Genomic DNA, 231875 nt, shown 5'->3' with positions numbered 1-231875 from the left:
AAATCACTAAGACATTATTTTGAAGAACGTCCAAAGAAAAGTCTGACGAGTCATGATCGATATTGAAAAAGTTCGTCGCTTTAAAAGAGTTGTCCTTGAGTATTGTTTTAATGGAATCTGAAAGTAAAAAAATATAGAAAAAAATATATGATTAGTTTTAATATGTCTAAGTCGAAATTACCTTCCTCACACCAAAAAATGGCAGTTAACAAAGAATTTTCTGTTTTGATGAACTCTCTAACGAATTTTGAATGAAAATTTAAGGCTTTGCAAGGACTCAAAATCACAAGCAGTATAACTAACAAACGAACAAAGCTCATTTTGAAATAAAACTAAAGAAAAATATTTTAAAAAAGTATTTTGTACAAAGGAAAAGATACTTGAATGACAAATTGAGACATCAAATTGAAACAATTATCTCATGGAATGTTCCAAATAGTGGATTTTTATTGTCTTTCATATACAAATCGTTCCACCAAATTACTTCTTTTGATCGTTAAAAGCTTATTTATGACAATTTCAAATAGAAATATCACGACACTGGCAAGATATCCAATAAAAAGTAGATAAAACACGGCATCAACTCTTGAAAAATCCACAACTGCAGTTTTAAATGTCTTTCTGCTCGATTTTTCTTGCAGATTTGTAATCCATTTGTTCCAATGATATCCTTTTAGACCGACTTCAATCACTTTTAGGACTCCAACACGGAAAACTTCACTAAAAGGCGAGTCCTTTACATAGCTCAGAGCAAGTAATGATTGAACATCTGGCGGAATACACGGAATAACTTGCAATCGTTCCATTTCGTCATGTGTCAAAGTTTTCTTGATCACATCTGGCACATCGTCATAATACACGAGAAAGGCATATTGACCGGTTTTGACTTTTTGCAAGCCATCCGCGACTGACAAAAAAACTTCTTGGTCCTTTATGAGCTTTTCCCACAATTCTAGAACATCGGAGTTTGTGACGACTCTCCAAATCAAATGACTTGAGGGATGTTCTTCTAAAACGATTTTCAAGCCGCTGTCTTTTAATTTAGGGATTGTAACGATCGTTCTCGGGGTTGGTGCTAATAATGAACCGACAATTGAGGCAGAATAAAACTGAAAACAAATGAAAGAGAGGAAAAGAAAAGCAATTATGACGATTTTTGCTTTAACGGACTTTAAATGGTCCGAACTGAGGCCTTGTTGCGATACAAGTCCGATGACATTTAGCATTGAAAGTGCTCCAAAATCAAATTTTACAGTTTTCTCTTCCACTAAATTGATGATAAGCAACACAATAATCGCAGAAATGGAAACTCCCAATAAACACCACCAAACCTTTTCATGTAACGGCATCAGAAAAACCTTTTGAGCACCTGCCACGCGTGTCGGATGCAGAAAAATAAACGATTGTCGATAACGGAAAATAGGAAATCCATACTCGAGCACTGCTAAACGGGCTTTGTTGTAAGCTAAACTATGACATGCGACATCGGCCACTTTGTCTTGCAACATACCAACAACACCGACCCACTTTGAGACATTTTTCGCAAAAGATCCAAATGAATTGCTCCGAATAATGTGAAATTTAAAGTCATATAGTTCAGAAACGAGCTTCCAAATCTGAAAATTATAACGACAAATGGCGAATTTCGGGTCTTGGTAGGAATTTTTAAGATATTCCAAGAAGGTAATATTTTTCGGTATGACTGGAATCTGAAAAAATAATTGAAAATAACTATTTATAAATATTTTTTTAACAAAAACTTACACTTGCAGCTATTTTAATGATGGTTTGATGCATTTTTAAATCAATTTTATCAAAGGGATTTTGAAAATTTAGTCCATTTTTAGTGAAATTGCCAACTTCGGTGATAAAAATTAAAGAATTTCGTTGCAAAGCGGGGCATTTTATCCAAAAAATCCGATATTTTAATTGATCCTCGTTCACTGCCAGCAACACTTTTGATCCAATGTTTAAATTTTCATTTTTCAATAGATCGATCGATGAATTTAAATTCTTTCCAATGAACAACCATTTACGTTTTTTGTTGAATAAGTTCAATTTTGAAGCTAGTTGCAAAGTTTCTTTAGCTCTATTGCAAGATAAATCAAAAATCATCAAAAAATTGTTCATTTTTAACGAAAAATCGAGTAGATCCAGTTCATTTTCGATGTTCAAAAGACTCATTGGCTTAAACATTCCTCTGGTTGTCGCTTTAAAAACCTCATCGGGATCTAAAAATTTAAAATTAAACCTTCAATAGAAGAAATTTTGAAGAAAACTTACTCTCGTTACAGTGAAAAAGCAAAACACTTCTCGAAGTCTCAACTTTGATGAATTCCTGAACGAACATCGAATGAATGTTCAAGGCCGTAACATGACTTAAAAGGAGAAAAGGTACAAACAAGGTCAGAAACCGATGCATTTTAGTAGAAAACTAACAGAAATATGTAACATAATGCCTCCTAATGTCTAAACTTTTATTCAATTGTGAATTTATGACAGTAAAATTATTGCAAATACGAAGAATTTATTTAACGACTAGGATCTGCTATCATTTATCGTCCTATAATGAGTTGTTTTTCAGTTTTATAATGCAATAAGTCATTGCTTCTACAAGAAAAATGCTCAAACTAGCAACATAACCGATGAACAAAAAATAAAACACGGCATCAACTCTCGCAAAATCCACGACTGCGGTGCGGAACGTTTTTTGACTGGATTTTTCGTTCAAATTTGTGATCCATTTGCTCCAATGATAGTCTTTCAAACCTACTTCAATCAATTTCAGCACTCCCACACGAAACACCTCCCCAAACGGCGAGTCTTTTTGAAAGGGAACACCTGTCGTTGCTCTTATATCTTGCGGCAACAAAGGAATCGCTTGCAAATCCTCAATTTCATCGTGACTAAGTGTCGCTTTTATCAAGTCCATTACTTCATCATAGTACACAAGTAACGCATACCGCCCAGTTTTAACTTTTTTCAAGCCCTCCGGTACGGAAATGTAATTTTCTTGTCCCTTAATTCGCTTTTCATGAAATGCCGTAACTTCTGACGTTGTCAAAACCTTGAAAACTAGTTTGCTTGTTTGGTGATCTTCCAAGAGAATTTTCAAATTGCTATCTGCCAACTTTGCGAGTGTGGTAATTGTGCGTGGAGTTGGCGCCAGAAGTGATCCCACAATTGACGCCGAATAAAATTGAAAACAAACAAACGACAAAAAAAGCAGGAAAATTATGACAATTTTTGCTTTGAGTGATTTTAAATGGTCCGAACTCAGTCCTTGTTGCGCCAAAAGTCCCACAACATTCACGAACGACAAAATTAAAGTATTTAATTGAAATCCTTCTTCCGCCACACAAATAATTGCCAGTACGATAATCGCCAAAATTGAAATCGTTAAAAGGCACCACCAAACTTTTTCCTGTAACGGCATGAGAAAGGCTTTTTCTGTGCCCGTTCCGTGTGCCGGATGGCGAAAAATGAAAGATTGTCGATATTTTGAGATGCCGAAGCCATGTTCGATCACCGAAAGTCGTGTTATAGTATAGGCAATGCTATGTCCACCTAAGTCAACACTTTTGTTCTGCAAAAGTCCTATTACACCACTCCAATTTGTAGAATTTGGAATTTTTGTACCGAGCAAGCCACTACGAATGATGTGTAGTTTGAAATCAAACATTTTTGCCATAATCATCCAAATTTGCATCGGATATCGCGTGATCGTGAAATCATTAAAACGACCTTTATTAGTGAGAAACTCCAAAAAAGTTTGATTAACAGGAATTTCAGATACCTTTGAGATAAAAAAAAAATAGAAAAATCAGTCTTAAAATAAATTTGAAATTCGGTAAAAATTACTTACACAAACTCCAATCTTCAAAACAGTTCCATGCAACTTCAAATTAACTTTTTTGAATGGATTAGTGAAAGTTAATTTACGTAATGGAATAAATTCTCCAACAGACTCGATGATCATCAATGGATTTCGGAGTAACGCAGGACACGTGATATGATAAATTTTGTATTTAAAGTTATCTTCCTTCACTGCCAGCAAAATTTTTGATACAATATTGAAATTTTTCCCCTTAAACAACAATTTTGATCGATTTAAGTCGTCTCCGATAAAAAGCCACTTCTTTTTCTTATCAAATAAATTCAAAGTTGATGCAATTTTAAGGCTTTCGTGCGATTTCGCACAACTAAGATCAAAAATTATCAACAAAAAATTTTTATTTACGATATTTTCATAATTTGCATCATCGTTATTGATGTCATAAAAATCGATTGTTTTGAAAAGATCACCTTTGAGCAAGTTTTTCGTCAAATTAAAAAGATCTGAAAAAATTTTTGACAATTTATTAATTTAATTACTACGAAAATCTTACCTTCGTCACAATGAAAAATGGAAACACTTCGGGCCGAAGTTCCTAAAAATACTCGAATAAATTGAGCATGATCGTTAATGTTCGCAGCTGACGTAAAAATCGAAAAAATACTTAAAACCCAAGTCAGGACTGCAAGCATTTTGTTAGATAACTAAAATGAAAATATTGTGCAATAAAGGAAAAGTACCTTAGATAACTACTATTAATGCAAGTTGACAAGAAAATGAGACAATTTAATTCTCTGAATTTCTAAAAGGTCGAATAGCTTCGATTTTTGAAGATCTCTGAAATAATGGGACAACTTCATGCTTTTTCCAGTAATACTTAATTCCAATTTCTCCAATGAAAAGCAAAAAACTCACGCCAATACCGATGAGGAGCATGTAAAATATCGAAGAAGTCCGTTCAAAGTCAACATCTGCAATTTCAAAATTATTTCCTCCGTTTTTCTTCAAGTTTGTCATCCATTTTGACATGTGATACGATTGAACGCCTACCTCTTTCAGAAATAAATTACCAACGCGAATGACTTCATTGAACGGCGAGCCCTTGGTAAGCAGCATATAAAGCAACGCACGATGATCTTGATGGAAAAGGGGAATTTCCTGAAGTTGTTGTAGCTCCGCGTGTGTTAATTGAGTTCGAATGATGTCCGTGGCATCATCGACATACACAAGAAATGCATGTTTACCATCTTTGATTTTCGGGATACCCTCAATTGGTGCCAAATATTCTTCTTTTCCTCGAACTTTCTTCTCGTAAATTTCTTTTACGTCAGATCCTGCGGCTACTTGAAATATTGTGTGACTTCCGGGATGTTCTTCGAGCAAAATTTTAAAATTAGTATTTGCCAGTTTTTCCACTGACGTAATTGAACGCCGTGGAGGCGTAAGGAGTGACCCAACAATCGATCCCGAGTAAAATTGCAAACAAATAAATGATAAAAATAAAAAGCAGATTATCACAATTTTAGCTTTGAATGATTCTAGATGAGCGGAACTCAAGCCTTGCTGTGCCAAAAGTCCAATGACATTGATGAAAGAAATAGGAATCGCACTGCTGTCTCTTTTCTCCCGCTTGTGAATCAAAATTAACGTAAAAACAGTCAAAAGGGCCGTTACAAAAATTGTCCACCAAACATTTGCATTTAATGGCATCAAGAACAAATTTCGTTGCGATGTTGCGTATTTCGGATGCAAAAACAAGAAGAAATTACGCAACTTGAAAATCGCAAAGCCACTATCGACCAAATGCAGACGCGTTAAACTCCATACCAAGCTGGGAGCTGCCAAATCAACCTCTTTGCGTTCCAGCATGCCCGCTAATCCAGTCCAATTTGTTAAATTGTTCCTCGGTAGTCCGTAGCTCGAACAACGAATCAAGTGAATTCGAAAATTAAACTTCAGTGAGAGTTGTTGCAAGAGCTTTAAAGGATAGCGGTTGATTCCATATTGGCCGGAAACAACTCGATCATTTGCAAATTCAAGAAATGTCGTGTTAGGAGGAACTTTTGGGATCTAAAATTTAAAAAAACGTAAAAAAAATAATTTTTCTTTAAAAAAAATGGAATAAACATACACAAGTTGTTACTTTAATAACGGTTGATTCCATGGAAAGGTTCACTTTTTTAAAAGGAACCTCAGAAAACGTTGAATTTTTTCCTCTTTTGACACTTCCAATTTCATTTATACGCATTATTCCATTTCTCTGCAACGCTGGAGCTTTAAATGAGTAAATTTTATATGAAGAAAAATTTCCGGGAACAGCCAACATTAATTTGGAATCAATATTGATGTGTAATTTCATCAATAAATTAACTGACGAATCAAAATCTGGACCAAAAAGCATCCATTTTGTGCGATCATCAAAAAATCGACGATGAATTTCAGTTTGTAGAAGTACGTTTGAAGAAAATTCTAGATCCAATATCACTAATTGATTATAATCTGACCTCAGATCCTCAATATTTTTATGAATTTTTAAAGATATCAAGTTTTTATTGAGAAAAATCATGAAAGAAGTTACGTTTTCCAATTGATTCTCTAAAAATTACGAAAATTTTTGTAATTCATTAAAAAAATATTTTAAAACTTACCATTAGAGCTCAGAATTGAGACAATTTTAATATTTCCATCCTTTTCTAAATAATCTTGAACCAAATTTAGATCAAAAACCGCAGCAGAATGTCCAATTATAAGCAAAATTCCCAAGAAAATTCCATGACTCCACCACATTTTGTTGAAAAAGTCAGTTGAGGAATGAGCTTGAACTTTAAATTATTTTCACAACAAGCAATTTCTGAAAATTTCTTAATTAAGTTGTCAAAGGCACATTTTGTTGGACGAAGCCATTTCCGAAGGACATTCAATCGATTTTTTTTTCTTACTGAAAACTAAAAATTTTATTTCTTCTTAGCAATTTATGAAATACAAGCTCTCCTACAAACAGAACTAGACTAAGTGAAATTCCCAAAATGAGCAGATAAAATATCGAAAAGGTTCTTTGCAAGTCGACGGTTGCTTTTTCAAAGAAATTCGGACGTTTTCTCTCCAAATTAGCTGTCCATCTTACAAAATGATACTTTTTTAAGCCAACTTCCGAAAGTCGCTGATTTCCCACACGTAATACTTCAGCGAATGGTGACTCCTTTTGGACAAACATGAACATCAGCGATTGATGTCCTTGTTTAATGAGTGGTATCGATTGTAGTTCTTCCAATTCTGTGTGCGTTAAAGTTGAAGTAATCAAGTCCACGGCATCATCGATGTACAATAATAAAGCATATTCGCCACTTTTGACCCTTTCAAGACCTTCGGAAATGGAAACATACAATTCTTGTCCAAGAATCTTTCGTTCATACAATTCCTGGACGTCTAAATAGTTAACTACTCGAAAAATTAGATGACTTCCCGGATGTTCCTCCAATGCGACTTTCAACTTACTTTCAGTCAATTTCGGTATTGTTGTGATAGTTCGTCGGGGAGGTGCCAACAATGAGCCCACAATCGACGCAGAATAGAATTGGAAACACACAAACGAAAGAATTAAGAAAATTAGAAGCACTAGACGTCCTTTAAAGCAGTTCCAATGATCCGGTGACATGAGTCCTTGTTGTGCGAGTACTCCAATGACATTCAGCACTGCTATAGAAAATCTATTTTCCGTATCAAAATCGCGAAACTTGATGATCATCAATGTTAATCCCGTGAAAATCGACACGCTTAAAATCATCCACCAAACTTTTGCGCTCAAGGGCATCAAAAAAACATTTCCTTTCTGCAAAACATTCTTCGGGTGACGAAAAATGAAGTATTGACGATAATTTATCGAATCAAAAGCACTTGCAGCCACTAACAATCGTTCCTTTGAGAAAAATAATCCAGTGGATAAGACATCAATTTCGTTGCGCTGAAGCATTCCAAGGACTCCATTAAAGCAATTCGTGGTTTTATTTAGCATTCCGTAACCTCGTCCTCGTTTCAGGTGAATGCGAAAGTTATATTTTTGCGATAAAAGTTGCAAAAGTTGTAACGGAAAGCGAGAGACACTCATTTGTTTGGAAATTATCCTTTTTGAAGCGAATTCCTTGAATGTTGTTCCCTTTGGAATTCGTGGCATCTATTAAAAAATATTTTAAAAAAATATTTTAAAAAATAATTTTTTGCAATAAAAACAAATTTACACTAAGACCAATATTTAAAAATATGCCTTTCATGTCGAAATTTACTGTCTGAAATGGATCATTAAAAACCAAACCTCTCGAATGAGAATAATTTCCAACAATTTCAACTTCTAACGTTGCATTTCTCATCACAGAAGGACTTCGGACATTATAAAATAGAAAATGTTCCTGATCATCTTTGATAACAAGCAAAATCCTTGAATCTACATTGATGTTCTGTTGATTAAGTAACTCCAAAGAGCTGTTAAAATCCGCACTGAACAAGATCCATATCGATTTTCCATGAAAAATATAGTATTCGGACGATGTTGTGTTAAAAAAAATTTCAGTGCCATCACAATCGAGATCCAAAAGATACAAAACGCGATTTTCATTTATAAAAATATCAGTTTGTAACTCAAATCTGTGATCATTGATGTCAAATACTTGGACATATAAGAACTTTTCGATTATTTCATGGGTGATTTCTGTAAAATCTAAAAGAAAAACTGAAACTTTTATAAAATTAAAACTTTTTCAAATATTTATCTTACCACTGCAATAAAAAATTGTAACTTTATTCACTGAATTAAGAATTTCAGTTGGAATTTTAAAGGCCAAACAAGAATATGAAAAAGTCATAAAAAATATTTTTGGTAAAAACATGCTTACTTTTGAGTGAATTCAAGTAAAATGAACAAAACTATCGTTGAAAAGCCAAAATACGAGGAAATAAATTTCAATTACTTTCTTTTTTCCTCACAAACAAGACGTCACTTTCTGGTGATTTCATGAATTTTTTAAAAATTTTCGCAGAAAAAGCTTTTTCCGTGCAAGTTTCGATGAGTAACAGCAAAAACGATGCCATGTAACCTCCGAGGAGAAAATAAAAAATTGATGATGTTCTTTCGAAATCGACAACTGCCGCTTGAAACATTGCCTTCTCCTCGTCCGCTATACTTATCGTGTATCTCTTAAATCTATAGTCTTTCAAGCCGCTTTCGACCATTCTGAGAGCGCCAACACGAATAAGTTCGTTGAAAGAGCCGTCTTTTGGCAACGGAATGTAAATGAGTCCACGAAAATCCTGCGGAATCACTGGAATTTCTTGCAACTGATCGAGCTCGGAACGCGTAAAATCCTTTTTTATCGTACTGGCGACTTCATCAACTGTCGTGAGAAATGCAAAGGGTCCTGATTTCATCATGGAAATCCCTCTTTGAATTGAGACGAATTGTATTTGTCCTTGAATTTTTTTGTTCCACACTTCGGCTAATGCAGGATCAGGATTTGCTTTGAAGACATTCCGACTCGAGGGATGATCCTCCAAAACGACATTCAAATCGCTCTCCGAGAGCTTTCGTAACGTTGTAATGCTTCGTATGGGCGGCGTCAATAGCGAACTTACAATTGAAGCTGAGTAGAACTGGAAACAGACAAACGAAAGGAAAAGTGATAGTAAAATGACGATTTTCGCTTTGAGACTTGTTGTGCAACGATCGTACACAACGCCTTGTTGCGCTAATAATCCAATGACCGTGACAACAGTAATCACAAGAGCATTTTCTTTAAACATTTCTTTGTGTTTGTGATCCATTAAGTGAATCAAGGTCAAAACAAAAGCAATAAAAATTGCCACCACTAAAATACTGAGCCATACTGAACGTTGCAAAGGCATCAAAAAGACATTCCGTTGATTTGTCGCGTACTTTGGATGACGAAAAATAAAAGTTTGACGAAATTTGAAAACAGCTAATCCACTATCCATCACCGGAATCCGCATTATTGGATAAAACAACGATTGTCCGCCAATATCCGCTTCGTCCCGATGTAACATTCCAAGCAAACCAGTCCAAACAGTGCCATTTTTGAAGGGAAATCCATACTCGGGACTTCGTTTCAAAAGAATCCGAAAATCATAAAGCTCGGCAATCAATAAAACCATCTGCATTGGAAATCGGGCGAGAGTATATTTGTTGTCAATGACATGTTTGGTAGCATATTCTTTGAAATATGTTCCTTTTGGGATTTCAGGAATCTAAAAAAAAATATTTCTCAGAAAAAAGTTTTTTAAATAAAATTAATCTTACACAAGTAGTCACTCGTAATAATGTCCCGTTCATGAAAAAATCAATTTTGTGGAAAGGATTTTTGTAAAACAGTCCAATTTCACGAGAATAGTTCCCTACTAGTTGTGATCGGATAAAACCATTTCTCAGTAGCGCTGGGATTTTCAAGTGAAATATCTCAAATCCGGTTGAATTTTTCGACAAAATAATCAAAATTTTCGCATCTATGTTGATTTCGTGCCTTTTTAACAAAAACAAGGTCGAATTCATATTCCTAGTGAAGAAAATCCATTTAGTGTGACCTTTAAAAAGTTTCTTGTGGGTTGTATTGAAAAAGTTTCTCGAATTTTCACAATCAATATCGAATGCCAAAAATTTATTGTAATCTTTAATAATCTCAGGAATAGCATTTGAGGTCATTTCATGCACTTTGATGCTTGTCAAGTTTTCGCTTAGCTGACGAATTAGAGAAATGTTTTCTAAAAAAAAAAATATTTTAAATATATTTCTACAAAAATTAAAGAAAATCACCTTTTGAGCACAAAACAACTGAAAGTTTGTTAAAATTATCATTTTGTAAGATCTTCTTGATGAGCAGCGGATCCAATGCCGATATTTTTACAATAAATATGGAAAAAATGTAACGTGAGAACCACATCTTAAGGCGAAATGCATCCAACTGCTTCGTTTATTTTACTCGATAAATGTGGAACGTTTTTCCAAGGAGTGTCAGACGTCACAGTAATTCAATAATTGAGACATTATTGTTCATTTATTATTGAGGTACTCTGGAGAAAGTATGAACAAAAAATCTGTAAAGCTTCCATGAGCGAGCTAAAGACACTAAATCATTTTAAATTGTTTCACTTTCTTTTTATACGATTTATGTTATCATGAAATTCGAATTTAATTAAGACATTTAGTGTTTGAAAAATAATTTCCTTGTTTAAAATTAAACAAAATTTTCTTTTTAAGGTAGTTTCTTCTGTTCATTGCAACGATGCACTTCAACTTTTATTTTTTCATAGCTTTTGCTATTTTTATCAAATACTCTGAATCAATTAATTTCAATTTGGTTCGAAGAATCTTTGAAAAGGGGATTCTGAGAAAATTGTCTGTGTTACATTGCGACGATGAGAGTAAGAATTATAAATTACTTTTCATTTGTTTTTTATTATTAAAAACTTTTTTTATTTCTTTTAAACATTTTGTTTCACATTTTCATGGAAATTTCATTTTTTGTAATTTATTTTTTTTTTTTAATTTCAGTGATTGTCAATGTCGCACGTGAGTTTTCATCAAAAAAGACAACTATTTCTTTATGGAATATTGACAAAAGTATTGATGAATTTTACGAAACAAATATGATGTTTGTCCTGGATTTAGAATGTGCGAGGTCTGAAGAATTGTTGGCTCAAGCATCAACCCTTCGAAGATTCAATAAAAAAGTTGAATGGATTCTTTTTGGCAAAGATTTTAATGAATCATTAGCTTTAATCGGCGATCTAAATATCAATGTTGATGCAAAAATTCTTTTAATTATTACTGAAAATGAGTTTCAAGCAAAAATTTATCACATTCGATGTCCGGCATTACAAAGAAATGGATTGATGTTCGTTGACACTGTTGGAAATTTTACGAAAAATCAATTAATTTACAAAAATCCCTTTGAAACAATCAACTATAAATTGCATTCAACAATTTTAAGGGTCGCAATTTGTTTGCCACACATTCCTCCAGGCACATCATTCCTCGAATATGCCTCAAAGCCCGTTATTAACAACAAATACACAATAGTTCGTGCTGCGTATCAACTAGTAAAACTTTTCTCTGAAATGTATGACTTTCGAATCCATTTAATACGAGCAGCCGAGTACGGAATGCTCTTACCAAATACATCGACGTGGACCGGACTCGCTGGAATGGTTCAAAGTGGCTTTGTGGATTTTGCTGCACAGAGTTTTGTCTTTTCAAAAGCACGAGTTGCGGCATTGGATACCGGATTTTCCGTAATGAAATATCGACAGTCGTTTGTTTTCTGCCATCCCAAATACACGAACCAGAAAAATGTTTTTTTGATGCCCTTGAGTAAAAATGTTTGGATTTCTATTTTTGTGGTAGCGAGCTTAACCATCATGTCGTTGATTATTCTCCAAAAAATGAAAACTCTTGATGAAACAGACAACTCGTTCGTTGTTTCGGTAATCAACGTTATTGGACTTCTCGCGCAACAAGGACTCAGTTCGGGACATTTGAATTCAGTTAAATTGAGAATTATAATAATTTTCTTTCTTCTACTCTCATTTACGATTTTTCAATTTTATTCTGCATCGATTGTTGGATCACTTCTCACGCCAGTTCCTCGTACGATTACATCGCACAAAAAACTCGCAGAATCGAATTTTAAATTCTTCTTGGAAGACCATCCTTCAAGTCGACTAATCTTCAAGCTCACCACTGATGATGATATTTTGCGATTATACGAGAGGAAAATTAAGGGTTCCGAAACGTATGTCTCTATCACGGAAGGCATTCAAAAGATAAAGGAACAAAATAATGTTCTCCTTTCGTATATTGACGAAATTTTTGATCAAATGCAACACACGCTGACACACGAAGAAATGGATCAAATACAAATTATTCCAGTTTTTCCGCAGAATCATAGAGCATTGCTTTGGATGCCATTGTGGAAAGATGGTCCCATGAACGAGGTAATCCGTGTGGCAAATTTAAAATTAGGTGAAGTAGGAATCAAAAAATTCGTGATCGATAAATATTATGTCACATTTGGTGATGCTGCGAGAAAAACATTTGATCCAGCAGTTGTGGATTTCCAGAGAACAGCATCAATCTTTTATGCACTGATAGTTGGAATTGTGATTAGTCTGGTAGTTTTTCTGGTGGAAATTATTTTAAATCGATATCATCAAGTTAGGTTAGAGCCAATTGTCTAAAATAAAATTAATTTTAATTATTTTTTTACTCAGGCAAGTACAATTTCAAAAAATGTTTCACATTATTTTGGACCTCAAAAAGTAAGGAGGTGGGAGTAATGAATAATGATAATGGAAAACAATAATATCAATGATTTTTGCATCTTTTTCACCATATTTAAAGAGTTATAATATTCAATTGTGTGCTTTATAGACATTTTAGATCTTTTATTTTAACAATTGATTCATTTTCGAAACAAAAAAAAATTTTTAAATTTTTAAAAAAATTTCTAACATGAAATTTAAATTTTTTTGGCAAATTTTTTTCTGTGAAAATTAGTCTAATCCTTTGAAAAATTGCAAAATATAACAAAATTTATAGATTTCAACCAATTTTTGATGATTTTTAGTCATTTTTCGTATGTTTTGAAGGTAAAAATATTTCAAAACTATTATCATTATTCCATTATTCCCTCCTTGGATTTTCGGAAAAAGTTAGGTGGGAGGACATGTGAAACATTTTTTGAAATTGCACTTGCCTTAATAATTTAATAATTAATAATTAATTTAATAATTAATAATTTTTTTACATTTTTGGACGTTAATCGTTGATTGAAGACATTAAAATAATTTTCACTTTTATTACTTTAAGTTTTTAAGTCAAAAATTTAATAAAATTTCACAAAATAAAAATTTAAGAAAAAATAAAAAATTTCTTCACGTGACTCAAAAATTTTTTTCATCAAATTTTCGATAGATAATGCGTTTTAAAGCAAATGAAGTTCATATCTAATATAATGTTAATGTTTACTGGACATAATTATCGTTTTTTAATCAAAAAGTACCAAAAAATGTCAAAAATTTTCCTTTTTTTTTTAATTATTTTTATTTTTCCCCTTGAATTTTTTTGGCAAAATCGGAGAAGGGGGCGACATAAAGTGAAATAATAAAATTTAATGGCCTTATTTAATAAATAACGTAAAACCCCACAAAACAGATTCAAAATCGAATGTCTCCATTATTCAACATTGGCGACATTCCACAAAATAATTAGACTGGACCACAACAACATTATTTTGAATATTAAAATATAAAATAAATTTTAAACTAAAAATCAAAAATTCTCTAAAATTCCTTTATTTGATTTTTAAGGTGAAAAACAAACCAACTTTGAACAATTTAACCCTCTCTTGCGCGTCATTGTGAAATACCTATCGTAACAAAAAGTCACAACTCTCATGCATAGCTATTATACATGTAACCATAATACCTCGTAGTACGCCTAATAACACACGCGAAATGCGACTTCGGCCTCATTCCTCTTACAAAAGCAGACAAATGAAGACATCAAGAAAATTTAAGAAAAAAATCAAAGTTTTTATAGAGCGATAAAATGGGATTCTGATACAGAACTCTTTGCAAACCCGCACGCAAGTGCTCCAAGTAAATCAAAAGGAATTAAAATGATGTGAGTAGACCCAAAATTTAGTTGTTAAAATTTTAGTGAAAAAAAAAACTTGTTAGTCATCGCCATAATGCCAATTTCGTTCAAATTTTCTGACGTAATAACCTGAATGGATTTCATTTTTACGCGAAATTGTCAAAAACAAACGGTTCAGTGACCATTTTACGGAGCATTTTGTCGTGTTCGTCCGTTCTAAAAGTGAATTGTAACACGATCGTCAGTAAAATGCATCTAAAAGTGCACTTGCTCGTATCTACACAGTGGCAGTAAAGTGCATTCATACACGAATTAGGATTGTGTATCTGTGTTATTGCAGTGTATCACGTTTGCAATGAATTTGAAAGTTGTTCAACACAAAGACATCTATGTCTCAACCATGGACTTTGGAATTTTCGTAGATTTTTTTCTTACAAACGTTTTTGTTTTTTTTTCATAAATATTTTGCGGACCATAAATTGGGTCAAATATCACAACTTTTCAAAACAAAGTTATTTTTGTGTGCATGCTCTGGCCTCGTGATACTGATGTTTATTTATGTAAATTATTCTGAGAAATATTAGTAAAAAGTTGCGATGAGCCATGTGGAAACGGCTTCCACTCAATTAATTTCTATTTATTCATTAATTTCTATAAATATTTAGCGAAAAGTCACTTTGATAACCATCTGTTGTGATTTACTTTTGATAAGGCCAATGAAGGGGCACGATTCTTATCAAGTTTAACCGGTTTTCGAAATGTTTTTTATTTTGTATTTTCAAAATTGACTCAATTTTGAGTCAATTTGGTTGAAACAAAGAAACATTTCTGTTTATCATGCCTTTGATAAGAAAAAAACTTTTAATTAATTTTCAGTCATAACAAAAAAACACAATTTTTCTTGGAAAAGAAATAAAAAATTAAAGCTGCATGACGTCAATAAACTTTAATGATGGTCTTGTAATGATGGTTTCAGGCTTTTATTATACGACAATGGCTCACTGTATGTGAATGTGAATGATTGAAGACTTATTTATAGTTAAGTACACTTTTTAATATAATACACTGCATTGTAAATATTTTTTTTGCGCGACGTGGCAAGTTCCAGAAATGGAAAATGACGATTATCATGTGACTTTGGCTATTCAACTCTTAAATGGCGCGAATTTTTTTTTCGGTCAATATGGCTTTCAAGTAATTTTTTTCTGAAATTTTTAAAAATTCATACTAACGTAAGAAAATTTTCCTTTTTTTTTTGTACTAAATTCAACTCACTTTTATTCTTTCAGAGCCATCATGGCGTTTACAAGCGAAAATGTCACGTCCTCGGACTCCAGCATACAAAATCAAGCCACCACACTTTTAAAATCATCTGAAAGTATATCATCGCCATCTTTGTCATCATCTGGATACTCTTTAGAATTGCATCACAGTGATCAAAACGCAAATGATGGAGTCTTTACAGCTACCGTATTGGACGGAGGTCACATCCTCCAGTCCGCAATCTGCTTACCACATCGACAATGAGGAGTTTCAACTGTTCGATAACTTTGCCAACGATTTCCTTACCACTAACGATGTTCATGATGACATCACGACAGCAACAACTACCCCAACCACATCATCTTCGTCATCGCCCGCTGCTGCTCATGAACTATTGTTGGAACTAGATCAGGAAATCCAAAATGAGCCCGCGTGGTATCACAACCCCAAACTGGAATTTATCTACGAACAACTGTCACCTGTTCCACAAAACGCCGAAACTGAGCAACTATTATCGGAATTTGACGACATTTGCAGTGCAGTTGGTGTTCAACTGACACCACCAACAACGCCTCCAATGTCACCGAAAACGAGCATTGCTTCATCGTCGCCCGTGCAAGAACTTCCTGCGGAATATTTCATGGGAGCACCAATTGTCTACATGGTAACCGATGACATGGTAACGCAGGAAATTCCCTCAAGCGCTGTCTCCGTCATCGATGAGGCCAGCAACGAATCCATGGACATCATTGAGGAACTTGTGCGTGAACATACGACAAATCTTCCCAGCAACGATGACATTTACGCCGAAATGAGTGATAATGTCTCGGTATTTTCGTCGTCAAACACTTCCAGTTACGCGCCTTCACAATGCAGCGACGACACCTCGAGTTGTGCTTCATTCATGTCGCCACGTAGCACGGACAGTTACGGCGACGACGAATGGACACCCAGTGTTGACAAGAAACGTACTCTCAAGAGAGCTGCCGCCGCTTCAAGGACGAAGTCAACAGAACCGAAGCGCGAAAAACGTCCCTATGGCAGACCGTTGCACGAAAAGAAGGCACGCAAAAAGGAGCAGAATAAAAATGCCGCCACACGTTATCGCCAAAAGAAGAAGGAACAATTGGCAGTTGTACTCAGCGAGGAAGAACAACTCTTGAAGATCACGGAAAAGTTGCAGACCGAATACGATGATCGTAAACGCGAGTTGCGCACGTTGATGAACTTGCTAAAAGATGTGGGAATTTTGAAATAGACATTTTTATTATTCATTCATGTTTTTATATCTTAATTAATTTTAACCAACAAAACAAATTAGCTGTTAAGAAATGCATTATAAATAACAAAATATAATTATTATAATATAAAGTAGTTGGTCTGTATTGATGTCACAGTACTTTTAGAATGTAAATTTATTCACTTCTGCTGTACTACAATGAACATCGTTTAGTATTAGGAAGTTTTTAGACTTAAAACAATATATTAATCTCTATCTATAGTACATATGGTTTATTAAATATGACACTTAAGTTAAGAAAAAAAATTAAAATTTAAGAATATTCTATCATCATCATTAAAAACAATTTATTATCTGTAAAACATATAAAAAAAATGGCAAAGTTATCTTACAGAAAAAAACAACATCAAAAAATTAATAAAACTCCTCTAGTAAGCACCCAAAAATTTTTGTTTCAATTCACTCAATTTTTGAATGCTCAAATTTCTATTTTTACTGTAAATTAATCAACATTTTCAGTCCAAATCAAATTTAAAATTTCTTATGATTTTCCACAAAAAAAAAATTGTTTTGAAATACATTTTATATTTTTCAAGTTGAAGTCCTTTCTTTATTTGAAAGTTGTAGCTTTTAATTAGCACTACGTTATGATTTTTTTTATTAATACATCTATTTAGCAACAAAAAGTGCATAATGCAATTTTAAGTTTATTGATTATTTTGAATATTTTTGATATTTCCAAACCAGTCACGAAATGTTAATTTAAATTTTTAGGCGGAAAAATTATATGTTTCAATCTTTTTCACCACCGTAGAAAAAAATTCAAATATTTAAAGTGGAAAGATTTTTGACAGTTTTTTTTTAAATAAATTAAAAACCATGAAGAATTAGAGTTTCCCAAAAAAAAATAATGTTTTTTTTAATAAGGCCGCTCCAAATGAAAATCAAAAATAAAGTCTAAAATTTTTGAAAATACAAAAGGGGGGGCAAGTTAAAAAAAAATTTGAAATACTTATTTTCATACAAAATGACAAAATTTTAGCAATTTTTGACCGTTGATCAACATTTTTGTTGTTTTTTAATAATCTTCTTTGAAACTTTCAAATTAAAAATTAATTTAAGATCATTTTAAGTTAAAAATCGAAAAATTAAAATTTCATAAAAAATAACTGTCAAAAAAATTTGAAAAAAAATTTCAGTAATTTTATGAAAAAAATTTTTAGAGAAGAAAATTCAAGTTAAAATATGATTTTCAAATCAAAAATTAAAATAATTGAAAATTTTTTATAAATTTTTTTGAAAATGTCTTGAAAAACTATGAAAATACACCAAAAAACGATAAATTTTGATGAAATTTTTAACTTTTTTTTTATTTTGCCCCATTGGATTTTTGACTTTTAAAATGGGGCATCGGACTTTATTTTTGATTTTCATTTGGAGCGGCCTAAATTAAATTATTAAAATATTTTTTAGGGTATTCCAAAAACGTTTTCTATTTCGCGTTGGAGGATAAAAAATTTAATATAAATTTTCGTTTTTATTACTATTTTGTATGGAAAATTTTTGAAATTGTTCAATTATGCATTATTAATGCATATATAACATTGTTATTAAATTAATTTAAGCAAGGAGAAAATGACCCGTAATAAATATTTCAAATGTTTGGATAAATTTAAAAAACAAAAAAATGTCTTACAATTTTTACTATCTAAAGATAATTTTTATTTTATATTTTTTCGTTTTATAACTTTGCATCTTCTTGTAAGGTTTTTAGCTGCTCGTTGAAGAAATCTCGTCTTGCAGTAAACGGCATGCATTTTTGTCTCAAAAACATATTCACATTTCCTGTTGCCGAATACACGGAATAATTCCCAGTAAAATTTCGAATAACAATATTTCTCTTGAGGACTTTGTCATAATAACTTTTACCAGCTTCCACCATTTCTTTGCCCATAGACGCGATTTCTTTGTCAATAACTGTGTCATAGTACATTTGGGTCCAATCTACCGCAAAAAAGTAATTGCCAAGATTAAAAAGGCCCACAAGAGTGTACATTACTAGCCGTAGAGACAACGGTCTTTGGCGTAGATGGAGTCTATTGTTTAGCGCGAATGCCATTGCGTACGATGAAACTACCCCAATAATGGGATATAAACAATTCAGAGGCCACTGAAAAGTACGACACGCTAAAATTTCTTTTAATATTGCAAATATTTGTTCATCTTCTGTAAGTATCATAGTATCATCTAGTTGTTTGCCGGTTTCATCATCTAATTTTGCTAGTGTTGGTCTGCCGTCTTTTTTTATCATAATTTCTTCTTTAGGAATATCACTCGGTTTTTCATATTCAAAATTGGCTGGAATACCAATAATGGAACCAAAGATAGAATAGTATGATCCAGCATGAAATGGCTCCATTCCAAACACACAAAACATTTTGTAACGAGATCTTTCCATGTCGTCCATGTCTTTCACCATATCAAGTGCCTTTTCGAATCGTGATTTCACTTTGTCTGATAAATTTTGTTGTACGCCATGCCTAAAATTTATTTTTTTTTTATTTTAACACATTAAATTTACCAAAACTTACTTATAACAAGCTACAAATTTTTGATAGTAATCCAATCCAACAGAATGTGGTACCCATCGAGCACAAAAAATGCCGATACCTGTGTAAAATTGATAAAGGTAAGTAATTTTTTATTAAATTGCTTAAATATTTAGAACGCACCAACTGTTGATACACAATATAAGGCTGTTGATCGACCTCTTTCAGTCGCAAAATGTTTTAGAATCTTCTGAAAATATGACATTTTAATTTTATTATACAATAACCTAAATTAGTGTTTTTTTTCTCGGTTTGAAAATTTCAGTCTATCATGTGAAATGTCAAATAACTATCAAATTGAGGAAATTTCTGTCATATTCATCTGTGAATACATGTAGGTCTTTAAAAATACTTTAAGTAAAAAACGTTAAATTTTCTTTATTCGCATTTTGCTGAATAAATTGAATATTATTTTTTAATATGTATTAATTTTTAATAATTGCAAATATTTATAATTTTTGAATGAGTAGTTTAGAACATGTCTCTTTCAGTGGAAAATTTTCCAATCGTCACATACTTACCTAATATGAAATTTTAATTAATTTAATTTAGGCAGCTCCAATTTTTTTTTTTCAAGGAATTTCACAAATTTTTTTAAAAAATTTTCAATTTTTAGGAATTTTTGTATTGAAAATCGTTTAGCATGAATTTCTTCGTTAAAAATTTTTTCAAAAAAATAATTTTTCAAAATTTTTTGGCATTCTTTTTTACGAAATTTTTTTGTTTAAATTTAAAATTGAAATACTCTGAGATAAATTTTAAATTATCAAATCTCAATGATACCATAAAATCAACTAAAATATTGATTAATGACAAAAAACTGTTAAAATTTTGTCATTTTGTATGAAACAGTATTTCAATTTTTTTTTTTTATTTTGCCCCCCCCCCCCCATTTTGAAAAAAAGTTTTTGGGACAAAAAGTTTGAAATAAATTTTGGAATTAGTTTTTATTAAATTATTATATTTTTATAAATTTATTTTTGTTAAAATCGCCAAAATTTATTTTCTTGATATTTATAAAATTTTCTAACGGCAAAAAATTACCCAATTTTCAAATATCAAATACCTCATCAATTTCAGCCAACCCATTTTTTGTTATTAAAAGACAGAATCAAAACATAAGCGGCTGTTATTTGAAGCGCATCGAAATTTCCATCAAAGTTTCTCAAAATCAGCTCCAAAATTAGAAATTCACTTACAAAATGGGTAAAGGATGTGCCCTGCCAAATTGTCCAAACTCCAAAACATACGGGAAATATGTAAAAGGCTTTGGATTTCCCAAATCTGAAGAGCTGAGGAATCGAGTAAGTTGTAAATTATCTCAAAAAGACAATTTTTTTAAGGATTTTATCATTTTTAGTGGATATCAATCATTCAAATGAACTGCCCGACATGGAATCTCACCAAATATCCGCGTTTCTGCAGCTTGCATTTCGACAAAAACGACATTATCGATGGCAAAAACAACAAATTGCAATTCAGCGCCGTCCCATTGTATTTCAACGAGAACATCCGCGATGAAAATGACGAAAAAGTGCACGGTCCTAATACGAAAATCAGTACTTTATTGGGAGAACTGCAACAAAATCAGTTACTTTACTCCTCAGACTCGGAATGCGAATATCAAGTGATGGTAAAAGTGGTTAAGAAACCGCGAAATAGCAGCAAATCCACAAGGCAAGTGGCACTGCGTTGCGATTTTTGTCATAAAAATAAGAAAAACGCCGTCGAGCTGCAGTCTCATTTGCGAACCATTCACGATGTCATCGTGGATATTGTTACGCCAAAAACTGCCAGTGTTCAAATCAAGGAAGATGATGTGGCGAAAAATTACATGTGTTCGATTTGTGGATTAGTGTTCCGAAGTGACCCTTTGATGGCGATCGCACACATGGAAAACGGACATAAAACGACGTCAAATGAGCCGGAACCGACACTGGAATATGTGGAACTGACGACTGAAGAAGAACCGCAATATGTGGAGTTGATTGAAGATTCAAATATTCAAATTGAGGATCTCAAGGCAGATGAAGAATTGGCTGTCGAAGACGAAAATATGGTAACGTACGTCGAACAACCTCTCGAAGAGTCGACAATACTGCAATCCGAAGATGATATTATCGAAGAACACGTCCAAACAACGTACAAATGCAAATTATGCAACATCGATTTCGTGGATCGCGAAGAAGTGAAAGCACACGTCTTGGAATTACACACGAAACCAGTCGAAGAATCGAGTGACGACGAAAAGGAGGCTTATGAGCCCATTTGTTACATTTGCAAACAGGAATTTTCGAGTCTTGCCAAGATGCGGAAACACATTAAACGACAACACAAGTGCGAGGAGTGTTACTATTGCGCCCATTGCACAGGTACTTTCCTGTCGCTCGACATGTACGAGGATCACGAATGTCTAGAACCAATGATTATTTGAATAAATTTCTAATTTTTTATTTGTACAGCTATTTTTTTCCTAAATTTTAGAAAATTTTATTGATTTCCTTGATTTTGGGGTGATCCATGCGTTGTTTTTCCAGTTCCGTCTTGTACCATGAAGGAACTCCCTTGATGGGATGAGCATGTGGGAATCGAAGTGGTGGTGGAGGAGCTTCGAATGGATTCACTTCTTTCAGTTTTCGTTGCAGAAACTCTTTGTTGATTTGTTTGTCGTCACGATAACGGTCCATGTACTCATTGAAAGCGGATTTGTGTGGGAACCAAATTTGATCCTTGTAATAAGGCTTGGGGAAGTCATATTCGTAGATCGGTTCTTTCATGTCTGAAAAAAAATTATTAATTTTTTCATAAAAACAAGGATTTTTTAACACTCACCTAATTTTTTGTGGAAGAAATCCGTTAACGATGCGTCATAGTCGGCTTGGAAGAACGACAATCCAGCTGGCGTGATGTCGTCCTGAAACTTTTTATAAAAATTGGGGGTACTAAACGTGCGTTTCTTCAAGTTAAATTGTTCAGTGACTTTATACGAGGACAGATCCAACTTTTTTTCTTGCTTGAAAAGGAGAAAAACGAATCTGTGATAGCCGGTTCCCTTTGGAGGGAATGCTTGCAAGTACGGAACAAGGCATTCTCCTTTACTGACGTCATTTCCAGGAATATTTGTACTAAAAAATGTCATAAAATTTAAAAAATCCAAAAATTAACTCAAAATTCTGATATTACATAAGCCAGTGAACATATTCTGAATTTTCTTGTTCCAAATGCCCATCAGGTCCTGTCATCAAAAGAGTCCACAAAGTTTTGCTTGGATCCACGGGTTTGCTGTCATAACTAAAAGATGCATCAAACGTCACTTCGGGAGCTGTTTGAGTGTCTGACGGCGTCAAAAGATTTCCATAATACACGGGAGCTTGTGTTTCGCCATCAGGCAAGTTGTATTTGATGTCCATTGCCACTCGCGGCACGAAATAAGCGTCACCGAACAAGTGTTCAAATATTTTGTAGTGCTCGGCAATGCGTTTGATGTGTAATGGACCTGAAGTTTTTAGCCATTCTTCATGAACGGAGTCCAAATCGATTTGTACTGAAAGTAAATTTTCATATAAAAATCTTTAAAATGAAATTCAAAGAGATTCCACTCACATTTTCCAGTTTTCGATAATTTTTCCAGCTCTGGATCCACTCGTTGCTTTTTCATATGCTCCAAACGCTTAAATAGTTCCTTGGAACGCGAAACTTTCATCTGTGGGAATCCAATATTGATCTTTTTCGATAATTCTGGGTCCACCGGATTCTCATCTAAAATAAAAATTACACTTCACACATTTGCAAAACCAGAAATTTATGTAAAAACTCACCTGCCAGTCGCTGTTCCAATGTTCTCGCAACTCCAGGTGGCTTTCCGCGCAACGTATGACCATTTCTGCAGAAGTAACTGAGAATAATGGGGGTCAAATTCGACTTTTCCGTGAATTTTATTGCGGACAACATGTTTTTATTTTTGTGTCGTAAAAAAACTGTCAAACGACGAAGAGAAACGTCAAATGCATGGACAGCTGATTTTATTTACACGCAACACGCCGCTCCAGGAATTTCATCACAGATGAGGGTTCTACTGAAAATCCCTTCAGTAATCAATAAAAATCTAAAAAATCTCTTTAGACAACCTCGTTGTGCGATACATGAAACCAAAATGGCATGCAGCAAATACGAATATGTGAAAAATTTTGAGTTGGACGACCGAATTTTGCCTCATACGTGGATCATCGTCCGAATTGACGGGAAAGGATTTCACAAATTCTCCAAAAAACATGATTTTGAAAAGCCGAACGATATGAAAGGTAAGAAAAAAATATTTTTCGAAACATATTTTAATATTTTTTTCATTTTTAGCTCTTAATTTGATGAATTATGCCGCAACTTATGTCATGAAAGAGTTCACCGATATAATTTTAGCCTTTGGTCAAAGTGATGAATATTCATTTGTTTTCCACAAAAGCACCGATGTCTACAATCGACGAAATTCGAAAATTATGTCGAACGTAAACTCACTTTTCACAAGCGCCTACGTGATGCATTGGGACCAATTCCTGCCAGACACGAAACTTTTGTATCCTCCGTGCTTCGATGCGCGAATCGTACTTTATCCAACAGATCAAAATCTACGGGATTACCTTAGTTGGCGACAAGCAGACGTACATATCAATAATTTGTACAACACATGCTTCTGGACATTGGTTCAAAAAGGTGGATTAACGTGCCAACAAGCAGAAGAGCGATTACGAGGCACCGTTTCCTCAGACAAGAATGAACTTTTGTTCTCAGAGTACGGCATCAACTACAACAATTTGGATCCGATGTACAAAAAAGGCACAATTCTCTTGCGAAAACAGATTAATATACCAGGAATCGACAAAACGAGGACTTTAATTGTTCCATTTTATGAAGACATGATACGAGACGACTTTTGGATCAAAAATGACGAGCTACTGGAGAAAAAGAAACCCAAATTTCATGAATTGGATGTGACTAATATTCCGATCATCTTGAAGAAACAGATCGAGAAACACAGATAGCCCCAAAATTGAACAAAAAAAATTCGTTACAGCATTTATTTTTAATTAAAGACAGATTTTGACCGATTACAGCTTGTCTTGATATTAATTAAATACTACACAGATGTGTGATGTCCGTGTCTGCTGTCCTGCTTAACTTAAATTTTAATGTCACGCGTGAAATCATGAGATCTGCTACTGAAACATTTCTTGTGAAATGGATTTAACTTTACCGAAAACTCGTTTTACAAGTCCATAGGGATTTGTTTTTTTTACGAGTTTGTTTCTATTTTGTTGATATCTCATGTTATTTCGCTCGCGTGATTTTAATTTTTGTTTATTTATTATTGATGCTTTGACGATTCATGTCCATCTTTTATCATTTAATGGACACTTGAACCGATTTTTGTTCTTTTTCCAAGTTAAGTTGATTTTCTTTGCGTCTCTTCACACCCATGGAGTCCAACCTTCGTACAACGTGGCCAAATTGTCGGGATTCTTTGCTTCACGAATCATCCAATCGACCTGCTCTTGTAGCGTTTGACGTTTATTGGGATCACGATCACGTCCTTCGAGTTTCATGCGGATACGGCGCCACACAGATACGGCATAGGCGTTGCGTTTTTGCTCCTTTTGTGTTTGAGCTGAAATTTAAATTTGAAAAATTAAAGAAAAATTAAAAAAAAACATTAATTTTCCTTACCTTTTTGTGGCGTCGTCTCAAAAGCAATCGTCATTGGCGAGTTATCTCGATTAGCATTTGTATCGTGATGCTCCAATTCTTCTAGTCCAAACATAAAGAGATCGTCATAAACGGGCATTATCATGCCTTCTAACATTTTGATTTGCTGTAATGACATTTCCACCATTTTTTCGGTAAAATCTTTGCTCAGAACGTTCGTGTAGAGCTCAGAAATGGTGTCGATGAACGTTTTGTACCGTATAAGGTATTCCCGGATGTTACTTTGATGCATTTCATTCAACTTCATTGCGCGTTTTAACAATGCTCGAATGTCCGAAGACATGTGATGATGTCCCATGAGTGTTCGCAAGGTGTGAGCATGCATTTGAAGCTTATCCTGCACCGTTACAACCTTTTTCTCTTCATTCGCGATATTCGTGGCGACATCTTTCAAGTTGTTCTGCAGCAATTCCGTAACGTTAGTCAACCAAACATGATCGATCGGGCCTTCCGGATCAAGTAACGTTACAATGCCTTCCTCAAGAGGTGTCAAAAGCGACGAATATTGCTCCAAAATGATGCACGATTGCTCGTAACTCGAAATAATTTGGAGGAATTCCTTGTCTTTTTCCAATCCATCGGGAGTATGGAAGCGTTGAACCTCAAAATTCAAAATTGATTGTGCATATTTCGTGCAAACTACTGCCAGCAAGCTTTCCTTATCACACTTGTTGCGATGTGCGGTTGTACGAGCTGTAAATTCGTTCAGTATTTCTTCCAAATTCGGATTTGCACCAACAGCCCACTTCAGACGATTCAAAACGTCAGTGGTAACAGCTTGATGAACGGATTTATGACACTCCACAGCTTGATGCCACATCGAGAGTGACTGCAAACCATTTTTCAATTGAAGCAAAACACCCGTACGCGACACGGGACACAAACTGAAGAGATTTGGTTGTGCCACCAATGTTTGTTCGTGCAACCAAAAATGCGCAGAACTCATCATTTGCATAGTAACGATCTCAGATTTGAGTTTTTTGATGTTTTCTTGCAATTGAATTATGCGTTCGCGTTTTTTCCAGGTGCCGTCAAGTGTGATGCACAACGACGAAGCTTGATTTAGCAAATTCACGGAGTAAACTTCAGAATTCAATGAGAAGTCAACCGTTTTTTTGCACAGTCCTTCGAGGGAAGTTTCTTTCGTTGCCATTTCACGTTGCAAATTCAAGCCAGTGCTTTCCATAACAGTCAAAATTACTTGCGCCGTTGACATGGGACCAATTCCGAAAATGCCACGCCACACAAATGTCGCAATGTAATGCTTAACGGGACGACAGTGCATCTCACTGTTTGCCGGATTGCATTGTTCCGTACCTTTGAATCCACAAACACTCTGAAGGCATTTCGTAAAGAATTGCACAAGACATTCCAATTTCTTGACGAAAAATAGGTCTTGCAAGAGTTTTTGGTGCGAATTTATCGTGCGCATCAATTTAAAAGCATCTCGAATGTGATCGATGCCCATTGTTTCGGTCTTTATCTCGCTCCGGTCGAAAATTTCCAGCAATTGTGAGTGTTTTTTACTAACAGCATCGAAAATTGACTCAACTTTTCGTAGCAAAAGCCCGCCTGGATCATCAGAAAGCAAAAGATTCGCATAATTCTCGTAAATTTCCTTTAAACTGACGTCAGTTTCGTCATTTTTCGCAGCAGAAAATTTCTTTTCAATCAATTCTTTCTGCTGGATGGCGCGATTATACAAATCCGAGACAACCTGAATCATCTTCAGCACAGAATCGCCACCAGAAATTATGGATTTCATCGTGTCCGGTAGAAGTTCGGTGCAAAAGTTCGTGTACATGTCTCGAAGGGCGCCATACATTTGATTAACTTCGCGCATTACCTTGGCGGAAAGTTGTAAATGTCCATTTTTGCCACCATCGTTTGGTATTAATCCAAGAAGCTCCGTGATGAGAGACGAATACAGATAAAGTTCGTCGAGGAACCACTTTTCGTCGGTCATGAAGTTGATTAAATTGTCGCCAGCACTGTTCGCGGCTAATTCCAGTAACAAAAATCGCTTATTTACGTCGCACAAAGCCGTGAGAGCCACACATTCAAGAGCTTTCTTTGCCGCAAAGTCTTTTGCAGTAAATCTACTTATGGCGATCTTGGCTTCTTTATATTCCGACATGATGTATTCGATGCGATTTTGTTCCGGACCTCGTAATTCGTTGGAAAGACAATCGACGTTCATTTGCAGTGCTGCTTGCAAGTCATTTAAGATGCCTTGCTGTTGATACGCGAACGCATAAACAATTTGTGGATTCACATGTGGATCTTGTTGCATGTTATTCGATAACATTTGGTATTGCAGGGCAACTTCACGACATGCCTCGCTCGTTTTGCGTTCCGTGACGTAATTCAGCCATTCCAAGTGCTTCGCTGGGCAGTAAAAATTGCAATATTCCTGTGGCAGGAATTTACTCACGTTGTTGTATTGTATCAAAATTTGCAGGCAATTTCGCACGGCCATCGATTGCTGCAACAAAGAATTACTCAAGTCGACACGTGACTGAACGCCTTTCGTTAGCACGGCATTTTGATTGGAATTGAGAAGGAAATCTTGCACAACTTCGAATTCGCTGTCGTATTTCGTCGGTAATAGTTCCTCCAATTCGCACAAATACTCGATAAGTTTAGTTGCGTCAGCGGAATGCTGCTTGTAATCCTTCACTGACGTTAAATATTCTGACGTCTTTTCCAGCAGCATGCGATTGATTGCATCAAAGTCGTTTTTGTATTTCTTGAATACCGCATACCGTTGCGAAATTGTGCTCAAAGGATGCACGGCAAGTTGATCGGGCGATAACGTTTTTGCTTCATCGACAAATTTCAATTGTTGCTCTACGTGTGCATAACGACGCTCGATTTCCTGCATCTTGTTACGCTGATCTATCAAGTGGTGGAAATTGGCATTCAGCTTCGTCATTTGGGTTTTTATCTCGTCCCTGCAAAAAAGAACAATGAGATTAATAAAAAATGATAAAAATATCAAAAAACAGGTACAAAATTAAAATTTTCTTATTTTTTTAAAAAATATTTGTTTTGAAATACAAACTCGTTTTCAGAAAAAATGTCTCATGGAGGAGTGGGGATGGATTTATTCCTTGAGGATACTTCGATGAGTAATAAATTTGAATAAAATCAACAACTTTTGGGACAAATGGCACAGTCAACTTCAGTAGTTAAGAGAAATAACATTAAAAATTACAAAGAATCACGATATTAAAGAGAAATCATTCGCTAGATCATCGCTTGTACCACAATAATTTTAATTACCTTGTAGTACGGTGAAGATTTGGGGCATGAAACTCAACCTCCACATATAAAATAAATTAAAATCAGAATTTTTTGATCCCTAAGTCTTTTTTTCGTACAGCGTTGATTTTAAAAATTGCAGTACGGTTGAGATTTGGGGATTAAAATATTTCAGAACATCATTTTTTATTCAATAAGTTTTTTTAAAGGAAAAATATTAAAAAATAATTGAAATTTCATTCGCTAGATCATTGCTGGTACAACAATTGATTTCAAAATTTGTAGTACGGTAAAGGTTTGGGGTACGAGATTCAGTAACACATCAACAAATATTTTTTGAACTTACCGATTTTGAAGCCAATCTGCTTTAATTTCCGTAAATCGAATGGCAAGCGTGTCTCGGGTGACCTCGCGTTCAAGTTGCTTACTCGCTTGTAGCAAATCGCAATTTAGGGCGTCGCCATACGTCGTTGTCACTGCTAAACCGCCAGCAATATCTTCGCCAATGGCCCAATCCACCAATGGATCGTAAACGAATGCCTCGAGTAATGTCAACAATGTTTCACGTCCTTTCTTTAATGAGTCCAGGACATGTTCGCACGACAGTCGGAATGTGCCCTGCAAATGAGAAAAAAAAAGAAAAGTTGCAGTTATGTTATCTCTTCCTTTGGGGGACAGTGGTACGTGCTTTTGTAATCGACATGCATTTACAATGAAATTTTCTTTTGAATAATAAAATCAATCAACTCTCGCTCAAATGACGTCAATATTTACTCCGAAACATTATTAATAACATTGATGAAAGTTCTCCTGTTCTTTAATAATAATCATAACGACGAACATCGAAAGCTCGGTACAACGACGCACGAAGAAAAACTTATTAATATTTCAACAGGTGGATTATTTTAGTGAAAGTCTGTTTATTTTCTACATAATACAAAAAGCTGAGCGGATTACAACGAGTCTCAAGATGTTTTAATGTCTTTTAATATCTTCGTCGCACGTACATGCGGGTTTTACAACTGCGAGTACGAATGCGAAATGGTGGTGGTTAAAAGGCATTGCACATATTCATAAAATCTAATATTCGTGATAAATTTACGTTTAATTTGCTTTTATCCTCATTTTCTGGAAAGTACATATTTGGCTTTTTACTGTTCGCTAATTGACTGTTGTGTCGGCAAATTAATTCAATCAATAGCGGGGAGTAATAATTAAATGAATTTAAATTGATGTTGATTCAATATCCTGATTATGAATCAGATCAGCCATCCTCGACATCGATAAATGGATTAAATTTCTATGATTTTGCTTGTTTTTTACAGATTGCAAGGACGAAAAATAATTCTTTTGAAATTGGTGAAGGTAAGAATGTTGACGTAAGGATTTAAGGAAATTTTAAAAGAAAATTCTCTTAACCAGCAGGTAAAAAATTTCGAAGAAAAAACATATTTTTTAAAATTAGAAAGTCAAATATAAATTTCAAAATTTTCTAAATAAGAAATCGGCGAAAAACTATTTTATGAAAATTAATTTTAAGAAGAAAATTAATTGAAAACTCAATTAAAAAAAAATTTAATATTTTTTGTAAAATTATGAAAATAAATAGATCAAAAATTTTTGATGACATTTTTAAATTTTTTAGTTTCATTTGAAGAAGTTTTATTTAAATTTATTATTTTTTTAAAATATTCAACTTTTTATATCAAAGTTTCAGAACAATATTTAAAGCTCCTGGTGAACATTTTTTTTATTAAATTTTTTTTTAAACGACCAAATATTAAGAAAATATTAGGTTTCAAACAATTTTCTATGACTTTAAGGTAGTTATCATAATAATCATTGTAATCATTATTTACAATTCTTAGATTATTCCCTCCTTGGATATTTGAGAAAAACTAGGAGGGAGGTAATGTGAAATATTTTGTTAAAAAACACTTGAATAAGGCACGAAAATGCTCTAAATTATAGTTTACTGATAGTTTTTCTGTCAATTTCACAAAATATATAAATAAATATTTGATTAAATAGTGAAAATGTTCAAGACATGAATGAGAAATTGAATTAAAATTGCTCCGAAAAAATATTCATACGACATTTTTTTTACATTTTACCAAATTTTTTAATCATATTAATTAAAATGCCAATCAAACCAATATTTTTTTGCACTTCTCTCTTATGTCTCTATTTTAGTTAAAAAATTTTGTCATCATCCATTCCTACCAAACACTTTTCAATAAACTCAATTATTGATAAAAACTAGACTAAAACATTCTAAAAATAAGCTTTCGATTATTTAAACAATTTCTCAACTGTTCTAGTCTAAATACTGAGCTAAAGATAGCTTCACTTTCATAAATAATAATATTTGCTTATGAACTTGTTCGATGTTCGTCCTTCTCATCATTATTATTATTTATCAATATATATGATGTTATCGGACAACTAACACGAAACACATGACACATCCAGGCATGCATACAGAAATTGATTGATTTTCTTTTTTTTTTCATTACTAAGACTTTAATGGAAAGCATGAGACAAAAAGCGACGTAAGTGATTGACTGTGACCTCTGATCATGTACACCTGTTTCAATTATCCACTTTTTATTTATGGAGCTGTCTCAATGGTGTCAGAAAGACGCTATTTCTTGCCTAAATTCCACGAAAACCACCAATTCGGAGAGACCTTGATGCATGCGACAAAAGATAATTTCACAAATAATCGATAAAAATGTCGTGTAGATGCCACTGAATCGATAGAAACTTTCATAAATTGTCAATTATTTTCGAATTTACTTCGTTTTCCGCTCTCTGCAGTAAAAAAATAAAGCAAGTCAGTTATATAATATCGACTTGTTTGTTTACCCCACATCATACCAGTTATGAGATATGGGTATAAGGCAAATAAATCCCATGAAGTCATCGATTTGATGGTTATTGACAGAGAGATGACAACAACAACAACGATTTTTATGCTATTGAGTATTCACTTCACGAGATTTGCGAGAAAATTGACCTTTAAACGAAATTTACTTTTTTTTTCCTAAATCAATAAATGCCATTTCAAGGCGATCGAACATACATCACAAAAATCACAAGGAGTCTGATATGCTGGTAGGACATTACCGATAAAAAAGTAGAAAAATGTACTGGCATCAAATATTTAATAAGACAAGGATGCATGTTTGTTCCGTGTTAGCAAGTTCGGAAAATTGTGTGAATGGAGAAAGTTCAGGAAGGAAAATAATTTCTTCATTTTTGTCTCTGTTATTCTTTTCATTTTAAACAAAAAGTTGTTTCATATTGTTTCACAGTGGTGATGAAATGAACAATTTTTAGTCATAAATTATATAAAAGCAAAAAAAAATTTATTGACAAATTTTTCTTTAGAATTCAAAAATTTTATTTTACTTTTTTTAGAGTTAAATGTCCAAATTTTTTGAAAAAAAAAATGAAAATTTGAAGTTGTAAAAAATCTTTGCTAAGTTCATAAATTCAATTTTATGGAGTAAAAAAATTTAAATTGAAGAAAAATTAATTTAATTTAATCAAGTCGAAAAATATTTGAAATTATTCACAAAAATTTATAAATAAATTCAAATAATTTTTTTTCAATTTTTTGTACAGTTGAAAAAGATGTTATTGCAGGTAACACTAAATTTATCGGACATTATTAGTAAAGTTTTTTTTTTTTTAACAGAAATGTTTTTTTCACCACAGGATACAAATTCAAGTTTATCGGAAGGAAACATATTAAATTTTTATATTGAAAGTAACAACACAACACCATAGGACGACATGCAACAGGAATAACTGCAATGTTTAATAAAAAAACTTTTATGTCACATACGCCCGAAAGAAATGCAAAAATTGTCTCTTTACTTGTTAGAGGAAATAGTTTCATGATTCTATTAAACTAGTTGAACTCTATTTAAACAAAAGACAAAAAAAGTATGAAATTGCATATTAAATGAAATTTTGTGCAAAATTGGAACAATCTATGAAATATGAATACAATTCAGACAGAAAATCTCTCATAAGCTGGATTACCTTTCACCATCATTACGCGCTACCACATGCTGAGTAACAGACTCTTCATTAATTAATAACAATTATAAATTCACCCGGTAAAGTTCACATTCATGAAACGCGCGCGAATGAACCTTATTAAAAATTACTAGATACATTAGGATGTTGCACATTCTAATGCTTAATGTACGATTTTGTGGTGTATTTCATACTATTCTCCCGCTCCGAGTGATTTTCTCTCCGTTTTTCCGTAAAAGAGAAAAACTTTCACTTGCTGTGAAAATCTGCACGGAAAGTCGTGCGACACGGAAAATCTAAAAGAGAGAGAACAGAATTACGATGTGATAACTGTGTACGAGTGATATGTTAAAAGTTATGTTAAAAACGCAGCAAAACGTGACAGAAGATACAAAACAGAGAAAAGTAACATGTGAAACGATAAAGGTCAGTGTTAGTTGCAGATAAACTGGTGACACGATCGGATGTATTTTCGGGAAGTTTTTTTTATTAAAAAAAATATTTTTTAAAATATTAAAAAAAAATATCAAAAATAATAAAATTGAAAAAAAAATAATTATTAAAAATTATTTTAAAAAAATCAACAAAACGGCATAAAATAAAAATTAAATAAAAAATACAGTGTACAGGAAAAAATGTGTAATAAAAAAATTGGAATGCAACAAGTACCAACATTCACCTGATATCGTATTAAATATGTAACAAAACTCCCTCTTTATAAAAATTATATGAAAAAAACTGAATAAAAAAGGGGAGACTCGTGATGTGAAAGAAACTTGTGTAAACAATATTTAAAAAAAAAACAAAAGCTGCAGCTATTTACATGAAAAACGCTTAAAACTTTTTAAAATTATAATATAAATTACTTTTTTCTCTATAATAAATGGTATACAAACATCGAATTTTAATGATTAAGAAAAAAGGGGCAATTTGTCATGAATCAGAATTCTAATTATCTATCAGTGATGGATTTCGTGTGATTTATAGGACTTAATTTTAAATTAATTAATTGCATGAAGCTGTTGAAATTTCCTACATTGTTTAAACTAAATTAAATTAATTTGTCAATTTTCCAACTAAAGATTAATTATTACAAAATTAAGAAATTTTTTTCAAATTTTGTAAGAAATTTCATAAATAAAAATTATTAAAAATTAGGGTTTTCCAATTTTTTCACTCAAGATTTTAAAAAATCAAATTTTACCTTCAATTGGAAAATTTTGATTTTTTTTTATGAAAAAAGGGGAAAATTATTTTTTTTAAATAAATTTATCGTATAAATTTAATTTGTAAAATTATTTTTAACAAAATTAATAATATTTCGTTTGTTTAGATTTTTATTTCCTGTTAGAAAATTGATAATAATTCAATTTAATAATTTTGGAAAATCAATCAGCATCCCTTGAAAAATTACACTTTTTCCATATTTGATGAAAAGACAAAAAAAAATTCGAAAGCCCACAATTGTGGTAAATTAAAAAAAAAGCACAAAGTCCTCCATCATTTTTAACATTTCCTTCACCAATACAAGAAGTTGGTTATTTGCTGTGTCTCAACAGGTGTCGACACGTACATGTTACTGGATTCTCGGAAGATTCTAACATTTAAATTCAAATAACAGCATGATTTATGTGTGTGTGCGGTGAAAGGCTTGCTCTCATATCTTGGCATGTGATGAGATGAGTTATTGCCAATTTTCCTCCTTAAATTACTTTTTTCTCCGCGAAATGTCGTACATATGTACCGAATAAGAAAAAGGAGTAAATTAGGAAAAAAATGTACGGAAAATAATGAATTACGAAATTGCATGCGATTCTCCGAGGGGCTCCGTGCTTATAAATTTAGATTACATGCCCAGCGGTTGACAATTCAATGAAAAAAAAATCTTTTGTCTCTAGACCTGAAAAAAAAATTATTTAAAAATTGATTCAGGTTAAAGTTTGTTCTGGCGTTTTGTGTAGACAAAATTAATTATTTATTATTGTTGCTCCTGTGTTGTTCAAGCATGCATTATTTATTACATTTGCTATTCAACAAAATACCGTTTAGGGGCTAATAAAGACAAAAGTTGGTTAATGACCAGTAATAAATAGAGTAAACTACCTGTTGACTCCATCGTTAACGTTTTTTCGCTGTTAATGAGATCAGCACAAATGACCTAAAAATATTCCGAGCCTGAATGATGAAAAAATTTGTTGTTTTTGACAATTATTCGAGAATCTCAAATACATACAATTTCACCGAATCCAAGCTTTTGCCTGTGATATGCCTTCGGGCGTACAGGCAGGCAGCTGTAATAATTAAATTTATGTTTGTTGTTTTTTCTCTTGCACACACAAAAAGCAAAGCCACAGACTCAGGTCATTATATCAAAAAAAATATCTTCTTTCGGAAATAATAGACTTGTTCTTCTCGTTATGAGTTGCAGAAAACCCACATTGCAACCGGATTGCTTTGTTACGGTCCGACAAATTATAAACAAAATCCTATTATTGCAGACAAAATTTGATTTTCACATTGTTCCAAATGGACCAATAGCAACATTATTGGCTTCTGGTGTGCCAAAACTCGTGCGAGACGTGATCCAAACACACACACGAAGCCGGCATCAATAATTGCTTTTCCCATAAATAATATTTCGATGATACATATTTATTACTACAATGCCATTTATTATCGTTTGCGGATCGAATAGTTTGCATGTTATTGTACGATGATAACAGAAAAAAAATTCTTTTGTCGGTAATTTTTGTTTCTCTGAATTTTTCATGTTCTATGACTGGAACTGAACGACAAGCAAATATGCTGGAATATCGGTAAAGTTATAAAATTTCATGTGACATCAAACACAAGATAAAAAAAAAGTTTTATTATGTTTACGATATGAAGTGGCAAACTTTTAGAGGTGAACATGAATAATAATATTTATTAGTAATGACAAGCGTCGTTAACAATCGCATACTCGATACTTGGCTGTCATGTGAGAATTTCCCCCTTTTTTGAGGAAGTAATTTACATAGAAACAGTTTAAAAATAATGTATTTTTCTCTGTATTTTCCTTTTTTTGAACTTACGGTGAAAATGTAAAATAAATGTTTTACTTGAACGTTTTTACTTGTATTCCTTTATTGGATGCAACAATTTTTTTCAAATAGTTCAGGGAATCAGTTCAGGCATTTTGTAGTTTGCTTGAAATTAATTGAATATAAATAAAAGACAAATAAATTGAAATTGAATAAAAAGCTTGGAGGTGGGACGGCTATAAAATTGATAAATTGCATTGTTTTTACATCTAGAACTCTTTGAATGTTTTTAAGGATTTTTTTTTCTGAAACCTAGTAGATAAAAACTAAAATAAAAATTAAATATAAAATGAGAACATTTTTTGAATAAAAAATCATGACAAATTACAGTTCTCAAAAGATCTATATAAAAAATAAAAACTGCATTAATAAGACATTTCCCAATGAAAAGTAGATGATTTTTTTTAAAGTTAAGTGACCGAGTTTTTTTTTTTAAATTTAAAATTGGGAGTTTTGGCTTAATTTTTCTCTGATTTTTGAGTTCAAAGTTAAAAGTAATATAAATAAAATTTTATTCAATGTTACGATTCAACGTACCTAAAGTAAAAAAAACGTTAAAAAAACTACAAAAAAAAATTAAAACTTTTTTCGCCAAAATATAATTTTCAACAGCAAACTTTTTGAATTTTCACTTTTCATGTTACAATTAAAATTTTAAAATTTTGAAATTTTTCAATGATTTTATTTATGAATTTTCCGAGTTTTCCCGAAAATTTTCATCATTTTTCACTTTCCATGTTACTCACGAGACTCCCCTGAACATTTTAAAATTTTGAAAATTTTCAAGATTTTCCGATTTTCCATGAATTTTCCGAGTTTTCCCGAAAATTTTCAGATTTTTCACTTTTAATGTTATTTGAACATTTTAAAATTTTGAAACAAGATTATTTTCCATGAATTTTCCGAAAGTTTTCCACTTTTTCATCGAAACATTTTCCAACAGATGAACACTTTTTAAATTTCCAACGGATAATTTTTTTAAATATGCTGTCAAATCTGTCATTTGAAAAGAATTCGCCAAACCTGCTAATTCAAACAAAGTTTAAGTGGCACACCACACAGACAGACGGACGACATTACGAGCACAATACCGCATTTTTTTCAAAAAAATTGAAATGCGGTAAAAACGTTAAAAAACTACAAAAAAAAATTAAAATTTATTCGCCAAAATATAATTTTCAACAGCAAACTTTTTGAAATTTGATATTTGAGTCAATTAAAAAATAATATAATTAAATGCTTTTATTTAATATATTTTTTGTAGAAACTAAGATTTCAAATTTATATTTTGTTAGTCTTCTGACAAAAAAAATATTATTTTTTAAAAAAACATGCTGTCGACATTAATGCCAATATATATGTATAATTTATTTCTTACAGCACAAAACTATTTTTTCTCAAAATAAATCAGAGAAACAAAAAAAGTTTTAGACATGTCAAAAAAATCTGCATTGTTATTTTTTTTTTATTGAAAAAGGTCCTATTTTAAAAACAAACAAAATGTTAGTTTTCCCCAAGGAGTGAAAAAGTTTTTTTTTTCTATGGATATTATTTTTTTGGCAATACCCGTATGTTTTGCATCATAAAGTTAAGTGTCATTTTTCTATTATTATTTTTTTTTATTTAATAGACTAAACTAAACTCACAATACACTCTACCTGCGGGAATAACAGTATTTTTCTGAAAAGCACTTAAACTGTTATGGACTCTCATCAATTACTAGATAAAATGACCGATATGAAATATTACTCCGCATATCTATGGTCGCAAGCTAAACAAATCGCAAATTTCTCTCATAAATAATTCTAATCTGCGAGAATAATCACAAAGTAGAATGGACGAGGAACGGCGACGACGACGACGGCAAACATTGTTGTATGTGCAACAAACAAACAATATTACTCATTTGTAAGCAAACATGCAATTTTCCAATCACACACAATTCCACTCGGAGTAATTTTTTCACAAATGAAAAATCAATGGCACTTTAAACAGATGTACATTTGTAAAATAATTTATCTGGATTTCGCTAGTTTTGTGTTCTCATCGGATTTTGTTGAAATTTAATCCCTTGTCGGACTACAAATTATTGTTTTATTTAAACAATTTTTGTGTCCAGCATATCGAATTTAATTTTAATAATAATTGAATGAAAATATTTGGTCCATCTGGGAGTTTAATGCAAATCCTTTGCAAACAAACTAATTGAGACAATGTTTTATGCAAATTTATGAAATGTATTCTCTCAAAAAATTCAATTTTCCTCATAACTTATCGAAAATAAGCCGAAAAAAAAAGTAAAAACCTTCGGTTGATTTAATTTTTCGTCCGTCTCATTTAATTGTTTTTTCTTTGTTTTTCTTTCCTTCAAAAGGAAAGGTCACGAAAGGTTCACACGAATCTCAAATAGAACAAAAATTTATCTTTAATGGCAAGACAAGCAGATATTTTATTCCTTGTGACCTTATTTTATTGATATTTGATATTCTCTTTGTATGCCTTCCTTCCACTGTGTCGCTGTACAACAGCAGCGGCGATGGCAAAAATGTTCAATAAACACTTGAAAAATGAACTGAACATTTAACTTGAACAAAAAAAATAACAATATAACACAAAAATGGGTCAACTACCTTGAACGAATATAGTTTTATTTGAAACGAAAGAGAAAGAGTCAGTATGTTAGCCCAGATAAATTCATTCATGCATACTTTTCGCAACATTTAAACAAAATTATGAGTGTTTTCAGCAAATTTATTCATTTAAAAATAATTCTCATTGTTTCCCGAAAAATGTTCCTGCCGAAAAATATTTTAGAACAATTGCGAAAGATTTATCTCGAGCTAAAAAAAACTTTCCATGGAGATCAATTGAGTGACTAATGGAGACGACTGGCTTTTGTTGTGTAGGCAAATAAATGTGCTTGAGACACTTTTCGCGATTGACTAGACAAATAGTCGTATAAAAAAAGTCCACAAATTATTATGATAATAACCCAATAATATTTATGGAAAAGTGCCGTTTTTTGTCTTTGCTCTCATGCATTATTCATATTTTCTTCCTAATAACTGCCGATAAAATTATATGAAGAATTTTCGTGGATGAATTACTTCATCATACATTTTATGTTATGTTTTGATCAGAATTTATCAAGATTTATATTATTATAAGATTAGTGAACTTCATCTCTTCTTTCATTTCCCTTCCTCGCATTTTTTCGGGTATTTTTATGGTAACTCAGTGAATACCCGGAAGACAGGTTTAAGTAAAAGCGAAAAAAAAGTCAGAACGGTTTTTACGATGATGATGATGATGATGATGAATGACTTGTAACATCATTCAAAGGTGAGAGAACAGTTCAATTAGACGAACAATAACCTCTGGAGGTATACAGGAAAGATCGATTTGTGGTGAAAGAACTTTGCATCAAAATAAAGTTCAATGAAGTCTTAGAATTTTTTTTAGGTGTAAGAACATTCTTAGAATTTTCTCTCGAGATTTTTTGAGAGAAAATAATTATTAGCTATTGAGCAAAAAAATTTAATTCTTTTTAAATTGAAAAAAATTAATTCAATAAAATTATTCAAAATATTTTTCAATTTTTTTTTGTGAAATTCTTATTTTTTGATTTTTACTTGAAACAGTCTGAAATCAATTTTAAATTTCAAATCTCAAAGTAGATAATAAAAAAACAACAAAAAATCGATAATCAGTCAAAAATTATTCAAAAATTGTTATTTTATATACAAGTATTTCAAAACTTTTTTTTTTATTTCAAAACTTTTATTTTAAATATTTTAGAACTTATTTTTTATTTTCATTTGGACCGGCCTAAATTGACAAAAACTCAAAGAAAAATTATATATTTTTTTGACAAAAATTCAAAACGCGGAAAAACTGATAAAAAAAATCGCCAAAAAATTAATGTCACAAATTTCGTTCTGGCACTTTTTGTATTAAACCATAACCATCAGATTTGACCTTAATTCGTTACGATTGTTTCGTACCTTCTTTTCTTCCATTTAGTGATGATGTTACCAACAAGACACGAAGAAATGTATGGAATTTTGTTTATCATGTCTCGTACGCTATTTTTGTCGAAACATGAAAAAAAAACACATAAAAAAGGTGAACGACAGTAATTTAAGCCAGTTTTTGGCAAACAAATTCAACACCTTGCTTTATTTTTTAAAAAACAAAAATAGAAGAAGAAAAGAACCGCACGTGTCCTTTCACTCAAAATAAATCTCTGTCAAGTAAAAATCCTAAAAAGGAAAATTTTCGTTTGAAAATGAATGCTTTTTTGTATGTTAATTAGAAGAAACGTGAAACTCGCTGCAAAAAGCAACAAAGCACTCAGAAAAGGAATTATGATTATTTTTTAACATAAAAAGTGTTGGAATTCATGCCTTTTTGTATGACAAAGAATCATTTTTTCTTCTAAGTGTTTGCTTTGTTACTCTTATTTCCGCCTTTTTTTGCAAAACTTTGTTTTGTACATATAGAAATGTTTAGTGATTGATGCGAAAAAAAAGTGAATGAAATGATAGAGGACAAAAAGGAGGTTATTGCCCTTTTGCAAGAAAAAAAAATCTTTTTAAGCTCTTTTCCGCATGAAAACAGCAATAACAACAATAAGAAATTGATTGTCACTCGCATTTAATTCAAATAACGACTTGTCACTGTCTGGGCTTTAAAGTCGGTAAAAGGCAACTGTCAAGAGGATTTTTCCAATTGTTTTCTGTTTCATGACAAATGTCTTATGTACAGTCAGTTATTTTCTCAGCGAAATTGGTACAATAATCATTTGTCTCGAATTTCTTCGCCATATTTCATTTTCTCAATAGAAATAAATAACAAGCAGTGCACACAGAAATTAATCAGATCTTGTTTGTTCAGTGGTTCACATGAAAAATAATCAACAAAGCAACTTGGATTATTATTATTAAACAAATATCAAAAAAAAAAGTACAAACAATGACAAAAGCAGAATAATGGGTTGAAATCGTGAACAAACAGAAAGCAAATTGAAAAACAATAAAAATATTAAAAATTCACAAGTCGTGGACTTAAGGAAAGGTTCAAAGAAGGAACAAAGTCCCAGACGACATTCAAGATGTAAAAATAAAAACAACAAGTATCGCAGCCATATTTCATCTTTTTCCAAAAAAGTATGCAAGACAACATTTTACGTGGACCAGTGGCAATCAGTGACGAATCAATATTACCAAGAGCAGGCGAGGAGGAGATAAAAGCGTTGCAACCACCGCCGCATTTCCAGCAACAAAGTCGCGCGGCTCAAATCCAAAATGACGTGATAATTTGGTCCACCGTTGACGGGTTTCTCGTCGTCACCATTATTTGCGGCAACATTTTGACCATACTTGCAGTACGTTACAGTCGTCGTTTACGGAGCATCATCAGTAACCTGTTTATTTTGTCGCTCGCCATCTCCGACATGATTGTGGGTTTTACGTTGCCCTACCATTTGGCATTTTATGTTGGCACAAAACTAGGTAGCGTGCGTTTTTGGTGCATTTTACGCTTTTTCCTCATCATTTTTGCGTGCTGCGTCTCAATATGGAACCTCATGGCAATTGCCGTCGACAGATATATCGCCATTTGCTATCCATTGCATTACACGAGGTAAGTTGAGAAACAAAAAGGTAGATTTACATGAAAAGTTTCTAGCATCAGACACAAATAAATGAGCAATTATATTTAATTACATACTTTAGTCTTACACTGCATTGGATTACACCAATAAATTTGATCATTACATATTTTGAATTCTCCTAAAATTTGAATGACTTTATGAGAAAATAGGCAAATTTTCTTGCAAAATCCAGTAAAAATTATTTTTAACAATTTAGAACTACTAAATATAAAAAAATAATTAAACTGCTCAAAAATTTTTTTGAAACTTTAAAAAATAATCAGAATGGGAATTTTGTGAATTTTTTTTTTCGAAAATGGCTGTTTTAAAATAATGGTAACAAAAAAAAATAATTTATTTTCTTAAATTTTTTATAAATTTTATTTTTTTTAATTTAATAAAATCACGAGAAAAATTTATTTTTTATTAAACTATTTAGAAAAAAAAATATTTAAATTTTTTCTTAAAAAAAATATTTTAAAAAATCATTCAGAATAAAATTTTAAACTTAAAAAATTAAATATTAAAGTTTAAAATTACAAATCGGAATTTAAATAATAAATAAATTGATTTTTTTCAAAAATAATAAATTCTTAAATTTATTAAATTAAATAAATTTTCAAATAATATTTTTATTTTAGTTCGAAATAATGTTGAAACTCCCTTAAATAGCTTTAAAAACAGAAAATAATTCAAAATAATAAACCAGGCGACTCCACGGGACGCGTGCCGTATATGAATTCCCAAGAAAAAATAAAATAAAAACAAATTTATAACAGTTGTAAAAAAATCGCATCAAAATTTTTTACTACTTGGAATTTTCCGAGTAATTAATAAAATGTGCAACAAAACTTTTGCCAAGCAAATTAAGCTATTTATTAAATCGTCGCCCGTGTATGGTAGTGCAGACAGTATGATGTGCCGCAATTTAAGTCTAATTGTAATTTAAACCTGTATCTACAATCGGAGTCCTGATTACAATGAAAGCCTGGTTGGAATTCATGTGGGAGTAAAATCATTTAATTAATAGACTGACTGGGGCATGATAAATTCTCTTTCATTACAGAAATAAGTTACATTTTGTTTTTATTTTCTAGTTTTTTTTTAGATTTTGCTGCAAGGCATGCTTAGCTGAAGCTTTAATTTGTCATTTGCACTTTCAGATACATTACGCGAAAGGCAGCTGTGACCCACATCGGCATCGGTTGGATCCTCAGCTTCATAATTGCCATTACGCCGGTATTTTGGAACAACTTTGGCACAGCAACAGAATGCGAATTTGACGAAATTTTGCCGCAATGGTATATGGGTGGCATAATAACGCCAATTTTTTCCATTGTTTGGATCTGTTTGTTGCTAACGTACTCGCGGATTTTACGTGAGGCGTCAAAACACGCAAAGCAAATGCGAATTTTACATGATCGAGCATCAGACTGGAAATCTGTACAGGTAAGCACCGCCGTAAACATGTGTGAAAAAAAAGTTGTGTAACAAGTTGTCTGACATGGGGAGGAGGAAGTTTTTTCTTGTTTGAGTATGCTTACGTCTGTGAATACATTAAGAAGCAGCGAAAAAGTGCGAGAAAATACATTAAAGCCTCATGCATACCAAATTCTGTCTTTAAAAAGAACGGGTAAGCCGACTCAACGTGTCGTATATCGACACTGTAATTTGAGAGAAACACCGAAACTGCTTAAATATTCATGAACTGTATCTTTCTATTCACTTCCTATCCGCCCGCTTGCTTTTTTTGTACGCGAAACCAATTTGGCACACATTGAAACCTGATGCTTTCGCGAAAAACCAAGGTTGGATGACTAATTTTGTCAATTATTTACGACTTTTAGGCAAAAAATGTACGAATTCGAGGATGACTGTTACAAAAGAAAACACAAAAAATTGGCTCTCGGCTAAAAAAGATGCAAATTTATTTTTTTCTGTTCCTCTTTGAACACGCACATACTTCCAAAACATCCTCATAATTAATGACAACTTTTTGCGAATTCACAGACGGTTTTTGCGGTTTTTACAAGTAGCTCCTTGTTAATACAAAGGCATCTGTCTTGTCTTAAAAAGGACTTTTATTTTCAATTCATGTATTTTTTCTCTCATTCTCTCATTTTAAAGACGGTCAAGAACCTAATTTTTCAATATTTTTCTGAAATTTATGCAAAACATCTGTGTCTTCTTCTTCCTTCAAGCAACTCGCCACAAACTCAGCACAACGACTCGAGCAATGAATTTAGAACAAAAATAATAATTGAAAGCGACAAGAAACTGGGACGGACAACGTTTTTTTTCCACAGAATAAAAGTCTCACACGAGGGACTTGAAAACATGCAACGACGCAGATAATTAGATTTTTTTTCTCTCACACAAACATAATATTATGCGATATTAACAGGCTGCCAAATGGTCACGTTGCCGACTTTTACTTGTTTATAGCGGGAATATTGTCATGTTTTATAAAGAGAATATCTAGAAAATTTTCAGGAGATATGGATTTGTGTATTGAACGGCAAAAACTTGAATAGGTAATCCGATCTAATTATGCGCCATCATTTAACGCGAAAAATAACCCGCATTTTGAGCAAATACGAAAAATTTGTCATTTAAATTTCGCGTTTCTCGAGTAACAAGAAGAAAATTGAAATCGAACAATGTTCAATCATTTTTGCATTTTATATATTTGCATTAAAAATGTATCAATGGAGATATTGTTTCAAATTTTTCATCAAAAATCAAATAAATATGCTTCAGGGTTCTCAGAAAGAACGATAAAAAAACATTTTCTTTTTATTAGACGAAAAAATTGTAAATTTGTAAATTGTAATTTAAATGATCAAACTGACCACGAGTTCAATTTAGTCACGTGACTTTTATACCACGTGACCTGAGAAATTTTCAAACCACGTGATGTGAAAAACTTTCAAACCACGTGACCTGAAAAATCTTCAAGCCACGTGACCCGAATAATTTTCAAACCACGTGACCTGAGAGATTTTCAAACCACGTGACCTGATATATCTTCAAGCCACAAGACCTGAGGAATCTTCAAACCACGTGACCTAAAAAATTTTCAAACCACGTGACCTGAGAAATTTGCTAACCACGTGACCCGAATAATTTTCAAACCACGTGACCTGAGAAAATTTTGAAACCACGTGATCTAAAATTTTTCTTAAACCCCGTGACCTGGCACACTACTACCATCGTAATATGAACCGCATTTTTTCTTGGAAATGCGGTAATAACATTTAAGTAGGTCAAAATATTTGTTTAATTGAAAAATTGAGCAATTTCTCTCATGGAAATTTCCTACTCCTACAAGACCTCAACAAACAAAGTTTGAGACAAAAACGAACCGGTTGGCGGCAAATTTTTAAGAATCAGTTTATTTTTAGCATCCAATGAACTGTTCTAATATTTACTGTTCACGGCAATCAAACAGTCGTTTTTAGCGCAAAAAACAGTCTTCGACCAAAATAATCATGATGTTGCATAAATTATGTAGTACAAGACAAAAACAACCAAAAACCGTGTTCAATTCAACACTTTTTGTTTTCTCAGAATTTGTTTTTTTTTTGTGTCTATTCGAGACACGTGTAAAGGAACCTAATATTTGCTTGTATGGCCGCAAAAAATGCAAATTTGTTTTTTTTTTATCTGCACATCAAATGAAATGAGGAAAAATGTGTTTAATTTTGCATATTGTGCCAGCATACTTCTTCCCAAATTGAAAAATAAGTGAATTATGAATGTTTGCTTTGTGGTTGTTTTGTAGTTAATCCATTTTTTTTTGTCGTTCGCAGGTGTGTGTGCTTGTCTTGGGCAGCTTTACAATATGTTGGATTCCGTATTTCATCGTGGCCATGGTACAAATGTTCAAAATAATGGAAAATCGATCGCCCGCCGTCTACAAAATCTGTTTCACGTTGGCCATGGCAAATTCGGGTATCAATCCGCTGATTTACGCGTGGAAAAATACGGCATTCCGCAAGGCCTTTGGACGGTTATTGCGTTGCAAGATGCCCGATACGCAGGAACCGGTAGAAAGTATCAGATCCACGGTGCATCGCAAAAGTTCGGCAATGATGGCAAATAATGACATGTTTAATTGTTCGCGTGCCGAAATGATGGGAACGCCAACGTCGCGTGGTCGACACAACAGCACCGACACCGATAGTGCGTTCGAACCCATACCACTGGATGGTGCGCCACGCGGAAGTATTAGCGACAGCGGGGTGGTAGTTATGATTAAACATCCGCGATTGTCATCGATCGGCAGTGAGCATCGACAGTCACAAAATACCATCAGTGAAGAGTTAATTTCGAATCATACGACAATGGTGACTTTTTCGTCGTCGCAGGACAATGATTCGGAGTTCAATGACACGCCAATAAAGCGAAAGGTATCAATTGACTCGGCGTTTGACACAAATCACCACAAACCGCCGCAACTAAAGTTAATAAGGAACAAATGTGCGATCGCCGAGAGCTTCGACTCGACATCCATTGAGAATAGTCCCGTGAAATTGCTGAACAATAACAAGCAAACGACCGAAATTGACGAAAATCTATCGAATAGTGCAAAAACAATAAATTATAATCACATAACGACACCGACGACGCATCATCTGCAGCAGAAACAACAAAAATCATCCAAATTTAATTTTAATTTGAAAAGTTACTTCAGGTCAAAACAAACACCGTTGGCACACCGAAAAAATAACACAACAGACATTTCGGACAAAACCATAAAAACAACAACAACAATCGCCACACAAAAGGCCAACAATGCCTGCAGTAATGAAAATGGACGTTTTTGTGCTGGACACAACTCGACGTCCGTTGATGCGCCAGCAGAGCTTTCAACAACAGAGAAAGGTTGTAATAAAACGCCGATCACGACACCCTGCCACTGTGTTATACACGAGAACAATGAGACTCTCGTCTACAGGCTATAAAAAAAATAAAAACAATTTTTATCCTTACAATGTGTCAATTTAAGAGTTTGTATACGTACTTGTAGGAAATTTTATAAAATCTCATTATATGAAAAAGGTGGCAAAGTCAAGAAAACAAGCGAGCAAGGCAATTTCAGTTCAAGATTTTAGCGTAATTTAATTTTAAAATTCTCAAGAAAAACTTTCGTAAAAAAAAATATTAAATTGTCAAGTCTGGACATCAACTGGACATCAAGATAATTTAATATTGATATCTTAAGATCAATTTTTATTTCAAATATTTTTTTAAAACCATTCTGAATGAAACTATATACTTTTTGATATAACGTCTTGTGTCCCATTTTAGAATTAAAGAAAAAGAGTTAAGCAAAATAAGAAAAATGTTCAAATTTTAACCAAAATTATCGATTTTTGTGTTTTGCTTAATTTTTCAAAGCAAAAACTTGAATTTTAATTTTTAAAAAATTTTCAAAAAAAAAAAAAATTTTCCTGGATTCCTTATATTTTTAATTTTGCTCCATTTCGTTTTAAAAATTTTTAGACAAAACTATTAAATTTTATTTGAAACGGCCTAAAATTTATTTTTAGAATAAAAATTGTCGAAAAGACTAACAAAAAACCTTCATAATAATGGTAAAACCCATTCTTTTGCTCCATTCAACACACAAGGGACAAAGATAATATTGTTCCAGGAGCAAATTGAAACACCAATAGCAAGACAATTACAAGCCATTGAGCCATCATTTAGTTATCATAACTTGTCATCTTATCATCTCTACACAAAAGGACGGAACAATGAAACTCCCACTTGCTCTTCGAGCATACAAATAATAGTGAAATAATGTAATTAGGTCACTGTTTGCCGCAAGACGATGAATGCAACAGGTGGCACGTAAATTTCCGACGAACAATGATCGATTTACAGCACAACAAAAAGTTTCTCTTTGTACCCGATCCTATCAAAACACCAGCTTAAGGGAGAAATTGTGAAATTGAATAAATACTTTCCCTCTACCGTGTTCGATTTTATCGAACTTATTCAATAAGAAAACACGAAAATTTATTCGATTTAACTTTGGTTCGCAGGAAAAGTCGTCTGAAGAACGAAAAACACAAACAACGGAAAAAATAATAAATATAAACAATTAACAAGGACAGAAAGATAACAAGAGAGATATGCCTCCCTACAAAAAGGACGAGTAATTTAACAAATATATGCATTACATAGAAAAGCGAGCAGTTGTCGTATCCGTCCTTACTCACTACCAACTAAGTTGTAACAAAAACGCAAAGCCAGAAAGAATACGATACCGTCTTCATTATGATGATTAATTTTATTTTAATTGTCTCACTGCGTTTATCATCATCATCCGCCTCATCATCAGTGTTATGCATGAGGTCTATGGTAATTTCATTTAAATCAACTTTTAAAAACCTTTTAACTGAATATTTATCTTTTTTTTTCAAGAATTTTTTAACGTCATGACATTGTAACATGTTTAATTGCTATTTTTTTACAAATTTATTTTTTTATGATATTTGATATGATTTTATTTTACCGATTTTTCGATAACAAAGAAAATTGTTCGTAAAAAAAAGATAAAAACTAACAAGAAGATCAATAAATTTCATTGAAAGTACCATGGGGCACAATATTAACTCAATAAGGACTGAAATTGATATATTTGAACATCAAATTTTTCGTGGACAAGGCGTTTCCACTTGGTTTATGATGATGAAATAAACTTTTTAAACTGCTCCGAGATGTTTGCAATATTAAACATTTGTTTTAATTTAGTTTCAATTAAAACTGTCCTACAGCAACAACAAAGCAAAAGTTTACATTAAAGCCAAATATTTTGTGATGAATCAAACAATAGTCCTTCATAATTATTAAATAGAAATTTGTTAATTAAAATTTTATCGAAATTCTATTTTTTGCATAAAATTAAAAACAAAATACAAGAGTATACCAACTATGTTAACTAAGTTAATAATCAATTAACCCGAGCCTTTATTGTTAACATTATCGTCATTTTTATTACATTAATGAATAAAAATAATAATTAATATCGTTGGAAAAAATAAAAGTATATAAATAGAAAGAGAGATTTTATGAAACAAAAAAAAAATATATTGGAAAAATAAAATATAGAAAGAACAAATAATTTATTATTATGATAAAAGAATAAATATAATTATTGTTGTACAATTGTATATGATAAAACAAATATATATAAAAAACACATAAATAAAATCAATATTTTCTAAGAAATTTTGGCTTTTAATTAAATTTGTCAGACATCACGTAGCATGAAGGGATTACAAATTGTAAAACAATACCCGCAAATTATGAATTAAAAGGTAAGATATGATTTTAGGGGTAAAATTTAATAAACTTTAATGGAAATAAGGAAAATTTGTTCATTCATTAAATTTTTAAACAAATTGTTTTCAAAGGTGTTTCTAAAAGTTATATTATTTCGCGTTTCCTTACCCATTACTCTAATCGAAAGCATGGATGAGGAATATAAACATTATATTTTCTTTTACTTTTCTTATTAATTGACTGAATTTCATTTTTTTTTTTTTAATTTTTCATTAAAGTAAATTAAGATACTTTAGATGTTTTTATTTAAATTTTAACATTTTTCTTAATATAAAAAAAAATTAAATTAAAAAAAAATTGAACAATCGTTAAAAATGGGTAAAAATAAAAAAAATATATGATACTTTAAAAATATGTTTAAAATTCGAAAATGCAACGCGAAACAGAAAATGTTTTTGAGTACCTTAAAGAAAAAAATATTATTTGTTGAAATAAAATATTTTCTGTACAAAAAGTATCAAATTTTGAAAGAATTACATAAAATCGTAGTTAAGACTCTGGAATCTCAGAAATGATTGAAAATTCATAGCAGTCTACGATTCAACGAAAACATGTAATTTTTCACGTTTTGCTTAAAATTATCTTTTTTCGTGATGTGAGTGACGATGTTTCAATTTTTATAAATAAAAAAGGCTCATTTAAAAAAATATATATATTGAAAACGTTATTTAATTTCTACGAAAAGAATGTTACGCACAATTTATTTATTTTGTCACGTTCATTTCTCAGCCTAATGCGTGTTAATCAGGTTAGTGTGTTTTGAAGTGAATGATTCTCGTATTTCCTACTCGGTGGCATCTTATGGTGGAAGCAAGTAAATATTTTTTTTCTAGAACAAATAACTCCCTCGAGAACATTTTGTCTTACTCAATGCGCTATTGTATAACTTTAATTGGTTTTTCACTCTCGAATCGATTTAATTCAATATAATTATGAAGTGAAATGGAACGATTGACTTGTGTTTGTCGGTGTGATGATGCAATATGCAAGTGATAGCTGTTACTATTGAAGAGCCGAACACTATCACGCTCGCTTATAAATTCATTAAAAATGCATTAAAATACTTTTTTTTAATCTCAGTAAAGTGGTCGAGGAAAGTTTTTCTCTTCATTAAAATAGAATCTCCCATAAAATATTAAATATTTTCCCACTAAGGTAAATGCATTGTCGACCATTAGAGCGTAATGAAAAAAGTACTTACCTCAACTCCCGTTACTCCGAGTGCTGCTTCCAGATTCGGCGTCATGCGGAACGGAACTTTTTCGGGAACTCTCAAAGTTTTTCCCTTTTCGAAGCACACGTTGTAGTCGATGTGAACGATCTCGCCGGTCGATAAGTTAATCAGCATATTATCCAAATGCCTGTCTCCCAATCCAATAATGTAACCAATGACACTCATAACGGCTGTCGATAGGCAGTAACGACGGATTATTTGACGCCATTCCGCGACATTTGTACTGTGACACCAAAGTTCCTTCGCAAGTAAGTCGCTTGGGGTTTCAGCTTGCAATTGGGACAGTACTTCTTTAAGAACAGGCAATGGCCATTCCTTTCGTGGATCGGACGATTTTAAGCCGTTTGCATGAAGCAATGGAGATAGTTTTCTGCAAAAAGAGAATTTTTCGTTGAAATACAAAGAAAACGAGAGACAAAAATAAACTTACTCGTAAAACATCTCACTCGGGCGTTGCACAACAAACTGCTTATTCTTCTTCGGATTAGCTGCTTCTCGTTGCTGCCACTTTTTGTAGAGTGCAAACACAGGCACGACATTATCCACCCAACTAATGAGACCCGATCGTGGTCCCAACGGGATAACCGGGTAATGATGTGCCCGATAAACGGTCGAATTGCCATCACCATTCACGGAATTCGTCATCATCAAGTTCGCAATCGACAAAAATTGCATAATACGTTCGTCCAAATGCAAATCTTCGAGTCCCTTGAAGAGATAAGCATATTGCTTGCCATCACTTCCATACAAAATCAGCTTTTTGGGTTTGGTTTTTGTCGGTAAAATTACTACGGTGTTATAGACACCTTTGATGTAAACGGGTGCAACTCCCTTGGCTACTTGGATTCCTGGCATCGAGATCGCCGTGTCCTTCATTGCGAACAAAATTGGACTGATATCTTCCATTTTGAGGATATAAGCAGATCGACGTTGAGCTCTTTGTTGCATTTGATGATAGACGATTTTAAATTTCTGCCATGCGATGAGAGGATTTTCCGCGTTAAAGGGTTTCTCCAGTTCACGCATTAAATTTTCAAAGACTTTCATGAATTTTTCCTGGAAATTTCGTTCGTTGTTAGTTTCTGGCGTGCGCGAAGTCATTTGATGCAAGCGTTGCATGACAAAAATTATCGGACGAATCAAAATTTTGTATTTTTCCATCAAAATATCCTTTTTAGCGTCATGTTGATCCGGATTCTCCTTGGACTGCATCCATTCTTGCTCGAATTGAACCATTTTCTTGGCTGACTCGGCATACACTTGTGTCATCGAGACCATCCAGATCTCATCCCACAGCAGTGTGACGCGACGCAACTCTTTTACAAACAGCTGCACTTGATTAACAGTCTCGGGGGACTGTTGTGAAAGTGTGTCAAGTAATGCGTTGAAGCAAAATGCCAAGCCCGATTGATTTTTCGTGTCGATTTCGTCGTACATGTCTTCTGAAGTCTTCGATATTTCGGCAATATTGACCGTTTGTTCCTCAGCAGCGCCCACAACTGACGGGAAAATAATTAAATGAGGCGAATCCTTGGCAACGCGACACAAAAGCTCGGAAACACGACGTCTGACATATGGCTCGTGATGGTTGAGACGAGCGAAAAGTTGTGGAATGATCGCTTTCCATGGGTCGGATGGCGTTGTAAGCAATCCTTGATCAAGAACGTCTTGCAGACCTAAAGCATGTTTAACGATAAGTCGGAGAATTCTCAATGTAGCTGTTACAATCCATCCTTCGAGCTTATCATCAATTCTTTCAACACTTGTCGTGGTCAGTTTGAGGAATTTGAAATAACTTTCTGCGGATTTTTCGTAATATCGATAAACGGTTTTGTGAGCTTGTTTCCACACTTGGACAACTTCGTGAATTTGTTCGTAAGGGATTTGTTTCAGACATGGCACGGTTCTTAACTCACTTTCAATGACTTCCGTGGAATTTCCATCTAAATTTCCGATGTCTTCTTCTTCAGCAGTTGCTTGGTGTCGATCAAAAATTTCTCCGATCAATAAAATATCGTCGTCTGTGGCATCAGGCACCGTCTGTTTAATGCTCAAAATATCAACAGCTTTTAATTTGGCACCTCGCTCATTTTTCTGCTCCACAAGTTTCCTTCCCCATCGATAAAACCACGCACCAAGCGTGTACCATCCCTTTGCCAATTCCGGACAACGTCGCGTACTTTCTTGAATCAATTTGCCAATCACCGTGTCCGATCCCGACAAGATACTCGGAATACTCGGCTCATGATTCGTATGAATGTCCGGAATATTTCGAATCAAAGCATCCAAACAACCGAAGGACATGAGTTGTGTCTCAGCTTGGATCCATTGCGATAATTTCAACATAAAACGCGCTACAGGTTCACGTAAATCTTGATTAGATCCAGATAACTCGTTGTCAATCATGCCAGTTGTAGCAACGGCTGCCAATTGAATCGCCTTAATTTTCTCACCAGGCAAGCAATACATGAGTTTGCATTGCTCGTATATGGCACGCGACATCTTTTTGTCCCAAATTTGATGATTGTACGAATTTTCAATTAATTTCGCGTGAACAACGTCAATCGTCAGTTTTGTTTTTTGCGAAGGCCAAATGTTGCACAGCATAGAAGAAGCATAGAACTTTTCGAGTTCACGACGACAAAGATCAAAATTGCGTTCCTTGCGTGATAGTCCAACGATATCGAGACGCAAGTCGTCATTTGGTGGATTTGACGCATTTTGGGACAGCAAGTCGGACCAACGGAGTAAATGATGAAGACTATTGGCACCGATTGACTTGGAAATATTCATATCCGTAACGGGAGGGTCCTGTGACGAGACTTTGTGACAAATGTGGTTGAGAATAGTGAGTTGATTCAAATATTCCGTCGATTGTGTACGAAGCGAGTCTTGAAGCAAGCTGTGAATTATCTTAAAACACTGTTTCGAGAGCATTTGTTTCTTCGATGGTTCGTGATCTGGAAAAAATACAATTTTTTTTTTTGAATTAAAAATTAAGAAAAATGTCATAAAAAATATTTTTCAAAAAGTTTTAAAAATCAAGTTCATTTTTTTTTTGTGAAACATAATTTAGGCCGCTCCAAATGAAACTCAATAGTTTTGTCCAAAATTTTTGAAATAAAAATGGGCCCCCCCCCAAAAAAAATAAAAAATTTTGAAATACTTTTTATCATACAAAATTCCAAATTTCAAAGAACTTTTGACCGTTAATCAATATTTTTGTTGTTTTTAATTTTTTACATTGATATTTGTGTATTAAAAATTGATCTAAAAAAATTTAAATAAGGCCGCTCCAAATGAAAATCAAAAATAAAGTCCGATGCCCCATTTTAAAAGTCAAAAATCCAATGGGGCAAAATAAAAAAAAAAGTTAAAAATTTCATCAAAATTGATCGTTTTTTGGCGTATTTTCATAATTTTTCAAGACATTTTCAAAAAAAATTTATAAAAAATTTTCAATTATTTTAATTTTTGTTTTGAAAACTATATTTTAACTTTAATTTTCTTCTCTAAAAATATTTTTCATAAAATTACTGAATTTTTTTTTTCAAATTTTTTTGACAGTTATTTTTTATGAAATTTTAATTTTTCAATTTTTAACTAAAAATGATCTAAAATCAATTTTTAATTTGAAAGTTTCAAAGAAGATTATTAAAAAACAACAAAAATGTTAATCAACGGCCAAAAATTGCTAAAATTCTGTCATTTTGTACGAAATTAAGTATTTCAAATTTTTTTTTATTTTGCCCCCCCCCCCCATTTTATTTTCAAAAATTTTGGACTTTATTTTTGATTTTCATTTGGAGCGGCCTAAAAATTGAAAAAAAAAAATGAATATTATTAAAATAACTGTCAATTTTTTTTTTGATAAAAAACTCCATAATTTTCATGAAAATTATTTTTTACAGAAAATTTTATGTCAAAATACGATTTGCAATACAAAAACTTACTAAAAATTGAAACATTTTTTTGAAAAAATTATGAAAATACACCAAAAATTGGTAATTTTTGATGAAATTTTTAACTTTTTTTTTATTTTGCCCCATTGGATTTTCGAATTTAAAATGGGGCATCGGACAAAACTGTTGAGTTTCATTTGGAGCGGCCTTAAGGCAAGAAAATCTATGTTGAAATACAAATTTTGTTCGAAAATATTTTAAAAAGGGAAATTTTTAATTGAAATTTTTCAAAAATTTTCTTGAAAAATTAGAAAAAAGCTCAAAAATAGTATTTTTTGGTGATTTAAAATTTTTTTGTTCCTTTAGATTTCTTGAACTCAAAGATTAAAAAAAAATTACTAAAAACCTAAAAAAACTAGGACACAAAACTCACCTAGAGCAATCTTAAAAAGAGTATTTTCCGTTAAATTCACCATTTTATGGCACGAAAAGTCACTTGGGACAGTCTTGTCCAATTGAAGTGTTTCCCAACTAGATAAAGCAAGCACATTTGGATCCGTTGTTTGCTCAAAGACAATCATCGACTGCACTTGTTGCGAGTTAATCGTCACAATAGGGATCGTTGTACGTTGCTCTTCTCGAGTTTCTTCACGTTTCAAAAATTCCAGGAGTTTTTCAAGCTTTCCCGAGTACAAAAGACACATTGTCGTCATATCCACAATAAAATCTCTAATGTGCGGATGAAGTCTAGCATCTTCCTGCGCATCATCGTTTTCCTTCAAGACATGTAAGTATCCATCAGCTGCTATTTCCTTATGACCTATTGCTTGTTCCGCTGCTAACTTGATCCATTGGAATTTCTTTCCCGTTACTTGCTTACTCCATACATACAATCCGTACAAGGCGTTTGCTTCTCCCGTTTTGACATAAGCCCACGTGAGCGACATCATGGTATGATCGAACATTTTCTCGTGCTGCTTCTTGCTTTGCACCAAGGCATGCAAAACAACTTCCGAATAACGAATTACCTGTTCCGGCAACATGCAATGCAAAGCAACGAGATTAATGGCGTACCCGATACGCGTGAACCATTCAATGCATGTGGAAGAATTTACGCGGAAAAATGTTCTTGCGGGTTTTTCACATGCTGGCAATCCAAAAGCTGTGCCATCAGAAGCATTGTGAATAGTTTTTTCCAGTGCCTCGAGGAATCCAAGCAGAATTTTCGCATTTCTCTGATTTCCCAAATACGTTTTGATGCCTTTTACGGTGATTCCGCGATCCTTGAGACTCAGCACACGAGCGTCTTCCTTGATGAGTGCCTCAATTTTGAGAAAAGTGTCTTGCGGCTTACCCAAAGTCGTTTTCAACTTGTTTTCCGTGCAATATTGGGCTGCTTGCCATTCGAGCCAGGACATCAGGGGACGCACATCAGTCATTGACATGTCTTTGAAGGCGCTACTTGGACCAATTTCGTGATACCAACTATTTGTAAACACCTCCAGGGCAAATTCATCAATTGAATTCACAAGATCCCGCGTAAATCCGATAGTTTCAATGAAATCTTTGAAAAATTGCGGTTGAAAATTCCCATTAGCGGATGATCCATTTCTGTAATGCCAATGTTGTAGTTGCGTGATGTGATCTGCATGCAATTTATTGATGCCTGTAAAATTATTTACTTGCGTCAGCGTGAACCGAAGAGGGATTTTCGCAAAAATATGCGAGAATAAGTTGCGAATTGTGCTGTTTGTCGAACACATTTGAACGCAACAAACTTCCGTGAGTTGTTGTAAAACGTCATTTGGTAATATTTCAACGTCACCAAGCGAATCCAAGCAATAAGCACAAGTTTCAGTGACTTTTGGGTTAGCTGGAGTCATCGAAAGTCTATTCATAGCCGCAATAATCGATAAAAACTTTTGATTTTCTTTTAGTGCTGACAAATGTGAACCAATTTGAAGGAAAATGGTTTTGCACCAATCCACAATCAGCTCTAGGCGTTCTTCCTTGATCGTCTCAACGTTCATAATTCCCTCTAGAAACTCCAAAATAATCCCGAAATTGCCGGCAGTGGGACTCGAACTTGATTCCAGACTCAATACACTGAATGACTCCGTCAACTTTGACTTGATCAACGAACTGGCTGAGAAAAAATTGTTATTTTTCATGCAATGGCATGCCAAGAGTTTGACTGCAGCGAAGTTCAAGTCGTCATAGGATGCCCACAAATTCTCATCCGATAAACGTAATGTGACTGCCAAAAGTTCCAAAATACTTGGTTGAAAAGCCCACATCGCCATTAAACTGTTGCTTGTGGTTGCGATTTTCGTAATTGCTAATAAGTTGAATTGAAAAGCGACTTTTGCTTCGGTTTTGTTGGTTTTTGAACATTCAATGGCATCAGTAACAACTTCAGGAACTACAAAAAAAAATAATTTTTATTAAATTTTATGCAGAAAATTTCAGCACTTACCATTTTCGTATCCTTCGAAGAGCGTATTGAGACTTCTTTGTAAATCAACCAACAAATTTTTGTAGACTTGTTGCAATATTGGGACATTTTTGATGTCTAATATATTGTGAAAGATAGCTACTAATCCCAAATGTAATCTCTTGTCGTTCGCATATCGCAACTGCATCAAAGGACTCATCCCGTGTTCAAAAAGATGATCGACGAAATCCAGTGGTAAGTCATTCTTAACAGTTTCTATGAATTTTGCAATCACCACCAACAAACTCATTTTTGTATTATAAGTTAAATCCGGGAGATGCGAAATCTCATCGAGCAAGATATCCTGAATGGCTTTGCGGTCCATCGTAAGTCCAAATGCCTGACACGGTAATAGCAGAGCAAGGAGTTCATTCATTGGTAAGACGGCATCTTCTTCCGTGGACTTTTTAATGACAGGAAGGGTCGCAGTAAGGATCGTGTGTGAACTTTCCTCTAAAAATTCCTTCCCGAATGCATTAACGAGGACATCGGGTACTGTAGAAAAGCATTTTAGCACAGTATTGAATGCCGAAATGAATGATCCGAGAGAAATTTCCGATAATTTTTCATTTTCATCTGTAGAGTCATCCAAAGTGAAAGCCTCCATGTCTTCCAAGAACTGTCCGAGCAGGGATTTGGTAAAATTTGCATCTTTTTTCCAATATTTTCCAAATTGCTGAAGCACACGCGAACACTCGTGCTTTACAAATGGCTTTTGTTCCGTTTCCAAGTGCCAACCGATACAAATGTCGACAATATCTTTGAAATAAGCTTCAAATTGCTTCGGATAATTGCGCGAAAATTGTCCAATCGCATCCATAATAGCGACAAAAACCGTCGCTGACTCCACTTGTTCCAGAAAATCCTTCAGCAGCTCGATCAAACGTGTTGCCGTCGATGCCTGCAAGGACGAGCTTCTATCTAGCTGCAACGTCACCAACAACGACTGCATCATATGCACCTGCAAGTGTTTCGCATTTTTGTACGTTTTCACAATCCATCCTTTGTACATCGTGAAATCGTGTCGCACCACGTAGCCCATTAATCCAAAGACCTCGGCCACGATTCCGAGCACCTCGAGCGGTGCCGTTTCGAATGCCGCGATTATCGAGTCAGCCAGGATATCGAAACACCGTCGCAGGTATCCAGCATTGCTAGGATCTCGTATGGCAACCTTCAGCCGCTCGCATACGTCTATCGATGCAGCAATGGATGTCTCGGAGTTGAGCTTTCGCAAGAGTTTCGAGATTTTGACGTCTTCGTCTTTGGCGTCGGCATCGTTTTGCTGCTTCTCGGGCTGCGGCTTGTTTCTCTCGTTGTTGCGCGACTGAATTATCCGTGGCTTAAATAATTCCTTTTTTCCGTGATTATCACTCATACTGACGTCAGGTCAAGTCAGGGAAGACGAAATTCGTATTTTGGGCTGCAACGAAAACGGATATTAGTGAATTTCCGTGAAAATCTGATACCTGAACACACTTACAATCATTAAAACTTCTTTTTAGCCTTTTATTTCGACTTCAAACAAGTGATTTTCAATAAAATACTACGAACAAAATATTATCCAACACGCGATTTTGTAAACAATCCCAACACACAATCAGGCACTTTCGTACCGCAAAATCGATTTTGAATTTTTACTTCGTCACCGTTTGATGTTTTGACGAATTTCATACAAAAACATAAAAAATCTTATTTTTAGTACGTAACTTTATTATTTTAAAGAAATTTTCAAACAAATTGAGAACTTTTACATCAATCTCTTGGCAGCAGTCTCAACAAATGTCGCCAATTTCACATCGCGGACACTCAATCCCTGGCAATCGTGCGTTGCTAACGTGATTTGGACTTTGTTGTAGACATTAAACCATTCCGGATGGTGGTCCATTTTGTCGGCAAGCAAGGCGACGTGCGTCATAAATCCAAAAGCCTCATTGAAATTCTTGAACAAAAATTCCTTGTAAATTGCATCGCGACCATTGACCATCGTCCATCCAGCATCCAAAAGTGGTTGGAGTTGTTCCTTACGTTCTTGCTCAGTTAATTTAGTGGGAGCCTTGAAATAGAAAAAAACACAATTTTTCATGGTCATACTCTGTAGATGCTGATTTTGCGTACTTACCATTCTTTTCTTAACACTTTTTTTCTCCTGTGAACAGTAATTTAAGCTTTTATTTGTTAAAAATGTCCTTTTGCACAGAAATTTTTGATGATTTTTCAATCCAATTGCAACCAAATTACTTTCACTGTAATTGTTGCCAACTTGGTACTTGTTACTTGTTGCAACCACTTCTCTAACTCTACTGAAGCTGAGTACGGAGCAATGTCTTGTTGTCTGTGTGTTGGAGAAACCGGCAGCACTACTACACACAAATGTTCTTGATAGGCTGAAAATCGTCGGACAAGATTTAACAAGTGATGGGGAACGAAGAGACCTTATCATTGCGTTGAAAGGTCAAGAAGTCGTCAATATTTTGATGTTTAAAATAAAAGGAAATCGCGGATTAGTTTAATATTAAGAGAGATTTTAATATGAAAGACGAGAGAAGTGAAATAGAAGTAGAGTACCGTAGTAAATAAAATTAGGCCATTGCAATATTTGAAAATGTTTTTGTTTGTCTACCCGAGAGAATTATCAGGGTTGATTTATAATTTTATGATTAAGTTTTTTCCTATCTTTCAGAAAAACTAGGTTTCATCAAAGTACACAAACTTTCAATTTGGCCTGTAATGGGGTGTAATGAATGAATTTTTGATTTTTAAATAAACTGACAGAATAATATGTACCTATTATATTTAATTATAATAATTTTTTTACGTGCGTATAATACCAATATATGTGAAAAATTAATCAGTAAAAATTATTGGTTTTATGTTTAATTGCGTAAACGATTCAATTAATTAAGTTTCTCAATATCTTTCATGCAAAAGTTTTGTTTTTTCAATCTATAAATAAAAAGAAAATAATAATTGTAATTTTAAGTAAATTAATTAATAAATAATTATAATAATATATTTAATAAAAAATGCTTCATATTTTTTTGTACTCTCAAAAGACAATAAGAATTAATTGATAGAAAAAAAAATATAAAAAAAAAATAAAAAAAATATTTAAAAAAAATATATAAAAAAATATAAAAAAAAATAAATAAAAAAAATAATATTAAAAAATGTATTGTTTGAAGTTTTCAACTTCTAAAATAATTTATATTGAAAAAAAAAATAAAAAAAAAACAAACTATAAAGTATGAAACAAGTAAAATCCGAGGAGATATGGAAAAAAACAAACTATAAAGCAAGAAACAAGTACCTTATTAGAGGGAGACATTCATATCATGAATTTCTCGTTGAGCTCGTCAAACTTTTAGGGTCAAGATTAAAATACACTCCTGACCAAAATGATATAAATTTTGGGCAATTGTGCTGAATCTAGAAACTTGGTTTTTCCAATCAACATTAATAAGCTTTCGACGATTGTTATTGTATTTTACAAGTTTTATTTGAAAACTGTTGCCCAAAATTTATATCATTTTGGTCAGGAGTGTATTTTAATAGTTTGTTTTTTCCCTCTAAAAGGTACCTTGCTTTATAGTTTGTTTTTTTTCAATCTCCTCGGATTTTACTTGTTTCATACTTTATAGTTTGTTTTTTTTTTATTTTTTTTTTCAATATAAATTTTTTTTAGAAGTTGAAAACTTCAAACAATACATTTTTTAATATTATTTTTTTTTATTATTTTTTTTATATATTTTTTTTTTGTTTTTTAGTAAGAAGAGTTTTGCAAAATAAAAAACATCCAATTGATATAAGAGAATATGAGTGAAAATTTTTTTCAAATATCTTCAAATTTTTTTCGTGAAGAACATCGGGGACGTCGTAACTAACATTTTTCTCCATGAAACATATGCTCTCAGATGTACAGTTAGCTCAAACACTGATCGATTTTGGATTTTCGGGTGCAAAATCAATATAAATTGTATAATAAGAGAATATGAGTGAAAATTTTTTTCAAATATCTTCAAATTTTTTTCGTGAAGAACATCGGGGACGTCGTAACTAACATTTTTCTCCATGAAACATATGCTCTCAGATGTACAGTTAGCTCAAACACCGATCGATTTTGGATTTTCGGGTGCAAAATCAATATAAATTGTATAATAAGAGAATATGAGTGAAAATTTTTTTCAAATATCTTCAAATTTTTTTCGTGAAGAACATCGGGGACGTCGTAACTAACATTTTTCTCCATGAAACATATGCTCTCAGATGTACAGTTAGCTCAAACACCGATCGATTTTGGATTTTCGGGTGCAAAATCAAGATAAATTGTATAAAAACTTAAAAAAAAATTAGTGAAAAATTTATTTATTTATTTTGATTTTTTTTTCTTAATTAAAATTGATTCTTCATAAATTAAATTTGTAAAACTCGCTAGAAAATTATTAAATATTTTCATTAAATTAATTTTTATAAATTAATTTTAAAATTAAAATATTACACACAACTTACCAACCCACCTCTCTCATACACGTTCTTCAAGATACCTTCCCTCTTCTTCCGTACGGCACAACATCTCTACACCGCTCTATACAACGAACGTCCATCTATCTAATAAAGTGCGAAAAACAAAAAGGTGTAGAACATCCAAACAAACACATTTAAGGAGCGAAACGTGTGTGATAACCATCGGATCATGCGCAGGTAACTGTTTTTCTTACAATTCCGCCGAGTTTTCGTGCGTTTTCTCCATAACGAAGACGTTATCCCCCGTTCGGTTGATTGGAAAATAGTGCTGTATTGACCACGTATCGATGCAACATCCTCACAATCGATGCAAAATATTGATATTTTGGAGTAAAAAGTTTAATTGTGAGACCCGTTTTGAAGGAAGACATTAGAATATCTTGAAGGTTACGTCACTTGAACATGACTTAAAACCAAGAATGACCGTATTAAAATACATCATAATGGAATTACGTGAGAATTTTCATCAAACAAAGGTGAGTTTTATTTCTCAGGTGTGATTGTGCTTGTTATTGTAAACCAAACAACACAATAGACGACAACACAAAAGTCTTCATCGAAACTTGTTAAAATTCCGACAACATTCGCATTTTAGGTTTAAAAATCTAATTTTTAACCGAAAATTCGGAATTTTTGGTAGAAATTCGGTGTACAGCTGACACTATCACTACCACAAAAAAAATTATGCGTTTTCATACTGGCTCACAAAATCTACTTCTACTACTTAGTACAACACACAGCGACGACGTTTCAGCTGTAAATTTGTGTAGTTCGCCGCAGCACATGTTCGTATTTTATTTTAGTATTAAAACGGCAGAGCAGATGTGAGCAAGTAGTACATTTTTTAGCAGGTCTGCATTTTTGTTTTTTATTCGTGAATGTTGTTTTGACGAAAACAACTCATCATCGTTATAGGCAACAAAGAAAATACTCGCGAGAGAGAACGCTCTATCGATTTATTTACTGAGGAAATCTTTTTTTAGAACGAAAGTGACCGTTACTTAGTGTGAAAAATAAATAAATAACACACGAGAAAACACGATAAAGTCAATATTTCTCACTCAATTAAACAGAAAATGAGATAAACAGTGAATCATCTGAAAAATTTTCAAATAAAAAACGAAAATCTGAAATAATTTACGAAAAAAATCAATTTTTTCTAATTTTCTAGTGAACAGTCATCAAAAAATCCACTCAGGTCAAGGAGGTGTTGAAGCATTAAAAACGTACAAAAATTACGTCGTGGCCCTAATTACAAAAACGGAAACAAAAAGGAACTAAAATTGTTTTACATAATTATCGAACAAATAAAACTACTAAATACATACATTCTTAACGATTGAAGTTCATAACCGACGGTGAAATAGAAAGAAATAGTGTCTGGAGCAAAGTCAAAAATACGAATTACGTCATAAAAATATTTGAACGTGCCTTGCAAGAATTTCTCGTTCAATGAAAAAATAGTGCCTGAGTGAATATTATCCTGTTTTCAGTACAAAAAAAAAGACAAAAACAAAAAGTTCATGAATAAAAACAGGTCATTTAAATAATAATAAAATGGAAGGCATGAAAACACACCAATAAAATAAAATACAAGAAATAAAAAGGAGAATATCACCCTTAGTTTATTATTTCATTAAATTACAAAAGGAAACCGTCTTCAGACACAGCAAAATAAATTTACGTCGCAAACAACAACATTCAACAAGAAATTTTATATGGATTTATTTGCAATAATATTACTATAAGATAGTATCACATGTTCGTCTCAGGAATCAATCAAGCGGTAAGTCTTAATGTAGTTTCTTAAGAAAGAGTTTTTCGAAGGGGCTTGAGAATCAATGAGCGGAGAGACATTGTGTGAGATTTGTGGTTTATTAAGAGTACTGATGACGAAATATTTTGGAAAAAACGAAATTTTGCAAAAAAAAAAAAAAAAATAGACCATGTGGCATTTTTTACAATTTTCATGCAAAGGCTGTCTGTCGAATTTAAATAAAAATTTTGACCTAAAAAATGTTAATACTGAAACAAATGTCAAAAATGTGTTGAATCAAAATATTTAGTAGAAATAATTAAGCAGCACAAAAAAATTATATTCAAATGCTCTAAAAACATTTCCAAAAAATTTTGACAATTTTATTTTTTATTTACAATTTCACCTTAGGCCATTAAATTTAATTATTTCACTTTGTGTCGCATTATTTTTATGTCGCAACGTTGATTATTCACATTAAATTATTTTTTATTTTCATTTTTTAAAAGTTTTATTTAAGAAAAAATTGAAATAAAATTTCACAAAATAAAAATTTATGAAAAAAATAATAATTTTAGTCACGTGACTCAAAAATTTTATCATCTAAATTTCAATAGAAAATGTGTTTTTAAAACAAGTTGTATATATTTAATATCATTTTAATACAATTTAGCTATTTTTTTAATCGTTTTTCGATCAAAAAGTACCAAAAATGTAAAAATTTTTCCTTTTTTTCTGAATATTTTTATTTTTTCCCTGATTTTTTTTTTTTTTGGCAAAATCGGAGGGAATGAGAAATAAAGTGAAAAAAAATAAATTTAATGCCTTTAGTGATTGTGGTGATTAACCAACAATGTTGCCTTACCCTTAGACTTACCAATATGAATTTAATCCAAAATTTTATTAAAGAAAATCTTAAATCACACCATTTCAATCATTTAAAATTACTAATCAATATTTATTCTCATAAAACTCTATCCTCATTTCATATCGCTTATGTACGACTCTAAAATGCAAAATACTCATAATAAAGTGCTCTAAATTCAATAAATTGAATCACAATGCGGATTTATTTGTTCAGCTTTGAATCTTCGCGATAAGAACCATGTGATGTGACACAAAAAGTAGTCGTTCGCCTCAAGACAAACTCATTATTTACACATTTGTAATGATAAAATAAAATTTGAAGACGAGCTGGGTATAATTACTTCGTGCCGTTACATAAACATTTTTTAAAGAGACAACTCTTGAAGCAAACTAACCACAATGTGCAACAAAAAAGTACATTTCTCATAACTTTGTGTTCATAATTAACTGTAAACATGACATTAAATCAATTCACTGTAAATTTACTCGGACACTCTTCATGAATTTTTAATTTTTCCAATCAAATTCTGTTGTTGTCTCAAGTATATTCGTGCTTCATGTCAATTTTCTGTATAAATACGTAATTTATGGGCAGGAAAATTATCATGCCCGAGCGAAAGGGGCTGCAACGATTCACATGCCTATATGACTGGAGTTGTTGTGTGAACGTGTAAATGTGAAAAAAAATCAAAACATGAAAAAATATGAAACCTTATGATTATTTGCTATTAGATACGGAATAAAAGCAGGTATTAGTGAGTTATGAATTGTTATAATAATTAGCTAATGACTTTGCTGGTGTCTATTTACAAAAGTTGAGTCAGAAAACGATAAGATAACTCGTTATCAGTCAAGTCTAAAATATTGCTAGACACTTTTTGTCGCCCCACTTTTCGTCCGTAAACATACTTGAAAATCGATATTGAGTAAACATCGTTAAAAACAGAAGATATTGACACCACAAAGACAATAGAGACACAAAAATTCAACAACTAGACGTTAATTTATCGCAAACTTCCATTGTTTATGTGCTAACTTGCTGGTCACAGTGAGTAAACTCTTTGACAATAACTTTCAAGTAACTTCAATTACTCAAAATTTTAAAATAAATTAAACAATTCGATTGTTCCAAGGTTGAGAATTTGTGACTAAGCGATGAATGATCTTCTTCAGTCAATTGATAAAAAAAAATATGTTGAACTTGACTAGGTTTTATTATAATTTTTAACATATTTCGGCTGTTATTCTTGCTGGGAGTGCCGCTTTTCGCATATTATTACATGACACATGATTTAGTGCTGCTATGATTTTAAGCCGGTTTGAAGACACTCCGTTAAAATCAAATTGTTATCATCGTCATTTATTTTGAGCTTTAAAATTAAGTTTTCTGTGAAATTTAATCTTTTTTTGAAAGTTATTCACATATTTTGGTTAAACGGACCTGATTATGAACAGATCGTATCTGGTGTACTTTATGACTTGTTATACAAATGAGTCAAAAATAGGTTTCGGTAGCAAAGGGCAATAATTTTTTATTTTAATTGACGAGAATAAATAATCAAAAAAAAGTTGTTGAAACATGAAACGGACAACGAAGAGAGTTGATAAAAGTGCATTTTAATTTATTTAAACAAAATATGCTCTTTAGGTCTTTTAAAAAAATATTTCTAAGATTTTTTAATTAATATTGGTCACTCTAAATCAATTTAAAACTTTTTGTACATTTTTTCGGAATAAGAGAGCAAAAAATAATTTTTTTGTTGTATTAAAAAAAATAAATTAAAAAATTTAAAAAATGAAAATGATTTAAAAAGAAAATTTAATAAAAATAGAATTCAAAATATTAAAAACAATCATTAAAATAAGAAATAAAAATCTTGAAAAATTTTTTTTGAGTATGTTAAAAAACTTTTTTCAATACAAAAAACAGTTAAAAACAATTTTTTATTAAAAATTCTTAAAAAATAATGATAAAACCCCTAAAAATTAATTTTTTGATGAAATTTTTTAACTTTTTTTCTTTTTGTTTTTGATTATTTATTATTATTTATTATAAGAGAACTTATTTAATAAAAATACACTTTTGTCTTCATTAACAACTAACTATTTCATTAAACAAAACGGTGGAACAACATCATGTAAAACAATTTCCCGAAAAAAACATATCAGATTGTATTTCAAAATAATTTTTTTAAACAAACAATTTATATTTTTGTACGCAAATAAGCAACAAACGAAGCATTAAATGTACAAATCGTGAACACATTGTATGTAAATAATGAAAAAATTAACAAGAATCGACAGAAAGATCATGAAAAGTATTAACTTGTACTTAAAGTAATAAAAGAAAACAATCAAAAACTGAATGTAAATTTGATAAACGGTGTGAACTGGAACATTAATAAATAATAACTGAAATAAAACGAAAGAAAAATGGTCATGAAATGAGTCTTTTATGGTACATTATGCTCAATAATGATGCTCAAATAAGGAAGAAAATAATTTAAATTCGTTTTTTGGAATGTACGTAAGAAACAGCTGGATATTTTTGTATATTTTAAAATTTTACCAAAAATTGCGAGCGTTTAAAATCGTTAATATTACTCATTGAAAAAGAAACAAAGATCAATCAAAATTTGATTCAATGTTAATCTGACGTTTTTTTAGAAGAGGAGCCACAAAAAAAAATTATTTGTTTTTAAATTTATTTAACTATTATAAATAATTATGGGACTACGTATGAACATTATAATTGACACCTGCCTCGAGTTAACACCTGAAAATATTTTCTTCTTTGATGTTTTTTCGTCATTGCTCAACTTGGGCATTCGACGAATGTAAAGACAAAAACGTTAATCGCATACTTATTAGCTTAAAGAGCATTCCAAATATTTTTTTTAGACTCGAACTTAAAAAAAAATATTAAGAAGCTCAACTTTTCAGTGTTACAAGTTAACAGTTTTTGTCTACTTCAACACAACAATTAAAAACATGATGTGTCAGATAACGAATTGCAGGTCAAAAAGTCATCAAAAAACATTTTTTCGTATTTCACTTTGAAACGTCGAACAAACCACAACAACAACAAAAAATGTGCTTTACAAAAATTACTCATCCATAACCTCAGGAACGCCTCTTGTCTTCATGTGATGAGAAAAAAGTCTGTAAGAAGGGCCTTCAAGGTGAATTTATTTGTTTTCAATGATCAAAGTAGCCCAATTCGTAACTTTTTCCGTCATGTCACTAACGTTTATCCGCATTAGACGTGATTTTAGGCTTTAAAAATAGTTTCTGAAGTGGATTTATCATCATTATTGTGAGTGACACACAAACCCAAAGTATTGAAAAGGTACTAAAGACATGCAACTGTCTGTCATACTTGGGTGATTATTCAAGATTTAGTTGTTTCATGGTCATTTGTAAAGAAAAAAATGCAAAAAATGTAAGAAAATTCCCATGCCACAAGTTTTCAATTAATTTTTTTATGTCTGGTTGCTTCATTCAAAAAAAAAAACTCACGAGTCTTCAAGACAAACAAAAAAAAAACACTAAAATCTCGGTAATTACACACAGGAAAGTGTGACATAAATGTCCAATACGACATCGATAACCATCTTTACGGTCAATTTATGTTCGAAGTCATGTAATTAACCGAAATAAAATGATTGGTTTTGTGAATCTAGATAAACAATGACCAAATCCAGGATTAATTTCATTTCAGAAAGAACGTTTTTTGGTACATTAAGGAGAAAAAAATGTGTTATAAAAAGTTTTGTTAAGTCTGAAGTAATTTTAAGGTTCAAAAATTTGGAAAGTTTTATTACAAACTTTTTCAGTTTAAATTCTTATACAAAAATTTTTTGAAACTTAAATTTTTTTAAAAGTTTTTCAAAAAATTATGTAAAAACAAAAATGCTGGTATTTTTAATGAAATTTTGCAAAGTTTTAAATAAATTCGCCATTATTTTTATTTATTTGATCGCTATCAATTTTTTGAACTTTTTGACCCTTAAACTTTCTCGCATCAAAATTAGTATTTCAAAACCATTTTTTTATTTTCTGGGCAAAATGTTCGAAAATAAATTTTGAACGGCTGAATCTCTATACCAAAATTAGTATTTCAAAACCTAAACATTAAATAAATTAAAATTACTTAAATTTTTGGGACACAATTTCTTATCAAAATAAAATGCGCTCAAGTCTGCGAAACAAAGACGCATAAAATTAAATTTAATCCTGCTGTGAAAGTAGATGGTCGATAGATAGCACTCATGTAATCAAATCACTTTGAGGGTGACACTCCCTCCGGTAATTAGAGTATCTCCAAATATAACGAGACGACCTGTTATGACTTCATACTGGCATTTTGATTTTTTTTGTTTGCCCCTGAATTAGGTCAACAAGTGCTTCATTTACGAAAAATGTTACTAATTACTGTTTTTTTGTTAATTTAATTTTTCATTTCAGATATTTGATTTAATTTCATTGACCACTTGGACCACCTTCCAACAATAGGCAGCAATCAACGGTTGTGTATCGTCTGTAATGACTGTAATCAATCAACGTCGTCGTCGGTAGTAAATAACGAATTGATTCGATTTTGGATTCAAACGTCTCAATTAGTACCTGACCTGTCATTGCTCCTCTTACTTACCTCAAATATGAGTTGTCGGCATGAATAAAAAGCAGTTAGAGGTAAACTTTAATTGAATTCTTTCTGTTTTCATCGAAAAATTAAAATTTTCCTTTTTTTTCTAGAGTTTCTTATTTGCGGAGCGCGATTCTAATGCATCGCAGCGTTACACCAAACCACGCAACGACGAAGCTGAAAGCAGTTCTGGACTAGTGGATTTTATTCGTTGCGTTTGTGGATGCACAAAATTCACGCGTTCTGATTTGGAGTCTATGATCTTTGCGAATATGGATGGCTTCATGAATAATCCGGCATCTGTTAAATTTTTCCGCGGTGTTTGTGATCCCGATCCCAGTTCCGTGGCACAACGCTCACTAAAATGCTACGAAATGTGCAGGGAGATTTTGTACAACAATTTACAAGTGGACGACGATGAACGCGAACAATTAGTGGAACTTTGTCCATCGTATCGATGGGAGAAAGAATTTGAAGCAGCTGTGGACAGCAAAGACGATGACGTCTTGCGGAAATTTTTGAATGACCTCATGACACAATGCAAGTTTGACATTGAAAATACGAATGATTACCATCGGTATAAGGAGCTTTTGCGAGACAAATGCAAACGATTGATGTCGCCATGTAAATGAGAAAACAGTAGGAACTGAGTTCCTCGCGATTTTTTAGTTTTAAGTTTTATTTATATTTACGATGTCGTTACGAATTATTATTACGGAAAATAATAAAATGATAAGAAATCATCAATAAATAATTTCCAGATGACGCAAAGATGGGTGACTTTCATTAAGGCGAATAAATTTATTTATTTTAATTTTTTCATCTCGGTTTTGTCGAAAAAATTCAGGGAAAAAAATAAAATTTTCCCAATATTTTGATTGGAAAATCATACAAAAACTACAAATTTAGTTAAAATTAAACAAAGAGTTGCGGGAATCCTTAAATTTTAGTAAAAAAAAAATAAAAAATCGCAACATCAAAAGAAAACATTTGTAAAAAGTAGAAAATTAACATAAATTATACTGAAACAAGATTTTCCAGTTTAAAATGAAAAAATTTGTGAAAATCAATAAGATTTTAGTAAATTTATTTCGAATTTGTCGGATAGCATAAAATTTATTTGATTTTTTGAATTCAAAACATGAAAATTTTAAATTTGAAACCAAATTTGAATTCAAATTTGAAATTTCAAATTCAAATTTGAAAAGTTCAACTGCTTATATTTCGAAAAGTGTTCAACTTTTTCAAAATATTTTTGCAAATTCTAAAAGTACTTAAAATTACCTTTCCAATGATATATATCATAAGGGCCTTCTTATGTTAAAAGTCAGCGAATTTGAAGTTCGCATCTCGCAAATTTGCTGTTTTTTCGCGAATTTGCGAGATGCGAACTTCAAATTCGTTGACTTTTAAGGAGAGTTGAAAGGCATGATATATATCATTAGAAAGGTAATTTTAAGTACTTTTAGAATTTGCAAAAAATTTGGTTTCAAATTTGAAATTTAAATTTTCATGTTTTGAATTCAAAAAATCAAATAAATTTTATGCTATCCGACAAATTCGAAATAAATTTACTAAAATTTTATTGATTTTCCCAATTTTTTTCATTTTAAACTGGAAAATCTTGTTTCAGTATAATTTATGTTAATTTTCTACTTTTTACAAATGTTTTCTTTTGATGTTGCGATTTTTTATTTTTTACTGAAATTTAAGGATTCCCGCAACTCCCAAAACGAAATTTGAAAAACAAAAAATTAATTAATTAATTTATTCACGTGACCAAAATAATTTTTTTTAAATATGTTTTTGAAAATTTCAGTTTGATTTTTAATCAATTCTAAGTTTCAATTTCAGTTTTATTTTTATTCAATTTAAGTTTAAATTTCAAAATAAAATGAATAAAAATTATTTCTATAAAATAAAAATAAAAATCTTTGTTTAACGTCCAAAAACTAAAAAAAATATTTATTTTGTTTATCCCTCTCCTGATTAAAATCGTGATGGGATAAAAAATGGAAATACCTATTAAATTTATTCGCCTTACACAAAAAAAAACACTTATGAGAGTTATGAGATACACTGAGAGCATTTTTTCTACAAATCCGGATGTTCGTGTCACAAGCTTGCCATTATGGAACTTTTACTGAATTTGGCTCGATATTCTTTCAGTTGTCTTCGGTATTCTAAGAATTTGGCTACTTGTTCGTTGTCCCGATTACCGTACTCTTCCAACTGTTGGTAATATGCCTCTCGGATGATTTTGAATGCGATCAAGTTATTGTACGGTATTTGCGTCACCGGATCAAAGTACTTTGCTGGCAGTTGTGTGATTGGGCAGATTTTGGACCTGATTGGTTGTCGTTTTGGCTTCGGTTTGAACACACTGTCAAACACCTTGTTGTCGATGTCGTTGAGGAACGTGATGAAGGTCCGTTCGCACTTGTTTGTCACCACAATTTTCCTTTCGTTTGCTTTGCGTTCGGATCGCCGAGCACCACTCTGACCATCAGCTGGCAACGAGTCACGCTTCTCTACAACTTCCTCCACGAGCGGCATCGTCATGCTGTGATACCGAATCATCGGTCCGGCAGCGACACTTTTCGTCGGACGCACTTTTTTCTTCTCCAGCTCCATGCGTTTGTACTTTTCCAGCGATTTGATGTTTTCCTTTTCCGTTTCTTTCGCCTCCTCGAGCAGTTCTTCCTGCGTCGGAATGTATTCCTCGACCTTTTGCACTTTAGGTTTTTTCTTTTCGGCTTCGTGACGTTCCTTCAGGCGAATTTGCGTTTCGCGCGCTTTCTGCGTCGTGCTTTGACGAAATGATTTGCGACCCGTGTCGTGTACTGTGAACCGCTGTTTGTGCGGCGACGACTTTTTTACAGGTGTTTTCGTTTTTTTCGGCGTTTTTTGTTTGGGGGTCTCCTCTTTTTTCGTCTTTTTCGACACGGGTTCCTTGTAGGCGCGCGTCACTACTTTCCGCTTTCGACGTTTGCCCTCCTCTTCCTCGTGATCCGAAATTACTTCGTCATTTTCGTCGATACTAAAGTCACTGTCTACCACATCGTCATCGTCACCGGCATCTTTTTGACTGGAAAAATAAAAGTTATTTTGAATGATTGGACACGGAAAATCTCTCAGATATGCTTACACATAGTCCCGATCGTCGTTCGTTTCAGTAAATCCGCCGTAAGTTTCCTGGTAAAACTCATCAACTTCTTCCTCGTCCAGCAGACGAGCCATTTTATTGCCGGCATTACTACGTCTTTCACGAGTAGACGCCATTATTTTTCGATGTTCTTCAAGTTGGGCGATTCAATAACACGAACAAGTATTTTTCTCCTTTAAAAAACCCGGAAAAATAGCGAAAATTGTTAATTATTTCTGGAAATTTCACTTGTAAACAAACCGGAGATTTGAGACGAATGAAAATGATTCGGTATAGTTCCACTTCCTGCCGCATTTCCGCTTTGGTGGCGCCAAACAGTAGCATAATCTTCCGGTTAATCACTTTCATTCGCCTCAATTTTCCATTTGTTTTGTTCCATTTTCACGACGTTCTCCGAAGTTTTGTTCCAATTTCAAGGGACATTCCAGAATTTGAACCATTTCAAGCAGGCCGGACTTTGATACTTGGCACTTTTCTTGAATTTTAATTGGATATTTTCTAATTTTCCATAAAAATACACAAAATGGTCTTGTTCAAGGTGAGTTTTTATCAAATCTGAAAATTATTCATCACAAATATTCGTAGTTTTTGTGAAATCGTCATTAATTAAGTGCCAACGGTACACACACATTGAGTGATAACCCGAATTAATTTATTCCCATATGTCTTTCTATGCGAATTTCTCTGATAAAAGAACGCTGTTGCACTAGTTACGGGAGGAGCATCTGGCTTGGGACGTGCTACCGTTGAACGATTTGCTCGTGCCGGCTCAAAAGTTGTTCTCGGGGATCTTTCAACCTCAAAAGGAGCCGATGTTGCCAAGGAATTGGGCGACAATGTCGTTTTTGTACCTGTTGATGTAAGATTTCTTATCTTATCACCGTCTTCTTTCGAATTAATCTTTGATCCGTTTCAAGGTCACATCCGAAAAAGACATCACCGAAGCATTGCAAGTGGCAAAAACAAAATTCGGCCGTTTGGATGTCAGTGTAAATTGCGCCGGAATTGCCGTTGCTGTCAAGACTTACAACTTCAACAAGAAACTTCCCCACAAATTGGATGATTTTGCAAAGGTCCTCACTGTAAACACTGTCGGCACTTTCAATGTCATCCGTTTGTCCGCCGGATTGATGGGCGAAAACGAGCCAAACAAGGATGGACAACGTGGTGTCATCGTAAATACTGCTTCCGTTGCTGCATACGACGGTCAAATTGGACAAGCAGCATATGCCGCATCCAAAGCTGGCGTTGTTGGCATGACGTTGCCCATTGCTCGTGACTTGAGTACTCACGGAATCCGTATTTGCACAATTGCCCCAGGATTGTTCGATACCCCGATGTTGCAAGCGTTGCCTGAAAAGGTCCGTACCTTCTTGGCAGCTACAGTGCCCTTCCCGAAACGCTTGGGAGATCCTGCCGAATACGCTCAATTGGTCGAATCGATTGTCGATAATCCCTTGTTGAATGGAGAAACTATCCGTTTGGATGGATCGTTGCGCATGATGCCTTAATTCGGCTCACCGATGTTCTCCGACGTTGCCAGGAATCGAAAAGTGCATTTTTTTAGCTATCCTTTATCACAAAAAATTTAAATTTTCTTTCAAAAAGAAGCAAAATAAAGATTTTTATTAAAATTTTTACATTTATTATTTTTACTTACCTGATACCGAAGCTGTTTCACCCAAATTCCAACAGCGAATTCATAAAAATTCCAATTTTAACTCATTTTAGACCGGAATGAAAAGCTCAGTGTGCACACAGCCCATTTCACAATTGCAAATTTGTGACAGCCCCGAGACACAGGCGGCACAAATTTCTAAATGTGCGCTGGACTTGTTCATTCCCGAGTTCATTTCCGAGTTCATTTTAAGTTCATTTCGATTCTCTAACAAACTAAACGGAAAAAAACAACATGGACCAAGAAACAGGTACATATTTTTCGATTTTTCTCGTTTACATTTGAGTTTTATCACGTAAAAATATGTTAAAACTCAGTATGGAGCTCCAGTTTTTCCGAAGAAAGTGAAAGTCAGAAATGAAATATGTTAGTTTTCGTGCAAAATGGATCCAAACATTTGGCTTTCGTGTACATTTTTTGTACGCGCGTACATTTGCACGGTTCATGGATGATTGCTTCACACAAATAAAACGAAATTATTCCAAATTGGCAAAATTTAACAAGCCGGTTTTCCATTTATTTCAGGCAGAACTACGAGATCCCGACGTGGAGCTGCAAAGTCACCAGCAAAAACGACGCCGCCCAGGGCCACGCGATCAACTAGAGGGCGAGCATCAAAAGAAGAGGTAAAGTTAATGCATTTTTCGGTAGTGAACATGTTTTAACATGATGAAAAAACTTGCTATTACGAAGAATGGACGCTCTGAGAGCGTCTATTCCTGACAAGAAATTGAAAGATGTTTCATGCAAGGGCCAACTGATTCAATTTTTTGATAAATTTTTTTTCTTTTTATCAAGAAAAGAGTTTAAAATAATTTTTTTTCGTAGCCTCCAGTCGAACAAGTTGAAGAAATTGAACAAATGGACACCGATCAAAGCGAAGATCCTACCATCGAGGCGAACAAAGTGCTCGAACAGCTGCAAAATCTTTCCGGCAACTATGATGAAGATGATTTACTAAATTCTGATGGGGATCAACCCACAGGACTCTTGAATAACACATCAAAAGCGTTGCCCGACAGCGTTGAGGAAAACAGTGGCACATTCCCCTTTGCCTCAGAAGAAATTGACACATTGCCACAGGACTCTGTGGGATCCGAACCAATTACAACTACAACAAATGACAACGATTTTGTCGCAAGTTTAGCGGTCGAGGACAACGCCAACAGTTTGCCGTCGGAGAATTTGAACGAAATTCACGACACAAGCAGCAGCGACAACGCATTGGCCGAAGACATTGCGAACGGTGGAGATAGCAATGCCACGGAAACAAAAGCCGATCCCGACGCAGAAATGGTTTCCGAAGACGAATTGCCTCCAGCACCGGAAAAAATCATCGTAAAAGACGCCGACGAAGTTTCTGACGAAGAGTTGCCAGGTCCAAAGCTGGCGGAATTGCCTGCAGACACGGAAGTTGTATCGGAAGACGAACTCAAAATGACTGACACGCCAAAAAGAAAGCACGAGGATGGCGATAATGGACACGATAGCCCAAAAGCGGTCGAGAAAAAAGCCAAATTAGACTCGACTGACGGGAAAATGAGCGAAGAAAAGAAAAAGCTACCGGATCTCGATAAATATTGGAAAGCTGTGAACGATGACTCCACAGACTTTACAGCGTGGACTTATTTGCTGCAATATGTCGATCATGAGGTTAATATTAAATTTGAAATTTAACGAGTTTTTACTAAAAATAACGTTTATTCATCCTTTTAGAACGATATTGAAGCAGCTCGCGAGGCATATGATGCTTTCCTAGCACACTACTGTTACTGTTATGGGTACTGGCGCAAATACGCAGACTACGAAAAGCGCAAGGGAAACAAGAAAAAGTGTGAAGAGGTGAGTGTTACTTTGAAATTTTACTTTTTTTCTTTCAAATTGTGAACTTTCTTCGACGCCAAAAATCGAAAAAAGTTCACTTTTTCGTAAGTATTCGTACTTAAAATATTTTTTTATAAAAAAAAATCAAAAAATGTCACACAACAATTGTATTAATTACTAGGAAGAGACCGAAAAAAAGATTTTTATCTTTGAGATTGTTAAGAAATTGTGTCAGCTCAGAGTTCACACATCCACACAGAAAATAGTTTGTAATTGCAAAATTAGCCTTTAAGATAGCTCATAAGACTGAAATTTTGAATGTATTGTAATTTTATATATATATTTATTTATCTGTGATGAAATTCTGTGATATTCAAGTATTGTAATTTTTTTCATATTTTGTTATAAAAAAAAAATATTGTCTAAGAAGAAAAGAAAAATTCTCAAAAAAGAAATCAAAAAAAATAAATTGTTTCATCATTTCCTCATTTGTCCTTCATCACCACACACAAAAATCCCTCTTCAACTTTTACCTTTTTACTTGTTTGATCCAGCAAGCTGATAAATGTACTAAAAAATGGAAAATAAAGTCAGAGTAAGGTTCGATATTATTGTAATTATATTTGTAAAATTTAAATATTAATCATAGATTTTAATGAAATATTGTAAAAAAAATAATATTTTCTTTAGGATTTTAAGACTGATTCTTATTGGTGGCCGACTTGCATCATGGAACGATTTGTCAAAACAGAATTCGACGAAAAAAGTGCAATTTAAATATTTTATTTTTCACACAACTAATAAATCAAGTATGAAAACTTACAACTTTGACAGAGGGACCCCTAGTTTATAAGTGAATTTTATTGTAAAATGAATTTATATTGAAATTTTTTAGTGAGATTCAGTGATTTTTTTGTAAAATTTTTAAATTATAAAAAGTGAAAGTGACAATTTTTTTTAGATATTTTTAAATTTTAAGCCAAGTTTGTGATGTCATTTGCAAGTTTTTGTTACTTTTCGAATATTTTTTCAAACAAAAAAAAAATAAATGATTGCACTTTTTTAGTAAATTTTTGTTGAAAGACAAACGTTGATCCCGCATGATGCAAAATATCCAAACAAATTTGATTAATTCAAAATTTTCGTCAATTTTAAAGGTTTTTGAGCGTGGATTGAAGGCAATTCCATTATCCGTGGATTTGTGGATCCATTATTTGTCGTATTGCAAGGAGACGCAAGCAGATAATGAAGAGTTTATTCGATCGCAATTTGAACGTGCTTTGTCGGCATGTGGCTTGGAGTTCCGCTCGGATAAGTTGTGGGAAGCATACATCAGATGGGAGACCGAAGCCAAGCGTTTGAAAAATGTCGTCGGGATCTATGATCGATTGTTGGCGACACCAACGCAAGGTTACACTACACATTTTGACAAGTAAGTTTATTTATTTTTTTTTTTTAAGTTTAAGCGGCTTAATTTAACATTTTGAATTTTCAATTTAGGAATCTTTCTTTTAGATTTTTTGTACTTTTTAAAAAATTCTGTTTTACATAATAATCCTACAAAAATTAACTAAACTTATTGAAATTAAGATTAAAAAAAATTATTTCGCGTAAAAAATAAGAAAATCCGACAAAAAATCAAATAATTAAATTTAGTCGCAAAATTATTCAAAAGAAAAAAAAAAGAATTCAACGTCTAACAATTTTTCTTTAGTTTCCAGGATCTTGTCAACCAGAATCAAGTCTTGAACCTTATCTCAGTTAAGGAATTCAAGAAAATCCGCGAAGATGTTCGTGCAAAAGAGGACAAAGTCGAACAAAGTGACGACGTGCCCCCCGGAGAAGATGAACCCGATGATCATTACCGTAGCGAAGAAGAACTTCAATCGATCAAAAACAAGATCATATCCATTCGCAAGAAGATTCACAAGGCCAATGTTTCCGCCGTATCTGCACGTTGGTCTTACGAAGAGGGCATCAAACGTCCGTATTTCCACGTAAAACCCCTCGAACGCATTCAACTGAAAAATTGGAAAGAATATCTTGACTTCGAGATCGAACAAGGCAACCAAACCCGTATTCTCGTGCTGTTCGAACGCTGTCTCATCGCATGCGCTTTATACGATGAATTTTGGTTGAAGCTCATTCGTTACTTGGAATCGCAAACGGACGAAAATGCCGTTGCCCGGACACGTGACGCCTACGAACGAGCATGTACTATCCATCATCCGGACAAGCCATCGTTGCATCTCATGTGGGCCGGCTTCGAGGAGGCACAAGGCAACATTAATAAAGCGGCGGAAATCTTGAGCACACTCGATAACAAAATCCCAAACATTCTCCAAGTGGCATACAAGCGAATCAATGTCGAACGACGCCGAGGTGACTTGGATAAATGTGTTCAGTTGTACGAAAACTACATCAATAATGCGAAAAACAAAAGTTTAGCGGCCAATTTGGCAATCAAGTATGCTCGTTTCCTCAACAAAATCAAGAAAGACATTGAACAAGCGATTAAAATGCTGAAAGGCGTCATGGAAAAAGATCCCTCAAACACGAGAGTAGCACTGCAGCTCATTGATTTACTCTTGCAACGCGATTCCGTCGACGAAAAGGAAGTTGTTCAAGTTATGGATGTCTTTGTGGCACGCGAAAGTATCGAACCGGAGCAACGAGTATTGTTTGCGCAACGAAAAGTCGAATTTCTTGAAGATTTCGGAAAAGATTGCAAGACATTGCAGGAAGCTCAGAAACAATTGCAAGCGGCACTTACAAAAGCGAATGAGGGAAAAAAGAAATCAGAGTAAGTTTTGCTTAAAATTATCAAAAAACACCGAATTTAATGTGTAATTTTTAATTTTTTGTAGCGAATCACGTCAAAAGTCAAAGGATTCGAATCCACCATTGCCAGCTGGATCGGGATCAACATATGCTAGCAACACCCAGGGATATAACTATGGCACGCAGCAACAAGCATATTACGGCAACGATCCAAATTATCAGTATGGCTATGCTCAGTGGAATCAACAGTACAGCCAGTCCTACTACGGCGGATATTCAGGGTACAATTACGGTTATTAAGCCTTTCCTATTCGTGTTTAATGAATTTTTAGTCAGCGCTCTTCGTTATTAAGTTAGTATCATAAGCACTTGTGTGTCGGATTCACCTCTCATTTTTTTTTTCATAAATATACAAGAATTTACCCAAGAATAACTTTATTTATTTTAAAACTTTCACAATTAAAACGTGATAAAAGGCTTTTGCTCTAAAAAAACATCACTTAAATGCCACACCCATGTTTGCTCAATGAACACTTAATTTTCCTTATCTTTGATTGCGCCACGATTATCCCACCAAATTTTGATGTTCAATACGGAAGCGAAGCACAACCATGCCAGGTATGGGGCCAATAGCCATCCAGCGGTCGAGTTCACTTTGTGGAATGAAACGGCACACGCGCCAGCAGTTCCAGTTAATAATACGATCTCCATTGCGGACAACGACAAGTTGTGATAGTGGAAAAATATCGGCGACCAAGCCCAATTCAAAGCGAGCTGCGCTCCGTACAAAGCTAAGGGCAGTTTTGCTGATTCACCTGAAAAACCTCCGCCATCACGCCAAACGAGATACGAGGCATATCCCATGCCAGAATAGAGAGCCGTCCAAACAGGAGGAAACACGTAGTTTGGTGGCCTAGAAAAAAAATTAAAAATTAAATTCAGTAAAAAAAAATTGTTTATCGACAAAAATTACCTCCATGAAGGACGCTTCAAAGATTCGTACCACCCTTTGATGTTTCTCTGTGTAATTCGACCTAAACTTGTGAAATTTCTAGATGCTTTCCAGATCAAAAAAAATTTAATTTTATGAATTTACCTCCGAGAATTCCGCCAATATGAGGAAATGCAACGAAACCGAAGGCTTTCAATGCGTTAGAGTCCATTTTTAGCAACTCTTTTTCAATCAAACACAATTAAAAGAAGAAATTTCTTGATCTGCGACACAAAAAGACAATCTAGCTTTTGTTTGCTTATCAATTACTGTCTACCAGCTTTGCTGATGATGTAAGTTGTACACTAAATTTTATCGTTACTTGTCGTTACGTTCGAGTGAATGTAAATGTTCGTCATTGTATTAGTTGAGATAGCTGATAAAGCAATTAAAATGAAGAGGAAACATAATTTCATTTGGTCACGAAAGCTTTGTTATATCGAATAATCGATAAATTCGCAAGAAAAGCGAGATTTAAGAGGAAAATGGGAACGTCAGGTATATTTTTTAAAGAAAATCTTTGATTAATGAATTAAAACTCGTATAAAAGTTTAAGATTTTTAATTTAAGGAGAAGTACTTTTTCTAACGGTTGATATTTTGTCTCGTTTTATCGTTCGCACTTTAATGTTTTATACATCATCCTTTGTCTTGCATCCCCTGTCTCAGTTTAGTATTGACTGTCGATCAGTGAATATCAAAGCAATTTGTGTGACAATTAACATTCAAAATTTTTGACCAATTTTTAACTCATTATTTGACAATTTTAACTATTTCGTGTTAATTTTTCTGTTAAAAAGTGAGTTAAATATTATTTTTCTTCCATTTATCGAGATAAAATCTAAAATTTATAAAAAAAAATCCACCACGTGTATTAATTTTGCATATCTCATTTTCCAGAATCATCTCAAAATGCCTTCAATGAAGTACGACGATGGTCCTTTTTGTTTAAATAAGGCCAAAAAGTCCGAAATAAAACATTGGATGAATTCCTTCGACACGGTCATCAGTGATTGCGATGGCGTCTTATGGTTGGGTAATCGTGTGCTGCCCGGCAGTCCCGACGTCATCAACTATTTTCAGTCCATCGGCAAGCAAATCTACTTTATCACCAACAATTCCGAAAAAATCCGCTCCGAGTTTGTTCAAAAAGCACAACGACTCGGTTACAAAGTGGATGCTTCGAACATTCTTTCGTCAGCGTATCTGGCAGCTGCTTCGCTAAAAGAGCGCAACTTTACAAAGAAAGCGTATGTTATCGGAACAAGTGGTCTAACACGTGAACTCAAGATGGCAGGAATTCACAGTGTTGGACACGGACCGGATGTACTGCAAAGCACCATTGACGATATGTTACACAACCATTTTGTGCCGCATAACGATATTGGAGCAGTTGTCGTGGGATATGACGAACACTTTTCCATTCCGAAATTAACGAAAGCCTGCACCTACTTGGACGACAACGATGTGGAATTTATTGCGACAAATGCTGATGAACGAGAACCAGGAAAATTTATTGTTCCAGGACCGGGACCCATAATTGCGAGTATCGAAAACTGCTCGGGACGACAAGCAACGATTGTGGGTAAGCCCAGCAACTACGTTTGTGACTATATTTTGCGTCACACGAATGTAACGCCCGAAAGAACTTTGATGATTGGTGATCGGTGCAACACGGACATCTTATTCGGCAAAAATTGCAATTTCCAAACGCTCATGGTGGAGAGCGGTATTCACAATAGGAACGATTTGGAGGAATTTATGCAATCCGATGACGAGGAAATTCATCGTTTGGTGCCTGATTACTATTGTAAGAGTTTGGGATCTCTTTTACCATTGATAAAGTGATATGTTGAACGTTTGTAAATAATTTTCATGAGTTCGCCAAACAAAAAAAAGTAAAAAATAATAAAAAAAAAAAAAAAAAAAAATTAAAATAACGAAAAAAAAATGTGCGCACTCATAAAAATGTACTTTTTACCATTAAAAAAATAAACTTTTTGTACATAGAAACGACGTCACTAATTCAATTCTTCCTCATTCCCGTCATTCTCACTCAATTCTCACAAATATCACAAATTCGCATACAATTAGAAATTACGAGTCACAACAAACTTGAGGTAAACAGTACTGATCATTCCCTCTTATTTAGTGTTCTTTCTCTCCGCTCGGTAATCTCTGTTTTTAATCTTCAGTTTTTGTTTGATTTTCAAATAAATACTTACACACCAATGTTCGATTCACAAAATTTGTCATTATCACCAAATAATCGACACAAAATAGTGTAGTAATCAGTTGTGCTTCAGTTCGTGCACTAATTTGACTGCATTTTAAAAACTTAACAATGAGTGTGAGTATTTTTTTTTCCTTTAATTTTCAATTTTTGATCCCAATTTCTTTTTAGTTGCATTTAAAACTCGCATTTTTCGTGCTAATTGGATCCTTAACGCTGGGCGAAACAATGTTCGAATACATGCCACACATGGTAGGAGATGGTCCGAGCAGCAAAAGAAAAGATGATCAACGAAATATAATGGACGAGACTTGTAAGGGACTTAATATCACTGGAATTTACCTTAATGATGATCCGCAATTGTTGCTAAATGTGCAAGGGCAGATTACGATTCTCTTTAAAATTGCTCCAAATTACTTGTATTTCGATCAAATAGCGATGTAAGTTTTTTCTATGATATTTTGATCCATAAATTTATTAAATTCATTCATAGGATTCGTCAATTGCGTAACCGCTTCGATGAGAACGGCTTTAATGCGTTGCAGTTCATTCTCGTTATCTCACATTTGGGTGAAGCGCGATTGCAAAAGAAATTTGAAGCGGAAATAAAGTTACTAATGATGGATGATACGATGAGCGTTATAAAGGAAACACCGGAAACACGACCGATTTTCGGGATGGCAGACAACCAGGCGTACGTTCTGGACAATTGTGGACGACTCACGTACATTATCGTGCCACCCTGGAGTCACATTCAATTTCCCTACATTAAAGCAGCAATTTTGGCAACACTTTATGACATGCCATGCGGATATTGCAACATCGAGTTCATCATGCAACCGTTCCCCGATTACGATTACGAAATTCAAACTGCCACAGAAGAGAACGGGCTTTTTGATGCTTTGAATGAAACAGAAGTCACGACAGAAATGGAAAATGACGTTTCCACAACGGAAAATGACGTTTCCACGACGGAAATTGAGTCACCCACAACAACTTTATCTCCGGATATTATTGAAAACGAGCTGAATTACGACTGGAAAGTAGCAGAATCGGAAAATATCATTCCCAGAGTTGCGGATTCATCGACGGAATTCGCTTTTAACGAGTCGATGATCGAAGAAGATGATAGTAATTTCAGTATTCCATTGAGAATTATCTTACCTGTTGAGCATTTGCATTACAACAAAGCCGAGGACACATATTCCAAGTACAATTACGTGGTTCTTAACACGGATGATCAATCGGAACACAAACATTTGGACCATGATGAGCCAATCGAGATGGAAAATGTCCTGAAAGACAAACAATCCAACGCTAAGGAATTGCTTAATGAACTCGATGAGCAAGCTAAGGAGCTGTACATCAGTCAAACTGGTCAAATTTATCAACTGTTAAAGGAATATTACGTCAAAGGACAAAAGGAATCTTTAAAAGAAGTAGCATTACTGGATACTTCTATCACCTGGGAAGAACCAAAAATCACAAATACTCCTGCTGTGAAGGACCTGCGACGGCATTACGAGTTACTCGTAATGTGGCTAACGTGGCAGTTTGAATAAATCATTTTTTTTTATTAGTCAAATTCAATTCCCTTTGGCAAAGTTCCCTTTCGTTTGGCTTCCGCTACTCTTTGATAGTAGTCCGTGAAATCCACATACGGAGAAATTTTTTCCTCAAATTTCGTGCGGTATTCCGAGTTGATGGTCGAATTCATGGCGTCACTCATCACGGAACTGATTGTCGATGATCCCTTTTGTGTGGCTTGATTTTTGGCATTTGGTATTGGGTAGTTAAAGTTGCGAATGAGGAACGTCATATCTTCTCTCGAACTAAGCGCTTTGCTCTTTTCCTCCATAAATTTCTCGTAATGGTTCAAATTTACCTTATTTACGACAGATTGTGCGATTCCCATTAAACTTGTCTGGTTGCGAAAATGTTCCACGGTGATTTGGACGCATTTTTGATTAACCAAACTGGCTTCCAATTCATAAATGTCGGCGAGTGTGCGGCAAAGTCCCTTCGACATGAGAATCAAAAAACGGGTGCTGTCATTAATCTCGATGGGACCAACGATTTCTGGCACCGTGATAATAGGTTCCATCACGGCACCCGATAAAAATGTGGAATCTTTGTAACCGCCCTTGCCCATGTAGTTTCCAATGCATCGCGTGGCGTAAACGACGTTGTTTTTCTTGAGAGCTGCCACATCTAAACCAAGTGCCCGGAATCGTGCTTCCTCATCCGGGTTTGTCAAATCATGATCGACACTAAGTTGCTTCACTCGTAAAACATTATTTTCGTCATTTTTGCACAACAGAGCGCGGGAATTTCCCAAATTTGCGATATAAAGCTTGTGGTTGTAAATTAAGGCAAGCACGACACTGGCACCTACGGTAAGTTCTTCATTTATGTTGTTCAGCTCATCGAGTACGGGTTTGTAGTGTTGCGCAATTTCGTATTCGCTAAGGCCTCTTGGAAGACTATCGAGTAACGTCACTCTTTTGAAGAGAAGATTATTTATTTGATCATTGTAGCTTTTTTCAACATTCACAAATGCTTCTCTGAAATGAACATTTTTCAGCAAATTCTAATTTTCATTAAAAATGTCACAAAACTCACTTTATTAAATTTATAATTTCATCTTCGGTGAATCCAGATTGCATTTGTCCACAGAAAATGTGATAAGGGATTGTTTGCAGGGACAATTCGGCGACTTGTGAGCCATTGTGTCCCGTAAAAATGCCATATAGGTATCTAGAAATTGAAAAATTAATGTAAAAAACTTATTTCTCATTGAAAGCGAGATCACTTACATATTATTTTCAAACTTGCAATAGACTTTGTAGTCTAATTTTTTCTTGTGTGACTCTATTCGACTGCCATCTGATCGATATTGCGTTGCTCCAGCCTCTCCCAAGCCTGTCTCCGAGCAATGTGGCAAATCTTCGGTCCAACTAGCGGATTCGTGACTATTCATCGTTGATTCCTGACGATTGTTTTGATTTCTGAATCAAAATAAATTTCATTTTCCGTGGAATTTGATTGGAATTGCACTGGAAATTGTTTACAACCGGGCATTTTGACAGTTCTAAAACCAACACTGGGCGAGTCTCCTCCAAAAAAATGTTATTTCTACTAATTTTCTGTGCTTTTATTAAACTATCCGTACAAAATGTCGACATTTACGACGAAGAGCTGTACATCAAGCCCCTGAAACAGGGTTTTGTCAACACATACTTTCAATTTACGACTCGATGGAATTTAGATTCGCCGGACGATTGTAAGGAAAATTTAATTTTACTCTATTTTTGTTGTGATTTAACATTTTTTTTTTGATTTTAGTACTTCACACACATCTTACTGCCCGTCCGATAGCAGAGATTTTTCGTCATTATCCGATCAACGAGCTGCATGTGTCTCTCACTTCGGGTTTGTGGAAGGCTGAGAAGTGGGGATATCCAGTAATCGATGCTCCTGCCGGTGCTGAAATTTGGGCTTGGTTCAGGAATGAAAGTTCTTCCGATGATTTAATTGACGATCAATGGAAAAGTTTGTGTGGCACATTATCTGGACTGCTGTGCGCCTCTTTGAGTTTCGTGGACGACACAAATACGCTTCGTCCCGAAATCTCACTTAAACCACAATTTTACGATCCAAAGCATCAATCGACGGCGAGAATTCGTTACGCGACACTTCCCCGTGAAATTGTTTGCACCGAAAATTTGACACCGTGGAAGAAATTTCTACCTTGCAGTTACAAGGAAGGCTTGGCATCTCTCTTAACACCCGAGAAACTCTACAGCACGAACTACCACTCGCTCGGTATTCATGTCCGGAAAATCTGTGACGACAAAAAATGTGAATCGTATACTTTTGAGATCCGTCAAACGGTCAATCTCGTGCATGATTTGATGATTTTTGGGGGACGCGATTGGTCCATCAGGAAGTTTTTTGGTCAAGGCATCAATGGAATGTGTCCTTTAGCGGAATCATCTAAAGTTTATGTTGACACCACGGAGGTGAATTATGAGTTGACGCCCGTGCCACATGCAACTGAAACCTCTACCCGCGGCGGTGCTACGTCAAAATATGCCGTTTACGACGTAAAACGGTTCCGAAATCAGTTAATGAACATCGCTGTAGTTGATAAATCAGACGCTGATAAAGTTGAGTTAATTCTGCCACCACCAATCTTCGCAAAACGCTCCATTTTGGGAGTCGGACAAGAACGCGGAAAAATTGTCACCAAGCTGACAAACAAACATTGGGGACCCCTGAATGTCGTCTTGCTGGAAAATGTTCCGTGGTTCGTGCCTATCTACCTTCACACGTTAAAGCTCAAAATGGAAAACAAAGACACGGAAATTAAGCCCACTTACGTGAAATACATTCCAGGCGAGCAACGAGCTCGTGCATATCACTTGGAAGTAGCATTCACGATTCCAAGTCGTTCCACAGTGGAAATCAGCATCGACTTTGACTACATTTTCCTCAAGTGGCAGGAATATCCGCCAGATGCGAATCACGGACATTATATCGGGGCAGCAGTTGTTAGTGTGATGCTTCCTATCGCCCGTAATTACACGGGAATTCCAATCGAAGGCAGTTTGTTCGCGGATTCTTTCAATGCTACACGCGGCGAAGGATATTTCATCCAGTTACGAACTGAAATTTTGCTCATTACGCTTCCAACACCCGATTTTAGTATGCCCTATAACGTAATTTGTCTGGCATGTACCGTTGTGGCTTTGGCATTTGGACCAATTCATAATATGTCGACGAAAAAGATCGTTCTAAAGAATAAAGCTGCCACTAAGGGACTTTTGAGTAAATTGAAAGAGAAGTTTTTCAAGAAGAAAGAGGAGGAAAAGCCATCAGAAACATCGAGTAGCATAGAGAAACCAAAGGCTGATTAACTTTTACGGATTAATTTATTGAAAAATGTACATGCGAGAAAAATTAACATTATCAGAGATAAAAGCAGAAGTAATTTTTAAAAAATTACGAGTCCAAATGAAAATAAAAAATATGCCCCATTCAAAAATCCGAAAATCCAAAGGCAAAATAAAAAAAAAAAAAATTAACTTTTTTCCACAGATTAATTTTTTCATTTTTTGAAAAATATTCTGAAATCTATTTTAAAAAAGCAAATTTTAAAAAAAAATATTTGTTTGGTATGAATTTGGTATTTCAAAACTTTTTTTTTTTATTTTGTTTTACATGTTGTGCGAACAAAAAAATGTAAAATTTCTTTTTTAAATAAAAAGTTGAGACTTAAAACAAAAAAAAAATTTCGAGTCAAAGATTGACAAAAAAGAAAACTCATATTATATAATTTAAGGCCGTTCCAAATTAAGTTACTCAAATTTTAAAAAAATTAAAAATCTGAAAACAAAATGAGGAAAAAATTGAAATAGTGTTCAAAATGTAAAATTAAAAAAAAAATCAATTAAAACAAAAACTTTTTGTAAAGAAAAAGTACTTTTTTAATTATTTTAAACCAACTGAGAATTTTTCTATTTTTGATTTTGTATTTCGCGTTTTATGTTTTTTTGTTTTGTTTTTTGCGAGTTGAAAAAATTGATTTTTATGCAATATCAGAGCAATATCATAAACAACAAAAAAATTCTCAATTTATCTAAAAACGCTCATTTTTACGCATATTTTAACATTTTTTTTAAATAATCAAAAAATTTTCTTTATACATAATTGATAGCTAAAAATAAAAATTTTAAAAAATGATATCAAACTTTTTTTATGATTTTTTTAAAAAAAGTTCAAACAATTTGAACAATTTCAAACAAATTTAAACGCTCAAGATATCAAACAATTTTTTGCAAGAATTGAAAATTGATTGTAATTTTAAAAGACAAAAAAATTTAAAAAAATTATTTTAAGAAATTAAATATCACATATGTGACAATATGTGTTTTATTCACATATGTATTATTTTCTAAACTTCAAAATTATATTCGACTTCAAAATATATTGATTTCACAAATTTTTATTTAACTTTTGCTTGAAGTTCAATTTTTTTTCTAATATGATCAAAAATTACCGTTTTCGACACACAGTGCCTTACCTACAAAAACTTTTAATATTTTTAAAAATCAAAAATTTATTTTTTAAAATTTTGTTTAAGATTTTATATTAACGAAATAAAAACTATTGAAATAGTCAAATTTTATTTTTTCCATATTTTGTTTCAATTTAAAGCGGCCATAATTCAATTAAAATTTCAATTAAAAATTAGTATTAATATTAATTTTATTAAATAAATTTATTTTGCACAGTGTTACAGATTAAATGTCGAACAAAAATTACGAATTCTTAGACAAATACAAATTAAAATCCTTATTCTTGGAATGTTTTTCGTGTTTTTCGCAGTAAATTCTCAAACTTTTTCAACGATTTTCCTTTTTCGCTATCTCCACCAGTTGCGTTACTCGCTTCCTCGACATCGCCCGTTAAATTTTCTTTCGGTGCCAATTTCTTGTATAAATCGATCAATGGTACTTGATCTTGCTTCTTTAACAATTTCATGTCCAACACTTTGTAAAAATCTCCTAATCCACTTTCAGGCAGCAATTTTAAATATTGTTCGATAAACTGTTGCGCCGGATTGACGGGTGCCATGACAATTTTAATTATCATCTCTGCCTTGGACATTCCTTTCACGACAACTTTCGTGTAGCTCGTGGGTGCTTTTCGTACAACTTGCGATCCAATCGACGGCAAATCGAGTAAAGTAGTTTTTAAGCTGTGTGTATCGAGCAGCAATTGTTCGCATCCCATAATATTACTTGTGGTGTCGTTCGTTGGACGACACTTGTATAACGTATTGATGTACTTGGGGATGAAAGAGTTGACAAATTTGTGGCAAAATTGGGTGTAATACTTGCGCGACGTGGCCAAATTGTCACGAATAATGGGAATGGATTGTTTAAAGTGCGTGATAATTGAATTGACAAAGGGACTTTGGTCGCCCACTTGACTGATGTTTTGCCATTGCACCTTCGACATGGCAATCATTGCGGGTTCGCAGCCACTTTCGACATCTTGCACCAAGAGATGAATCGAATTCGAGATGACACGATGGAAAATGTCCTTTTCCTCGGATAAATCGATGCGATCTTTGTACGTAGCTTCGACTTTTTCCTTTAATTTGTCTTCCAGCTGTTGTACAGTTTCGAGACAATACTCAGCCGTAGTCATGATGCAGCAAATTCGGACAACTTCGTCTTTCGTGTATCGTGGAACGTCACCTTCCTTCAAGAAATTGTGAATAACTTGACCAGCAGCTGTCTGTAAATTTTGCAAATCTTTCGTGAGAAAACTCAAATTCGTTCCGATACTGGGTTGGGTCGACGTCACTTTGGGCACTTTGGATTCGAGCACTTTTGCAGCATATTCTCGCAAATATTTTTTGAATACCGTCGAAAGATCAAACATCGTCTTTCCGTTGCACAATTGAGTGCATTGTACCATGCACTTTTTGTAAAAAACAAATAAATCCGCGCAACTGGGAAAAACTCCCGCATTTATGTCGTTGATGTCCTTTTGTTGTTCACGCACGAATTTCTCAACGAGATCCGCCAAGTTGCGATCGATACTCTCCGTGTACAAATCCAGGTAAGCTTTGAAACAGACACCAATCAAGTCGATAAAAGGTGATTTTGTTTGTTCCAACTCCATTTGAATTTGTTCTTGACTGCTCGGACTTTGATCTTCTAACAACTTTTTATCGTTCCCAGGACTTCTTGGTGTCACCGGTTTCGCATGTGAAGGCGATGTCGAAGTGTTTTCGTCAAAAGTTGCTCCCGAAAATCGTTTCACAAGAAGAAGCTCAAATGCAGAAGTCTTCTGGATAGCAAAAAGCAGCAATTTTACGTCAATTTCTGTGCGACGTTTAGCCATAATATTAGTGAGCTCCTCTCTGAAAGGTTTAAAAATTGTTAGAAATTGGGTTAAAATTTCAAAAAAATCAATTCTTACTTTGTAATATTGCAAAAATGAACAGCAATCCGTTCCGACACCTCCCAATCCAGCGGAAAAATCTTCCCATATTTGTCTTCAAAGTCCAACAAATGTCGTTTTATCCATGCATATCGCTTATCAATCTTATCTAACCACGCGATATCTTGATTTTCATGAAAAAGTTGGATATATTCTTGCATCTGGAGATTCACGTACCACTTTAGCAGCTCCCGCTTCACTTTCGGATCTAACACGGAGACCACTTTGCACGCATCTGTCAATTGTTTCATCGACATCTTTTGTCCCGAGTTGGGATTTGCACTTGTACTGAAGCAATTTTTGAAATCTTCCGTAATTTGTGTCGAGAGATCCGCATGAATGTTGGTAACGCGTTGCGATAGACTTTGAATCTGCGGAATTTCCGTATATTGTTTGAAATATTGATTCACTTCTGTGATAGCCTGCAATGGATTCAGTATTTCGCCGTATTGACGTTTCTCGGCAAGCGTCACGAGACTTTCGACACCCCCAAATAGCATGTGGAGATGATTTAGGATCGTAATTGCCGACGTGAGATTCTTCTTAGCGCAATCCAGTTGCTTGATGTCGCACGTAATCTCCTTTACCATTGATTCTGTTTTCTCCGCACGCTCTTTAATGTCGGTTATTTGCGAAAAAAGCTGCACAATTGTTGCTTGCGCCTCCTCGAGAGCCTTCTTGCCTTGTTCGCCCGTTTGACTCTGACTCCGAACTACGCCCCGTATGTTATCGTCCAGCTCGCTAATTTGCAGCTCCATCCGATTTATGATATCGTCGATGTTTGACAAGCTCTGCTCGTTCGGAAATAGCTGATTAATGTAATCCGTGGGGTCAAAATCAGCTGAATTTAGGGGATCTTGGTTCTGGAGCACTTGCTCGATGCATTGTTGCACATTGTTTGAAAGAATGATCTTTTGAACGCCCGACTCACTCATTTTGGGAGTCGATGAAAATTTACGTGGCCAGATGTTTCACTGAGTTTCCGAAATGTTTCAACAAATGGCGACTGTTCTTGATGAAAAAGGAAATCTCGAAGGTGCAATCTCTATTTTGCAAGTATTTTTAGTACTTTTACAGAGAAAAACATCACAAAATTACAAATTTTTTAAATTTTTTTTAGCAGTTTTTGATAAATTATGTAAATAAATGGAAGTCAGCTGAGAATGAGTGGAAAATGGAAGCACCGAATGGAATCTGAAATACCGTTACTCCCTTGCTGAATTCACCACTTCGTCAATTTCTTGCATCAGATCTCTCTTTTTTTGTCCTTCTTCTGCTATTTCCTCATAAATTAACTCGTCATTTGCAACAGGAGCACTTTCCATGCCCGGAGCATATCTTTCCCATATCGGAGCTTCGTAGTTTAAGGAAGGCAGGGGTCTTCTGTTCATCTCGAAAGTTGCTCTTCGATCGCCGCGTGGATTGTCAATGAGACTTAAAGCACGGTAAAATGGCAAATGGAGTTGTTTATGCATCAAATATGACTCATAACAATAATTTACAGTCTGGATCAGCAAAATTGTGATCGAAGTGAGGAAATAGATGACAAGAAATATAAAAATGTAAGGCGGAATCAGTAACAAAAAAGATTGCGATGGCTTTACAACAGCTACTGGAGCGATTGTTGGTACTTGTTCGTAACTACAAGGTAATCCGTTGATGTTAAGTACATTTGTGACGGGAAAATATATCAATTGTTGAACGAATGACGCTTCCAAGTGATGTAACCAGTCACAATTGAAAGGATTTCCATCAACGACAATGACATATTGCGAGATTGTATCATCAAAATCAATCATTTGTAGAGAATTGTTGGAAATATCTAGCTTTTTTAAACTTTTTGAAGCATCAAACAGCCGAGCGTCTAAGTGAAGAAACAAATTTTCACCCAAGTAGAGCTCTTCTAGCAAGAAAAATTGATTAATTTCCGATGGAACCAATCTTTCGATACTATTTCTCGTCAAATTCAGAATTTTCAGGTTTGAAAATCTGCACGAAAAGTCCATATTTGTCAATAAATTGCACGATAAATCCAGAAATTTTAATTTTTCACAAGAATTTAGTGAAAATTCTTTAATACTGATGTCTGAAAGTGTTAAATTAATCATAAATTGGGTGTCATGAATTTGAATTTCAGTCACTTTTTCCTCTTGATTGTCAATTATTTGCGAATTACGTATTTCCATGCTTGTTAATTCTTTTGGGAGCTCGTGAAGAACTTCAATTCTTACTGCATTCACATTCAATACGATTTTCTTTAATTTTTTGAAGTTTTTCATCGAATACATAATTTTCAAAGTTTTTTCAAACAAAGCAATTTCTTTGACGTTTTCATGACCATGACGAATGAAACTCGCATCGATCAAGAAATTATTTTTCATTTCCAGAATTTGCAATTTTTTCAATGGCTCTAATATATTCTCCTTTACAGATGTAATATTATTGTCTACGATGCATAAAACTTCCAAAGATTCCAAAGTTTTGAAAGTTGGTGCGACAATTTCCTTCATTTCGAATGCCGTCAAGGTTAAATTCACCACAAAAACTGGATCGGGATCCTTTAAGAATTTTTTCAACAGAAATCCAGAGTTTTTTGGTGTTTGGCATCCGTTCCAGATGATTCTTGTTACTCCAACAAAACGCCTGAAGAGGATTTTCGGGTCTTTGTGGCAATCAATTGTGACACCAGTTGGATCGCTTAGGTGACTTTCATGGAAAAATGTAGCATTTATGAAACAATTTTCCGGATTTTTATGACAAATGGAAGAATGCACAGCCTTAGAAAGGTAAATTATTACTACAAAATTAATTAAAAAATAAGTTTTGACCATTTTCTTATGTTTTTCGTTCGAATCCAGACTTAATACTGAGAAAGAAAAAAGTCAAATAGGGCGATGTTTATTGAAGATTTTGTTTATTTTAATGTAAACAATCAATTCTGTAGAAATTTTGAATGAAAAATCATTTGAGAGAGAACAAACTTGAGTGTAATGACTCATTTTCAATTTTTCTTAAATTGAAATGGAGTAATCAATGATTTTATCTAGAGGTGTTTTTTTTAACTTTCATAAAATTAAGAAAAATTTGAGAATTTCTTAAGCTTTTTGTCTATTTGCGCAATTTTCGGAGTTAAAAATTTAAGTAATCGGACTTAAAATTTAAATATGTACTTCTTTTTCATAAGGCCGCTATAAATTTTTATCGAACTTTTTGTCTCACATGATTTGAAATTACCAAAATCGGTACTTTTTACTCCTAATTAAGAATCCACAAATCATATTGAAAAAAGTAGACTAAAAGTTTATTAAACAACTCAAGATAAAAATGGAGATGATAATATAATTTAATAGCTGTTAGTCATAAAGACCCTGATAAAACGAAACAATGAAAAAAACGAAAAATACACCAATAAACCAATATAACAAAGAACAGAATTAAGAAATGCAAAAAATATTTGCATTATCAAAATGCGCTGTAACCTCATGAATGTACCTAACATCAATAAAATGCAAAGAAACTCGGATTTTACTGTTTTTTGCTTTATGAACCCTTTATTTATTTTTTTTTAATAAAAATTTTATCTTTTAAGTCGGTTCAACGTTAAGAATAATTGTTTTATTGTTGTGTCTATCTTATTTTTCATAACAAATATAATTAAATATAAAAATTGTAATTAATTAAAAGAAGTTTGAAGATCCATCCTTTTCAACGATTAACCTCATAATTCTGTTTTCGTTCTATCTATTTACATGAATAAAACAACAAATCTACAAATTTAACTAAATAATTTCCTCTCTTTAATTTGGGTTTTTTTACCGGTCTTGTCTTAAACCAAAATAAACAAATTTTTTTTAACACTTTTAGGATTTCAGAACAAAATTAAATCCTTAAAAAAGCAATGTTTAATTTTTGTATACAACTTTAAAGAACAGCATAGATATGGATTCAACATACAAAATATTTTTTTTTAAATTTAGAAACATGATTTTTTGTCCAGCTTTACAAACACTTCAAAAGGAATAAATCGTAAAGCTAAATAAATATCGTCAACTATGATGGTCTTTATCATACAAAGATAATAAATTTCAGTTATCAAAATAAGACTGAGCATTTTGATTGATTTTCCCTTAACAACCAATTCAAAGTGATAAAATCACAGTTGAGTCAATTAACTGAAAAGTGTTCCATTATGACCTCTAATTTCAATTAAAACTTCCTTTTTGGCTTAGTTTATCTTTGTTTTGTTTGGAAATAAAATCATCACGTACTAGAGATTAGGTACTAAAAAGCCGAAAAACTACAGATAATTGTCAACAACTTTAAGCCAGATAACTGTTTTTCGAGTATTCCCACCATTAGTTCATGTACGAAGACTATATAAAGTGTGTACAAAGGAAGCTTTTTTTGCGCATGCGTGATGGGATTAAGTCAGGTACGGAACAAAATTTCTTCTTTCCTTGTTTATTTATTTATCTCCAAAGTGAACTCTTGAAAAATGCAAAACAAATAAATATCCTCGAAGACAAAGAAAAACCGGCATAATTTTTGCACGTGAAACGATTTTGTTATCACATGTGCGACGATCACGTAGGCCGATCAATCATCCACAAATGTCCAAATATTTTTTTTCCTCTTTTTGTTGATTTTTTTAGGCTTAATTCTTTTTCTTTTTTCAGTTTTTTTGTGACGTTAAACGTTAGACGTTATCACTGTGTGCGATTCTTTCATTGATAAATAAATTCAAATTCTTGCTCTGTGTCCGTCGATAGACATACGGGGCGGATCGTCACTTCGATACACAACTTTGAGCTTAACATACAACACTAATGCAAGGGATATCTTTGAAAAAAAGTTTAAAAGCCACTCTTGTTCATCAGCACAAACTAGTTTCGTGATAGACTTCAAACAGAAAACATCGTTTAAAAATTAAATAATTTTAAAAATAAAAAAAATTAAAAATTTAAAGAAAATAAAAATTCTACTCAAAGTGAAATAGAAAATTATAAAATAAATATATTTTAAAAAATAAAATAAGACTTGAAGGAAAAGTGTCCTTATTGAATTAACTTTTGATGAACATTTTTTTATTATTATGTAAAAACCCAGTGATAGTATTCACAAATAAAAAATCTTCAAAAAAAAAGAAAAATAAACTTTAATTAAAAATTTGGAAAAAAGAAGAGAAAAAAACTGAAAAAATGAATTCCGTTGAATTGATCGTCGACCAATATGACGAAACAGAAGTTGATCTCAAAATGTCGCTCAAACCAAAGCGGCGCACAGGCTGGAACGTCAAAATGTCAGATCTCGCCCGCTACACGCACAATCCCATCCGAGCCATCGTCGAAGGCATGAAAATCGAACCGAATCCGGAAAAGCAACTGATTGCCCTCTCAATCGGTAAGTAAAAATATTTTATTTTTCTAGAAATTTCGATCTCCAGAGCTGCAAGTCAAGTTTCAAATATATATAAATATTTTTTAAAAAAATAAAACGTAATAACCGACATCAAACAAGGCGACAACGTCGTCGACGACGACGACAAATGAAGAAGTTTTACTTTTATTGTGTATATTACAAAACTAGTTCGAATGCATTTTTACCACATTTTTGGCTTTTGTGGACTTTTTTCAAAGTCGAAGAAATGATGATCGGTCTTTTTTGACGAATTTTGAAGAAGTAGTTGGATAGAAGAAGATGTATATGCAAATCTTTTTTTTTGTTTCAAATTAATTAAAATTTAAAATGACAAAAGTTTTGATAGCAGCGTGTGTGTGTGATAGTTAAAGTTTATTAAAAGCAGGTTTTACAAGTTTTTTCAAATATTAATAAAATAATAATTAACGAATGAACGTTTCTACGTTTTAAAAGTAAAGAAAAAACATTTTTTTCGGTTTGGACGTACCGAAAATCGAAAATTTTAGGTGAAATTTGAATAAAGTGACCAGTATGTGAGAAGAAAAATAAAAATCAGACAACTCGTGCCGTTTTTTGGGGGTGTGACGATGCGGTGATAAGTTAATTTATTTGCAAATCAGTCGAAAATTATGCGAAATGGGAGAAATATTTCGTCAGTCAAGATTTTCTTGTTCTAGAATCAAAAATTAACGGAACTCATAGTTAACAATAAAATCTAATGATGAATTTTAAACATTTATTTGCATTTTTATCTAGTTGTTTTTAATTATATTATCTTTCAATTTTTAAATGTTTTAAATTAAAAGTTACTATTGAGAATTTTTCATATATTTTCTTTTATGGCATATTTTATTCTTTTTGCTTAAAAAATCTCTCTCTAATGGAAGAAATTTTAAATGGTTGCGAAATGTTGACCTTGCAAAAAAAAGAAGATATTTTCATAAAATCAAAATTATGTAGATAACACATCACCTGACCTGATCTTGTACGAAAATCATAAAATTAATTTATTTCTAAAATCTTCTTTTTATTACTCAACTTTTTCTACACATCAAGAAAAAATTCCGGTTTATTTTCTCAAAAAAAAAAAGTAGAGAAAAAAAATAATGAAATAGGTTCGGAAAAGGCTGATGCAACTGATCGGATACGAAAACAAGACAATTTTGATCAACTTCAGACAAATTAATTAAAAAACGATCAAAAGTAATTCCGTAAAGTGCGTTGATGACGTCTAAAGTCCAAAAAACTTTAAAGAAAGCATGCCGACGAAGTAAAAAAAATAAGACGCAAAAAGGAATTTTTCCATTCAAAAACAGTCCAGTTTTTGTGTTTGTTATTCTTTTGCACGGTCGCTTCTCTTTCACACTCGACATTTTTACTTAAAATAACAATTAATTTTTTGTTGTGTCAATATCGATAAAATGACGCACAAAACCAGTTAATAAAATTCTTCACTTGTCTCTAACACTGATCACCACACATACACAGACAATTATGAATATTTATTTTTTTTTCTTTCAAATTCAAACGAAACATGTTTTCAACCCCATTTCAAAGGCAAAGCTTTTGTATGCAAAGCCATACGACACACACCTCCGAGCGGTGATTGGCTGAGTGTCTTCTGTGCGAGACATGGCGCAAAAAAGCTTGTCACCATGTGCGAAGTGACTTGTTGTTGTTTACAACAAAATTCACAAATTAATTATGCATAAAAATGCAGCTTGGTGATATTTATTAACTTTTATACGATTTTGTTTATCAGACAGTTGTCTGTCTGTGACACAATACAAACCTGATAACTTTTTTTTTTTTGAAGTTGAATGGCGTGATTTTGATCAGCCAAGTGCGGAATTAGTACAAAAGTTTTGACGAATATCAAGTGGCTCTTCTTTGAAATGGTCAATTGTCCAAAGGAAATCCACTAAGTAATTAATTGCTGATAAAAGTCATTGGAGGAAAAGTAGTTTCAGCGCGTGCACGAATAAATTTGTAATGAATGGTGATAAATCAATGGCAACGGAAGAGATAAGGTTTTTGCAATTATTATCGATGAGCAGACGGAAACTGTCAGATGTTTTTTTTTTTTTTTTTGAGAAATATTTTAATCTTTGCTTTCATCATTCAAAATTTTGACTGGATTATCTCAATTTTTAGCTTGTTTAATTTTTTAAAGATTTTTTTTTGTATTCTCACTTAATTTTTTTTTTTCGAAACTAAGCTGAAACTAAATTATTTTCGAAAAATTTTATAAACTAATAATTGAAGTAATTTAAAGAATTTTTGGCCATTTATCAACATTTTTTGCTGTTTTATTTTTATTTTAAATTGAAATAGAAAAAATTAAAAAGAAAATTCTTGTACAAATATGAATTTCTTGTTCATGTTGGTTAAAATAAAAAGAAGTAAATTTATTTTATATCATAGCAATTTTTTTATAGAAAAATTGTTTTTTAGCACTCAAAGACTTTTTTCTTAGTGCTCAATGAATTCACGATTTATTTTTCTAATTTTCCTCTAAAATAATGAAAATTATTTAATTATTAAAACCACTTTCATGAGAGCGCCTTGCATTTTTTAAGAGACCTTTGAACGGTCGAGAACAAAATTCACATGTTTACAAATCAAGTTGTTTACATATTTACTGCATTTGCTAATTTTTAGTCTAATTATTCAGCAATACGCCATAAAAAGTTGTTGTTGTTGTCATTTTTCCTTGCTTTGAATTATGAATGAATCTGAAGGATTTTATTTCGAATGTTGTTGTTTATTTACTCTTGTTGTTAAGCAATTACTCGTCATTCACTTGCGCAACTCTTTTCTAATAAAATCTTCTTCTTATTTATTTTTTTTAGGTGATCCTACAACTTTTGGCAACATGCGTCCCGCTCCCGAAATAATTGAAGCCGTGAAAAATGTCATCGTCAAGGAAACGCATAACGGCTACGGACCATCCAATGGTTTCGTGCAAGCACGTCAAGCCATTTGTGACTACGAGAAACACCAAGGCGACCTCACGCCAAACGATGTTATCATTTGCAGTGGTTGCTCCACCGCCTTGGATTTGTGCATTTCGGCGATCGCGAGTTACGGTCAGAATATTTTGTGTCCACGACCAGGTTTCTCCATCTACCGCACATTGTCCGAAGGTCTTGGCGTGGAGGTGCGCAACTACGACTTGATTCCGGAACGTAAATGGGAAGCCGACTTGGAGCACTTGGAGTCGCTAATTGATGAAAATACAGCAGCTTTGATCATCACGAACCCAAGTAATCCGTGCGGCAGTGTCTTTAGCAAGGAACATCTCTTGGACATTTTAAAAGTGGCGGAAAAGCATTATTTACCAATTATCGCAGACGAGATTTACGAACATTTTGTCTTTCCCGGATCTGAATTTCATGCCATAAGCTCGTTATCGAAAAATGTCCCGGTTTTGTCGTGCGGCGGTTTGACCAAACGCTTCCTCGTGCCTGGCTGGAGATTCGGTTGGATTACCATCCACGATCGGAATGGAGTGTTTGGCAAGGAAATTCGTCAGGCATTGGGAAATATGTCGGGACGTATTTTGGGCGCAAATACAATCATTCAAGGAGCTCTTCCGGAAATCTTTAAAAATACGCCGCAATCCTTCTACGATAATATTGTTCAAACGATTCATGTAAGTTGTAATTTTTATAATTTTTTTAACTGAAAATTAATTTTTTTAATTAATTTTACAGAAACACGCTCTTTTGGCATATGATTTGATTAAGACTACCTGCCCTGGCATGCACCCCATTATGCCGGATGGCGCCATGTACATGATGATCCGCATCGACATCGAAAATTATCCCGAATATGAAGACGAAATGGGCCTTCTGCAGGACCTCATCAAGGAAGAAAGTGTATTTTGTCTGCCCGGAAAGTGCTTTGAGATTCCCAACTACTTCCGCATTGTGCTCACAGTACCGGAAGAAATGGTACGTGAAGCCTGTTACCGCATGGCTGAATTCTGTGAACGTCATTACAAACGAGACAATCGCATTATCATGCAAAAGGAATTTCTGAATGGCATTGATGAGCTATAAGAACTACGTGAACAAAGTTTAAACCAATCAGGGCATTTGACTTATATAAGAAATTTTTCATGTGATGTCTTTCTAGTGTCAATTTTATGCATTTTATATACATTTTTGCATTTTTTTTTTTACTTTTACAATCATTATACGACAACATTATACGATAACAATAGTTTTTAAGATATGATTAAATAAATTTATTGACTAAATAAACGACAAGAATTTTAAAATGTGCCTTTGAGGCGATTCCAGTAGAGCCAGGCTGGCAACATCGCGTCTCTTCGCATCAAAGTTTGGTGTGTCAACTCAAAATTCACGAGTCTCAGTCGATCCAAGTACCTTTGAACCGCAACGCCAGGTAACAAGAAAGGTTTTGCCTCTTTTGGCAACGAATCTACCAGTTTTCGTGCCTTTTCCAAGTGTTGATGTGCTAATGTTGCTACCTCAAAGATGCACTCTTCCACACCTTTGTCGTCTTTTGTCGCTCGGATGACGCGTTCCTGACTGACGCCATGTTTCATGAGCACTTCCTGCGGTATCGGCAATCCCTGTCCACGTGTTAGTTGCGGAATGGACCGCAACATGTTCACAATTCCCTGCGCCTTGCCCAAATGCGAACACGCGTGATCGGCATGTACGTTTTTTAAGCCACTCGCTTCCAACGACAAGTAATAAACGTTCGAGACACTTGCTTCGGCGTATTCTTCCAGTTGTTTCATCGTCAGGAAGCCCTGATTCCGTGGACGATTTCGACATGCAATTAAGCGTTTGAAGAACTGTTTTGTGAGCTTCTGGCGTTGTGTCAGTAGATGAACTTCATTTACGACTGGATGATCAGGCACTTTAACTGTGTTTTTATCGTAAATTTTATCGATAGCTTCGTCCCAAAACTTCAAACGCATTGCGGCGATTTTGTCATCGGACGTGATTTGTGAGATTCGCGAGATTTCGACGTTGAATGCGCGGATGGTGATCGTTGATTGCACGGAATTCTTCAATAAAAGTGTTGCTAGGAAATTTTCGTAGTCGTATTTTCTAAAAAAAAATAAAAGAATTAGAGGCAAGCATAAAAAAATTGAAAGAAAATTTACCGAACATTCTCCATACAATAACCGGCGTTCGCTTTTGGGTCCGTTGATGCGAATCGTCTCTCATATTTGTAACTTCTAAGGACCACATTAAGAAGCCTCCTTGCATTTTTAGAGCAATTCATGACTAGAAATTCAATTAAATAGCTGAAAATTGCTCCTTATCAAATAATTTGTGATTGTTTTGTTTCATTTCCACGTGATTCCTTCCAATCAGCTGAGGTTTATTTTGGTCGCGAAAGTTTTTTAGCCAAATTTCATCACAGCTCCGTGATAAAATGTTGAATATCAATTGTTACAAGCAAGCAATCAACAAATATTTGCTAAATTCCGTCAAGACAGTTGCCGTTAGCAGTCAAAATACTGCGGTGCCGTCTTGTCACAAGCAGATCCCCAGTCGACCGCTAACAAATGTGAGTCGTCGCGAGCACAAATTGTTTAAAAATGAGTTGTCGGCTATCATAAATTTGATAAATCGCTCGTATGACATCCCGAAGCCGGTGATAGCACGTTTCCTTCACACGACCTGCGTGCGAATGCGGGAGCCTTCGAAGCCGCCACGCGATCGTGAACCCAAAGAACCGAAAAGGTCGGAACAGAAAGACGAACAAAGTAGCGGCGATGGCAACGATAACAAGAAAAACAACGAGGATAAGGAGAAAATGATGTCGGTCGTATCGAAAACGCTGATATGGATGTTTGCGATATACACACTCGTAGCTTTTGCTTCACTTGTTCTGCGAGGCGGACAACGAGCTCCGAGTCCCGATCAAAATATGGGTGTCAATCGGTATGTGTCGTGGAATGAATTTGTGCATCATATGCTGGCAACGGGCGAAATTAGAGAGCTTATTGTGCGACCAGACATGAATATGGTGACGATCATTTTGCATGACGGAGCCATCGTGAAGGGACGCAAGATGTTATCGAACGTTTTTTTCATGGCGATTCCCGAGTCGGACAAATTTGAGGAGAAATTGCGAGAAGTTGAGCGAAAAATGGGAATTAAAGACGAAATTCAGGTCACGTATGAACGGCAATCGGCGCTGATGGGACGACTTTTGTTCAGTTTGGTTGCTGCGGGAATTCTAGTTGCTCTTCTAAGTCGCATGAGCGGCATGAAAGGACTTAATATGATGGATGGCTTTGTAAGTCACTAAATAATTTTTGAATTTTCATCTAAAATTTGCTTTTATTTTAGACTCAAATGGGCCGCGCAAAGTTTACACTTGTCAATCCATCCGAAACAGGAAAGGGGGTACTTTTCAAAGACGTTGCCGGTTTGCAAGAAGCTAAACAGGAGGTTATTGAGTTCGTTGATTACCTGAAATCGCCTGAGCGGTACCAACGTTTGGGAGCAAAAGTGCCAAAGGGAGCTTTATTGCTCGGTCCTCCAGGTTGCGGCAAGACACTTTTGGCAAAAGCCGTGGCAACAGAAGCTCAAGTGCCCTTTTTAAGTATGAATGGCTCGGAATTCATCGAAATGATTGGAGGTTTGGGAGCGGCACGTGTCCGTGACTTGTTCAAAGAAGCGAATAAACGAGCGCCGTGCATCATTTACATTGACGAGATTGATGCCATTGGTCGTGCCCGCGAACAATCTGGCGCAGGAAGAATGGGCGGCAGTAGTGGCGAGTCCGAACAAACGCTGAACCAGTTACTCGTCGAAATGGATGGCATGGCAAGTAAACAGGGAGTTCTTATGTTGGCCAGTACAAATCGCGCTGATGTCTTGGATAATGCTCTTTTGCGTCCCGGCAGATTCGATCGGCACATAATGATTGATTTGCCAACGCTCGATGAACGTCGCGAAATTTTCGAGAAACATTTATCGAACATCGTGCTTGAGGAGCCTGCATCGAAATATTCTGCGCGAATGGCAACATTGACCCCAGGATTTAGTGGGGCAGATATCGCGAACATTTGTAATGAGGCAGCGTTGCATGCGGCACGCACGAAAAAGAAAAAGGTCACGACAGAGGATATGGAATATGCTGTCGAGCGGATTGTGGGTGGTGCTGAGAAACGTTCGCACTCGTTATCGCCTGTGGAACGTCGAGTTATTGCATATCACGAGTCCGGGCATGCATTAGTGGGATGGATGTTGAAAGATTCGGATGTTTTATTGAAGGTAACGATTGTGCCGCGAACCAGTTTGGCTCTCGGATTTGCGCAATATACACCGAAGGATCAGAAACTCTTTACAAAAGAGCAATTGTTCGATAAAATGTGCATGGCCCTCGGAGGAAGAGCAGCTGAAGCCTTAACTTTCAATAAAATTACGACGGGAGCACAAAATGATCTGGAAAAAGTGACGAGAATTGCCTACGCCCAGATTCGACAGTTTGGCATGAATGATAGAATTGGCCTAGTTTCATTCCCAGAAGAACGTGGGGACGAAATGGGAGACAAACCATACTCAAAAAGTTTGCAAGCCTTAATCGATGAAGAAGCAAGAGCTATGGTTGCACGTGCCTACGATCAAACGGAGAAAATTTTGACTGAACACAAGGATAAATTAAAAATTGTAAGAAATTTTAATTAAAATTTTTTTTTTAAAGTTAATTTTTGTAATTTCTTTTAGCTTGCCGAGGCACTTCTTGAACGCGAAACCCTCAACTATGATCAAGTTGTCGAGTTAATAGGTCCCCCCGCACATGCTGCTGACAAACGCAAAGTTGAACCGAAGGAATTCGAGGACACTCTCACAAATTTAGGCAAAAAAGAAGAAAATTAAATTTATTCATCGTCATCGCCGTCACTACTAGACTTAACTAATGGTATAATTAGCAAACAATTTTTAGCTTGTTTTTGTGTCCACCATCGACCGAGTCGATGTTCTTGTCCGACACACGCGACAATTTTGTTACCACCATCCATGAATCGCAAGTCGTTAATAAATCCTTCCACGGGAACGGAAAAGAGCTCCGTAATTTTTGAAAAATTTTCACTTAATCGCCAAACGCGTAAAAATCCATCGCACGATCCCGATGCCACTAAATCTGTGTTGAGCACTGTGGTAATGGCACTGATCCAATTCGCGTGTCCCTTTTCTGTTGTACCATGAGCGAGTTTTACACTCGTTAGTGGTTTCTTTTTGTTCACATTCCACACGCACAACTGTCCATCGTCGCCGGACGTGAGAAAAGTCTCTTCATTAATTAATTTTACACTTTCTATGCTTCCATCGTGCCCTCCGGAATACACAAGTTGCGATTCTTCGACAATTTTCCAGATTCGCACAGACCTGTCGCTACCCCCTGACGTGATTGCTCGTTCTCGAATGTGTGCATCGATGCCGGTAACGGGCGTTTGATGTCCAAACAAGGCTTCCACGAATGCCATGTCATCCATTGACCAAATTCGGACAGATCGATCGGCACTTGCGCTGTATAGTTGATGCGATCCCTTGCGGAAAACCAAGGCATTGACAATCGCACGATGGCCCTTTAGCAGTCCGAGAAACTTTAACGTGCTGGGACAGAAAACTTGAATATCTGTACTTCCATCGCCGACTGCCAGGAATTTCCCGTCTGAACTAATTGCCATACAATTCGTGAAACGACGTCCCTTCATATCACCATTCTTCGTACACAGGTCAGCTTTTAGCAGTTGCTTGCACGTAGCCACTTCCCATTTCAGTAAAATGTTGTTTTTACATCCGGTGAAGAGGGTTTTTTCATCGGGACTGAAACACACACACGTTAAGGGGGACTTTTGGAAGCGATGTTTCAAGGTAACAATTTTTCCGGCGTCATATCCGACAAATTCGTGTGCAATGCTGCGTCTCAGTTTCCCAATTTGTTCCAAATGTTCCTCTTTTAGGCGTTGTTTGATACGATCATCCAAAATATTATCATCGTCATCCTCCGATTCATCGGCTAATTTATCTTTTTCTTGTTCCGCGAGCTCAGCGAGATACTGTTTGGCTAAACGGACCTTTTTTTGTGCAGGAGTCTCAACTTCATCTTCGTCCTCCGAGACGTGGAAGTCTTTCATGGGCTTTGTGATTTCCAGCTCATCGCCACTATTGACTTCGACATCGGATTCAATCTCCTCCTCGGACTCTTGCTTCGTTGGCTTTTGTTTTTTGGACTTTTTCTTCGACGAATCATCGTGATATCGCTTTCGGGTGACCTTAGATTTACCTCGTTGGAACATGCTTTGAGAAACCATCGGTTTGTGGTGTCGGAATTCACTAAAAAATAAATATCGCGACGTTATTTCTACAAGTTCAAATGAATTTTTTGTTAATTTACCTACCTAAATACCGATCTAGCAATGAATTTGACTATGAAAATCCTTTAAAATGATGAAAATTAAAATCCGACTTTTGAAAGCATGGCCTTTGTTTACGTCTGACAGCGCTACGACGAGTACCTGTGGAACTAAGTCACAATTTGATACGCCTTACGAGGAGTACTGGTATGTGAAGGAACCCCCTCCCGTTACGGCACTGAATTTGGGGGGCTTTCGTCACTGCACTGGTATTTACGTTTTTGTTCACTTGTTGCTGCCTGAAAAAAAGCAAATTTTTAATATTTTCCTGCAAATCGAGCTCATCAAAACGTAATTAGAGGTCAGTTTCTTACTGTGGCAATTCGGGATCGTGCTCAAAAAGACATAAAACTGTCTCGAAAGGTGTTAATCGTCAAAAACAAATATTTATTTTTTGTCTACTGTTTTTGTGTATCGACAGAAATTATCTAGAATCAAGACAAAACCCGTTTCTCGCTTAAATTAGCATATTTTATAGCTACAAAGGGCTCAATTCTCGAGAAAATGATCCCTTTGTTGCGAATTTTCTAAAACGCAATACGCGGATTCGTGATTGAATCCAGACATCACTCGATGACGACTAATATAAACAAATATTTACAGAGTTCTCTCATATCGACGTCTTCGCTCAACACACATACGCACGCCACAATGAGGGAAGATAAGTATTTTTGCTGGACGACAATCGGCATCAGTGCCATTGTATTGCTCATCATTGCGGTCCACAATGCTCAGTCCTGCAACGAAATGGTCTGCGGAAGTCAGGTTTCCAAATGCATGCTAACGCAAAGTTGTCGGTGCGACTTGAAAAATTGCAGTTGTTGCCGCGAATGCATACAATGTCTGAGTTATATGTACAGCGAGTGTTGCAGTTGTGTTGGTACATTGCCGAAATTTTCTTCGACTTTCCGATTTTTTATTAGTTTTTTTTTTGTTGTAGATTTGTGTCCAAAGCCGAATGAAACGCAAAACGAACTATCGAAACAGTCGTACACCGACGAGTTGGAAGGCATTCCAGAATATTTCACAACGATTGCCGGAGGTGGTACGGATATCACGAGCGAGTGGCAAACATTTACATTCCCAGTGGATTATGATGCCTCGTTGTATGGCGATAAGTTGGACACAAACATCAAATATGTGATGCGTAAGTTTTTTTTAAAGATTTTTTTAATGTAGCGTCACTTAAATATTTCTAACACAGACTCTACAGACCAAGATTTGGACGCAAAAATAAAAGAACGTGAGAAAATAGTTACAGTCAATTGTACTGTCGTCTATATGTCGCAATGCATTTCGAACAACAAATGCAAAGAAAGTTGTCAGAGCATGGGAGCAAGCAGTTATCGGTAAGTTTTTCTATTTTTACATAAAAAATCTTAAAATCTTACCAATTTCGTTTTAGATGGTTCCATGACGGCTGCTGCGAATGCGTGGGATCAACTTGTGTCAACTTTGGCATCAACGAAAGTCGATGTCTGTCGTGCCCCGAGAACAAAGAAACTTTCAATACCGCCGATTGGGATGACGATGTGCCACTTGATCAATATGATTACGGCGAAAATATGAAAATAATGGATGTGAACACGGCTGAAAAGTAACAAAAATCTATTAATATATTTTAAAAGAAACAAATTTTATATAAAAATGTATTTAAACACACGCAAAAAAGTGAAATTTAATATAAAATATTATATTGATGTGCCTTAAACTCGAAAGAGAAACTTTATAAATGTAGTGAAATATGAAATGAAAAAAAAAATACTCGAAATTTCTATAGAATTAAAGAAGATGTACTTTAATGCAAGAAGCAAACGAAAAAAATGAAGAATAAGTGTTAAAGAATTGTAGAAATAGGAAAAAAACATCTCAAGTATTAAAATTGAAACAAATTCCTTCCATATATATTCTCTAATCACAATCCAATTTTTACAAAGAATTTTTTATATTTTACAATATGAACGAAAGAAAAAAATAAAGATGTTGTTTGTAAATAACTGAAAATCATTTTTTTGCCCGTTCAAACACAAACACGAATTCTCCATCCGTAGCTGAAGTCGAAATTATTCGATATCCGAAATTTTCTGCCAAAAAGTTCCCAATATGCAATGGAGTATAGCCAGCAATGTCAACATATTGTACAGCACGATCGCTGGCAGCAGTTCCATAGTTTTGCAATGTTTTAACCACTTCATCGCGAGTCAAACCAACAACGTGAATACAGCGGTTGTTATAAGGACCTTGATAAAAGGACACTGCACAGTAGTGGAAATGGGGATTTGTTAATCCAGATGACATTGTTTCACTCATTTTTTAAAAATGTTCTCACAGCAATTTTTCTAATAGAACTGGCTTCAAACCAAAAGAAAGTAAAAATGAGCTATTTTTAGGATCGCAAGTCTATTTACAGCTTTTGAGCATCGTAGTTATTTGATTGATAAGAAATGAGCAATGTCGCTCAAGTTTTTTTTTCTCTCGTTTGATTGTGAAGATTTTTTTAAATTTTGTGAAAATTTGTCTGAAAATTGCATGTAAAATGAACGGTAAAAAAAATTGTTAAGATTGCTTAATTCTTAATTTTTGAAAAAAGTCGAAATTCCTAAGGGAACAAGATACTAAAAAAAATGATCAATGTTGATCGTTTTTCAACATTTTATACTTAATTGTCCGAATTCATTATGAATTTTTGTCCCACAAAACCTTTTTCCAAATAAAAATGTCAAAATTAAAAAAATATGGTTTTGAAATACAGTTTCTCAAATGACCGACTTAAAACAATTTTTAATAAAAATTTAATTTATGTTAATTTTAAGGTAAATTTAATGATATTATTCTGAATATTTTAGTAAAAAATAGAAAAAATAATCTAAAACAGTTCAAAAATTTTTAAAATGGGTTCGTCTAAAAATTTTTTAATTTTTTTGAGTAGAGAAATAAAGTTAAAAATCAAAAACGATAGTTTTTGATGGATTTTTAATATTTTTTTGCAACGGACTCCAATTTTATTATACCTAATGCTTCTTTAATTGTGTTTTCTTAATTGTATTTCAAAACCAATATTTTTCGTAAATATTTTTTCAGCAGCAAAAACTAACTATTTTACGATTTTTAGTAATATTTTATTCAAATATTTTTAAAAAAGCTCAAAAACATTAAATCTCTATAATAAAATTAGTTCTTTAAAAATTAAATTAAAGACAAAAAATTATCCTGTGATACATGGTAACCGTGTCGGTCAATGTTATTCAAGCAAGTACCTGCTATCATCACAAAACCCAGATTAAACGTTGATTTGTTATACACAAAATCTACCTCTCGTTGTTTATTTATTTTTTATTGAACAAAACTGTAGATGCTGGCTTTTGTATAGAAACACGCATGTGAGAGAACATTTACTTGCCGGACAGATTTTGACCACTAAAATCAGTTTGTTGTGGATCGTTCAAGTGCTAAGACGTAAAAATCAGAAATAAAAACACCGGTCGCAAAAAAATAATATAGAAAAATCAAGATGTGGCTAAAAGTCATTGTACTTGGAATATTCCTGACTTGGGCAAGCGCTCAAAACAATTCGGCTCAACCGAAAGTCGTTTGTTATTACAACTCAACGAGCTTCTTACGTGAAGGTAATTAAACTTTTTTTTTCTCTATCACAACTACTTACTTGGGTTCTAGAATATTATGTAAATTCATACATGTCGAGAAATTTATTTTGTTTAGTATTTAGCGACTTGTTAGAGACTTGTCAAGTTCAATATCAAGGTTCGTGTGTTGCGAATATACTTGAGACGAATTTGAGAAAAACAATTCGATTTTGTCACTTCTTCCTAGAAAAATGATGTAAATTTGACTTTTGCTCTCGAAAATTTCTCAATTATTTACTGATAAGCTATGTCGCAATTTTGAACAAAAAATAATAAAAAAACAATAAAATTCTAGGAATAAATTCAGATTAAAACTATTTTTCGGCCTAATTGCTTTTTTTTTATTTAAAAAATAGATCAAGAGAGATTTTAGAATTATGATAAGAATTGGGATCAAGAGACTTAAGAAATTTGAGTTATTTTCATAAACCGCGAGCGAAATTTGTATTGAAAGGTTATCAAGTTCAAATGAGGTTTACACGGAGAAAAACGTTAAAAAACGTGTTTACTCAAAATACAAATTTTGATGAAATAAAGATTGAATTTGATAAATCAAAAATAAAAAATAATAAAAATTTTGATTCTAAAGTCAAAAACGACCTTACAAATTTTTTATATTAAAAATTAAAATTCTTTCCGTATGTCATTAAAATAAAAGTCTCGAGAATATTTATCCATGTCAATCATGTTTCGAGCAAGATTTGTTTTAAAATCAAAAATATCATAAAAACAAGTACGAGATCTGAATGATAATAACAAATAAATTATGTGTCATTACATCACTCACTTCAGACGCGTCTGTTTGTTTCATTTAAATATTGCTCAAAAGTCTGTTGATGAGAAATTACTACGAGACGACCCTTGATAAATACTTAATAGCTTACATTAAAGATTTTGTTTACTAAAGTAATTGACGATCAACATTTACATAAAAATTAAAAGAAATCGATCATTTCAAGGTCAGAAAGTGGTTTGTCTTGCTCTTGGCCTTATTATCTCGCATCTTTATTGTGATATCAATTTATCTTTTGGTAGAATCATTATTTGCTAATTTAAGCTAATTTAATTCGCTAATTGAAATTTGTGCGAAAAATTTCTCTGAAACATTAGTCATCACTTACCTTCAATTGTTATTTTTTTTCGCAGGTTTGGGAAAAGTCGTCATCAATGATGTGGAACAAGCGTTACCTTTTTGCACACATTTAGTTTATGGATGGGCTCAAGTTGACTTTACCACAAATAAAGTTGTTTCCAGTAATCCCTCACTCGATCTTGATTCGGGCAAAGGTAACTTCCGTCTCGTGACTACGTTGAAACGTCGCTATCCTCAAGTAAAATTCTTGCTTGGTTTGGGTGGCTTGCCCTACGACAAGGAACGTACTGAGGCCTATTACGGTGTCTTGGAGAACAGCGGACATCGTTTGTCGGTGATAAACAGTGCTTACGAAATCATCAAGACCTACGACTTTGATGGCATCAATGTAGCATGGGAGTTCCCACCAATTAAACCAAAGAAAATCCGAAGCACTCTCGGAAGTTTCTGGCATGGAACGAAGAAATTGTTTGGCGGATCGAAACCAGTTGATGAGAAAGCCGATGAACATCGTGAAGCTTTTACATCACTTGCACGTGACTTCAAGAATGCCTTCAAACTAGACAACTACATTGTTGCTGCTACTGTTTTGCCGAATGTTAATGCATCACGTAAGATTTTTTACTTAAATATTTTTTTTTTACAAATTTATGACTTTAAATTCCATTGTAGATTATTACGATGTACCAGTCGTCATGAACCACTTGGACTTTGTTGTCTTGGGCTCTTTTGACTTCTACACACCAGAACGTAATCCAAAAGAAGCTGATTTTTCTGCTCCCTTGTACCCCTTGAGTGAACGCAATCCCGAATTGAATGTCGATTCTCAAGTCAATTACTGGTTGAGCAATCGCGCTCCCGCTACAAAGGTCGTCGTTGGAATTCCAACTTTCGGACGTGCCTGGGAATTGGATTCTGATTCCGGATTGACTGGAGTTCCTCCACTAAGTGTAAGAAACTAAAAAAATATAAAGTAAATTATTTTTAATCTAAATATTTTCACATTAGGCTGATGGACGTGCCGATCCTGGACCACAAACGCAACAAAAAGGAATTTTGAGCTGGCCCGAAGTATGTGCCAAATTGCCAAATCCCAGCAACGCCAACAAAAAAGGTGCCGAAGGACCTTTGCGTAAAGTTGGCGATCCAACAAAACGTTATGGATCGTATGCTTATCGTTTGGCTGATGATGACGGCGAATGGGTGTCGTACGAGGAACCCGCAACGGCAGCAATTAAGGCACAATACGTCAAAGCAAAGGGATTAGGTGGTATTGGTATTTTCGATATTGACAAGGATGACTTCCGCGGCGCCTGCCAAGGTGAAAAATATCCAATTTTGAGAGCTGCTAAGCAACCGTTGTAGCAACCAGATTGTGTGAGAGTGAGTTTGAAAGAAAACTCACCGATGAATGTGACTAAAATCTAAATTTTTATACATCTTGACAATAAAAAGGAATAAAATTTTAACAAATTTGAGTAGTTTTTGATTATTATTATGTATGATGTTTCAACAGGAAAAAAATAATCTTGTAGAAACAACTTGTTGATTTTTTTTTCGTGAAAATTTTCAATTTAATATTTTATTTAATTAAACATGGCGACCAGCAACGCAAGAATTGTACTCAGCAACCGGGGGGCCCAAATGATTGAACACAACGGATATAGATATAATAAAAACAGATCAAACGCCCGACAAAACGTGTCATACTGGCGATGTTCTGACCGCAACTGCCCTGGAACTCTGAAGACAAATTTTAATATTAGTGCAGGTACTGTTAATTTATTGTTAATTTGTCAATTGTTTCATCGTTCGTCGTCAGGAATAACTATACAAGGTGGAAACATGAACGAGAAGACGTGGAAATTGCAGTCCAGGAAATAGTTCGGGATAATGATCTCTAGACTTGTGAGCATTCCATTTTGCTCAACGTTTTGTAGTTAGAAATATTTTTTATTTGAAATAAACCAAATTTTTTAATTGTTTCAAGTTAAAATGATGTCTTTTTCATATTCTCAAAAATTCTTAAATTTTTCAAAATTTGAAGATTTTTTTAACTTTTCATGAAAAATTTTGAGATTTAGAATTTTTATAAAAAAATTTAAAATTTTAATTTTTCTTAAAAAATTTTAATTTTCAAATTTTTATAATTAAAAATGATTTCAATATTATTAATTTCAATTTTTTATGCAATTTTTTGATTATAATTAAAATTTTTAAATTCTTCATAAAAAATTAATTTTTTAACATTTTGTTAAATTTTTACTTTTTAAATTTCACAAAATATTTATATTTTCAACTTTTCATAAAAAATTTTGTATCTTCAATTTTTTTATAAAAAATCTAAAATTTTAACCTTTCTTAAAAAATTTTATATTTTCAACTTTTCATAAAAATTTTTGATTTTTTTTTTGTATTTTGTACTGTTATGAAAATTTTTGTAATTCGAATATTTTGTTTTCATTTACCTATTTGAATTTTAAATCTTTAATTAATATAATAATAATTTGTCAAAATTTATTTTGTAGATAAATATTAGTAGAAAATTTATTTTGTAGAAATTTATTCTGTAGATATATATTATTAGTAGACGAAATGTCCGGTTACCGTAATTATTATGTTGTAGTTGTATTACTGATGTTTATTAGATTACAGATAGCTTAAAGTTCATTATATTTAAAGACTATGAATCATTCTTAATTTGTGAAATATAGCTAATTCATAGCCTACTTCTTCAAATTATTAGTTTACACTTCCGTATATGGTGTATAATTGGAAAAAATGAGGAGGCACGGTCTTAAAAGTGCCATCAAAAATTATAATCCGGCTCCTGCAAAGGTTTTCCAAATCCTTATTTGTGTAAAATAAAATAAAGCGGTCACTTGATATATTATCTTGAAGTTCGCAAGTGCTCAGATTTAATAAGATGATGAACCAAACTATTATCTATTAATGATGATGCCTTTATCAACGTTGAATTTAGTACTTATAGAACCAGGACATGTATCTCTTTGCTCACATCTGGAAAATGTTTGTCAAAGTGAACTATGATTACCTTGTTTTACACACAGTTTTCAACTTTAAAATTTCCTTTGCTCATTTCAAAGTCACATTTGGAGTCTTCCGGTAGTTTTCACTTAGTTGGTAAATGTTAATGAACTTGAAAAAAAAACAAACTTTCACTATCACTATTTTTATTTATGTGATTTTCCACACCGGGACATCCATTGTAGTAAAATTGTTTCATTAACCCACACTCATTATAAATTAATGTCTGTGAGAAAACCAATTTCCATTAAAAATTCATTCATTTATCGATTCAATTTGTTATCGCATCATCACAATTAATGTAACAGTTTTCAATATTTGTTTAGTTGAGTCGGGACTGTTGAACAATCAACATCATGACATCTGAATGGGACAAATTCAAGCTTTTGTTGGGAAAGAATTTCTTAATTCAATCCAGGAACAAGGTCCAAACGGTATTGGAAATTCTGATTCCCGTGGCTTTTTGTTCAATTCTCGTCATTATTCGCTCCCTGGTAAAAATTGAAAAATATGATAATCCAATTTACTATAAAGGACTTCAAATGGATTCTTTAAGTGACCTGGAGTGAGTATTTTATAAGCTCTAAATTAAATTTTTTATTTAAATTTTTATCATTTTAGACGCCAAAATGATAATTTGAAGCTAAATTGGACAATTTTGTATTCGCCGAGGAATCCAGTGCTAGAAGAATTTGTTACCGAAGCAATTAGCCACATAAAAACCAATAAAACAATCACGATAGATGGAAAACGTAATGCCAACGAGCTATATTTATCACTTGTAACATCGAAAGTCATTACTGGAATCGTTTTCAACGACAGTTTGAAGGTTGACTAACACGCCTATGAAATTTTTAATTCATAATTAATTCTTTTTTTTATGAATAGGATACGAACTCGTTGCCACGTCACTTGGATTTTACGTTACGCTTTCCTTATGAGCTACGAAACAGTGGTTTGAGGTTCGTGGTTTTCTTCAATTGGTTCACTGACCTCATTTTTCCGCAGTTTCAAGAGAATTTACCACGAAATGAAGTGGCAGATGATGGTGGCTTGCCGCCAGGATACTACAAAGAGGGATTTTTGACGATACAAAATGCTTTGTCACGAGAGTTTTTAAAGAGAATCGAAGGTGAAACCGAAGAAAATGTAACGATTCCGGAAATTTATTTGCAAAGGTTTCCGTATCCGGCTTACAAATCGGACAGATTACTTATAGGACTGGAATTTCTTTTTCCCGTTATCATCATCAATAGTTTCTTGTACGTTTGTATCAACACAGTCAAGTTACTTGTTGTTGAAAAGGAAAAACGATTGAAGGAGGCAATGAAAATTATGGGATTAAGCGATTTACTTCATTGGCTTGCTTGGTTTGCAAAATCCATCATTTTTCTGACGATTACGATAACGTTGATTGCTGCGTTGCTCAAATGTCCGATCAAGGATGGCGTTGCCGTATTTTCGAAATCGTCTTTTAGTACGATTTGGGTGTTTTTGTTTTTGTATTCCGTCACCTTGATCATGTTTTGCTTCATGTTGAGCTCGTTCTTCAGTAAATCCAGCACTGGGACCATGGCAGCAGGTAATTTTTCTTCAAAAAAAAACTTTTCTCCTTTTAATTTTTCATTTTTTTACAGCTTTACTTTGGTTTTTGAGCTATTTGCCGTATCCGATCACCGCAGAAGGCTACGACCGATTGTCATTTTTTACAAAAGTCCTTCTCTGCTTCTTTTCAAACACTTCAATGTCGTACGGGTTCAAACTAATCATGCGCTACGAAGGTGTCGGGTTTGGCCTGCAGTGGAATAATCTCTTCAAACCAGTGACAATTGACGATAAACTCACAGTTGGTATTTGCATGATCATGTTTCTCGTGGACTCAGTACTTTATGGCATTGTGACATGGTACGTTGGCAAGATTAATCCAGGTGACTATGGGGTGCCGTTAAAGTGGTATTTTCCATTTACTATTGAGTATTGGCGTGGCGATCGTCGTGTTAATGTATTGCCATTCTTCAACAATCTCAAAACAAGTCAAAATATCGAGGAAAGTCCCGTTTATATGTTGCCAGGAATCGACATTCGAAATCTTAGGAAGATTTATGACAACAAAAAGGTTGCAGTTCACGGACTTCATATGAAAATGTTTGAAGGAGAGATAACGGTGCTGCTCGGACACAACGGAGCTGGCAAGACAACGACAATGGGTATGTTGACGGGAATGATGTCGGCAACATCGGGAACCGCTTTGATGGATGGTCTCGATATAAACAAACAAATGAATCGCATTCGGTCGATTTTAGGATTTTGTCCGCAATATGACATCCTTTTCGATGAATTAACGGTAAAGGAACACATTGAGTTTTATGCCAAGCTTAAGGGGATGCAAAAAGACGAAATTCAAGAGGAAGTTAACAAATTTGTGGATTTACTTGAGCTAGGAGCGAAAATGAACACACCATCGTGTCAATTAAGTGGCGGACAGAAGAGAAAACTCTCAGTTTCGGTTGCTCTTTGTGGTGGAAGTCGCATCGTTTTATTCGATGAGCCCACAAGTGGCATGGATCCGACGGCAAGACGACAATTGTGGGAGTTGCTGTTGAAAGAAAAACGATCCCGTACGATTTTAGTGTCGACGCACTTTATGGATGAGGCAGATGTGCTCGGTGATCGAATTGCGATTATGAGTAAAGGTGAACTCGTCACTATGGGAACCCCATTTTTCTTGAAAAAACGCTTTGGTGTTGGATATCGTCTAGTTTGTGTAAAAACGGACAGCTGTGACCCACAAAAAGTGACGGAATTGCTTGCTTCTCATATTCCTGACATTTGCATCGAAACTGATATCGGAAGTGAACTCACCTATCTTTTGAAGGAAAATTACATTTCTCAGTTCAAAGAGTTGCTAGAAGACTTTGAAAATAATTCCGCTGAACTGGGTATTTCCAGCTTTGGAGTTACTCTAACGACTTTAGAAGAAGTTTTTCTTAAAGTAATGCAAGAGGATGAAAAGCAAGATGAATCAACTTTAGTCGTAAATTCAGGATCTGACTCGTACCTTGTGGAAAATTGTAAGTTCCAAATTTTTTGAACAATTTTTTTTTACTTAATTTTTACCAAATTTATATTGTATTTTCATTCAAAAATGAGGAATGACGGGTTAGCGCCAAAACTATGCGTTTCCGAGCATATGTTTCATGGAAAAAAGTGATTCTTATGACTCGACGCATGTTTAGCGCGAAAAAATCGGCGCCTGCGAATCACAGGAATGTTACATAACTCCTTCTTTCTTTACCACTAAAAAATTTTCAGTAGTTATACTTTTTATAGTTTTAAAAACCGTACTTAGCACTATAAAGTATGAAATAAAAAAAAAATATTAAAAAAAATATAAAAAAAAATAAAAAAAAATATTAAAAAAAATATTTAAAAAAATATTAAAAAAAAAATTTAAAAAAAAATAAATAAAAAAAAATATTAAAAAAAAATATTTAAAAAAATATTTTAAAAAAATAAATAAAAAAAAAAATAAAAAAAAATATAAATAAAAAAATAAATAAAAAAAATATTAAAAAAAATAAATAAAAAATAATATTAAAAAATGTATTTTATGAAGTTTTCAACTTCTAAAACAAATTAATATTTAAAAAAAAATTTAAAAAAAAAAAACAAACTATAAAGTATGAAACAAGTAAAATCCGAGGAGATTGAAACAAAACAAACTATAAAGCAAGAAACAAGTTCCTTATAAGAGGGAGACATTCATATCATAAAAATTCGCGCTGAGCTTTTACCAAACTGACAAAAATGATATAAATTTTGGGCAACAGTTTTCAATTAAAGCTTATAAAATACAATAACAAAAACAAAAAATTTTCGAATGCTCATTATTGTTGATTGGAAAAGAGATTAATAGAAACCAAGTTTTCAGATTCAACACAACTGCCCAAAATTTATATCATTTTGGTCTGTTTGGTAAAAGCTCAGCGAGAATTTTTATGATATGAATGTCTCCCTCTCATAAGAAACTTGTTTCATGCTTTATAGTTTGTTTATTTTCACTCTCCTCGGATTTTACTTGTTTCATACTTTATAGTTTGTTTTTTTTTTTTAATTTTTTTTTAAATATAAATTTGTTTTAGAAGTTGAAAACTTCATAAAATACATTTTTTAATATTACTTTTTATTTATTTTTTTTAATATTTTTTTATTTATTTTTTTTTATATTTTTTTTTGTTTCTTTTGTAGTTTCTTACAACAGACCACAACGATTCCTTTCTGGTACTTCGTTTTGGATTAATCAAGCGACTGCGATGTTCCTCAAGAAAGCTCTCTACGACTTACGGAACCCAATTCCTCTGTTAATTCAAAATATCATGCCGATTATAACAGTAATCCTTTCAATTACGGATTTTCGCAAATACAACCACAAGGAAGATGCTAAATCGCTCAACATGACATTCGGCTCTTATGGACAAACGATGACTGTAATTCAAGAAGACCTGGCATTCGATAAAAAATCATTCGAAAGACAAATCAGTCATGAATTGGGTAGTTTGGCACTAAATGAAACAGCAAATCAGAAATTTGTCATCATTGATAACGATTTTCAAGAATATTTGCTCGGGCTGGTAAGAAAATTCATTTTTATAGTAGACAATTTTGATAAATTTGATTTTATTTTTAGATGACAACAAAACTTCCCGAAGTGAATAGCTATTACATGGTTGGTACGAGTATCACAATGAAGAATTTTACTGCGTGGTTTAATAATCAAGCATTTCACACGGCACCATTAAGCGTAAATCTCATATACAACGCAATTTTGAGAGTTTTGTGTAGAAATTGTTCGATTTCCGTATCAAATCATCCGATGCCGCTGTCGAGTGATGCGAAAGTAAGATTTCATTTTAATTGTTTCTTTAACAAAAAAATTAATTTTTCTGTAATTTTAGCGTGAAATGTTAAAAAGTGGCAACAATATCGGATTCAATCTCGCATTCAACAGTGGATTTGTCTTTTCTCTCGCAGCTGCTTTTTACATCATGTTTCCCATCCGTGAGCTTTCGACCAAATCGAAGCTTTTACAAGTCGTTAGTGGAGTTAATTCAATCATTTACTGGCTTTGTTCTTTCATTTGGGATTACCTAACGTTTATTGTGACGGCTCTTTGCTACATCATCACCATTGCCGTGTTCCAGGAAGAAGGATGGTCCACATTTGCGGAACTTGAACGAGTTTTTGTACTTTTTGCCGTTTTTATTTATGCCGTTATCCCAATTTGTTATTTATTTGCATTCCGATTTACACAACCATCAGCTGGATTCGCCAAAATATCAATGATTTTCATTTTAACAGGACTGTTTTGCTTTTTAACCGTTTTCATCACCGGAATGGATATTTTTGATTTGAAAGATACATCGGAATACTTGACGTTGGTATTCATGCCATTTCCACATTTCGCTTTCAGTCATGCCTTTAATAGCCTGAATACGATCCAAATGACCAAACAAATTTGTCAATCTCAATGCAAGCACATGGGAAATTGCGATCAGGAATTTGTCAGTAAAGTCATTTGTACAATGTTTCCCGAATGTTGCGACACGCTCAATCATTTTCAATGGAAATATCCTGGAATTGGCAGAAATTTGGTATTTATGTTTGGAACAGGAACAGTTGGATTTGTTATTTTGATCGGCATTGAGCGTGGATGGTTCAAATTATCGACCAACACGACTTCAAACAATAGCGTGTAAATATTTAATAACCCAAAAATAGGAAAATTTTTAATTTCTTTTTAAATATTTAGATCAACGGTGAATGAGGAACCGGACACGGATGTAATAAACGAAAAAAACTACGTAAAATCCTTGGAAAATTCGGATTTTTTCAGTTACAGCCTTTTATTGAACGACCTGACAAAATACTATGGAAAATTTTTAGCTGTCGATCATTTGTCTTTAACTGTTAAAAGGTAAAAAATAGTATTAAAAATTTAAAAAAATCCATTAAAACTTTTTTTAGTGGTCAATGTTTTGGTTTGCTGGGCATCAACGGAGCTGGAAAAACCTCAACATTTAAAATGCTGACTGGTGATCATCGAATCTCCGCTGGCGATGCTTTTGTCGATGGCTTGAGTGTTAAAAATGATTTAATTGAGGTTTACAAGCGCATCGGTTACTGCCCGCAATTTGATGCAATTTTGGAGGATTTGACAGGACGCGAAACGTTGAGAATGTATTGCTTACTGCGAGGATTTCCACAGACAGATATTCCTTTTATGACACAAAAAATGGCCAGAGAGTTGGATTTTGTGCAGCATTTGGATAAAAAGGTGCGTGAATATAGTGGAGGGAACAAGCGAAAATTAAGTACCGCAGTTGCCTTATTGGGAGATCCAAGTGTCATTTATTTAGATGAGCCAACGACTGTAAGAAAAAATTATTTTTTATCAAATTTGTTTTTTTAACAAAAAAAAATACTTAAAGGGAATGGATCCTGGTGCAAAACGTCAATTTTGGGAAGTCATTTCTTCGAAACGACAAGAAGGAAAGACAATTGTATTAACAAGTCATAGTATGGAAGAGATTCAAGCATTGTGAGTCATTGTTTAAAATTTTATTGTTTTAAAAAAAGTTTTTTTATCATTTTAAAATACTCAGATGCACTCGTCTGGCGATTATGGTCAATGGTTCTTTCAAGTGCCTTGGTTCAGCGCAACATTTAAAAAATAAATACTCACGTGGGTTAATTCTCACTATCAAGTTCAAACGACCAGACGTTCCCATTAGTCTCGTAATGGAACAATCGCATGCCAATGAGCTCAAGGAATTCATTTCTGAACATTTTCCAGGAGCATTTTTACGGTATTTTTACGTTTGAAATTATTTTCACTCTTTTCACTATTTGAAATTATTATTTTTAGAGAGGAGCATAAAGATACTTTAGTGTTCTACGTTCCCAAAACGGATCTGCGATGGTCAATGATGTTTGGATTCATGGAAAAAGCCAAAAGAAGCTTTCATATTGAAGATTATAGTTTATTGCAAACGACATTGGAGCAAGTTTTTCTACATTTCACCAAATATCAGAAGAACAGCTCGTAATTCGCATTCATGGATTTCCCACCTACCTCAACGCAGGATCTGACGTTATTTTTTTATCTCAACATGTGATTTCTTCACGTGGCTCTTATCTCCTCATATCTCTATTCTAAACAAAAGTCAAAAAAAGACAGGAATCAAAACATTGCAATGACATTGAATGAAGTCGTTCTAAATAAAAAATTATGATAAAGTTTAAAAAAAAATTAAAAATCATTAATTTCGTTCAAACTATCTAATCTATATTGCGATAGTACATTAGGGTCTCATGAAAAAATTAGTTTACCTTTTTGTAATAGACGAATAAATTTAATTTTTTGGTTTAGTGTTCCATCAGGACTTTTATGAGAGAAAGGGAAAGAAAAAAATATTTCATTATTATTTTATAACGTAAAATCAACGTATTGTAAAATCAACTCTAATTTATATTACATTTTTGATTTAAAAAAAAAATTGAACTCAATAGTGAAGAAAAATTAAACTTAAATTTAGGCGTCATCCATTAATGACGTCGGCATTTTTGACCCCTAATCCCCTACGAACAACAGAACCCCCATTTATTATCAATCTTTTTAATTCGTTATTTTGTTTTAGTTTTTAATCATACCTACAGTTTTGTGTCACATGAAACAAAGAAGAAGTAATAAACTTTATTTAAAACGTAAAAATGTCAGCAGCAAAAAAAGTAGGAAAAAAAGTTCCTATCACATAAAAATTTGCAAACATTATTATGAAAGAACACATGATTGTTTCAGAAGAAGATCTGGAAATATCAGTAGCCAATGGGTCAGAAATACTCGAACGAAATAAAGAATTCTGAAAAATTGGATACCAGGAATAAGGATAGAATGTAAGTATTTTTCCAGACTTGTATGATATTATAGTTTTTAGTATCGCGCAGCCAATGAGGAGTATAAGTCCAATCCCGAAAATACATCGTTCTAATACGGAACTCAGGGAAAAACATACTTGACTATAAACGAAGCGCCAGAAGGAAAGAACATGGTCCGTGCATGCGTCCCTTTTGAATTCAAAGACACGTTCAAATTGATGCCGTCGGTAGTTACGCTCTATTTTAAAGAACGTTACAAACCTAAAAAATTTGCGCGGGAGCTTATGCCAGATTTCAATTTGCAGCAGTACGACAAGCTCCAACTATGGATTCAATGGTCCACCAGAGGAATTCAAAACAGTATACTCTGATATCGGATTTGAGGGAGACGACAGTCATATTGGCAAAGACTTCGGGTTTTATGCGACCCACACATTAATTTATTTTGTGTTTTTTTTTTAATTATTTAGTTTATTAATTGTTTATTTTATAATTTTTAAAAAATACTAATTTTTAATTTAATTTAATAACAAAAGATACATTTAAAAAGAAAAATAAATTATAATGTATTTTTATTACATATTCATGTATTTCATAATTATATATTTTTTTCCTTGATTAATAATTTAACTTAAGTGACATTCGTCAGAATCCATCGTAAATTTGATGGACCTCACCCCCTTAAACTTTCGACGCCATTAATGGATGCCGCCTTACTAAAATAGAAATTTGTGACAAATCTGCATTTGGCCTATTTTTTTTCATCTGAATTTCAATACATTATGTCTGAATAAAGCAAGTTAATTTTTTGTATGTTTTGAATTAAAACTGTAATTTTTGATAAATTGTTAAAAATGTTGCCACTTTAGATTTTAGTTTTAACTTTTAAAGATCCCGCCAACATCGAGATCGGTAAAATAATCCCTTTAAAAAATTCTGAAAATATTAAGGGTAGTCCAGACCCATTACGTACTTTCTTTCACGTCGCGACCCCTAATCTGCACACGCAAAAAAATAAAAATTCAATCGATGAATCACATTTCGTCTACTTCATATCTTTGCTGATTAAATATTTTAGTAATATATGTCTTTTTTATCGCTGTTCGCTAGTCAGTTCGGATTCAGCAGTTGCAGGGTAAACACGGGCAAGCTTCAAAAGCCCATTTAATTACCGTCTATTAGTTTTAATGGAATAACATAACGGCAAATTACAGGTGATTTCCCACTACATTGTCATTTAGTGATGTTTACAAGTGTTTTTTATACGAATATTTCTGAAAAAATCAATGAATGAGTACTAAAAAAAAACATCAAATGTCACTTTTTGCAATAATTGGAATAACTTATCAGCTGCTATCATTCGACTTTGTCTTTCGATGCAAAGGATTATCTTTTTTGGACAATATTTTGGAAAAATTATGTAAGAAATAATTGAAATACAAACGCCTGGTACATAATTTTGAAGAAAATTGAAATATCGCAAAAAACAAAGAGTACCGTGAAATAAACGTGATTAAGGGAATTTTACAATGAATTTTATTATCAATAAGTAAGCATTTGAATCACTTTTCAAACATGATGTCACTTGAAGAACCACTAAAATTGTGTGATTATTGAGCAAATTTTGTGAAAACGGTCTCTTTATATCAATTTCTTATCGATATCGCTTGATAATATACCAGATAATTGTGGAGCTTAGGTGTTATATCTATATGATGATGTCATAAAAATGGACAATTGCTATAAAAACAGTTTACAATAGAAGTAGATAATTGTATTTTTTCAAAAAATTAAGTAATTCATTCGAGAAAAGTAGCTAACGTTTGAACCAAAAACAAAGGGGAGAACTCGGAAGCGCGTCAACTTGCAATGATATCAAGGTCTGATAACAACTGATAAGACATTTTGTGCCAAGTATCGATTATTTTTGATAAAAAAAGTGTTTCCTCTGTGAAAATAATTGTTGACTAACATATTTTTTGTTGACAACAGAAAAAATGGCGACAAACAATTGGGACAAATTTGTCCTTCTGCTATGGAAAAACTGGATAATTCAATCGCGTCACATAATTCAAACGATTTTCGAGATTTTACTTCCGGTGGCGTTCACGAGTCTTTTGCTCTTGATGCGAGGGTGAGTTTTTTTCTATTAGTTTTTTCAAAAATATTTTTTTATGCTTCTTGCAGCCTAGTTGATCCCACAGATTATCCCGATCCAATTTACTACCGCGGCGAAGCAATAAACACGCTTCAACGTATTCAATGGCACGACGTGAATCCTCCAATAGATTGGGCAATTGCGTATTCCCCAACGAACAATGTATTACAAAAACTAATTTCCGACGCGATTCTCACAATGAATACCTCAATTCCGATTCGTGTTGACTCGAATGCCACAGCAAATGACTTGCAGCGGCACTTGACCACAAACAACGTGTTCGTTGGAGTCGAATTTCCGGAAGATTATGCAACGATCACCGCTTTACCGAAAGATTTTGAATTTACATTGCGTTTCCCGTATGAGCTACGTACGACTGATAGCGGAGCTTTTGTGGAATTATCAAATTGGTTCACGGATTTGTTGTTTCCGGCATTTCAGCTTGATGGACCACGAAATCGCGATAGAAATGATGGCGGTTTGCCTCCAGGGTATTTCAGAGAGGGATTTATTCCTGTTCAGGCAGCCATTTCGAGAGCATATACAGAAGCGATGCGGGGAGATGGAACGCAACAAGATGAAATTCCAGATATTTACATGCAAAGATATCCGTATCCAGCGTATTTGAATGATCCGTTATTGTTTGGACTACAGGCTTTCATTCCCTTGATAATTATGATTAGTTTCTTGTATTCAGCAATCAACATTGTGAAATACATAACGGTGGAGAAGGAAAAACAACTGAAGGAGGCAATGAAGATCATGGGATTGAATAATTGGCTACAGTGAGTAACTTGTCAAAGCTTAATTTTAATTAATTTACCTTAATTTGTCTAATTTTTTTGATTTTTTTCTTAGTTGGACAGCTTGGTTCGTAAAATGCTTGATATTTTTTGTGATTACGATATCTTTAATGACGGTTATTCTAAAAGTAAGAAAATAATTTTTAAAAATTTCGAAAAAAATATTAATTTTTTTACCTTTTTAGTTGGAATTCAAGGCTGGAAAGGATATATCGGTGTTCTCTAAGAGTGATTGGACTGTTGTCTGGGTCTATTTATTCGTTTATTCCATTTCGAGCATTTGTTTCTGCTTTGCGATGAGCGTATTTTTCTCAAAAGCCAACACAGCATCCATGATTTCCGGAATTTTTTGGTTTTTGGCATACACACCGTTTGCTGTGACCGCTCAAAACTACGACTCACTCTCATCCGGCGCTAAATGGGGTCTTTGCATCTTTTCCAACAGCGGAATGTCAATTGGATTTCAAATCATGATGCGACATGAAGGCACCAGTGACGGTATCCAGTGGTCAAATCTCTTCTCACCCGTCTCGCAAGATGATGATTTTACAGTTGGCAATACTTTGCTAATGTTGATTGTTGATTCCGTGCTTTACTTGTTAATCGCTTTGTATGTGGAAAAAATCAAGCCTGGAGATTACGGTGTAGCCGAGCCGTGGTACTTTTTTGTCACAAAATCCTTTTGGTGTAAAGGAAGTGCCGAAAATAACGTTGAAGCTGAAAACGATTTCCGCATCTCATCGTTGAAATTGCACAACATGGAGCCAGATCCACGCGAAAGTGTTGCCGGTATTGAAATCAAGAATTTGCGGAAAGAGTATCCGAACAAGAATAAGAAAGTGGCTGTGAAAGGACTGAGATTGAACATGTATGAAAATCAAATAACGGTACTTTTGGGACATAATGGCGCGGGAAAGACAACTACAATGAGCATGTTAACGGGAATGATTCCGCCGACATCGGGTACTGCATTGATCAATGGCAAAGACATACGTACGGACATCGATGGTGTTAGAGATTCGCTCGGATTGTGTCCGCAACACAATATTCTGTTTGATGAGTTGACTGTTAGGGAGCACATTGTCTTTTTCAGTCGCTTGAAGGGCTTAGACAAGGGGGCAGTGAACGCTGAAGTCGATAAATATGTTGATCTCATCGAGTTGCGGGACAAGATCAATTCTCAGTCAAAGACGTTGTCAGGAGGCATGAAGAGAAAATTATCGGTCGCTATTTCGTTATGTGGAGGCAGCAAAGTTGTGTTGTGTGATGAACCAACGAGTGTAAGTTTTTTATTTAAAAAGCTTTAAAATTAATTTTTACCTATTTTTTCACATTTTTAGGGCATGGATCCATCAGCTCGTCGCGCTTTGTGGGACCTCTTGATTAAAGAAAAACAAGGACGAACTCTTCTCTTGACCACACATTTTATGGACGAAGCTGATGTTCTCGGCGATCGAATTGCAATCATGGCAGAGGGAGATCTCAAGTGTGTTGGTTCTCCGTTCTTCCTGAAAAAGCGCTTTGGCGTGGGATATCGCCTCGTGGTCGTTAAAGGAGAAAATTGCAACCCGGACAACCTTACATGGCTCATCAGCAAATACATTCCGGACATTCAGGTGGAAACAGATATCGGTTCGGAATTAAGTTACGTCCTTAACGAACAGTATTCGAACGTTTTTCGAACAATGTTTGCTGATATCGAGAATAACACAAGAGATTTGGGCATCACGAGCTATGGTGTGAGTTTAACAACGTTGGAGGAAGTATTTTTGAAAGTTGGTAGTGACTCAAATATGATACCGCACGACATGGATGAGAATCGTAGTGATGTAAGTTCGGTGGATAACTTGAATGGATTCAATAATTTCAGTTCGCAAGAAACATGTAAGTGATTCGTGTTGTTTTGAAATGAAATTAAAACGTTTTTTGGACTTTTTAGTGGAAACTGGCTCGGAAATCAGTCTTTTAACGGGAACTCAATTGGCGTGGAATCAATCTTTAGCAATGATACTGAAGAAATACTACTACAACATTCGAAATATTAAAGTTTTGGTCATACAAAATTTGATTCCAGTCGTCTTTTTGATCTTAACGGTCAGTGTTCATTAATTTTTTTGCTTCAAAACCAATTTTTCAAGTAACTTTTTCATTTCAGATCTTTACTGTGCGACAATGGATCAGCACAAATACAGAGGCCGTCCCACTTCGCATGACTCTCGATAGTTATGCTAACTCTTTCACCGTTTTACAAGTCGAAAATTCGCCGGAAGTTAATCCTTTACTACAAAACATCGCTAAAAGTTATGAAAATTTATTCGCCAACCAACGCCCGAACCAAGATCTCATCAAAATCGAGCAAGACTTCCAGCAATACATTCTCCAAAAGATGAACGAAACTTTATCGGTTGTAAATGCGCGTTATTTGGTAGCTGGATCGATTACCGCACGAAATATCACAGCATATTTCAATAATCAGGCTTATCATACAGCCCCCTTAACGATTCTAATGATGCAAAATGCCATTCTCAAGTCATTCCGCAGTGATTGCGAAATTTCAGTGTACAATAAACCACTGCCTGTGTCTGCGGAATCGCGAACGCAACAATTGAATCAAGGAAACAACATGGGATTCCAACTCGCTTTCAACACAGGTTTTGCGATGGCATTCACGGCGGCCTTTTACACATTGTTCTACATCAAGGAACGCACAACTCGCAGTAAATTACTGCAATTTGTGAGTGGCGTCAATATTTTCACTTACTGGGCCGTGTCGTTCATCTGGGATTATTTATCGTTTTTGGTGACGATTCTCTTGTATCTAGCTACACTTGTGTGTTTCCAAGAAGAAGGATGGCGCACAGTCTCAGAACTGGGACGAGTTCTCGTTATTTTGCTACTTTTCACATGGGCTGCGTTGCCAATGACTTATTTAATTTCATTTTGGTTCACAATCCCCTCAACTGGGTTCACGCGAATGTCGATGTTGAATATCTTGACGGGCGTGATCGCTTTTATGATTGTCTTTATCATGCAAGCGGGAATTTTCCCTGATCTCAAAACGATTGGTGATACGTTGAATTGGATTTTCCTCATTTTTCCAAACTTTGCGATGACTCAGTCGTTTAGTAATTTGAACATCATCACACAAAAGGCACAAATTTGCAAGGCGCAATGTGAAGGACTCACGGGATGCACTGAACAGTTAATGTGTCAATTTATTCCGATTTGCTGTGACCAAGGCTCGCATTGGGCATGGGAAATGCCAGGAAGCGGAAGAAATTTGGTGTTCATGGCCGGTGTCGGAGTCATTGCTTTCGTTATTCTCTTCTTGAAGGAATATAAATTACTGAAAATTTCGTGTTTCAATGGAAAATCAAATAAAGTCATTGCCGAGACCGAGGATGAAGTCATGGATGCAGACGTGAAAATGGAAAAGGCAAAAATCAAGGGACTTACTCAAGCGGAAATAAAAGATTACAACTTGGTGATGAAGGATGTCACGAAATATTACAAGGACTTTTTGGCAGTGAATCAATTGTGTGTTGGCGTAAATCACTCGGAGTGTTTCGGGCTACTTGGCGTGAATGGTGCTGGCAAAACGAGTACTTTTAAGATGTTAACGGGTGACGAGAACATTTCGCAAGGTGATGCATTTGTGCAAGGAATTAGTTTAAATACGCGCATGGATTTAGTACACAAAGTTATCGGATATTGTCCTCAAGTGAGTTTTTATGATCTATTTACTTTTAATTTGCATTTAAAAAAAACTTTGGAAAATTCGAAAAAAAAAAACTTAAAAAATATTTAAAATCTTAAGATATTCGTAAGATGAAAAGAAAAAATTCGTAGAAAACCTCGAGAAACCGTAAAAAATTCGTAAAAGAAAAAAAAACTTTATAAAATTATTAAAAAGCATTTTAGGCCGCTTAAATTTATTTCGCACTTTTTATCCCAAAAACTTTTTTTCAAAATGGGGGGGCAAAATAAAAAAAAAATTTGAAATACTTTTTCATACAAAATGACAAAATTTTAACAGTTTTTTGTGATTAATCATTATTTTAGTTGTTTTTATGGTTTCTACATTAAGATTTGATAATTTAAAATTTATCTCAAAGTATTTCAAGTTAAAATTTTAAACGAAAAAAATTCGTAAAAATAACTGTCAATAAATTTTGAAAATTATTTTTTTTGAAAAAAATTTAAAGAAGAAAATTCATGTTAAAATACAATTTAAAATTAAAAAAAAAATTTGGGAAATTCCTTGAAAAAATATGAAAAAAGACCAAAAAAATAGTCAACTTTGATTAAATTTTTATTTTTTTTTTATTTTGCCCCTTTGGATTTTCAACTTTTGAAATGGGCATGGGACAAAAAGTTCGAAATAAATTTGGAGCGGCCTAACTTGCTCGTTTTTTCCAATTTTCTTTAATTTTCTTCTTTTTTTTTAGTTTGATGCCTTGTTGGAAGACCTCACGGGACGTGAAACGCTACGTATTTATTGCCTTTTGCGTGGCATTCCGAACAAAATGATCGATTCGATGATCACAAAGCTCGCTACTGAGCTTAACGTCATGAAACACATCGACAAAAAGGTCAAGGAATACAGTGGCGGTAACAAACGAAAGCTTTCAACGGGAATTGCTTTGATTGGTAACCCATCAGTGATATATTTGGACGAACCAACTTCTGGTATGGATCCCGGGGCACGACGTCAACTGTGGAATATTATTTGCAAGATGCGTGATAAAGGTCGATCCATCATCTTGACAAGTCATAGCATGGAGGAATGTGAAAATTTATGTACGAGATTGGCGGTAAGGCAATAAATTTCTTCTAAGATTGATATTTCATGAACATTTTCTTGCAGATTATGGTAAATGGAGAATTTAAGTGTATTGGAAGTGTCCAACATCTGAAGAATAAATTTAGTAAAGGTTTTGTCTTAACCATCAAAAAGTCTCGTGAAACTGCAGGACGGAAGTCAGACATGAATGAAATTAAAAATTTCATTTCGAATCGCTTTGAGGGCGCTTATTTGAAGTAATATTATTTTATTTTGTAATTTTCATGATTTTCAAAAAAAACAATTAAATATTTTTTTAGGGAGGAACATTCTGACATGCTTGCATATCACATTCCTCAAACAACGCTCAAATGGAGTGAAATGTTCGGAATAATGGAAGACAACAAGGAAACGCTCGACATTCAAGATTATTCCTTGGGACAGACATCGTTAGAGCAAGTGTTCCTTTTCTTCACCAAATATCAACGAAATGTTGATGAAGACGTGAAAAAATAATTTTAGTCTAAATTAAATTTTTATTTTATTTTTTATTTAAAAAGAAACGATCGTTAAATAAATAAATAAATATATAGAACAAAAAATTGTTGTGAGAAGGTTAGCAAATATAAATATGTGAAATTTTGAGAATAAAATTTACTCCAAGTTTAGTGAGAAGGCGCCATCGGGAACTGGTCGTCCGCCAAATTTGACATCGATATCGTATTCGCCAGCGTCATCCAGAGTATACAAAATATCGAAAAGACGTGGCTTGCTTTCAACGACACGAACGTCAACAGGACTAAAAAGAAAAAAAAATGATCAATTTTGATATAAAATTTAAAACAGAATTAACATACGTATTTTTGCCAGACTTGACGATGCGACAAGTTACTGCTCCAGGTCCTGCATTGCGGGCATCAACAGTCAATTTGTTTTGTTTTCCAAATTCCAGCTCGTCATCCATGTCAAGGAGCTTACATTTGTCGGCATTTCCGGTTGGCTGAGCTCCCAATTGGAAAGGAGATCCAGCAACGTCCTTTCCGTCGAATTTGATACCTACTTGGTAAGGACCCATTTCGTCAGGTACGAAGCTGACATCAACAACTCCTGGTCCAGTTGGTTGAATCTTTGGAAGCATCATTTTCTTTTCGGGATCCTAAATTTGAAAAAAATTATGAAAAATATTGTGAAAAATCAGAAAATTTGTTGAATTTCTTACCAAAATTGTGACAACAATATCACCTTGTCCAGCTTGAGTGCTGTCTACTTGAAATTTAACAGGCAGCGATGCTGGAACCTTTTTCTTTGCCAAGTCTCCGGTAACGCGAACTGCTCTAGGATCGTTTTTTGCACCGACTTTCATGACAAATGGACTTCCCTTCACCTCTTTTTCGGCATATTTGACGTGAGCTGTTAACGTGGCGCCTTGTCTGGGAGCCGTAAAGCTCACGGCATAAACGCCATTTCCTTTGTCGTAAATTTTGAGATTCAAAACTTGTGAGCCATCGGATGACTTCAATTGAACGCCGACCTTTCCGGGTCCCGCTTCACTGCAATCGACGTAAAATTCTGTGGGACATCCATCGCGAATTTCACCGTTTCCGAGTCCAGGTCCGAAAACTTTGACATCTCCTTTGGCGTTTCCGGGTGCAGGAACACGTGGAACATTTACGGGACCTTTCATTGAGGGCACTCCTCCAATATTGACACGGAATGGAGATCCGGGAATTTCCTTATCGTCGAATTTAACGGTCAAATCATACTCGCCAGCTGCGGTAGGGAAGAAACTAACATCGCATGTGCCATCACGATTATCAACGCAACTCAATCGCGCCTCGGATGGACCTTCGATGGCAAATGACAAACGACCGACACCGGCTTTTTTGGTTTCCACGGTGAATTTGGCTGGTTGATTTGGAACACCGCCTTGCAAGCCAGGACCGTAGGCACGGACACGAGAAACATCATTTCCACCCTTGACATCAACCATGAAGGGAGCGCCTGGTAATGGGACATTGTCGTAGGCGCAATCAATTGTGTGTTTTCCAGTCTCCATTGGCGTGTACAAAATTTTGAGAAGATCATTTTGATCGGTTACACACTTGCTTTCGATAACACGACCACGAGAATCGGTGATGCGACATGTGAAACGACTTGTTTCGATGCGAGTGTACTTTGAGCTGGTCGTTGTCGTGGTGGTTTTTGTTGTTGTAATAACTGACTTCATATCGACACAGAACTCATTTTCAGCTTTTTGAATAACCTCTGTGGAGAAAAAGGCAAGTTTTATTATAATTTTTTTACATATTGGTTTTGAAATACTAATCAGGCCGAGTTTCATTTACAGGAGCCTTAGAACTTACTCTTTTCCAGTCCTTGAACCTTGACTTTGGACAACTCAGCGGGTGTGATTCCGGGTGTTCCAGGAGTTGAGGGAGTTGTAGGAGTAGCGGGAGCTGCAGGCCTATTGACTGTAGCTGGTTGAACGAATTTCTTTGGTTGGAACGGTGGAGGAGCATTGGTACTTGGAGTACTTGGGGTCTGAGGAGCAGAAGCTGATGGTGTAACGTTAGTTTTGTGACTTGTGGGAACCTTTACGCCTCCATAATAGAGAGTTGTGGTATATGTGCCAGTTTCTAACTCGGTACTGTCAATTTCCACAGAATAAGTTTGATTGCAGTTATCAATGACTTTGGCAACAATCTCTTTCTTGGTTTGATCGTTCACTACTTGCACTTTAAGATCACCTTCGCCAGCCTCACTACAAAAGAAATTTGTCAAAAACATAAAAACCACATAAAAAGAAAATAAAAATTCGAATTTACCGTGCATCAACATTGAAGTGCGTTGGTTGGTTGGGACGAACATCGCCATCAACCCATGGACCGAATGCTTGAACCTTTGCTGGGTTCAAAGGAGCAGCAACTTTAACGCGATATGGCGAATTTGGTGTCGCAACATTTCCAAAGTTGACGTCGACGGTGTGTGGCAAGGCACGTTTTGGTACATAAACACACTTTTTGGTGCCATCTTTTTGTTCGACCACATTAACTTCGACTTGTTCACCCGTACAATCGGTGACCTTGACCTCCAACGGAGCATTTCCTGCTTGTTTTGTGTTAACAATGAAGTGCGTCGGTTGTTCAAGTTGCACTCCAGTAGGTTGAATTCCGGGTCCTGTAGTCTTTACATTTTCCGGATGAATGTCGTTCTTTGGCTGAATACGTGCCAAAAACGGACTCTTGGGGATATCTTGTTCATCGATGAGTACATGAACGTAATACTCTCCCGGTACTTTTGGCAAGTAAGTAACGGCACATGAGCCATCTTCGTTATCACGCACCGTCAATGGAGCCTGTGACGGTCCAGCAACACTGAAACTCAATTTGCCCGGGTCACCGTTAGTTTCAACAGTGAAGGTAGCGGGATGTTCGGCAACTCCTCCATGCAATCCAGGACCGTAGGCGATGACGTTCGTTTGGAATTTGGGACCAACAGCAACGTCGAAGGGTGAATTTTGGATTTCCTTGCCGTCGAACGTCAACATGACACGATAACGACCTTCTTTGTTGGGGAAATAGTGGCATTCGTACGTTGTAGCATCGACTTTTTGGATTTTGCAGTTGTAATTTACGCCGCCGGGACCGATAATGCGAACAACTGGCGTACCTTCGCCTGCACCTTCCGTGTAAATATTGAAATCGGCATCGTCGCCAACGCGAACACCAGTTGGTTGAAGTCCACGACCGCTTGCACGAACTTTCTTCGAATCAGATGCAGGACTGACCTTTACGCCAAACGGACTGTTTGGAATTGGCTTGCCAGCGAAGAAGACATTTACCGAATGTACACCCACGTGAGGCGTGACGTACTCGCAACGGTAGAAATCGGGTCCTTTTTGAATGAGTTTCGGGATAATGCTCGTTTTGGAACCAGATGGATCCAAAATGATAACTTCGGGTGTTCCCTTGCCAGCACCTTTCGTCATAATATCAAAGTGCGTGGGACGATTCACTGAAACACCTTCAGGTTGAATACCGGGACCACTAGCAACAACTTTGCTGGCTTCTCCTGCAGTTCCTTCGACTTGCACCTTGAACGGACTACGGGGAATTTCTTTGTCGTTGTATTTGACAATGACTTTGTGAAGTCCCTCAACTTTGGGGATGTACGAACAAGAATACGTCAAGTTCTTGTCGTTGTTGAAACGAACATCACAAGGCACTTGGGCACCGTGAGGATCCAAAACGACAACATCGACTTTGCCTATTAAAGAAAATTGAAGAATTATTGAATGAAGCTTAAAAAATTTGCCAAAAAAAGCCCTAGCTGCAAAAAATTCTAAGAAAAAAAGGCGAAAATCTATTCAAATCAAGGCCTAATTCGCAATTCTTTGCCATTCAAATTCAAGCCGATCTTACCCTTCGGCGGAACGAACCCACTTTGTTGTTTTCCTAATTATTTTTTAATATTTTTAGATTAAATTTTGACTTAATTTCTTTAGAATTAATAAATTTTGTTAAAAATGTTTTCTCACCTTTTCCAGCGGCGAATGTTTCAACGGTGAAATTAGCTGGGGCATTAACAGAAGGTCCCTTTGGCTCAATTCCTGGACCATAGGCACGAACGCTGTTTATAAAATTTTATTATTTTGGATGAAAAAACATGGAAAATCAAGAAAAACATGCAAAAAGCAGTAGTATTAGGTGCAACTCAAGAAAAGTTACGTTAAATGGCGAAAATCTCAATTTGTCCTACAGATTTTTGTCCACATACATCTCAACTTACCGAGATGCAATGAAAGCAGATTTTCTTCATTTACGGGAAAAATAAGATTATTTACAAAAGTAACAGAAACATGAAGGATACAGATACAGGAAAGATAGAAAAAAGATGAAAGTGGAAAGAAAAGAGAATGAGTTGATAGTAAAAATGAGTTAAATACCGATTTGGTCCGCCACCAGGCTTGATTGGAGCACCTGGCTTCAATTTAGCGTTGGGATATTGACTCAAATACGTCATCATTGATTGTTCATCAATGGCTGGATTGACCATATCTTCTGGTTTAACCAATTGTGGAACATTCAACCAATCATCAGCAAGACCCATAGCTTCCTTAGCATTTTGCAAGGCATTCTTGGGATCCCAATTGGCCCAATCGGGACACAAGCCGGGAGCACAGGCATCAACCAAGGCACCAACAGCTTTACCATCATTCCAGTCATTGGTAAAGTTGGTAATTGGCACTTCGGGGATCTTGTTTTGAACCCAATGCATCAAACTGAAGAGATAAAATGTTTAAAAATGTGAAAAAAATTGAAATTTTAATTGAAGAAAAATTACCGTTGCTTAGGCGTTGGACCCTGACCACCTTTGGGAGCATCTTCGCCATCCCACATGGGCATCGAGATGGAATAGTGCAAAATTAGTGCCCAAATTAGACCCAAAATGAGTTTCAATTTGCCATCGACAACGTCAGCCGAGTCAATATTGATGATTTTGATGCCCTCACGTTCCAAAAATTTCAAAGCAATTTCGACGTTTTCGCATTTTTGACTGCGAAACGAGGGTTTTTTGTTGTGTTTTTGCGCCTTCTTTTGCGACAACACCTCGATCAGGGCAATCAAGTTGAGACCATCTGAGAAATCTGTTTCCAAGCTCTCAATTTGCTTTTCGATGCACTTTAAATGCACATTCGTCCAACGTGTGAACGTATTATGTTGAATACGTTTCCACATGGCGTCTTCGGCCAAATCACGTTCGGCAGCAAGAGCTTCTTCTTCGTCATTGCCATCAGCGGGATTCCGTTGTTGACCTTGGTACGGGTCATCGTAGGAATATCCGTTACCGGCTTCGCCTTTCGTGATATTCGAATTGTAGTCGCGTGGTACAGTTTGCTTCGGCACGAAACCATCGTCAGCTCGACCGCCGAAAACATTGCCTCTAGCTAAGAGATCGCGGGCTCCTTGATCCGTCATTGTTTGACACTATGTAAAAAAATATATTAAAATTGACATCGACGACTGGAAAAATGCCAGAAAGTAGCCACGCATTCAAGATCATCACACTTTTATTTATTTTTTTAAGACAATTAATCATCCAACTGTGATGCACCTCGTCAAAAATAGCTTTTTGATTCCCGAATTTCGTCATTCATTTATATTTAATAATAATTAAGAATAACAATAGAGGAGAGACATGAAAGATGGTATTTGCATGATTCAAAGTTCTAAAAATACTCTAGTGAGGTAATTCCCGCCGTAAACAACAATTAACGACGACATCGTAGAAAGTTTTCGTTGTCAAAAGTGAAAAAATCCGGATAACGTTTCACAAAATCAAAAAAAATATTATTCGAAACACAATCAAACGATATTCGCAGACAGACTTCAGTCAAGCAAAATTTATTTTTTTTTCTTTTGCGGAAAAATGCATGAAAATCTCAAAAACAATATTTCATTTGATTATCCAATAGACACAATTAACGAGAATATTTAACTGCATGGAAAATGGTGTGTGACTACTTAAAAATTTATATTTTTAGAACTGTAAAAAAATTGTACAGGTATACGCGAACGGTCGGCTCATTCGAAAATATTTTTCCTCTATTTTTTTATTTTCTTGTTTCAAAAATTTTTCATATAAACACTTTACGAGATGAATTTTATGCATAAATTTGCCACTTTTTGTTCACAGTTCATAATTTTCATTCGCAAAAAAAGAAAAAAAAAATTAAAAATTTATTTTTTGACTCTTTTCACCTTGTTTTGAGTTTTATTTCTTTTTATTTATTCTTGCATATTGACTAACCTTGGTTTTAAACTTTCTAAATGGTTTAGAATTTTCTCGAATTCACTTTTTTTTTATTGTAAAAATTTGTTTTCTTCTTATTCACCGTTTAGAAAATGCGTGGGTGAAATAAAATATTTTAAATTTTTGGTCGACCGCGCACAGTGAATATGCGATGAAAACCGTTTGAAAGACGAAAAGAGACTGAACGGGGTTCTCGACGGAAAATGTGATGGAAAAGATTTTTCTCAGATTGTTCTCCCATTTTTTTTCTCCTCTCATAATTTTGATGTTTTTAAAAAAGTTTTTTGTTTATATTTGTGTCAGTACGACGATGGATGGACGATATGTTTCTCTTTGCAAAAACGTAAATATTTAGTAATCCACCTGATTTGAATTTTCTGTAAGTGTAATGCATTTTTGTCATATGCAATTAATCATAGCAAAAAACAGGTGCGAAGGTGCAGATGATCTTGAAAACTTGTACCTATTATTTAAATGAAATGGAAACGCCTTGTAGGTAGTAATGTTCCTTGCAGACAACTAAATAATAATTTCTTTTCCGCAAAATATAAAGATGTTTTCACCTAAGTATTATGCATAAAAATATTAATGTATAAAAAAATATAATTTTTGAAAAATCTGAGGTTGTTAGACACAAAATGGAATAATTATATTTAACGGCGTAAAAGACAGAAAACTGTAAAAATTTCAAAATACTTACTTTTAAAAAAAATGTTTATTGATTGTATTGAAGCCTTTTAATAAGTAGTACGAAATTCGAAAAAAAAAATAATTTTTCAAGACTTTCAGTGTTTAAATTTTATTTCAGATTAATTCCTTAACTTGTATAGTACAAATATCAACTAATAATCTACACTCATATCATTTAAATATTTATCGGTATCAAAAATTTCTTGTAATATTCTTTTGTTTGTTCCTCTATCAATTAATAATTATTATCAATTTTTTACAATTTAATTTTTTTTTCTTTTTGATTAATATTATTCATAATAATATATAATATATAGGTAAATATAATGTTAATCGTGTATAATATAGCATGTAGTAATTAATAGTGGAGTGGAAAATTGATGACATAGGCAGGATTTCATTTAGCTTTTGGGATCGATATGATGACTAAATACTTTATGTTGACTTAACTATGTAGGGTATGTTTAATAAATAGGTTGAATACATTGATAGATAGGTAGGTAGATAGATAGAGAGATCACACAAGAAACTTAATTATTCTGACTGGACTTGATATATATTTTTTTTTGTATAGGCAGGAGTATTTGTGTTGATAAAATGATAGTCCTTCGGGATGGTTCATTATTGTTTGTGTGCTTGTGGGATATTTTTAATAAGTATTTTTTTTTATCTCAAATGTTGTTTATCATTTATTTACAAAACGTTTTGTGTTACACTTAATATCGTCTTATAATACAATAAAAAAATCAATTTAAAATCAATTCCTTCTCTGATTTCACTTTCAGTTTCAATTCCTTTCGTAACATAATTTATACTTTTGTAAGTCAATTATTTTGTATTATTATTGTTCGTTAGCTAAAGTGTATACATTTTTTTTTTGTAACATAAGCAGTAGTAATAGAAATTGTTAAATGGACCTTGAAGTGTGTCTAATCATAGGAAATGTTGTACACGAGTTGAGTTGTTTAACAAATTTTTTTCTATGCAAATGTGAGTAAATTTCAATTAATGGTCGTTTTCTGTTTCTTGACTGATTGAACAGATTGATCGCTGCAAGAAATCACGCAACGAAAAAACACCTCAAATCAGTTAGAAATGTTCTTTTCAATAAAAAATAAAACAATTTTCTGCCCGTAAGACTTTTTTTAGAAATCTGAGTTGGTATTTTCAAAAATTAACTTTTTAATTTTTTTTTTGTAGTTAATTTTAAAGAGATAAAAAAACCCTTTTCACCTTAAAAAATGACTTTTTCTAATGAACTTTTGTTTTTTTTTTCGTCATTTTTAATGCAAGAACGGCAGGTGATTGGTCTCTTTTTATGTACTTTGCACATGCATCAGAATTTCATGGTCATTATTTCAGCGTATTCAAGTTTCAACGGGAGTAGCAACAGTAAATGGACAACTTTCGCATGCAGCAACAGCAACAAAGTCGAACGAAAACCCGACTGTGGTGTAGGCGTTTTTTTTCGAGTTTTAATGTTTAATGTTGAATAATATCAAAATCTTTTGTAGATTCAAATCAACAAAAAGGTGCTTTGAAGAGCAATAATGTAAACGATGAAATTCAACTATACGGGAGAAACAATACGCAATTTGTTGTTGTTGTTGTTTTTGTAATTATTATAATAATCGTAATAATAATAATAAAGTGCCTGCTGAAGATAAATGACAGAGAAATTGTGGTAAATGCTGTTGGACCGTTAATAATAACCAACAAATAAATAAAGCATAACGTTTGCCGTGTACTTTAACTTCATGATATAACCGAATGATGCCTGACAATAGTAATGAAATGGAGTGTAGTAGAAAGAAAAGAGCGAAAGAGCACGAGTTAAGTGGGTTATGTTGTAATATTTAGCGTGTGTATGCACACACAAAGGAAATGTCGGACAATAATTGGACAGATATTTGTCAGAAAGACGTGTTTGAAGATGTAAACAGAGCGCAGTTTGAGTGACACATTGGTAATCTTTTTTTTTCTCTGTAAAATGAGACCAGACGTGACAAAATTTGTCTTATTTCTTCCGATGAATTTGAAAATATTTCAAAATTTGTTTACACTTGGGAAGAAAATTAATTTTTAAATAGCCTTGAATTGAAATTTACTCATATTGCAACTTTTTTTTTCGTTCGCCTATCAATGTAATTATATCAAAATAATAAAAAGCAACATAATTTATGACTTGATTCATTAATCAATGTATGTTTGTAGTAAAAAAAAATCGGTTTTTGTTCAAAACGTTAATGATTAAAAGTATAAAATGTGACAGCAACCAATAATATTAATAACAATAATAATTTAACTACTCACGTTATTGTACAACTATTTCGACTACTGTCTCGTGTCGGTGTCTTACATGTACGATTTTTGGCGCTTGAGTTTGTATTTACATTATTTATACACTGTGATGATGTGAGAGCGTAAGATTTGAGATTTTCCTTAACGGATGGTGGTAATGGTAGCTGTCCGATCGCATAGACACTCGTTCGTCTGCAAATTGCCCGACAACAAAGTTCTTGCAGCGGTAATACTAAAAAAAAGGATTGAGATATATTTTAATTCAAATTTAAACAAAAACTAAATTATTCAAAACTCACCTTTGTTGGATTTTAAAATGTGTTCCATGCCGTTACGATGGAGTGCCATGCGTGCCAACTCGCAAAAGCTCTCGCGTATATTGAAGTCACACAATGGCGAAATTTCAAAACAGGCCATTTTGTGTTTGGATGCGTACATTTCCGCCTGTTTTGCGGCAACCTGTCGCTTGAATGCCAAATGAAGCCGATTGCCCACTAGCACTTTCGGGACTCCGGGTGCATGATCTTCTACCTCTTTGAGCCATCGTTCGATTCCATCGAAGCTCCATTTGTTTGTAATGTCGTAGACGAGAATGACACCTTGTGCGCCGCGTGAGTAACTCCGGATTATCGTGCAAAAACGTCCTTGGCCACTCGTGTCCCACACCTGTAACTTGACACGTTTTCCATCGAGCAGAATTGTGGTGGTTTTGTGTGCTGCCGATCCCGAACAAAAATGATGACTTTCTGTCGAACCATCGTCCAAAATCGAGAGAATTTCCTGTTTGCCCACGTCGCTGTCGCCCACAAGGAGGACCTTCAGCAGGTAATCGTATTCCTTATTTGTCATGCTGAAACATTTATGCCCGTCTTATGTGTTAATTAACTCTCCTATCTTTTGCGTCTTTTGTGTATGCGTTTGTTTATTATTTGATTTTCTTTGCAGCTCTTCTTCCGAACATCGCTGTTTTTGTAATAATAAAAAAAGAAAAATATATATATTTATGGATTCACTTTTCAACAACGAAGCCGTCGACGACGAACGACTACGACTACGACAGAGGTAGAAGTGAAACAAATATTTTACGACACGATACGAATATTAAAGAGAAGAGCAAATTACAATAAAAATATAAACAAAATCGACGGCTGTGCATGATTTAGTAGTTAAATGATTATTTTTTTTATGTATGTTGTTGAATTAAGTCGTCGAGATTATTTTAACATTAATTTTTTCTATAATTATTTCTGTCCATCCACTGGATCCAGAGACCTAGTGGCGGATTTACAGGAATGGGAATAAGGCCTCGAGCATTCTGTAAATCTATTCATTGGATCCAGAAACCATTTAATGAGGTCTGAGACCCCTTTAAATATGAACAATTCACTTCTACCTTGAGTTGCGAGTTTCGTACCTGCTTCACACTTACTTTTTCTTTATTATTTGTTATTTTATCTACGCATTTCCTGTCCCACAGCTTTGATTTCGCACACTGGATCAATTAAAGCAGTGAGTGGGTTGCAAATTCTTCCAACTCTTTGACCACTTAACAGGTAATTTCACCTTGGATTTGTTGTTTTTGGCACCCGATTTCGCGATTTTTGCGATATTTTGGATTTTTTTTTTCTTTTTTTCGACTTACTTCGAAAATTCTGGGATTTTCGATTTTTAGCTGCAAATCGTTGCACCTCGTGTCGTTCTTGGATGCCTTTGTAATTATCACTATTTTTAGCACTGGATTCGCGTCCAATTGGTATTCAATTCCGAGGAAAATTAAGGCAAATTTCAGGGATTTTTTGGTTTATTTACCCCAAATCGCGTGAACTTCAAATGAATTGACGATCGTAACCAACTCGATGGCATGAACGGTCGGAATAATGCGATATATGAAAAAGTATAGTCGGAATGCGATGCGATGTATGAAAAAGAATAAACGGATCGGAATGGATGAACAATCGAAATGGATGAACGATCGGTGGATGAACAATAGGATTGAATTAGTATGATGCGATTTTTATTATCACTTTCATTCGTGTCTTGTTATTTCAAATTTTTAGAATAATTGAAAACCGTTACAATTTTTTAATCTTGTTTTTTTTGTGAGACTAATAAATTTTAAGTGTTATCATAGTAGAATTATGTCCTTTAAGAGTCCATCTTTTAAGACACGATGAAAAAATCCTCTTAGAAGAAGCTGAGGACATAAATTTGACAACATACCTATGTATGGTTCAAAACATCACATGATACTTTTCAATTTTTAAAGTACGTCATTTAAAGTAAGTGCATTTAAAATTTATGTGCTTTTTAGGGTATGTAAATGTAGTAATGGTAAATTTGGAATGATATTTAATGGATTATTTTGTATTCTTCTCTTTTCTCTCCTTCTCTCACGTCTCTTTTTCTCGCGCTTTTTATTGAAAATGAGTTTATCTCCTCATATTGTCTGCGTTACCAAACTGTTGTTGAATTGCGCATGTAAATATAAGGCGCCATAAAGAAGTGAAACAATTTAAAAGATTTACGGCGTCGGATAAAAATGAGTTTCCCGCACTTTTTTTGTATAAAATTTCGATGATTTGCATTACGTTACGTTGGAGTTCTACAATTTTCCAACCAGCATTGCAATGACGCACCTTAGTAGTCAGTCCAAAAAAGTAACATTTATTTGAATGAACAAAAAATGTATGAATTTAAATCCCGGGCGAAAAGGATAAATCGCACAACTGCAGTTTTTGACAAAATTGAGTTAAGAATGAGAAAATATGCTTAAAGACGAGTATTTTAAGATACAATGAGAGATTATCAAAAATTTAAAAAAAATATTAGTTTTATATCAATAACGTAATATCACAATTGTAACGAAAAGCATAAATCGCACAAATGCATACAAATTGTTAACAAGTCATATTTCAAAATTTCTCCAAATCAGTTTTTGTTTATATTTTTGCTCTGTTATTGTATAAAAAGTCTTAGTTTTTCAATTACCTGCTTATGTTAACAGCATTATATAGAATCTGATTAGCGCACGTCTCTTTTTCTCGCGCTTTTTATTGAAAATGAGTTTATCTCCTCATATTGTCTGCGTTGCCAAACTGTTGTTGAATTGCGCATGTAAATATAAGATATTATAGAAATGTAATAATGATTTTATAATATTAATATTATTATATAGTATATATTTTAATACAACACATTGAGTATTAATAATTTACAAATTATATGCATAAAATATAAATAATATAGAAAATATTGTTTTTTTTCGCAGCTCATTTTAATTTAAGAAATTATTTTTTTAGAAAATTTTAATGGAAATTGCAATGCAAAAAATTGAAAATAAATATGACATCTGTACCGATAAGACTGCCGATTCCGGTAGTACCGGCAAACCAAGAAATGGGCGATCAGGAGGATATCAAAAAAGATGAAGACATCCTTATGGTAGACGAAGTGTTGAATGAGCTATTAAAAAGTATGAGTTCAAATCGCATTTGGACAAATCGTCTAAACGTAAGACAATCTAAAGTTCCTTTTAAGTCAACAAAAGATAGCTCTGATATAATTATAAGTATCATATAATTTAAAAATCAAATATTTTTCTTTAATTCGAAAAACTTTTTAGTGACTTGACAAAAGTTACTTTAATTTCTTAATCTAAGCATCATGTTATTAATTATATTAGAAAATATAAAATAACATATTTTATGTTATACTCTTCACACACATACTAAAATTAATAATAAAAAATTTCAAATTTTTCAAAAATGTGACTTTAAGTAAGACTTAAAAACTGATATTTAAGACGGGAGGTATAAACCTGAACCTCTAATAAATTTTAAGTTTGTAATATATTTATTTAATACGTAAAAAATGACAACTTTCATAGTTGATTACTTCGGAAAAAACATGATAAAATTTATAACATTTTTGGAAATTTTTTGCCGTAGGGCAAAACCCCAAACCCCCCTATAATTGTAATCATCCCCCCTTCCAAAACTGCCGACGCCTAACATAGTAAATGCAATATAAAAATCACATGTCAACATGAAGGGTCATTGTGATAAATCACACATAATTTCTATTTGGCATACAAAAAAATATGCATATGTGCGATGTATCACATTTGGCCTTCACATGCAAACTAAGAAAATCAGAATATTAAATAAAAGAAGAATAAATAAAATTTAAATATTATTTTAACAAAAGAATAAGGTATTAAGCTGAAATTTAAATCATGCCTTAATAAAGATTCGATATTATTTACTAGAAATATTTTTATAACATTATTTTTTATTTAATTTTTCATTTATTTTTAAAATTGCATTGGACTCAATTTTTATTTAAAGTTAAAAAATTGGACTGATAAAATGATGATGATGATATTATTTTCAAAAATCAAAAGATTATTATCTTAAATTTTAAATTAAACACAAATAAAATAAAAGTTTCATAAAGCATGTACAGGTTTGTAGGTATGTACAGGTGAATTTTTTCGTTTTGCAAAAAATGTTCTTGCTAATTATTTTTCTCACAATCACTTTTTTTTACAGTATTTACCTTGTCAAAGAACTTTATATTTAATGTTTTTTTTTAGTTTGGCACCCATTATAATTTGGGAATTCTCTAAAATTTGCAGAAATTTCTTTTTGCGCGTCCTAAGATTGAGCGGTTGATTGTCAGGGATAAAAAAAACATTTTGTTTTACTTTTATTATATTCTAGAATAGAATTTATTTTTAATTAAATAATTATAATTTTAGTAATGTTAAAAATAAACGAATAAATAAAATAATTTTTACCACTTTTTTTGACGCTTTTGAACGTTAAACGTAGATTATTCACAAATGTGATAAGAAAAACACGCAGATACACGAATTTTGATTTTGTTTTGAAAAATCAATTTTCAGTCAGCCGTTTGTCTTCAACAGCTGTTTTATTCATCAAAATACTAAAAATAATAATAAAAAATCATCATTCAGGTTCATCACGTCTAATTAGTTGAAGCAGTTTCTTTGTTATTTTTCTGTATTTGTTCAGCGTTAAAGCGATCATAATCTGCGACGGGTTTTAAATGCATCTTTTTTAACCAAGTCAATTGTAAGATAGGAATTTTGACGTTTTGTCTCAGACTTTGGCCCTTTATTGTTAAAAAAACATGCCATTTGAACAGATCGTTCGCATCTGTCGTTCGTAACCGGAATCGTTTGCAAAAATTGGAACGCTTCGTAATGATCAAATCTATTCAAAGTGCTTTTTTTTTGACGGCTAATGAGACAAGTGTCATCAAGGCAATGATTTTCAATTTTTGGATTTTTTTGGATCTCTACCTCAGCTCTTAAGTTCTTGAGCTTTTTGTGGATTGTCAAGAAATTTTGTCCCTAGAGGTTATACTCTTCTCTTATAAATTGTATTTTACCTTTCCTTCCTCTTCGGATTTTTGTTTGCTTTCTACATTGACTTTGACTGAATTAAGGCCGACTTTTATTTTATTGCCTCCTTCTATAATTTTATCACCTGCTGCTTGGTCGATTGCTAAAGTTGTAAAATTGTTTTTTTGTCTTGTTGTTCAGGACTTTAATGAATTTGAATTGTATATGTTTGTTTTTTAGTTTAATTAATCGTTTTAATTCGTTATCTGTGTAAGTTTCGTTTCTTGTACTAAACGTTATCTTGCACGTTTTATCTAAATCCTTTTTCGCGTCCACATTTGGCAAACCAAATTCATTGAAGATGATAGATGTAATCCATTGCACCGTTTCGTTTTCGCATAGTAAAACCATTCTAACAAATAAATTACAACACAAAAAATCAAAAACGTGTCAATATTTTTGTACTTTTTGACGACAAATGCCCTTTATTGTGATCTAAAGAGATAGAGTTTTCCTATATAAAGGAATTTTTCAAGCAATCGGGCGTTGGAGTCTCCAGCAGGTTTACAGAAAACTCCGTCTTGTTTTCCTGTAAGAAGTACAATGGCAAATTCCCGGTAATCATCGCGGACTTGGCTATCTAGAATCCCTTTATAAAATACTATTATTTCATTTCGGTTTTGTTCAACACCATCATTTGTAGGAATCACTTTATGGCCACGGGACAAAATTTGACTCACTGATAATAAATTTGTAGTAATTTGTGGGACCACTTCCAACGCTTCACTGTTCTTTAAATCAGGGAATAAAGTGGCTTTACCAATTGCAACTAGATTCATAGAAGCTCCATTTGCCGCATCAAAACAGTCTTTTTAGCACTTTCCACGTGTTTCAACAAGTTAATTTTGGACACATTGTGAATTGTTGCTCCTGAATCAAAATATTACGCACTTTGGCCAGTCTTTGAGATCACTGATAATAATGTAAGTGAGTAATCTTGACTCTCATTATAGTCGCAAACGATATTAGAACGATTCTTTTTGAAACAATTGGCCTCCACATGACCCTTCTTTGTACAAAAATTGCAAAAACGTGGTTTGCGTTTATTCTTGTGTGAGTATAGACGCAACGCTACATCATCGGTTCCAGCATGTGACCCTTGCAAAAGTTTAACTTTAATTGCATCTCCATTAATTGGAACTCAAGAGCTTTTATGGCCCATTATCATGGGTTTGTATTTTTCTGGGAGTCCGGCCAAAAGTCAAGTCCCAACCAATTCTTTTAATAACAAATCAATCAATCATCAATTGGGGTCAGTCTTCGTTATGTTTGCCTTGGGTATAACAACGCCCTCAAATAATCCTTCATACTCAAGAACGGCATGAGCAGTAAATTTCCAGTTTGAGAAATTTTCGCGACCGATTATCGATTCATGTTAACCTAGCGTTTCGTCTGGCATATACAATTTTAAATATTAATTTTTTTTTTTTTGGTTTCGACTTTACACCTTATCCCACGAAGCGAAGAAACAACAACTCCAACATCTCAAAAACAACACTACAAGCACATGCACTCACAAATAAGGCTTAAATGAGCAAAAAATTAGGAAAAATGCAAAAATTTCAAGATGGTGGCGTGACGATTTATCTCAGAGTATTTCAAGATAAAAATTTAAACAAAAAATTTTCGTAAAACAAACTGTCAAAAAATTTTGAAAAATAATTTTTTTGAAAAAAATTTTAACGAAAAAAATTCATGTTAAAATCAGCGTCGAAAAAACTTTCGACTTTTACTTTTGACTTTTTACTTTTCAAGGCTTATTCTTGGACTTCAGAAAAAGAAACTAAAATAAGTTGACTTTTTCTTTTGTAAAAGTCATTAAGTCAATTTACTTTTGACTTTTTCTTTTCTTTTGTATTAAGTAAACTTTTTCAAAAGAAAAAGCTTTTGACTTTTGCTTGAGAAAAAGCTAAAAGTCAATTATTTAAGTTGACTTAATCTTGAGCTTAAGCAAAAGATTAAGTCAAAAGTTTTATCAGTTTTAATCTTAAAAGTCACATTTTTATGTTTGCTAAAACAAAAAATTTTGTAAGAAATTCAAATTTTTTTTTAAAAAAATTATTTTTCGAAAAAAAAAATTTTTTTTTTGAAAAAAAAATTAGTTTTCGAAAAAATTATTTTTTTTTGAAAATTTTTTTTTCAACAAAGCAAAAGAAAATAGTAAGAAAATATCATTTTTGAAAATTTTTAATTTTGAAAAATATTTTTGGATTTTAAATTGATCAGAAATTCTATGAATAAATTATTTTTGGTCGTTTTTTGAAATTTCAAAGCATTTTGTTCTCCATAAATATTTACTTTTTTGTAATGTTTTAACTGGATTGATTTCGACTAAAAACATCTTTCAAGCATACATAATGTTGTACAAAAAATATTTTAATGCAAAACTCAAAAATTAAATTGATACCATTTCGAGTTAAATTAAGTACAATCGGCCTTTTTATAATTTTTATTCAACATGAAAAAAATGAAAATATAGTTTTTATTTTTCAAAAAATATAAAATTTGAAAAATCACATTTTTAGCTCATCAATCTATTAAGCCATTAAAAGTGTTGACTTAAGTCAAAGTAAATCACTTTTTTGAGCTTTTACTTTTGACTTTTAAGTTAAAAGTCAACTACTTTTGACTTTTTCTTAAGCAAAAGTAAAAAGTCAATGCTTTTCTAAAAAGTCACAAAAAAGTTTTTCGACCCTGGTTAAAATACGATTTTCAATACAGAAATTCTTAAAAATAAAAAAAAATTTTAAAAATTTCTTGAAAAAATATAAAAAAAGACCAAAAACGGTCAATTTTGATGAAATTTTCAACTTTTTTTTTATTTTGCCCCATTGGATTTTCGACTTTTGAAATGGGTCATGAGACAAAAAGTAAAAAAAAAAAAAATTTGGAGCGGCCTTACAGGTGAATTAAAATATGCAAATTGCCAGTCGAATTCGGTAACAAGCTGAATTCGCTACGTCCAATCGTTCTTTTTCACCTTACCTCCATAAGTGAAACCTCGCCTAAACGAAAACAAAAAAAAAACGTGTAAATATAAGTAAAAATACAAGTGTAAATTATAAAAAAAACCCTTAAAGTGCAAAATGGATGAAAAAGTGTCGATGTTCGTGCCAGGGATCACAATAGAGAGTGCAAAGAAGATTGTGGAGTGGATCGGCGACATCAAAATTGTAAAGGAATGCAGCTTTGAGGATGATGAAGGAGTTATGTGTCACCACGTTTTAGGGTTAAAGAAGAGCCCGGTCAACCTCGGACCAAAGAAAAACTCGGATGTCTTCTCAATTCCAGTGGTTGAAAAGAACCACGCCACAATCTCGATCGCCGGTATCACCCATAATTACGCCAAGGTGGCACTGAACGCCTTCTCGATTCGAGTCCAGGAAATAAAGAGCAAAATGGGTCGAGATCAGGTCTTGGAGGTTAAGATTTTTGCCGAAAAACTGCCCGTTGTTCGTCTTCCCTTTCCGCCTGGCGGCATCGTCAAGCAGCGTGTAGTCACCATCAGAACAATCAAACAGAATAAGCCACCGTCATTGTCGTCGTGTTCTCCTGCTGCACGTCCTGGTACTCTTGCTGATCGAAAAGCTCTCGAAATTTCATCGTCCAGCAGCTCCCACGTTCCAGACTCCGAGACAACAGATTCCAATTCTCCAATTCCGATTCACAATGAGGAGGATCCCGATGACGTCGCTTTAGATCAAGCTTCAGACGAGGGTCCACTTGAGACATTAGATGAATTTCCAATTCCGGTTCCGGATGACGACGATGAGGATTCCATGTCTCCAATTCCGTATCCGTTGCAATTGTACAAAAGTGATCAATGGACTGATTTCAATCCCATGGACGACAATTCAGATGACTATGCTGAGAACGATGAACAATGAGATTTGACCCTAAATTAAAAAACCTAAAAAATTAAATCAAAGAAAAATTGAATGAACATTCAAACATATTAATTCATTAAACTAATTTCTATAAACAAAAAGTTTTATTTCTAACTAGAAGAGAGTAGTGATGAAAAAATGTATCCTTAAAAGTGAAATAAATACATTAAATACAGTTTGATTTATTGAAATATCGTTGTAATTAATGTATCTGTTGGGTGATTTAAAAAGAGAATTAAGCACAGTTCACAGATATTAAGGATAAAGCCGTGGTTGTGTGGGCACGTACCTGTTGGGTGATTTAAAAAGAGAATTAAGCACAGTTCACAGATATTAAGGATAAAGCCGTGGTTGTGTGGGCACGTACCTGTTGGGTGATTTAAAAAGATTTTCCAAGGAAAATGAAAGCACTTGTTTCGAGAAATATTTAAAAAATTTTAATTTTATTCGGAACGTTTCATTTGTACGTCTTTACACGTTGAACGTCGGAAGGTAAAGAGAAAGAGTTCACAGATCTCACAGGTCTGATAAAAGGGAAGTGATAGTGGCGAGGGCCGCCACTCAAAAAGTAAACCTAGCAATTCCCATCTAGAGTGATGATTTGACTTAGCTTGTTACGTATGTTTACTCTGATGATAAAATAAGTATTCTTCACGTTACGAAGTGGCACAAATCACATCCAGGGAACAAATTGACTTTTCGCTGCTGGCAGTCCGTAAAAAACCCACAAAACATGAAATGACAACAAAAAGAAAGAAGAAAACAGGACTGAATACGGCAACCGCATAAAACACATGTCAACGGACAACGAATACGAATTGCAACGCTGAATGTGGAAAAATATTTTTAAACGTACCGTATTTTTAAATGAATAAGAGTTACCTATGAGTGGGACCAAGTGATGTCAAAAGCAAAGTACTCGAATCTTCAAAGTGCTCACTTTTGACGCCACTACAGTTTCAAACGCGAAAAAGCTAGTCGATCGCGAGACGTAATTCTGCAAATAAGAGCACAATTCGCAGTGAAAAACACTCAAATCTTTTGTTAAAATTTCCCCCCTTCGTTGCAGTGACTAATTTAAGTGCGACTGAATGAAAAGTTGACAGGAAATCGCGTAAAATCGAGGTGAGAAATGGGAAAAAGAAAAAATCTTTGGCTACGTAAGTCTGTGAGACGAATAAAAGTGATGGGCCAAATGTAGTGAATTTCCTAAGGTCACGAGCCTCGGGAAACGATCACTTTCATTCGTCTCATCGACCAAGTCGACGTACAAAGAAACTGGGAATAAAAAATAAAAAGAGATATTTAGAGGCCTTCGAGAGAGTTGGAAGGCGTAAAAATAGCAAAAACGTGTGAAAAGTGCCTAAACGCGTGCGTCTCGAGAGGTTTTCCGCGGAAATTCGTGGGTTTTTGGGTCGAAATTCTCGTTTTATTTTTCCATTTTGAAAAGCTTTCTCCTTTGCGAGTACCTAATAATAAAACGTGCAGTGTCGTTCATTTACAGAGAGAAAACGACGACGACGAAACCAAACCAGCCAGCCATTGTTGTGAAATAGTGTACGAAAATTTTGTTGTGGAATATTTTGGTGTGGAATTCACAGGGAGTTGCAAGAGGAGAATTGACGAAAATTGCGTTAGCTTGTACGAGAGCTGAAAAAGAACGCAATTCAATTATTTTTTGGTTCGTGTTAACGTCTTATGGATTCACATAAATATCCACAATTAAAAGCAGTCACTGGCACAAACACCAGAATGAATGACTTTTTAGTTGGTGGCAAATACCGCATTATCCGTAAAATTGGCAGCGGAAGTTTCGGCGACATTTATCTCGGCATCAACATTACAAATGGCGAAGAGGTTGCGCTCAAGCTGGAAAACCAGAGCGCCCGTCATCCGCAACTGCTCTACGAATACAAGTTGTACAAAGTGCTAAATGGTGGTATTGGCATACCACACATCCGGTATTTCGGTCAGGAACGGAATTTCAATGTGCTCGTGATGGACCTGCTGGGGCCCTCGTTGGAGGACCTCTTCAACTTTTGCGGACGCCAATTCACGCTGAAGACCGTGCTGATGCTCGTGGACCAGATGATTGGTCGTCTCGAGTTTCTGCACATGAAAAATTTCATTCATCGCGACATCAAGCCCGACAACTTCCTCATGGGCATCGGACGGCATTGCAACAAGTTGTTCCTGATTGACTTTGGGCTGGCGAAAAAGTACCGGGACTTCCGTAATCGGGCACACATTTCGTATCGCGAGGACAAAAATCTCACAGGTACCGCACGCTATGCATCCGTCAATGCACATTTAGGTATTGAGCAGTCGAGACGTGACGACATGGAGTCTCTCGGCTACGTACTCATGTATTTCAATCGCGGCACGTTGCCGTGGCAGGGCCTCAAGGCGACCAACAAGAAGCAAAAGTACGAGAAAATTAGTGAAAAGAAAATGTCCACGCCGATCGAAATTCTGTGCAAAGGTTTTCCCGCAGAATTCGCCATGTATCTCAACTATTGTCGTACTCTGCGTTTCGATGAGCCTCCAGATTACATGTATCTTCGCCAACTGTTTAGGTGAGTCACAACTTTTTTTATATTTTATTGTTTTATTCTCTATATCTACGCACAAAACGTCTTCGCAACTGAACTCAAAACGGGTCAATTAACTTTGTGCCTTTTGTTCAATTTCAATCATTTTTTCGCTCGAATTATAATAAATCGATTTTTTTTTTCACCCATTGAGGTCAAAAGCTTAATCTTAATCGCGCATTAGCATGAACATCCATATCACCTCGAAAAATCTCGAATAAAATGCCAAAAAGAAAAATAAAATGTCTCATCGCGAATTACAGGCGACACAAGAAAAAACAGCGTCAGATGACACTGCGGCTTGTGTTTTTATATGGAAAAAATAATGAGTCGAGTGTGTGTAAAGTGGTAGTAATAATAATGATTTTGAATGACGACACACTGAGCAACTACGACGACGACGAATCAACAACACAATAAATAAATAATATTGTACGCGCACTACTCTGGTCAATCTATTTTTAATTTATTTACTCTGACCAACATTGCTTGTCGTTCACATGAAAAACATAAGATTCTTTTTCTAAATTTTCGTCTCACATCCATTTCACATGTGCATTATGTAGTAGTGTCTCGTTCCCGACGCGACGCCTCAAACATTGAAACAAGGCTTTTCCCCACTTAATGAAAAGCACTTTTTAGTGACGAGGCAAGAAAAATATTCAAATTCCACTATCTATGGTCGAATCTATTGGCCTTAGATAACTAATAAAAAAAGACAAATCACCGAATGACATAAAAAATTATTTTGCTGCTAGAATCGACGAGAAATGAAAGAAATGGGAACAAGCACACTCCAAGGCATGTGGTGGATGTAGTCGAGAATTACTTTACACAGAACACAGCACAACGCGACTTGCAATAAATTTGTTTTCGAAATATAAAATAATAATGTGCGCTTATAAGGTTTCGTTTTGAACGAAGGTATTGCGTTTCCATTCCAGTCGTCGTCGGGTGGAAAATACGGGTTTTGTTCTATATTTTGTTCTAGTTAACGGGTTGTCGTTCGGGGACATTCCGATACTTGAATAATTAGCTGTTTGATGTTTTTTATTTGATGTTTAAAAAAAAAACAAGGAAAATAATTATTTAGGCCGCTTTAATTTTTTTATGAACTTTTTGTCCCATGCCCCAAAAAAAAAAATTATGGCAAAATAAAAAAAAAAGTTAAATTACTATTTTTTGGTCTATTTTCACAATTTTTCAAAGAACTTTAAAAAATTTTATGTAAAGATTTTTTTATAAACTTTTGTATTAAAAATGTTTTTTTTTACATTACAAGAATTTTCTTCTCTTAAAATAATTTTTCGAAAATTATTCAACTTATGTTTTTAAAATTTAATTTTCTTATGAAAAAATATTTTTTAATTTTTTAGTTGAATTGCTTTAGTTGGAATAAATTTTAAATAAGAAATTTTCAATGTAGATATCTGCATTAAAAATAACGAAAATATTAATCAACAGTTAAAAATTTATTGAATATTTGTCAATTTGTATGATAAAGTATTTCAAAACATTTTTTTTGACCCCATTTTGAAAAAAAAGTTTTTGGGACAAAAAATTAAAAAAAAAATTGGAAGGACCTTATCTAGATTTTTTTATTTTCCTTTGTACCCGGGCAAATTTCGGTTGAACACATTAAAATTTTGATTTTTCAAGAAATAAGAATAACTCCGTTAAAGTCCGGAGTAAAATCTTAAAAATTTACATTTCATCACTAAAAATTCAATTTTGATATCGGAAAATCTAAACTTTCATGAGATCTCATCTACATTAACTCCTTCATGACCATTTTTGTCTTTGGCGCACTCACTTGAGCTAATCAGATCATCTTCCTATATAACTAACATTAAACATAACAGCCGCACTCCAAATGGCACCCAATTTATTTTTAAATTAAATTTACAATTGCACCACTTGTCTGTACGTATCTCGTCGTAATAACAAGTTTGCAGTAAAACACTGATGATCAAATTAGAGAGAAAATTGCGCAATTACTTTTACATATTTTTGCTAATTATATTGTGACTGAGTGCACAAAAATCCTCGCTTACAAATAATTAATTTATTGATCAAGAACGTTAATAATCGCGACGTTAAATCTAAAAAAACGCCATAAAGAAGCGTTATAAAAAAGTAAAAGTGGGTCAAGGCAGGTGATAAACAACAAGAAATCTTTTTTGCATGCAAAAACTTTCCTTTAAATTCTATCAAATCAATTAAACCCTTCCCTCTTTTTCCTTCCCAGCAGCAATAAAATTAAAGTTTAATTGAATTTCACAACAATTACAACGTTTTCACTTTTTTTTGCGCAAACAAGACGGTTTATTGCTCGATTTTGATGATGAGTTAGATAATTCGTTTCTGCAAAAAAATAATCATAAAAACACCATTTATTGACGTTTAATGTTTGTTTGTTGGGCAACGTGTCCATTGAAATTAATGCAATGAGAATATGAACTAAATCAATGTAACACAAAATAAAACAAGTAGCTCAGCAGCCAACAAGAAAAAAAAAGTGTGAACCACCTTGACCTCGTTTCGTACTTTGAATAAATATTGATTGTGTGTGCGGATTGGGTACATGAATTGTATTAAAAATCATTTCTGGTATTGGTTTTTGCGAGTCTTGTTATTAAATTTGTACGACAAGAAGAAGGAAGTTGATCGATCCTCACAATTATCAACAAATTTCACGAGATTAAATTACGTTTATCGAAAAAAGCTCGACTGCGAGCCGATGAACTAAGAAATTTGTCCCCCAAATCGTCACCGTACTACAAAAAGCGTATAAATTGTTGTACATGCAATGATTTAGCGAATAATATCTTATAAAAAAGAAAATTTCAAATTTAAGTTTCAATGTTCTTTACGCTGAAATGAGAGTCTCATGCCCCAAATCTTCACCGTACTACAAATTTGTCAATGCATTGTTGTACAAGCGATGATCTAGCATATGAAATCTCTTGCAAATGTAACTTAAGGACCACTTGGCCCATATTTTTATCATATTGCATGATAAGCACATAGAAAATGCGACTCGTTACTCTTTTTAATGTTGTTTCTCGGAAAAACTGATGTCAAGTGTGCCTTTTGTTACAAAAGACTTGGATTTTATTTAAAAATTATTACTCATCAATGTACCCAAAGGACTTGGAAAGGGTTAAATCCATCCCCCACCATCTGTTTAGAGGATTTTGTTGATGATTCATCACAAAGTATTTGCATAAACGCAAGAAAAAATTTCAAAATACACAAAATAGATATTGGAAAACGATAAAAGTTCACGAAATACAACAAAATTACTGTGGCAACGACCCATTTTCGAATAAAAACGACTTGTTTGTACAAATTATGCGTTTATTGATATCAAAAAAGCACCAAAAAAAACTTGTCTATGGCAACAAATACACACAATTCACAGGAATGTCTTGAAAGTTGTACGATTAAATTTCCTTAAAAGTGCAGAACGTCTACAATCGACGGATCATCATCATCTTTTTTCGTTGCTAAAATTTGATACGCATGTTCAAACATGAATTTTAGTAAGACAATAGATTGAAAATGAAAAAAAATACAATTTCGAATGGAATGGAGTTTATTATTAGCTACGATCGCTTTGTGTAGTTACAAACAAATAGCGGTTGTTATCAGAATCATATACTTGTTGTTGTAACTCGACTGAGAAACTAGACAAACAAATGCTTCGATTCACATTCGTATTCGTACATTTTTCTAAATTGTACGTAAAAAGTAAATAAAAATAATTATTATTTGTATTTCTACGTATTTTTCATTTCAAATCGCTGCGCGTTGTAAGGCATGTGGCGATTGAAATAATAAAAAAAAAACAACGATTGCGATAGAGAGAGAAACAAAAGATACATTTCGAACGACTTATGTGTGTGAAAGAACAGATTATTGCGTTACGAGTTCATAATTATCTGTGTGCGAAAAATGTTTGCCTGTCTTGTGTGGTTGGAGTTGCTCTATCAAACTATGAAATCAACAAGGAAGTCGGATAGTTGATCGATCGTCGCGTTTTTGGCGACTTTTACGGTCAGGAATTATTTTTAGTTTTATTACTTGTTTTTACTAAAATTGAACTATTTTTTATGTCAACAACATCGTTTTGAAAGAATTTTATTATTTTTTACTATCGCAAATTGCACTTCCGAAGATCATATTTTATTTTCTGTGCTTTTAAAGTCCTTGATTGAAAACAAAATTATTTTCAAACATCATAGTCAGACAGTCCAGACGCTTCTCAAGTAATTGATAAGTCAATTTAACTCAATTAGAGCCCCCAATGACGCTGAATTTTCATTAAATGCATGATTCCGCCTTAATCTTATAACCAAACACTTTTCGAATCCAGTTTTTGCTGGTTAATCCATCCCAAGTGCGTCATTGCTACCAAAAATAACGTGTTAGCAGGTCAGAAAGGGATCGATTTCCGTACAAAATATTTACGACACACGAAAAATACGACAAAAACAAGAAAATATGAAAAGATATCGCTTATCTCATCAAAAAATACGCGTGCCTTATATTTAGGTATTGCGTATTGCCTTAAAAAAAAACAGCGAAAAAATAGTTTTCGTAGCAGAACGTGAAAGTTCAGTGCTAAAAAAATTGGATTTAAAAAAAAACAAAATAAACGATTGTTCAATGCACGTGAACTGAACATCGATCTATTTTTAGCGCATAAATCAAGTCAAGACTATAATGCGTCGCGTTTCTATTCACTCAGCAGTAATCACGCTCTCTAAATCTTTTTAGCACATTTTTTTTCGTTTGCAATTTAAATCATTTCAATTTATCATATAGAGGTACGAAGATTGCACACAGTATTTATCAAGACGAGATACGAGTCTCGATTGTTTATTTACATCGTCATTTTTGTCGTCGTCGCGTCGTCATTGTACGATGTACACTACTGTTGCGTGAACTTGAAAATATTTTTCCATTTTGAGGCAAAAATGCATCTTCGTTTGTTGAAATTCGATCTGCAGCTGAAAATAAAAATATTTTTTAATTAAACAAAATAGAAAATTAATTTGATAAGTGGTGGTTAAAAAATTATTCCTTGGGAATTAATTTCAAATAAATTAATAAAATAAAAAATAAAAATAAATTAATTTTTGATTTTTTGAATCTTTAAAAAATATTTATAAATTTGTATAAATTTGACATATTTTAAGATTATTAACTATTTTAGGATAATTTATTAGATAATTTAAAACGTTATTTTGGAAAATTATTTTCGATCCCGGGAAAAATTACATTTATTCCATATCTTTATGACGAGCAGTATCTGGATAAAAGCAACAGAAACGAGTTTCGACCTTGATAGCCAGTTTCCTCTTATCAATCAACTTCATGCATTTATGATAGCAAATAATGAAATTTTTGATTTGATTGAAAAGCAATTAAATTACTTTGGAATATAAGATATTGATGGCTTGGTGTTGACATAAAATCGATAAAATTTAATCCTCAAGATCCTATCGAGAAAAAATTTTTTTTTGTACATATTTTTTATTTTTTTCAAAGAATTTTGTTTCATATCAGCCTAAAATATCAAACACCAATATTTACTTTTTCAATAAATAATTTTCCTCACATAGCTATTTACCTATATTTACTGCCATAACTCAGTTTAATCGTATTTTTATGAAACAATCAGAATTGAATGGGTGTGCTTATTACCTTCAATGTATCATCTTATAATAATAAGTTTTGAATATTATTATGCTTTGTTTCGGTTTCGCTTACTTGCCTCTCGTTCTGACTCTTCTACTTGACTTGAAAGTGTGTCAAAAGTACTCGAATTTTCAGCACATACAAGAAAAACGTCATTTCAGGGATGCTCATAGAAAAAAAATGTGATATTATGATATTTAAAACGAGCGACAAAATATCTGTTCGTCTAACAAACGTGACTTTTAATAGTCGTTAACCAGTCGTTTGTCTTGAAGAGTATGCCACATTATTATTATTTTATTTTTTTCCTTCTTTACGTTTTTTTTTACGTTTATGAATAGATCGAGTGATTGTATCTGTTGTACGAGTTGAGTAGGAATACAAAGACAAGGCTGAGCAGAGCAGACTTCATTCTGTTCGAATGATTACAACACAGACCCGTTACCTACTGGTTATGGAGTAGGAAGAGACAGATCTCATTAAAATGATGAGAATTGAAAGAATTGTTGTCTCGAAGTTGTGTTTTTTATCAATTTTATAAAAAAAATCAAATTGAGCCTTGAACTTCTAATAACAATTTTTCTTGTGAGTAACACAAGCAAAAAAAATATAATATGACTCATTCAAAACAGGTACCTAACAAACGTAGAAAGTACGTATCAAAATTACTTTTTTTTTTGACAATAGGGACAATGTCTAATGGTCTGCTGTAGCTGTACAGCAGTAAAAACATGTGAAAAGAGTAGAAAAAGGAAGACAGAGAGAAACTTGAATGAATAATAAATAAAACGTCAAATTATTGTGTGTTACTTAATCATCTGTACAGCACAAGATTTTCTCAATTCTGCTATTTCATCAATAAAGTAATTTCAATACTCTTGGGTAATAAATAATGCCTAGTAATAATTTTCGATCTAGATTTTGATCTTTCAACGTTTTTCGTTTATTTTTATGTACAAAAGATAGAAAATTATGAAATTTTATTCTAACTCTTGAGCGTATTTCATTTAGATTATTACGAAAAATCGATGAAAATTTTATTTTTTTCTATGATTAAAACGACCTTCTCAAAATATGACAATTTTACAGCTTTTAATTAGCATATTTTGACAAATGGACTGCAATTCTAAATTTAAATCTATTTTAATATGATTAATTCCAGTGGCACAATTACGAGCATTATGTAACATTTATTTAGGTATCGTTTAAATTAACAATATTTTCACAAAATGTTTATTTACTTTAAATTTTAAATTATTTATTAAAAAAAAAACTTTCGTTTTGTCAATGAGTGAGCGGAATCACGCTCTTCTTCACTTTCTTTTTCAATATACATGCTCAATTATCAATGATGTCATTTTTTTGTGGACCATATGTGTAAATAATCGAGGACACATGAGGAAATTTCGTGCTTTCCGACAATTTTCTTTTGCGAAAATTTGCATCGATTTTTGTCGAGTTACCTTGACTTTACTTGGAATCGAACCGTCCTCCGTGTCCGTCAACATTTTTTTTGTGTGTGTTTTTTCTTCTGCATGCATGACTCACTGTAAAAATGTTGCGCGTAATTAGATCCGCAACGTCATTAGCAACGAGGTTGGTTTCTGCACGATCGTATCACGTTATCTTTGAGCCTAATTTACACAACAATTTTTACCTTGGCGCGTTATCAACAACAACAACAAAAAAAAAACGAATGAAACAGGTGAAAATTCGAGTGAAGGACCACTTCATGTAGAAGAAATCAATATTGTTTCCATAATTTAATGATAATTTTTGGGCGTCCAACTCGTTTTTTGACGTTGAGCTGTTCAGCGGAGTTACTGCAGCGGCAAACAACGTTACACATAAATAAATAAAAGTTAATGCATTTTGGGGTTTGGCTTGTCACACGAACCAACTTGCATGGTTTTAATGCAAGTGAAGGTGCATTTATTGCCTACGTTTGTTTTGTTGTGTGTCTCTCGAGTAACAAGAGACACAGTTAAGTAACTATTTATATTTTATCCCACAATCCAATTTTAACCGATTTTTTGACACGAATGATACAGTGGACAACGTTGCCAATTTTTGTTTGATTTATTTCATTTTTCTACTAATTTACCTACTACAGTTCATGCATAAAAAAAGTATTATTATGAATTTGTGCAAAAATTGATTGACCTCCACAACAAATTTAAGATACAACTAAACAAAATATAGCTTTTCAGGGACAAATTACGTTTTGAGGCGTGATACCTATTTACGTTCATGATCAAATAAAAATAACTTTTTTTTTCTTGCAGAATCCTTTTCCGCACTCTAAACCATCAATACGACTACACCTTTGATTGGACAATGTTGAAACAACGCAGTATGCAACAGACTGGAAGCACAAGTGCAATCACACATGGCACCGCCGAAAATCGTGATGAACGCGAGAAAACAACAGAAGGTGAATTAAAATCGGTTAAGTAATAAGAATCACTTTGAAATATAAGAAAGTAATAATAATAATAATTAAAAACATATATATAATTAATTAATTAATAATAATATAAATAGTTCAACACAAAAAAAAAAGAAAAATTAAGAACAAATGACAAGAACTACTACAACAGCAAAATTACAATAAAATTTGAAAAATACACAGAAATGAAACAGAAATGTAAGAAAGAGAATTAGTTGATGAATAATTAATTAATACATAATTATTATATATAAATTAGCGAAAGAAATTAAATGGAAAAATAAATGAAATACTACAAACATTTATAATAACAAATGAAATTGCATTATTTTCTTTTGTTAATGATTTATGAAAAAAAAGAAGAAACTAATGAACGAACGAACGCGTGTGGAAAAGTGTTTGAATTTTTTGGGCTTTAAAGAATTTTGTGCGTGATGGATGCCAGATTGTTCAATGTGTATCAATCAAACATTTTATTACCTAATTAATTATTATTTTGGTCTCTATATAAATAAAGTAATAATTATTAATATTCAAACAAACAAAAATTATTAAAAAAAAACTTTTTAAATAAATAAATTTTCAAATAACAAAATTATATATACAAAAATAATAAACAAAACACTGGAAAATCATATAAAAGATAAATACAATAAATATTAAATAAAATGATAATAATGATAGTTTAGGATAAAAATTAGTAAGGTTGGTTTTAAGAATTTATTATTTTGTCTCACGTTTTAAAATTAAAACAATACATTAAATAAATATATATATTTCTGAGATAAACAAACAAAATATATCATCAATCAAATTATTAAAAAATATATATATATATATTGGGAAATATTTATCATATATTAACTCACTTTTCCACATACATATATAAACAAACAAATAAATAACAGAAATTTTCTTTATTTTTGTTTCTTGAGTATCTTTGAAAGAAAAACTGTATTTGTAGTAGACGATCTAGCAGTAGAACAAATAATTGTCATTATTTTATTTTATTATTATTATTTTTCTTTTTGTTTATAATGATAGGTTCGCTTTACTTATGATGATAAATATGATTATTATTAAACTGCTTTATATGTATAAAATAATAATATGTAATAATAATGAATTGTTCAAGATAGTTATTTTTTTCTTTATATGTCACAAACAACATTCATGTGTATAGTAAAATTTTTACTTGGAACAAATCTTTCTTTACGTAAAAACAAAACAACATTGAGAAAATGTGTCCTCTCACTGATAAAGGAGGCACTTTTTCGTATAACGTTAAACAAAAAGAAACAACATAAATATTAAATACAATAACAATTCTCCAATTGCAAATAAATAACTTGCAAAATAATAATGTTTATTAGTAGAAATATTATTAATAATTATAATTAAAAGTAATATTTTATATGAAACCTCTCCTCGTCGACCTTCAATTTCCCCCCATTTTCCTCCTAAAAATTAAAATATTTTTCTCTCACAAACATACACACGACTCACAATATATAAATATACATACATAAAATATGATAGGCCTTTGTTCATACATATTCACAAAAGAAGAAACACAAGAAAAATATCTATAACTATATATTCGTCATTCATTCATTTTTCGATATTTAAAATATTAAAAAAAAAAACTCACGAATAACATCTAAATAAACTTATTGAACATTAAAGAAAAACAACATTATAAAAAATATAAATAAATAAACAAATACAAAAAAAAAAACAAATAATCATTAAAATAATGTATATGTATTAAAATTAAATATAAACTGATAAAATTGATTTAGTTATGATTATAATAATTATGTAATTATTAAAAACTCAATATTTTCAATGAATTAGTTTTTTTTTAATTATAATTTTTTTTATATTTTTTTTATAGGATGAGTTTTTTTTACAGTAAGTATTTTTTTTTTGTTTTTTATTTTATAAAGAGTAGAAATTTTGTGATGAAATTTTAATACTTCTGAAGCATTTATGACGATATGCTTGAAACACTTACAAAAAAAAGTAACAAAATAAATTTAATGAATTAATTCTAAATAAGCATATTTTATTAAAATTATATATTATTGAATAATAATACATAACTAACAAAAACTGTATTTAACTAATGTATTATATTAAAAATATCATTATAAAAACCGATGAAGAATAAAGTACTATATTAGGAAATAAAATTAAACAACAAAAATAATAATAAAAATTAATAATAAATAAATTAAATGGAACACGAAACAAGCAGTTGTTTTGAATTCAATGTTTTATCTGCGTTAATTATTATTAAGTTTCTTCTAAATTCGTGGGAAAAATGATCCTGATTAATGATTAACGTTCAATTTGAAATTACGAATTAGCGTCGATGTGAACTGATTGAATTAGCGAGGGGGAATCGAGTACTCGATTGCAAAGTGTCGTCACCCTTGACACCACTAATCGTAAGTTTCGTAAATAAAATCTGAGGAAGACCTTCTTTTTTCTCGATAAAATGCTGTAAAATCGCAGCAAAAGTGCAAAAATACGTGCAATTAGAATGTTCGTGGCACGCTAAGGGCATTCGTGATTTGTGAATGTGCGAAAAAGTGATGGAAATCAGTGAAAATTACGATAAAATACTGTGGCTCTCCTACACATCGTAAAATCGATAAATCGCCATCTCGCTCAGTGTGTGTGTTGTATTTATTTTGTGTAATTCCTCTAAATACCACGATAGTAACAATAATAAAACGAAATCTCCGAAGAACACACGAAAAATCAAGAGTTGGAACATTTCAAGGAAAAACCAGAAAAAAGAACGATTGATTGGAAAAAAGTGCGTGTCAGTCAGTTCTGATCGCAACATAAAAATATCAATACATTTCGCGTAAAACATCAATTTCATGTACATGTACATTCAGTTTTGCAGGTAAAAAATCATAAATTTTTGTGCTAGCTCGCAACTACACTCGCTACAATTGAAATATGGGCAAAAGAATGTCACTGTATGGTACACAATGATAATAATAATATAATAAATAAAATGTATACGCGAAAAAAAAACTGAAACGAACGACAGACAAGTCACTTATAGAGGTGTTACAAAATAGAGTTTCGCATTAAATACCTTTCAAGTGTACTACATGTTTCATTTCGTGAAGCTGATGTAGTTGCATTGCGCTGGCAGTCGTGTTTAGTGTCAATGTTTTAGTAGTTCGAATTGGGACCAAATAACTGCTAGCTAGTTATAACAGCTAGTGGAGGGTCAAAGTACTTTTCGTTTCGAGACAACCTATCGTGTCCCCAAAGCTCGCGCGAATGATAAAGTGTCACTCATGCTGCCTTTTTTGTGTCAATCCACACTCACACACGAGACATTAGTATGCAAAAAATGTCTAAGCTTCATGATTTGACGACTGTACGAAAAGGGAAATTTCGCGTTGTGTACCATAAAGTGTGTTCACGTAATTAGTTTTAATTAATTAGTCTCATCATTCATCATAAAAAAAATCGAGTCTGATTGCAGCTCACGTTCTACTGAAAAAAATTGCAGCAATAAACAAGCAAAAAAACACATTCATGTCATTTTAGGTGCGAATCATGAGTCATAAATAACAACAATGAACAACAGACTGAAATCATCATCGATCGGAGAACAGACGACGCTCAACTGAAATGCAACAAAAATGTAGAAAGACATACGAAAAAACAAAAAAAAAATTAATTCAGTCATAAGGCAGTCAACTATCAGTTTTCATGAAACACGGGGATAACGAGTTGCCCCTCGATCTCGTTGTAAAATCACACATTTCAGAATAGATTCAATTGTGAATGCCTTTTGATTAATTGGCATCAAAGCATTATTTATTTGTGCATGCATTTGTGAATGTTCTACGCTACAAGTAAATATAGCTAACTACTAATAAGATAAAATAAATTCAAACGACGACAACGACAAAGATTGAAACAAAGGACAGTTGTACGGAATTAATCATAGTTTCGCAGGTAAAAGTCTATAAATTTTCAGTTGTAGTTCTTTTCTTCGTGTTGTAGGGTGCACAAAATATCTCGTCATTGAACGACAAATTGGGGCATTGTAAAAGTATTTTTTTTATTTTATCTTGTGCTACCTAAATAATTTAGACGAACAAGAAAATACGCGATTCCGACTGTTTTGTATTCTTATCTGATTATCGTTATGATGATAATGAAAGAGTCATTAAGTCTGATATAAATAGTTTTGTAATGGGAATGAGAGGTACTTACGACACATTTTTTTGTTTATCAATTGAGGAAAATTACCTGAGAATAGTAGAGAATTATTTAATGGTCAACTGTTTATTTTTTGGGAAGCACACGAAATTTCTTGTAAGAAACTAGACTTTCTCATCTTTTAAGGGAAATTTTTTGATTTTTTTATAAGACCTTAAAAATTCCATTAAATCCAAGACATTAAAATTAAATTATTAAAATTTAGAAACAAAATTTTCACGTGACCTACTTAAATCTTAATTTAAAAAAAATTTCAAGTTTTGACATTTGCATTAGGTTTTTTTAATTTTATCCTAAAAAAATTAAATCACGTAAAAAAAATAAATTTATGTAAATAATAATCAATTTACGGTCAAAACCGATAAACAAAAAAAAAATAATGAATTATATTTATTTTTCCCCTACTTCTCGCCGAATTCTGATGCGAAAAAGCCTAATATTAAAATTAGTTGCTTCAGTTACTTTTTTTATAAGTTTAAGAAAGTCTAAAAATATCATGAAAATTAGATAAAAATTCATTATTTTTAGAATTAAGTGTCACTTTCATATTTGTCAGCTAGAAGTTTAATTCACACCAAAATGGGAAATTTTCTCAATTATCACCTAATTAAACAAAATAAAAAAAAAACATGTCAGTGCACCTTAGAACACTGAAAAAATATTATATCAATGTTCATCCTAACGATCCTCCACACGATTTTCTACTTTTAAGGTAATGAAACAGTTAAAAACACGTGAATACTCGAGTGAATCTATTTAACTGCAACGAAAAGGCGGTGGTGCACGCAAAGAAAGCAAACGCCAACAATCTCTACAAAACAGAAAAAAGTCGTCATCGTCATCAAATAATAATAGATTGCAACCCACTTGTTTTCTTCTTTCTGCTATAAACACATTGCATTAAAAAGAAACACACACTCACCACAACAAAGACACATTCAATATTTTTTGAATCAGGAGACAAACTAGCTCGTGTGTGTGTGTGTGTGTGCGGTTCTCATCACGAGAAAGAAAAACATCAGCTGAGAACGAAGAAATTATCAAGATTCTTGAATAATGAGTCAAAACGATGATTCGAAGAAAAGTAGTAAGAGTAGTTCTGGCAGTGGTGGCGGTGCTGCTGCCCGATCGAGTCCCGTAAATATGCAAAAAATGCATCATCATGCACATCGCGTACTAAATTTCGATGATGTTGCATCTGGCGGACCGCCATCCACGTCGTCTCAAAAACCCGTTTCCAAGTTGGCAATGAATCCGGGACGATCGGGATCAGATGCCGGTATAAAACTATCGAAATCTGCGTCGTCGTCACCCTCGCATGGCAAACTGCAGCACCAAACGAGTCAACCGGTGAGCTTTACGCGCGACCAAATCAAAAATCATCCAATCCGAACATCAGCTTCCGCCTCGAATGTCGCGTACGGTCACAGTAGTGCCAGTGGCGGCATTCAACTACGTAAACAATCATATAAAAATCAACAATCACACTCGTTGCGGTACTCCGGCAGTGGTAGTGAGGTCTCGAATTTGGTGCGTGTCCGAAATTCGACGTTGGGAAAGTCAGCGCCCAATCTTTCAACAAATGTGGTAAGTTCAAACAACATTTTTTTTCTTAAATTTCAACTATTTATTACAAAAAAAATGATTTGCCAATTCACGAATCATACAACTTTCTGGCTATTTTATTATTACCATGAAAACTCTGATTATAATCTGTGAAAATTTCTCTGATTAAAATTGACCTGCAGAGTGGACAAATCTTTCGCGCAGCCATTACTTTCTTTATACAAGTTTTACAAAAAATGTGCTGGCAATTTGTGACGACAAAACGACATTTGTGCGGACTTTCAAAGCAAATGGGGCATTCAAAATCCCCAGCGGCAGCAACAAAAACATTCCCTAGAAGGGATATTTTTGACAATTAATGACCTCATGTCTTGCAATATCACGCATAACTCACCCTTGGACCGCGTTATTCTCTTGCTATTGCGATCAATTCGCGATTCAAACGCCTTTTTCGACATTTTTCACATAAAAATAAAAAAATTCACATTTAATTTTGCTAATTTTTGAGCAATAATGACATTTGACACATGGGTCCATGGTGATGGGGGCGTGCGGTGATGACCTTTCTTACGCATGCTGCGATTAGAGAGGGTAACGTGCTTATTAAAATAATCATTTTTTATTTACATTAATCATTGAACATTGATTATGTTATCTTTTATGACTGTATAAACAGAATTTTAACGACCTATATCAATAATTTTTTTATTTCAAAGTTAGACAATCGTTCATGAAATTGTCTTTCATGATTTTGATGTAAACAAATATTTGAGTTTTAAGGTCGTGTGTATTTATTTTAAAAGACTCGGTGTGACCAAAAACGTAATATGAGCGTATTTTTTCAAGTGAAATTAGTTCGGACAGATAACGGACAGAACGGTTTTTAGTTGAAATGTACAAAAATTTTAAGTGTAGGCGATAGCTTTGCTCTCCTTCTGTCGATAAAATTAATGCAAACAACAAATTTAAATACATTTTTTTCGTTTTGTTTACAGAAAGAAGGAATAATTTTACGACGAACACCGGCACAATCAGCACGTAGTGCAGCAGTTGCTTTGCATCGTTTGAGTCTCGTGGCAAATACGTCACCGCGAAGTCATTCACCCGTACTGGCCAGTCCGATTGATAGTCCGCGAATAAATTCGCCACATTTTCCGTTTGCGCCGATTAAGCGTATTTCAACGTGTAGTCGTGGCGATGGGCGTCGATGGTCTGTGGCTTCGTTGCCATCGTCATCGGGTTATGGAACGACACCTGGAAGTTCAAATTTATCGGTGAGTTTCAATTTATTTTTATTTTTTGATTAAATTTTCAATTTTTTTTTTACTTTTAACTTTTAGTCACAATGTTCGAGTCAAGAGCGATTGCATCAATTTCCGCATGTCCCCACGAATGACGAACTCCGGATGTTATCGCATCATTTCTCGAGTAACGACAGTAATCCAGATGCAAATCATCATCATCATGTGCATCATCACGCATCACATATGGTGCAACAAACGCATCCCGCGACCGCGAATCAAGCTTCGTCCTCCAGTCATGCATCGAGTCCCGTGCCGAGCGTTCATAGTGGCCGCGATTTGGAGCCGGGACGTCGATCACCCTTCAATCGTCCACGATCTCGTAGTTTAAGCTCGCCGAGTCGATCTCCCATTGTCGACAATGAAATTGCCATGATGAACACACTGTACAAGGAACGTTTCCCGAAGGCGACACAACAAATGGAAGAACGATTATCGCACTTCATCAACGAAAATAAAAACGCTGTTTCGGGAGGTTCGTTCCGAGACTCTATGCCAATTGTTCGTTTTGTGTTGCATCAAGTTGTGGAAATGGCACGTGATTGTTTACACAAATCACATGCACGACTAATCACAAGTCGATATTTTTACGAAATGTCAGACAAACTGGAATTGTTGCTTGCCGAAACGAAAGATAAAAGTCCAGAAGCAGCTACTGAAGTTGCGGGTGTCATAAAGAAACTATTATTAATAATTTCCCGTCCAGCGCGTCTCTTGGAGTGTCTCGAATTCGATCCGGAAGAATTTTACCATCTACTGGAGGCAGCTGAGGGTCAAGCAAAGACCGTGCAAGGCATAAAAGCCGACATCCCTCAATACATAATACAAAAGTTGGGATTGAATCGAGATCCGATTGCCGAGTTGCAAGAAGAACTCAAAGAATCCGCATCGTGGAATTCACTGGATAAAATGTCGTCAAACAGTCAAAACACAGATAGCAGTGGAATATCTCAGGATGCCGCAACGCCGCCGAATCAACAAGGTCTTACCTCGACTCCGAATCGCGGTGAGAAAAGAAATCGTTCGAGTACGAGCCCGCAAACGTTTAACGCAGCTCCCAGTGAAAATGACTACGAAGTGGTAAAACTCATCTCGAATGGGGCATACGGTGCTGTCTACTTGGTGAAACACAAGCAGACACGTCAGCGTTTTGCCATGAAAAAAATCAACAAAAATAACCTCATGTTACGCAATCAGGTCGAGCAGGTCTTTGCGGAACGTGATATCTTAAGTTTTGCTGATAATCCCTTCGTTGTCAGCATGTATTGTTCCTTCGAGACACGCAAGCACTTGTGTCTCGTCATGGAGTACGTCGAAGGTGGCGATTGTGCGAATTTGTTAAAGAACATTGGGCCACTGCCACCGGACATGGCAAGCTTCTATTTTGCCGAAACAGTTCTTGCAGTCGAATATTTGCACAGTTATGGCATTGTGCATCGCGATCTCAAGCCCGACAATCTTCTTATCACAGCACTAGGCCACATCAAGCTAACAGACTTTGGTTTATCCAAAATGGGTTTGATGTCACTCGCTACTAACTTGTACGAAGGTTACATTGACAGCGAAACACGCCAATTTTCGGATAAGCAGGTCTACGGAACGCCAGAGTACATTGCGCCCGAAGTGATTTTGCGTCAAGGCTACGGAAAACCCGTGGATTGGTGGTCAATGGGCATCATTTTGTACGAATTTCTAGTCGGATGTGTTCCGTTTTTCGGTGAGACGCCCGAAGAACTGTTTGCACATACAGTCAATGATGATATCGAGTGGCCCGACACCGAAGATTGGCCCATACAGGCGGAAGCAAAGGATATTATAATGGCTTTATTGCAGCAAAATCCGCGCGATCGTCTCGGAACAGGAGGAGCACACGAAGTGAAGGAGCACGTTTATTTCAACGGCATGGATTGGAACTCGTTGCTGCGACAAAAAGCGGAATTTATACCGCAATTGGCCAATGACGATGATACTAGCTATTTTGATAGTGAGTAGTTTTTTTCAAGGTTTCAAATTACTTTTACTTAAGTACTAAATTTTCACTTTTTTTAGAAGTTACTTCGAAAAAAAGTAAAATATTTTACTTTTTAGAAAAGTAACTTTTTAATCATAATTTATTGATAACTTGTACTTGCAAAAAAAGTAAAAAGTAAATTATCTTTCTTAGATTTACTTTTCTAAAAAGTAATTATTAAAACTTTTTATAAAATTTACTTCTGAAAAAAGTATATTATTCCAACTTTTACAAAAAGTATAAAAGTAAAAAGTATTTTTGTTTATAATTTTTTACTTTTTTGCTTTATTTTTTGTGAAGGAAATTAAGGTTTTTAGGATATGCATAAATGCTTTAAATAAAAATTGATACATTCAAGAACGCTCGTTTCTGACATGATTTTTTTTTTCTATAAAATTAAGTTAAAATTTTATGAATTGTAAGATTCATCGAAAACCATCATGAAATGTGTCAATAAAAATAAAAAATATTTATCAAAAACGCTAAAATAACATTTTGAAATAATAATATTACATTTTTGTCAAATCAAATATTACTTTTTTAGTAAAAAGCTTTAAAGTCGTTTTCTGTTCAAATTTTTTGAAAATTGAAAGTCGATTCGTGAGCAAAAGTTTTTTTTTTGTGAAAAAGTTCTCTGTGAATTTCAAGTGTTTTTGAAACAAATTGAAAAAGTTTTTGTAAATTTTAAGTCGTTTTGTAAACAAAAGTTTTTTTGTAAGATAATTTTCTGTGATTTTCAAGTTGTTTTGATGGTAAAAGTTTTTTGAGAGTTTCAAATTTTCGGTAAATTTATAAGAATTGCAAGGAAAATCTCCTTTTGAAAAACTTTTTGTGTTTAGTTTCGTATTTTTATTTGTACTGCAAGCAATTTCTTTATGAATGAATTAAAAAAAAAGTTATAAACTATTATTTACAAGTAAATTTTTAAAAGTAAAAATATTTTACTTTTTACAAAAGTAATTTTTATAATAATTTTTACTTAATACTTTTACTTCTGTAAAAAGTAAAACTTTTTTACTTTTTTACAAAGTTACTTTTGATAATAGTAGATAATTTTACTTTTTTGGAAAGTATTTAGCTATTTTTATTTTACTTTTTACTTTTACTGGAAGAAAAAGTAGAAGTGTAAAGTAAAATAAAAAGTAATTTGAAACCCTGGTTTTTTTTTATGAAAAAAAGAAATGAAAATTAAATTTTTCTCTTTTTCAACAGCTCGCTTGGATCGGTATAGCCACGATTTGGGCGAAGACACCGACGATACAGATGACTCGCCATTATTTGGATCGTTCAGCTCCTATTCTCCACAATACAGAAAACAGCAGTATTCGCGTCTCGCTTCGAATATGTCAGCAAATACAACATGCAATTCGTCTGATGATAATGCAAGTAATGCCAGCAATACTAGCATGCAAGACATCAGCAAAATGTTAACAACGCCTGAACTAAGGAAATTTAATGTATGTTTTATATTTTTTTTTGTTTCGAAAATACCGTTTTTACTAAAATTTTCCATTTTACAGATGAACCCATCGAAATTAAAGATGCCTTCAACGCCCGATATCGAATTTTTACCAGACTTTAACACGCCAGAGAAGGAAGACGTGTCAATTGGACGTCAAAATCTTCTGCATCCCGTATTTAAGCATCAAACGTTGTCGCCTGGACTTCCTCCACCAACACCTGAAACGCCCGAAAGCAGAAAAGTGAGTCCTAATAATTTTTTATTTAAGAAATTATTCAAAAAATTTATTTTTCATAGGGACCCGACTTCCATCAATTGTCTGCACTTAAAAATTTGAGTACTCCAGAGTCCTCGCAAACCGACAGTGATGACGTGTCTCCACAAATTCAACGGAAACGACGTACGGGGGCACATACTCGTGATATTTTGCCACGATTTAGCATCTCCATTGAAGATGAGCATAGTGGGTAAGTGTTTTGAGAGTTTATTTTTACAGTTATTGCATTAGTTTTAAACAATATATTTTTCCTTAATAGTCACGAGGGCACTTCATCTTCGGATACCACACGTGAAAGTTTGAACAGCAGCACGCCAATTGCCAAGGGACATCGTTCTCGAACTGGTGGAGTTGTCGTAAAAAGTGCATCTTGCGGTCTCGGACTAAACCTAATGATCTCACATAATGATAGTTTATCGAATAGTAAAATTACGCTGCCAGCAGGAATTGGCTTTGGTCCCGGTGTTGCTCCTGAAATTCAATCACCCGGCGGAAATGGCTCAAGTACCGCTTCTAGTCGCGATACGAGTCCATGTCGAGATTTATCGCCGCTCGTCACGAATCTGAAGCCTCCAATTATCATCCGACGTGGTCCTCGAGGCTTTGGCTTTACTGTTCACACAATTCGTGTGTATTATGGTGACACGGATTTCTACACGATGCATCATTTAGTCATGGCAGTTGACGATGGTTCGCCAGCTTTTGAAGCCGGACTTCGACCTGCTGACTTGATTACACACGTGAACGGCGAAGCAGTTCAAGGTCTCTATCACACGCAAGTTTTGCAGTTACTGTTAAGTGGATCGGAACATGTAACACTGCGAGCGACTCCCTTGGAGCACACGAGTATTCAAAGTGGTGGAAGAAAACGTGAGCCATGGCAGAGCAAATTCGCCAAAAAAGGCACTCGCTCACAACGAAACAAGAAAAAGGATAATGAGAAAAAACGAAAAACGTCCCTTTTCCGTCGCATCAGCAACAAACGTGCAAGTGCTGAAATGCAACAATTGGCTGCAGGAGTGCAATCTCCCACAATGGTAACGCCAAGTCGCAGTTTTCAGAGTTTTCCGCCTCAACGGGCACCCGAAACGGGTCAACTTGGAAATGCGCCCGCTGCTCGAATCAGTCTTTCGCCCTTGGATACCTTCAATACACACCAATCTGCATCGAATTCCTCACAATCAAGCTCGCCAAGTAGTTCAGCGCCCAATACTCCTACGGGATCTGGAGCAACGCCCTTGTATCCGCGTCCCTCAACTCTGCATGGGCTGAAACACAAATTGCATACAACTTCGGCATCCGGCAAAACGCTGCACGCCAACAATCAAAACTCCGGTCCGAATCGTCGTAAGTCCGTTGGTCACATTCCATTGTCGCCTCTTGCGCGCACCCCTAGTCCGAGCCCCTTACCTGCGTCACCGACACGTTCTCCGAGTCCCCTAGCTTTCCCGAATGTGGGTCACTTGAGTGGCGCCTCAAATACCGTACAAGCGTACGTTCCTGGCTCATCCACAACGGCAACTACCATTATTCCGAGTGCATCTACGGGAGCTATTGCTAAGAAACCCTTCGTTCGTCCAAAAAGTGCCGAGCCAAACTCCCCGCTGCTAAGACGTGCCCTCTCACCAGATCGTCTACATCCACGGAGTGCCGAGAACAAATGTGTTCTATCGCCACTGTGTTGCAATTCCGTGCCAGTCAAGAGCAGTCAACGACCCGTTTCGGGAATCTGGCGACCGGGAAGCGTATCGTCTGGCTCATCACTCGTTTCGCAAACGGGCAGTGTGATTTCCGAGAAAATTACTGAACACGAGGAAGAAAATGACGAGCAAATTGTCGCGCCGCCTCCCTCGCCACAAATCAACGTGCAGCAGCTATCGCGAGAATCTTCAATGTCATTGACATTACCGGGAGAACTTTTACCGAGAATTGCCGAAGAAAAAGATTCGCCAACCAGCATGCAGGAACATAGTATTGCGGAGCAACCAGAAACGAAACCCGAGAAGAAAACATCGAATGTCGTTGTGACGAAACGTCCATCTCCGGATCGAAAAAGCCCCGAGAAAGCCACGTCGTCGCTCGAGAGACGCCCTTCCGTAAAGGAACAAATACAAAAGTTGGATGGAAAGAGTAAGAAGGATTTGAAATCCACTTCATCATCAAAGACGACTTCCAATCAACCGCCAAAAGGTAAAAATTAGAGAAAAAAACACGAGTGAAAGTACTATGAACTTTTTGTGCATCATTAGCATCGCGCCTATTGTTTGTTGTTTATTTTTGTTGTTAAAATAAGAAAAATCGTCACGCATGCATTGATAAAAGTTGCGATTATATTCTTTCTTATAAATTTACGCGTCTGAATATATTTTTAAGTATTTATTTATTATTATACTATTAATATTAAAATGAAAAAAAAACATGCTGCCGTTAACAAAAATGCGGAGATAAATCGTGATCCTTATATCAAATTACTGATGTATAAATTATTACTATTTTATTTTATAACTCGATATTAATTATAATGATTTAGAAGTAGTACTCATCATACTCTATCACTCACAGAAAGAAAGTAGGATTAGAGCTGATTAGAAGAAAAAAAATAAAAAATGAAAGCATGTACTCTCGTTTGAATTGCGTTTGAATTGGGGTGTGGGTGAAAAACATTGAAAAAACATGAATTTACTGATTTGTAGCTCGTAAAAATAATTGTGTAATAATTGTTGTTGTAAATATAAATATCATTTAACAAAATAAAAAAGCAATTTCCATATAGAAATACCGCGACGTTTATTAGAAACGAAACGCCAAGTTAATAGAAAACAGTAGAGAACATCCATATCCTGCATAATACAATAAATTCGACACTAATTTGATGTGATAAATGATTAAAAAAATAAAACATCACCAGAAATCTAAATATTTAAAACAAGCGAGCGTCCTTGTCGCAATTTCTTAAAAATTAACTATAAATTAAATAATTGTAAATAATTAATAATAAAAGTTTTTAATTAAAAATATTTATTTTATTAAAAAAAAATATCGAAAAAATATAAATTTTTAATAAATAATTTTTATTATTAAATATTATAATTATATTCTATAAAATTAGTCAACATTAGTCATTAAAACGAAGCGGTTTTTTTTTCTCCCTTAAAATATATAAGATTTTGCCAAATCGAGCTTAAAAAATTATTTTGTACTTTTTGGAATGCTTTTCGGTATAAATGATTAATTAACATGTGATAGAAAAAAACGTATGTCAAGTATTCAGCTAAATTTCTAAATCTCCTGTATATTTTTGAGCTTTTCATTCATTTACGGTTTCATTATACACCTTAAAAAATAAATATATAATATGTTTGCCTTACATTACAAAAATAACAATCGATCAATTACTTTATAAATAAAACAAAGTTTTTCCATAATTGGTAAAAAAAAATCATAGAGCGCATTAGCGCAATCTTGATGTTCTATATGTCTCACACACTGTAGCTGTATTTCAATCTACTTTCTTTATAGTTTACAAACAAAAATATATAAAAACACAAAAATAGTAGATTGATTGTTAAATAACGTTCAAGTGTCTATTGAATAATTGATAACTATAGGAAAGTAAAATAAAACAATAAATTGAATTCTACTTGGTCTTCTTATAAATTTGAATGAATAAATAAATATTTATTTAATGAAAAGAAAAGATTAAACATGAATCATGATTATAATCATTTTTGTATAAAAAATATAAATATTAAAAAAAAAACAATTTTTCGATGAATTTACTCTTCTTACCTTACCTTGAATCTTGATAATAATTCTCCTTACAGGTCTTTTTTTAATTATAAATGTAATTAAAGCGGAAAAAATATATATGATAAATGATGTGTAAATAATGATTTGATACATTTTCACAATTTTGTTTTGTATACAATTAATTACTGAGATGAATAAATAATAATCACGAAAAGATAAAAGAAAATTTATAATAAGCGATAAAAAAAAGAGAGAATTTAATGGTATAGACGTTGGGATGCAAATAATAATAAAGAAAGAGTTTATTTAAAGGATATATTTAACAAAAATAAATAAAAACTGGAAAAATCTCAAATTTTGTCAAGTTATAATAATATAAACTAATAATAATATAAACACTAAATAAAAATAAAAATGATCTAAATAATAATGATAAAAATTACCACTATTAGTGTTGAAATCTTGAACAAAATACATAAATAATATTAACTAATAGAGAAAAGATGATGATAAAATAAACAAAATAATAAATCTTATGTGAAATTGCAATTTAGAAAAAAAATATTTAGTTTGATGTTTATTTTGATTAAGACAAAAAAACTAAAAAGGTAAGTCTGAATTCTGTTTCTAAAAATAAATAACTAAAAGTCTTTATTTAAAATCGTTTCAATATAGTATTTATTATTCACTTTATTAATTTCATATTTAATTAATCATAATAATTTATGATGAAAATAACTCTTTTGATCAATATATTCTTTTATAATTATAATATTTTAACTCGCACACAATTTAATTATCATTAAGTTATTAGAATAAACTATCTTTTGTGTTTTATGTATTTTTTCGTAATAATTCATTAGTTTTTAATAATAAAAAGTAATAAAACAGCATTGTTTGATTATTGAATTTGATATTGAAAAATGATTAAAATTCGAACAAAATTCTATATTAAATATTTATGAATGACTTTTTTTTATTTATTTATATTAACTTTTCGAATTTTTGCGCTTTCTGTTAACTTTTTGTAAGTTATTTAAGTTATTACAAGTTAAATTTTAGAGTTTAGTGTAGTTTATGATTTATATATAAGTATATTTTTTTATGTATAATAGTTAATTAATTTATTATTTATAATAATAATAACGAACAATTTTTATATTAATTAATTTTTAATTTTATAATATATATATTTATTATGTTTTTCTAGCAAAGAAATCTCATTTCTACAATTTTTATGTTTTTTTTTTAATATTTTTTTTTTGTCATAGAAGGAAGCTACAAGATTGTTTGCCATAAGAGTATTTGTTATCTAATATTTTTATTGGTTTAATAAGTTCACCATTCTTTTAGAACTTTTTAGAGTGTCAAGCATTTATGACGAAAAAAAGCAAATATTTATATTTGTTTTTCATTATTTTTAAGAGATGAGGAGAAGATTTTATTTTTCATATTTATGACTTTTTATTATATAAATTTAAATTTTTTAACATATATTTAGCCAAGAAATAATGAATGTATGTTGATTGTGTTTTATATCACAGAAATGTTGAGAAAACAATAAAAAAGGAAGCAAGTTGATTCATTTTTTTAGTTATCATAAGCTTTTGGTGATCATCGGTGATTGCAAGCAACGTGAAGCTGTTGTTATCTAAATATGTATATTTTATGGATGGATGCGTGTGTGGTGATACAAAATAAAGAAAAAAGCATATCAAGCAAAAATATTTTATTTTATTAATATTTGAAAGGTGGATATTTTATTTTATTAGTTTTTAATGCTTTTAAAATATTTTGTTAAGATTAAAATTTGTGGACAGAATGGTGGTTTCAATCTCAAGTTTGTATTTTTTTGGGGTATTCGATGGTATTCATAGTTTTAAGAGCATAAAGAATCTAAATTTCATTATTAGGATTGTTCAAAACGAATTTTCTAGGTAAACTTTTAATTATCTAACTTTTCCCCTTTATTGTATAATATATATCAATAAAGTAAATTTATTTATTTTAATAATAACAACACTTAGATTATTTACTTGATAATATTTTTTACCTTTTTCTTTTTTATTAAGTTTTTTTTCTGTTCATATTATTTGTAAAAAAGCTAAACTTTATTTTTTTTCTTTTAATTTAATTTTGAAATATAACTTTATCTACCACTTTACTTGTTTTTTTTTTTAAATATAATATTATTATAGGCTTGGCAAATAACATTATAATAATTTTTATTTTCTCGCTGGATAGTGTTGTTTATCCAGTTACATAATTATTTTGAGTGCTGTTGACGCTGAGATTCAATTCCGGTGAATTTTTATTTGTACAGTTTATGTTTAATTTTTTTTTTGTTTACTTGTTTTAAAAACCTACTACAGTACAACAACAATATGTAATATAATTAATAACAACATTTTTCATTGCTCTAATTTTCCTCATATTTTCACATTTTTTATTATCTTTCAAGTTATTTATTTATTTTTTTTTTCTATTAAATTTATCATCTGGTCGCTGCTCGGAGAGTCTCGTTGCACGACACAGCAACAGAATTAATAATAATAATAATAAAAACGAGAATTGCATAGTAATGAGAAGAAGTGGAAATGAGTGGAGAAGAAGATATCGATTTTGTATTAATTTTATTATTGTCGTCACCTTTCCGGACGACAGCCACGAACGAGTCTAACATTGGATGCGGAAAGAGAGGTGCCGCAGAAGAAGTAGAAGTAAGAGTGGAAGAAGATGAAATTTTCTCGAGACAATTATCTTTATTAATATTATTATTAGTTATGATAATCTTCATGTGTATCATCATCATAATCGTGGAAATAAGGATACTCATAATCAGAATAATGCCATAGTTGTAGTAGTAGTAGTAGAGGAATAAGAAAAAGGTAAGAATGATTTTTTTCCTTAAAAATACAATATTATCATTATTAATACAAGTATAATAAGTAATAAGTATAGTTTTAGTAGTAATAATTGATGTTGATTGCTGTAGTTGTAGTTTTCTTTTATTACTTTCTAGTGAATAATGTTGCTGCTTATGAGTTTTGGCGTTATTGCGTTTTTTAATCGCCACCCAAACTCAAAGCCTGCATGAAGAGAAGAAAAGCTGTAATTAATCATTTCAAAAGAGTTTCATGGGTGCACATCCAAATATATTTTGAAATTTGATAAAAATTGTATTTACACACGAAAAAAAGAAAGAAATATAAAAAAAAAGAAAAACACAAGATGTTCGTCAACAAAAGTGTTTAGCGTGTGTGATAGAAAGAAGAAGTATAGAAGAAGATAGAAAACAGAAAAAAATAAACGGAAAAAAGCTCAAAGCACAATTCCTTACCTGTACGATTCGAGGATCTGCTTTGCTACCTTCCCGGAATTCCTCTAGCGTTAGTCGGTCATCGTGATTCTTGTCCATCTGATCGAAAATCTTGTCGACACGTTTTTGCGGAGTGTTTTCGTCCTCAGTTTGGGGTTGTTGTCCCTAAAATTAAACAAAAAATAAAAAAAAATAAGTGAAATGGCATCATCCTATGTAAACAAAGTAATTTTTTTATGAGAAATTTATTTTGAATTTTATTTTATTGTCATTTAAGGTCAATTTTCACATCAAAATATGATAATGTTGAATACTCGGAGAAATAAATTGTCCATTGTTTAAATTTTTTTCTCATAAAATGGCATTTAAACCAAAAATTCCATAAGAGGATAAAATTGTTAGCGGCAACATTACTTACCACCATCTGATAAATTGCATCAACTATATTGTACATCTCCTCTCGTGTTATGAAACCATCGTTATCGACATCATACAACCTAAATGCCCCTGAAATGCCAAAAAAAATAAATGAAAAAGTCTGATTGATGCTAAAAGTTAGTTAAAACTTTCATTCACAGCAAACAACTTTCAAAGACGTCGCATTTTTTAGTTCTAATGAAATTTCATTTGAGGGATTTTTACACTTTTTCCATTAAAAACATACATTTTCGTTCTAATGAAAAGTTATTTTGTCGCAAAAAATTAATTACATTTAAATTAGTTTCACTCTCTTTTAATGTATGGAAAATTTTAACGTAATAAGAAACGACCAATCTTCTTTTAATGAGATTTTTTTTATAGCAATACGTTAATTTTTGTATAAATTTATGTTTTCCAATTAACTAGTTTTTATCTTGAATTTATTTTTAATATAAATAATCACACAAAAAAAATTGATTAGACCTTGAACTTGATTCATTCAAATAATTATGTCACCCGAAGATAACTACGAAGTATGACGAAAATATGTGTAGGCTAGTAATGATGGAATAATCATGATTTGTTGATTGAAGTCAGTCTCTATTAGTTAAGTGACCGATAAAAATGGCTTGTTTTTTTGCGTGTATTGCGGTGTTTTTGACGATTTTGTACCTTATTTGGAAACGTACCATCAAAAATTTCAAATATTTCGAAGAAAATCAAATTCCGCATTTGCCTGGCTACCCAATTTTCGGATCGTCCTGGAAAGAAGTCTTCACGAGAAAAGCGTTTCCAGAAGTTCTTCAATCGTACATGCAAAAATTTCCGTCACACCGGTTTTTTGGCATTTACAGCATGGGCGGCAATAAAACGTTCGTGTTGCAAGACCCGGAACTCATCAACGAACTATGCGTAAGGAATTTTGACAATTTTGTGAATCATCCGCAATTTTTCACGTCCACGCACGACGAACTTCTAAACAGTTCACTCACAATATTACGCGACCAAAAATGGCGTGATATGCGAACGACCCTGAGTCCAGCGTTTACGGGTTCCAAAATGCGTATGATGTTTGATTTAGTGCGTGAGTGTGCTGAGGACTTTGTCACGTACTGCAAAGAAAATGTCAACAAGGACACAAAAACGATGGAAATTGACACAAAAGACATTTTCTCAAAAGTGGCCATAAATGTAATTTCTAGCACGGCCTTTGGTTTGAAAGTCGATTCAGTGCGTGAACCGGAAAATATTGTAACATTCCACACCAAACGTGCCTTTGATGGGTCAAGTTTCACGGCAATCCTGAGACTCATGACGATTATGACACTGCCAAAAGTCGCGGATTTTTTCAAGATCAGCTTCACTCCAAAAACATCGCAGGATTTCTTCAGAGATTTAGTTAAAGACACAATCGATCATCGTCGTCAGACCAAAGAAACCCGCAAAGATGTCATTCAGCTGCTGATCCAAGCGCAAGACGGTACCTTAAAATATTCCGAGGATGAAAATAACGAAAAATCTTTTGCTGTTGTCGAAGAATCTGAAATCGGAAGAAGAAATATTTCAACAAAACAATGGAGTGATACTGATATTGCAGCTCAATGTTTCTTATTTTTCGTAGCTGGATTCGATACCACATCGAGTTTGCTTACCTTTTTGACATACGAGCTGGCCCTGAATGAGGACTATCAAGAAAAGTTGTTTCAAGAAGTTCAAAAAACGAAATGTAGCCTAAGAAATGGATCAATCACGTATGACGCGTTACAACAAATGGAGTATTTGGACGCTTTTGTTTCAGAAGTTTTGCGTTTCCATCCACCAAGGTAATGAAAGCTCTTCATTTTTATGGTATTTCTTTTTTTTTTGACAAAAATAATCTTTTGACAGTGTTCTTACTGATCGCGTATGCAACCAAGACACCCTAATATTTGATCACAATGACCGTCAATACACAATTCCCAAGGGAGCACATATTTGGATGAACATTTATGGCATTCATCATTCCCACAAATACTTTGCGAACCCAACGAGATTTGATCCTGAAAGATTTTTGGGCGTGAATAAGAAAAAAATTGTTTCTGGCAGTTTTATGCCTTTCGGAGTTGGTCCACGTGCCTGTATTGGTACACGGTTCGCCTTGATGGAAGCGAAGCTCGTTATCTACACGCTGTTATCGGAGTTTAAATTTAAAATTTGCGATAAGACATTGGTGCCGATGCAGTATGGGGACGGATTCTCGTTGACACCAAAAGTACCGTTGATCGTTGAATTGGAAAAACGAGTTAAATGAATAAAATTTTGTTAGTCGTGTTAAAATAATCCTGGACCCATTCATCAACTACTGAAAAAAAAACTAAATAAAGCCGCTCATTTTCAAAAATAAACTTTTCATAATTTTTCAATTTCTTAACTGGATAGTATTTTAACTGGGTTTTCAGTCGTTTCATATGAAATAGTATTTCAAAACAAGTAAAAATTTGTGAAAAGAAAATTTAAAACAAATTTGGAGCAGGTTAGTTATGATTTTACGTCGAAATAAGAAAACATCGTAAAAATCAATTTTGCATCGTGAACACCTGATAAAATGAATGGAGTTAAATAAAAAAGGGGATAAAATTATGAAAAAGTACTCTTCAGTCCTGAAAACTAGCAAAGCGAAATGATTGTTATTGCTGCTCTTTATAGCCATCACGCTGCTCTTCTCCGTCAAAATGAAGCACCCACTTGAAAAACAACAAAATTTCCCACATCAAACTCGTATATATGGTAAATTTTTCCAACATAGGATGCGGCATCAACGAACCATTCATAATATTTTCATTATTTATGAATGTGCTCCTGTTTTGGTGTCTTCTGTTTTTCTGCTTCATACATTTATTTACAAAACGGAACAAACAAGCACACAAGAAGAATGAAGAAAGAGCGTTTGCAACTTAAATTTCATACATAACGTAGGGTTTCCCGCAAAATTTGTCCCGCAAACAACTTTCACACTCAATAAATAACGACAAAGTTGCCTGTTTGCTTTTACTTACAATGAAGTTTCTCGTCTAGATTTCCTCTCGATGTAACTGACAGTGCACGAATGAATTCCTCAAACTCTATCGAGCCATCCTGCGGAAAGAAAATGCAAAAGAAATTAAATGTAACAGATGGCTCAACACACTAATCTACATTTATATCGAAAACAAGACGAAAAAAATTGTATTTCATGGCGCAATTTTTTTTTTCAGGACAAGAAAAGTCGGCGGTGTGGCCAACAAACATAAATAAGATTACAAAGTGCGTGGGATGAAATTTAATTCAATGCTTTTTTTCTTTTCATAAAACTAAAGTAAAAAGACTCCTAAAAAGCAGTCAAGGAAGAAAGAAAAAAAAAGTTTTACTTACGTTATTCTCATCGAACACTCTGAAAACTAATGAGGCAAATTTACTGGGATCTCCTTGCGGGAAAAATTGTTTGTATATTTTGATGAATCCCTAAATTTGACACAGAAACACAAAAAAATGAAAGAATTAGTTGTGTTATTGTTGTTGAAACAAAAAAAAAAGTTTGTTTGTCATGTTGTTCGTTAGCTGTCGGTCTGTTGCAGAAGAGTGATGGAGGTTAATGAGTTAACAATTTAGCTTTTGTTGGTTGGAAAAGTTTTGTAACGCATTTGGACAGTTGCTCGAAACAATTTTTGTGTAACATTTCATTGTGGTTACATTTAAAATAATTTAACAGACATTTTGTGAAAAGTTGTGGATTATGATTCATCTGATTAAACAAAAAAAAAACGATTTAAATATTTTTTGCGCGAATAAGTTTTTTTTTTTTAATTTTTTGTCTCATCTGGATTTTGATGATAAAAAAAAATAAAATAAATATTTAATTGTAAATTCTAAATAAAATTCAAATAATTAAATTAAATAATTATTTTAAATAATAATAAGGCCATATTTTTTGAGTACTTTTCAAAAGATGAATTTCAAATATTTTTTTTAATTTTTTCTTAAAGTAGAAATAGATTTCGGGTATGATTTCGGAAATTTTGGGTATATAATATATATATAATTACATATATATAATATATATATGTAATACGTGTATTACCAAGGTAATATGAAATCATGAGTAATTTTCGGTATTCATAATTTTTATGAGCCGGCAAATTTCGTTCGGTTTTTTGAACAATTTCAATCAAAATTTTAATTTTTAATGATGTTTTAATTAATTAATGTATGTCAAAAATTTAAATTTATGAATTTAATCTCCTTATCAGTTAGGAGATAATTTCTGTAATCTAAAACTTAGAGAAAAATATCATTTTTATCCTTTAAAAATAAATTTTGTGCTACTTTAATCAATCGAACTTTTACAAAAAATTGTCCCGAGTGACAATAAAGCATCCTTAACATCAAAAACGCACATCATATTTTTTTTATCATGTCCCAAAACATCAGTCTTGATCGCATTACGAACATTTCCTGAATAAAAGTTACTCCAGATTGCCATAAAAATGAATAATTTTTGACCTTTCTAATAAATTTATCAAAGGGAATCCCCAACGTAACAAAAGGTTCGATTTTCTTCACTTTTTTTTCCCAACATTTCCGCATGCACTACAACGTGCGTCACTACTTCCGAAAGATTCAACAAATCCGATAATCATAAAACATAAGATAATCCTCCTCTTTTTACGTTTTTCCTTTTACTTTTCCGACATTGAAAAGAAAAAAACCATCCAGTGGTCGTATCAATATCGCATTATCTAAATAAATCTGCATTTCGCATCTTTTTCTTCCAACAATTTTTTACAGCCCATTAACGATGATCGTTAATCTTTGTGCTTTATGTTTATTTTTTTTTGTGTTGTGTCTGCTTATCAGCTGAAGCAGAGAAAAAAGGTTAACGAATGTGTTTATTTTTGCTCTAATGAATAGTTCAGCTGGGAATCGATTAAAAGTCCCCTTTGATCCATTAACTTTTATTCCAGGAGGTTTATTTTTATTTTTTGCTCTTGTCCAACAATGTTACAACAATTATCGAATAAATAAAATAAAATTCACAAAAAAAACTGAAAAAACGAAATACAATAATAGGCAATTGCCGTAAAAATGTTAAAAAAAAGTTTTGTTGTACTTTTTTTTACAATGCAACAGACTGTAGAATAATCAAATTTGTTGGGATTTTTTCTGCAACTTTTTTTGTTGATCGGTAGATTTTTCAAATTTAATTGCTTGTCCGATTTTCGTATAATTAAAAGAATAAAATAGTTTTATTTCTGTTTCTAGTCTAATTCGTTAGTTACAGTTTTAAGTGGTCTTTAGTTCGATTGTCCTAAAAATACAAAGAACAAAATATGAACTTACCTGTTCCGTTAACAAACCATTCGGACAGTCTTTCAGAAATCCTTTGTGCCTGCAAAACAAACGAAAGTTAGATAATTGATTGAACGTAATTAATTGTCGAGGCGACTCTTACCATTGTCTGATTTCCTTTTCTGTGACTGTTCGACATGAAAAGAGAGAAAAAATAAATACATGAAACATTAATTATTAAGCATGTTACGGCAATTAATACACGAGAGCTGTATTTATCGGGCAATTGGGTCCAATTCCAATAAATGTTCATGCTATAAATAGCAAGTGGCTTAGAAGTTGCCACTCTAACGACCTTTTGATGGGACAGATCAATCAGTCTCATGTCCTCGACACGCAAAACAGGGAGGCCGCACGCCTCTTGCACTGATTATTTTCGTTATTGCTTCATCACGAGTGCTCGTGTCATGGCTCTCTGCGAAATGGGTTCGTCACTAATAATCATCGTAAAAGCAACATCATAAATTTTATGACGAAACACTTTTTTTTTTTCGGAAAGCGAAAGATGAGGAATGATAAATTGGGATGTCATGCAATGAAAGTACCTTTTTACGCGTAAAACATCGAAGCCAGAGAGGAATTATGTTATATTAATGCCGTATTGATGGTCTTTGCTCACGCACACGCCAACGCTCAATGTTGCTGGCTCCAAAGCAGGGGCAAGTTAAGTTATTAGGGGTCATGTTTGTTGTTTTATTATTAGGAAATTAGCAAAAAAAAAAAAAAAGTTGTGTTTGTTTTGTATGGCGAATAAACATGATTTTGTTTGAATAACACAAATTATGCGGTCATAATGCATAAATTACCGCGTGGCATGCCGTTGATGTGGTATGTTGTAAAGTCATGGAGGAAATAACATTTAGCGGGTGTGTTCTTGATTTTCATCATAAATTTTAACCCATTGACGATGGGATTGCGAAAAAGTTATAAAATGAAGGGTCACTCCTGGTTTTGATTATATTTTTGTATTGCTTGGGCAATTAAAAGAAAAAAAAAAGTGTTTCCAGTATTCAGATTGAAACTCATTGGTAGAGATAAAAACTTTCAAATTTTAAATCGCATATTTCCGATATTTCAAAAATTTTCAAGATTTTTAAGATTTTCAGAAATTTTTCAAAATTTTCCGAATTTTACCAGGTTTTTTAAAAATTTTCCAAGATGTTCTGAAATTTTATACCAATTTTTAATTTTTACTTACTAAAACTTCTTTGAAATCAGATGAAAATTTTTTTAAGATATTTTATCTAAAGCTTTTTTATCAATGTTTTATCTATAAAAATTGAATAAAAATCAAAATTAATAAAAAAATCAATAATTAATTAAAAACTTTATGTAAAAATGATAATTATTACCTATAATCGATATTTAACATAATTTTCCTTTTTAAACAAATTTTGAATTTCGCCCACACGATTTCTAACAAGCCATCGAATTATTGAATTTCATCTGCTTCAAATAATTTTAAAATGTTGTTACATGGACTCTGGACCGCTATCTACAACGAGTTAAAATCCTGTCTAACAATCTGTTATGTAATTAGTTGAAATTGATGTCAATCAATTTTATTATAGAGATAATGACAAAATTTACCGAGATATTTATCTGCAACATCCCACACACACACACACAAACACCACACATTGTCGCGCGCGAATATCGATTTGCAAATATTAGAATAATTTAATTACTTCACTCTCGTTCGACGTTTATAGATAGATTGACAGCATCACAACAAAATTTCACTCTCATTCATTCTTTTTCGTCAGCAGTCACGAAATCATAAAAAAGTACTTTAAAAGTGGTGCAGAAATCAATTTGCGTAATGGGCTGCAGCTGAGTTTTATTTTTTTTTTTTTGGTAATTGGATGGACGCTTTTTTGTATTTTTTGAAAAGTACCAACAAAAAAAGTGTAAAAATTCCGCCTAAACTCAATTTAATTTCTGTTTATTCTAAAAATTTTATAGAGAGAAACAATATTTATCCATTCTGCAAATAAATTCATTAATCATCATCGTCATTCCAACAACATAGCGAAGCAAAACGTTTAACTATTGATTTATGATTGCTACACAACAGAAATTTTGTCAAAATAAACTTTTGTTATTCTACATCAAAATGCTTTTTGCGGCTTAATTGGAATGTTTTAGACGCAAAATTGAATTTTAAACAGCTTTTGGTGGATAAGCAAATTAAAATTACAGTCAGGAAAATACATACATTTGCAATGCAAACAAAGAGCTCTACGAGAGTTTTTTTATAATTTATTTTTTGAGTGTTTTGAGTAAATTTTGTGGAATTAAATAAGATTCAATTCAATTAAAGATCTTAGTTTTAATGAATATGCATGTTAAACAAGTGTGAAATCAAACTGTTTCACAATCTCTTCAAGCGGAAGAAATGTTACAACTCAATTAAACACGGATGACAAAATCGTTCGTTGGATGGAGGCGACAGGTACTTGTCACAAATTATTAAAATCAACATTTACCGAAGTTGACACACGCAGAGTTGACCTAAATGTTAAACATTTGTATTCCCTCAATGGCATGAATTATTCAGTCCTTGCTTGCCGCATCAAAAACGACTTTGGAATACACCTTGCAGAAGTTCAATGTCGATGTCGATCAAAGTTGTTGGTGCGATATTGATTTACTTCAACATCGAGGTTAAGATTAAACGCAAGGTCATAAATCAATTTTTATTGAACAAAAAAAAAACAAAAAGAATTCACTTGAGGTGCTGCTCTTTTGTCTTACACCCAATCGAAAAATGTGAAACTTTGTGTTTTTTGTGTTCAAAAGACAAAACTTGGTCTTTATTATGTTATGAAGAACCTGAGCACCTAAAGTTTTTCATAACCGCATCGCCTGACTCTATTAGTTGGCATGTATCGTATTTAGGTAGCTGACAAAACGTAAGCATATTTAAATAATTTATGAATAATGTTTCATGTGTGTTCAACAAAGTTTAACGCTTGTGATCAAAAGAAACATAAAAAGCCATATGAACGCGTGTTTTGTGAATATATAATGAGAAGAAGTCGCTTTATCAAAAGAACGTTACGTTACGTAAGAGAGTCTTCTTGATGAAAAAAGAAGCAAGGTACCTACTGACTTTCATAAACGAATAAAATCGTTGCAATAAATGGAAAAACCCTGATTTATTTATAGCGTTTTGCCTCATTATTATTTATGCGAAACTTTTCGGCAAACAAAGCAAATAATGATATAATGAGGTAGTTCGACGCTATCTTTCCGCTTCATACGAAGAAAAGTAATAATTATTCGAAAATTGCTTGCTTGCAACCGCGTCCTTGATTCAATCAATGGGCACCAACCCTACACGTCGAGCAAGAAACGTCGAGAGAAATGAAAGAAAAAACAGTCGTTGATTGGTATCAGTAACGCTCATAAAGTTACACGCTAATTTAAATAAAACAACCATTATCTTAAAAGAAAGAACGAACGAAAGACGCAAGTAAGTGCTTTTTATACTTTTTTCGATAATGTACTTTTTAGTACCAAAGTGTTGGTATTAACTTTTTTCACGATGCTGATTATTCTGATGTTGATAACACACAATCGCATGGTAAAAGTTCTTTTTTTTAATGAAATGAGTAATAAAAAGGATTTCTAATTTTAAGTCAGCAAACAATTTTCGTTTGAGATTTTCCTTCTGGAGTTTACTAAAGTTGAATTTTAGCGGTAATGTTATTTTAAATTTTCTAAACTTTGTGATTTTTCTTAATTTTCAGGATTTTCTTGAATATTCTAGCCTAAATATTATAGAGTGAGCTTAGTCCAGTAGTTATCGAATCGTAAAGAGCATAAGGTCGTCGGTTCGAGGCTCAAAACCATGAAAATTTTGCTTAAAATTTACTGAGATCTTTTAGTAACTCTTTGGGATCATTTGGGAGGGCTGAGTGAATTTTGAGTGCGCCTACTTGGGATGACAGACAAAAAGCTAAGACCCATTCCCCGATGCTTAATGAGGAAGCTTGTGATTCCACAGTATGAAGTACAATGAAGTACCTCGAGAGACCGCGGTGCGAGCCATTATCACCTCCATCTTCAATCAATCTCACCTGTTTGTCGTTTATGTATCGGTTGAGCCCTAAACTAAATATTTCATAAAAGTTAAATTTAGAAAAAAAAACAACATTAATAGAAAAACATGCCGAATCTGGGCTTGAATCAAAGTTCACATCAACATATCCTTCAATGTAGAGTTCATGCCCGACCTTCGTTGCCGGCATCTAACAAGCTATCCAATCTCATTCTTTCTTTTTTTCGTGTTAATGAAAGATAAACATTTCTTGATTGTTGTACATTTTTCTACAAACACTTTTACAATTTTCTTCCATTTTTAATGTTTTGCTTTCATTACATTTTGTTCCCGCACTTGCTTTGCCTTTACAAAACACTTTTTTTTCATGCCACTCACTCCTCGTTTTTCTTTTCTTTTGATTTCACTTAATGAACTTACACGCACATTCTGTTTGTTCTTTTATTTTATTTTATTATCTTTTTTTTTCCTTTTTTTCTATCGACAAATGCACATCGCACTTCTGTTTGTCGCTATCATCATTTGGTGTCATTATCGTGCCTCGTTTTCCATTAAAACAAATATTTACTGATCATCGACCAGGAAAATTAGACTTTGATTACAAACGAACAAAGTGGGTCACGCTTTATTTTATCAAAAGAGCTTTTTATTGACGTCAATGATGATTTTTTGTCAAAAAAAAAGTTTCATTAAAATTTTTCATGGGAGTTTTCAATGAGTTTCGTCGTAGATTGAGTCAAATGATAGTTTAAAAAGTGTCCAAAACGTTGTTTAAATGTACTTTTAAGCACTTTATGTCCATCTCTACACATATTCCGGAAAATGAATGGTTGAACGTGGTTAAATATTCATGTCGAGCCTAGATGAAAATGGCAAAACTTTGCTTATTGTGTGTCGGTGTAGTGAAAGTATTTGAAGGAATTTTATAGAAAAGAGCATCATTTGTTACAATAGAGGTGTTGTGGAAGGAAATTGAACCCAAAGCCATTACTTGTGTAGTTTTTATTCAAATAAACTTTAAATTTTTAAGCTCTAAAGTTTAATTTAAAAAAAAATCAGATTAAATATTGTAAAATGTCCTTTTCAATGAAGGACAAGAGCGTTTAAAATAAAGAGATACTTACAGTATGTGTCTGTTGTCAGCCGATCAATTGTGTCCTGCTTTAGTTTCGAATTCTTTTTACCCATGATGATAATGTGTGATGTCCCTCTTTATCCTCTTTTCTATGTGAAAACCGCACACACACACAACTTTCCACGTCTAGACGAGTCTTTGACGATTTTAATTTATCACGTTTCTCGTAGCTGATAAAATTTGTTCGTTCGAGAGAAAATGTGCGGTAAAAGTGTTTTTCTTTTTTTTTATATTTTATTTAAATTTATACAGTCTCACATAAATTTCTGCCGAGTAGTCGAGGCATTCGCAATTACATTATGATGATTATATTACACAACTTTTATTATTATAACGTTGTTCGTGTTCGGTCGACTGTCTCACACTCGTTCGTTTGCTCTCTCTATTATTTTATTGTGCTTCTCCTTTGTCTCCCGCAATCATGAAGACGACAGCGACGACGACGACGACGATAATAATAATATAATGAAAAAGGAGAAATGAAATCTACAAAAAATATGTGTGTGTGTGTGAGAGAGAGCTGTGATTATCTGTGGGATTCGTGTGAAAGACAAAATCCCAGCTGAATTATTTAAATTTTTAGCATATTTTACATTCTTTTCTCATTTTCTCTTCAAACACTTTTGGTCTTGTTTTCTTTTCTGCAAGCGCGGAATTTTTCTTGTCTCCTCTATTTTTTATGTGGTATATGAAACATTCGTTATTATGTAACAACGTTCCTTCCTTCACTTTGTTTTCCTATCTTTTTTCACATTTATGTTTATTTATTGTGTTTTTTTTCACTATTCACTTGTTTTTATGCGTCTTTCGTTTATTTATTTTATTTTATTTTTTTTTTTGCTGATCAACCCTATGAATAAATACACAATCACTCTTATTATTGCTCTTATCTTGATGATTTAATACCAGAAGTTGCTATTCTCTGTCTCTATTATAAACCGAAATAAATACATATAATAAAGAAAGAGAATTGTTTTTTTTTCTTTCACTCCGAATGACGACGATGACGATGCCGACGACTGCAATATCTGTAAAGAAATAAATAACAAAAGAATTAGAAAGGGTCTTAATGGATTTAGAAATAATGTTCCAAGTGTAACTTGAAGGCTTAGTGATTTTCAGAAAAGTCGCTTAAAACAAATTTTTTTTTAACTATGAGAATTCAAGAGATTTCACTGGAAAAATTACATTCGTCTTACTAAATTTTATTTTATCAAAATTTTTAATCAATTTCAGATTAAAAAAATTTTTTTTTAAATTCGAGTCTGTCCAGTTTCTAATTTTAACATCCCAAAATTGAGAAAATTTATCAAAAATTACGATTAAATCAGGTTTCACAATTTTTTTTAATTAAAATATTTAATGCTTACAAAAAAAAAATGTTTTTATATATTTTTTTTCTTTTTCTAGTTTTCAAACTTCAAAAAAAAGAGACGATGTAAAATTTCATATACGAACATACATGTTGTGATTCTAAAGTCTTAAATTTGTCACCAACATATTGATAGCTTATGCCAATTTTGACACTTAATCTGTAAAATATTTGAAAATCAATCACTTTTTGATCCCTCAACGCAAAAATAAAAAAAAAATACCTGACTCATCACTCTTCCAATTGCGTTTCTTTGCCTTTTATCTTTTATTGATTCAAAAGATCGTTATTTATCATGCAATTACCATATTTTTTTTTTGAAGCACCCCACGATGCCGCCATGTGAAAATAATAATCAATATATTAGGCGCGCACGAGGCGCGATTTGTATTCAATTCACAGAAAAAATTGATAGAACACATTCGTAAAAAAGACGCGAAGTTCTTACATTTTTGGTGGTTTCTCTTTCGCCTAACACACTTAATGTTGCTACGTAAATACGGTGGATTAGGAGATGTACTTGTCATACACTTGAACTCTCGCAAAATTTATTTGATATTATTCTATTTGGATTTTCTCAGATTACACAACACACACACATATAGGGGGAAGTGGGGCCAAATCATAACTGGGGTTACTTCATAAATTGCTTTTTCGCCTATTTACAAAGGACGAATCAAAAAAAGTTGTTCTACAAAAGCCGCACACAATACATTCAAAGCAAAGTGGGATAAAATACAAAATTTATTTGATATTATTCTATTTGGATTTTCTCAGATTACACAACACACACACATATACTGAGTTACTTTGTTCAGTTAGACGGTAATGTGGGCGACTGGCAAACAATGTCAAACTTTATTTTCTTTTTGTTTCAAAAACAAAAAAAAAATGTTCATGATGATGCTGATTTTTGATAGCACCGACATTTATTGGATTTCATAACGTTTTCTCGGACTTTGTCGTACAGTTATGACATCTTTCTTATTGAATAACACTGGGAGCAATGCTACAATAATCATAACACATCCTCCATGATAAGCAGTTTCAGGTCATGAACATCGTTTCAATGTTGTCGCCTCACTCTAGTACATACAAGAAATTTGAAGACACAAAGAAAATTATCTCAAAGTTTTTTTTTTTCGTCGTTCGTTGAGAAAATGACGACGAAGGAAAAATATGAAAAATAAAAATAATATTGTCGACCATAAAATTCTAGATTTCTGTCGTAAGATACGAGACAAAACAACAATATTACGAAGGAGTGAAGAAAAAGAAGATAAGACGGCAGAAAAAAAAATTCAATTATGAAACAACGACCCACAACATTTAATGAACAACAGTTCCTTGTTTTGTAATTTTTATTTATTTACGGCAAAGAAGACATTAAACAGACTTGTTTTTTCCTCAAGTTTGGGGATTATCATCGGATATACACGCGAAGGAGGCGCCTTTCTTCCCAATTTTTTTTTGTTGTTACAAGATATTATTGGTGGAAACGTCTGGTATCTTGTTCATTCCATTAAGAAAATTAATAAAACTCAAGCCATATTTTCACCTCCTCACTCTAGATTTTATTCCCGTAACATAAATCATCCTTGCACACATAAATCTCATTCTTTATCTTTCACAGCAAAAATGTATCTGAGCTAGATATTTAACTTTTAAGGTGCACTAAAAGTGCAACCAAATATTTATGTTCAAGATTTTAACAACCAACAAATCTCCACATCATCATAAATGCAAATAATAAAATTTCTCTCTGATTTTTTTTTGTGGTATTTTACTCAGTTTTTAGTAAATTTGTAAACGAAGTGAAAGATACAAACATTTGACATGGTAGTTTATAACTTTTAATTGAATTAGAAAAAGTTTGACGTAAAATTTAATTACACCAAATTTGTTTGTCTTTTAACATCATTCGGTGGTGGTGTTAAAAAAAAACTTTTATGACTAACTCTTTTTCTTATTACTGAATAAATGAAAAATTTCTATCTATTTAAGTTGATTTTACAAAAATAAAAAAAATCTTACATTTAAATTTAATTTATTTTGAAACAAGGAAAATTCCTGAAAAATTAACATGAAAAAAAATTCAAAGGAATATTTTTATATTTAATTCAGGTGAATAGACTCAAGTTGGCAAAATAGTTGAGAAAATTTTGTTTAATTTTTTTTACTAAATATTTTAACACGAGAACAGTTTTCAGTGTAAATGTTGCAAGTAATTGAATCAAATATCTCTTGCCATCACCAAGTTACAATTTCATTCAATATTTATAATTCAATCAATTTAAGGTTCCCTTAATAAAAAACGCTTCAACGGTGTTTTGGAATTTCAACAATGTTTTGAAGAAGAAAAAAAAATTTGACCAAAAATCAAAGTACTTTTAAATTTTTTCCAAACTTGTATTTGCCTCCGAAAAAAAGGTGTAAAATAAAATAAATAGAGACAAACTAAAAAAAATAAAAATGGAAAAGACTTTTGCACGCTATCTTTTTCACGAACAAAACTAAACGTTTGGTGCTATTATTTTTATTGTTTTCCTGCGTTGTGGATGGCAAAAATAAATTGAGGTAAAACATGAACAACAAGAAAGAAAGAAAAAAAAAATACGAAAACCAAATATAAACGTCACCCTTTTAACCTTCAATATTTGCTTTGGCTCCTTGACTTTTACCACTGTTTGCCAGCGTTGCGAGTGTGTTGACTTGACATTTAAACGAAAGAAAATTTCCTTCTCTTTTAATTAAAGACTTCGCGTCGGAAACTATTATTTTTGGGGCGCAAATTGTTTCTTTTGTCTGTCACGTGTGTTGTTTTTTTTCTTTTTCACTTCGTGATGATTAATAATCCTTTGTTATCCATCATTATCGGATTACCTTGGATGACGTCGTCGCTGAGAGAGAGCGAGCCAATTTATTTTATGCCTATTTTTATTATGAAGTTAATTTCCTTTTGTACCAGCAATTTTTATTATTCATATTATTTTTCTCTAGAATTCACGACAACATTGTCCTGATTAATAAAATGTCAATCGATAAATCAGCTTTATTGATTACTTATTGCCTACTTATTATTATACTTTGTGTGTATGTGCGTCATTCACGGCGACTGGAGTCGTTGATTAATAGTGCGAGTTATTGCCGGTGATGAAAGGAGAGCAAAAATAATTGCGTGTATTAGAACAATGTTGTTGTTGTTGTTCTATATTGGAGGACATCGATCAAAAAAAATAATAATGTATTGACTTTCATCGAACAAAAAGATGGTCAAGCAAGAAGTTTAATTGGATATTTTCCATTTAATTTAACAATCTTGATCGAAATTTCAGGTCTAGTTTGTCAGACATTTTGTTATAAAAAAAAAACACTATGAATAAAAGTCCTTTCAGCTGCCTACAATAACAAAGCTGAACAAAACTGTAATATTATTATTACATTAGCAAACCTTTCTTTTCATTTCCCTTCCTTTTAAATTATAATCTCGCTTACAATACGAAACCTAAATGGAAAAATTTCTGTTATTGTTGCCGACTTTCATAATAAAAATAATTATCTATAAATGCTCACTCAACTTTTCCAATTAAAAGAAGATTTATACAATTAAGCCGAAGCAGAATAAGAACTCTTGGTTTCGATGGCGTTACGGTTACCAATTTCATTATTTATTACAGTCGGCCGTGTTTTGCAAAGTAAATTCTAATTTCGACCGTCAAGCTTAATTTAACTACATAAAAATGTTTTTTGTTGCATAACCTCCAACTTATTATTCGAAGAATTTTTCTGAGAAAATTAAATTCATAATAAATAAAATTGTTGTTATAAAAATTTTTCCTGTCTAAAAGCTACAGTAAAAAAAAATTAAAACTATTTCTTTCACGACTTTCTAAGGCAAAAAAAATATCACGAAATCTGAGACAAAGGGAGAAAATAATGAGAAAAAAAAAATTAATTGGAAATTATTTTTTCTGCATGAATATTTTTTCCTTCCATGGCATAACAATTTTAAGTAAAATAATACCTTTTTTGTTTTCAGATGATAAAAAAAGAGAGAAAGAAAGAAACTCTCTCTTATAATAAATTCATGGACCGTAAATGATGCGTTTCTTTCGACAAAACTTTGTAGCAAGGTAGATTTTGAAATCCGTAGCGGATGTAATAAGGAGCAATTTATAATAATTATTGTACGAGAGAAATTCAGGTCAGTAAGCATTTAGATTTGTTTTTTACCTGCGTGTTGTCGCTTGTTCATATGTATATTTTCATTTGACTCGAGAGACAGAGGAAAGAGGAATTCATTGGCTATACCCTTTTTAATTGGTTATTTTTGGAATTCCTTTCATCACACATGTGCCAGAATTGCAATCAAATATTTGATTGAACGAAAATTGAATGAGAGCAGTCCAACAAAATCAATCACGGTGATTTTTTTCATTTACACAAAAATAAAGAAGTTTCTTAACTTCAATAAATATTTCATCTTTCAGAGAAATAGATAAAAATTAGTGTGTCCAAAAGCTCGAGCTTTTTGAGGCTCGAGCTTCAAGCTTTTTTTGACGTCAGGCTCGAGCTTCAAGCTCAAGCTTCAAGCTTTTATACAGTTATACAGAATAACAACTTTTTCTCAATTTTCTTTTAATTTTTCGCATAGTTTGATCGAAAATACCTATTTAATTGAAATTAAAAATAAAAATATTTAAAAATTTTTGAAGCAAATTTGTGAAAATTGGAAAATAATTTAAATTGAAATTTAGAAAAGTTTGTTAAAAAATTTTTTTTAAAATTTTCATTTTTAAAGAATTAGCCTAAAGAAAAAAAATTTTAAAAAATATTAAAATATTAAAGAGTATTAAATGACTTGAAAATTTTAAAAAATTTAGTCAGATATCAAAAAAAATTTAAAATTACTTAACTGAAATTTAATTAATTTAAAAATACTTAAAAAAATAAATAAAATAAAATTAAATAAAAATAAAAATTAAAATTAAATTAAATTAATTAAATTTTAATGAAATTAATTAAAAATTACAAATATACGATTAATTAATTAATAATTTATTTAAATAAAAGTCATTGCCTCTAAAAATATACATTAATTCAATAAATTTCAAACTATTTTTAATCAATTTTACAACAAAAAACTCTTATTTCTCTAAAAAATTTGAAGGCTTGAAGCTCGAAAAGCTCGATGATCAAAGGCTCGAGCTTCAAGCCTGACTTTAGGCTCGAGCTTCAAGCAAGCAAGCTCAAGCTTTGGACACACTAATAAAAATTTCTTAAAATCTAACCACGTGACTTGAAAATTTTTCAAACCCACCACAACAAATATTTACTTCAGCTTTAAATAATATTCTTGTCATTTCAATTTATTTTCTTAAATTATTTCGGAATTTTTGGAAACTGATTTCCAACCAGAAAAAGAAATTTCTGTCAATTCGAAACAAAAACTTTTCACAGCATGCGAGTGAAATCTAGTTTCCTGTTGTTTGTTATGTACTAGAACAAAAATGTGCAACGATATCGATTTTATACGTCGTTATCCAAGACCATGTTTAACTTGTGTTTTAGTGCAATGGTGCAATTGAGAAAAATGTTTCTATAGCTGTTGAAATCTAACAAAAAAAAATATAACGTCGATAATTGAATGAATGCATCACTGGGGAATTTTTACTATATTTCTCACATATTGAATCTGATTTGGATTGAAAATTTTTGTTAGCGTTGCAGTTTCCCCCCTCATTGCATGCACATCGTTGTTAATCACCAAGGAATTTTTATTGTGGTGCGTCAACGAGTTCTCTTTGCCGAATTAAAAGCCGCTTAAAAAAAAGAAGAAAAAAAACAGTAAATTAAAATGTTGAGTGAATTAAAGAAGGAGACGAACATTTTATGACTCTTCTCCACCCTTTTGTGACTTAACTATGTGACTCAATGTTGTGCGGGAATCCTATTATCCCATCGTCGTCGTAGTCGTTTCATAAACTTTTATAGTACTTTAGAAAAAAAATGTTTGAACGAACAAGCGAGTGTACAACAACTGAGTAAATGCATAAAATACAAGTGTTTAAAATTTAATGTTGATAGCTATCTCTTCGTATATATTCTTCGCATTTGTAAAGGCAACGAGACATCTGAAAATGTTGTGTTGCACATAGTATTTACCATTGTTATTATTTAAGTATTAAAATGTGTGAATATTTTAGCAATGCCTAGTTGACTAAAACACGTTTTTTTATCCGTTATCTAGGTTTCTATTCTGATATCACTATTTTTCCGGGAACAACAATACACCAGACGTTTGCACTTTGACAAAATAATGCAAGAAAATTTTAAAAGTTTTACAACTCAGTTAAGGTGATAAAACTATTCACGTGCAGTACACGTGACACGACACGAAAAAGTTTTCTTGTAAGAAGAAATTTTAGACTCTTCCTTTTTCTTTATTTATAAAGCGGCAATTTATTTAATGGAATTAAAGCAATTAAAAGTGTTCACTGTTATGTTGACATTTTTGAGAAAAGCTCTTTAAAAAAAATAAAAATTAAAGTATCGTAAACGAAAATATTTGCGAGAAAGTTCGGATGCTTTAAAATATTTTAGTTCTTAAAATTTCATCATTTAAATTAAAATTTTAAATTTTTGTCAAAATAAAATTCTCTTCTCGCAATTTTTTTAGTTTTGAGACATGTACATTTTGAGCAGAAAAATTTTTAGTCAAGCAAGTGCATTCACGCGTTAACATATTTGCCTAAAACTAAATTTCTAAACTTATTTGAATCAAATTACCCGACATTTCCGATGAAATTTATGGTTTGGAATCGATTAAAGTGTCACTTCAAAACGTCACTTTATAGAAAATTTAATTACACTCTTTTGATTAATTTCTCTTTCATCATTGATTAATTCTTTTAATTAATTTTAAGGCTCATGTTTTCATTTGTGGGAAACAAAAATTTTAAAACTTTTTACCATACATTTAATTCGTAAGCTTCCTCGTGTCAATAAATGAACAAGTAGCACTGAAATGTATTTTATTTACTTTTCTTAAGCAAGTTTGTTGTGTTTTTTTTTAACAAAAACATGTAAATTGTAAACGAAAATCCACAATTGTTCTTCCAGGCATATTCCTCATAAATATAAGATGTAGAAACAAATCTGATTTACCGAAAAAGTGATGGGGGGCTTAATCAAATCTCGCGTTATATGGTTGAGCGGTGGATAAAAAACGCGTCTATAAAAGGGGAAGTCACGATGATGAGACTCGTATCTAGAAGAAAACAAAAAGTTTCGTAATTTTTTTTTTTTGTTTGAGGATGCTCAAAACAATTTTTCTTTCCAATGATGTTTACTCAAAGAGACTGCTGAATGAACGTCAATGATGAATTTCTAAACTTTTTACAAGAAAATAAAAAGAAATTTTTCACAAGATTAATGAACGCACATTTTATGACGGAGTACAAAAGAGAGAGCGAAGACAAAAAGTCAAGACATTGCAAACAAAAAGCAATATAAACATGTGAGTGTGTATCTTAAAATAATAAAAAAAAGAGAAGAATCCAGTTGAAAGAGGGAGGAATTTGATAAGCTTGAATTATTATGATAATCCTTTTCAAATAAGTTTTTTATCTCGCATACGTGAGTCCCTTCGTGTTTGGTTTTGTTAAAATCTAGGATTTTGTCAAATGGGTTTCGGTAATTTGAGTGATGGTTTGAGGATTTTTTTTTTTCAAGGTCAATGATTTTGAACTTTGATTGTGCAAAATGTAGTTGTAGTTGCTAAAAATTGGACTACAAGTGAACTAAAAATAAATAGAGATATTTAAAAGGTAGTTTTATATAACTACAAAATTTTCTTATCAAACACAAACATCTTGCGATTCGACCATAGATTTGCTGAATAAATTTAAATTGCGAATAAATAAGTTTCTCTTGCTCCGCAATAAAATTATAGTGCTTAGAGCAAGAAAGTTTCTCTTCGAATGGTTTATTTATCGTAACCAACGAGAGAAAGTGAAGCAAAATCCAATTAAAACAAATATTTGGCAGATATATCCGATAAATTTCTTTTTGGATAATCAAAAATGGGTTAAAATAATCCTCTCTATAATTGCAAAACTTTTCAATATTTAGGTCACGTTTAACGTGTTCACAGCATGTTGCTTGTCTATCATTTCACTTGTATCAATAAAATCTTTCTATGGGCGATTTTCCTGTTTTTCCTATCGCACAGGAATAAACAAAAATTCCGTTCGTTAACGAAACAACAAAAAGTAATAAAAAAATGGCATGGCATTGACACACGCGAAAGTTACGTCATCATATTTCGTTCTTCCAAAGTAAAAAAAAAAGTGAACCGGAAATTAAAATGAAACTTTTTAGGTACGTCATTTTCTTATGTTCACGACTCATTGCGTATATTAAAACCATCCATCAATCGGCGAGTGAGTGATGAACCACCCGTCTCCGTCGATAATTAATATAATCTCATTAAAATGTGATTTGAGTGCGTTGAAGCGTTAGCAGCAGCGCGTTCGTTTGACAAAATATACATAGAACAGATGATGCCGCCACAGTTACCATTAAAGTGATATGATGGATTTAGTTGTCATTAACCGAAAAAAAATGCCGTATGCAAAAATTGTTGCATATGTGAGTTGTGATGTAACAAAACAAAATGAACAGAGAGGAAAAATAAAAGGCTTCCGACAATAAAAAAAGACATGCGCGTAAATCCTTGAACACGGAACTATTTATATCGCATGTAGATGAATGAAATAACATAAAAACAAAAGGAATGCTTCACAGCTCACACACCGAGAGAAACAAGACGAGGACGTTGATTGTACAAGACAAGAAATGCAGCAACAACGAAACTAACATCAGCAGCATTTTGTTCTTATTTCCATTGAGTTGAATGGCAAAGCATGTGTTGTTAATGCATGTACATAACGCTCCGATAGCAATATACAAAAGGAGATAAGGAAGATATGGAGCAGTAGGACTAGTAAGGACACGAGCAACTACTTAAGCGTCTTTCACAACAATGTTCAAGTCTCCAAGTTTGTTGAGTATAAAAAGTTGTGTTGAAATTTCGTAGATTTAATATTTTTTTTTAATTTCTAGCAACTGACAAAAAATTGACAACCACCACCAAGTTTGCTATCTACAAAACACTCATTTTACTAGTCTGAAACCTGGCTAACACCCAAGAACGATGAACACCTGCAAATCTTCTTTGAACGCAAAATTATCAGAACAATATTAATGGATAAGCTGGATAAGCGCCGAGGTATGGGTCTTAGCTTTTTACCTGTCATCCCAAGCAGTCGCCCTCAAAATTCACTCAGAAGATCTTAGTAAGTTTTAAGCACGATTGGAGTCAGAAAAGTTTTTCATGATTTGGAGTCTCGAACCGACGACCTTACGCTCATCAGTCCGATACGCTAACCACTGTACTAAGCTGATTTGCCTGAGCTGCTATATACAGATCCAGATAGCAACATATAGGTCACCATGATGTTAGACGACCCAAAGCAAGATACTAAATTGACTGCGTCCAAACTTCAAGAAAATCTAAACGTGTTAAAATATCAACAACTGGTATGCAAATTAGCATTTCGAATGAAATGACATTCTTCGATAGACCAATGCTAATTCAACCAAATAAAAAGGAAGTACGTGTAGATAATATCTTTCGAAAAAAATTGTTGGAGTTGTCTTTGGAAGCTATACACTAAAATAAAAAAAGACGGACACTATATGGACAAAAAATATAACAACTTTTTAAAAATTTCCTCGAAATGCGAAAAAAAAATACTCTCGAAACAAAAGCTAGAAAAAAAGACGTGTTTTGAGTACCGAGTACGTTGCGGAAATACAAGTTTGTAGATCAGTCCATAAAAATACCGTTTTATCACACACACACACGCACTCTAATTTAGAGTGAATTTGCTGTTCTTCAAATGAAAAGAGATTGTCCGAAGGCAAAATTTCCGCAAACGTTGCTGATGAGCGGCAACTAACAGAAAAAAAGGTTAAAAAGGATTGCAACATTGAGGAAATATTACACACGTCTGAAAAAATCATATGTACCTATATCGATGCTTTCTACCACCTTTTTGCTTGCGGTACTGATGATGCTTGGTTTAAGGGTCGCATAATAAATCTCGTAATAATTCCATATTATCAGCCCTTTTGAACGCTCTCTTCCTTCTCCATTTAGCTTGATATGTAATAAGCGTCAATAGTCAAGTAACGATAAAATCTGGGTTCATTTCGCATTTAAACATCCACTTCTCGCACATATAAAGAAATCCATTTCAATTCAAAAACGCAGACAAAGCAACGACCCTGCGGCGGCGGCATCTTAAATACCCAGCTACTGGTCGACCGTAACTTTTACACTAAATCATGGAAGTCTCCTGATTTTCTCATTATACTTTTTTGTGTGCTTTATAAAAAAGTTTTTAAAATTAAAATTTTGAACAACAACAACAACGTAAAATTTATTGCTTGCATCTCTTTTTTTTTTGGCAGCAAAGTTTCTCGAGTGCTGCTGGAGAAGTGCAAGCAATAAATAATCACAAGTTTGGACGTACTTTTTTGTTGCCACTTTGGATTTCTTGATTGTGAAAACTTTGCAACTCTTTTTTTTGTGTTGTTGTAAGTCATGTGAGTATGGCAATTGTTTTAATCTTAACATTTATGATCTTTTTTTTAAGAAAAAGTTTTGGGTTATATTTGTGCTAGTACTTGAAAAGAAAAATTTAAAAGGTCAACTTTCTTGCGTCATTAACTGCGGACTCGGTAACAAAACCGTAATTAAATGAGATAAACTACCATTTTAAGGGCCAATTTAAAATAAATTTTCGATCTCTTCATTGAATGCATGTTCAAAAGCTCTTACGATCAAGTTTTAAACGACACCGCATATACAGATAATTTTCAGTTGTCAAGGGAGTCATTATCTATTTATTTTACTTTTATTGTGCTTCACAACAACACGATGACTGAAATCCGTACGAAAAAAAAATGAATAAATTGTTGATACAATCAGTAATTATTCATTTTAATGGGAGGCTTGGTAGCGCGAAAATCAATGACGTTATCAATGAATGAATATGAAAAAAGTTTTAATCCACTTAATGCTGCCTTGCGTTAAAAATATCGCATAGACACTCACGTGAGACCTTGAACTGGATTCGTGGGTGATTTAACAGAAATCAAATGATACGGAACGTGTGAGTGAGAGCGAAGGAAGAAGGAATGGCGGAAGGACAAAGGAAGACGGAACAAAAGGAAGCACCTAAATTGACGTTACACATGCACATTCAAGGTGATTTTACAAGGAATACGAGGAGTGTCATTTATTTTTGAACAAAAAATGAAATCGAAATTTCCGAGCTCTTGAAAAAACAACATTCTTACATAATGTTGTAACAAACCATATGCCAGTAATCCTTCATAAGGGACACAAATTGATGCGTAATGCTATTATGATGTCATTTGTGTCTTGCATACATTTTGTCGCCGCACCGGAGATCTGAAAATTTTCGGTCTTTTGTTATGTGCGAGTGTAGTTTCAGCTAATAGTCCAAAATGTTTGCACACAAAAGGAGGATATTTCACATTAATACTAATAACACCACAGAGTATCATCATCTAGCAAAACGAGTTTTGCTTCCCAAATTACCCAGAAACGAACCATTATTCTTGTGAAAATAAATATTAATATGGGAAACGGTTTTTGTGTTGGTCGTTTCAACAAAAGTTTCCACTTTAAACATTTTGCAGCGTGCCCGAGGACACCGTGGATTAGCTCAGTGATAGCGCGCGCGTTGAATTAAATGGTTTATTGTTGTAACAAGATGCGTTTCATCTGAATTTAATGTCATTTTATGAGTTACAATGATGTAGGAGGCGCTCTTGTTTACTTATTTAATTAAAATGTTTTATTGTTGCGAGTGTTGGGATGCGAGCGTTGTTGACTCAAGCTTTGATTAATGGAGCGAGAATTATTTGGTGCCAGAGGAAAAGGGTTGAATTAGCATTAATTTTGAGTAAATAACCCTTGTTGTTTGTTAGTTATGGTGCTTTTGCGGTCATTTGAGCTCTAATGAATAGTTAACTGGTTCAAAAGAGTCAGAAAGTCCAACAACCTCAAAAGTAGGTTTAAATAGATTTTTTTAAATCATGAGGTTTTAATTTTTTTAACCACATTTTTTTTTAAACCACGTGGTTCGCTAAATTTTTTAAACATAAGTGCTAAAATTTTTTCCTCACCTGAGAAATTTTCTAACTATATGATTTAATAAATTGTGTAAAAATTAGTTTTGATTTTTTCCTAATGTAGTAAAAAAAAATTCGCAGTCTATTGTTAAAAAATCATCTTTTAAACAGACGACACATTTCCTTAACCCCAAATTAATCATCTCACAAGTTTGATTAAAATTCATGAAAATTTTGCCATAAAATGACAAATGTTGCGTTTTCCATCGTCTTCCAAAATTTACGACACATCACATCGTCTCGGCAAACAAACATGTCAGACCAAACGAACGGAAGACACATCGACCGAAGTTAAATTTATGAGACAGTCAAAAATTCATAGCTATCTTACAATGAAATTTCGCATGAAAAATTGGTCTATTTTACTGCAGATATTTATATGCTATAAAGAAAATCTAGCTCACGCCCATTGAAGCGTAAAAAATTGTTTGAGTCACGTGTGTATTTGTGTGTGTGTGTGCATAAAAGTTTTTCCCTTTTTCTGTCAAAAAAAAAAAAAAAAAACGTGACTTCAAAATTGTGGAGAACAAGAAAATAGTTGTTGACTCTTATATTTGTTGTAGAAAGATTATTGCAGATGAGAGCGTAGCTTATTGATTGACGTCCATTCTGTTCCTTCATGTTTTTTTTCTCGCACATGTCTAACAGTGTGTCGTACCCAATAAAAAATATATCGAGTCAAATTTTGAAATGTCGATACGTGACATATTTTCATGTTTATTCCATGCCGAAACCAATGATGAAACGACAAAAATATTGATCGTGAACGGAATTCGTATCGGTTTTTTAGTCACTTTTTAGAAAAGATTAAAAGTGGAGACGTCTGGTATATTCCATTCATTCATTCGAAAAAAAAATTCTAACTGTCAAAAATGTACAATAAATTCTTCTTTTCACCAATTTTTGCTCCACTGAACATTAAATTATCTTCGTTTCCTGCCATTATTTCGATTTTCGTTTCGTTATGTGTGTGTGTTTTTTTCGCTGCAAATCCATCCAATGAACGAAGGTGTTGAAATTCAATTTTAACTTGATCAGAATACAAAAGTGCCCATTATCATGTTTTTTCGGGTTTCGTCGGTTTGGCAAACTAATGGCGATAAGAGAAACGACTTGGCGGTATTAAAGACGAAGCAACGCCACGAACTTAATGAATTATTGATTTCGTCGAGCTTGATTCCCAAATCGAATTGATTTATTTTGTGTTTTAGCATAAAGTAGGTGGGTCATAAATTTATGATAAAAAAAACATCTCGAAATATTTAAATAATTTTTCATAAATAAAATTTTTAGATTAATTGTAAAATTATTTTTGAAAAATTTATCCTTTAACGTTTCGAGCTTAAAGTTTTCATGAACTACCCTCGGATCGACATAAAAAATCAAGTAACGAATTGTGAATTGCCAATCAAATAAAACATGAATGAAGAATTTATTACGAACGGAGATATTTCCATATATATTCTTGAGAGACACTAAAATTGGATTAAACGTCTCCGTCCTTTGTCTTCGAATGATTCAATTTATAAAAGAAAAAAATACGTATTAAAAGTAATAATTCATCTTTTCCTTGTTTTTTCAGTACTTGGCTGCCGTAACGTTAAATGTTGACATTAAGCCACCACATTATTCACCCTTTTTCTCTATTTCTTTATCAGCGTTTAGAACACGAGCAAATAGCAACAACGAAAGAAAATGTAAAATATTAAAATTTAGTGTCGTTTCCTTTTGTGTCGTCGCATAAACAGTAATGCTAAGATGTTTGCAAGAGTAAAGATAAGAAAAAAGCGAAACAATTTTACAACAAAAATGATTTGTGTCTTCTCGTTAAAAAAGGTGTTCTTGATACGACAACTTCGTTACAATATAGCTAACCTGATGGCGTGTTTTTTCAAAAAAATTTTTTTAGGAGATAATGAGTTTTTTTGGCACCAAATCTCATGACTTGAGAAGTTTTTTTCACTATTTTAATTGAAAAATCAATCATTTTTTGGCAACTGACATTCATTAGTGACAACTTTAAACAAAATTCTCTAATGACTCACTTTTTGTTTCAAAAAGTACCGAAACGCTGTCATTCTCGGCAATAAAATCTGTCATATTAGTTGTCTTTATCTCGCACCTTTCTCAGAATTGATTTCTTCTTTGCTTGGGTCTTATTCCAAGGGGACATGTTGTTACTTTAAAAGTGTCAGAAAAGGGTTGACGACGGGATTTCATAATTTTCTCGATGTCAAACACCTAATTTACTTACATTTTAAAGGTTGTCGCTTACACCCGTCAGCAAACAACTTACTTAATAAAATGATCAAGTAAAAGTTCTGCAACCACAAACTTTAAAATTTAAACACAGAATATTACTACTCGAGCTGTATCAAACTATTTGACGACAACTTTTTCAAACAAGTTTAATTAGATTATAAAATGTAGAAAAACCGCAAATGAATGCAGAATTCAATGAGAACCAGATATCTCGATGCATTCCCAGCATTCAATTAGTGTCACTGTCAATCACATAACGATGGAGTTCTCTTATTGTCTCGAAGATTAAATGTGATTTCATTTGAAATAGCTGACTCAACTGCGGGGACGAAAAAAGTTTCTGACAGAAACTCAACATTTTGTGGTATGTATTTTTTTTAGACCTAATAAATTATTTCGTCAACCATATAATATCAAATAGATGGATTTCAGCAGTTCATAATAAATAACTAGAATTAAGAATTAAATTGTGAATTGCAATAGCAACCCCAGTCTTTACAAGACAAAAATTTGTAATGATAAAAAATTAATGGGAAAATAAAGCTAAAAGGTAGAGAGAGATGAATAAAACGGAGCTCTTCTCAGTCTATGGCTGCTAAATCAGTATTCCATGATCAAAGATGATGTTAAAGCTCTGGTTGCGCTTTTGTCCGTAAAGAAAGAAATTTACAGTAGTATCAAAGAGATTTTTCAATTAGATAAAAATAAAAGTTTGGCAGATAATATGATAATATCATAATATGACTTTTCAGGAGTATTTTGAAGATTGCGCAGTTTATTGAGGTTGTTCATATAAATGAAGGACAAATTGAAGCTTTTATCGTAGTTTTGCGAATTGCTATATGATCAATGCTTTCAGTGGCAAAACTTTTTTAGGTGGTGTTTGATATACTTGGCTTACAAGTTGATCTTTTACCAGTACCTACGTTATGATTGCTGCACATACTTTAAGGACTATCCTGCAAATTTTGTGCAGCTTGTATGAATCTGCGGCTAACCGTAGATGATACTTACCGCCGGCAGAATTATCAATGATACGAACTTTTGAAATGTTCCATGCAATTTGTTGTTCAACTTGTTTCTCAAATACATAACTGACAGGTGAAACAACATTGTATAGCGCTTCTGCTTTGTCCGCCCATGGAATGGAACCACTAACTGACTGCAAAACAGATGCTCTAGCTATAGAGTAGAGGCGGATTAACCACAATGAAGCACTCAATTGAGAATATTTTATTATTAGTTTCTCGTAAATTCCCCCATAAAATTTTAATTGGATTGCCATAAAGCTAAATTTTCATTGATTATTTCGTCTATATGAGAACATTAAAGCAACAATAAAGCTTGGAAATTTCAGTCGTTCACATGGCTCATAAGAGATGATTAGAAACAAAACCTTGTTTATCGATTGAAACAATTCCGCATTTCACCCACATTTCAATTATTCCATTTATGTAGTTCGGAATATCATGTCAAGTGTATGCTACATAAAAGCAAAGAAACCACATTCTTTCCCCTTTTCATTTCTCCAATTGAACTGTCACCACATTTCCAAACCACATTCATTTGTGCTTTTCTCATGGTTTGTGCATAAATTTTCGATTCAGTAGTCAAAAAGATCTTAGACTTGAATACAACTTTTTTTTAAAAAAATTCGAAGCAATGTGTTTTTTCAGTTAATAATTCAAGCTGCATTCTAATTGTTTTCATATGAAAACAGTTTAAAACACTACCACATGGAACAGTAAATATCGGAACGACTGGACGAGACATGGAAAATTGTTTAAATTATTTAACAAATTGATTGGCAATGTGTTACAAAATACGTTCCCCTTTCTAGTTTTCTTTTGTTCCTGCCATGCACACATGATGAAACACAAAACAAAACATTATTTATTGTTCAGTGTTTTGCTATAAATTTCTCTCTTTGCAGGATTTAGATGGAAAATAATTATTATTCAGCAGTGTCGTCGTCATCATCATCAGCAACAACCACACAGCAACAAAAAATGTCTCATTTTAATGCATTTTGAATGGAAAATATAGGATGTGTGGGGATCAAGGTAAAGCCACTACGCCACACATAAAATATAAATTTAAACAATAAAATCCAAAAAAAAGGACAAGTGGATTACGGAATCCACTCACATGTGTGTGTCATTGTGCATCTGTGTCAGCCACTAAAAAAACAGGATTTATGTTTAAAACCGTTTAAGGAACGCACAACGGCGACATTTGATATGGTGAAAAACAATCGGAATGGCATTGGGATTTAATATTTATGGAAAAATTTAGATGTTTTTAATGTTTGTTGGTTAGACGAGTGATGAATTTAGGCTTGTTCGCAAAAAAATAAATTTAAAAAATTTAAAAATAACAATATGTTGAAAAAAGTAGGTTTTTGTTAAAAACAAAAATACGAAGAAAATAATATGGATTCAACATTTACAAAAAGAGCATCAATAGAATCGCCATAAATCAATCTTTGGAATTAATGAAACATTAGCTAATGAACAACTTGTTTTTGATATTTGTAACATCAAAGCAGTCCTTGGCCTTTTTATGTTTCTTGCAAAAATTTTCCGTAACGCACACACAATTTTCCAATCCATTTCAATCCAAGAAAAAAGGCCATAAGAAAAAAGAAAATGGTAAAAAACATTTTTTTTTTTGGCATCAGATCGACTTCGACTTAAGCAAAGAATATTTCAAAAGGTATAAACGTAACACGTGATATATACTAGACTTGAGAGTAGAACGCCTTCTGCTTTCATTAAAAGTCTAATAATGCTTTGGTCATATATCTCTCACACAGGGGACACACACGACCGACGACGATGTTGAGGGACAACATAGTAAATGTTTGTTTTTCTCTGCTCACTAAAAAAAAAAGTTACGTAACACATTGAACACGAAAAAATGTTTCTTTTTTGGCTTCGATGGTGTATTAGCTACCCAGCTATATTTTGTAACATCCTTTCACCATATCGCATAGCAAATTTTCTACAGCCGTGTATGCAAATAATGTATAGACAAGGTAAACATTTTCCCAGGCAAATAAATTTATTAGAGAGAGTTGGATATTTTTTTGGCACACAACTTTTTTTTTTGCTGGAGATATTTTCGTGCTGTTCCTATATTATGATAATAATAATAATAGACCGTAACATACGACATGCTTTGGAAAAATATCGAGGGTAGAAATGGAAAAAGGTGTTTTGTTTGTTTTTTCCGTTAGTTATTCGGCCGGTTGGGTTAATTGGAAAGGACTTTGGGGACAGTGGCAACGCTTGCTTTCTAAATTGTCGCTGTTTCACACTGTTTCGCTTTATTTAAAAAAAAAAAATTCAAAATTTAAATAAATTAAGACTTACCTTTTAAGCTTTTGTCAGTCCACTTTGTGATATTTTTTTTCCAGTAAAAAGGGAAAAATTAATTAAAATTTTTTTAAGCCCTTTTTCTTTTGACAACAGTCTCGGCGTGCCCTTTTATGAACATTTTCATTCAAATATTTGTCTTTTTTATAAGTTTTCTTCTTAACTTTTGTGCCTTATTTACCTTTACAAAACTTTTATCAACTTTTCTCATAAATAGTTCTGCCGTCAATCATTTCATGACAAAAGTTTGACCACAAGATTCTTTCGTTTGTTTGTTTTTTCGTTTCTCGCGTTTATCAAAATCTTTATTTATTCATTTTTATTTGTTTGCCAAAAAAATAAAATCAACAGCAAAAAATTTTATGAATATTTAAACATTGTTTGTCATGTTTTTTTTTTCAAAAATCTAACTAGTGTTTATTAAAAATTTTATTAGTTGTTAAAAAATCTCATATTTTTTTCTCATTGAGGATTTAAATGTAGATGGAAAAGTCATGTTTTAAGTCATTTTTTTTTTGATGAAGGAACAAACACACATTTTTCTGACAGAAATTTTTATGTTTTTTTAAGAGCCAGCGAGTCGTAAAGTGAAAATGAAAGTGATCAATAAATTTTTTTATAATGATTTTTTTACGAAGGTCTTTAAAATTCGATCTTTAATGAAGAAAAAAATAAAGTGGGCGATAAATTTGGCTCACGCCTCTCTCCAGCAATATTTCATGACAAGACATGCCAGCAAAGTGCGTGAGTTGACATAGAAAATGACACATACACACTAACACTCACAAGGAAAAGTTTTAAACAATAAATTAACACGACGACAAAAACAGTTGTTACACACCCTTCTTGTAAATCATTTATATTTCACGTCAAGCTAATATATGTCACTTTCATCATCATCATCATTTTCACTTCTTTTTTTTTTGCTTTACTCTTTTGTTTGTTCACATTGTTTCGTAATTTTTTCCGTGTGTGTGTGTGACAAATTTATTTTGGTGTTTTTTTAACAATTTTGTGCCGTGTCTCCTATTTTTTCTCAATTTGTGCTTCGTTCATGATGAGGAAGGAATTAAATTGTGTATCACTTACACCTGTTTTTGACTTTTATGTATATTTTCTATTGTTCTAAAAAAACGTAAATTTTTATTGGCAAATATTTACTCTCGTTTTTTGTCTCTGGTACCTTAGGCAATAAAAAGGAAGCACGCTTTAAAAATATAAAAAAAATTAAATATTAAGGCCAAATAAAATTTTTTTGCTCAAAATTCATTGAGCTAAAAAATAATTTTAAATCTAAAAAAAATTTCTTTTTTACTTAATTGATAAAATTTTTGAAAAAAAATATTTCACGTCAAAAAATTAGTGAAAATTTTATTTTATAATTTTGATATTTATTTTTTGTTTTATTTTTTTATTTATAGAAAATAAATCTATAAATTTAGATTTTTCTGCGATAAGTCAAAAATTTAAATTCATTCAAAATTATGCCTAAAATAATTTTTTTCTCAAGAAATATTATCCATAGATAAATTTCACTTAAAATATGATTTTCATGATTGTGAACCTTCCAAGAAACGTTAAAATGTTAATCTAAAGACTTTCTCGAGAGATTAACGTCCTTCACTTTTTAATCTTCTTGTCGCGCTGTATTTGTCATTTTATTTATTTATTAAGTCCTTTTTCATTTCTTAAACTTTTTTTTATCTTTTGGGCACACATTTGTATGAAATCCTTTTTATTTTATGATCTCCACAGCACAAAAAAATGAGAAGATATTTTTTATTTGCACTCGGTAATAAAAGGGACGCAGCACTTGTAAATCCATATTTGGAATGCGTGTCACGTTGCTGTTGTTATACACTTTATCTACGTCAATCAAAGTTAACGCGAACAAATTAATGCTACACAAGGGCTGCAGCAAGGATTATCCTTATAATGTCCTTCTTCGTAGATAGTCGTCGTCACCATCTTCGTCGTCGATGACAAATTTTTGTCATTTATTATTTTTTTTTTATCATCATTATTATTAGTTTTTTTTTCGGTATATGAATATATAACTAATAATAACAATAATAATAATGCTAGTTATTACACAATACATTACTTGAATGTGGAACCAACGAATGAGGTACAACAACGATGAACGCTCGTAACATACTAAATTGTGTAAGAGAGCTTTCTCTGGTGTTCGCTTGACATGCTGTCCTTCACTCACTCCCTCCTCGTGTCGTATGTGTGTGTGTGTCAGCAGCAAGGATTTTCTCTCTAGGACGTTCAATGTGTAGCGAGAGAGAAAATACACGTACAATATGCGTACAATGTACGGGAAAAATAGGATGAAAGGGAAACTTGAGTAACCGAAAAAAGCTTTTCCTCGCAATGAGTTCCTACTACAGTGAGACAAAATTCCCCTCTCGTACCTTTGGCATGGTTTAAAACGGCTTTAAAGGTTATCGTGTCACGGTCCTAGAACTTCACTCATTTAATCCATATTCACATCAATTTTTTTTCGTTAATAATCCTTCTCGCTGCCGTTATACTTTATGACTTGATAATAAAAATTATGCACAGAACAGGTGGTTATTAAACGGATTATTATTATCATTAAACTCTTTCTATCCGGAGTAAAATATTTTATGGTTTAATTAAAAAAATGAAAATCGCGCGCGTTTTTTCAAAATATTTTAATAAAAGTCCTTTGATTTGCGTGGAAAGCAGCAATTATCGGTAATTTTTACCTTTTATGATTTTTATTCAGCTTCATTCAAAAAGTAGGTCATAAATGTTTATATTTATTAAAAAAAGAATGCATTCCAATTTGTTACATATTTGCATTCAAATTAATTTTCTTCGCAGAAGGTCAGTGCATTGTTCATGCAAATTATAAAGAAAAAAAAAGTAAACGATAGGCAGAGACAGCCAGAGTTCAAGTATTTTTGTAGTGCAATGTAAATTAATCACTCTGTTTTCAACATAATTGTTTTATTGTGTTGATGATTTGCAACGAAGGGAAGCACAAATAACACAAAAAAAATTTTTTCTTCTCAAACAACCAGGAAAGGAAATTTTGCACTAGAAGTACTTGTTTCGGTTTGTTAAATAATTTACATCCAATTAAATAAAAAATGTTACTGAATATTTGAACTTATAAATTTTTATATTTTTTTGTCATTCTGTGAATGGAGACGCCCAGTCTCCACTAAGAAATGAAAAAAAAATCTGTTTGCCATAAATTCAATTCATGAACTAAATTACGCTCACGTACAGTGTTGTGATTGTTTTAATGTTGCAATAAATTAAATACAAAATAAAATATGCAAGTATCCTGCACGCATTCAGGAAATAACATTTATGAGAATAAATCATCCATCATGTGTGAGAAAAAAAAATCGTTTAGGTTCAAAAAAAAGGCCATTAAACCTTTTTCCTTCGCGAATTGAAAAATTAGAACAAATAAAGAAGTTGGAATACAGAAAACGGTGGCACTAAAATAACACGTTATAAGCACGTAATATTTGTTCATTTTTTCTCTTCTCTTTTTTTTTAGAAAAGGCTTAATAACAACACAAAATAGAGTTACAACAATGCAGGTGTGTTTGAGTTATCCAGAAACAGTAAAAAGAGACATTTAGCACTTCTTGTGTGCAACCAAGTTACTACACAATGGAAAACGATGCAAAAAATTGTTACAGCAGCGTTGTTAAGATAAGCAAAATTGCTTTAAAAATTGCATGTTACACCATTATTGTGGATTCTTTCTTCGTCATGCTTCGTTGCTGCCTTCAAAGAACCACCGGGCGTCCTCTTTCACATTACCACTTAACTAAAATAGCACGAGCACAAGTACACATTAGCGTTTATTAGTCATTTGAAACTATTAAAAGAAGGCACGTTGTGACATTAAAATTGCTCCCGATCTTAATATGAGGTTGGATTATGTTGGATGTAGTAATTGAAGTGCATTTACCTTTTAACCGCAGCTCGAGTGAATTTGCACGTTCAAATGCTCTCTCTGTTATTATCATTTTCGAATTAAACGTGATGCAACGGGGAATTATTTACAGGAGGTTGGTTCGTGTTACGTGACAGTCAGACTTTTCGGGGCTTAACTTAAGGAATTTTTTTCATCGAATTAGGTTTGAGGTTGTATCAGCTTGGTTCAAAGATCCATTGAATTGGCACTTAAGCTCTTCATATACCAGCCTACCAGTTTCATCCCTTCATATACAGAAATCTCGTTTGCTTCTTTGTCATCTTCATTTCATCTCTAGTGCAATCGTGGTTAATGCCTTACAAGTAAATTCAGCTGCTGCTTCATTTCCTCAAAATTTAAATTAAGGTTATTCTTACATCCGATTTAGTTCAGCTTTTTATGGTTTCAATACGATTGAAACCTCAAAATCTAAGAAACCGTAAAATACAAAAATTTCATAAAATATCGTCCTTTGTAACGCTGAGTGAGATGAAACGAAGCAACATCTCTATTAGTGGGAACTGACGTACCGCTAAAATATTCATATTCAGATTATTCAAATTAATTTTTGCGCCAACGGAGAATGTTGTGACGTGACATGAGGAGATATGAATTCAGCTCATTCTCACTCTCATACATACTTGACGTGTGATGCATGTTAATGAATAATATAATAATTATTTATAGATGAATTTACCTTCCTACATTTTTTTCATCATTAGCAGCACCGCAACGCGCGTAAAAATGCCTCAAAGCCTCTTTTTTAATTAAAAATTTATTACATGCGAAACGTATGTAATTAAAAGGCAAAATCAAGGCTGAGATGTGGTAAAATTCCTCGGTGTAAATTTTTTTCTAAACTATTTGTATACCGAAATTGTTTAGGTTGCAGTTTGTTTAAAAGGAGAGAAAAAAATAAATTAGCATATTTTAAAAAGTAAACTTATGAGTAAAATTTGTTTCTTTTAAATTATGTTTTTTAAGTTGAATGCCTTTTAGTTCGTCATTTCTTGTAGAGAAAAGAAGCACAACTATGCCTGACTTAAGTATCTATTTATGTTGAAAGTTTATATTTTTAAATAACTTTTTAAAAAGCATATTTTAGAAACGAAAGAGCAAAAAATTCAAGTGTGTATCTCAGAGTAGTTAGAAACTAAATTACGAAACACACGAAAATAAATTTCCTCATAACTTTTATACCAGAACATAACACTTGATTTTTTTGTCTGAAAACTACAAGAGGAGTTTTTAAGATGTTTTTAATTTAATTGATTTTTTAAAGTCATTTTATTTTTTTTTTCATGAGCAAAAGTTTAAGTAAATAATTCTTTTGGGGTAAAAAATAAACAAATTTAACAACATTTATCATTATAAAATTCGAAATCTTGTGATTTGAAAACATTAAAAATACTCCCCTGTACAAATTCATATGTTCAACATCCACTTGGGACTTTTTTTCCATTTCTACCACTATTTGTTACAAAAAAAAAAAAAAACAAAATGTTTTAACATTCATTTGTGTATCCTATATAGTACCAAACAATAGTACAATAATGTATGTTCTTCCGTATCGTTCGTTAAAAGTTTATATTTTAAACAAAGTGAAATAAACTAAACTAACTTAAATTTATATAGAGGTCTATTCCAAAAAAAAAAATACCGTGAGCATTTTCCATAGACTTTATCCAACATATATGTAAATAAAGAAAAAAGTTTCGATCAATCGTCCTTGAATGTAAAACTACGAAAAATTTGTCGATACTATATCGTGCAAATGGGCAGCCTAACAGCTTTGGTACTATGTATTTCCATTTCTCGCTTGTAAAATACGACTTGTTTGGGTGCATATAATAATTTTACAGCTCTGTTTTACACTTTGTGCCACTCTTTGTCGTCGTTCACACGTGCTACACTTTTTCTTCCGTCTTTTACCGAGAAAAGGTGTCATTATTACACTCAAATAAATTTCGAAAAAAAAAAGAGTCATGAATCAGCAAACAAACACGAATGCGATATGTGTATTTTTTATCAGTTATTTTATGAATATCTTGGGATTTTTAGAAAAATTCGGAAAAAAAGATTGGAATTGAAATATGTCCAATTTTAAAGCATATTTTTTTCAATATTTTTTGTCAAGAGCATTTTTATTTCATGTTTACATCAACACTTTTCAATGCGAAATTATCAAAAACAAAGTAGTACATATACAATACATACCAAAAAAATATGTTATTTTCTCTTCACATGTAAAAGCGATTGTCTTAAAATAACACTGAAGAAGTTTGTAAAAAAAATATTCTATTTCATTCTGCATTTGGCAAAAAAAAATTTTTTTATCACACAAAAAATATTTTAAAACACTATGATGAATATAATTTTTAATATTTTAATTCACTCAAAAAAATTTGACCATATCCTGTTTTTCATGTTCTTCAGTTTAATGGCGAAAATGCATCAGAGAACCGAAAAAAGCTACGAGAGCAAGGGCTTTTAGCGCAAACAAACGCGATCTTGTGGAAAATTATTTATGTGTCAGTCAGTAAAGTGCTGCTTCTTTTATACACAATTTATTTCAGAATAGAGAGCAAACGCACGCTGCATGAGAAATTGAGTGACATATCATTATAAGATAGTTTTAGGTATAATTTATTATAAAAAGAAGAAATTTCTCATTTCAACGCATCATTTTACTTTTGGCAACAAAAACGATTTTATATTTCCTTTGATAGAGATGGAATCAGCAACTCTTGAGAATTGCTTTGATCAAACTATTTTTAGTAATAGGATTGGCCTACATAAGCTAAATCGATTAATTTTCCATTTTTTTCAAAAAAAAAATGATCGCTAGAAATCTGCTTTGAATTTTAATATCTTTTTTCACTACATTTATACAGAGAACGGACTCTGAATAAAATTGGATTTCATACAAGTCTATTTTTCAACGCACTATAATCATAACTCGTCTGACATGAAAAAAATACAAAAGTACATGAAAATAATAGTATTTTTTGTACATTAAATTTATTCATTCAAGTTGAAATTTTTTCCATTTTCTCAAATAAAAATGACATAAATGCTATATATGGAGCACTTTAAAATTATTTTTCATACCTACGTAGAGAAATTTTATTCTTTAACATTTTGAACGATGAACATCAAATTTCATACACGAAATTAAATATTTATTTAAAATAATCTTGAAATCGTTATAACCGCTAATTTGTTTTTATTCTCTGCATGAAAATGACATCCAACAAACACAATTTATTAATAAATAGGCAATTTAAAATAACATGCTGTCAATGCTGTAACTCTCTTTTTGCATATGATCTCGTGAATGTGTGCAAATAACAGATGATGTCTCTGAAAGTTGCGTCAAAATAAATAAAATGAATTAAAAAGGATTTTCATACTGCTGCAAAGTTGTTTCTGGTAGAGTTGATTAAATTATCATCAGGAGTGACGCGTTGCAAAACCAATAATAAAACGACATTTTAACGCAATGTGGTCGATTGCAGCAGCAACGAGACGCACAAAACCGATTATGTAAGCAACTTTAATATCAGGACTCGGTCAAGAACAGACAGCCAAGCTCCATGGACGTCATTTTTGTGTTTATTATTATTATTATTTTTGTGTTTGTTTCTCCCGCGTCGCTAGTTCACTTCGTATTCGGCAGGTATTTTTACTATTTATTATATTAAACGTTTATTTTTATTGTTTTTCTGTTTGGTTTATTGCTGCCCAGTAGTCGGTAAGCCACGAAGCAAACATTGAGGGTTGTTATAAAAATGTTTGCTGGCATAAAAGTCATAAATTTTTAATTATTGTTACGATATTGGTGACAACGTTACGACCAACTGACCATTACTGCGCATAAATTTGCTCGGTGGAAAGTGTATCTGGAACGAAATGTGACCCATTTTACCGACCATTGAATTTCTTCGTACGGAATTCGGCTGAAGATTAATGAGCGGTGCGACATAAATATCACCTTTGAAGGCAAATCGCGCATAGAGTTTCCGCCCCGATTATATCGAATCACTTAATAACATGGAAAAGTGAAACTCAGCCAAGATACCCATGAAAATGTTACTTAACTATTTATTACAAGACGTGGTTCATTCAAAATCCAACTGCTTTATTCTTTAATGGTAGTCATTAATTTTGTGGTTTCTATCAATCAATTATTTACTTACCCCCTTATTTCGTATTGTTTGACTTTTTGGCCAAATCGATGAAAAATCTCGGAAAATTTTTCATTTTCATGTCATTCAGCAATTACATCTAAAATAAAAAAGAGAAAAAAAAACAAAAGAGCGACGAACAAAAGTGCATGCCTGTTGCTTTTTATTGTCTCGCTCGTAATTTACTGTCATAACTGTCTCGACGTCGTTCGTTGCAAACCGCTTATTATCCGTTCGTGTTCTGCCACAATGAAGCAAATTCCGAAGCAGTTTTGATTGGATTTTATAGTTGCATATTCAAACGCATTAAAAACAAAATTATACAATCTAGAGGAAAAATTGCATGTTTTTTTGTTGTTACATTTATTTTACGATCATAAAATATTCAAATAGACATCTTGTTTGCATATTAAGTGCATTTTGAAGCGTTTCAAGGGTGCAGTTTGTTTCAGTTGTCTTATCGCTGATGCTTACTCGTACACATTTCTTAACAGCGTGAGGAACGAATATGCATTCGCCATTACCTATGAAAATAAAACAAAGAAAGATGAATGGCATTTTTTGTAAATTTCATTAAAAATATAAATTTTATACAGGACAACAACATTTTTGCCAGCTACATTTTTATTTAGCTGTGCAGGTCAATTTTTTTATGAATTTTTAAAAAATTGGTAAAAGGGGAATTTCTGATTAAATTTTGCGAAATTTTATTTTAAAATTAAAAATATTGAGCTATTCCTGACAATTTTTGTATGAAATTCGTGGTTTATCATTTAATTACTTATTTTTGAAAAATTTCAACTTTGATTTTATTTTTACTCTCTTTTTACTAAAATACCTAAAATTTATTAAAAATTGACAAAAATATTAAAAAATTCATAAAAAAAAATTTTTACCAGCGTTAAATAGTTAAAATATTTTTAAAAAAATTAAAAATCAGACTTTAAAAATATTGAAACAAAAGTTACCTCTTTAAATGTTTCTCTCTTGACCTTCGTATAGTTTGCAATTGAGATGAAACATGGTTTCTGCGCCCGCAAAATGATCAATTGAAGCGCCTTGATATCCGAATTTTTGCAATTGTACCACTCACTTTCGTAAGCAAGGTTTGCCACACGTTCGCTTTTTTCGGAATGCAAGTCGCCATAAATCGAAAGCATAAACGGTTGAATCAGCATAACAATGAGGAACATAAGAAACTGCGAAATTAAGACATAATCATCCGAAACAATTGATACGAACCCGGTACAGCAGATAATTAGTGCTGATGAGAAGAATTTCGCTAAAATGAGCATTGAAAAGGTATCATTGAGACGTTCACTTAGCTTTGTCAGTTTGACGTGAAAAATGATGGCATCATGTAGTGTCGAGATGACCTTTCGATCATCGTTTCCGGTAACTTTTAATATGTTGCGATCCTTGTTCAAATCTTCCACGACATCCTGAATAGCGTAACCTAAGCACTCAAAATGGTAATTCAACTGAATGAGCATCATGATCATGTATCCATCGGGTACGGTGTTCCCATACTGAGCATAACGCGCCATATTCGTGTCCATAATGAAAACTATCATAGCATACTTGAAACGATCAAACGGACGCCAGGTATTGACGATCCACATCAACTCCGTCGAATGCAGGAAAAAGTAGATGAACATACTAATCAAGATCGGGCCCGCACAGAAGACAATGTTGCATCCCAAATACATAAATTGCACGCGTTCAAAGCTGCGACGAGTATCTTCGAGTTCTTTCACCAGATTTTCGTTATTCTTCCACGGCGTTTTGTACAATTCTCTAAACTCCTCGATGAGTGCGACAATTTTTGAACGATTGTACAGCATGAAGATGAAACGTATCCAGCTCTCGACGCAAAAAAGGATGAACGGAATGTGACTGATCCACTCCAAGGCGTTGTTAGCTTTCAAAATTAGAACTGTCATGAAGCAGTATGTGTAGAAAAAAGCATTGCCGGTCATCAAAATGCCATTTACGTTGATGAAGAGATTGAACCATGGCGAATTCGGGTCCGGCTTCAATGGCATCAATCCGATAAAGTATGCAAACTTTGTTGTTACAGAGAAGAAAGATTCAAAAGGCGGTAGATCCATTTCGAAGTTATCCTTTGATTAAATTCACGAGATAACTGGCAATTTTACAATCGGACTCGATGTTTTTATATGTGACAAAAATGGGAGTTTTCGACTTTGATGTGACTTTTGGAAAAATTTTAATTTTAATTATTAGCTACCAGTTAGTTATATAATTATGGTGAACTTTTAATATAACTAGGAGGTGCCATTGTTCAGCAAGTTTCAACCCATCAATGAATATTGAGATAAAACTTAAGTTTGAAATTTTTGTTCACTCCTCATTAGAATTAATTTTCATTCGAAAAAGTTTAATATTACTCATTAGTTCATTTAGTTTCACGCAGACTGGAAAAACTTTGATTTTGATTCGTACAAAATTAAAATGCTCGTACTTCTCTCGATACTTTTGCTTGTTAACTACATATTGATTGTCCTCATTAGATTTTCTTCAGATTCAAAATTTTCGAAAAACTAAAAATAAAATAATTTTCTTAAAGAATTACAACTAGGAAGGAAATAATTTATAATTTCGAACAAAACATATTTTTTGCTTATTTCATGCAAAATGACGACATCTCGAATGTTCCAAATTAACTTTGCGTGACTTTTCTCCTTATCGCTTTCATCCAAATTTATCACCACATCAACTAACAAAATAATCGTAAAGCTATCAACACTGTGTTTCCAAGCAGGGGAAATCTCGTGACATACCTATAAATGCCATGCGTTGAAACAAAAATTCAAAAGATGTAAAAGAAACGCGTAAAAGGTGACACAGAAGTAAATAAATCATCAATCAGGATTGATGAGTTTTAGATCCATGAAAAAGTAACTTTTTGTCACACAAAAATTGGCCGTTGTTCGACCTCTAAGTCCCTATAATCGTAAATCTTCAGAATTCAGTGACTCTAATTGAGTCCTTTCCTAAGAATTTGTTTTTTTTTTTTAATTTTATTAGAAACTCATGATCAATCTATTATAACCTTGCTGAGCCCCTCCCCCTTAAATTTTTCGACGAAATAAATGGACGACGCCCTATTCAGCTACAAAAAAAAATAAAAAAAAAATATGGAATTGTTTTGATACTTTTAATTGTTACCTTTTACATCAAATTTCATAGTGCGATATTAATTTTTAATTTTTTTTAACACATTCAAGGTGAAAGCTAATTCAAGAGTAAGTTGAAAAGTATTGATCCGTGTATTTAGGCTTGCAAAAATGTCCATCAATGATCCATCAAACATTTATTTATACATTTTCTTCAATAATGTCAGGAACGAGTACGCATTTGTCATAATCTAAAAATGTAAAAACTAAATTTTTCTCTAAAAATAATAATTTTAAATCATAATGACTTACATCTTTGAATGTTCCTCGTGAGATTTTTGCTAAATTTAAGACAGAAATGTAACACGGCTTTTGTGCCCTTAAGATCAGCATACGAAGAGCCTTTTTGTCGGCCAGCTTGCAATCGTACCAATCACTTCCATACGCAAAATCCGCAATTTTCTTGCTTTTTTCGGAAATTAAGTCGCCATTCATGCAAAGTTGAAATGGCTGAATCATCGTTGCAAACGAAAATCCAATGAATTGTCCGATCAGTACATAATCATCTGAAAACTAAAAAAAAATAAATTTTTAAACAATCATTTTACGAAGAAAAATAATAATTCTTACGATTGCGATAAATCCAGTAGAGCAGATAATCAAAGAAGAGGTCATAAACTTCATAAAATTGAGTCCGGAAAAATGATCATTTACACGTTCTGTCAAATTTATCAACTTATTGTGAAAGATAATAGCATCTTTTATCGTATGAATTACTTTTGTATTGGATTTCCCTCCATTTTGATTTAAATTGTTAACAACTTCCTGGATCGCATGTCCCAAGCATTCAAAATGATAGTTCAACTGAATCAGCATCATGATTAAAAAGCTGTCAGGCACCGTGTTTCCATATTGTGCCATTCGTGTCGCATTGATTTCCATGAAGAAAACGAACAAAGCGTACTTGAAAGCATCAAAGGGACGCCATGTATTGGCGATGTACAACAAATTCTTAGAGTGCATTATAAAATACAAATATAAACTAGCGAGAATAGGTCCAGTTGCAAAGATGATGTTGCATCCAAGGTAAAAATATTGTACACGTTCATGCCCTTTGCGATTATCATCGAGCTGCTTCACTAATTTTTCGTTGAATTTCCAGGGTGTCTCGTAAAGATCACGAAACTCTTCGAGTAACAAACTAAGTTTATTTCGTTTTGACAACATGAAGAAGAAGCGTAACGTAGCTTCGCCACAAAAAAGAATGATGGGAATGTGACTGATGTACTCCAGTTTATCATTTGCTTTCACGAAAAAATAGGTGTAGAAGAAAAATTGCATTGCTAGGATGTTGATTACCATTAAAAGCCCGTGAAAGTTCATGCAGTACGAAAACAAACGACGATTAGGATCTGGACGCAGGGGCTCCAGTCCAATGAAATACGCGAATTTGATGACAACACTAAAAAACGAATCGAACGATGGCAGAGACATCATTACGTGAGACTTAAATCCACAATGAACAACGGAAACTAAAATGTCACTTGAACCACAACACTAAAATATTTCATGGAAAACTTTTTAATAGCTAAAAGAGGTGTGTAAATAAATTAGTTTAAAATTAAACTATTTAAACATAATTGTTACCTTCATCTTTTTTTTAGGTCAGTGATTTTTAACCATTTAACAATTACTACGTAGACAGGGAATTCGGACTGTGCTTTGTATCGTCAATAAATTATTTATACATTTTCTTTAACAGGGTAAAAAATTGATACGCATTGGTCATAATCTGAAAATGAAAATTTTTAAAATTAAAATCAATAATTTAAAGTTAAATATTACATCTTTAAATGTTTCACGGGAGATTTTTGCTAAATCCAAAACAGAAATGTAACACGGTTTTTGTGCCCTTAAAATCAGCAAATGAAGAGTTTTTTTATCGGTATGCTTGCAATTGTACCAATCACTTTCATACGCAAAATCTGCAATTTTCTTGCTTTTTTCAGAGAGTAAGTCCCCGTTCATACAAAGTTGAAATGGCTGAATCAGCATTGCACCCAAAAATCCTATGAATTGCAGGATGAGAACGTAGTCATCGGAGAACTGTGAAAAAATATCTGTTATTTTTTATGTAATTCTCGCAAAAGTAGTAAAATACTTACAATTGCGATAAATCCTGTACAACAAATAATCGAAGAAGCAGTTATAAACTTCATAAAATTCAACCCGGAGAAGAAATCGTTCACTCGCATGCTTAAATTGATCAATCTCTCATGAATGACAACGACATCTCGCATCGTTTTGGCAACCTTGGAAGTGCCATCTTCTTGATTTTCATTTAAATTTCTCACGACATCCTGAATTGCATGTCCGAGACATTCGAAATGGTAATTCAGCTGGATCAGTAACATGATTAAAAAACTATCGGGCACCGTGTTGCCGTACTGTGCAAAACGGGCAGCATTCATGTCCATATTGAACACCAACCAGGCATAGGAAAAGCGATCAAACGGACGCCACGTATTGACAATCCACATTAAATCCTTCGAGTCAAGGCAAAAGTACAATATCAAACTTGCGAGAATTGGTCCGCCAATAAACATGATATTACATCCAAGGTAAGCGTATTGCACTCGTTCATGTCCTCTTCGAGTTTCATCGAGTTCTTTCACTAACTTTGCATTGTATTTCCAGGGTGTGGCATACAACTCTCGAAACTCTTCAAGTAGCAAACTCAGCTTTTTTCGATTTTTGACCATGAAAAAATATCGAAAAATTGCCTCGGTACAAAAAAGTATGAATGGAATATGACAAATTGACTCCAGCGTATCCTTTGCTTCCACGGAGAGATAAACGTAGAAGAAAACTTGCATTGCTAAAATATTAATGACCATAATAAAACCGTAGAAATTCATGAAAAATGAGAACCATTTGCGATTTGGATCCGGAGTTAGTGGCTGGAGACCAATAAAGTACGCGAATTTGATGACAACAGTAAAATACGAATCGAAAGATGGAAGAAACATCTTTCACGATGACTTCACTAATAAAACTGAACTGAAATGAACTGTAGTTCCCATAAACAAAAATTGTAGTAAAAAAATGTTGGAGGAGTGGAATGATGAACTATTATTAAAAAAGTCAAAAGTTTAAACATTAATTGCTCAAACTACTTAGGGGTGATATTTTCACTGGAATCAATTGACACGCGTATTGTGAAAGGTGATGAAAATAAAACACCGACTGTGAGCAATATATTCTGAAAGAAATTAATGTTTTATTTTTAACTGCACCTAACTAATGATTTTCTGAGAAAAATTTATTATATTTTTAATTTTTAAAATAGTAATTTTTAATTTTTTTTTACTAAGACGACTCATTTTTAATTTTCAACTTTTTGTCGGGTGATTTTGATGAAAAAAATATTTAAATTATTTGAATTAAAAATATTTATTTTAATTTTAAACTTTTTTGATCTAAATTTTTAGTAGTAAGTATTTCATCGTTTGACGTAAAATAAAAAAATTAATTTTAAATTAATTTTTTTCGAAAAAAAGTCATAAAATAAAAATTTGTCGCCTAAAATTATATTTCGGTATGTACTTACCTGCAATTTTTGTGATCTCATTTAATTATTTGAATATAATTTTTTTAACAATGAAGTATAAGTGTAAGCAGCTGTCATTATCTGAAACAAATTTTCATTAAAAATCTATTTTTTAACAAATTGTCTCTTACTTCTTTAAAGGTTTCCTTTTGCACGATGGCGACATTTGCGATCGATATGAAACACGGACGCTGCGATCGCATGATAATCAGCTGAATTGCCTTCATGTCCTGAACACCACATAAATACCATTCACTTTCGTATGCTCGTCTACCAACCGAAGTACTTTTTTCAATCAGATAATCGCCGTACAACGAAAGTACATAAATTTGCAAAATATTTGCAGAGAGAAACATCAAAAACTGTATGACAATTAACAAGTCATCCGAAACGATTGTCACGAAGCCGATAGTACAGATGAGGATCGAAGCATTTCCGAACTTAACGAACAACTGAGCCAGAAAAGTCCCGTTTATCTCTTGACATAAACTGAAAAGATCGAAAATTTACTAAAAAATATTAATTTTAGGCATTTTGTAAAAGATGAGACTTACTCGATCAACTTTACGTGTCTCAAGATTTGCTTGCGTAACTTTCCTTTTAACTTATTCTTGTGGATTTCTTCCACAACCGTAATAATCTCGTGTCCCAAGCAATCAAAGTGATAGTTCAGTTGAATCAGCATCATTATCATGATGCAGTCGGTCGATACAGTCACATATTGCGCGTACCGACAAACATTCACCTCCACAATGTACGTCATCCAGGCATAGCGAAACTTGTCAAAGGGCATCCACGTGTTCAGTATGAAAAGCGGATTGGACAAAGCACTACTGCAACAACTCATCAGAATTATGGTGATGCACAAGGGAGCGTAGGTGAAAACTCCATTGCAGAACACATGCGAAAACTGATACCAGTTAATCCGTTGCCGTTGCACGATGAGCTCTTCCGTGAACTTTTGTTTCTCGGCACAACGCCATGGCGTATTGTACAATTTTTGCAACTCCTTGATAAGTGTGTTGATTTTCTTGTGTTCAAATGTTAAGAAATAGAAACGAATGAGACTCTCGACTGTAAACACCAAAAAAGGTAAATGGGCAACGGCTTCTAAGAGATTCCGTGCGTAGTACAGTAAAAATGTCGTGAAACAGATAACAATGAACATCTGATTCAGTGTCATGAGAACGCCGAAAATACTGATGAACCACAAGTACCAACGAGAACTGTCAGCAATTTCACCCGTAAAGGGCTGCAAACCAATTGTGGCACATAATTTACGGGTGTACGTGAAGTAGGACTCGAATACAGGTAACTCTGGATTCACTATAGTCACTTTCGTCTTACTGAAATATGTAAATTTTTATTAAAAAAGGCAACTTCAAAATTATTTCACATGTTTTATCGCACAATTTATAAATTTCAAGGTCAAAAAAAGTGTTTGAATGCTTTTTCATAAAAAAAAAAATATTTAACTCAAGCAATTATTTGTTGTTTTTTTAACATTTGAGCTTTGTTAATTTAAAATTAATTTAAGAATAATTGAAGATTAAAATCAGGAAAAATTTTGAAATTTTAAAAACATTTTTTTGTCTTTTTTTTGATACATGTTGAATTGCTTTGAAATCAATTTTACATAAATATTAAACCTTAAAAACAACTAAAATATTGATTATTGTTTACGATTTTTTTTTTGTTGCAATTTTTTTGGGACAAAAAGTTCGAAAAAAATTTGGAGCGGCCTAAATAGGTATTAAAATAATGTACTTAATTTTTAATGTTTTCCCATAAAACGAAAGAATTGAAATTTCGATTTGTTCTAAGTTTGGAATAAATTCAGAACGGTCTAATTTACATTCAACAAAAAAGATTTCTTACTTTTTGAAAGCTTGTTTAATCTTCCAAAATATCCTAGAAATGACCATTTTTGTAACACCTTTCTTAAACAGATGTAGAATTGAATTTGATTCTCTTTCTTAAAGAATCACGCTTTTATAGTACTGCAGGTTGCACGCACGATGAGTTTTCACAAAAGATGACCTTTAAACGGAAATCACCTTACCAGATCCTGATGACATGCAATCCAGCACGTGTAATCAATTACGGTCAAAAGTTAAGATATTCTGTCATACAGGTGAATTGCATGTCTACCTAGGATAAAAAGAAGTCGATTTTGTGATGAAAAATGTATGATTATTTGTTTAATAATTTATCGAAATGCACCGAAAATGCACTAACTTTATTGGAATTCAAAAAATTCTTAACTGCTCATCTAGTTATTCAAAGGATTGAAGGTTGACTGAAACATTTATCAAAAGTTTAAAAATTCATTCTTAAACACTTTAAGGTTTGTTAAAGAATAATTGGAGCAATTTTATCGAATTTTTACTAATTTAATGGTAATTATTTCAGAAAAATTAAATATTAGTTGAACTAAAGCATTTAGTTATATTAGCTGATGGAATCCAATTTGAAGCAATTTTATCAAATTATCAATCATTGTTTAAAATTTTAGGTGGTTTAAAATACATATTGCCGTCATATTAAAATGAGTTATAAAAATGACACGTTTAAGGGTAACAGTCGAAAATGTTTCCAATAGTTCAAAAATTAAGGATTTTGTAGTATAAAAAACGAACTTGAAAATCTTTGTTCCTGAATTTTGAAAAAAAATGAATATTTTTTGTGTGTCAAACAATTTTCATTCAAAAATTCAAAACAAATATTTTATTTTTTTAAGGTTTTCTAAAACCTAGGTTTTGAAATACAAGTTTTAAAGCAGTGGTAAAAATTTTTTTTTGCCGGTTTAGATTTTTAACTTTAGACTGATAAAAATTTATGTTTGTTTGTGAATAAAAATGTTCATATGTACTTTAAAACATCAAAAAGGCGCTTTAACGCTTGAAACCACAACAAAACTTTGTAGCACTTCAATTTTCGATTTTGCACCCAAAAACGATTTACGCCTTCAAGTGAGAGGAAAATGTGGATTTAATCTATTGGAAGGAAAAAAAAGATAATAATCGTTTCCTCAAACGCCAAAGTATAAAATTTCAACTTTTACTTACTCATGTGATGGTTCAATATATCGACTTGTTCGTATGTTCGATCGGAAAAGGAATGTAATAAAATTCACTATCCATTTTAAAGGGTTTTTACCCTTTAACCACGTCCTTTATCTACCCAAAAATCGTAAAAGGAAATCAAAAAAGGGGAAAAAAATACTGAAATAATCTGTCATTTTATCTGAAATCAACGAAAAATAACCAATATTGCTTGCAGGTGTATGTGTTAAACGACAATCAAAGTCATGTAAATTTATGTTTAATTCGTGCCATAAAACATGTTTGTTTTAATTAAACTCTTCCTGTGTGTTTGTATCTGCAATAAAACAACAGAAAAAATATTTTAATGTAATTTCCTGCCTCAATCGATATTTCACGTTGCGGAATATTTCAATGCATAAATTTAGTTTAAGAGATTTTTCAATCATTGCAAAACAAGAATGACTCAAAAAATCTTGACATCCGGGAAGTAAAGAACGTGCTAGAAAAAAAATAATAATAAAAAGTCGTTGTCAATCTAATTTTTATTCTAATTTCAGTCAAGTTCTCAAGAAAAAAAAAATGTTGAAAATTAAAATTATTCTTTTAGTATTTTTAATATCTGATGTTACTTACGGCCAAACACCGATTGAAATACGAGAATCGAATGTAAGAAACAACTTTTTTCACGAATTTTATTTTGTTTAAATTTATTTCAGAGCCTTCAATGCGGTACAACTGTCGCTGTCAACTACAAAATTGTCGAAAAAGATGTTTTTGTTTATTACAATTGCACGACATCATCCACTGTGAGCATCTTTGGTATAAGTTCACAGCACGGGACACTGGAAATCAGTACTGATGCATGGAATAGCATCGAAAGTTTGAGAATCAGTAATGTGGGAAATGTTACGATCAAAGGACGGGCTGCAACAAATTCCAGAAATAACATTTATATCTCTCATGTAAATGAATTGCATGCGACAGACGCAACTGGATGGGGAAAAAAGACAATTTTTGAGAATATAAAACAAGTTAATGTTGATAAAATTGAAGGAAGAGGATCAATTGTGAGTTTTTTCTCAGTATGCACCTAGTTTTTGCTTAAAGAAAAGTTTAGATTATTTTCAGAAATTGCTTTTTCGAGAGGCTTCCACAGCTTTTAGGCGTATTTCTGAGTGTTGAATTGAGTAATTCCGTAGTTGATGTCATTAGTGGCGTACATATCACCCAAGGGACCGTTAAAATGATCAACAATTACATTCGAGAGGTGCAGGATATCAACCTAAGTTCGGAAAATGTTACGTTCAGCTTTGAAAATAACACGTAAGTCATGATAATTAAATGAAAAGTTATTCATTTATCATTTTTTATTTATTTAAAGCGTACCTGCGATCCACAAGAACGGAATTAAGTTATCAAATCACCTCACGGAAATGACTTTCAATGTCTTTAGTGCATTGAACCCATCATGGGTGACGTTAAAAGGAAGTGCAAGTATAATTATGACATCCAATACTTTCAAACAGCCATTGCAGAAAATTTCCGCTACTAAATCTAACTTGTGTATCTTTAAACAGAACCATATTAACAGCATTTCCAATAGAACTTTGGATTTAATTTACCGAATATGTCAGATTGAGAGCATTTCTTTTGACACGCCTTGCGATTGCAACATGTCAAATTTTCCCTTCTTGTATAGAGATCAAACGAAATGTTCCGTTTCGCACATCGAGCAGTCGTTTTGTTTTATCAGCAACGACAAATTCACTGATATCGAGACTTATCAAACGGCATCCTGTAATATGAAGGATCGCACATATGACACGTGGTCACAATGCGGCACGAAAATTCATGCATTTATCATTGGTTTGAGTCTCGGTGTGGGACTTTTGCTCGTGAATGTTGCCTACTGCGTGATTTCCAGACGGAAGAGAAATAATCGCTTGATTCATCATCCAACGGCGGAAAATAACAATTATCGCATGAGTGATGTCAAGAAATCAGCGGAACCAGAGCGAAAATCCGGCGAACTTATCATCGAAGAGTTGGGACTGGGAAAAATTACGGTCAAAACAAAAGTTTCGAATCAAATGTCGTTAAGAGATTTGCCGAGGAACTTTAGGAATCAGATTCAAGCAAACTGTGTTCCGGTAAAATGCTTTCCGAGACACATAGAAAGTTTGGAAAGGGCATCGCACGAGGACGACTACTACTCGAATGATCGTGGATTTTGAAAATAAACCGAAAAACTTTAAATGGTTGACGTGAAGTGAATACATAATAACTTCGATACAAAAAAAAAATAAGTCCCTTATTCATTACGTGCATGATTTTCGTTTTTTTTTTGTCTTTAAACTTTTTTTTTCAACCCAACAATACGGTGGATTACACTCGATGAGCAGTTTGTCATTTCCCTTTTTGATAATTTTTTTTTCTCTGTTCATTTAGTAACAAGCTAGACTAAAAACGAAAGTATGTATCAGACGTCAGACGTAAACACCTCCCGTGATGATGATGACGATAGTGACAAACACAATGGAAAATCATAAAAGTTAATATTTTTTGTTGTTTTTGTGTCGTTGTCAGTATCACGTCGATGGTTGATTATATGGCGAGAATATATTTATGAATGGATGAAGATAGAAGGATAATGGACTCTTATGTTTTTTATGCAAAAAAGTAAAAAAAAAAGTTGTGTGTTTGCTGATAACAAATGCAAAGAAAGACTTATAGTCGGTCATTATTTTTGTGGCTTACTTCATTATTTGGCTTTTCGCATATTCATGAGTTGCTTTAGAATAATGACTGAAAAGTTTTTTCTGTTTTGTTTTTGGTTTCAATTTCGGTCGATGACTTTCTGTTTGTCTGTTTTACAAAAAAAAAAAGATGAATTTTTTCAAGTAAAAGCGAAATCTTATTAATTTCAAAGAATTTAAGTTTTTTTTTAGCAAATTTTAAAATAATTATTTTTTCTGTTGAAAAATAAATTTTTTTATCTACTTTTTCATATCGTCAAAAATTTTTTTAAAAGTTTTTAAAACATAAATTTCAATGAATATTGCAAAAAATGTGAAATTTGAAAAAACTTTGAATTTTATTTGGAACGGTCTTAGGCAAAATTAAACAAATAATTATAAAAAAAATAAAATCATTTGAAATTTAAATATCATTAATTTTTCTCCGTTAAACTCTTTCTCATAAAACTGCTCATCTTTAAAAAAACTGCCTAAAGTAAACAATCTCCGGTTATCGATGATAAAAGTGCAACTAACTTTATAAAAGTTTTGTCCAACACTTTGATTTACTTCTGTTCTGCACGACCGACGACAGATTCATGTGATTTTTATAACTAAAGAGAAAAGTTTTTCATGGCAAGAAATTGACGTAGAAACACAAAAGTAATAACAAGTGCAGTTTCGTAACAGTTTTTGAGATACGAAATTGAATTGAGTTTTAATATTGTTCGATTTGCTTTCAACGCAAAAAAAAAGAAACTGAATCAACAAAAAGAGGAAAAGAATAAAGAGCGAAATCAATTCAATTAAGCAAACAAACCAAATGGATGAATGGATTAAATAAATGAAAAAGTTAGTTGGGTTAGTCGTCTTTGAAAGTGATCCAACTAGTTTACGAGGCAGAGAACTAAATATATATTGCATGCAAATCCATGTCACTCCATCATCATTTCCGCCGCAAGCTGTTTATCATTTAATTTTGTGACCAAGAATCGCATTTAAAATAGGATTTTTTTATTGAATTCGTTTCCTCGCTGTCGCATTTTCCGTCATTCCGGTTCGATTTCTTTCGAACGAATGTGTGTGTTTTCCATTCAATATCTTCGTAAATGATATTAATCAAAAGAAATCAAGATAAACTCTATCCCGCCATGCTTTGCTTTATCGAATATATCGACAACATCAACAAAACTTTTTTTTTCTCTTCTTTCATTCAAATTGATTTTTTTTCCTGTCCTCTTTATTTTTCTCTATTTTTGCTTCACAATGCGAGACACAACAACAGGAAAAAACATTTTTTTGTTGACTTTGTGCCAGTGAACACAATGAATTTATTTATTTAAATGAACGAAAAGGAATCATGAGGTTTAATTTACTGGAATTTTTATACACAAAATAGATCTATAAAGAAAAGTTTCGGTAGTGAAACTAATTTGATTGAATTGTGTTTGGCCTCTTTTGCATGTTACTTAGTCGAATTAGGGCAGTAATAAAAGGGATTATTACAAGGTTTTTTATTTTGATCGCAGAATATGATTGGCAGGAAGTCATTAAAGATGGGAAATCGTTAGGAATTGCCGTAATATCATATAATTATGAAATGCGAAGTAAGAACATAATTATGAAAATTCTTTTTATTTCTTGATTTTTTTTTTAACTATGAACACTGGAAAAATACGCGACGGTCATTTTGATGTTTTATTTGTTAATTCAAGAATCTCTAAAAATATCTTAAAACTGATCTAAAAAATAATGAATTTTAATTTTGGAGAATTTTTATCGTTAGAAATTGGAAGAATATTCCAAATTATGTCATTATCACAGATAAACCTCATTTTTCAAAGAGTTGTTTAAACAAAAATGAGTTTATGATTTATTTTTGTCGCTCAACTCGCACGTAAACATTATAAATATACCAAATTTATTTTCTTACGCTTTTTTTTACCTGTGTCGACGACGAAAAATAACGACAAACTTTTGATTATCTTTACTTTTTTTGCGCTACGAAAGACGGAAAAAAAGTTTCTGCATTAATAAAAGAAGAAAAAGAGGAAGAAAACTTTAAAAAGTATCTTTCTTTGTGTGTTGTTTCAAAAATATCTCATAACAATCCATCTATAATACCTACCAATCATTCTTCGTTGAGTAGCAACTTTTATTTTTTTTTATGTGAATGAATATTATTTGTTATAACATAACAATAACGCGAAACTTTTAACAAAATGAGTGAATGCGCAAAAAAATGGAATGGAACGAATATTGATGACAGTTGTTTCTTTTGTAAGATCATCTTTAATTTTTTTTTCTTCATGGACTTTAGATTTTTCACTAAGAGCCACGGCAAACCACAAAATTGTGTACACAAATCGTTACTGACGTGGTTTCTGCAATGTTCGTGTTCTGGTGTAATTTTAATTAAATAAATTAATTTGCAACCATGCATACGGAAGGATGCACCTGCACAAAGAATATATGCATATGTGAGTGATTTAGCAACAGGTTGACACGATTTAATTAAATGACATGCAAAACACAAAGAAAGTAAAACCGATTAATTTCGTATGAATGAAAGACAAATTTAAATTGCATAAAAAACGAATTAATATTACAAACACTTGTAATTGATAAAATTACTTTTGCCTAAACGTGTATTTTATTTTACACTAAAACACGATTTTTTTTTAAATAATGATATTTTTGGCAAAAACAAAAAACAAAAGGAATTGAAAAATTAAAATAAAGGAATATTTGAACGTAAAGAACTCAAATTTTATTTTATTTGATTTGAAAGAAATATAATCTACAAAATATTTAGCATTTTTTTAACACGTTTCATCAAAATGAAAATATAGCTACAATAAATCATTTAAAATATTTTTTTAGCTCTTTTGGCTGTTTGGTGCCTCTTTTTTTAGAACACAATGAAAACATTCGCGGAAATTTTCTGAAATTCGGATTAGGTGGTAAACCGTGAAGTAAATCAATTTTGTCTTGTGCTGACAAAAACGGGACATCCAGGATTTCTTTAAAATTTAAGGTAAGATAACGAATGCTCCGTATTGCTGGTTGAACTTTTGAAGTAATTTCTTGATCATGATGCTGATTATGTTTGATGTAGCGATCTAGGGCATGTACAAGAATCATTTCGCTTTTTACTTTCAGCTCCAGTTTAAATACATCGTTGATGGTTTGCGGCTTAGCGTACAAAATGTCATCGTTTTGAAAAATTTGCGTCTGGTCGAGAGTAATAAATTTCTAAAAAAAATACAAATTAGCAAGAGGAAAGTTTTATATGTATAATTTTTGCATACCTTAATAGCTGCTTGCTTCAAAGTTTCGTTATTTTGAAATGAAGCAAAATCATATAACGAAAATGGGTTTAATGTTGAAGCTAAGTAATCAGAAACGAACTTTAAAGCGTCGTGGCAAATGTATTTTCCCGCTGCGTAGTAAAAGTCACAGGCAGCTTGAAGATCAACAAAGTAGACTTTTTTCCCGTAAGTGTAACTAAAATAAATGTAATTTATTAAAAAAAAAAAAAAAAAAAAAACAATAATTAAGAAAAAATTTTATCTCAGGTACCTCAAAAGTTGATAAAAACATGAAAATTTAATGTCAGATATGACGTAAGGCTCATCTAATCCCTCATTTTTGGCTTTCTTTGTTATTGGTCCATTGAACATGGCGTCAAAAACCTCGCTAGCAAGGCTCAAAATAAGTTTGTGCGCCCCAATCACTTTAAATTTTTCATCTGCTGTTATATGTTGATCGTCAGGACACGAAAAAAACACATCACAAGCCTCTTGTTTGTCGAATTTCTCGAAAAGCTTGTTTCCAAAACTTCGGGAAACCATTTTTCTAGCTTTTATTCAATTAAATATTTAAAGAACGTAAATACATGTACAAAAAAATGACACGGAAACTGATTCGATTTGTCTTTTTGACGTTTACTTAGCGATCGCCGTTAGATTTGATAATTAGAGTGGGTCATTTTAGAATGCAATGTTTAAAACGATTTCCGTCCTGTTAATGAATAAGGCCGCTCCAAATTTTTTTTTTGAACTTTTTGTCTCATGCCCCATTTCTAAAGCCGAAAATCTAATGGGGCAAAATAAAAAAAAAGATAAAAATTTCATCAAATATCTCTTTTTTGGTCTATTTTCATAAATTTAAAAAAAAAATTATATTTTTAAACTTTTGCATTGAAAATTATATTTTTACATGAATTTTCTTTTCTTAAAAATTTTTTTCGAAAATTGTTGAACTAATTTTTTAAATATTTCATTTTAAAGATCTTTTTAATGATTTTTTTTTCAATTTTTTAGTCGAATTGCTCTGAAATCAATTTTAAACAAAAAATTCTCATTGTAGATATCTTAAAAATAACTAAAATATTGATAAATGACGAAAAATGGTTTAAATTTTGTCATTTTGTATAAAAATGTATTTCAAATCTTTTTTTTTTTTTTTTGAAAAAAAATTTTGGGACAAAAGGTTCAAAAAAAAGTTTTTGATGGTCTTAGTCAATTTGAAATAATTAGTTTTAAATTTTAAGTTACATTTTTAAATTTTTATATTAACCATTTACAAATTATTCTCAGTTCTAGAAAAAACTTTCGAAATTAAATTTATCTAAAATTTCGTGGTGCCTAAAAAAATAAAGTAGTTTTGTTAAAAATAGTATATAGTAAAACCAAATAAAAATTTTTTAGTACAAAAAATGTTTTTGACGCATGACCCACTCTAATGTTCTAAAAGTCAATCTAATGTTCTAAAAAACAGTGAAAGACGTTTATCATTTGGATAAAGTAAATAAAAACATAAGGAGCTAGCTCTGTTTTTCGTTCAATTAAGAAATTTTTAATGGAAAATTAAGTAAAAATGGACCACCAAAACTTTTTAAATGCTCTCTTACAGTGGTTTGATGCCCAAAAGGGCTGCAACGTACACTTTTTGTGTCCAACCTCGGAAATTCCCGGCAAAAAGCTAAAAATTGGAGCACACACAAATATTCTTGCCATGGTCAGTGAGTATTTCAATGCAATGTTCTATGGAACAATGGCTGTCGACACCGAGAAACCCATCGAAGTACCCATCGCGTTTTTACCTTTCAAATTGTTGCTCAGGTAAGAAACCCATCTTTTTTTGTGTTAACCTCTATTTAATGAATTCTTTTAATGCAGCTTCATCTACGGCAGAAAAGTTACATTCGATACAATTGAAATCGCTCGTGACTTTTACGAAGCAGCTGATTTTTACATTTGCAAAGATGCAATTGAGTACGGCATGAAACATTTCTTTAAGATGCTTAAACCGGTGAATGCGCTTGTATGTTATGAAATGGGACACGTTTACAATAACAAAAACTTGAAAGATTCAGCATGGAAGGTTGTTTCAAAGATTTTTAATTTTTTTAAAACCTATTGAAATTCTTTAATTTTTTTTTTTTAGTTTATTCGTCTTGACGAAAAAATTCTAGAACGCCAAAAATTCTTAGAAGCATCGCCGGAAATTGTCGTCGACATATTTCAAAAACAGGAATCGTTGAAAGTCAGATCGGACAAGGAGTTTGTTGTCGCACTTGAACACTATATAGAGTACAATAAGACATCTGATCCGGATATTGCTGCCAAAATTCGTCCAGCTATTCAAAGAATTTCGTTTTTAACGTTGACGCCAGACGATATTCGTGCCACTACACTTTTGACTGAGCCTGAAAAAACTGGAATTCTTGCCAATTTGGGATCGAATGAGGACAGTGATTTGATGCCGGAGGGGTTTTCAAAATGTATTGTATCTATGAATTCAATTCATGAACTTACCAGATCTCTCATGGACTATGTGGATTCCAGCGAGGTGGACGATGATTCCTATAACGAAGATTCTGAGATGGAAT

The 231875-nt window shown here is 33.0% G+C and overlaps 33 protein-coding genes and 1 long non-coding RNA gene across 50 annotated transcripts in view; 21 read left to right on the top strand and 13 right to left on the bottom strand.

The window, feature by feature from the left end:
* Window positions 1-11482: 11482 nt before the first annotated feature.
* LOC134835357 (glutamate receptor U1-like) lies at window positions 11483-13072 on the top strand. The gene has a single exon (XM_063850234.1). It carries the CDS (start codon window positions 11483-11485, stop codon window positions 13070-13072), a length of 1590 nt encoding a protein of 529 aa, XP_063706304.1.
* A 1305-nt stretch (window positions 13073-14377) lies between these two features.
* On the top strand, window positions 14378-17154 carry LOC134834344 (activating transcription factor of chaperone-like). The gene is made up of 2 exons (XM_063848975.1): window positions 14378-14519; window positions 15782-17154. The coding sequence occupies exon 2, from the start codon at window positions 15940-15942 to the stop codon at window positions 17011-17013; it is 1074 nt and encodes a 357-aa protein (XP_063705045.1). The 5' UTR covers window positions 14378-14519; window positions 15782-15939; the 3' UTR covers window positions 17014-17154.
* A 1515-nt stretch (window positions 17155-18669) lies between these two features.
* Window positions 18670-19874, bottom strand: LOC134834295 (uncharacterized). The gene is made up of 3 exons (XM_063848916.1): window positions 19728-19874; window positions 19587-19665; window positions 18670-19535 (listed from the first exon to the last, which is right to left on the bottom strand). The coding sequence occupies exons 1-3, from the start codon at window positions 19807-19809 to the stop codon at window positions 18737-18739; spliced, it is 960 nt and encodes a 319-aa protein (XP_063704986.1). The 5' UTR covers window positions 19810-19874; the 3' UTR covers window positions 18670-18736.
* Window positions 19875-20720: 846 nt separating this feature from the next.
* On the top strand, window positions 20721-22069 carry LOC134835046 (zinc finger Y-chromosomal protein 1-like). Its single transcript, XM_063849897.1, has 2 exons — window positions 20721-20908; window positions 20965-22069. Exons 1-2 carry the CDS (start codon window positions 20807-20809, stop codon window positions 22036-22038), a joined length of 1176 nt encoding a protein of 391 aa, XP_063705967.1. The 5' UTR covers window positions 20721-20806; the 3' UTR covers window positions 22039-22069.
* On the bottom strand, window positions 22039-23576 carry LOC134835044 (large ribosomal subunit protein mL38). The gene is made up of 5 exons (XM_063849896.1): window positions 23423-23576; window positions 23208-23363; window positions 22788-23148; window positions 22437-22729; window positions 22039-22383 (listed from the first exon to the last, which is right to left on the bottom strand). Exons 1-5 carry the CDS (start codon window positions 23553-23555, stop codon window positions 22085-22087), a joined length of 1242 nt encoding a protein of 413 aa, XP_063705966.1. The 5' UTR covers window positions 23556-23576; the 3' UTR covers window positions 22039-22084.
* A 49-nt stretch (window positions 23577-23625) lies between these two features.
* On the top strand, window positions 23626-24709 carry LOC134835935 (probable tRNA(His) guanylyltransferase). Its single transcript, XM_063850967.1, has 2 exons — window positions 23626-23905; window positions 23958-24709. The coding sequence occupies exons 1-2, from the start codon at window positions 23668-23670 to the stop codon at window positions 24638-24640; spliced, it is 921 nt and encodes a 306-aa protein (XP_063707037.1). The 5' UTR covers window positions 23626-23667; the 3' UTR covers window positions 24641-24709.
* Window positions 24710-24859: 150 nt separating this feature from the next.
* Window positions 24860-57985, bottom strand: LOC134835934 (serine/threonine-protein kinase Smg1-like). The gene is made up of 8 exons (XM_063850966.1): window positions 57881-57985; window positions 56380-57820; window positions 54337-56325; window positions 50432-52961; window positions 49969-50371; window positions 28972-29243; window positions 25323-28315; window positions 24860-25263 (listed from the first exon to the last, which is right to left on the bottom strand). The coding sequence occupies exons 2-8, from the start codon at window positions 57773-57775 to the stop codon at window positions 25067-25069; spliced, it is 9780 nt and encodes a 3259-aa protein (XP_063707036.1). The 5' UTR covers window positions 57776-57820; window positions 57881-57985; the 3' UTR covers window positions 24860-25066.
* LOC134833391 (alpha-1A adrenergic receptor-like) lies at window positions 40929-46378 on the top strand. Its single transcript, XM_063847700.1, has 3 exons — window positions 40929-41401; window positions 42575-42860; window positions 45224-46378. Exons 1-3 carry the CDS (start codon window positions 40929-40931, stop codon window positions 46376-46378), a joined length of 1914 nt encoding a protein of 637 aa, XP_063703770.1.
* Window positions 57986-61046: 3061 nt separating the features above from the next.
* LOC134833219 (uncharacterized) lies at window positions 61047-68958 on the top strand. Of its 4 annotated transcripts, none has more exons than XM_063847464.1 (4): window positions 61047-61397; window positions 62093-62707; window positions 68012-68239; window positions 68303-68958. In XM_063847464.1, the coding sequence occupies exons 3-4, from the start codon at window positions 68219-68221 to the stop codon at window positions 68822-68824; spliced, it is 543 nt and encodes a 180-aa protein (XP_063703534.1). In that variant the 5' UTR covers window positions 61047-61397; window positions 62093-62707; window positions 68012-68218; the 3' UTR covers window positions 68825-68958. The 4 variants fall into 4 exon arrangements, with proteins under 4 accessions (XP_063703534.1, XP_063703536.1, XP_063703533.1 ...); XM_063847465.1 differs by lacking the exon at window positions 61047-61397 and adding an exon at window positions 61701-61772; XM_063847466.1 differs by lacking the exon at window positions 62093-62707.
* Window positions 68959-69970: 1012 nt separating this feature from the next.
* On the bottom strand, window positions 69971-71594 carry LOC134834579 (vacuolar protein sorting-associated protein 72 homolog). Its single transcript, XM_063849306.1, has 2 exons — window positions 71341-71594; window positions 69971-71280 (listed from the first exon to the last, which is right to left on the bottom strand). The coding sequence occupies exons 1-2, from the start codon at window positions 71472-71474 to the stop codon at window positions 70308-70310; spliced, it is 1107 nt and encodes a 368-aa protein (XP_063705376.1). The 5' UTR covers window positions 71475-71594; the 3' UTR covers window positions 69971-70307.
* A 164-nt stretch (window positions 71595-71758) lies between these two features.
* Window positions 71759-72998, top strand: LOC134833218 (3-hydroxyacyl-CoA dehydrogenase type-2). Its single transcript, XM_063847462.1, has 3 exons — window positions 71759-71896; window positions 72053-72217; window positions 72276-72998. The coding sequence occupies exons 1-3, from the start codon at window positions 71882-71884 to the stop codon at window positions 72867-72869; spliced, it is 774 nt and encodes a 257-aa protein (XP_063703532.1). The 5' UTR covers window positions 71759-71881; the 3' UTR covers window positions 72870-72998.
* A 249-nt stretch (window positions 72999-73247) lies between these two features.
* LOC134835992 (pre-mRNA-processing factor 39) lies at window positions 73248-77946 on the top strand. Its single transcript, XM_063851082.1, has 7 exons — window positions 73248-73286; window positions 73562-73662; window positions 73865-74689; window positions 74753-74878; window positions 76018-76292; window positions 76575-77663; window positions 77728-77946. Exons 1-7 carry the CDS (start codon window positions 73271-73273, stop codon window positions 77939-77941), a joined length of 2646 nt encoding a protein of 881 aa, XP_063707152.1. The 5' UTR covers window positions 73248-73270; the 3' UTR covers window positions 77942-77946.
* Window positions 77947-78059: 113 nt separating this feature from the next.
* Window positions 78060-78925, bottom strand: LOC134835994 (translocator protein). The gene is made up of 3 exons (XM_063851084.1): window positions 78738-78925; window positions 78615-78675; window positions 78060-78554 (listed from the first exon to the last, which is right to left on the bottom strand). Exons 1-3 carry the CDS (start codon window positions 78802-78804, stop codon window positions 78176-78178), a joined length of 507 nt encoding a protein of 168 aa, XP_063707154.1. The 5' UTR covers window positions 78805-78925; the 3' UTR covers window positions 78060-78175.
* Window positions 78926-79289: 364 nt separating this feature from the next.
* Window positions 79290-80628, top strand: LOC134835993 (glycerol-3-phosphate phosphatase-like). Its single transcript, XM_063851083.1, has 2 exons — window positions 79290-79430; window positions 79532-80628. The coding sequence occupies exon 2, from the start codon at window positions 79544-79546 to the stop codon at window positions 80477-80479; it is 936 nt and encodes a 311-aa protein (XP_063707153.1). The 5' UTR covers window positions 79290-79430; window positions 79532-79543; the 3' UTR covers window positions 80480-80628.
* A 205-nt stretch (window positions 80629-80833) lies between these two features.
* On the top strand, window positions 80834-82449 carry LOC134835817 (uncharacterized). The gene is made up of 3 exons (XM_063850791.1): window positions 80834-80981; window positions 81036-81304; window positions 81358-82449. Exons 1-3 carry the CDS (start codon window positions 80976-80978, stop codon window positions 82424-82426), a joined length of 1344 nt encoding a protein of 447 aa, XP_063706861.1. The 5' UTR covers window positions 80834-80975; the 3' UTR covers window positions 82427-82449.
* On the bottom strand, window positions 82363-83959 carry LOC134835818 (TGF-beta-activated kinase 1 and MAP3K7-binding protein 1-like). The gene is made up of 3 exons (XM_063850792.1): window positions 83681-83959; window positions 83487-83621; window positions 82363-83428 (listed from the first exon to the last, which is right to left on the bottom strand). The coding sequence occupies exons 1-3, from the start codon at window positions 83842-83844 to the stop codon at window positions 82441-82443; spliced, it is 1287 nt and encodes a 428-aa protein (XP_063706862.1). The 5' UTR covers window positions 83845-83959; the 3' UTR covers window positions 82363-82440.
* On the top strand, window positions 83932-87210 carry LOC134835816 (GPI transamidase component PIG-T). 3 transcript variants are annotated; one of them, XM_063850790.1, is made up of 3 exons: window positions 83932-84147; window positions 84210-85810; window positions 87161-87210. In XM_063850790.1, the coding sequence occupies exons 1-2, from the start codon at window positions 83991-83993 to the stop codon at window positions 85781-85783; spliced, it is 1731 nt and encodes a 576-aa protein (XP_063706860.1). In that variant the 5' UTR covers window positions 83932-83990; the 3' UTR covers window positions 85784-85810; window positions 87161-87210. The 3 variants fall into 3 exon arrangements, with proteins under 3 accessions (XP_063706860.1, XP_063706859.1, XP_063706858.1); XM_063850789.1 differs by having other exon boundaries at window positions 87121-87168; XM_063850788.1 differs by lacking the exon at window positions 87161-87210 and having other exon boundaries at window positions 84210-85844.
* On the bottom strand, window positions 87122-89984 carry LOC134835815 (vacuolar protein sorting-associated protein 53 homolog). The gene is made up of 2 exons (XM_063850787.1): window positions 88863-89984; window positions 87122-88803 (listed from the first exon to the last, which is right to left on the bottom strand). The coding sequence occupies exons 1-2, from the start codon at window positions 89816-89818 to the stop codon at window positions 87222-87224; spliced, it is 2538 nt and encodes an 845-aa protein (XP_063706857.1). The 5' UTR covers window positions 89819-89984; the 3' UTR covers window positions 87122-87221.
* Window positions 89985-93800: 3816 nt separating this feature from the next.
* LOC134834751 (tyrosine aminotransferase) lies at window positions 93801-98365 on the top strand. Its single transcript, XM_063849513.1, has 3 exons — window positions 93801-94283; window positions 97154-97956; window positions 98018-98365. Exons 1-3 carry the CDS (start codon window positions 94082-94084, stop codon window positions 98363-98365), a joined length of 1353 nt encoding a protein of 450 aa, XP_063705583.1. The 5' UTR covers window positions 93801-94081.
* An 83-nt stretch (window positions 98366-98448) lies between these two features.
* On the bottom strand, window positions 98449-99676 carry LOC134834752 (NADH dehydrogenase (ubiquinone) complex I, assembly factor 6 homolog). Its single transcript, XM_063849514.1, has 2 exons — window positions 99448-99676; window positions 98449-99391 (listed from the first exon to the last, which is right to left on the bottom strand). Exons 1-2 carry the CDS (start codon window positions 99567-99569, stop codon window positions 98581-98583), a joined length of 933 nt encoding a protein of 310 aa, XP_063705584.1. The 5' UTR covers window positions 99570-99676; the 3' UTR covers window positions 98449-98580.
* LOC134834749 (paraplegin) lies at window positions 99668-102555 on the top strand. The gene is made up of 3 exons (XM_063849509.1): window positions 99668-100592; window positions 100646-101971; window positions 102029-102555. The coding sequence occupies exons 1-3, from the start codon at window positions 99723-99725 to the stop codon at window positions 102179-102181; spliced, it is 2349 nt and encodes a 782-aa protein (XP_063705579.1). The 5' UTR covers window positions 99668-99722; the 3' UTR covers window positions 102182-102555.
* LOC134834750 (U3 small nucleolar RNA-interacting protein 2) lies at window positions 101976-103819 on the bottom strand. Of its 2 annotated transcripts, none has more exons than XM_063849510.1 (2): window positions 103708-103819; window positions 101976-103642 (listed from the first exon to the last, which is right to left on the bottom strand). In XM_063849510.1, the coding sequence occupies exon 2, from the start codon at window positions 103618-103620 to the stop codon at window positions 102184-102186; it is 1437 nt and encodes a 478-aa protein (XP_063705580.1). In that variant the 5' UTR covers window positions 103621-103642; window positions 103708-103819; the 3' UTR covers window positions 101976-102183. The 2 variants fall into 2 exon arrangements, with proteins under 2 accessions (XP_063705580.1, XP_063705581.1); XM_063849511.1 differs by having other exon boundaries at window positions 103704-103801.
* An 87-nt stretch (window positions 103820-103906) lies between these two features.
* LOC134834753 (protein twisted gastrulation-like) lies at window positions 103907-105899 on the top strand. Its single transcript, XM_063849515.1, has 5 exons — window positions 103907-104023; window positions 104326-104602; window positions 104663-104869; window positions 104927-105071; window positions 105128-105899. Exons 2-5 carry the CDS (start codon window positions 104374-104376, stop codon window positions 105321-105323), a joined length of 777 nt encoding a protein of 258 aa, XP_063705585.1. The 5' UTR covers window positions 103907-104023; window positions 104326-104373; the 3' UTR covers window positions 105324-105899.
* A 1264-nt stretch (window positions 105900-107163) lies between these two features.
* LOC134833930 (chitinase-like protein Idgf4) lies at window positions 107164-109935 on the top strand. The gene is made up of 4 exons (XM_063848437.1): window positions 107164-107348; window positions 108513-109070; window positions 109132-109409; window positions 109468-109935. Exons 1-4 carry the CDS (start codon window positions 107234-107236, stop codon window positions 109822-109824), a joined length of 1308 nt encoding a protein of 435 aa, XP_063704507.1. The 5' UTR covers window positions 107164-107233; the 3' UTR covers window positions 109825-109935.
* A 1928-nt stretch (window positions 109936-111863) lies between these two features.
* Window positions 111864-118681, top strand: LOC134835356 (phospholipid-transporting ATPase ABCA3-like). Its single transcript, XM_063850233.1, has 12 exons — window positions 111864-112072; window positions 112129-112336; window positions 112396-113089; window positions 113145-114578; window positions 115756-116138; window positions 116195-116404; window positions 116463-117259; window positions 117317-117481; window positions 117532-117937; window positions 117996-118105; window positions 118170-118373; window positions 118433-118681. Exons 1-12 carry the CDS (start codon window positions 111864-111866, stop codon window positions 118611-118613), a joined length of 5001 nt encoding a protein of 1666 aa, XP_063706303.1. The 3' UTR covers window positions 118614-118681.
* A 1880-nt stretch (window positions 118682-120561) lies between these two features.
* On the top strand, window positions 120562-127835 carry LOC134833928 (phospholipid-transporting ATPase ABCA3-like). Its single transcript, XM_063848434.1, has 11 exons — window positions 120562-120656; window positions 121435-121576; window positions 121630-122385; window positions 122459-122531; window positions 122589-123683; window positions 123744-124287; window positions 124343-124497; window positions 124559-126124; window positions 126852-127217; window positions 127271-127443; window positions 127507-127835. The coding sequence occupies exons 2-11, from the start codon at window positions 121440-121442 to the stop codon at window positions 127700-127702; spliced, it is 5061 nt and encodes a 1686-aa protein (XP_063704504.1). The 5' UTR covers window positions 120562-120656; window positions 121435-121439; the 3' UTR covers window positions 127703-127835.
* A 5-nt stretch (window positions 127836-127840) lies between these two features.
* Window positions 127841-134140, bottom strand: LOC134833929 (filamin-A-like). 2 transcript variants are annotated; one of them, XM_063848435.1, is made up of 10 exons: window positions 133997-134140; window positions 132530-133173; window positions 132132-132467; window positions 131975-131998; window positions 131724-131815; window positions 130012-131452; window positions 129550-129947; window positions 128406-129451; window positions 128044-128342; window positions 127841-127985 (listed from the first exon to the last, which is right to left on the bottom strand). In XM_063848435.1, exons 2-10 carry the CDS (start codon window positions 133162-133164, stop codon window positions 127841-127843), a joined length of 4416 nt encoding a protein of 1471 aa, XP_063704505.1. In that variant the 5' UTR covers window positions 133165-133173; window positions 133997-134140. The 2 variants fall into 2 exon arrangements, with proteins under 2 accessions (XP_063704505.1, XP_063704506.1); XM_063848436.1 differs by lacking the exon at window positions 131975-131998.
* Window positions 134141-134924: 784 nt separating this feature from the next.
* On the bottom strand, window positions 134925-138804 carry LOC134835769 (ras-related protein Rab-40C). Of its 5 annotated transcripts, none has more exons than XM_063850725.1 (4): window positions 138420-138804; window positions 137290-137953; window positions 137003-137222; window positions 134925-135138 (listed from the first exon to the last, which is right to left on the bottom strand). In XM_063850725.1, exons 2-4 carry the CDS (start codon window positions 137837-137839, stop codon window positions 135135-135137), a joined length of 774 nt encoding a protein of 257 aa, XP_063706795.1. In that variant the 5' UTR covers window positions 137840-137953; window positions 138420-138804; the 3' UTR covers window positions 134925-135134. The 5 variants fall into 5 exon arrangements, with proteins under 5 accessions (XP_063706795.1, XP_063706794.1, XP_063706793.1 ...); XM_063850724.1 differs by lacking the exon at window positions 134925-135138 and adding an exon at window positions 135145-135544; XM_063850723.1 differs by lacking the exon at window positions 134925-135138 and adding an exon at window positions 135145-135483.
* An 8457-nt stretch (window positions 138805-147261) lies between these two features.
* On the top strand, window positions 147262-157755 carry LOC134835096 (casein kinase I-like). Of its 2 annotated transcripts, none has more exons than XM_063849953.1 (3): window positions 147262-147430; window positions 147810-148881; window positions 156888-157755. In XM_063849953.1, exons 2-3 carry the CDS (start codon window positions 148004-148006, stop codon window positions 157057-157059), a joined length of 1050 nt encoding a protein of 349 aa, XP_063706023.1. In that variant the 5' UTR covers window positions 147262-147430; window positions 147810-148003; the 3' UTR covers window positions 157060-157755. The 2 variants fall into 2 exon arrangements, with proteins under 2 accessions (XP_063706023.1, XP_063706024.1); XM_063849954.1 differs by having other exon boundaries at window positions 147794-148881.
* A 1762-nt stretch (window positions 157756-159517) lies between these two features.
* Window positions 159518-170558, top strand: LOC134835094 (microtubule-associated serine/threonine-protein kinase 3). 3 transcript variants are annotated; one of them, XM_063849950.1, is made up of 9 exons: window positions 159518-159971; window positions 160634-161047; window positions 162027-162901; window positions 163876-164154; window positions 164221-166165; window positions 167405-167649; window positions 167713-167895; window positions 167952-168121; window positions 168191-170558. In XM_063849950.1, exons 3-9 carry the CDS (start codon window positions 162371-162373, stop codon window positions 170130-170132), a joined length of 5295 nt encoding a protein of 1764 aa, XP_063706020.1. In that variant the 5' UTR covers window positions 159518-159971; window positions 160634-161047; window positions 162027-162370; the 3' UTR covers window positions 170133-170558. The 3 variants fall into 3 exon arrangements, with proteins under 3 accessions (XP_063706020.1, XP_063706022.1, XP_063706021.1); XM_063849952.1 differs by lacking the exons at window positions 159518-159971; window positions 160634-161047 and adding an exon at window positions 161088-161144; XM_063849951.1 differs by lacking the exons at window positions 159518-159971; window positions 160634-161047 and adding an exon at window positions 161191-161300.
* A 4076-nt stretch (window positions 170559-174634) lies between these two features.
* LOC134834085 (frequenin-2) lies at window positions 174635-207433 on the bottom strand. Of its 3 annotated transcripts, none has more exons than XM_063848627.1 (9): window positions 207392-207433; window positions 185975-186835; window positions 180888-180912; window positions 180776-180824; window positions 178811-178900; window positions 178456-178534; window positions 175419-175507; window positions 175022-175165; window positions 174635-174770 (listed from the first exon to the last, which is right to left on the bottom strand). In XM_063848627.1, the coding sequence occupies exons 2-9, from the start codon at window positions 186036-186038 to the stop codon at window positions 174747-174749; spliced, it is 564 nt and encodes a 187-aa protein (XP_063704697.1). In that variant the 5' UTR covers window positions 186039-186835; window positions 207392-207433; the 3' UTR covers window positions 174635-174746. The 3 variants fall into 3 exon arrangements, with proteins under 3 accessions (XP_063704697.1, XP_063704696.1, XP_063704695.1); XM_063848626.1 differs by having other exon boundaries at window positions 174700-174790; window positions 207387-207433; XM_063848625.1 differs by having other exon boundaries at window positions 174700-174790.
* LOC134833390 (probable cytochrome P450 9f2) lies at window positions 176045-177758 on the top strand. Its single transcript, XM_063847699.1, has 2 exons — window positions 176045-177243; window positions 177308-177758. Exons 1-2 carry the CDS (start codon window positions 176045-176047, stop codon window positions 177708-177710), a joined length of 1602 nt encoding a protein of 533 aa, XP_063703769.1. The 3' UTR covers window positions 177711-177758.
* Window positions 207434-228745: 21312 nt separating the features above from the next.
* LOC134835060 (uncharacterized) lies at window positions 228746-229884 on the bottom strand. The gene is made up of 3 exons (XR_010162194.1): window positions 229562-229884; window positions 229291-229486; window positions 228746-229234 (listed from the first exon to the last, which is right to left on the bottom strand). It is a non-coding gene; the product is annotated as an uncharacterized LOC134835060 (long non-coding RNA).
* A 916-nt stretch (window positions 229885-230800) lies between these two features.
* Window positions 230801-231875, top strand: part of LOC134835043 (kelch repeat and BTB domain-containing protein 8-like) — a 1530-nt gene continuing 455 nt past the window's right edge. Inside the window, exons 1-3 of the mRNA XM_063849895.1 lie at window positions 230801-231105; window positions 231163-231367; window positions 231431-231875. The exon at window positions 231431-231875 is cut by the window's right edge and continues 455 nt beyond it. Coding sequence (XP_063705965.1) covers window positions 230861-231105; window positions 231163-231367; window positions 231431-231875 — 895 coding nt within the window. The 5' untranslated portion in view covers window positions 230801-230860. The remainder of the gene's footprint in view (window positions 231106-231162; window positions 231368-231430) is intronic.

This window comes from Culicoides brevitarsis, chromosome 3 (assembly GCF_036172545.1).
Source record: "Culicoides brevitarsis isolate CSIRO-B50_1 chromosome 3, AGI_CSIRO_Cbre_v1, whole genome shotgun sequence".
NCBI lineage: Eukaryota > Metazoa > Arthropoda > Insecta > Diptera > Ceratopogonidae > Culicoides > Culicoides brevitarsis.
This window is presented reverse-complemented; position numbering and strand designations above follow the sequence as displayed.

Bases quoted from the DNA above. Each gene is read 5' to 3' on its own strand.
- LOC134834749 (XM_063849509.1), top strand. From the start codon at position 99,723: ATGTTGAATATCAATTGTTACAAGCAAGCAATCAACAAATATTTGCTA. The intron at 100,593-100,645 runs GTAAGTCACTAA...CTTTTATTTTAG, and splicing joins TTAATATGATGGATGGCTTT to ACTCAAATGGGCCGCGCAAA. The intron at 101,972-102,028 runs GTAAGAAATTTT...AATTTCTTTTAG, and splicing joins ACAAGGATAAATTAAAAATT to CTTGCCGAGGCACTTCTTGA.
- LOC134835096 (XM_063849953.1), top strand. From the start codon at position 148,004: ATGGATTCACATAAATATCCACAATTAAAAGCAGTCACTGGCACAAAC. The intron at 148,882-156,887 runs GTGAGTCACAAC...TTTTTCTTGCAG, and splicing joins TATCTTCGCCAACTGTTTAG to AATCCTTTTCCGCACTCTAA.
- LOC134835044 (XM_063849896.1), bottom strand. From the start codon at position 23,555: ATGTTGTCCGCAATAAAATTCACGGAAAAGTCGAATTTGACCCCCATT. The intron at 23,364-23,422 runs GTGAGTTTTTAC...TTTTTATTTTAG, and splicing joins ATTGGAACAGCGACTGGCAG to ATGAGAATCCGGTGGACCCA. The intron at 22,730-22,787 runs GTAATATCAGAA...GACATTTTTTAG, and splicing joins GAATATGTTCACTGGCTTAT to TACAAATATTCCTGGAAATG.
- LOC134835993 (XM_063851083.1), top strand. From the start codon at position 79,544: ATGCCTTCAATGAAGTACGACGATGGTCCTTTTTGTTTAAATAAGGCC.
- LOC134833930 (XM_063848437.1), top strand. From the start codon at position 107,234: ATGTGGCTAAAAGTCATTGTACTTGGAATATTCCTGACTTGGGCAAGC. The intron at 107,349-108,512 runs GTAATTAAACTT...TTTTTTTCGCAG, and splicing joins AACGAGCTTCTTACGTGAAG to GTTTGGGAAAAGTCGTCATC. The intron at 109,410-109,467 runs GTAAGAAACTAA...TTTTCACATTAG, and splicing joins CTGGAGTTCCTCCACTAAGT to GCTGATGGACGTGCCGATCC.
- LOC134834752 (XM_063849514.1), bottom strand. From the start codon at position 99,569: ATGAATTGCTCTAAAAATGCAAGGAGGCTTCTTAATGTGGTCCTTAGA. The intron at 99,392-99,447 runs GTAAATTTTCTT...ATTTTTTTTTAG, and splicing joins TATTGTATGGAGAATGTTCG to AAAATACGACTACGAAAATT.
- LOC134833390 (XM_063847699.1), top strand. From the start codon at position 176,045: ATGGCTTGTTTTTTTGCGTGTATTGCGGTGTTTTTGACGATTTTGTAC. The intron at 177,244-177,307 runs GTAATGAAAGCT...ATCTTTTGACAG, and splicing joins TTGCGTTTCCATCCACCAAG to TGTTCTTACTGATCGCGTAT.
- LOC134835994 (XM_063851084.1), bottom strand. From the start codon at position 78,804: ATGGACTCTAACGCATTGAAAGCCTTCGGTTTCGTTGCATTTCCTCAT. The intron at 78,676-78,737 runs GTAAATTCATAA...TCACAAGTTTAG, and splicing joins TATTGGCGGAATTCTCGGAG to GTCGAATTACACAGAGAAAC. The intron at 78,555-78,614 runs GTAATTTTTGTC...TTTTTTTTCTAG, and splicing joins TTGAAGCGTCCTTCATGGAG to GCCACCAAACTACGTGTTTC.
- LOC134835816 (XM_063850790.1), top strand. From the start codon at position 83,991: ATGTTATTTCTACTAATTTTCTGTGCTTTTATTAAACTATCCGTACAA. The intron at 84,148-84,209 runs GTAAGGAAAATT...TTTTGATTTTAG, and splicing joins TTTAGATTCGCCGGACGATT to TACTTCACACACATCTTACT.
- LOC134833219 (XM_063847466.1), top strand. From the start codon at position 68,219: ATGAATAAAAAGCAGTTAGAG. The intron at 68,240-68,302 runs GTAAACTTTAAT...TTTTTTTTCTAG, and splicing joins TGAATAAAAAGCAGTTAGAG to AGTTTCTTATTTGCGGAGCG.
- LOC134835357 (XM_063850234.1), top strand. From the start codon at position 11,483: ATGATGTTTGTCCTGGATTTAGAATGTGCGAGGTCTGAAGAATTGTTG.
- LOC134835769 (XM_063850721.1), bottom strand. From the start codon at position 137,839: ATGACAAATAAGGAATACGATTACCTGCTGAAGGTCCTCCTTGTGGGC. The intron at 137,223-137,289 runs GTGAGTTTTGAA...CCTTTTTTTTAG, and splicing joins CATTTTAAAATCCAACAAAG to TATTACCGCTGCAAGAACTT. The intron at 135,670-137,002 runs GTGAGTAGTTAA...ACATTTGCATAG, and splicing joins CGAAATAGTTGTACAATAAC to AAAAAAATTTGTTAAACAAC.
- LOC134833218 (XM_063847462.1), top strand. The intron at 72,218-72,275 runs GTAAGATTTCTT...ATCCGTTTCAAG, and splicing joins TCGTTTTTGTACCTGTTGAT to GTCACATCCGAAAAAGACAT.
- LOC134833928 (XM_063848434.1), top strand. From the start codon at position 121,440: ATGGCGACAAACAATTGGGACAAATTTGTCCTTCTGCTATGGAAAAAC. The intron at 124,288-124,342 runs GTAAGTGATTCG...TGGACTTTTTAG, and splicing joins TTTCAGTTCGCAAGAAACAT to TGGAAACTGGCTCGGAAATC. The intron at 124,498-124,558 runs GTCAGTGTTCAT...TTTTCATTTCAG, and splicing joins TCGTCTTTTTGATCTTAACG to ATCTTTACTGTGCGACAATG.
- LOC134834579 (XM_063849306.1), bottom strand. From the start codon at position 71,474: ATGGCGTCTACTCGTGAAAGACGTAGTAATGCCGGCAATAAAATGGCT. The intron at 71,281-71,340 runs GTAAGCATATCT...TTATTTTTCCAG, and splicing joins AACGACGATCGGGACTATGT to TCAAAAAGATGCCGGTGACG.
- LOC134835046 (XM_063849897.1), top strand. From the start codon at position 20,807: ATGGGTAAAGGATGTGCCCTGCCAAATTGTCCAAACTCCAAAACATAC. The intron at 20,909-20,964 runs GTAAGTTGTAAA...TATCATTTTTAG, and splicing joins CTGAAGAGCTGAGGAATCGA to TGGATATCAATCATTCAAAT.
- LOC134833391 (XM_063847700.1), top strand. From the start codon at position 40,929: ATGCAAGACAACATTTTACGTGGACCAGTGGCAATCAGTGACGAATCA. The intron at 41,402-42,574 runs GTAAGTTGAGAA...TTGCACTTTCAG, and splicing joins TATCCATTGCATTACACGAG to ATACATTACGCGAAAGGCAG. The intron at 42,861-45,223 runs GTAAGCACCGCC...TGTCGTTCGCAG, and splicing joins CAGACTGGAAATCTGTACAG to GTGTGTGTGCTTGTCTTGGG.
- LOC134834751 (XM_063849513.1), top strand. From the start codon at position 94,082: ATGAATTCCGTTGAATTGATCGTCGACCAATATGACGAAACAGAAGTT. The intron at 94,284-97,153 runs GTAAGTAAAAAT...TATTTTTTTTAG, and splicing joins ACTGATTGCCCTCTCAATCG to GTGATCCTACAACTTTTGGC. The intron at 97,957-98,017 runs GTAAGTTGTAAT...TTAATTTTACAG, and splicing joins ATATTGTTCAAACGATTCAT to AAACACGCTCTTTTGGCATA.
- LOC134834750 (XM_063849510.1), bottom strand. From the start codon at position 103,620: ATGGTTTCTCAAAGCATGTTCCAACGAGGTAAATCTAAGGTCACCCGA.
- LOC134835815 (XM_063850787.1), bottom strand. From the start codon at position 89,818: ATGAGTGAGTCGGGCGTTCAAAAGATCATTCTTTCAAACAATGTGCAA. The intron at 88,804-88,862 runs GTAAGAATTGAT...TAAACCTTTCAG, and splicing joins CATTTTTGCAATATTACAAA to AGAGGAGCTCACTAATATTA.
- LOC134835094 (XM_063849950.1), top strand. From the start codon at position 162,371: ATGAGTCAAAACGATGATTCGAAGAAAAGTAGTAAGAGTAGTTCTGGC. The intron at 166,166-167,404 runs GTGAGTAGTTTT...CTTTTTCAACAG, and splicing joins TGATACTAGCTATTTTGATA to CTCGCTTGGATCGGTATAGC. The intron at 167,650-167,712 runs GTATGTTTTATA...TCCATTTTACAG, and splicing joins CTGAACTAAGGAAATTTAAT to ATGAACCCATCGAAATTAAA.
- LOC134835934 (XM_063850966.1), bottom strand. From the start codon at position 57,775: ATGAGTGATAATCACGGAAAAAAGGAATTATTTAAGCCACGGATAATT. The intron at 50,372-50,431 runs GTAAGTTTATTT...CTCTTTTTGCAG, and splicing joins CCGAGTGAGATGTTTTACGA to AAAACTATCTCCATTGCTTC. The intron at 28,316-28,971 runs GTAAGTTCAAAA...TCTTTTTTGCAG, and splicing joins GCAGATTGGCTTCAAAATCG to GGACGAGATAAAAACCCAAA.
- LOC134833929 (XM_063848435.1), bottom strand. From the start codon at position 133,164: ATGACGGATCAAGGAGCCCGCGATCTCTTAGCTAGAGGCAATGTTTTC. The intron at 131,999-132,131 runs GTATTTAACTCA...CCGTAAATGAAG, and splicing joins CCTGGTGGCGGACCAAATCG to AAAATCTGCTTTCATTGCAT. The intron at 131,453-131,723 runs GTGAGAAAACAT...TTTCTTTAATAG, and splicing joins AACATTCGCCGCTGGAAAAG to GCAAAGTCGATGTTGTCGTT.
- LOC134834085 (XM_063848626.1), bottom strand. From the start codon at position 186,038: ATGGGTAAAAAGAATTCGAAACTAAAGCAGGACACAATTGATCGGCTG. The intron at 180,913-185,974 runs GTAAGTATCTCT...CATGTCGAACAG, and splicing joins GCTGACAACAGACACATACT to TCACAGAAAAGGAAATCAGA. The intron at 175,166-175,418 runs GTAAGTAATGTT...GTTTAATTTTAG, and splicing joins ATGCAATTTATCAGATGGTG to GGACAACAACCCCAAACTGA.
- LOC134835935 (XM_063850967.1), top strand. From the start codon at position 23,668: ATGAGGGTTCTACTGAAAATCCCTTCAGTAATCAATAAAAATCTAAAA. The intron at 23,906-23,957 runs GTAAGAAAAAAA...TTTCATTTTTAG, and splicing joins AAAGCCGAACGATATGAAAG to CTCTTAATTTGATGAATTAT.
- LOC134834295 (XM_063848916.1), bottom strand. From the start codon at position 19,809: ATGTCATATTTTCAGAAGATTCTAAAACATTTTGCGACTGAAAGAGGT. The intron at 19,666-19,727 runs GTGCGTTCTAAA...AATTTTACACAG, and splicing joins ATATTGTGTATCAACAGTTG to GTATCGGCATTTTTTGTGCT. The intron at 19,536-19,586 runs GTAAGTTTTGGT...AATAAATTTTAG, and splicing joins AAATTTGTAGCTTGTTATAA to GCATGGCGTACAACAAAATT.
- LOC134835817 (XM_063850791.1), top strand. The intron at 81,305-81,357 runs GTAAGTTTTTTC...ATTCATTCATAG, and splicing joins TATTTCGATCAAATAGCGAT to GATTCGTCAATTGCGTAACC.
- LOC134834344 (XM_063848975.1), top strand. From the start codon at position 15,940: ATGATGGAGTCTTTACAGCTACCGTATTGGACGGAGGTCACATCCTCC.
- LOC134835818 (XM_063850792.1), bottom strand. From the start codon at position 83,844: ATGAATAGTCACGAATCCGCTAGTTGGACCGAAGATTTGCCACATTGC. The intron at 83,622-83,680 runs GTAAGTGATCTC...TTCAATTTCTAG, and splicing joins TGCAAGTTTGAAAATAATAT to ATACCTATATGGCATTTTTA. The intron at 83,429-83,486 runs GTGAGTTTTGTG...TGTTCATTTCAG, and splicing joins GAAATTATAAATTTAATAAA to AGAAGCATTTGTGAATGTTG.
- LOC134834753 (XM_063849515.1), top strand. From the start codon at position 104,374: ATGAGGGAAGATAAGTATTTTTGCTGGACGACAATCGGCATCAGTGCC. The intron at 104,603-104,662 runs GTACATTGCCGA...TTTTTGTTGTAG, and splicing joins CGAGTGTTGCAGTTGTGTTG to ATTTGTGTCCAAAGCCGAAT. The intron at 105,072-105,127 runs GTAAGTTTTTCT...ATTTCGTTTTAG, and splicing joins ATGGGAGCAAGCAGTTATCG to ATGGTTCCATGACGGCTGCT.
- LOC134835992 (XM_063851082.1), top strand. The intron at 74,879-76,017 runs GTGAGTGTTACT...TCAATTTTAAAG, and splicing joins ACAAGAAAAAGTGTGAAGAG to GTTTTTGAGCGTGGATTGAA. The intron at 76,293-76,574 runs GTAAGTTTATTT...ATTTTTCTTTAG, and splicing joins TACACTACACATTTTGACAA to TTTCCAGGATCTTGTCAACC.
- LOC134835356 (XM_063850233.1), top strand. From the start codon at position 111,864: ATGACATCTGAATGGGACAAATTCAAGCTTTTGTTGGGAAAGAATTTC. The intron at 112,073-112,128 runs GTGAGTATTTTA...TTATCATTTTAG, and splicing joins GATTCTTTAAGTGACCTGGA to ACGCCAAAATGATAATTTGA. The intron at 117,938-117,995 runs GTAAGAAAAAAT...AAATACTTAAAG, and splicing joins ATTTAGATGAGCCAACGACT to GGAATGGATCCTGGTGCAAA.